A 228,799-nucleotide genomic window follows, 5' to 3' on the forward strand; every position below is an offset into this window, starting at 1 on the left:
TGTGCATTCATGCAAAAATATTTCCATATTAGTCATGTTGTGAAAGAAAACACAGACCAAGAAAAACAAAGTAAAAAAAAAAGTATGTTCTAATTGTCATTCAAACACTTAATTTTTTCTCTCTAGAGATGGATTTGTATTTTTCATCATAAGTCCTTCAGAACGGTTTTAGATCATTGTATTGCTGAGTATAGCTAAATCATTCACAGTTGACCATCATACAACATTGCTGTTATTGGGTACTTATTGGGTAATTATTGGGTTCCATGGAGTTACTAGCTTCTACTTCCCCAATTCTAATTTTTAAAGAATTCCTTTCTTCAATGATTGGGTACTATGTTTTCCTGGTTCTACTCATTTTACTTTGTATCAGTTCTTCTGAAATCATCTTCTCATCCCTTATAGCACAATACTATTCCATCACACTCATATATCACAACTTGTTTAGCCATTTCCCAATTGATGAGGATCCCCCTCAATTTTTGATTCTTTGCCACCACAAAAAGAGTTGACATAACTTTTTGTTGTACTTATAGGTCCTTTTCCTTTTTGTTTTTTTTCTAACTTTGAGATCAGGACCTAGTAGTGGTAATGCTGGAACAATGGGCATGCAGTTTCATAGCCCTTTGGGCATAGCTCCAAATTGCCCTCCAGAAAGTTTAAAATAGCTCACAACTCCACCAATAGTGTATTGGTATCTCAATTTTCCCACATCCCCTCCAACATTTATCATTTCCCTTTTTCTGTTTTATTAGCCAGACTGATAGATGTGGGCTAGTATCTCAAACTGTTTTAATTTGAATGTCTCTAATAAATCATGATTTAGAGTACTTTTAAAATATGACTATAGATAGGTTTGATTACTTTGTCTGAAAATTACCTGTTTATATCCTTGACCATTTGGGGAATGACTCATTCTTATAAATTTGATTCAGTTCTCTATATAGTTAAGAAATGAAGTCTTTATCAGAGATACTTGCAATAAAATTGTTTCACAGTTACGATTACTGTGTTTTTCCCTCCATCCAATTCTTTCCCATTTATTCTATTCTCTCTTTCCTTTCATTCTGTTCATCATCAATCTGCCTTCCCTTCTATCAATGCTTCCCTTCTCTTGTCCCCTTTCCTTCCTACTTTCCTGTAAAGAAAAATAATTACTATGTTCAACTGAGTATGTATGGTATCTCCTCTGAGCCAATTCTGATGAGAATATGGTTCAAATGCTGCCCATATTCCTTGTCTTCCCCTCTAACTGAAAAAGCTCTTTTGTGCTTCTTTTATGTGAGATAATTTACCCATTTTATATCTCCCTTCTTCCTTTTCCCAGTGCATTTCTCTTTTTACTCCTTTACTGTATTTTTAAAATATACCAACTAATCATATTCAGCTCATATCTGTGACCTCTGTATCTATGTACTCCTAACTGCTCCAATAATGAGAAAGTTTGTAGGAGTTACAAATATCATCTTCCCATGAAGGAATATAAATAATTTAACATTATTGGATTCCTTATGATTCCTCTATCTCGTTTATCTTTTAATACTTCTCTTGAGTCTTGAATTTAAAAATTACATTGTGTAGTTAGCTCTGGCCTTTTTATCAGGAACAACTGAAAAGTCCTCTGTTTCATAGAATCCCCTCCCATTTTTTTTGTCTGAAGGATAATATTCTATTTTGCCAGGCAGTTGATTCTTGATTGTAATCCTAATTCCTGTGCTCTCCAGAATATCATATTCTAAACCCTCCAATTCTTTAAAGTAAAAACTGTTATATATTAGGTTATCCTGACTGCAGTTCCACAATAGTTGAATTGCTTCTTTCTGCTACATGCAGTATTTTCTCCCTAACCTTAGAACTCCAGAGTATGGCTATAATATTCTTGGACATTTTCATTTTGAGTTTTCTTTCAGGAAGGGATCATTAGATTTTTTTCAACTTCCATTTTACCATCTGGTTCTAGAATATCAGGACTGATAGATACTTAGGCTCTTTTTTCTTTTTACCATGGCTTTCAGGTACTCTAATAATTCTTTTTGTTTTCCCTTGAGGCAATTGGGGTTAAGTGACTTGCCCAGAATCACACAGAAAGGAGTTATTAAGTGTCTGAGGCCAGATTTGAATTCAGGTCCTCCTGACTTCAGGGCTAGTGCTCTAACCATTACACCACCTAGCTGCCTCTACTCTAATAATTCTTAAATTATCTCTCCTTGTTCTATTTTCCACATCAATTGTTTTTCCAATGAGATATTTCACATTTTCTTGTGTTTTTTTATTTTATTCTTTTAATTTAGTTTTATTACTTCTTGATGTTCCATTGAGTTATTAGCTTCTACTTCCCCAATTCTAATTTTGAAAGAATTCCTTTCTTCAATGAGCTTTTATCTCCTTTTTCATTTGTCCAGTTTGACTTGGGGTTATTTTTTGTTTTGATTGCTCAAAAACTGTAATATTCTACAAATTATAACCAGGTAATATCAGGAAAAGAACACTGGTCTTAAAGAGAAAGAAAGTCAGTTTGTAGGCCTTTGGAGTGGAGGGAAGGGGAAGGTGGAACAATTTGAAAGGACTATACAATTTTCCAAAGGCAATTTAGTGCCAGTAATATTATTTTGAATAATAAAAAATTAAAGCAAAATATATGCAAGTAGGAAATAAATGAACAAATTATGGAATAAGAATGTCAGGGAATATTACTTTTATGATAATTATTGAGCATTAATGAGTACTAACTATGTAACAGGAACTCTTGATGAACATGAAAAATTCAGAGAAACTTGGGGAGACTCTTAAGATATGATACAGACATGAAGATAACAGAGCCAAAAGAACAATATGCCCAATGACGATAATCATACAGATAAAGTAAACACGAAAAAGCAACACAAATCTAGTCAAAAACAGCAATTGATGCTAGTACCATACAAGAAAGATAAAAGACAACTTGAATAAATGTACTTTGTTTAAAAAAATTATTGGAAAGAATATTTTGTGGCTAATAAAATGTAACAAAGGAAAAATAATCTTGTTATAGCAAGCTTAAAACTGAACTCATCCAACCTCCTTCAAGGCCAATTTCCCCTTCTGAATTGCCTATTTCTTTAAATTATCCAGACTCAGAACTTTAATCACCTTTGATCTCTTTTTCTTTCTTGATCTAAATATCAATTGAATCTTTTAGTCATATAGATTTCTTTCATAATGTTTTTGCAGCTCTCCTTTCTTTTCAATTCCAGTTATTACTCTCATTGGAGTCCTTATCAGTTCATACATAGACCATTTTTAATAGCCTAATTGATTTTCATGTTTCTAGTCTCATTCTTTCCTAATTTATCCACAATTTGATTCCAATTTATTTTTCTATTCCTATTTCCCACTTTCCTCTATGAATCTTTTTCTCTATCCAAATTGATTTACTCACTGTTTTCTGACCCCAGCTAACACCTCTTTATTTTTGCTCACTGCTTCTCCCACATTGATGTCTTTCCTGATTTCCTCTTTGACAGTGATAGAGAATACTGGAATTGGAAATAGAATATGCCTAGATTTAAATCCTACTCAGATTTGTACTATCTCTGTAAGTATGAGTGAGTCATGTAATATCTCCAAGTCTTCATTTATTCATCCTTAAGATGGTGATAATGATACCTGTATTATCTACCCCCACAAGTTTGTTGTAAAGACAAGATGATGTGTTGATCACTTTGCAAACCATGAAGTGCTATATGAATGCCATTTATTATTATAGATCTATTTCCAATTCCACTATATCCATAAAGATTTGCCTGAGGATGTCACCCAATGGTAAATTCTTCTTTTTCTGAATTCTTATAGTAGTCATTATCTATAACATTTATTTGACATTTATTATTTATTAATTAACTAATCAAATAAGAAGCATTTATTAAGTCTCTACTATGGTAGACTTTAATTTTGTCATGAACAACAAAGAGATAACTACTAACCAGTTACTTTCTGTACTATCTGCAACTATGTGGATAATGGAGTGGTCACTTGTTCTGATGAGTCATTTAGGCTGGGCTGATGGTGTCTCCACATCTGACAAATATTCCTTAGAATCTATGACTATGGAATTCAAATCTTTGATGGAGAAAGATGTTTTGTTCCTGAAAGATTGTGTGGGATTAAAAGTGGAGAAAGACTATGCTAACCCAGTTACTGCTTCTATTATTTTCCTGGAAATTCTCTGCTTCTATGGAAAAGGTAAAGATACTAGTAGGATTATTCCTGGAAGCTAAGCCAGTCAAAACAGAAGCCTTTCAATTGTCCTTTTCCAATCAGGCCATGTGTATGTGAATACTTTTGGTTATTTGTGGTACCAAAAAAACAGTGGGAGTGAATCTGTCCCAGAAAGCAAGTGATTTCCTGATTAAAAAAAAAAAAAAAAAAAAAAAGAACTATGTTGTGGACACAGCCGTGGATAAGATCCAGCTAATGAATAACATGATAAACAAAGTCAATAAGATGATCATTGGTAGTGGAATGGTTTTCACCTTCATTAAAGTGTACAACAACATGGAAATTGGACTTCTTTTTTTTCTTTTAATGTAGAAGATGCCAAAATAATGAATATAGTCATGTGAGCAATGGGGGTAGTGCCAAGCTAGAGCTGCTGGAGGGCAAAGTCCTCCCTGAAATTGCTACCCTGAATCATACATAATAGATGGAACTTTTCTGCTTGCTAGTTCTGGTACACAATACTCAAAGCTTTACATAGCAACATTTCTTTTACTGTTGCTTGACATTAGCAAAAATCTCAACCTCAAAACTTAATCCAGAAGATGGAGCAATGGTATCCCTGATGTAGCTATCTTACTGGTTGGTTCTATCACCAGATTTTTCTTTATTTCCAATGTCTAAACCATTGCTGTGATATATACAATATATATGTTGTTTTTAGAAAGAAAAAAGAAAAAAGAGGGACAGTTAGGTAGTGCAAGGGGCTAGAGCACTAGCCCTGAAGTCAGGAGGACCTGAGTTCAAATCTGATCTCTGATCAGGACCTGAGTTCAAATCTGATCTCTGATCCCTTGCCCAGGGTATCTCTGATACTTACTACTTCCAGTGTGACCCTGGGCAAGTCACTTAACCCCAATTGCCTTAGGGGAAAAAAGTTGAAAATGCTATTAACCATATTCTCTTTTGAAAGTTTGTTACATTTAGCTTTCTCAGCAACTGTTTTTGTTACTACATAGTATGGAAACAAGAAGAAACTACAATTTAGTATAAATAAATATTTTTTTCACAACACCACTGCAATCTTCCAATAATTAAACTGTTTTTTCTACTAGCTTACTCTCCAGCTAGCTTGCAGATTCCTTAAGGAAAACACCTTCTTAAAGGTCTCAAATCTTTCATAATAGATCATTTGAACCCCATTTCTATACTTAATATGTTGCATGGATTCCTACAAAAACTACTATAAATGCCAAATTTTTTTAATGAGTATACTTTTAGTGATGTCATATATCCATGGATCCTGGATGCCATCTTGGAAAAATAAAATTGCATATGACTCAAAAGGTAATGGGAAGATGCACAATGGGCAAGAGTAGACTGTGTTTTAATATCAATAGTAATATGCACTTAAGACCTAAAATTCATCATTAAGGATCCATATAACCAGAAAAAAAAGTCAAATGACAATAAATTAAGAGATCAAGATTAATCTAAGTCTGGCATTTCAAACCAATGAAATATTAAAAACTCAGAAGACAACTGCCTATGTGCTAGATAGATTCTCTACACAGGATTTATGACATGGGAAAAAATGTCATAGGATAAGAAGACACTGATAGATTTTGGATTGTTTTAGTAGATAGAAGGAGCAGCTTCCATTTACTAATGCCCACTTTCACAGATAGGATCAAATAGTAGAATAAAGAAGGAAGAGAAGAAAAAAGGGGGAAAAAAAGGAAGGAAGAGATTATATTTGCTAAAAAATCTTCAGAGGCAATTAACAAATGTAAATATTGTAACATCCCTGGACTAGTTATTTTATATTTAAGAACCCATGGACAACTTATTTCTTGCCACCAAGTGTTAAAAGCATTCTGCTTTTTGTTGTCCTTTTCTGGACGTGTTCAAATAGGCAACCAAGTTTCATCATCCTTGCAGCATTTTCATTAATTCTCTCAGGGAGTAGCACATTCTCTCCCCAGGAATCCAGGCTTACTCTGCTACAAGTGACTGTTTTTCTCTTGATACCTTGTCATATTTACAATTGCTTCTCTCTCCCACAGGAAATAATTGTTATTCATACAGGATTCCAGAGTCTTCTTCCCAACCCCCATAAGTAAAATCAACCATAGAATTATAGATTTAGAACTAAAAGGAACTTCTGAGGTCATCTAACCTAATACCTCTTTTTACTGAGGCCCAGAGAAGTCGAGTAACCTATACAAGATTTCACAAGCAATAAATAGGAGCGATGATTCAAACCTATGTCAGAGAACTTGAGGGTAAGGTTTGACTAGATCTTTCAAGATCCCTTCTAGATCAAAATCTAGGATGCTGTACCTCCACATCTAACTCTTTTCACTAAAAGACAAAGCCTCCACTTATCAGGTGCTAATAATTGTACTTAGCACTAAGGGGAAATGAAAAATAAAGAGAAGAAATAATTTCTTCAAGGCATTCACAATCTGATTAGAGACTGTATAGCCTCATAGATCTAGAATTTTCAGCCAAGAGCAGGAAAAGAGATGATATTTCCTCCATTTTGATCTCTTTTGATCTTTTAAACTTCATTCTGGAGCTCCTCTTAAAGTCTTTGCCTACTATCCAGTTTGTAGCAAAAACAATTTCCTATCTCCCTTTTAATTCTCATGACATGAATTCTCCAACATAGATTGGCTACATGTTGAGGACAGAAAATAGGAAGAGAAAGGAACTCATTTTAGCCTTTGAATAGTCTTCAGTTATGGCTTCCCAGCCAATCAAAAGTATACCATTTTACCACAAAGATTAGCAAACTTGAGCTGGGGTGTGGGAGGTATTCAGGAAAATCAGCACCTTTGGTGTAAGGGCTGCCAAACCCTTTTCAGAGTTGCTTATCCACTTTTGGAGTCCAACCAGTCACCCAACTCTTTTTTCCTGTGGCTTCAAGAAGTTATAGCATATGCAGTAACCACACCCTGGTAAAACCATCTCAACAGATAGGCTAAAAAAGGTTGAGGTTAAGTAAAGATGCCAAGGTCATTCACTACATCCCAGACCATTGCCAGTAGTCCTGACTTTTGTCTTGCTACTGGACTTCAATGACTCTAGACGAGAGAGTGAAGCTAATGATGACTATAACTAATTCGCTTAAATTCATTTCATGGGCAAGTCAAGGCATCATCCTGTGATATCATTGGTCCTCTTCAGAAACTGAAGTGTGAACAATAGAATGGGCAGTGAGGTGGCTCAGAGGATTGCTGGGCCTGGAGTCAGGAAGACTCATCTTCCTGAGTTCAAATCTGATCCTAGACACTTATTCGCTATGTGATTCTGGGTAAGTCTCTTAACCCTGTTTGACTCAGTTCCTCATCTAAAAAATGAACTGAAGAAGGAAATAACAAACCACTCCAGTATCTTTTCAAAGAAAGTTTCAAATGAAGCAATTGAAATGGTTGAACAACAAAAAAAGTGGTTGTAATATATGAATGAAAAAGCATTTATTAAATGCTTATTGTGCCAAATATTGTGCTAAGTACTGCAAATACAAATAGAAAAGTAATAGTTCCTATTCTCAAGGAATTCACATTATAATAGAAGAATTTCAAATGTGGGTTTTTTAATTTGTGGCTTTCTAATCTTTTTAACTGCATTCCCAATTCACTGATCTATTCCTTTTTTGTCAATACAATTATTTAGAGATATATAAACATTGCCCCTAAAGAATGTTTTGGCTACATATTTAAAATTTTTGCATAAAGTATTATTATTGCACTGTGTCTAATAAGATTATCTCTCATTTCTATGATTTGTTCTTTGACTCCCTAATTCTCTAAGATTGAGTATCCAATTGATTTTTTAACATTTTAGAGGCTTTTATTTAATATTAATGTAGTCAGTAAAGGATTGTATAATATTTTTGCTTTTTTGAATTTGTAGATTTTTACATCCAAAGATAATCAATTTTCGTAAAGATGCTATACATAGCCAAGGAATTATGCACTCCATTCCATAAATGCCAGAAGTCTATAATATTTCATTTTTCTAAAATATATGTTATTTCTAAAATCCTTACATAACACTGACTTCTTTCTTTTTGTAAATATTCTTAGATATATCTAAGCCTGGTAGACTTCCTTTTGGAGTTCCAACTAAAATCCCTCCTTTTACTAGACTACTTTTCCCAGTCCTCTTAATTCTAGTATCTTCTTCTTTAAGGAACTCCTATTTGTTCTGTATATATCTTGCTTTGTATATATTTTCTTACATGTTGTATTTCCCATTAGAGTGTAAGCTCCTTGAGCACAGAGATTGTCTTTTGCCTCTTTTTGTATACCTAATATTTAACAAACATATCATAGCAACTTAATAAATGTTTATTTATTGATTGGTATACATTATAGGCAGCTAGGTGACTCAATGCATAAAGCATTAGAAGATTTTAATTCAAATCCAGCCTTAAGACAGTTGCTAATAGATCCTAGAAAGTAATTTAACTTCTCTCTGCTTTAATCATCTCATTTGCGAAATAGACAAAATTTATCTCTCCAAAGTTGTGAATGTAAAATGAGACAATATTTGTAAAGCATTTTGCCAACCTTAAAAGACTATATAAATGCAATATTATACTACTATAACAACAGTACTATGTTAATATAGTATATGATATTAGTATAGTAATAGTACTATATAGTAATATTTTATTATTGTGATAATATAATAACATTGGATTACACTATTATGTTACAAGTATATAAGAGTAGCTAGTTAACATAATGAATTGAGTACCAGCATTGCAATCAGGAGGACTTGAGTTCAAATTTGACTTCAGACACTGATACTTAATATTTGGGTGATTCTGGACAAATCACTTAACCCCAATTGCTTCACCAAAAACAAACAAAAAACCCAAGTATATAAAAATCAGAACATATGAGATAAATTCAAAATAAATGAAAGACATCTTAGATGAGATAAGAGTAGCAACTGGAGTGGGGAAATCTTGAATTTAGTGTTAAGGAAAGGCCAGGATTTTAAGATTTGGGAGTTGAGGGGGAGATCATTCCATGCATCATAAAGAGCTAGTGGAAAGGCACACAAATGGGAAAAGGAATGTCATATATAAGGAATGTCAGTATGGCTGAATTGTAGCACAGGCAGAGTAGAATTTAAGATTAGATATCTATAGATAAGAAAGAACTGGGTTGTGAAGAGCTTTAAATGCAAAACAAAGGGCTTTATGGTTAATTCTGGATATATTAAGAAGCCATTGTTATTGTTGATGGGCTGGGGTAATCCAGTAACATACTTATAAAGTTTTCAGATAAGCAAGGCTGTCACATATTGGGTGACAAATAGGGAATCCAAAAAGATTTTAGTAGCCTATAAAGCCAGCATGACTATAATAAGATCAGACTGAATTAAAATAAATGTTAACTTGTATACCTATGTTAAAAAAAAAAAAAAATCAGTAGCACAATTAAAGAATAGGGGAAATGTGGTTAGAATATGGGAAAAGAAACGAGTAGTATGATTGTACTGCATTGTGAGTCAGCAGTGTGATGTGACAGCCAAAATAGCTAATGTGATTCTAGGTTTCATTAATAGAAGCATAGATTTCAGGGTGATGGAGATGGTAAGTCCTATAGTACAATGCTCAGATCAGCATATATCTGGAGTATTGTGTTAAGTTCTGGCCTTTGCATTTTTAGAAGGACACTGAAAATTAGAGTGTGCTCAAAATAAGGTGACCAGGATGGTCAAGAGAACAAAGATAATGCCATGTTGAAGTTGCTTGGAGAAACTGCAGACGTTTAGCCTGGAACTAAAAGTTAGACCAAGCACATGATAGTTTTTAAAAAATTATTTGAGTGATTGCCAAGTAAAAGAGTGATTTTACCTTGTTTACTTTCACCCTAGAAGTAAAAACTAGAGTTAATGAGAGACAGCCTGGTATCACGGATCCTGGGAATCAAAGACTTAGAATTGGAAGGTACAAAAATTGTATTATTACCTATCTATCACTTATTATCTATATGATTATAGGTAAGTCACATTCCTTTTCTGGCCCTCAGTTTCTTTATCTGTAAAATGAGAAGACTGAACTAAATGGTTTTTAACAACCATACCTTCAAGTTCTAAATCTAGGATCATATAATACCTTATAGATAGACTCCTCTTTCAAATTATATATTTATTTAGAAAAAATCTATTTTCTCTCCCTTCTATGTCTTCTTTATTTCCCATTTGGGACAAAAAAAAATAAAGAAAAATAAAATTTTTGTTATAAATATGCAAAGTTAAGCAAAACAAATTCCTGAATTGTAAATATCCCCCCCTGAATCTATCATTTCGCTGTCTAGTAGGGGTTAGCATGCTTTAACATCTATCCTCTGGAATGATGATTAAGCATTGTGTTGATTAGAGTTCTTAAATCCTTAAAAACTGTTTTTCTTTCACAATGTTGTTATTGTGTAAATTGCTTTCCTAGTTCTCTTCACTTTATTTTGAATAATTCATTCACACAAATCTTTCCAGTTTTCTCTGAAAAGTGTAGATTTTATAATTTCTTATAGCCAAGTAGTACTTTATATAACATTCATATATTATAATTCACTCAACCATTCCCCAACCAATCAGCTTCTATATATATATATATATATATATAGGTCTTTTTCCACTTTTTAAGAAAAATAATCTCTTTGGGATATGGGTTTAATAATAGAATTGCTAAATCAAAGGACATATAGTGTAGTAACTTTTTGTGCATAGTTCAAAATTGCTTTTGAGAATAATTGGACTAATGTTCAGCCACAATAATGCACTAATGTGTCTGTTTACCTATAGCCCTTCCACTAGCTGTTGTTTTCTTCTTGTCATCTTTGCCAATCTGAGGAATATAAGGTAGAACCTCAAAATTGCTTTCATTTTTATTTCTCCAATTATTAATGATTTGGATCATTTTTCATATGGCTTAGATTCTTTCTTTAGAAAACTGCCTATTCATATACATTGGCCATTTGTCAATTGGAGAATGGTTCTTATTCTTATAAATTTGAATCTGTTCCTCAAATATATTAGAAATAAATACCTCATCAAGCAAACTCATTGCAAAGATTTTTTTCAACCAGTTACCTGCTGCCCTTCTAATTTTAGGTGCATTCATGTATTTGTACAAAACATTTTCAATTTTATATAATTATATCTATCCATTTTATTTTCTCTGATCCTCTCTATCCCTCATTTGGAGATAAACTATTTTCCCATCAGTTTCCCTCCTGACTATGCTTCTGACTTTACTTTTTTTAGCATGCCTCAGCAATGATCTCACAATAGAATTTCCTTCATTTCTTATGAGCTTCACACCTTGGATCATCTCTCTGTCATGCCATCCCTCTTTTCCTATTGGGGAGCCCTCCAGAGGCCTCCATTTTGGTGGCACAGGCCAACCAAACTTAATCCTCCTTTTAGCTTTGATTCTGACTTTCCAGATTTCACCATTATTCTTCTCATTTCTTTTCCATTTTTCAACTGTCTTTTTGTATTTGTATTGTATTTGTCTTTACTTGAGAATGTAAGCTATCTGAGAGTAGGGATTGACTTTCTTTTTGCTTATATAGCATAAACATGTGTGTTACTAAATGCTTGTCTTGCTTATCCATAATTCTGAAAGATAATTTCTTTTTACTCCTCTAATTTGTTTATGATGTTACTTTTTATATCTTAGTCATGTAAGAAACACCAATTTCAAATCAATACAAGAAAATTTTTCTATCAATTTGTTATTGTTGTTCAATTGCTTCTCACTCTTCCTGATGCCATTGTTTTGTTGGCAAAGATACTGGAGTGGTTTGCCATTCCTTCTCCAGCTCATTTTACAGATGAGGAAACTGGGGTAAACAGGGTTAAATAACTTGCCTTTACAAGATTACATAGCTAATAAATGTCTGAGTCCAGATTTGAATTTGGAAAGATGAATCTTCCTGATTCTATGCCCAGCGTTTTATTTACTGTACCAACTTGTTGCCCCCTTTTATCAATTATAGCTGTCAAAAAATAAAATCAATTATTATTCTGATCTAATTCAATTCAATTTCAATTTCAGGCTTGGAATTAGAAGAAAATGAAATACTTGTAGATCTTCCAAAAAGAAAACTTCCTTAATAATAACATGGAAAAGATGCTGATTAAAGACACAGAATTTGTTCATGTAGATATAATTTCCTTTGTTGACATATAAAAACAAAATTTGTCAAAATACTATGTTGATTTAAGATTGGGAAATCCATCCAGTCTGGGAGCATTGACTTCCTCATAAACTTGCCTTTTATGCCCTAGGCAACAAGGATGCTTGGTCAATAACTTGAGCTTTATCTATATCTTGGATCAAAGATAGGGACATTTTCCCTGCCTTTTAGAAAAAAAATTTAGCTCAGTCTACATGGCAGGGACTCTAATTGAATGAGCTTCCACCACAGCTACCTTAGAGGAGAATTGGTTCCCAGGTTTTTTCCAATCAATATCATCCTGTCTGGATCCTGCTTACTGTTGTTGTCTGTTCAGTCTAGGTCAATCTCCCTCCTTTCTCAAGGTATTCAGAACCCTCTCCACTACAATTCTTGAAAAAATGAATGATACATGTTTACATGTACATGTGTGTATATATTTATGTGTGTGTATGTGTGTCCCACTTACAGTCTGTATCTTCACAGCACAATGGACCCATACAGGAATGGTCATACTCTTGATCTCACCCTCCACAATTCACAATTCTGAAATTTTTCTATCTTTAAAAATAAGTTCAAACTTATCTTAATATCTTAATGATTTTTTGATCTAGCTTCTAACTTTACCACCAATTGAAATTTCTCTAAATATACTAACAATTTTTAATTGCTAAATATAGTGGCCTTTTTTTTTTTTTTTTTTTTTTTTTTACTTTCATGCTTCTTGTTTCCTCTGCAGTTACTGAAATTCCTGATTACTTCCTTTTCTTGATTACCCTGTATTCCATATTGTTTATTGTGTTTTTTAATTTTGAAAATCCTCTTTTCTGGTTTTTCCTGGACTTCTCTTCTTGAATTCTCCATGGACAACATGGCCAAAAAGGAACCCATTTTCTTTTCTCCTAAAGACATCCTTGCTAATTTCTTTATTTCTGTTGAGGGCATTGCAATTCCAATCACTCTACTTTTCAACCTTGGGATCATTCTCCACTCTTGATTTTTCCTCACTTTTCCAATTCTCCAATTCATGTTGATTCTATAAAAATAATTTTAAAAAAGATTTATTGCCTTTATTATCTCCAGAAATGAAACCTGTACTTTAACAAAGCAAAATACTTAAGCAAAACCAATTGAAGACAGTAGCATTCTGCTAAATGTAGTGCCTTGCTTCTCTGAGAGGACAGAAATATGTTTAATTATCTCTCCTTTAGAATCAAGATTGTTATAGTTCCTCATAGTCCTTCTAGTTATCTTTCCATTTATATTATCATAATCATTGTCTATATTATTTTTCTGATTCTGCTTACTTTACCCTGCATGAATTCATACAGATTTTTACACATTTCCCTGGTCTTATTCATTATTTCTACTGCACAATATCATGATATTATGCCCATATGCTAGCTTGTTCAGCCATACCTCAGATTATGAGTACTTGTTTCCATTGTTTTGTTCCACAAAAAAATATCATTATGAATATTTTGTTATATGTTGGATCTATCTTTGATTTCTTGAGGGTAAATGTACAATACTGAAAATATTGAATCAAAAATATTAACTATTTAATCACTTTTCTCATATAACTCCAGATCATTTTTTCTGAAAACAATATAAATTCACAGCTCCACCAACAATATATTGATTTTTTTTTTACCAATGTTCTGTGTGAAAGATAAAATCTAAGTTGTTTTCATTTGTATTTTTGTTATTATTAGCAATTTAGAGCATGATTTCATATATTTATTGGTATTTTGCTATTCTTTGTGATCTTTACAATTGTTTTATATCATCTGACTATCAAGTGGGAAATAATTCTAATAAATAGTTGTGTCTATTCTATATAGATCTCAGATACCAGACTTTTATCAGTGATAGCTAATTCAATAGCTAATTTCCTTCTATTAATTATCAAATTATTTTATAATTTACCTGTTTTACATTTTATATTTGTTTATGTATGTGTATATATACATCTTGTTTTATTCAGCATAACATAAGATTTTTGAGGGCAAGATGGTCTAATTTATTTTCATCTTTTTAGTCACAATACTTTGCATTCATATTATATTTGGGAGTCTTCCTTTGAATAAGAGTTTATAAAATTGAAAATTGATTTTAATTCTATTTAGTTGACATAATTAAGCCAGATTTAATATACCCTTTCACTTCCCTTCTCCAGATAAACCGACTATCCACATCCCAAAGAAACTTGCCTCAAGGTCAAGTTTTTGTGTTGTAAAAACCTTTACTTTTGTAAGCCCACCCATCATCCACTTTCCAAAGAAACTTGATTAACCTAAAAAGTCTGGCCTCTTCAATTTAAACTTCTTCTGCTACTCCCATTGCAGTAGAATCTTTGTCTTGTGATGAAAGTCACAAGTCTTGGCTGTGGTTAAGAGGGTGTTGGCCTTCATTCTCAAAAAGAATGGTGATTTCAAAGTGGTGATACCATGATATGCAAGTGAGTTGGATTTAAGTGAGGAGAACTATGCAAGGTCACCTGCCTCACTTTCCCCTCTAGAGCCATCTGGGACAAATATAGATCAGGAAAACTAGAGATAGCCCTGGATGAATTGAAAAAAAAAAAAAAATTGGCCTTTTTAATCAAAGGTCTTGAACAGGTCTTAGTTTGACTGAGGCTGCACTCATTCAGTGATTAAGGCTAGGTAGCAATTGGGGCAAAGAATCTCCTCTTTCACCTAACTAAAAAAAAAATTCTAAGTAAATAAATCTGGGAGGGTAAGAATCTCAAAGTTTCTGTCCAAAACAGTTAAGGGGACAGCTAAGTGAGGAGAAGTAGGAAGACTCATCTTTCTGAGATGTACTGTAGGATCCTGGACAAGTCACTTAATCCTACTTACTTGCTTCAGTTTCCTCATCTGTAAATGAGCTGGAAAAGCAAATGGCAAAATAATGTAGTATCTTATAAAGAAAACCTGAAATGGGGTTATGAAAAGTCAAATATAACAGAATAACTACAACAAGGGAGTTTTAGAAGGGGAGATCCAAATGATGTAATCTAAATTCTGATTATGTCATCAATAGCCAATCAGAAGACACGTGTTGGTCAAGATTTTGCTCTGTCATCCTACTAATTGTTATGGAGACTCTGTCAGTCCTCATTCAAAGTCTTTGATTCCTGAGAAGTCATAGACTCAGTTTATTATTTACTGATAGCCTAACTAATAAATTGATCATGTTTGGACCTTTTGTTTGCCTTAATTTTCAAATATAACAAATTGAACTGAATGACGTCTGAAGTCTGTTCCAACTCTGGAATTTTATAATTCTATTGATTAAAGTTGGATTTGAATCTGGAAAAGTTTCAAGAATAGGTCTTGTGATGGGCTCAATAGCTGTTGTCAGAGGACCAGCTTAGCTAATTTTAGAGAGGTCTATTATCTAGTTAGCCAAAGAGTGATGAATTTTTGGCCATGGCTACTCTCAAATACCATTTATTAAATTATAGAGATGTGGTGCTCTTCAGCAAAGGAGGATATACACACACTGATGAAATTACAGATCTCTGAGGTATAGAAGTATGGATTCAATAAATAGAATCTTCCATGATTCATATCATCTTGGATATATAGGCATTCAACAGCATACTGGACTTGGAGTAAAAAAACTTGGGTACAAATCTTGACTCTGATTATTTACTAACTTTGTGACCATGGCAGGTCAGTTAATCTCATTTTCTTGATCTGTAAAAAGGGGCTTGATACTTATATATGATTTACATTCATGGTTAAATATTTACAAAGCAACAGATCAATTAAGATAAAAACACAGCTGAGACAAAGACTAAAAGGGATAATATATGTAAAATACTTTAGAAACTTTGAAATGCCACATAAATGTCAGATATAATAATTATAGAACCTATGTCATAGGTTGTGAGAATCAAATGAAAAAATGTATACGAAGTGCTTTTTAAGTCACTATGTATTATCTAATATTTCCATTATAATTGTAGCACTTGTGCCTAAATGGGCTTGAGTGGTCCTTTAAAGGACAGCTCTGTGAAAATGTGAATGTGCAAAGAGATTTGACCCCAAAATTGCTGAAAGATTTCTGGCAGAAAGTCATGACAGCCCAGTCAATAAGGCTTGGACTTTGAATGGTAAATAGGAAGCTCTCAAAGACATAGGCTTTAACAAGGAAGCAAGCACTCCTAACACATCCTTTGATTCCTAGCATCTCCCAGTGGAGCTGAAATTTCTTCTCTGTCCAGGATCAAAGAAACCCCTTACTCTTAAATGTCTTATCACATACACTAACATATTTGCCAATATTTTCTTGTGTAACAGGGTTGGAAGAAGAACTAAACTGGCTGATACTAAGCTTAATTGTTATCTCAATTAGGGTAGTGATACCTCTCTTCCCTAACAATTATGAACCTCAACAAATTCAAACCCCTAGACTGCAAATAACAGAATATTAATACTATTCTTCTATTCTCCACAAAAATGAACTCAAGTCTCCTTGAGATGCATTCCAATTCTATCTAGAAATTCCTGTTACATAATAGCAGACTGAGTCCTTGACTACTGTGTAGAACATTGTGTAGTAGCCACCACAAAATTACTGTTTGATTTAGTCGATATTGATGCCTCTATTAGTTGCGTGATACTCAACAACTCCCTTAACTTTCTAAAATGAGTAGAGTGGAAGAGATCCTCTAAATTCTTTTCCATCTCCAAAAGTTTTTGAATTTAACTAAAGTAATCTCTATTGTTAACGAAATTCAAGCCAGTGATGTTATTACACAGACCTTTTGCAATAGCAGACATGATAAGAGAAATTTTTTTTTTTCATCTTATAAAAATGCGGGAAGGACAGTTTTAACTTTCTCAAAGTAACTGAAAAGAACATTTTTTTTCCGACTTGTAAATGAAAAACGAGTGCCTCTAGTGGGGCTATCCCTCAAAAGTCAACGTTGCAGGTTGTAGTCAAGTGAGGCCAGGTGTTATTATTGCCTTAGGCCCTTTCGACGGCCTCTTACCTTACTGGCGGAAGGTAAGAGCTGGAAGAACTATCAGACACGGACCTTGTGTCACATGTCTCACCCGTTTTAGTCCAAGAACATTTTCCTTTACTGCGGCTAAGCTGTGCATCGGGTTTCTCCAACTCAAGCAAGCATTTTGGCTGACAAACTTGAAAGTCAGAGCCACGACTTTCTCCTCCCCGCTCTTTCCCAAGTCTCAGCAGTAACTCCGCCTCGTTTCAGGTTCAGTCCCCTTCTCACCTCTCTCTACCGTCTCCACCCCGCTTCCTCCCACCTTCCGGACCGCTAAGAAGATCCGGACAAGCTAAAGCTTTAAATCGGAGCCGTGCCTCGAGACGCTTTTTTTACGCATGCTCAGAGAGCCGGCTTCTAGGTCAGGCCGGATTTCTCCGCGGTGGCCGTGGTAGCACTGCGCGCGCTCCCGAGCTTAGCGTGGTTGTAGGGGGAGCCTCTGCGCGCGCTCCCGAGTATAGTGGAGTGAGGAGTGGATGTGACTGTGCTGCGCGTGCTCCCGGGCATAGTGACGGGGGGGCGGGGGCGGCGGCGGCGCGCGTTCGGGGCGCGGCGCCGCGGACGAGGGGACGGACGGAGCTCGTTCCCGCGGAAGGAGGTGTGGGGTTGGACCCAGGCGGCGTGGGGCTGAGGGTTGGGGTGGGGGGGGAAGGGGGTCGGGAGTCCACGATCTCTCCGATTCGTGGGGTCCGTGCGGCTGCAGGCGGCCTGCACCGCTTGAGGGCCAAAGCCGGGGCGGCTGCCTCTGGGAGATGGCAATTCTGGGTTCCAAGGGGTGAGAAGACCCGCCGCCGGCTACTGAAGGAAGAGTAGGAGGCGCCGCTGCCGCCTCCTCCTCGGAAGGCGAGCTCGCGAGGGAGGCGGACTGGCCTCGAACCCTGGTAAGAGCGCCGCTCACGGGGGGTGGAGAGGGGAGGGCGGCTTGGCGGCGGGGCGGGCGAACCTTCCCGGGCCGGGCTGGGGTTCGGGACTCGGGCCCTCCCCCTTCCCTGGCCACCTCGTCCCCCGCACCCTCTCAGGCCAGGCTGGGAGGGGGCGGGAAGGCGGGCTGAGGGTGAAGTGGAGGGCGGCGCTCGATCTCTTTCTCGGGTGGGTTCGTGGGTCTAGTCTTGAGCGAGACCCGCCGGAGGCCCGTGTTCTTGTCCCAGAACGGGGAGAGAGTGTTTTCGTGACCCCCGCAGTCCTGGACTGCCTGCCGCCTTCTCTTACCTCCTCTTCTCCGCTTTAATTTTAACCTCTTCTCAGATTCTCTGCCTCTCCCCCAGTCGCCTATAATAATTTCTTCTAACAATTCTATCACCTCGGAGCACCCACTCTGAACACAGAATTTTCTCGTGGCATGTTGGTGTCGCTCCAGATACTTCACCCCGCAGTTCCCCTAGTGCACCCCGCCTTCTGTGACCCTGCAATTCCCCATGACCTTGTAGGGTTTTTTTTTCCAGTTATTTATCATCTCATCCACAATTTATTCATCTCGCAATTTTTCTCATTGTCGTTTCTCCATCACTTTTTTTTTTTTAAATCTTTATGCTATCGTTCTTTCCATTAACTTTGGTATTGGAGCACTCTTTGGGAGTGTTCTTGCTTTGAGTTATTTTCATTTGCAAAGAAACATTGACCCTTGCTTTGGTATTATTTCTCTTCTAGTAATTTGGTTTTAATTTCTCCTTTTAAAATATTTTGTGTTGTATAGGAAAACATGAATAAAGCATGAAATTTTTCACGTAAAGTATACTAGAAATTGTTGTCAAGAAGAGTAGTGTTACAAAGAAATTATTTGGACTGTTAAAATCTGAAGCATTTTGTCTATAGCTGCATATATAGGTATATAATAATCTGTAGCTTCTTGAAAAAAAAAGGCATACATTGGAAACTACTACTCTAGGTTCATATAAGTCCTTGTTTCTTTAAACTAAATTGGAAAATAAAAATATTAAACTCTTTTAAAACTATTTCTTTGATAGTTAATTTTAAGAACACCACACCCCAGTTAAATGTAAAACAATTTTTTACATTTGATTTTAAAACTTGAGTTCCAGATTTTTCCTCTGCTCCTCCCCATTGAGAAGATATAAGTGACTTTCAAAAAGGCCTTCTTTGAGTTGGGTGATTTTTAAGTAGCAGAGAATTTAGTAACAAATTAATTTTGGTAGAAATTAACTTTATAATAATTTCTAGCTAGTTAACTTTTAAAAAATTGAACTTAATTATGAAGTGTTAGGAATTGTTCACTGGACTTTTTGGTAGTCTAGTAGAAGGCTTCTTAAACTTTTTCTACTCTTGAGACTCTTTTTTTCTCCCCGAGAAATTTTTACATGACCCTGGTGTACAGGTATGTAAAACATGTATACAAATCAAACATTTACTGAAAACAAATCATAATTTCATAAGACTGCCATATTCAGATAATAAGATTAGAAACAACAGTTTAAGAAGCTGGGTAAATGAAGCCATAGAGTAATGTTTTTAAATGCAGAAAATAAACACATATGATTACAAGGAGAAGAATGAGCATTTTGAGGGAATGGGGAGTGTGGAAAACAGTCACTTATTAACACGAAGCTCTGTGTCAAGTACTAAGTGCTTTACAAATATTTTCCTTCATTTGAGCTTCACAACTACCTTCTGAGGTAAATACTTTTATTATCCCTATTTTATAGTTAAGCAAACTGAACTAGAAAGAAGTTAAGTGATTTGTCCAGGATCACACTTGAATTCAGTACTTCCTGACTCCAAGTACAGTGCTCTCTCCCTTCACCACTTATTACCTAAGCCGAAGCTTATTAAACTGTGGGTCATGTAACTGAATGTGGGGATTGGGAAGAATTTGGCAATAGTAAAAGGTATCAAATAATCTGCCAAGATTTAGTTCTTTGTGTAAAAATAAACAAGTACATCCTTCTCATTAGTATGCAAATTTGCCTTCATCTTTAATAAGTGGTAAATATATACCAAATAAATGGTATATGTATACCAAAGATTTGTTTTACAATAAATTTCTTTATAATTTATTTGAAAAGTTAATGTTTGATTTGTATACCTATTTTATGTACTTATATACACAACATGGTGGGAGAAATTTCTCAAACAAAAAGCTGTCATAAATAAAAGAAGTTTAAGAAGCTTTGGCCTAAAAAAACCAATTATATTGAAATGCAATTATAATTTTTTTTAAGTTCATGGATCGTGGAAGAGATATGAAATGATGCATAATATTTATTGCTTTATTTTTAATATTAATAATTTGTGTATAATGAACTGCACAACAAAAAAGGTTTTACCTTTCTTCAAGGATCATAATTTTGAATTGTAGTAAATCACTTAATCAGCAAGTATTTATTAAGGACCAGTCATATTTCAACCATATTCCAACCATTTCAATAGGTGTTAAGGAAAGAAAGACAAAAAAGAAAGTCCATGCCTTTAGTCTATAAACCAGCAATATGCACCTGTTATATGCCTGGCACTTCGCTAAATGCAAGCAATAAAATGAAAGGCAAGAGACAGTCCTTGCTTCTAAGGTGCTTACAATCTAATTTAGGAGACAATATGCAAACTAGTATGTACAAATAAGAAAGATACAGATAAATTGGAGATCATTAATAGAGGCAAGCCACTGGCATTACCGGGCATCATTAAAGTCTTCTTGCAGAAGATGGTGCTTTAATCGATAACTGGAAGTAACCCTGGGAAACTAGGAAGTAGAGTTGAGGAGCAAGAATTAAGGTTGTGGGAGACAACTTGAAAACTACTTGGAAAAAAACTTGGAACCCAGAAATGGAGTGTCAAATTTACAAGGGTGTGTGTGTGTGTGTGTGTGTGTGTGTGTGTATAAAGTATAAAAAGAATGGAAAAGTAGGAAGGGACTGGGTTATAAAGGGCTTTCTAAGTCATATAGGAAAATGGAGTTTATATTTAATAATACAGGTGACAGGGAGCCACTGGAGTTGATTAGAGGGGTGTTGACATGATCAGACTTGTGTTTTAGGAAGGTCACTGATTAGCTAAATGAAGGAGGGTACATATTGTAGTAGGAAAAGACTTAAAGCAGAGAGAGCAATCAACAGGGTATTGCAATAGTTAGTGGATGAAATGGTAGTATAAAAGAAGAAAAGGGAGCCTATGTTAAGTGATATTATGAAGATAGAAAACCGTACTTTGCAGTCATTTGGATACAGGTGAAAATGAAGAATCAAGATGACACTTGGGTTGCAAGGCTGCAAGTTTGGTGATTGGATCATAGTATCTTGGAAAGCAGTAGCAAAAAAGGAGGGGAGGTTTTATTTGGGGAAAAGGTAATGAGTTCAGTTATGTGGAGCTTAAGAAGTTTACAAGATGTGCAGTTTGGAAGGTCCAATAAGCAGTTGCATGTATGCATGCTAATGAGCAGAGACTGAAAATTAGATAAATAAATTTGAGAATCATTTTCATTGAGCTTAATTGAGTCCATGGGAACTTGGGCTATTAAGTGAAGTATAGAGGGAGAAAAGAAGAGGACATATAATAGAGCTTTGGGAACACTTAGAGTATGACCTGGATGAAGGTCCAACAAGAGATACTGAAAAAGGGCAATTAGTTTAGTAGGAGAATCAAGAGAGATCAGTGTCATTATATCTTAGGAAAGAGTATCTAGGAGAAGAGTAATTGGCAATGTCAGGATGCTGAAAGGTTCTGAAGCATGAGAATTGAGAAAAAGCCACTAGGTTTGGTAATTAAGACATCACCCTGGAGAAAGAATTTTCAGTTGAATGATGAGGTTGAATGCCAGAGTTTCTGAAAGTTAAGAAGGGAGTAAGATGAAAGGAAGTGGAGGTATTTATTATAGAAAGTCTTTTCCATGAGCTTAATCACATACAAAAGGCAGAAGAGATTGATAGCTAAATGATGAGAGTTATCAGGTATGGAAGGATTAAGTAAGGTATTTTTTTTGAGGATGTGTGTGGGAGTGGGGATGGGGGGGGGGGTAGGACGAGGATTTGGGTGTGTTTTAAATGGGAAGCAGATAGTTGGCCCAGGGAGACTGAAGGTAAATGAGAACTTGGGAGTGATAGAAAAGATTGTCTGCTAGAGAAGACAAGAAGGAATGAGGTCATTTATGCACACAAAAGTTTGCCTTGGCAAAGAGAAAGGCCACTTCTTTGTATGAGACTGGAGTGAAGGAAGAGAAAATGGTAGAAGAGATCTTAATGATATGAAATGAGGAAAAAAGAGGAGCGCTCTCTCTCTCTCTCTCTCTCTCTTTTTAAAACTTTTTAATAACTTTTTATTGCTAGAACCCATGCCAGGGTAATTTTTTAAAACATTATCCTTTGCATTCACTTCTGTTACGATTTTTCCCCTCCCTTCCTCCACTCCCTTCCCCAGATGGCAAGCAGTCCTTTACATGTTGAATAGGTTACAGTATATCCTAGATACAATATGTATGTGCCGAACCGAACAGTTTTCTTGTTGCACAGGGAGAATTGGATTCAGAAAATATAAATAACCCGGGAAGAAAAACAAAAATGCAAGCAGTTGATATTCAATTCCCAGTGTTCTTTCTTTGGGTGTAGCTGCTTCTGTCCATCCTTGATCAATTGAAACTGAATTAGCTCTCTTTATCGAAGAGATCCTCCATCAGAATACATCCTCAAACAGTATCGTTGTTGAGGTATATAATGATCTCCTGGTTCTGCCCATTTCACTTAGCATCAGTTCATGTAAGTCTCGCCAGTCCTCTCTGTATTCATCCTGATGGTCATTCCTTACAGAACAATAATATTCCATAACGTTCTAATACCACAATTTACTCAACCATTCTCCAATTGATGGGCATCCATTCATTTTCCAGCTTCTAGCCACTTTCTTCTAGGGCTGCCACAAACATTTTGGCACATACAGGTCCCTTTCCCTTCTCTAGTATCTCTTTGGGGTATAAGCCCAGTAGAAACACTGCTGGATCAAAGGGTGAGAAGGAGCTCTCAATAAATGACCTCATTTTTTTCAGTGAAATATGAGGCAAGGCTTTCAGTTGAGAAGGATGGAGGACTGGTGAACCCTGGGAGGTTTGAGGATAGAGTTTAGAAGAGCCTGTGTTGAGTAGGACAGTAAGCTAATTAGGAAGGTGTAAAAGTTTGCCTTGATAAAATCAGGCCTCTTGAGATTGTGAGAATATAAATTTGGAGTGGACATAGCATAGTTTTTTACAGAAATTACGTTTCTTTATGTTAGACAAATATATACAGAATAAATACAAGATAATGAAGGGGTGGGCCCTATTGGGAAAGAGGGACTAGATCATATTGAAAATGGCAATTGAACTGAACTTTGATAGAAACTAAGGATTCCAAGAGAGAGACGTGAAGGACTGCTCAGAGAGATGGGAGATGGAGTATCCTGTGTAGAGTATATGAAGCAGAATAATATATAATAATGCTGGAAGGTTAGGCTGGAGCAACATTGTGAACAACTTTACTGCCAAATAGTCTCTCCTTGATGATAGAAGCAAGAAAGTCTTTATTTTTTTTTAATGGAGTCATAGGCCTGTACTATTGGCTCACTTGGCACTATGTGGAAGATAAGGGAAGTTAAGGGGCGATAAGGGGAGAGACTTTAAAATTTTTTGGTTTATTCTGAACTTAAGAAACATTAAATGACATGTACATTTTTTTAAAAATTAAAGCTTTTTATTTTTCAAAACATATATGGATAATTCTTCAACATCAACCCTTGCAAAACCTTGTATTCCAATTTCCCCTAAATGGCAAGTAGACATGGACATTCCATGCACATAGCACAAAAGAAAATAACTAATTGAATGTGAAATTATGATTCTCTTTTCTTTTAATATATAATCAATTCAACATGTGACTTTTAAAGCTGCCCTAATTGTCTATGATTCATTCTGTCCTCCCCTTTTTTCTCTTTTGTATATTAAAAAACCTCCAAAGACCCTCTTAGTTTTCATTTTCTTTATTTCTCCTATTTTCTTCCTCTCACCTTCCTTCCTTTCTTTTCTGTGAGGGACTACTATAATCCTTAAACCTACCTTCTCTTTTTCTACTCTTTATTGATAAAAAGAAAAAAAGAAAGCCCTTGTAAGAAATATGCATAGTCCCGCAAAACAGATTCTCATCTTGGCCATTACTTCTCTGATAGGAGTACTATGCTTATCATTGCTCCTCTGGATTCATGGTTCATTATTGCAATTATCACAAAAATTCTAAAGGTTTTCAAAGTTGTATTTCTTTAAAATGTTATTGTATAAATTGTTCTCCTGATTTAGATTAAGCTAAAAAAAAACACTTTGCATTTAGGTCTTCAAGTTAGGAGAGATTGAATCAGAGAGACCAGTTAAAGTGTGGTTATTGCAATTGTGTGGGCAAGAATTGAGGGCCTAGAATGTGCCTAGAGTAAGTAGAAAGAAGGGGAGAGATGCAAGAGATGTGGAAGGCACAAGATTTTGCAATTAAATTATCTTCATCTGTCAGTTTCTAAATGTTCATTGAGTGATCAAGCCCACATTAGACCTAATAGTGATTTTGAATATGTGCCTACTTTGAAATCCTGTGCTATTGATTTTATTTAATTTTTTTGCATACACATATGCATATATGTAATCAATTTATTTAGTAAACATTGAGTTACTTTTATAAATAGCAAGTCACATAATTATAAAATTTTGTGATGTTTGCAAAATACTGCAGTTATTATCTCATTTGATCCTTACAATGACATGTGGTATAGATACTCTTGTCTCTATTTTACAAATAAAGCAACTGACATTCAGAGAGATTAGGTGACTTTCCCAGGATCACACAACTCGTAACTGTCTGGGGCAAGATTTGAAAATTAATCTTTCTGTCAACATCCAACAGTTTTAGCTGACATAACTAATAGAAGACTTATGAGGTAGGTAGTACAAATAAGTTTGGATATGTAGGTATGGGACCCATCTTTGGTAGCAAAGAAATGATTGAATACATAGAAACTAATGAGATTTTAGAGAGGAGAGTGAAGAGGAAAAAAGAATCTAGGATAGAGTTGTGTACACTTACTGGGAAAATAATTATAATCTTGAAAAGCAGACTTTGAGAAACAGAAAAGTAGAAGGAGATTGAGGGAATAGTGTTATAAGAAAGATTATCTAGAAGTGTGGTGTTTTCCTTCTTTAAAATTATAATAGTTCTCTCTGGGAGCAGGTTTCTTGGGGAGGTTTTTTGGAAGCAGCCTTATTGCAGTTGAAAGTAATAATCGCTTCAAAACACAGCCAGGTGATAAAATGCAAATGTTTATTTTCTCCTTCCAAAATAGCCCGGTTACTTTTTCTTAGTGGCCTATCTTTCTGCTTGGTTCCAAGAGCTCCCTCTGAATGTTTCCAAATCCAAAGGTTTGTCCTTCAGCCTCCAACCAGCCAGGTGAAAAATGGAATGAATCTCTCTTGCCTCCTTCACTTGGGACTCGGCTAGCTTTCTGGAGAGCCTTTCAGACCAGCTTGGTCTCAATGGGGGAAGTGCAGGAGCCCAGCTACCACAGTGATGTGAGATGAAGTGAATCTGGTTGCGCCTGCAAGAAAGGGCATCTCCTGAACTGACTTGATGCTCCCCTATCAAGTCTTTTCAGCTGAACTCCCCCAGAGAGCCTCTATCTATTTCGTATATATGATCTCCCCTGAGAGAGAATGGGATTATGGGTTTCTCCCAGAGTGCTCTCTGGCCCTGAGAGCTTCAAGGGAGGTGTGAATTCGGGTATTTCATACTAAACCCTGAAATCTCCCAAACATGTGAACTCCAATGAGTAAATGTGAACCCAAGCATTGTTTCTCAGTTCCACTTAGTACCTTGTTTCTTCTGGCCCATAACATTTCCTTGTAGGATCAGATCAATCATACTGAACCATGCTAAATAAGATAATTATTGTCTCTATCAATTCTAATGACTTAACAGTTTTTAAAAATTCCAAAATAGGAAGAGGAAGACACTATCAAAATTTGTAGAGAGATCAAATAGAATGACTGACACAAAGCAAGTATATTTTACAGTTATGAGATTATTGGCAAACTGGGAATACACAAATTTCATTGAGCGGTGTAGTCAGAAATCAGATTGTAAATACAATTCCCTTTCTAAGAGGATAGGTAAATCTTACTAAAAATCTCATGGAGAATATTCCTTATCACCAGATTATCAGAATTATTTGACAGAGAAGGAATCTTCAGATTTACATATTGTGCTACTTTCAATTTAGGGACTTGATAATTCACAACCATACTTTACAACTCTAATCTTATCTCCTTAGAGAATATAACATCTTCATTCACTTCACTAGGAGTTCTAATTGTATAACTTGAGAGAAAATTCAGTATGTTAATCGTTTGAATTTTAAATTAAGATTACATTTAAATATTTTTAAAAGAAATTTTAAAAAGATATTTCCATCATGTCATCATTCTTATTTGATCACAATTTACCTCTATTCCAATAATCTAAAAGCATTATTATAGAAATTAAAAAGTTGGTTGGGGTAATTTGGGTAAAGGTCAATGCCAGAAAAGTACTCTTGGTCTAAGATATTAAAAGGGAAATGTTAAAGCTTTTTTGAAATACAGGGATATGACAAAGTTAAAGCTTTCAAGTATTTACCCGTCAAATAGTTATTAGTTACTATATGCCCTTATATTATGTAGAAAAAAGAGGATAATAACTAACATATTTGTATTTTGATTTACTAAGGATACATTATCTAATTTGATTCTTATACCAGTGAAGTAGATGAGAAAATTCATCTTTGGATTGTGTTTTCCCCAAGGTCACATTGTAGGTTTATGGCACTGGAAACACAGGTTTTCTGATTCCGAGTCCAGTTCTTTGCCAGTATACAAAATAACTGATAAAGGGTAGAATGCTAAGTGCTATGAGATTAGTCCAAGAAAGCGTTTTTGGAGTTTGGCAAAATAAGATCCCATCTATTTGGGGTGGTTAAGAAAGGCTTCATGCAGAAAGCAGCATTTAAGTTCAGCCTTGAGTGATAGGTTTTTATGCGAGGGCTCAACTTAAACATTTATTAAAGATTTGTAGTTTATGTAGAGCACTGTATTAAGGGAAATACAAAGTTTAAATAATACAGTCTTCGTGGAATTTATATACCCTAATAAGGTAATATAACATAAATATATAATACATAGTGATAAATATGTATGGCAGAAGTAATTCTTGTCACTTTTCCCATATCTTCCCACACATCTCCAGGGGGAAAAAAAAGGAATTCTGAAGGAAAAGTCATTAACAACTTGTGAAAAGAGGCATTTTAGACTTGGGAGTCAGAAGACCTCAGTTTCATAATTATGGGATTTTGGGTAAGTCGCTTATATAAAAGAGGGTAATAATTCCCCTGCTTACCTCGCCATGTTATAAGAATCAAATGAGATGACGAATACAGAGTACATATATTTGTGAGTTATAATTATAGTAGAATTTAAGAAGACTAAGATGGTTGGAAGGAAATTCCAGATTGAGGTACAGTTTGAGTAACAATGTGGAGGCAGACAAAGGGAGATATATAAGCAGAAAAATTAGAGATGGGTCTGTTTGGTTAATAGGGGAAGGGCATTTTAGGTGGAGATAAACCAAGGATTAGAAATGGGAAAGTGGGTGATGTTTTGAGGACATGAAGTATAGATCAGAAAACAGAAATGAAGTTGGAAAGGTAGTTTTAGATGAATACGGAGAAACCTACGTACTGGGCAAGGAATTTTAGACTATTTTAGCAGTAAGGAGCTATTGAATGTTTAGATTTGTTTTTTAAACAATAAATTTCATTAGTTGTCTGTTACTTTCAAGATTAAATATAAAACTGTTGGCTTTTAAAGCCTTTTATAACTTGGTCCCTTCCTACACTTCAGTCTCTTTAAGCCTTACTCCCCTTTATGTACTTTGCAATTGGGTGACAATGTTCTCTTTCCTCACATATGACTCTGTTTTCTAACTAAATCATTTCATTAGCTGTCCTCATTCCTGGAGCTTTCTCCTTTTTCCTATGTCCATCTTTGGTCTGTCTTAGATTCCTTCAAACCTCACTATCTGCAGTATTCAATCTTAGTGCCATCTAGCTGAAATTTAGCTTCAATTCATATTTGTATATTGCCTCCCCCATTAGACTATGAGTTTTTTGAGATTATGGACCAATTGTATTTTTCTTTCTTTATGTCCCCAGTTCTTAGCACAATGTTTTTAGATATAATAGGTGTTCAGTAAATGCTTGTTGCTAACATATCTAACATATATAGGACTGCTTGCCATCCAGGGGAGGAGGGGATAGAGGGAGGGAGGGGAAAAAATCAGAACAGAAACAAGTGCAAGGGATAATGTTGTAAAAAAAAATTACCCTGGCATGGATTCTGTCGATATAAAGTTATTATTAAATAAAATAAAATATTTTTTTAAAAAATGCTTGTTGCTAGCTTGCTTACTAGGGAAATAAATGATCTGATGTGTGTTTTAAGAGGATTACTCTTGGAGTGGGCCAGATGGTTTAGGATAGATAGAGATTGGAATCCAAAAGAGCAGTTAAAATGAAGGGACTAGAGCTGGGCTCTATGTTCCCTTCTAGCTCCAAATTTGTAACCCTATTGTAATAGTCCTGATACAACAATAAAAGTAGCAATCACTCTCATTTACATGGCTTATTGGAGAAGGAAATGACAACTCACTCCAGTATCTTTGCCAAGAAAGCTCCACAGACATTGCAAAAAATCAGACATGGCTGAACAACTGAACAACTACAAAAGTAGTTTAAATACAATGCTGTATTTACAAATACAATGCTGGTACTGGTATTGAACCATGTCTAAGTACCATTCTATTTAAGTTCATTATCAAGTTGGTACAAGGTGAATTTTTTAGGCTAGGCAACTTTTAAAGACACTTTACCAAGTTATTTCCTTGAAATATTCAAGTAAAGTTTGTATAGCACTATCTTCTTTTTTTTTTTTTTTAATTTTTAATAGGTTTTTATTTACAAGTTATATGCATGGATAATTTTACAGCATTGACACTTGCCAACCTTTTGTTCCAATTTTTCCCCTCCTTCTCCCCACCCCTTCCCCTAGATGGCAGGATGCCAATACATGTTAAATATATTAAAGTAAAAATTAAATTCAAAATAAGTATACATGTCCAAACTGTTATTTTGCTGTACAAAAAAAAATAGGACACTGAAATATTGTACAATTAGCCTGTGAAGGAAATCAAAAAATGCAGGCGGACAAAAATATAGGGATTGGGAATTTAATGTAATGGTTCTTGGTCATCTCCCAGAGTTCTTTTGCTAAGTGTAGCTGGTTCAATTCACTACTGCTCCATTAGAACTGATTTGGTTTATCTCATTGCTGAAGATGGCCAGTTCCATCAGACTTGATTATCATATAATATTACTGTTGAAGTATATAATGATGTATAGCACTATTTTAACAATCATATCTAATAAATATCAGATTTTATTTTTGGAACCCAAACTGAATTGTAAGTCCAATTTTTGATCTATTACTCTCACTTCCTGCTGGTTTCCTGTTGGTGGCAGTGGAAATGTAAAGAGTAGATAAAATTATCAGAAGTTAGAGGTAATTACTGACTATACATAAGTCAAATGATTCCAAGGTTTGAAGCCAGGGTACTTAGGAAAATAATGATGTCATAACAAAAGAGCAGAGAGAAAACATGATTTTGGTTTTGTAAATGTTGGGTTTGAGATTCCAATTGGTACACTCAAATGAAACTAGCTATTGGCAATGAGAAATGTGGTTCTGGATCTGAGGTAGTAGGCTGGATCTAACTTGTTATTGGAATCACATAGAAATGAGAGTTGAAGCCATGGTGATGAATGAAATTTTGATTTTTATCGAGAGTGATCTGGTGAAGCTTCAAACTTCAAAGGAATGGAAGGAAAAATCCAGTTTCTAGTGTGTTCAATAGCTTTATGTTATTGCTATAGCCTCCCATTGGGACTCTCTTCCTCAAGTCTCTCCTCATTCCAATCCATTCTCCATTCAGTCAATAGTGATTTTCCTGAACTAAGGTTCCAACCATATTAAACCCCTACTAAGTAAACTATTGGTCCTTATTGCTTCTAGGATTAAATATGAAATTCTTTATTATTTAAATCCCCTAGCCCTTTTTATTGATGTCTTCTGTTTCTATATCACCACAATATCCTAAGTATCCTTCCTTCTTCCCTTCCTTCAGAGCTATCCCATATGACAAATATTTTTTCTAGAGAGAAGAAAAATGTCAACACAACTAATTACTACTTTGAAAGTCTGAAAAAATGTATATTGTGTGATAGCTGTGGACCTTCCTAACTTTGAAAAGAGAAGATTGGTAGTGTCTTCTCATATCTCTTTATGTGAATTCCACTTGATCTTTATATAATTTTGTTACAATTATTTTTTTTTTGGTGTGTTGCTCTTTCCATTTAAATTATTGTAGTTACTATGTATGTTGTTTTCTTGGCTCTTTACTTTGTATCAGTTAAAACATCTTTCCATGCATTTCTATATTCAACATAAAATACTTTTTTATATCGCAAATCATTTTATTAGCATTCTAATTGGTCATTCTCCAGTGATGGGCATCTATTTTATTTCTAAGGTATCACAAAAAAATGCTGCTATAAATATTTTGGAGTATATGGGGACTTTTTTTTTCTTGATAGGTTCTCAGTGTAAGCTCAGTAATGGACTCTTGTTCAATGAGTTTGGACAGATGAACCACTTTATTTGCATAATTCCAAATTACTTTCCAAAATGATTGCACCATTTCACAACTTCACCAACCATGTATTAATGTGCCTATTTTCACACGCCCCTGCCAACATTCACTATTGCCTTTTATCATTTGGGGCAATTTGTGGTATGTGCCCCATCTAATTTGCAAGTCTTTTTATACCTTACTCCCACTACTTTACTCTTCCATCCAGTGATTGGTGCTCTTCCTCCTCAGTTCTGTCTGCTGCCCTTCCCTTAGTTTTTTTTTTTTAATTTTTTATTTTTATAATAACTTTTTATTGACAGAACCCATGCCAGGGTAATTTTTTTTACATTATCCCTTGCACTCGCTTCTGTTCCGATTTTCCCCCTTCCTCCTTCCACCTCCTCTCCTAGATGGCAAGTAGTCCTATATATGTTAAATATGTTGCAGTATATCCTAGATACAATATATGTTTGCAGAACCGAACAGTTCTCTTGTTGCACAGGGAGAATTGGATTCAGAAGGTAAAAATAACCCACTTCCCTTAGTTCTTAACAAAAATCTCATTTTCTGCAAGAATCTTTTCCCAACCCTTTTAATTCTAGTGTCTTCCTTCTATTAATTATTTCTCATTTCCCCCTATGTATAGCTTATTTGTAGATATTTGTTATCTTCCTCATTAGATTGTAAGCTTCTTGAGGACTATCTTTTGCCCTTTTTGTATCTGCCTTGTCCCTACTTAGCACAGTGAGTGAGAAATAAATAGTAGGTGCTTAATAAATACTTAGGTATTGGTATTTATTATCTCAGTCTTCAAGCAAATGTATAAGTGTAAGATTATACAGTCATGTATCTTTTACTTCTAGAGACATTTTGTAAGGAATTTAATTTGTTATCTTATAGTTGTAAGAAATATGCATTGGGAACTAAATTTACACAGTGTGTGTGTTTTTTTTTTTAACATCTAAGAGGTCATGATTCTTCATATATGAAAATGAAACTTAGTTCAGTATAAGTAGGTGGTAATATTAGATTTGTATTATATTAGAATACACATCTTTGAAATTTGCAAATAGCATTAGGTCTAAGATTTGTGACCATGATACATATAGCAATAGCAGATATATTAGTGGATCTGGCACTGTTGATGCCAGTATTCTTCCCAACCCTACAAATCACAGCCTTTGCCTTCTTAACTATATACTTATGCTAGTTCTCCTCAAGGGGTCTACCCGGTGTGCTGAGTCCATTTTCTTTATCCATCTTGAAATTGTGGGGTACTAATGTAGCATAGTTGTTCATCTGTCATCTCTTGCTCTAAATGTTTGTGGGACCAGTCATGTGTCAGAAGTCAAATGATTCTGGCAGTTATAGGTTAAGATTAGAGTAGTACAGTGGAGAATCCTGGATTTGGCACCAAAAGATGTGGGTTCAAATAAGTCATTTAATCTTTCTGGGTCTCAGTTTCCTCATCCAAAAAAAAAAAAAAAAATGAGGGGAATTTTACCAAAAGTCCAAAGTTGCTTTTCTAGCATGAAGTCTGATTCTGTAATCTCTGTCATACTATCTTTTCAAGCCTGGATCTCTCCCTATGTATAAATGACTCAAATTGATATTCTGTATCAATCAACACTAAGCAACAGAAGCAAATGACCATTCAGTTTGGAGCATTAATACTGAAAAGCCTCATTTGAGGAAGTAGAGAATTAACAAATTTAATCATTTTCAAACTGTATACTTCTCTTTAAGAGTAAAAGTTGCATATTTGTGGTGCAATAAATGGAGTATTGAGCAGCTAGATATGAAGCAAATTAGAGTGCTGAGTCTGGAGATAGAAAGACCTGAGTTCAAATGTAGCCTCAGATATGTACTAGGTGTGTGACCTTGAGCATGCCACTTAATCTTTTTGCCTAAAAAAGCCCCTTGTTGATGCAAGAGGGGCTTACATAGGTCAATGAATGAGCTAAAACATGCATTGTTACCCAAAATGGATAGGTCATAGTGGAGAGCCCCCCCCCTCCAAAAAAAAAAAAAGTGATTTAATGGAGAAGGAAATGACAAACTACGACACGTTGTCTTTGCCAAGAAATTCCCATGGGAAATTAGTCCATTGTGGTCATGAAGATTTGGGCACTACTGAATGAAAAAAAAGATGGAATGCTGAACTTGGATTCAGGAAGATTTGTTTGTGTGCCCTAAGACAGTTTCCTTACCCTCTTCCTCAGTTTCCTCATTTCTAAAATGAGAATGATGATAATAACAGCACTTATTGTTAGGATTAAGTAAAGTAGCATGTAAACTACTTTGCAAATCTTAAAGATTTATATAAATGCTAGTTATTTATTTAAAAGGTATCCATAAAATTATTTTAATTATCCCTAGGACATGTGAAAGATTTTGTTTTTTTAAAATGTATTACTTAAAATTTTAAAAGAATGAGTAATGCTTTAAATTAGGGTATTGAAGAAGATTTTTTGAAGTATTTGAACACTATATTTTAAAAATGTGTATATTGCCCTTTTTGTTAAAAATAGTGGATATAATAAAGCACAGAATAGTATTGGAAGGCAATTGAGTATGGCTTAGTCAGGAAAAACCTAGTTTAAAATCCAGTCTCAGAACTTAGCAGGGTAATCACAGGACTGATTTTTTTTTTTAAGTATTTACAATAGTTTACAGTGTAGCAGAAAAATACAATAAAAAATTTAAAAGATTTTTATTTTTTGTTAAAATAATTTTCTTTGTTTCTTTGTTCATCAGCAAACAAGTATTTTCATATACAATCAATTGAAAACGAATTCTGTTTATGAAAACATTAATCTTTATTATGCATATATATTTTTTTTTCAAGTAAATAGTTCATTTAACAACATAGTACCAGCACTGGCCTATATATTTGTATCCTTTTTTTTGAACTTTCTCCTCTCATGTAAAATTTTTCATGTTTTATTGACAGATTTTTGTATCACTGTATATTTTTCCTCAACTCTCAACCTTCTACCACAAAAATAAAAGCCCTCCTTTGTAACAAAATGTAAAATTCACACATTAGTCATGTCTGAAAATGTATTTTTCATTCTGTACTTCTAGTCCATTATTATGCTGCCAAATTGGTAAGCATTTTTCATTAGTTTTCTGGAATCGGGATTGGTTAATGTTTTTGATGGTTTTAGAGTTGATGTCTTTCAAAGTTGTTTTTTCTTTACATTATTGAAGTCATTACATAAATTGCTCTTCTAGTTTTGTTCATTTTACTTTGCAGCAATACATAAGTTTTCTCAGGTTACTTTGTATTAGTCATCATTTTTAGAGGGTAATAATCTAATATATCTATTTATTTATTTTTTGCTGAGGCAGTTGGGATTAAGTGACTTGCCTAGGGTCACACAGCTAGGCAATGTTAAGTGTCTGAGATCAGATTTGAACTACAGGTGCTCCTGACTCAAGGTTGGTGCTCTATCCACTGCACCACCTAGCTGTCCTAGCATCTATTTACTTTAATTTGTTCACTTATTCCCTAATTAATGGGTACTCCTTTTGTTTCCAGTTCTTTCCTACAACAAGAAGTGCTATTATTATAAATATTTTATATACATAGATTATTTTTCTCACTTTGGAGATATATGCTTAGCAGTGATATTGCTGGATTACATAGTATGCACAGTTCAGTGATTTTGGGGATATATTTCCATATTTCTTTTCAGAATGATTATTTCTGTTTTTTTGAAGAGATTAGATAGTTATTTTGTGTGAGTTTAGTCCAGTTACTTAAACTCTCTATCCAGCCTGTTCTTCATTAGAAAAATAGGGACAATAATACTTGTATTATCTCTATGAAAGGCTGGTTTTGGAGAAAGCATATAGTAAGAATTTGTTATAGGAATTTATACAACTTTTAGGTAATAAACATTTTAAAATTTCAAAAGATCTGCAATTTCATTGTTACATTTACTTCTTCTACCAATAATTTACATCCTTATTTCAGCAGGCAAATTCATTAGTTGTTTCGTTCTCTCCCCTCCCCATCCATCTCCTTCCTTCCTCATCCACACCCCCGTCTTCAGTAACTAAACCAATCTTTTAACTTAAGAGTTAGAAGGGATTTCAGAGGCCATCTATTCCATGCCACAAGAAAGAATTGTTTCTTAAGACATTCTCAGGAAGTGGTCTTCTGATGCATTTCATTGGATAATATTTGCAAAGCACATATAGATGCTTAATAAATGTTTGTTTCCTTCCTTTCCTTTCCTTCATCTTCGATGAAGATATTTATATATGTGGACTCACTTCTTCCTGATGCCATACCTTTTGGCTGTATCTGTTGTCATGCTTAGAATGGAACTAGATTTTGGAGAGTCCTGAATGTCAAGATCAAGATTTTAGACTTTATCCAGTAGGCAGTAGGACATCACCAAAAGTTTTTGAGTAGAGGAATGGTTAGGAGAAATTTTGCATTTAGAGTAGCAGTATGAAGGATGGATTGGGAGAAAATAGTCAAGAAGTAGGAAGACAAATAGGAAACTATAATAACAGTCTAGTAGAGAAGAAATCCTGAAATAAGAGTGATTGTAGGAGGAGTTGAAATACTAGTTTTATTTTCTGTAGTCCCAGTCATTGGTGAAAATTCTGTGGAGGCACATTTTAGGCTATTACAAAGAAAAATTGTAAATTTTAAGAGTTGTCTAAAAATGGTATGAGTTACTTTGTAAAGTAGTGATTTGCTCATCATTAAAGATGTTCACATAGAAACTGAATAATTACGATTTAGAGCATTGCAGGAAGAATTTGTACATTGGCCAGGTGGCTGCACTAGATACTCTGAGGTGTTTTCTAATTTTGAGATCCTGGAAATCTAATGAAAGGTTTTAAGCATTAAATGCAGACAATGCTCTGTATTTTTTAAAACTTCAGAATTTACCAATATAAATTATTATGTAATACTTTTAAAATATGCATTATCTCATTTAATCCTCAAGAAATTATGATGTAGACCATTAACTTTATCTCCAAGGTCACTCAAATAGAATATGGTACATTATAACCTTTGACTCCTGGTTCTGTGCTTTTTTCTTCTTCACTCTGCACTAGACTACTTTTCATGTTTAATGAAGTCAGTTTAACAAATTTGGAAAGGATCTTAGAGGAGATCATTAATATAATTTGTAACTAAACGGTAATATCTATTTGTTTATACCTGTATAGCTAACTTGAAGCTTTTTCTTGTTGTAACGTTTATGTTATTAAACTAATCTATACAGCAAGATCTTGGGATTTCTCTTGTATTGATATGGAAACTTCCTGATTGCCTTGCTCAATAACATTATTTTATTTTGCAATAAAAAAAAATCATAAATATTTTACCTTTAGGGAAGAAGAAATTACCATTTTTAGAGAAGAATTGGGTTTAAATATCAGTTCTACTCTTTAATTCATTTATCCTTGAGTAAGTTATAGCATATTTCTAGATGTTATTTCCCACTACCTCTGTTTTCCTTATCTTTCCACAGTATCTGATTCCTTATTTCAGTCCTTCTTAGTCTACCTACCTCCAGAGTTCGAACTAAACACTGTAGGGAACAAATTTGCTTGCATTTTAATCTTTAACTTTTCTCATTACCATCTTTCAGGCTCTCTCTGAGACCTGACTCCCTTCTGATGACATAGCTTCCTTGACAACTCTTTGTGTTACTGATTTCACTTTCACTGATTCACCTTGACTCACTGGTAGGGGTTAGAGGATTGGAATATTTTGTTCCCCAATGCCACATTGAGGTTTTCCCTCTGTTACTATTACTCAGTGATCTACATCCATCAGCTGATCAAAATTCTGCTAACTCTTGTCTACATACCTTCAGAATACTTCTCTTACATCCCCACTGAGTTCAGTACTATCCTCAAACTAAAATATCCCAACCTCTCAGCTCTTCAAACTTTTCATTTCTGCAACCTTACTTTTCCATCCCACTGTATTCCCACACAAAGTTTATCCTGCCATTGATCTTACTATCACCCCAAAAATATACCGTCCATATTCATGAACTCTGAAATTCTTATATTTGATCACACTCTATTGGCTTGACATCCCTTCCTCTGTCTTCCAGTACCACATTCTACTCTTTGTCCACACTGTGGGCAAAATTCCTTAATCCTTCAGTTTTTTGTTAAGCTTTCACCCCTAAACTAGCCACACGCTGCCCATCTTGATTTATTGGTAAAGTAGTTCAAAGCTACTTTTATTTTCCTCCTCCTCTGTTCTTAGCATCCTTATTTTATTGTCATTTATGCTCTGTCAAGCCTCAGTCTTGTATCACTCTCACCATCTTCTGCCTTCATTCTACACACATGCTCCTAAATGAAGGTAGAGAAAATTATATAATTGTTTTGACTCGGTCCACTATAGATTTATCTTATATAGCTTCTGTTGGGCCCTTACTGAAGCCACACTATTAGTTTACACCTTCCTAATTAGATCATTATCACTCAAATTCCAAAATTTTTCATTTTTTGTCAGACCCTTCAAAATTTTCTTTCTCCTCATCTTCTCAGCTTAGAACCTTGCCTCATTTCTTACAGAAAAAATTGAGCCCATTTCTTGAGAGTAGTCCCTCTTTTCTTCATCTCATAACACTTTGGTTTCTTCTGCTACCATCACCCCCTTTACTTTTGTTTTATATGAAGAAGTAGCCCTTTTCATTGCCAAGGCAAACCTCTCTTTGCATAAGTGACCTCATTCTGTCATATTCTCTCTAGCAAATTGCCCTCTCTTATCATTCCCATAATTTCCAATCTTTCCTTGTGAGCGCTTCCTTTATTGTCTACAGAAACAATCATGTCTCCCCCTCCTCAGACTTTCATTTGATCCTTATTTCCTTGTTAGATATGGCCTAATAACATTAATGCCTTTTGTGGCCTAAACTTGAGAAGACTTTTTATGATAAGTGCCTCCAATTTTTCTCTTCTCACTTTTTTCTTTATTCTGCAATTAGGCTTCAGACCTCAGCATTCAACCAAAGCTCTCTCAGAATTTGGCAGTGATCTCTTAAATCAGGGATCCTCAAACTTTTTAAATAGGGGGCCAGTTCACTGTGTCTCAGACTGTTGGAGGGCTAGACTATAGTAAAAACAAAAACTTTGTTTTGTGGGCCTTTAAATAAGGAAACTTCATAGCCCTGGATGAGGGGGATAAATGTCCTCAGCTGCTGCATCTGGCCCACGGGCTGTAGTTTGAGGACCCCTGTCTTAAATTGTCAAATCTAATGGTCTCAATATTCATCCTTTTTTGACCTTTATATAGCCTTTGACACTCTGAACATCTACATACTTTCTAATCACTTTTAGTTCTCTTTCTACCTGTTTGACCATGTCATTCTTAGTCTCCTTTACTGGATTTTCATCTAGGTCATGCCTGCTAAACATGAGTGTTTTACCCTAGTCTATATCTTATTTCTTTTCCCTTTATACCATTTCATTTAATGATCTCAGCAGCTCCCATGGATTCAATTATCATCTCTATGCTAATGATTCTCAGATTCACTAATCCTTCCTTAGCATATCTGATGATCTTCAGTCTTGTATGTACAACTGTCTGTTAAATATCTTGAACTGGATGTTCCATAGACATCTAAAACTTAACATATCCCAAACTAAATTCAAACCCTTTCCCCTTTCAAGTTTCTCTGTCACTGTTAAGATTGCCATCATCCTATCACTTCCTCAGGATCATAACCTGAGTGTTATTCTTGACTCCTCATTCTCTCTCACCCTCCATAGTCAGACTGTTGTCTGTTCCTTTCACCATTTTAAGAAAATGTATTAACTTATGTAAAACTTGAATAGAAAAAAGGTCATGCGCATAGCAAAATATGAGGATTCAAAATATGAAACAATTTCCATTTCAATAAAGTGTATAATAAACACTGAACAATGTATGACAATATAACAATGCATTTCAGTCTTTTCTTTGTAGGTTTTCTTTTGTTCTATGTTCACTTTTTACTTTATTCTTTTCTCCCCTTTTTTCTCCCCCACTTCCCTTAAGCAGGCTACAATATATTTATATAGACACATACTATATACATATATATGCATATGTATGTACATATTCATAGATATCTATAATCATATACATATATAGATTTATATATATGTAAAGTTATACCACACTTATTTGTCTTCTGTTTCTCTGAAGGAAGATAATATCTTTTTTTTTTTTAATAGATCTAAATCTCCAAATTTTTCTAAATCCACCAACTTATCAATACTTACATCACAGCAATAATTATCTAGTTGTTTTAAATAAATTAAAACTATATTAATATGGCTGATATATAGTGCAGTTTTCCTATTTTTCTCCTTTGATTGAGTCTATTTTAACTTTTAATGATTACTAAACCTACTTTTTTTCCCTAATAAATTCAACTCCTGCTCATTATTATTGTCTTTGTGTATCTTTTGTTTCCTATCTCTTTTGACTCCTCTACTTCTATCTGCCACCTTACCTTGCTATAACTTACTTTACCCCTCCAAAAATCCTCCCTTATCCTTTCTGCCCAACTTTTCCCTCGCTCTTTATCCCATTTCTTCTTCTTCTTTTTTTTATTACAGCTTTTTATCATGATATATGCATGGGTGATTTTTCAGCATTGACCCTTACAAAACTGTTGAGATCTTTTTCTTCTCAAAAAGCAGCCAGGTGATAAAAGTTCAGATCTTTTATTGTTTCCAATATAGCCCGGTTAGCTTAGAGGCCTATCTCTCTGCTTGGTTCCAAGAGCTCTCTCCAAATGTCTTTAAATCCAAAGGTCTGGTCCTTCAGCCTCTGCATCTGCTTTCTTCAGCCTCCAGCCAGCTCCAGTCTTCATGTCATTCCAGTGAAATCTCGACTTGTAGCGTCTTCCTCTCTCGAGCACACTTCTGTCACCAGCCAGCTAAGTGGAAAATATTCTGCCTTGCCTTGGAGAGAGGGCTTCTGGCGTAACTCTACTGAAATCTGACCGAGAGCTTCTGTCTGTTTCTTTTATCCAAGAGGGAGGAATTGTGGGATACGAGAGAGAGGGATTATGGGTTTTCTCCCATAGTGCTCTCTGGCCCAACGAGCTTCAAGGGAGGTGTGAACTCATTGAACTTAGTTCTACTTAGTACCTTGTTTCAGGTTCTGCCCAAAACATCTTCTTGTAAGATTAGATCAACTCTAATTAGTTAGCAGTTAGTAAGGATTCCAACATCTCCCCCTTTCTTTTGTTTTAAAACATAGGGGGTTTCTGAAGGGGTACACATAAATCCATCAATATGGGCCAGAACTTTGTAACAGATATACATGGTATACATAAATCCATCAATATGGGAGGCATTATACATAATTTACAAAAGCATACAGCAATATAACACAGGCTAGTGGTAATGTAACAAATAACATGAATCAACATGAAAATTTAACTACTGCAAAAGTCTCATCAACAATCTTTAAGCACATAGTAATATAACACAGGCTAGTAGTAATGTAACAACATAAATCGACCTGAAAATTTACAAATGTCCATAAGTCCTAGAAATAGTCCATAAGGAATCCATTGTCCATTAGTTTTATAGATATATAACATATATTAAAATTATATATGCATATATAATTCCCCTCCAATTTTAACATTTTATAAAGTCTTTTGTTCCAAAATCTGAGAAAGCAAGCAATTTTAGATTACATGTACAATCATATAAAGCATTTCCATATTAGTAATTTTGTACAAAAAGACTCAAAAAGAATGAAAGTGAAAAATTGCATGCTTCACTTTGTATTCATAAACAATATCAGTTCTTTCTTTGGAGGCAGACAGTATGCTTCATCATTATTCCTTTGGGATTATCCTGGATCACTGCATTGCTGAGAATAGCCAAGTCATTCACAGTTCTACATCAAACAATATTGCTGTTACTATATACAACATTCTCCTGATACTGTTTACTACATCTTGTATCATTTCAAGAAAGTGTTTCCAGGTTTTTCTAAAATTATCCTGCTTGTCATTTCTCATAGCACAATAATATTCTAACACAATCATATACCACAGCTTGTTTATCCATTCCCCAACTGATGGGCATCCTTTCAATTTCCAATTTTTAGCCACCATGAAAAGAGCTGATATATATATTATGATATATAATATGTATATATATATATATATATATATATATATATATATATATATATATATATATATATATATATATATATATTACAAATACGTCCTTTCCCTCTTTTTTATGTCTTTGGATACAATAGCAGTATTGCTGGATCAAAAGGTAGGTGAAATTTTATAGTCCTTTGGGCACAGTTCCAAATTGCATTCCAAAATAGTTGGATTAGTTCACTACTCCATCAGCAATGCATTAATTTCCCAGTTCTCCCACATCTGTATTTTTTTAAGTCTGTTTCAACATTAAATGGTACCTTGTTGATCATGGAAGACAGTATACAAAATGTCATTAACTCATTGTTACTATATCAGAGAAGAAAGTAAGATTAATGACTTTGCACAATCCTCTCTTACTTAAATCCAATTAGCTTGCATGTTATGTTATCACTGACTTGAAATTCCAAGCTTTTATTGCAGCCTTAGAAATTTGCTCATACACTGTTATGGGATAATAAATCTGTTCTGAATTCTCTCCATACTGACCTTCACCAGCTAGTTGGTCAAAAGTGATTTGTACAACAGCTCCTGTTTGCCTATTGTGTTGGGCTTGAACCCTACATAATTCATGAAACTCCAAAAGCCACAATAAATTTTGTCCCGGTTCTAGACAAGTTTTCACTATGGATTTCCAGTCATTCGGGGTTAGGATTTCATAAGACAAATTATCTAGTAACATCTTCACATAAGATGATGTAGCCCCATAAAGAGTGCAACCCTTTTTCAAATCTTTAATTTTTCCCAAATTAAAAGGAGTGTATCTTCTCTCTTTTTGACCTGAAGAGTCAATCTTTTCAATCACAGGATATGCGTTTATAAAATCAGATATATCTTCTCCTTCATTTTTTGCTTTAATTAATGCTTTTTCTAATCTTGTCAAATTCTGCTTTACAGGAGAAGCTGACTGTGTTTCTGTCTCTCTCCCTCCCCCTTGTTCCACCCATGAAGGGTTAATTGCAGGGAGAGGGTCATGAGATGTGGAATCACCTAATTCCTCCTTCTGTGAAGTATCATACTCAGAATTGTAATTAACTCCATTCTCATCTGATTTGTCCTCCTTTTCACCTAGTAAAGTTGGCACTTCCTCCTGTACTTTCCTTTTCATCATTCTATCACTTAAATAACTTCTTATAGCCAATTGTATTACATTATATGTATTAATTATTGAGTTAGGCCCATTTTTATCATAGAATTGACAAAGATCCTCTCCAACCAATTTCCATTCATTTAGATCTAATTCCTTATCAAGAGAGAAACAAGGACATATGTCCTTTACAGTTTGTAAAAATTCAGTGATTTGCTGTAAACTTATAATTAAACCTTGGCTTTCCATAACTTTGACAATGCTCTCTAAACATTTTCCTTGAACAGAAACAGGCTGTTTTCTAAATATCTGTCCCATCTTAGCTGAAATTCTACTTTAACTCTTCTAACAAAATTTCTTTGTTGCACTCACCCTAATTTCTGGGTTGATGAGTCTTTTCCACTGGATCAGGATCAGAGGCTTTTCCACTTGAATCAGGATCGGAGCTTTTCCACTGAAATCCACTGAGGGGGTCTGTTAGCCCCACGTTGGGCGCCATAATGTTGAGATCTTTTTCTTCTCAAAAAGCAGCCAGGTGATAAAAGTTCAGATCTTTTATTGTTTCCAATATAGCCCGGTTAGCTTAGAGGCCTATCTCTCTGCTTGGTTCCAAGAGCTCTCTCCAAATGTCTTTAAATCCAAAGGTCTGGTCCTTCAGCCTCTGCATCTGCTTTCTTCAGCCTCCAGCCAGCTCCAGTCTTCATGTCATTCCAGTGAAATCTCGACTTGTAGCGTCTTCCTCTCTCGAGCACACTTCTGTCACCAGCCAGCTAAGTGGAAAATATTCTGCCTTGCCTTGGAGAGAGGGCTTCTGGCGTAACTCTACTGAAATCTGACCGAGAGCTTCTGTCTGTTTCTTTTATCCAAGAGGGAGGAATTGTGGGATACGAGAGAGAGGGATTATGGGTTTTCTCCCATAGTGCTCTCTGGCCCAACGAGCTTCAAGGGAGGTGTGAACTCATTGAACTTAGTTCTACTTAGTACCTTGTTTCAGGTTCTGCCCAAAACATCTTCTTGTAAGATTAGATCAACTCTAATTAGTTAGCAGTTAGTAAGGATTCCAACACAAAACCTTCTGTTTCAACTTTTCCCCTCCTTCCCCCATTCCCTCCCCTACATGGCAGGTAAACCAATACATGTTAAATACAATATATGTATACATATCCACACAATTATTTTGCTGCACAAGAAAAATTAGACTTAGAAGGAAATCAAAAATGCAAGTGGCAAAAACAGAAGGAGTGGAAATGCTATGTTGTGATCCACACTCAGTTCCCACAGTCCTCTCTCTGGGTGCAGATGATTTTCCTCAACACCAGATCATCTGAATTGGTTCAAATTATCTCACTGTTGGAAAGAACCATGTCCATCAGAATTGAATCATCATATAATCTTGCTGTTGCCATATACAATGAGCTGGTTCTGCTCATTTCACTTAGCATCAGTTCATATAAGTATCTCCAGGCCTTTCTGAAATCATCCTGCTGGTCATTTCTTACAAAACAATAATACTCCATAACATTCGTATACCACCATTTATTCAGCCATTCTCTAAACATTTTTGCACATAAAGGTCCCTTTCTTTAAGATCTCTTTGGGATATAAGCCCAATAGTAACACTGCCAGATCAAAATACATCATTTCTTTTGATCTAGATATTTTCCCCATTTTAACAGCTTTGACATATACTCTCCTCTCTCCTTATACTGCTGGAATGGTCCTTGTCTAATCAGACAATATCTTACTGGTTGGTTTGCTTGCCACAAATATTTCCCCACTGCAGTCCATTCTCCAATCAGCCTCCAAAGTGATTTTTCTTTTCTTTTTCTTTTTTTTTTAAATTAAAATAATTTTATAATAACTTTTTATTGACAGAACTCATGCCAGGGTAATTTTTTTTTTTTTACAACATTATCCCTTGCATTTGATTCTGTTCCGATTTTTTCCCCTCCCTCCCGCCACCCCCTTCCCTAGATGGCAAGCAGTCCTATATATGTTAAATATGTTGCAGTATATCCTAGATACAATATATGTGTGCAGAACTGAACAGTTCTCTTGTTGCACAGGGAGAATTGGATTCAGAAGGTAAAAATAACCTGGGAAGAAAAACAAAAATGCAATTAGTTCACATTCGTTTCCCAGTGTTCTTTCTTTGGGTGTAGCTGCTTCTGTCCATCATTTATCAATTGAAACTGAGTTAGGTCTTTTTGTCAAAGAAATCCACTTCCATCAGAATACATCCTCATACAGTATCATTGTTGAAGTGTATAATGATCTCCTGGTTCTGCTCATTTCACTTAGCATCAGTTCATGAAAGTCTCCTCAAGTCTCTCTGTATTCATCCTGCTGGTCATTTCTTACAGAACAATAATATTCCATAACATTCATATACCACAATTCACCCAGCCATTCTCCAATTGATGGGCATCCATTCAATTTCCAGTTTCTAGCCACTTCAAAGAGGGCTGCCACAAACATTTTGGCACATACAGGTCCCTTTCCCTTCTTTCATATTCTTTGGGATATAAACCCAGAAGTAACACTGCTGGATCAAAGGGTATGCACCGTTTGATAACTTTTTGGGCATAATTCTAGATTGCTCTCCAGAATGATTGGATTCGTTCACAACTCTACCAACAATTCATCAGTGTCCCAGTTTTCCCACATCCCCTCCAACATTTATTATTATTTTTTCCTGTCGTCTTAGCCAGTCTGACAGGTGTGTAGTGATATCTCAGAGTTGTCTTAATTTGCATTTCTCTGATCAATAGTGATTTGGAACATTCTTTCATATGAGTGGTAATAGTTTCAATTTCATCATCTGAAAATTGTCTGTTCATATCCTTTGACCATTTATCAATTGGAGAATGGCTTGATTTCTTATAAATTTGAGTCAATTCTCTATATATTTTGGAAATGAGACCTTTATCAGAACCTTTAACTGTGAAGATGTTTTCCCAGTTTGTTGCTTCCCTTCTAATCTTGTTTGCATTAGTTTTGTTTGTACAAAGGCTTTTTAATTTGATATAATCAAAATTTTCTATTTTGTGATCAATAATGGTCTCTAGTTCATCTTTGGTCACAAATTTCTTTCTCCTCCACAAGTCTGGGAGATAAACTATCCTATGTTCCTCTAATTTATTTATAATCTCATTTTTTATGCCTAGATCATGGACCCATTTTGATCTTAACTTGGTATATGGTGTTGTGTGGATCCAATGATTTTTCTAAAGTACATATATAACTATGTTAATCCCTCCCTATTCAGTAAATTCCAGTAGCTCTTTGTTACCTCTAGGATTAAATATAAAATTCTCTGTTTAGCACTTTAAAGCCTTTAATAACTCAGTTCCCCTCCTTCACCCTTCCTTCCTATCCATTTTTTCCTAATATCTTACATATGTCCCACAAACTCTTTGTTTCAGTGATGATGGTCTTCTTGCTTGTTTCTTGAACAAGATATAGCCCATTCTAGCTCTGAATATTTTCACTGATTGATTGCCATGCTTGGAATGTCTCCCTCCTCATTCCTACCTCCTAATTTCCTTGATTTCCTTCAAGTTCCAGCTAAAATCTTATACAGAAATGTCTTTTCCTAAACTTCTTAGTTCTAATGCCTTCTCTGTCTCGATTATTTCATGTTTATCCTATATGGTTTTTGTAGATTGTTCTTCAGTCTGGATTTTGAACTTGGGTCTTCCTGACTCCAGTCCCACTGTCCTTTTCACTGAACCACCCAAATGCCTTGTACTTAATAGGATTCCAAATTATTTCTTATAATTTTGTTGTGATTTCACCTTTGTTTTCTCTTTAGGCAATTTGATTTTTGGCCCTTTTTAATTAGGTTGACTGATGCTTCATCAGCTTTACTAATCTTTTTAAAGGACTATCTTTTAGTTTTACTTTTCATTTCTTTAGTTTTTCCATTTTATCTGTACCTTCAGTAGTTTTACTATACTATTATGCTTCTATTAGGTTTATTTCCAGGCTTTCGTTGAAAAAAAAAAAGCTCATTTCATTTATTAATTCACCTCTTGTTTTGTAATTGTATATTGTTAAAGAATGTATTTTACTTCCTGAGGACTACTTTAATACTTTTGGTGATGTATTTCATCTTCATTATTTACTTTTACATTTTGATGGTTTGTTCTTTGATACACTTGTTTAAGATTGTTTAAGATAGGTCTCCATTTGGATCTGTGTCTTTTGTTTCTGCTTCATTACTTGATTGCTATTTTTATTGTAGAGCATATGCTTACTATTTCTGACATTTTTTGTTTTTACAATAACGTGTGATTTACTACATGGTCAATTTTTGTAAATTTCTGTGTTTAGCAAAGAAATGTGTAAGCTCTTTAACAGATCCTTTTAGAAGATATTATTAATTTTTTTTAGCACTATTTTGTCCATCAATTCAATTCTCTTGTTGATTTTTTATATTTCTGTTAAAATTTGTCCAAAACTGAGATTAGTTTGTAGTGTTTATCTTGTGTCAGATCCTTTGCTAAAATTATTATTTTATTTAATCCTCTCAACAACCCTAAGAGGTAGATACTTTTAGCATCCCTATTTTGCAGATCAGGAAACTGAAACAAACAGGGATTAAGTTATTTACCACAGCTGTTAAGTTTCTGAAAAAAAAAAAAAATTGAACCGGGTCTTTTCTCTTAAGCCATGCAGGAACATCCTGCTGTGCATCTTTTTCCTCATGGGAATCCACTAGGCCCTCTGGCTCATCAGGTTGTTGTCATTTTTCTTTGTGTTGCTGCATTTATTCATAGATAGCTGTGTTCATTAGAGGATCTGAAAACCATATTCCCTCATGTTATTATCCTCCCTGATGGTTTACCTTTTTGTGCTTTAACTTGGGTCTTTAACTGAGTTTTCTTCCTCCTGATATCTGGTCATTAGTTCACTTCTGACTCCTTCCCTTTTGATGGAAGTTTCCCCAGGGGCTGGATCTCATAGCTATCTCAGCCTCCTTCCACCCAGGGGAATTTATGTTTTTACTAACATCAGCATCTGAGCTACACTGCATATGTCTTCTTCCTTTTCAGACCCAGTGTAATCATACACACATGCTAGCATGTTCTTCTGTTCTCTGGCAGAGCACTGTTCCAGTAAAAAGCCTTGCCCCCTGATCGCAGAGCAAACTTCTGGCGTTTAGCCTTCTGTAAGAGAGTTGGATACAATGCAGAATTGAATTCTCTTTGTAAGTCCTTATATCTGTTTGTATAATCCTGTGTGAGAACATAGTTTCTGAGGTGGGAAGGTGTAGAGGACCGCAGATATTGGGGAACTCTGAGAAAAGTATACTTGAAGCAAAGATACAGCAGGATGCTCCCTTATCAAGTTAAAGATTAGCTTTTTCTACTGTTGATTAATTGAGACATCTAGGTGGTACAGTGGACCTAAAACAGGCAGAATAACTCTTCTTCTTGAGTTCAAATTTGATCTCAGACCTATACTAGCTGTGTGACCCTGGGCAAGTCATTTTAACCCGTTTGCTTCAGTTTTCTCATCTGTAAATGAGTTGGAGAAGGAAAGAGCAAATCACTTTTGTCCAAAAAAATAAATAAATAACAAATAGGGTCATGAAGACATGACTGAACAACAATAACAATGGTTAGTTCATTGAGTTTTTCTACCTCCTTACGTTTCTTGGGATTGTAAACCTTAGAGATAGTTAAAAGAATTACCTTATCTTTTGCATATGATTCCTTATTTGGAGAGATTTGAGAGGGCATAAAGATCTGAGGAAGTCTATAGTCCTCCACTTTGTTGTTCTGGTTATCTGGAAATCTCTTTCTTGTTTTTCAAAAATGCATGAACATGCTTCACAGGAGAGGCCCCTTTATAATTCATTGTTCATATTTTTAAGCTTTTATAGTTGTTTTAAAATCACTAACTTTCATTTCCCATGATACTTACTTTTTCTTGTAAAAAACATTTTAAAATTTGCTTGTGATCATAAAAATGGTAGCTTTTATTTAAAAAATTAAAATTTTTTATTTTGAATTTGACTATCTCTCCACATGAGCATTTTTATATACCATGGTAGAATACAAAAAGTTTTGCATGTAATTTTGAATATATTTTATACCACTTGCATTTTAAAATAGTATATACTAAATTTGACATGTTGCTTTTAAAACCTACCCTGTTTGTATTTCCTTCTCTTCTGAGCATTAGAAAAAAGGTCGATGGTTTTCTTATTTTGGCATCTTATTTGCTTATTTCACCTCTCTCCCCATCCCCTAATTTGGGGGGAGGGGAGGAACACCCTTGTACAAATAAGCATAGTTAAGGAGGAAAAATCTGTATAGTGACCATGTCTAAAACCATGTATGTATTTTTTCATCTTAAAATCATCAACTCTTAAGAAGTAGCATTCTTTGTCATCTGGCCTCTGGAGATGTGCTTTATCATTACTTGATCAACATTCTTCAGTCAGTTGAGAGTTTTGTTTTTTTTTAACAATGTGTTTTTTTTTTAATTTTTCTCCTACTTCTACTCATTTTGTTGTATTGATTAATATATCTCAGGATTCTCCGAAGTTCTTTTGTCATTTCTTGTGACTCTAAATTCCATTCCATTGAAATACGACAGCGTATACAGCACTTCCCCAGATTATGGGAAGCCTGATAGTTTCCAGTTATTTGCTTTTCCTTTTTTCCTTTTGATATTTCTTTAAGGGTCAAAAAAATTTTTTTTGTTTGCTATTCCTTCTTAGTATTATCTATCCTCTTGATGGATCTCCCACTTTTACCAGATTCCCTGTTGTGTTAGCTTATTTATACACCAAACTTTTTTTGGGGGGGGTCTCTGCCTATTTTCACCCCTTAACTGTCCTTTGCTCCATGAATACTTTTCTCTTATACCTCATTTATTAGAAATAAACTCCATTTCTTTCTTCCTCTTTTTTATACTCGTGTTCCTTTTACCTTGTCTTTACTTTAAAATAAAAAACAAAACTCTATTTAAAATCTATTCACACTTAGGTCTTCTCTTTTTCTTAATTCTCTTGGTTTCCTTTAAATAATACAATTAATTATTAAGGGTCTAAGGTTGTCAAGGGACACTTTCTTCTCTTGTTAGAATGCTAGTACTGCATATTATGTAACTCTTTCCAATCACTCAAATAAATTTTACCTTTCTAGGATTTTGTTGATTACATTTCAGAATTTCTATGTAGTTCCACCTTTTTATCAGAAATGCTTGAAACTGAAACTTCTCTATCCCTTAAAGGTCCATTTTCCCTACTATAGGGTGATGTTCAGCTTTGTAGCTCTCAGCCTTCATCTTTTGGAATATTGCATTCTAAGATTTCTTCTTGGTTATGATGGAAGTTATGAGGTCTTGTTTGCTTCTGACCACAATTTCTTGGTACTTAAACTCTTGAGAATATGCAGCATTTTTTCTTTGATGTGGAAATTCTGAAATTTCTGGGATTTATCTTTTGGGAGTTTTTTTCAGTAAGCTATGGTTTCTTTCCATTGTCACTTTCCCTTCAGGTTCTAACATATTCAGTTTTCATTTTGATGGAAATTTCATATGGAACCATATTTAAAATGTATAACCTGTGTCAAATTGCTGTCTTGGGGAGGGGGAAATTAAAAGCGGAAGAGAGAAAATAGTTTGGAACTCAAAATTTTACCAGAATGAATGTTGAAAACTGTCTTTACATGTAATCAGAAAAATGAAATACTCTTGAAATGAAAAGAAATATGGGATTACAGGCTCCTTATTATTATGTTTTTGGGGTAGTCTTAACCAAATAGCTCTTTTCAACTTGTTTTCCAAGTGACTTTTTTTTCCCCTACCAAATGCTTTACATTTTCTCCTTCCCCCACCTTCCCCTCTTGATTTGTCATGGAATCATTGATTTCTGTTTGGTCCATTATGATTATTAGAGAAGCTATTAAGTAAAGTTAACTACTTTATCTAAGTACTTAATTTTCTTCTTATATTCTCAAGAACTTTTATTTTATTTTTTAAAACTTTTTATTTCATTTTGTGTGTGACAGCAGCAATCATAAAAACAATCATTTGCTCTCAAAGTAAGAAAAAGCAAAAAGGGGTTTATGACAATCTTGCAAGAAAAGGCATCTCCCATCAGACAAGCTGTTTCTTAGTAAAAGGAGTACAAAATATAAACTGCAAAACACAAGATTAAATAGAACAGAAGCTCCACTCCTCCCTCACTCCCTTTCTTTAATATCTTAGAACTGAATGCTAGGGAATTGGGAATCCATGGCCCTGTTCTTTCTTGGACTTATTGTTGTTGCTCTTGGTAGGATCTGATTTCCATACTCTGAGGAGTTGCCTCTGTCTCTGAGAAGCTTTCAGCTTATTTCTGGTCTGGTTGTTTGGGAGACTCCCAGATTGTTTACCTATTCTGTTTCTTATTTTGGGCTTCTTAGAGATTATTATGTGTTTTGATGCAATTTTTAGGTTTTTCAGGATTGGAAATAGGGGAGCTAGACAGTCTGCTTGCTTTCACTGAACTATCTTGGCAAGAAGTCCAGTAAATCATAAGATAGCTATCAATTTAAAGGATATGTTCTACTACATATAAATATCTGCTATTTAAATATAATTGTGATCTCCCCTCTCTTTCCTTGCCCTCCCCCACTCCAACTTGGATTCTGTTTTATATTTTTGTTAACATCTCAAATACTTTTTGTTGTAAAAGTAAGAATAGAGCCTTTTTCGGTGGGGAGGGGCACATAGACTTCACTTGCTAATTGATTTTCTCAAGACATATATTTTAATGTATTTAGCTTTATTAGCATTTAGTTTATTTTCTGAAATGCAATTGTATAAAGTAGGAGTGGAATATTGAAAAGTATCAATCAGGGTGATTACAAAGGCAAAATAATTTCATTCAGTTTTGTTTTTCTTAATAGAGAGATGCTCTTTAAGTCCAAATGTAAGCTTCTCATGTTTTACAAGTGAACTTGTATTCCAAGTTTCACTTGTAAACTTGGCATTTTCACTTGGCAAGAAGGTGAAGTGCCAGCTGACTAAAGACAAGTTTTGAGGCTCTTTCATTTTGCTGATTGTGGTAACTTTTGCACTGGTTAGATTGCTTTATGAAATAATAAACTACATATACTTTTGTGCATTGCTAGTGTTCTTATTTGGTATTGATGTTGAATTTACTCTGCTTTTGACCTTGCCTCTTGCCTTACTAACAAAATCAGTCATCTGTTTTAAGTTCCCTTACCTTTTCTCCTCCACACTTTAAATCCTCTCTACATCTCTTCTTTAGAGAGGCAGCGTGGTGTAGTGGAAAGAGCACTGGATTTGGAGTCAGGAGAGACCTGGGTTTGAATTCTACCTCCAGTACTTACTGTGTGACCATGGGTAAGTCACTTAAACTTTCTGAGTATCAATTTCCTCACCTATAAAATGGGGATAGTAGTTTTTATTTCATAGTATTATTATAAAGATCAGATAAGGTAATGTGTGTAAAGTTCTTGCAAACCATAATAGTAGAAGGTCCAGGCATGTCAACTGACAAAATTATTTTTACTTTGAAATAAAAATTTTCATCCTACTATTTGTTTTCTTTCAGGTTAAAAAATTTAATGTATCAGTTGACATAGGTTGGTCCTGCGAGATATTCTTAAATTCCTATTCTAAATGTTAAAAGTGCTATATAAATGTTGAGATTGTGGTGATGGTAATGGTAGTACTAATACGAGTTGAAGTATTTTGTTCTCAGTGGGTGAGGTGATAAGGCTTTTTTGCCCATCTTTACCTTAGAACAAGTTTAAGTCCCTTAAAGAAATAGGGAATTTTAACCTCATTCTGCCCTTCATTCTACCTTTAAAACCAGCAATAATTTTCAGTCCTTTGTCACCAGAGTGGTAGAAGTCACTATTAGTTATCAGAGAAGAGGTATCACTTATATCACCATTGGCCATTAGTTCTGTTTTTGCTGACGGTGATTGAGATTAGAGGCTTCCTTAATAACTGACCTTCTTGGCTGTGATTGCCTTCAGCTATTTGGGTCCTCATACCATCCCTTTTAGAATTGTGATGCTGCCCCTATTCTAGACCACTTAAAATCAGTGGGCAGAATTTTAAGGTTTTTTTCATTTAAATTATTTTATATTCCCCCCCTCCCTCTATTGCCCCTTTAAAATCAGAATTTCATCCCTGTGGTTGGATTTCCTAACATGAATCTCATCCTAGTCTCCTCTCAGAAATTCTGCTCACTCCAATCCCTGGGTCTATTGCCTTATTGCCATGTCCTATCCCATATTCCTTGAAATTACTTTTATATTCTTTTTCTTTATTTTGTGGGTTTTAAATAAATATCTCCATCTTCCAGTCCAGATAAAAGCATACAGAATCCTCTCCATTCTTTTACTTTAAATATATTCATTTGGAACATCTTGCTCCTAATAGTTGTCCTTTTAAAAAATTCTTTATCTTTAGATAAAGAATATTCCAGAATCTAATCTTCTATTCATGAGTTTTGCTCTTACGCATTTATTCCATCATCCTCATATGTAGCATAGTTTCTGGCATACTTGAGCTTTTCTTTCTATCTTAGCCTATTTTCTTTTGTTATAGGGTTTAAGATAATTGTATTTTGATAATTTGTATGGTTTCCTTTGTAATCTTGTATATTTCATTTTTATATTTAGAAATATTTTTTAGAGAAGGGGTCCATAAGTTTTTTATTGCACTACCAAAGGAATAAAGGGACCAAAAAAAAAAAAAAAAAAAGATTAAGAATCCTGTTAAAGTATGATTGCAGATTTCCCTTATATTGCTTTTTTCCCCATATATCATTACTATTATATCTTATTCTTCTCACATTTTTTTGATAGGTACAGACAAGCTGTGCCATGAAAAGTTGTTATCTTGATATTATTTTTTGTATGCAGTGTTTGGTAGATATAATACAGGTGGATAAAACAAATGCTTTTTGAGATTGAATGGGATTTTGATGAATTGGGATATAAAATTATTTTCTGTAGATTCACTCTTGAATATCATCAAGGATACGTTATACAAGATAACAGGATGCCATTTGCGTCCTCCTGCTTATAGGTTTAATTTCTTCTTCTAGATCTCTCTCAAAAACTTTTCATTTTTTGAAGATCATAAGTGTTTGGTATTGTTTTAATAATAAGAAAATCTTTGGGTTCTTATTGATATTTTAGTGTGAGCAGTATGTTTGAAAGTACTTTTTATTTTTAAAAATATTGGTTTAAAAATTAATACTTTTGACTGTAATTTGAAAGTTCAATTTATTTCCATATTTGATTTTAATGAGTATCATAAATTGAAAAAATACTTAATAATTGCTTACTAAATTATGATATTAGTTTTTATATCTAGTCTACTTATAAATTTTTATGATCTACACAAATTATTGTTGAACTTGTGCTATAAATTCATCTAATTTTAATCTTACAATTGCAATTCTTGCAAAATAATAGAAAACTATTGGATTTTTAAAAAATGACTTTAAAACATACTGTAACTCTTCCTTTGGAAGAGTTTTAAATAGTAGAAAACTGTTGCAGAGATGAAGTGTACAGATTTGAGAGTTTTCCCCTTATTTCTGGGGAAAATAAGCTGGGTTTTTAAATGTTGTGGGTTTTTTGTAATGTTTTTATGCTATCATTAGCTCAAATAAGAATACCTGCGAAACACTTTTGCAAATCTTAAAAACATAATGTTAAAAAGTAGATATTATTATCTAATATCTTAAGGCACAATAGATGCTAGGTCAATGCCAAATGCATTGTTATTCATTATTACTGTTATTCATAGATACTGCTTTTTTGAGCTATATTAACCTGGAGCTTGGCTGTAGGAGATCCATTTTGGTAGGGGGGATAATTAGTGGAGTGTTGCTCCCCATAGTTGTTTTGTGACAGGACAGAAGCCATGATGACTGATGACAGCCCAGGATGCAGTAGATTACCTTGGTATCTAATGTTTGATCAAGCTTTTAATTGTAACAAGCTATTCTCATCCACTTATTTTGTGCAAGGGAATAGAATGGAGGCACAGTGACTGCCTTTTTGACTTTAACTGTAGTGCATCTTTGTGCAAACTAGTTGCTTTGTTTGTGTCCTAGGCTAGCCTGCTGTTTTGAAGATTGAAGCTGACTAGTCTTGATGGGCTTGCTACCATTCTGGGGTTTTTCAGGTGCAACAGTTGCTGACAGCTGCCCCTAGGTTGTGTTAAGTAGGCTGGGTTCATATGTAGACTGCATTGTATGATAACTGGATGGTGGATATCATATCCTTGGACAGGCTGAATGTAAGCTTGAGGTTTACATTGTATAATCTATTAGAAGTTGATCATAAGAAGTTACATGTGCAGTCTCAACCTGTATATAGTTGATGTCAGCAACAGCTTTATTGCCCTTATACCTGGATGGTCTGTGCATATCCTTGAGCTGGCTGGTTTGCAGTAAGCACGGTAGCCCTGCTGGACTGTAGCTTCACTATAGATAGTATAGTACCCCCTCATTTTAGAGAAAAGGAAAAGATATTACAGTTTCACCTGAGTCCAATCTAATTCCAAATGTAGTATCTCAACCATAGCTTCCTTCCTTTGAAACTCTCATCTGTTCAGGTCTTTTCTGACCCTCTTCACTGTCAGAGCAGCTGTTCTTTCCTTAGGAAGATCAATCATGAAATACCCCCCACCCCCATGTAATCCTTTCAGGGCAAAGACTAAGTTTCATTTATCATCCAGAGATTCCAAAACGGCCTGGATTGGAGTCTGAAAGATCTGCCTGAAATCTGCCCTCAGATGTCTCGTAACTGAGTGACTGGCTCCTGGTAATCTGTTGCAAGGACCTGCTTCAGCTTCCTGTCTTGTAAAAGGGAAGATCCAATATGACAATATTATAACCAAATGAGGAAGAACTGAAAAGGGAGGCACTGTGCTCTCAGGTTGGAGAGTATTCTGAGTGACTATTGGGTCTTGACTGTCCCGAGCAGTTGGCAGGTTCTTGTTTGGGTACTGATTAGGCTCTGCTAATAAACAAAACCTAAGGCTGTCCTTGAGGTATATAGTTCATGAGAGGAAGGAACCCTGTACCTGCCTATGTTAACCAGGGTCAGGGCTTTCCAAGAAGGTTTCCAAGAGACTTTTGGGAGTTACTTTTTATCCCACCACTTGCATTAATTAAGCACTCACTAAATAAATAAACTTTTGACCTAATGGTTGCCTCAGAATTAACAGTGCAGAAACTCATTTTTCAAAAATTGCCTACTTTTAATAAAACAAAGGTGTTATAAAGAAAGTTTGCTTTATTTCCTCTATATGAATCCAAAGTGACATCAGAAACAAATCTGCCATTTTACAAAATTGTTGTTTTTGGAATTTTACAAAACTGAAGCATACTATTAATTTACACTGGGATTAAAGGACAGGATCTCTCTGCAATCAAAAATTTGTTTGAAGTTAAATATGTTAAAGTTATTTTTTAAACAATGGTCATTTTTATTTTTGCAACTAATTTAATTCTAGTTTTTCCAAGTCCTACTGATTGTTGTCCTTCACTTTCAAAGAGGACCAAAATAACAACACTTTTGAATTTGTCTGATTGTAGCTGATCAGACCAATATGAGCTCAGAAAGCTCTGCCACAGGTTGGACACAAATAGTTTTTATGAACATTTAGGGTGGACCCTCTAACTTTGTGCATCTTGTATTTCTGCTGAGCTTATAGAGCACAGCTCTTTATCTGATAAGGAAGACACACTATGTTGGGTAGTCCTGTGTCAGTGTGTCTCATGTAATACAATTAGTTCTAAAGTTCGTAAGGGAGACCTTTATGGTGTACTTGTACCTCTTTTTCTGACCATCTTGTGAATGCTTGCCCTGTGGGATTTCTCCATAAAATAGTCTTTTTGACAAGTGTTTGTCATTTGAACAGTGTGGTCAGTCCAACCGAGTTGGGCAGCTTTCAGAGATTTGGTGTGACATGCTTTTGACTCATCTAGGGACAGAACATTTGGAAATATCAAGACTAGTTTGACGAAAATGATGAAAAAATTCAGAAAAATGAAAGACAAAAACTCCACTTGGTGTATCAGCAGGATAGTCCATCCATTTCTAAGAAGGTAGCATTCAATTCCATCAAATATAATTGAAACTTAGAGAAGTGCAGGATATTTTGCTCAGTCTGAAGGCAGATGAAAATGAGTTTTAGGCTGATAGTAATAATCCAAAGCATTTTTATGATGCATTGAAAGCTATATATGGACCATCAAAAGTATTTTCTCCTCATGGCCTTTCATCAGCACTAGTTTTAACATTTTTAATTCCAAAAACTTGGGTTTTTTTCTTTTATTGATAACAGTTGAAAATGGGAGACTGTTAGAACTTATTTCCCATGACTGTTATCTATATAAAGCAAAACAGTTTTAAAAGAGGAAAAGTTAAGTCATTTCAAATAAAAGACATCTATATCTATGGTATCTTAATCCTTAGCTAGGATTAAGAAAATTGTTTATGTAATTAACATATTAATCCCAAAATATTTTGTTCCACAATTTTATGATATTTCAAGTTATTTTATATCAAAATACATAATGAAAGTATTAGTGTTGCATGTGCACTGTTAAATTTTCTTTAGAAAAAAACTGGTAGATTACTTCAAAATTATATGCAAAGGGGGGCAGCTTGAGTGGTACAGTGGATAGAACACCAGCCCTGAAGTCAGGAGGACTTGGAGTTCAAATCTGGCCTCAGACACTGAACACGTCCTAGCTGTGTGACCTTGGGCACATCACTTAACTTCAGGTACCTCAGCAAAAAAAAAAAAAAAAAATTACATACAAAAATTTATCTAGATATACTAAAGTATAAGAAGTTGAAAAGTTAACTGATATATTTGCAACATATCAGAAGAGTGGAAGTACTCAATATAGAGTATACTGAAGCATATTGATGAAAAGATTTATGGCTAGAATGAAATTTTTGGAAGCTCCATAATTCAGGTATCTCTGATCATACTAATTTTCATTTCTAAAATACTTTTATGCCCTCAATCACTGTCATTATCATCTTCATCATTACAAGTTATTATTCAAGGGTATTTAAATGATTAAATATCATGTTCTGATACAGTTGAGTTATCATATAGCCAAATTTCCCTGAAGAAAGTAAGCCAAAGGAAAAAAAATCACAAATTTATTTAGACTTGGAGGACTGACTAGAAAGATTTGATCTTTTAAGTATGGAGTTACATACAACAAAACCACATTTGTATCACTGCTGATGATTAACACACAGAAATTTTGCTTTCTGATATCACATCCATTTGGTTGCCTTAGAGTTAGGTATCCAGAGAGCAGTATCTTCATCACTGGGAGTCATTTCACTCTCAGGAGTAAATCAGTAGCACTTATTTATGTGATGCATCCATTATGGTTTCTCAATAGTAATGGCAACATAACCAGTAAATTATTTAATTGATATCTTGATAGTCCAGCCTCATTCCATAGGTACTCCTTTCCCTGATGGAAACAATAGTGACATTTTCCTGGGAAATCTTAGCATAGTGGAGAAAAACAACATTTAAAAATTGTATTTACCTTTATAATTAAATGAAAATGCAATCAATATAAACATAACATTAATTTAAGGTGTGCTGAAGAACTTAAATAACACTATGAACTAGAACTCATAGTCTCCAGTTATATCTCAGACTCTAGAGTTATAACTGCAGTAAATTGTTATAAAGAGATTACAGTTTTTGGAATAGATTATAAGAGTGACTTTATGGAGTTGCCTGAAGTTAATTTTTGAATCATTTAGGACATTAATGAAATAACACTGCTACCACTGGGAGAAGAAGTTTTTGAACTTGGTAGAAGCAAATACGATTTCAATTACACAACCACAATACAGCAAGCATTTCTATAGCATCAACTGTGTGCCATATGCTGATCTCACAACAGCTCTGGGAAGTAATGCTATGATTATCCCCATTTTACAGTTGAAGAATGTGAGGCAAACAGGTTATGTGACTTGCCCAGGGTCATAGAGCTAGTAACAAAGGTCATTTTTTGAACTCGAGTCTTTCTGCTTCAGGACTAGATTTTGAATTGAAAAAGATTCTAGAGGCCAGACTTCCCATTATACAGATGAGGAGAAAAATAGAAAGGTTATATGATTTATCTACATAGAAAATGGCTATCACAATTTGTTTTTTTGTTTGTTTGTTTGTTTTAATAATTATAACTTTATTGACAGAATCCATGCCTGGGTAATTTTTTACAGTATTACCCCTTGCACTCACTTCTGTCCCGACTTTTCCCCTCTCTTCCTCCACCCCCTTCCCCAGATGGCAAGCAGTCCTATACATGTTAAATATATCACAGTATATATATCTTAGATACAATATAAGTGTGTAGAACAGTTTTCTTGTTGCACAGGGAGAATTGGATTCAAAAGGTTTTTACCTTCTAATAACCCGGGAAGAAAAACAAAAATGCAAACAGTTTACATTCATTTCCCAGTGTTCTTTCTTTGGGTATAGCTGCTTCTGTCCATCATTTATCAATTGAAACTGAGTTAGATTTTCTCTTTGTCAAAGAAATCCACTTCCATCAGAATACATCTTCATACAGTATGGTTGTTGAAGTATATAATGATCTCCTGGTTCTGCTCTTTTCACTTAGTATCAGTTCATGCAAGTCTCTTCAAGCCTCTCTGTATTCATCCTGCTGGTCATTTCTTATTGAACAATAATATTCCATAACATTCATATACCACAATTTACCAACCATTTTCCAATTGATAGGCATCCATTCATTTTCCAGTTTCTTGCCAGTACAAAGAGGGTTGCCACAAACATTTCGTCATATACAGGTCCCTTTTCCTTCTTTATTATCTCTTTGGGGTATAAACCCAGTAGTAACACTGCTGAATCAAAGGGTATGCACAGTTTGATAACTTTTTGGGCATAATTCCAGATTGCTCTCCAGAATGGTTGGATTCGTTTACAACTCCACCAACAATGAATCAGTATCCCAGTTTTCCTGCATTCCCTCAAACATTCATCATTATTTTTTCCTGTCATCTTAGCCAATCTGACAGGTGTGTAGTGGTATCTCAGAGTTGTCTTAATTTGCATTTCTCTGATCAGTTGTGATTTGGAGGCTATCACAATTTGAACTTTGGTCCTTTGATTCCAGAATCTGCACTCTTTACACTGCAGCATGCTGCTTCATTATACCATTAATCTACAAACTATTTTAGTTACAATAGGTTGAAGTTTTACAAACCTTAAACCACTTAATTCGTATAGCAGGCAGGCCCTAACTAATAGATGAACTTTGTAAATTTCAGTATTTGAACTCAGAATTTATATGTCAATAGCAGTTGGAAGTTAATTAATGCTTTAGAAGTAGGTCAATATTGTGTAAATAAATTTTGTTAAGTAGTGTCTCATCTACTGAAATAGTTAAGAGTTGCCAAGACAAAGTAAGTTACTTCCAATTAATCATTTACTAAAAATGCTGCAATACAGATTTTAAAATATTTTAGAAACTCATGTTTAATTTCTTATGTATTTTTCAGATTCCTAGAGGTGCCTTCCTTTTAATTTTAATGAACAAAAATCTTCTTACATGAATCACTGAGCAACTGTATCCCAGGCAGTGTGCTAAATAAGCACTAAGGTTATAGATGAAAATGTGAATTATCATCTAACTAACATGGTGGTGAGAAGGTCTGGTCTTAGAGGATCCTTTTCTGAGTAGAAAAGAGGGCAAGCATCAATTGGAGAATGGCTAGGTAAATTGTGGTATATGAATGTTATGGAATATTATTGTTCTGTAAGAAATGACCAGCAGGATGAATACAGAGAGGACTGGCGAGACTTACATGAACTGATGCTAAGTGAAATGAGCAGAACCAGGAGATCATTATACACTTCGACAACGATATTGTATGAGGACATATTTTGATGGAAGTGGATTTCTTTGACAAAGAGACCTAACTGAGTTTCAATTGATAAATGACGGACAAAAGCAGCTACACCCAAAGAAAGAACACTGGGAAACGAATGTGAACTATCTGCATTTTTGTTTTTCTTCCCGGGTTATTTATACCTTCTGAATCCAATTCTCCCTATGCAACAAGAGAACTGTTCAGTTCTGCAAACATATATTGTATCTAGGATATACTGCAACATATCAAACATATAAAGGACTGCTTGCCATCTAGGGGAGGGGGTGGAGGGAGGGAGTGGAAAAAAAATTGGAACAGAAACAAGTGCAAAGGATAATGTTGTTTTAAAAAAAAAAATTACCCTGGCGTGGATTCTGTCACTATGAAGTAATTATTAAATAAAAATTTAAAAAAAGAAAAAAAGAAAAGAGGGCAAGGCAGATGGCAAGGTGCTTGGGGGTGGTTACATGCCTGTGATGCTTAGATATATGCATGGAAATGAGGCAGGGTAACATGCCTAGGCTAACAGCTAGAGTCTGGGGCTGAATTTGAACTTGCATCATCATGACTTTGGATCTAGCATGCAGCATATCACACCTAGTGGCATGAGGAACAAAAAGTGAAAACTATGATAGAGTGTAATATTCATAAACAAAACAAAGAAATCAAAATTGCTGGATTACAGAGGACTTGGAGATTAAGATGTGATATGACTTAAAAGTATTAAGAAGTGGTCTGGTTGTGAAACTTATTTGGCTTTGAAAGCCAAGTAGAGGCTCTTAAATTTGATTCTGGAGATATAGAGTCACTGAAGTTTTAAGCATAATATGGTCACATTGATGTTCGGGGAAAATCAATTTCAGTTGAGAAAGAGATGGATTCGAATGGGGATAGACTTTTGTAATAGGCTTAAAATATGGTTGCAATATGGTAGCAAACTGTCGTAGTAGGCAAAGCACAGGTGATGAGGGCCCTCAACACAGTTTCAGAAGATAGAGGGGAACATGTAAGAGAGAACGGTGTAAAGGGAAAATGGACAGAACTTGAGTGTAAATTCAGTATTGGATATGAGAGAGAGAAGAGTTGGGGATGGCTCATATTCTTTAAGCTTGGGTAATTTGGAAGATGGTAATGTGCTTGACAAGAATGGGCAAGTTAAAAAAAGAGGAGGTTTCAGTTTTAGAGAGGAGAGTTCAGTTTTAGATATGTTAACTCTAAAATGTCTACAGGACATATTGAGACATCGCAAAGGCTGTTGGAGAAGTAAGACTGGAGGTTGAGAGAGAGGATTGACAATTTTTTTAATATTAAAAAAAAAAAACCTTTTAATATGTACTGAATTATGGGAACCTGCCTAGAGGGAGTACTGAGGCCACTTCAACTCTTGATACACAATGTTTTCTGCATTGTGGTGATTGGAGATTGTCTACTGTCCATGCCCTGATCACGCTTGCAAAAATAAATGTATTATCAAAAGGCTATATGGCATAATAAACTAGAGCTCTTAAAAGCTGGCCACAACAAATATACAATATCTTTTCCATTAGCCACAGTTAACTTGTTTTATATAATTTGCTATTGAATAGACAAAATTTTGTCACATTTTAATATTTTTCATCAACAATTGTGTCACATTGGATGTTTCACATACTTTCTTTTGGTATTGATTTTATTTTGTAAAATAAAAAGTCTTCTTTAAACTATCTTAATTCCTTCTAATTAAAATAACTTATTTTAATAGTAGATATAGTGATACATGTAGTACTTTCAACTTCTAACACCTCAAACCCTGCTATTCATTAGGGAACTATTTAAAAAGTCATTTAATAGTAATTTCTCCTTGGCAAATGCTAAGCTAAAATTCATGATCAACATAATGAAGATCCTATTCTTTTTTTTTTTTTAAATTTCAGTGCTATTTTATTTTTCAATTATATGTAAAAATAGTTTTCAGCATTCATTTTTATAAGATTTTGAATTCCAGATTTTTTTTTCTCCCTCCTTCTTTTTAGCTTCCCAAGACAGCAATCTGGTATAGACTATACACGTGTAATCCTTTTAAACATATTTCCATATTAGTCAAGTTGTGAAAGAAAAGTTAGAACAAAAGGGAAAAACCACAAGGAAAAAAAAATGCAACTCCTCCCTCCCCCTCAAAAAAAAGTGAAAATAGTATGCTTCGATTCACATGCAGGTTCCATAGTTTTCTATCTGGATGAGATGGCATTTTCTATCCCAAGACTATTGGAATCGTTTTGCATCTTTGTATTGCTGAAAGAACTGAGTAAGTTGTAGTTGATCAGTATATAATTTTGCTGTTACTGTGTATGATGGTTTAACATAACTTTATATGAAAAATCTATTTTCTAAATCTAACCAATTATAGCCCCAAACCCATTTTTGCTTGGCTTTAAATCATGGAAGTGAGCACATGTTTTTCTCCATCTCTTGAATACATTTCTTAACCTTATATTAAATGTGGCATGGTATAAAGTTGTGTTATACTATTCCATTTCATTTTGAGAATTTCCTTAATTCAGAAACAATTCTTCTATGTATGTCATCATATTTATCAGTTCATCATTACCTCATTGGAGATAAGGTATTTAAGTTTACTGGAAGTAAAAAATTACTCAAACATTTTTTAGTGGATTATTTTATAACTTGATGAAGATACTCAGAACTTCTCAACTATTTTGACATAACTTTGGAAATTATGTTTCATCTGGAAAAATTATCTTTTTTCAGTCCTCATCACTCTTATTATCTTGCCCATGACACACAATTTTTTCTTAATAGTGGCAAATTATGTGAGATCTTGCTTTTCTTCTAACTTCAAGAAACCTGCTCTTGCTATAGAACTTGCTGTTTTTAATCAATAACAAAACTTTCAGCTTGTCAGGACCCTCTGAGGGACTTGGCTCATTTGTTTGTTTGTTTTAACCAGTTGGACTGTTTTGCAGCAATAGTTTATCAGTACTTGATATTGTTTTGTTTTTGACTACACTTTTTTGGGGGGGGTTGGTGTGACTCATCCTATTGTTATGGGCTTGAATGAGCTTTTGAATTCTTTACACCAATAGTTGTTTTGATATCTCTCTTCTTAAAAAAATAATAGATGTTTTATTTTCAAAATTTATGCAAAAATAGTTTTCAACATTCACCCTTGCAAAATCTTATGTTCCAAATTTTTCTTCCTCCTTTCCTCTATTCTTTCCCTTAGACAGCAAATAATCCAGTATATGTTAAACATGTGCAATTTTTCTATACATATTTCTACATTTATATGCTGTCTCTTAATAGGCATTCAAATATACTTCAAAAGCTATAACTTTTGCACATTCCCTTGAGTCAGTATCCATTCTTAAAAACAACACAATAAATGTGTATATGACATGGAATCCAGAAACCAACAGATGAGAGAACTAATTAAAATTTGAGAAAACATTTCAGTTTATCTAGATGATTACATATTGTACATACACATAACCATTATTGTCACAAAATGAAACTAGATCAAAATTATCGCTAATCTCAACAGTTTTACATGCTACTGCATAGACTTTTAATATCTTTCTTTCTAAATCTTCCTTTTTTCCCAACACTTAACTTTAATTCAGTTAGTGGCTCTACCATTTTCCTATATACCCATATACTTAAGTCATATTTTACTCTTTTCTCTCCTCATACATAATCTAGTCAGTCACTAGTGTTATTGTTTCTATTTCTACCATGTCTCCCACTAATTTCATCTTTATGATTTCACCACTACTTTCACACTTATTTTCCTTTTAGCTGGACTACTGAAATAGTTTTCTAATGAGCTTTCCAATTCAAGTGTCTTCTATCTTCAATCATATATTGCTACCAGATTAATCTTTTGGTAATATTCATCTTGTCATATCAGATTAGAGAATCATTATAGTCCTTTCCAGCTGTAAGACTCATGGTTGTATTCGTTTTCTACAAAAATTCTTCAAGGAGATCATTTTTGTTTATTAAATAAAGACCACATCTGTTAGTCAGTCTAGCACTCAAGATCCTCTATAATTGGGCTATGTTGCCCTTTTAGGTCCATTTCACTCTATGCTACTCTCTTGATTCTACTTTTACAGTAATAACTATCTTTTGTCAAATGAAGAAACTGATCTTTGTCAAATGAAGAGTAAATAAATACTGTGAAAGAGTAGCCAGTTTTACATAATTAAATTATAAACTAGGATTTATTAGCTGTGTTCTCTGTGAGAGGCACTGCACTAAGCATTGGTGATATTCAAAGAGTGAAACAATTTCTCAAAGAGCTTATGTTATAATAGGGCAATAATACATGTATACACATAAATATATATACATATTATTTATGTATGCATATGTGTATGTGAATACATACATATACATATATATGTATAAAATGAATAATTGCAAACATATGCAGAATAGTTAAACACAAAGTAATTTGGGAGGTCTTAGCATATTATCTCCTTTTCCAGTAAATTTCCCACGGCTTCTTATTTCCTCTAAGGTGAAATACAAAATTTTCTTTTGTATTTTGGCATTCAGGGCCTACTGTAAGCTAGCCCTGTCCTACCTTTCCTGTCTTCTTATATCTTGCTCCCCAATATTTACTCTTCCATTCATTGATATTGGTCTTTTCACTGTTCAAGGTTTTTCATCTCTTAGCTCTAGACATTCTGATTGTCCCCCATGCTTGGAATGCTATCTTTCCACTGCTCCATTTGCTGACCTCCCTGGCTTCCTTTAAATCCCAACTAAAATCCCACCTTCTATAGGAAGCCTTCCCTGATGCCTCTTAATTCCTTATTTTAATTTTTAAAAATATTTTCCCCCAGTTACATTTAACACACAAAAAAATTTATATTTGTTTTTAAAATTTTTGAGTTATAGGTTCCCTCTCCTGTCCCCACTTAGAATGGTAAAATCATTTATGGCTGATTATCCCAAAACATTGCTAAGATTTTGTACACATTACATTTCACTTTGCTTGAGTTCATGGAAGACTTTCCAGGTTTTTTGGTTTTTTGTTTTTTTTCTCTAAGAGCATCCTGATCATCATTTTTCATAGAACAATAATATTTTTCATTTGATGGTCATCCTCTTGATAAGGTTTAGGTTTGGGGTTCCCTTTGGTCAGGGAACCAAAATATGATGAAGTCTACATTTAGGGTTGCCAGGGAACCAAATGATGAGATTAGATTCAGGGAACCAAAATGAGATGAGGGTTCCTGGTGGTCAGGGAGTTAAACGATAAGATCTAGTGCTAGGTTTGGGGTTCAGGGAACCATATGGAGAGGTTTGGCTCCCCTACACCCCCTTGGGATTCAGCACAAGGGTAGGGAGTTTGGGGAACCCCCCTTTTGGTGGTGCAGAGTTTCTTCATAAAGGAATTTACGAACTCGAAAACCTAGATTAATTTAAAAAAAAAAAAGGTTTATTATAGGCATTGGGAAGTAAAGTTTAGAGAAATCCCGATGGAGAGATATAAAGTCTCGTTAGGGAAATAGGTGAGGGAGATAAAGAGAAGGTAGCGCTAGAAGAGAATATTAATCCAGTGGGCAGAGGTTTCCTTGGCATAGCATGGCATGGCATGTTAGGACCTCTGCAAAGAGAGGGTTTTAGATTGGCTCTTTTATAAGCCTTGGCTAGAAGCTGGGAATTGATCTTGATGAATCTTGAGCTGAATTGAATAGAAGATCTTCACTTGAATAGGGTTGGAATTCTTTAGCCCAGGATTTAACCAGCCCCACCTAGATAAACCATTTTATCTGATTCCCTGGGGTAGTCTCAGGAGCTTCAAGTGCTTTACCTCATGGCTCATTTCCAAAGTCATAGAGAGAAAGAGAAAGAGGCTCCTCTCATCATTCTCAATTTCCAATTTTTTTCCCCTGAGAAAGAGAGGTGCTATAAATATTTTTTTTGTACATATAAGTCCTCCAAACCTCTTTTGATATTCATACCAAGTAGTGGTGCTGTTATATCAAAGGCTATGCTTGAATTTATAGTCCTTTGGGCACTGATCATTTATCAGTTGGGACATGGCTCTTATTTTTTTATAAATTTGACTCCCTCCCCCTATGTTTAAAAAAGGAAAATTTATCAGAAACTTGCTTCAAAGTTTTTTTTTTTTAATAGTTATTAAGTGTATTTTCCCCTATTTATTTTCTCTTTCTTTTTACCCTGTCACTTTTTTTTAAACCTAAAAAGTGTTTAAGTAATGACCACTTTCTCCCCCAATATGGTTTTTTGTTGTTGTTGTTACTCTTCCATCCTTCCCTTATCCCATTCCCCTCCTATTTTCCTGCAGGGGAAGATAGATTTCTATACTCCTAGGGCATATGTATGTTATATCCTCTTTGGACTTGAATTAATTTCAATGTCTTCCCTCTATTATTATTTCCTTTTTAGCTTGTTATATTTCTTTGTTATCTCTTCCTATTAGATTTGTAAGCTCCTTAAGGATAGGGACTGTCTTTACCTTCTTTTTGTGCTTAGCATAGTGCCTGTAACATAGTAGACAATACTTGTTTACTGACTGATTAAAGTAGTTAAGTAGCAGGTGGGAGGGTAAGAAAGACTTGTAGAAGATGGTCTCTGAACTGTATCAGAGGTATTCAGGGATGGATGGAAGTAAAGAGAAAATGCATTCCAGGCATGTAGACAGCCGATGCAAAATGTGGAATGACATACATGAAGACGGAGGCGGCCTGATTAATTAGGCTAAAAAGATAGATTGGGGCTAGGTTATAAATAGCTTTAAAAGTTAAATGTTAGTTTTAAACGCAATAGGAAACCATTGAACTTGACTAAGAGAGACACACAGTCATATCTATTAGTCAAAAACTAGGAGATAAGAGATTTCTTTTCATTTACTATTACTATTATTGGTAAAGTTTAGCAGTTGTAGCTCTGATTATGTAACAAATTTTTTAAAATTTAAAAGTGAATTTTTTGAACCTTTTCAGTTTTTTAAAACTTAAGACTTAAATATAAAGTAGGAAAAAAATTGCCATGTGCACAGCAGAACATCAGAGAGGATTCTAAAATATAAAGTAATAAATTTCTATTTCAAGAAAACCTTTATAGTAAATCTAAATATTGTGTTCAAAGCTGTCCATCTTTCCTTTGCTTCCTTATAGGTTTTCTTTTGTTCAAAATGATTTTTAGAGGGGCAGCTAGGTGGCACAGTGGATAGAGCACCAGCCCTGAAGTCAAGAGGACCTGAGTTCAAATGTGGCCTCAGACACTGAATACTTCCAAGTCACTTAGCCCCAATTCCTTAGCAATAAATATATATACATACATATGTATATGTATGTATATATATATACACACATATATATGTATATGTATATCTCAGTCACATATATGGTAGTTTACAGTTTTGGAAAGCATGTAAATTAAAAATAACTTTTATGTAGAAAGCAATTATACTAATAGAAGGTTACCTAGGCTTGATGCTTAGGTTTTTTGTATTGTTGTTGATATTGTTTTTTAATTATAGCTTTTTATTTTCAAAATATATGCAAAAAATAGTTTTTACCATTCACCCTTGCAAAACCTTGTGTTCCAATTTTTTCTTATTCCTTCCCCTCTACAACAGCAAGTAATCCAATGTATGTTAGACATGTATAATTATTCTATACGTAGTTTCCACATTTATCATGCTGCATAAGAAAAATCAAATCAAAATGGGGAAAAAAAGGAGAAAGAAAAAGCAAGGAAACACCAACAAAAAGGTGAAAATACTTTGATTATGGTCTACATTCAATTCCCACAGTCTTCTTTCTGGATGCAGATGACTTTTTTCATCACAAATCTATTGTAATTAACTCGATTCACTTCATTGTTGAAAAGATCCACTTCCATCAGAATCGATGATCACATAATCTTGTTGCCATGTACAGTGTTCTCTTGGTTCTACTCACTTTACGTAGATGCCGAGGATTTTATAAAATGACCACCATAAATAGTCAACAGTGATAGACCTTTGCAATATAAATATTTCTAACGTAAAAATACATTAATTATTTTAAATAAAGCAGTACATTCGAGCAGGTAGTCAACAAGCATTTATTAAGGGATTACTAAATTCCAGACACTATGTTAAATACTAAGGACTCTAGTGTCTTATTTTAGTAATACCAGCATTATCCTGGACATTGTCCTCAGTCTTACTTCATCTTGCATGTCCATGCAATTATCAGATCTTGCTGTTACTACCTTGACAATATTTTTCAAAGTTGACCTCTCCAGTTTTTCATCTAACAGCTATGCTTTTAGCATAATGTTTTCAGCGATATTATCATACCCTTTCAATGAAGATGAGCATGGCATCAAGGTCAGCTACTGCACTGATGGTAAATTCTTCAACTTGAAAAGACTATAAGCCAAGACTCAAGTAGAGGAAGTATTGGTCCATGATTTTGCATTTGTAGATAATTGTGTATTCCATGTAGCCTCTGAAGCTGAATATGGAGGGTTTCTCTTCCTCTAGTGCTAATTTTGGCCTAACAACACCAAGAAAACACAGATTCTTTATCAGTCAGCATCACTCCATTCATATGTGAAACCTTTAGAGCAAATGGAGAAGTTTTGAATGTTGTATAAAAGCTTACTTATCTTGGCAGTATACTTTCCAGTATTTGCATTGATAATGAAGTTGACTCATGTCTTGCCAGAGCTAGCTCAGTGTTTGGGAGGCTCCAAAGGAAAATATGAGAGAAGAGAGGTATTAGATTGACTACCATACTGAAAGTTTACAGAGCCATTGTGCTGACCTCATTGTTGTATGATTTTAAAATGTACTCAGTATACCAGTGCTATGCCAAGAAACTGAATCACTTCCATTTGAATTGTCTTAGGAAGATTCTGAAGATTACCTGGCAGGGCAAGATACTAGATACTGTTATTAACTGAACTAAACTGCCAAATATCCTAGTTCTACTACAGAGAATGTAATTCTGTTGGGCTGGCCACATTGTTTGAATGCTAAATGTATACTTGCCAAAATATTTTTTTTTGGAAAACTCACACAGGGCAAGCATTCACTTGATGGTCAGAAAAAGTGAAATTGGACATTCTCAATGTCTCTATGAAGTAAACTTTGAAATTGATCATATGATAAAAGAAGCACTTACATTGGACTACCTAGCATGGTGTGCTCTCATCAGAGAAGTTGCTGCACTTTGTGAACAAAGCAGAATTGAAGTAGTTCAAAAGAAACATGAACATATGTTTAGAGAATCCACCCAAAATATTCACATGGATTATTTGTGGCTGACCTGTAGTAGAGCATTCTGAGTTCATATTGCTCTGATCAGCCACAGTTGAACATTCTGTAACTTGATTAACATAGTGATCTCATTTTGGTCTTTTTTGAGAATCCTTCCTTATTCAGGCCTTTGTTACCTTTTGCCTAGATTACTACAGATAAGAGTAAGATTGACCCACTGACTTTATTTTTTTTAAATAGTAGCTTTTTATTTTCAAAATGTAAAGATAGTTTTCAACATTCACCCTTGCAAAACCTTGTGTTTTAAAATTTTCTTCTTCCCTCCCCCTCTTACACTCCCCTAGTAATATAGGTTAATTATGTGCAATTCTTCCACATTTATCTTGCTGCACAAGAAAATTCAAAAAGGAAAAAAAGCAAGTAAACAACAACTAAAAGTGAAAATAAAATGTTGTGATCTAAATTCAGTCCCCACAGTCCTCTTTCTAGATGCAGATGATTCTCTTCATTATAAGTTTATAGGAACCTCCTTGTTGAATAGATCCATGTCCATCACAGTTAATCATCACATAATCTTATTATTGCTGTGTACAGTATTCTCTTGGTTCTACTCATTTCATTTAGTATCAGTTCACGTAAGTTTGTTAAGGCGTTTCTGAAATTATCTTGCTGATTGGTTCTTATAGAACAATAATATTCCATAGCTTTTATATATCATAACTTATTCAGCCATTCCCTAATTAATGGACGTCCACTCAGTTTCCAGTTCCTTGTCACTACAAACATTTTTGCAAATGTGGGTCTTTTTTCCTTTTCCCTTTTTATGATCTCTTTGGAATACAGACCCAGTAGAGACACTGCTGGATGTACAGTTTGGTAGTCTTTTGGACATAGTTCCAAAATTGTTCTCCAGAATGGTTGGATCAGTTCACAATTCCACCAATAACATATTACTGTCTTAGTTTTCCCACATCCCCTCCAACGTTTCTTTTTCCTGTCATCTTAGCCAATCTGAGAGGTATGTAGTGATACCTCAGAGTTGTCTTAATTTGCATTTCTCTTAATCAGTCATGATTTAGAACATTTTTTTCATATGATTAGAAATGGCTTTAATTTTAATTAATGGCTCTGAAAACTATTCATACATTTGACCATTTATCAGAGAATGGTTAGTATTTTTAAAATTTTAGCCAATTCTATATTTTAAAAATGAGACCTTTATCAGAACACTTGGTTATGTTTTTTTTTCCCCAAGTTTTCTGCTTCCCTTCTAATTGTGACTGAATTGGTTTTGTTTGTACAAAATCTTTTTAATTTAATGTAATCAAAATTATTCATTTTGCATTTCATGATATTTTGTAGTTCTTTGGTCACAAATTCCTTCTACACACATCTGAGACTGGTCTACCAACTTTAAAATTTTTTCTAACTTTAGTACAATCCTACATACAGTTGCATTAATTTTCCTTTAAGCACAAATCTGACCATAGAAGTTCCAGACCAAAGATTTCAGTAGTTTCCTGTTACACTTACGATTAAAATAAACAAAAACAAAAACCTCCTCTAATAAGCCTTTGAAGCTCAGTCTGTCTTTATAGTTTCATTAAATACTATTCTCCCTTTTCCCCTTTCCTCCTCAATGATCCAATATAACTATCCATCTCCCATGCTTGAAATATACTTCCTCCTTTCGTTTGCCCCCTGATCTCTTTCTTTTGGATACAGCTCAAACCTTGTCTTCTATATGAAAACTTTCTTGATCCTCCCAGCTACTGGTAGCCTTCCTCCCTATAAACTACCTTGTTTATTTATTCACGTTATGCTGTATTTATTTTTAAATGAATTTGCTATCTCTTTACAATATAAGCTTTTAAGCAGTGATTGTTTTATTCTTCATGCAGTAGACTTAAGTGCTGGACAAGAAATTAAGAAGACCTGAGTTCAAGTGTAGCCATTTCATAGAAATTATTTTTTAAAGACAAAAAGAGGGGGAAAATCAGCACTGATGAATGCATTGAAAACTGAGCCTCCTTCTTCCATGAAATAGGGATTAGGGTTGTAATCTCAAATCTTATTGATTCTTATGATTTTGTTACATTTACTTTTTATGTTTTTCTATGTGCTTGTTCTTTTCATTTACATTGTTGTAATTATTGTGTATCTTGTATTCTCAGCCCTAATTACTTCACTTTGCATGGATTTATGTAATCTTTCCATCCTTCGTTATATTCACATATATCACTTTTTACCTTACAATAATGTTCCATTATGTCATCCACTGTAATTTGTTTAGCCATTCTTCAACTGATGAGCTTAACAATTCTTTGTTATCACATAAAGTGCTGTTATGAATATTTTGGTGTATTTGGGAACTTTATTCTTACCAACGGTTTCCTTGGTGTATAAGTCCTGTGATAGACTTTTGTTTAAAGGACTATGGAAAGTTTTGTCATTTTATTTAGATAATTCCAAATTTCCACAAAGATTGTATCATTTCATGGCTACACCACTGTATTAGTGTGCTTAACATTCTCAAAACCTTGATTAATTAATTACCATTAATAATTGCCACTTGCCATTTTTGTCATGTTTGCTCATCTTCAGGATGTGAGATAAAACCTCGGGTTTATTTTGAAACCATTTCTCTTAGGTTTTTTGGAGCATTCTTTCATTTTAGTTATAAATATTTTGCTATTTTTTTGAGGGTTGCTTGTATCTTTTGGGGATTTATTCTTATATGTATTTGAATTGTTTATGTAACTTGAATACCAATTTTTTATCAGAGAAACTTGATGCAAAAATTTTCCCGTTATCATAGTTTGATTTTTTTTGCAGAAGCTTTCCAGTTTTGGTAATCAGTTATCTGTTTAATCATTTGTAATTTCATCTATCTTGCTTAGTTAAGAATAAATCTTCTATAGTTGTGAGATGAGAGATAATACATAACTTCTCATTTTTTAAATAGTATGTTCTTTAATATTAAGGTTATCTATGATTGTCCTTCATTCTTGAAGACACCAAAATCACAGCACTGTGTTAGAGTTGAGTTACAATGTGTTTAACTGTGGCTGATCAGACTAATTATAAGCTCAGAATGCTCAGCCACAGATTGGACACAAATAGTCCTTATGAATATCTGGGGTGGACTCTTAACTTTGCCTATCTTGCCTTTCTTCTGAACTAATTCAATTCTGCTTTGCTCATAGAACACAGCATCTTCTCTGGTGAGGAAGTCTGCTGGGTGGTCCTGTGCCAGTGTCATACAATCAATTCTAATGTTCTTGAGAGATCTTGAGACATGTCCTTGTATCACTTTTTCTGACTATTTTGTGAGTGCTTGTCCTGTGTAATTTCTCCATAAAATAGTCTTTCTGGCAAGTGTCATTGTTTGTCATTTGAACAATGTGGACAGCTCAACTCTCTCAGCATTAGAGATGAAATACTTGGCAGTTTAGTTTGAAGAAGAATTTCAGTGGCTGATATCTTATCTTGTCAGGTGATCTTGAGAATCTTCCTGAGAAAATTTCAAATGGAAGCAATTTGTTTTCCTGGTATGGTGCTGATATACTGTCCAGGTTTTACAGGCATGTAAAGGACCTCCCCTGATGGATGGGCAGATGAGAACAATTTGTTCCAATAGTCATGAAGACAGGTGAAGCAGATGTTGTAGAGCACTTAGATCTTGGTCAGACATCAGAGATGCCAGTATCATCCACTGCATCTTGAGTCATGACCAGTCTTCTTGATCTGTCCTGCTACTGGACATTGGTGACTCTGGAAAAGAGTGAGACTGACAACTTAATGCAATTCTGCCTCACTTAAATCCAATTAACACACATATCAAAAGAAATCACCATACCATTTTTACCCTTTTCATCCTTACTTTTTTTCGTCATTTCATCTAATGTTTTAGAGCTTTTGCTTTTTCTAAATGCTTTTTGATATTTTTATGAGATTTTAAAAATACCATTGGTACTTGCTACAACATTAGAACAATAAATTATCTTTGGTGCATTTTTATTATTTGGCACAGCCTATCTTTGAGCACTAAATGTCTCTTCCATTGTTGAAGTTCATTATTTCTATCAGGACCACTTTGTAATTGAATCTGTACAAATTTTTTGAAGTCTTTGGTTGATTGATCCCCAGATATTTCTGTATTTCGTAGTTGTTTGCAGTGGGATTTCCCATTCCATTTTTACTTTTAAGTGTTTTGCTATCATTATATAGAAATCCTGTTGATTTGTGATAAAATATTTTGTAGCCTGCAATTATGCTATCATTTATTGTCTAACTTTTAGCATCTTTGTTGATTCACTAGGATTTTCCAAATAACTATCAACAGATATAGTTTTATTTCCTCTTTTCCTGTCTTTATACCTTTAATTTCTATCTCTTATCCTAGTGCAAAACAGTATAAAAATAATAGCGGGGTAACTAGCCATCCTTATTTTATTCTAAATTTATTTGAAAAGATTCTAATACATCCTTATTGCACATGATGCTTTTGGTTTTAAATAATTTTTTTCATGATATTTTAAAAAGGTTCCTCAATTTCTATAATTTGTACAGGTTTTTGTTTTTGTTTGTAGCACAAATGAATGTTTTATTTTGCTATTTTTCTGTATTGAGATAATCCTGTGGTTTGGGAAGTTTTGATTTTTAATAGGATTATGTTAATTGTTTTCCTAACCATCCTTTCTTCCTTAAAATAAATCAAACTTGTTCAAAATTAATGATTTATTAGAAAAATTGCTGTAGTCTACTTAATAGTATTTTGCTTAAAATTTTTGAGTCATTCATTAAATGATATTGGCCCATACTTTTTTCTTTGTTTTATTCTTTTCTGATTTAAGTATTGGGCCAATATATTGCATTAAAAAAATAATGTGGAGCTTTATTCTTAGTTTTTGAGATTAATTTATGAATCATGGGTACTAATTATTCTTTCAATTTTTGATTTTTTTTTTAATCTATTAGAACAGAATGTTTTTTCTCTTTATAATTCTACATACTTCTCTGAAACTAAATAAAGACTCAATCCTCCATTTTGTGTGTGCATATGTTTTTAGTTGTGTAGAACATAATATGTTTTATTTCTTCTGGTTTTGTTACAATTTCACCTTGCTAAGTTGTCAGTTTGCCATTTTAGTTATTTGATTTTCTTCTCTTCTATGTAATCAGATTAACTAAAGGTTATTGATTTTATTAATCTTTAAAGAACCAGCTTTTTGTTTTATTTGCCATTTTGATGGAATTTTTTTCTAGTTTGCTTTTCTAATTTTTAACATCTCTACTTTTGTGCTTTAGTTTTTTTTTTTTTTTAATTTTTACTTTTATTTTATTTAATAATAACTTTGTATTGACAGAATCCATGCCAGGGTAATTTTTTACAACATTATCCCTTGCACTCGCTTATGTTTTGTTTTTTCCCCTCCCTCTCTCCACCCCCCCCCCCCAGATGGCAAGCAGTCCTATATATGTTAAATATGTTGCAGTATATCCTAGATACAATATGTATTTGCAGAACCGAACAGTTCTCCTGTTTGTGCTTTAGTTTTTATTATTTGTTGGTCTTCTAATTTTTAAAAATGCGTATTAAGTTCATTAATCATCATTTTCCATTTTGTTAATGTATGTTTGTAGGGATATGATTTCTCCCCTGAGGACTACTTTAGCAGCACCCCAGACATTTTGGTATGTTGTTATTTCATCATTCTAATTTTTTTTTCACGTAATAAATGTTTCTATGATTTTCCTTTCACCTCATTATTTAGGATTTAATTGTTAAGTTTCTGTTTGGAGTTGTGTCAAAAATTTTTTCTTTTGCTGACCCTGAACCAATGACTTTATTGTTATGGTTTGTAAAGAGTTGTGTTAACTATTTTTTGCTTTTTTACATTTATTTTTAATATGTGCTCTAATTCATAGTCAGTTTTTTTATAAAAGTTTTATGTGGTGCTGATAAAAATGTATCTTCTTTTGCCGTCCCATTTAGAAAACACTCTAAAGTCTTTTAACTCTAAATTCTCCTACAATTAGTTTAGTTCTCTATTTTCCCTTTTATCTTTCTGTTGTTGTTCAGTAGCTTCACTTATGTACAATTTTTTATGATTACTTTTGGGATTTTCTTGGCAAAGATACTGGAATGGTTTGCTATTTCCTTCTCCAGCTCAATTACTGAGGTAAACAGGGTTAAATGACTTGCCCAGGATCACACAGTTAGTTTGAGTCTGAGGCCAAATTAGAACTTGGAAAGATGAACCTTTCTAATTTAAGACCTAGTATTCTATCTACTTTACTGCTTTGAAAGAAGGATATTACAGTCTCATGTCACTATTAAGTTACTTCCTGTTTTTTTGTTTTTTTTTTAAATATGAATTTGGATGCTAGGCTATTGAAAGTATATACATTTATTACTGGTATTAATTTATTGTCTGCTTCTTTTTATTACAGTATAGTTTGTCTCTATTTTTTTTTTTTTAATGTTTGCTTTCACTTTGTCAGATGTCATGATTGCAACTCCTTTTTTAAGTTTATCTGATATGGTAAATTTTTTTTCTTTTATTCCCTCAGTTTTATTTTTTTGTATGTTTTTGTTTTTAAATGTGTTTCTCATAAGCAACAGACTCTAGAGTTTTGTTTTCTTAACAGCTCTGTCAATCTTTTTGTTTTGTTGTATTGTATAATTCATTTCCATTTAATGATATATGCTTACATTTTCCTTTATTTGTCTTTAATACAGTTTGTTTTTAATTATTTTCCCTCTCTGTTGTAATCACATATCTTTTAAGTTACTTTAGCTAATCTTTTTAAAGGTGACCTTTTTTCCCTTCAGCTTGTCCTGGTCATTAATTTTTAAAATTTCATATTTTCCATCCTTTTTCTAGGGTCAGTCAGGTGGCACAGTAGAGTGCCAGACCAGGAGTCAGGATGATTCATCTTACTGAGTTCAAATTTAGACTAGTTGGGTGATCCCAGGTAAACCGCTTAACCCTATTGGCCTCAGTTCCCTTATCTGTAAAATGAGCTGGAGAAGGAAATGGCAACCCACTCCATTGTCTCTACCAAGAAAATTCCAAATGGTATCATGAAGAGTTGTACATGACTGAACTACTACAACATTATTACTTTCAAGACTAGTCCTTTTCTATTCTTTATATTTATTTCTCATAGAATCAGAACTTATGAGGTTTTCATTCTGAGCTCAAGCCAATTTCTACCACTGGTGTAGAAGGCTTCCCCCTTTAATTCTCATTTTCTATTGTGCCCTAGTCCTAGAACATTGCCATTCCTTATGTGTGATAGAGAGGACATTGTCCCATGGGAGGATTAACTCCTGCCTGGCCCAAGTCTCTGATTATGCAGTTGATCATTGATCTCTACTCTCTAATTTGTTATCTTCTTTCATTAATTGCCTCAAAAATTTCCTTCCAAGATCTATGACCTTCCATTCCACTAGATATCAATTGCCCCCCAAAATTCCACCTCTCCTCCTTGGTAGGGTGAGTAGTCTTTTCAAGCACCTAATCTCCCAAATCACAACCAATACCATCATCCTCATTTCCCTTCATAGAAGATTGCTCTTTACACATAGGAGCATTCATTAGTGCAATTCCTTACCAGGTGCTGGTAAAGTGTTTTCCTCTTTCCTCTTCATTTTCACTCCTTCTCTTCTTTTCTCCCAATCACCTACAGGCTTATTCCTGAGAGAACACAAGAATCACCTTCCTTTCCTTGTTGGGATTTGATCTGACCTAGGCAAGTCCCACACTCTTCTTTTCTCCTTACCTCCCCTTCCTCTCTTTCATTGACCCTCCCATTTTGTAATGTAGTCTATACAAGAAATATCAATCACATATAAAAAATTCTGTCCATAATTCCTTAGATCTCTCCTCTGTGTGATTTCCAGTCTTCAGGCCTTCTTTACATTTAGAAAGAAAACTTACTGGCCTCTTTGTTATCACTCTTTTACTGTCTTTAGATGGCATTCTGTAGATGGTTGCATATATTCACTCCACTTCCATTTTTGTTATTTAGGGTGTTGAAGAAGCAAATTATTTTTTCATGTCTCTTTTTCTTTTCAAAAAAAAATTTTTTTTCCTCAAATTTAGTTTTACAGGATAGGTAATTTTGGGCTGCATCCTGAATTTTGTTGCTCTTTATTAACATATCCTATGTTTTCTAGTCTTATGTTATAATAGTCCATGATAGTCTTATTTATTCTAATGGATTTTCCTTTGTATTTGAAGATCTTTCTCCTGGTTACTTCTAGAATTTGTTGTTTTTGAATTGAGTTGTCAAATTTAACCACTATGTGTCTGGGAGTTTGCAGCATTTTGCATTTTTCTGGAAGGGAAAGCAATCTATGGTTCTTTAAATAGGCATTTTATTTTTTATCTTTAGAAGTTCTGGGCAGGTTTTTTTTTGGTTTATTTTTTGTTTTTGTGTATTATTTTTTGCATTATGGTTTTCTGGGGTTTTTTTGTTTTATTTGTTTGTTTTTTTATTGAGGCAATTGAGGTTAAGTGACTTGCCCAGGGGTCACACAGCTAGGAAGTATTAAGTGTCTGAGGCCTGATTTGAACTAGGTCCTCCTGACTTCAGGGCTGGTGCTCTATCCAAGTGTTCTGACATTTTCTTTTAGGAGATCTCTAATCCTTTTATTTGTCTTCCAGAGCAATATGTTTTGTTTGGATAGAGATATACTTTCTTTGAATGTCACTGTTTTTTGCTTCTCATCTTCTAGATTATTCTTTATTTCTGTATTCATGAATTCCCAATATATTCTCTTTTTTGCTTTTTGGATGAGGCTTTCCATTTAGTCATTTTTCAGTCGTGGCCAACTCTTTATGATCTCATTTGGTGTTTTCTTGGAAAAAATACTGTAGTGGTTTCTTGTTTCCTTCTCCAGTTAATTTTTAAAATGAGATAGATAGGATTAAATGATTTGCCCAAACTTACAGTTAGTAAATGTCTAAGGCAGGATTTGAGCTCAGAAAGATGAGTTCTTGATTCTAGATGTAGTAGTCTATTCACTGTACCACTTAGCTGCCATTGTGAATATTTTTTTTGTATTCTGTCAGTAAAAATAACTGACATGGTCTGTGCAAACCATAAATTAGCCTTTTAAAATTCTCATTTCTCTTTTAAATCACTCTGAAAGAAAATGTTGTAGTTCCATGTTTTCTTTGATTCCACAGAGGACTACAGAATCTTGTCTCATCAAGTAGTGAATATTTTTCTTTATTTTGTAGTATTTATTCATAGATTTCTCAGCTTATTTACCACATCTGAAAGACATATTTTCTTCTACAGTTAATATTTTCTCTGTTGATTGATCTGCTTATGTTTAATTTGAGTTCTCTTTTTCCAGAAGTTGTTGGTCATTTTAATCTTTTATGTTCCCTTATTACTAACTTTCTGTCTCCCTTCCCACTTATAGTCACTATTTCCCTAGAGACTGGATCTCTTCCTATGCTGGGCAGTTCATGGTATAGTAATCTACATTTTTTTCTCCAAGCAACTTTTGTGGGTACAGAACTGGCTATAAGTGATGCTGAACTCTTCCCTTCAGGCGTAGTAGAGTACAGCATAGCCATCTTCCCACAAAATACCTTTTCTGTTCTTTTCCATTTCTTTAGCCAAGAATTTCCTACCACTGTTACATCGGTGCTATTGCAGCTTAGTATGATTACTGTCATTTTGATTCTGGGAATGGGTGCTCTATATCAAACCCAGGCACATGTCCTGTCCAGTTTGCTATGTTCTTCTGCTCTATTGCAGAAATAGCACCAACGAAATATTTATAGCACAAAACCTTGCTATGGTGATTGCCATCCAATTCCAGCAAACTTCTTCAGAGATCTGTATAATCCTAGAAAGAGAAAGAAGAGCAATCAGACTATGGAGGGTTGATTTTATTGCAAACTCATAGGTTGGTTCCTTGATTCTGTTGGTTGTAGCCTTGCTATTGATATCATGGTAGATTATAGGGAAGGAATGTTCAATGGGATCAAATTAGGTATCATTTTATCGCATCAGAGAAAATTTCTAGGACTCCCATTTTGTTCACGTGTGACTCAGAAATCCTTCTGTACCAAACTTTGAACAACTCATTACTTTAATTCAACTTTGCTTGACTACAAAGCTGCTTTCTGATCCACTGGAAAATATAATATTTTGTTCAAGATGCCATGATTAGAACCCAGAACGCCTCCCCCCTCCCTCCTCCCCCCAGTCAATTCCTTTTGAAAACCAGGCGGAGGTTTAGACAGCAAGACAATTGACTAGCCTGTTTCCTGTTCCCTTTTTTCATATGTGCTATTAAGATTATTAAAAATATTTAGGTTATAGAAAAGCCTGCAATAAAACTAAACACCAAGGTAAATTTATTATTTTTAATAATTAGTGTGCAGTGTAAAGAAAAAGAATGTGCAAAAAGTCAGCATCTTAGAATCATCTTCATTACACAAAATAGGGCTGAATACACAATTTATTATGTAGGCATACATTGAACTCAGCAATGAAATAATGTACTACAGAAAGCTAAAGGTTTAAGAGGATAGTAGCAGGCAATTTTCAGAAGTAAAGCTTCTGGCACTGTAAATTTCAAAGGCCAAAGAGGTGTTATAAAAGGAGAAAAAAGCATGAGAATTAAAGATTAGTATTTAATATTGAAGAGGCAAAGTTATAGGAATCAAACATTTGAAATGTACACTATTGATGTTTATCAATTGCTTTTCTCCACCTCTTTTTTTGCAGAGACGGTCTAAGAGCAAAAGAGAAAAAATTAGAGGGTACACAATTAATAGTCCTGTCCACAAATTTGAAAAGAATGCATTCACCCACAAAATAGAAAAGTATAGTGAGAGGTTTGAACATGAAATCCAGCAATACATTGTTTATAAGAAATATACTTGAAACATTCACAGAATTATTAATATGAAGATTAGAACAGAATTAAAATTATTCAGGTAAAATAGTAAAGGATGTAGGTTCTTGTCAACTACTACTCCTTGAATGTAGCTCCATTCTAACTATGAAGCCAACCAAAAAAAGTCCTCTTTATTATGTGATTAATAGATTAGAATCATTTATAGAATGTTTCATTGTGCTCCAAAAATTTCATCAGTTAAATGTTCTGCAAGTGCACATACTTAACAGTTTTGATTAATCTGATTAATAGACTACAGGCCACATAGTAGTTATTTTGCTAATAAATTTGGGGTTCTCCCATTTTGAAACCTCACTCGTCTCCATCCTTTGATGTGAGGGAAAAGTAAATGATATTGTTTAGGAGCATTTGTGGTCCTTGCTTCTCATCTCTGCTCTATTTAAGTTCATGATCAGTTATCATCTGAGATTGTTTTCTTAATGATCTTAGGTTTCTTGTTTTTTAGGTGATACAGAATATTGGTGAATACAGACGTGGAGATAGTGTGTTACAGTGAGAAGTGTTAAATTTTCAAACAAAAGCTAGAGGAACTCATTTAAAATACTGACTTTGCTACCTATTTATTACCTGTGTAACCTTTAAAATCCACTTTAACTTCTTTGAAACATAATTCCTCATCTGTAAAATAACAAAGTTGAGCTAGACAAATTGAAATGTTCCTTCGAACTTTAAATTTATGATCCTATTTGAATTTTTATTTTATCAGGAATGTATATTGTCATATTCATGTCTGGAAAAAAAACTATTGTTTTAAGTATGAATTCTTAGCTTAGTCTAACTTCAAAGGGTTCAAATAATTTGTGATAAGTTTAATATTGCTTCAATACATATTTTATGACAAATTAATATATTCTTTTTCTTTTAAAAAAATATAGGCTAAAACTGAATACTAGGAAATGGCCACAGCTTCACCACGGTCTGATACTAGTAATAACCATAATGGAAGATCACAGCTTCAGGTGACTGGTAAGTTAATTATTTATAATTATTTGTTTAAACTCTATGATTGTTGATTCCAATTTGATTTTATTTGAATGATAATATAACTTCTGTGGTTTACATGTATTTTAAGATTTTTGTATAGCCATGGTTCATTTGTTCTTTAGAACACTTCGAGATTAACATAACATAATATCTCATTATAAGAGTTTTAGTGACTTGTCCAGGATCACATAGAGAATGTTTGTGGAGCAGCATTTAAATACAGGTTTTCCCAACTCTTGAGTCCAGTATTCTATTTACAATGCCCATTTCATTGTACAGTTTGTATTTGTTGAATATTTTATACTATTATTTCTGTAATCAGTGCTTGGATAAATATATTTTGATATTATCATTTGCTATTTATTAAGAACACTTCTATGTTTAGTACTGTGGAAGGCATATTTCAAAATGAGAGTCATTGAATATGTGAGGGAGCTTAAATACCTTTGTAGGTATTTGTAGGATCAGTTCATTCCTTTTGTGTTATTGTAAGAGCAAAGCCATATTCCAATTCTATCTTACTTTAGAGCCTTCTTGGGGCATCAAGTTCTATTTTTTCCTGATGAAAGTGGAGATGTTATCCAAGAACCTGTAGGATTTTTATTCATGCTTACTGATCTGTAATGTCTAGCTCTCTGGTAAGCCTTGGGCTTAGTTGGGGAGTGAAGTGAAGGAGGCAGGAGAGTTGTCACCATGTGACTGGTCAATGATGGAGTCTGGACTCTGGAATCTTTTCTGTGGCTGAGATCACTGCAGCCAAGAGAGCCATCTCTCTCTGGGACTCCCTTAAATACCCCAACATGACTACATTAGACATCACACTGGGCTGTAGAACATCACATCATAACATTACCCTAATTATACACTACCTAGATTGACCACATCATTACATTACATCAAGTATGTGCTTAGAGAACCACCATCTCACACAGAGTAGGTACTTAATTACAAGCACCCTGCTGTCTTAAACTCAAGTACATCCTTTCAGAGTTCTACCACTACACTGATCCATTTTAGAGAGATCTCACTATTCTCTGGCCTATGCTCAAATCCTTTTCTTGATGACTTTTAGAGCTATACAGTGAAGGGCAAAAATTTAACACCCACAAGGCTTCAAGACTTCCTGGGACAGCTTAGGTAGCGCTGTGAATAGAATACCAGCCCTGAAATCAGAGGACCTGAGTTCAAATGTGGCCTCAGATACTTAACACTTCCTTGCTGTGTGACTTTGGGCAAATTACTTAACCCCAATTGCCTCAGCCAAAACAAAAAACAAACAACTTGCTCATCCCATAGTGATGTCTGGTCTGTGCTGTAATATTCTGAATTTCTTCTACAAAACATTGGTCCTGGAGAGGCTTCTGCAGCTCCTAAAGTCAAATTGCTTTGGTCCACCACTTAATATTTTTGTGACCATAGGCAAATCACTTTGCCATATATTCTTAATCTAGGCTTCTGAAATCTTTTTGTTTTTGTTTTGGTTCTTAAATAACGGCTGCATTGAATTGTTTTTCTAAATATTTTTCCTGTTTGAGAAGTCCAAAGGCTTCAACAAACTGACAAAGAGATTAAGAACCCCTGCTTTATTTAGCTTGTCTCTCAATCTCATTTTTCTTGCTTATTAAATAAAAACATTAGATTAGATGACTATGATCCAATGATTTTTTAAAAAATCAATGACTTTGACTTTTCCCTATTCAGATGACCATTTTTATCCTTTTGAACCAAATTCAGGTCATTTTCCCCTCCTATTTGACTTCCAGATTTTCCACTAAGAATAATTTAAATTTCTTTTCTTCAACATATTGTTTCCTCCACCACCCTCACCTTCTCACTAATTTTCAGTCTTTCCTTTTCTACTGTCTGTTTTCCTACTACCTATAAACAAACCCATATCACCCAGTTCTTAAAAAAACCTTTATTTGCTCTATCCATCTCCACTAGCTGTTGTCCTATATCTCTTTATTCTTTCATGATTAAATTCATTGAAGATGCTTTCTATCTTCAATCAGTGGCTCCATTTTCTTTCCTCTCATTCTACTATTAACTTTTTTAGTCTGGCTTCCAGCTATTCCATTGAAACTCCTCTCTCCAAAATTAATAATGATCTCTTAATTGCCAAATCTATTCATCTTTTCTCAGTTTTTGTCCTTGATTTTTTTGTAGCCTTTGGCATTGTCAGTCTTCCTCTTCGTGATATTCTTCTCACTTGAGTAGGTTTTCGTGACACTACTCCTGGTTAGCCTACCTATCTGACTGTTCCTTCTCAGCTCCTTTAGTGTATCTTTATTCAGATCATGTATAAGGCTGCTTCTTTTCTTCTCCCACCTTACTACTTTGCTTGATCTTATCTGGTCCCATAGACTAAATTATCATTACTATGCAAATGATTTTGAGACATATTTATCCAACTTCTATCCTGATCTTAAGGTTTATATCTCCATCTTTTGATTGGACATTTAGAACTGGATGTCCCATTTATATTTTTAAGTAAACATATCTAAAATATAATTCATTCTCTCTACCCACCTTCTCCACTCCCCATATCCCTCATCTTTACTGACATCTTTATAACTATGGAGAAAAATGCTATTCTTTCTATTACACAGTCTCCCAAACTATATGTTTTCTGACCCCTTATTCCTAGCAGAAAGCATTCTATCTCCTAGCTCATTTTCCTTGGTTATCCCTTATGCCTAGAATTCCTTTCCTCATTTTCATCCCTTGACTTTTTGTTTTGGTTCATGAACTGCTAGTACCTTCCTCTCTGAGATTATTTCCTGTCTGCTCTCTTTATTTTATGCGTATATTATTTCATGCTACCTTCCCCACTAAAATGTTAGTTTCTAAAAGTAAAGATTTTTGTTAAGTGCCTAGAATGGTGTAAGTGACTAATAAATGCTTTTTGATTGTTTTGTACTAATTTGGAACATTCTTCCATACAGTTATTGATAGCTTGTATTTCTTTCTTTCTTTTTAAAATTGCCTATTCATATTTTTTGCTCATTTATTTTTCAGGGAACAGTAACTTTTGTTCTTATATACTTATTAATTCCTTATATTATAAATATCACATCTTTAAAAGAGCATTTTATTTCCAAGATTTTTGCCCAATTAACTGTTTCTTATCTATTTCTCATGGCATTAATTTAGCTTGTGCTGTTTTCTAAATTTATGTAATTAAAAAATGTCCATTTTAAAAAAATCTTTTGTTTAGTTGTTTGATACTTCTCTTCCTTTTTCCTAACAATAGTTTGAAAGGTACCTTTTTTAGTTTTTTGTGATATGACATTTGAATTACATAATCCATTTGGAGCATAATGTTATATGGCATTTTAAGTGAAAAGTTCAATAATTTTTACCTTCAAACTACAGACCAATTTTACTGATTAATTTAGGTGGAATTGAACAGTAGAAACTATTCAGAGGTAAAGTAGATCAGAATCAGGTATTTAAGCTAATGTTACATTTCCATAAGTGCTGGTATACCTTGGTCTATCAGTCCTTCTGAAAGTAGAAAAATTATTGTCAGGTAAGACTTAAGAATTCTGAGTGTCAGTTGTGGTTCCTGTGTTATTGGTTTTTTTTCTTTTTGTCTTTACTGATAGTGTGTATACTAATAGTATTGTGTATTATTGTGATATATATTGACTGTTGCACTTCTGGGCAGGTTGTCACTTAGGAGTTTGAATAGCAAATAGTTTTTTTGTTTTTGTTTTTTGTGGTTTTATATGTAGTCTCTCTGACGGGGTCTTAATGCTATTTGGGACCAAGAAGATCAGAGAAATGATGATCTATTCTGTAGATAAAGCATCAATTACTTCATTAGTTACTTTAATGTTTTTCATCAATGTGTTAGTGTCTTTTTAGCAAACAACAACATAGAAAAAATTTAAAAACAAAAGAATAGAGGCTTAAGATTTAAAGAGCAGTTTTTTGTTCCTTTGTTTCAGTTTTGTCTGACTTTGTGACACATTGGAGGTTTTCTTGGCAGAGAAACTGGAGCTCTTGGCCATTTTATTGATGGAGAAACAGGCAAATGGGGTTGTGATTTTTTTTTTTTTCCCTGAGACACACAACTAGTAAGTTTCTGAGGCCATATTTGAACTCAGAAGATGAGTCTTCCTAACTACAGGGAGCTCACTCTATCTACTGTACCATCTAGCTGTTCCTTGAAGAGAATATTATTTGAAATTCAGTTCACCTAAAAAGGAGTTTGACATTTTAGTGAATTCTAAGCTCAGGTAGGAATCAGGAGTGTAAAATGGCAGCTAAGAAAGGTGGTATCATTTAAGGTTTTGTTATGAGAATCATGACCTAGGGAGGTGGTGATATCAAAATGTTCTTCTCCAATTAAATCATATCTCAAATACTATGCTTATTTATAGAAGGACTTCGATAACTTGATAGTATCCAGAGAAAACAAACAGGATGATAAGATGTTTAAATACAATTCATTGAAGAAGATAATAGGTGTTAATTTGGAGAAGAAACAGATATAGGGAGGACATGATAGCTAATTTTGAGTAAAGAAGCCAGAAAAGTGAGCCAGAGGGGAATCTCTCGAGGTGGGAAGTGAGCTAGTATAAAAGCAAGATGTGAGCTTCCTTGGAGTAAGAACTAGAGATGCTAAGCTGAAATTATTTTGAGTGATCTGCCTAGGTATTGGTATTTGTAATTTGGTGTTGGTAAATTGCTATTGATAATTTGTGGACATGGGACACTTTGGAAGAGTATTTTCCATGGTGAGCTATTTGTATGATTTCCTACAAACAATTTATTTTAATATACTAAATAATTATTGGCAATGTGTGATTAAGAATGTATCTTACCCAGTGTGTTAGGATACCTATCATTCTGCAGCCCTTCTGGCATTGGTAATTTTCTTTTGTCATCTTTGCAAATTTTCTGGATATGAGATAAAATTTTACAATTGTCTTGATATTCATTTTTAAATTAATAATTTGAAGCAATCTTTTATATGATTGTTAATAATTTGCAATTCTTTTAAGAACTATTTATCCTTAGCTTTTGACCTCGCCATTGGAAAATAGCTTGTTATTCAATATTTGTATTACTTGTATATGCTTTAGATATGAGATGCTTCTTAGAGATATTAAAGACAAAACTTTTTCCCCCATTTGATGACTTCCTTTATCCTACCTCTAATTGATTTTATTTGGGTAAAATTAAAAAATTTGAATTATCTTTTTTACTTTTTTTGTTCACCTTAATCACTTGTTTGGTTAATAATTCTTTGTCTACCCCTAGTTGTGAAATGTACCTAGTTCCCCCACCCTTCTTTTTTGTTGTTAAAAACAAAATGTTATTGATATTTTCTGTTTTTGCATCACTTAATATTTCCTAAAAGTTCCCTCACCCTTCCCCTTCCAGAAAACTTCTCCTATAACAAAGAATTTAAAAAGAAGAAAAAAAAAGAAAAAATATTTATCTAAAGGTAAATGGTTTGGGAGTTTGGGGATGGGAAAAGATAAAAGAAATAACAGCAGTCAATTCAATCCAACAGGTATTTATTAAAAATCCGTTGCTTAAAAGACACTGAGCTTTTTTCGCGCATATGAAGAGAGAATAGGAAAACTGTTGTTTCCTTCAAAGAGTTTACAGATTGCTTATCTATTAGACAGCTAGGATGTATAGTGGATAGAGTGCTGGACTTAAAATCTGAGTTTGAACCTTACCTCAGAGACATTACAGATCTGTGACTTTTAGCAAGTCATTCTCTCATCCTCAGTTTTGTCATCCATAAAATGGGGAAATGAAAACCAGTCATATCATGAGGTTACTGTGAGCAAATAAGATAATATAAAAAGTGCTCAGTAAGTTTAAAAGTACGCTATTTTCTTTAAAAAAAAAAAAAGTAAAAATACACTTCTCACTCTACATCTCCTCGCTGAAAAAGAAAGAAAAACAAAATCCTTGCATAATGAAGCAAAACAAAACAAGATCCTTAAACAAGATATCCACCATTTATTTAAGTAGTGGCTGTCATGTTTTATTTGGAGTTGTTAAGTCTTTCAAATTTATTTGTCTTTACAATGTTGTTGTAATTCCATGAATTGTCTTCCTGATTCTATTCACTTTCTTCTGAACCAATATGTACAGGCCTTCTTAAGTTTTTTTGGAATGGTCTTCCTCCATCATTTCTTTGATCATATTCATCATATTCACAGAACATAATTCTTTAGCCTTTTTTAACAAGTAAAAACTCTTTAATACTTACCAAAAAAAGGGGCTGCTTTTAATATTTTTGTTCACATGGGAAATTTTGCTTTTTTTTGATCTTGGATTATAGTTGTATTATCTTTGAGTCAAAAGATAGATATAGTTTAATAACTTTTTTGGTCGTAATTCCCAATTGCTTTCCAATGGTCACACCAGTTCACAGTCCCAACAATAATATATCACACTGTCTGTTTTCTCATACCATTACAGCATTTGTAATTTTAGGGAATAGTTTTCCCAGTCTAATGGATATGAGATAGAATTTCAGAAATTAATTTGCTCTTCTTTAATTACTAGTGATTTTGGAGCAATTTTTTTTTTTCATGTTGACTATTGATAGCTTGAACTTTTTCCTTTGAAAACTGTCTGCTTTTGACTGTTTAATAAGTGGGGAGTAATTCTTACTCTTAGATTTGAATTTGTCCCTGTTTATTTTAGAACTGAGAAATTTATCAGAGAAATTTGTTGTAAGTATTTTCCCCTCATTTCCTCACTTCTCTCTCTTGTTTTTTTAAATAACTTTTTATTGATAGAACCCATGCCAGGGTAATTTTTTACAACATTATCCCTTGCACTCACTTCTGTTCCGATTTTTCGCTTCCCTCCTTCCACCCCCTCCCCCAGATGGCAAGCAGTCCTGTACAAGTTAAATATGTCACAGTGTATCCTAGATACAATATATGTGCAGAACCGAACAGTTGTCTTGTTGCACAGGGAGAATTGGATTCAGAAGGTAGAAATAACCCGGGAAGAAAAACAAAAATGCAAATAGTTTACATTCATTTCCCAGTGTTCTTTATTTGGGTGTAGCTGCTTCTGTCTATCATTGATCAATTGAAACTGAGTTAGGTCTTCTCTTTGTCGAAGAAATCCACTTCCATCAGAATACATCCTCATACAGTATCGTTGTTGAAGTATATAATGACCTCCTGGTTCTGTTCATTTCACTTAGCATCAGTTCATGTATGTCTCTCCAGTCCTCTCTGTATTCATCCTGCTGGTCATTTCTTATAGAATAATAATATTCCATAACATTCATATATCATAATTTACTCAGTCATTCTCTAATTGATGGGCATCCATTCATTTTCCAGTTTCTAGCCACTACAAACAGAGCTGCCACAAACATTTTGGCACATACAGGTCCCTTTCCCTTCTTTAGTGTCTCTTTGGGGTATAAGCCCAGTAGTAGCACTGCTGGATCAAAGGGTATGCACATTTTGATAACTTTTTGGGCATAGTTCCAAATTGCTCTCCAGAATGGTTGGATTTGTTCACAACTCCACCAACAATGCATCAGTGTCCCAGTTTTCCCGCATCCCCTCCAACATTTATTATTTTTTCCTATCGTCTTAGCCAATCTGACAGGTGTTCAGTGATATCTCAGAGGTGTCTTAATTTGCATTTCTCTGATCAATAGTGATTTGGAACACTCTTTCATATGAGTGGTAATAGTTTCAATTTCATCATCTGAAAATTGTCTGTTCATATCCTTTGACCATTTATCAATTGGAGAATGGCTTGATTTCTTATAAATTAGAGTCAGTTCTCTATATATTTTGGAAATGAGACCTTTATCAGAATCTTTAACTGTGAAGATATTTTCCCAGTTTGTTGCTTCCCTTCTAATCTTGTTTGCATTAGTTTTGTTTATACAAAGGCTTTTTAATTTGATGTAATCAAAGTTTTCTATTTTGTGATCAGTAATGGTCTCTAGTTCATCTCTGGTCACAAATTTCTTCCTCCTCCACAAGTCTAAGAATTAAACTATCCTATGTTCCTCTAATTTATTTATAATTTCGTTCATTATGCCTAGGTCATGGACCCATTTTGATCTTAACTTGGTATATACAGTGTTAAGTGTGGATCCATGCCTAATTTCTACCATACTAATTTCCAGTTATCCCAGCAGTTTTTGTCAAATAATGACTTAGCCCAAAAGTTAGGATCTTTGGCTTTGTCAAACATTAGATTGCTATAGTTGACTATTTTGTCTTGTGAACCTAACCTATTCCACTGATCAACTAATCTATTTCTTAGCCAATACCAAATGGTTTTGGTGACTGCTACTTTATAATATAGTTTTAGATCAGGTACAGCTAGGCCACCTTCATTTAATTTTTTTTTCATTAATTCCCTTGAGCTCTCGATCTTTTGTTCTTCCATATGAATTTTGTTGTTTTTTTTTCTAGATCATTAAAATATTTTCTTGGAAGCCTGATTGGTATAGCACTAAATAAATAGATTAGTTTAGGGAGTATTGTCATCTTTATTATATTCGCTTGGCCTATCAAAGAGCAATTAATAGTTTCCAATTATTTAAGTCTGATTTAAGTGGAAAGTTTTTTGTAATTTTGCTTATCTAGTTCCTGACTTTCCTTTGGTAGATAGATTCCCAAATATTTTATGTTGTCAACAGTTATTTTGAATGGATTTTCTCTTTGTATCTCTTGCTGTTGGATTTTGTTGGTGATGTATAAAAGTGCTGAGGATTTATGGGGATTTATTTTGTATCCTGCAACTTTGCTAATGTTATGAATTATTTCTGATAGTTTTTAGTAGAATCTCTGCGGTTCTCTAAGTATACCATCATATCATCTGCAAAGAATGATAGTTTGGTTTTCTCATTGCCTACTCTAATTCCTCTAATCTCTTTCTCGACTCTTATTGCTTAGGCTAGTACTTCTAATACAATATTGAATAACAATGTTGATAGTGGGCAACCTTGCTTCACTCCAGATCTTACTGGGAAAGGTTCCAGTTTTTCCCCATTGCATATGATGCTTACTGATAGTTTTAAATATATGCTCCTGACTATTTTAAGGAAAAGTCCATTTATTCTGATACTCTCAAGTGTTTTTGTTAGAAATGGATGTTGGATTTTATCAAATGCTTTTTCTGCATCTATTGAGATGATCATATGGCTTTTGTTAGTTTGGTTATTGATATAGTCAATTATGCTAATAGTTTCCTAATATTGAACCAGCCCTGCATTCCTGGTATAAATCCTACTTGGTCATAGTGTATTATCCTGGAGATGATTTTCTGTAATCTTTATGCTAATATTTTATTTAAGATTTTAGCATCAATATTCATTAGGGAAGATTGGCCTATAATTTTCTTTCTCTGTTTTCAGCCTGCCGGGTTTAGGGATCAGTACCATGTCTGTGTTGTAAAAGGAGTTTGGTAGGACTTCTTCAATCCCTATTTTTTCAAATAGTTTATTTAACATTGGAGTTAATTGTTCTTTAAATGTTTGGTAGAATTCACATGTAAATCCATCTGTTCCTGGGGATTTTTTCTTAGAGAGTTGGTTAATAGCTTGTTCTATTTCTTTTTCTAAGATGGGACTGTTTAGGATATTTACTTCTTCCTCTTTTAATCTGGGCAAGCTATAATTTTTGAAGGTATTCTTCTATTTCATTTAAGTTGTCAAATTTATTGGCATAAAATTAGGCAAAGTAACTCCTAATTATTGCTCTAATTTCCTCTTCATTTGTGGCGAGTTCTCCCTTTTCATTTTTAAGACTAACGGTTTGATTTTCCTCTTTCCTTTTTTTAATCAGATTTACTAAGGGTTTGTCTATTTTGTTGATTTTTTCATAGAACCAACTCTTAGTTTTATTAATTAATTCAATAGTTTTTTTACTTTCAATTTTATTGATCTCTCCTTTTATTTTTAGAATTTCAAGTTTAATGTTTGACTAGGGTTTTTTTTATTTGTTCCTTTCCTAGCATTTTTAGTTGCAAACCCAATTCATTGACTTTTTCTTTCTCTATTTTATGCAAGTAGGCCTCTAGAGATATGAAATTTCCCCTTATTACCGCTTTGGCTGCATCCCACATGTTTTGGTATGATGTCTCATTATTGTCGTTTTCTTGGGTGAAGTTATTAATTATGTCTATGATTTGCTGTTTCACCCAATTATTCTTTAGTATGAGATTATTTAGTTTCCAATTATTTTTTGGTCTACTTTCCCCGGCTTTTTGTTGAATGTAATTTTCATTGCATCGTGATCTGAAAAGGATGCATTTACTATTTCTGTCTTACTGCACTTGAGTTTGAGGTTTTTATGTCCTAATATATGGTCAGTTTTTGTATAGGTTCCATGAACTGCTGAAAAGAAAGTGTACTCCTTTCTGTCTCCATTTCGTTTTTTTCCAGAGATCTATCATATCTAACTTTTCTAGTATTCTATTTACCTCTTTGACTTCTTTCTTATTTATTTTGTGGTTTGATTTTTCCTTGCTTCTCTTTTAATTTTAGGTACATTGATTTTGTTTATACAAAACCTTTTTAACTTGATGAAATCAAAATTGTCCATTTTACTTTCTTTGATCATGTTTAATCATTTGTTTGGTTTTGAGCTCTTCCTTAATCCATAGATTTGATAAGTAATTTCTTTAATCTCTCATTTATGATGTTATCCTTTAAATCATGTACCAGTTTGCAGCTTATTTTCATAAGTGATGTAAGATGTTGACCTATACCTTCCAGTTTATTAGTTTTTATTATTGTTGTTATTATTATTATTACTCCTACTGGAGAAATATAGTATGCAAAAACAATGAAGTATGTATACAAGATAATTTGAGGAGGAAGCAGAGAGCACCTGCAATTTCAAAGGTCTGGTAAGGCTTTTTCCAGGTCTTGATGGAAAATAGAAACTGACAAGTAGAGGTAAGGCAGTAGTGCTATCTGGATATGAGTTGGGAAGAGGGAAGAAAAGAATCTTTTATCTCAGTCTGTGGAAAGATGGAGATTGAGGAGTAGGAATGTGAAAGGGTGAATTTTGAAGTAATCCCAAAAAAGTAATGTAGATCCAGAATGTGAAGAGTTTTAAATGCGAAACAGTAGAGTTTATTTTTTTTCCTAGAAGAATATGGAGTCAATAAAAGTCATTCTTTTAAAAATACAGAGATATTTTTTATTCATTTTCTCTTTACTTCACAAACAAAACCCTTCTATCCCTGCTGATTGACTCCTCTTTTGTGACAAAGATAAAAATTTAGCAAAAACACCTGATACAGTGACTCTGGAAATGTATGTAAAATTCTCTGTTTCTCAGCTATGAAAAAGAAAGATATTTCGTTTCTTTTTTATTTTTTCTTTTCTTTTCTTTTTCTTTTTGTTTTCTGGCCTATGTATGCAAAAATGTTTTTAGCAGCCCTTTTTGTTGTGTCAAGGAACTGGAAATTGAGTGGATGCCCTTCTTTTGGGAAATAGCTGCATAAGTTATAGTAAGTGAATGTAATGGAATATTACTGTTCTATAAGAAATGATAAGCAGGCTGATTTTTAAAAAGACTTGTATGAACTGATGCTAAGAGAAGTGAGCAGAATCAAGAGAGTGTTGAACACGGCCATAGGATTATGTGATGGTCAGCTGTGATGGACTTGGCCCTTTTCAACAGTGAGGTGATTCAAGACAAATTCCAATAGAATTGTAATGTAAAGAACCATTTTCATCCAGAGAAAACTGTGGATATTGCATGCACAATATTTTCACTGTTGTTATTCTTTGCTTGGTTTTTTCTTTTTCCTCTTTTGGTCTTATTTTTCTTGTGCAGCATGACAAATATGGAAATATGTTTAGAAGAATTGCATGCTTAACCTATAGTGGATTGCTTGCTGTCTAGGAGAGGGGAATTAAGGGATAGGGAGAGAAAAATTTGGAACAAGTGAATGTTGAAAATCTTTGCATAAATTTAGAAAAATAAAATATTAAAAAAAAACCAACTGTTTGGAACTTTTGATGGTTTTTCATTTGTTCTGAGTTTGGCTTGCTTTTAACGATCCTTTCATTTATTTCACAATCATTGTGTGTATTCTATTGGTTCTGATTATTGTATTCTGTGTCAACCCATAGATTTCGTCCATATTTTGCTTAATCTTTTGTATTCATCATTTCTTATAGCTGAAGGTTCTTGACAGGATTAACTAGCATACTTGTGCTTCTATCAGATTCTGAGACATAGGACATTTAGAACATAAATTATATGCATATCTTTTTTTTTTTTTTTGTAAAACAAATGCTTTATTAATTGTCATGTTTCTGTCAGTTTCTAGTGCCAAACTGAAAAGAAAAAAGAACTGGTTTGGAACAGCTATCTATGCAGAATTATCCGTAGATGGAGAAATTAAAAAAACAGCAAAATCTAGTAGTTCTTCTAATCCAAAGTGGGATGAACAATTAACCGTGTAAGTATTTTGTTTTTAATAAATTGTGTTTGTGTAACATTGTTTCACCATCAAATCATACTGTGATATCTCTTAATGCCATGGAGGTGATTGTGGATACTCAAATATTATATAAGTAGTACATTAGCTTTGATTTTTACCATAGCTGATATAAAAGTAGATACTATCTAGTACCTACATTATGTTAAGTGTTTTATAATTATTATCTAATTGATGTGTACAACAATCCTGGGAGGTAGGTGGTATTATCTATTACCTATTTTAAAGATGCAAAAATTTGTGCACACAGGTGAAGTGATTTTTGCCCAGGTTAATACTAGCTAAGAAGTTTCCAAGGCTGGAATTAAACTCAGGTTTTCCTGATTTGAGGCCTAATCCACTGCATCACCTAGCTATCCTGTACCATGTAGTTGGAAAAGCTTAGAGGTATTCTTGTGACATACTTGCTACTTTCCAAAGACTAGTCTGCACAGAGGCTGCTAGAGGGCTGATCAACTAGGTGATGAATTCTTTGGCCATAGTAACCATGAAATAAAGAAAAACACAAATTCTTTAAGTCCTGTGAACCCTCTATCTTCTTTTGTGGATACTGTGGCAGTATAGTAGAAAAGGGAGCAGATGGTGCTAAGAATTGCATAGTCTCTAGGTTAAAAGCTACTTAATTGTTATCTTAAATGAAAGATCATTGTCCACCAATTTATAAATTCATATCTTATTGGAGAAATAGGAGTTGCATATTAGTGGAATTGATTTCATTGTCATCTCTAAAGAAAGCACAAAATTTAATTTAGGGAAATATTTGCTTCTCTTGCTTTGCAATGTTATTCTTAAGTAAGAGTATAAAGACTACTATGAAGATAGTTTAAATTTATGTTGTTGAGGAGATACAGAAATTTTACAAATTATTAAAACAAAGATCCTATCATTAAATCATACAACAGGTTGTCTGCTCTGCTTTGATTACAGAGCAGTAGATCAGCACAGAAGTTACACAAACACCAGAGTGTACCCCAAAACACCAGAATTTAACAGGACTTGGCCACACCCACGCAGCACCAAGAATGACTCAGCACAACTACAGTGCAGCTGCGCAGCAGTTTGGGGCTCTGCCCATGGCAGTGATACTTCCCGCTGTCTGCTCATCCCAGGGCAGCCTCTTCCTACAGCAGGGTTCCACCTAGGGCAGTCATACTTCCGGCACAGTGGTAGCTTTGTCCACTTACTTCCACAGCAGCGTGGCCACTCTTTGCAGCCTGTTGCCAGGACAGCTACTGTCTATCTGTCCCTCTTTTGTAGAGGAAGCTGACAACCTCCTTTCCCCAAAGGCAGACTCTTAAGGGCTTTTAAAAAATGAGTAAAAAAGCCAAGTGAGCTTCAACTATGGATAGCTTCTATACAGAAAGAGAGCAGATTTCCAACCGTGAGGAGACTAATAGCAGACAATCTTCAGACAAAACCCCAAAGGGAGATATAATCTGGTCCCCAACACACAAAGCTCTCCTAGAAGATCTTTAAAAAGAGCTAGAAGAAAAATGGGGAAAGGAAAGAGAAGCTCTGCAAGAGATTTGTAAAAGGCATATAACCCATTAAAAGAAAGATTTGATAAAGTGGAAAAAGAAAACAACTTCTTGAAATGTGAAATGGAAAGATAAAGAACTCCCAGGGAAACAGAATTTATGAATTGGAAAAGATAAAGTACTCCCAGGAAAGTAAGATTTGTGAATTGGAAAAGATAAAGAATTCATTAAAAAAAAAAATAGTGAAATGGAAAAAAATCCATAGAGCAAAACAACTCATTTAAAAACTAAATTGGACATATACAAAAAGAAGTAAAAAAAAAAAAAAAAGTTAATGAAGAAAAGAACTCATTAAAAGTCAGAATTGAATAGAAATGAACACAATTTGTTGAGACATCAAGAATCAATCAAGCAAAACCAAAAAAAAAAAAAAAAGAAAAGAAAAGAAAAAATAGAAAAAAAAGTTAAATATCTACTTGGAAAAACATCAGACCTAGAAAATAGATCTAGGAGAGATGATCTGAGGATTATTGGACTTCCTGAAAATTATGATGAAAAAAAGATCTTAGACATTATTTTATAGGAAATCATCAAAGAGAACTGCCTAGATGTAATAGAATCAGAAGGTAAAATAGATTTTGAAAGAATTCATTGAACACCTTCTGAAAGAGACCCTCTCTCCTCCCCCTCCCCACCCCAAAGAATATTATGGCTAAATTTCAGAACTATCAGACTAAAGGAAAAAATATTACAAGCAGCCAGGAAAAAAAAATTAAAAATCAAGGAGCCACAATAAGGATCATTCAGGATCTAGCAGCTTTCACACTAAGAGATTGAAGGGCCTGGAATATGATATTCTATAAGGCAGAAGAATTTGGAATGCAGTCTAGAATAAACTACCCAGCTAAGCTGAGCAAAATTTTTCTTCCAGGGAAGAAAATGGACATTCAATGAAACAGATGAATTCCATTTATTCCTAATGAAAAAACCAGAGCTAAACAAAAAAATTTGACCTCCAAATATACGACTCAAGAGAAGCATAAAAGATAAAAAGAACTCTTGAGAACTGTATTTCTGTCACGGACATACATAAAAAGTGTGTGTATAATTTGATTTTACTGTTATAATATTAAAAAAGGAAGTAGAAGTGGAAAGGGGATTATATCAGGAACAGGGAAAAGGGGAGATAAAAAGAGGGAAATTACATCCCACAAAGAGACAAAGGAAACCTATCATATCTGAGGGAATTAAAGGAGGGGGAGGAACTTTGTGTGAATTTTACTCTCGTTGAGTTTGGCACAAAGAGAAAATATTAGACATATTTGATTTAGAGAGAAACTTCTCTCACCTCATTAAAAAGTGGGAGAAGAAAAGGGAAAAACAAAAGAATAGGCTAAATAGAAGGGAATACAGAAAACATAAGGGAAAGGTATAAGAAAGGGGCAGGGACTCAAAGGGGATTGAAGGGATTCTAAAGAGGGAGAGCTGCATGAGGCAAGTGGTGCCCATAAGTTTCATCCTGGGGAAGGGGGTATGAGGGAAAAGGAAAAGAAAAGTATAATCTGGGGATAATATGATGGCAGGAAATACAGAATTAGTTTTTTTTTTTTTTAATTTTTATTTAATAATTACTTTATATTGACAGAATCCATGCCAGGGTAATTTTTTTTACAACATTATCCCTTGTACTCGTTTCTGTTCCGATTTTTTTTCCCCTCCCTCCTTCCACCCCCTCCCCTAGATGGCAAGCAGTCCTTTATATGTTGGATATGTTGCAATATATCCTAGATACAATATATGTTTGCAGAACCGAACAGTTCTCTTGTTGCCACATTCGTTTCCCAGTGTTCTTTCTTTGGGTGTAGCTGCTTTTGTCCGTCATTTATCAATTGAAACTCAGGTCTCTTTGTCAAAGAAATCCACTTCCATCAAAATATGTCCTCATACAATATCGTTGTTGAAGTGTATAATGATCTCCTGGTTCTGCTCATTTCACTTAACATCAGTTCATGTAAGTCTCGCCAGTCCTCTCTGTATTCATCCTGCTGGTCATTTCTTACAGAACAATAATATTCCATAACATTCATATACCACAATTTACCCAGCCATTCTCCAATTGATGGGCATCCATTCATGGAAATACAGAATTAGTAATTTTAACCGTAAATGTGAATTGGATGAATTCTCCCATAAAATGGAGGTGGATAGCAGACTATATCAAAAGCCCAAATCCTACAATATGTAGTTCCAGGAAAAATATTTAAAGCAGGGTGATACATACAGAATAAAAATAAAGGGCTGGAGCAGAATCTATTATACTTCAGGTAAAGTAAAAAAAGCAGGGGCAGCCATCCTGATCTCAGATCAAGCAAAAGCAAAATTTGATCTAATTAAAAGAGATAAGGAAGGAAACTATATCTTGGTAAAGAGTAGCATAGACAATGAAGCAATATCAATACTAAACATATATGCATCAAGTGGTATAGCATCTAAATTCCTAGAAGTTAAGAGAGTTGCAAGAAGAAATAGACAGCAAAATTATAATAGTGGGAGATCTCAACCTTCCACTCTCAGAATTAGATAACTCAAACCACAAAACAAATAAGAAAGAAGTTAAAGAGGTAAATAGAATATTAGAAAGTTAGGTATGATGGAGAAAACTGAATGGAGACAGAAAGGAATATACTTTCTTCTCAGCAGTTCATGGAACCTATACAAAAATTGACCGTATATTAGGACATAAAGACCTCAAAATTAAATGCAGAAAGGCAGAAATAGTAAATGCATTCTTTTCAGATCATGATGCAATAAAAACTGGATTCAACAAAAAGCTAGGAGTAAATAGACCAAAAAGTAATTGGAAACTAAATAATCTCATTCTAAAGAATGAATTGGTGAAACAGAAAATCATAGATACAATTAATAATTTCACCCAAGAGAATTACAACAATGAGACAACATACCAAAATTTGTGGGATGCCACCAAAGAGGTAATATCTATATCTCTAGAGGCTTACTTGAATAAAATAGAGAAAGAAAAGATCAATGAATTGGTCTTGCAACTTAAAAAGCTAGAAAAAGAGCAAATTTAAAACCCCCAATCAAACACTACACTTGAAATTCTAAAATTAAAAGGAGAAATTAATAAAATTGAAAGTTTAAAAAAAACTATTGAATTAATAAATAAAACTAAGAGTTGGTTTTATGAAAAATCAACAATTTTTATGAAAAATCTTTGGTAAATTTGATTAGAAAAAGGAAAGAGGAAAATCAAATTGTTAGTCTTTAAAATGAAAAGGGAGAACTTTCCACCAATGAAGAGGATATTAGAGCAATAATTAGGAGTTATTTTGCCCAACTTTATGCCAATAAATTTGATAACCTAAGTGAAATGGATGACTACCTTCAAAAATATAGCCGGCCCAGATTAACAGAGGAGGAAGTAAATTGTTTAAATAGTTCCATTTCAGAAAAAGAAATAGAACAAGCTATTAATCAACTCCCTAAGAAAAAGTTTCCAGGACCAGATGGATTTACATGTGAATTCTACCAAACATTTAAAGAACAATTAACTCCAATGTTATATAAACTATTTGAAAAAATAAGGAATGAAGGACTCCTACCAAATTCCTTTTATGATGCAGACATGGTACTGATAACTAAACCAGGTAGGTTGAAAACAGAGAAAGAAAATTATAGACAAATCTTCCTAATGAATATTGATACAAAAATCTTAAATAAAATATTAGCAAAAAGATTACAGAAAATCATCCCTCATATAATACACCACGACCAAGTAGGATTTATACTAGGAATTCAGGGTTGGTTCAGTATTAGGGAAACGATTAGTATAATTGACTATATCAATAACCAAACTAACAAAAACCATATGATCATCTCAATAGATGCATAAAAAGCATTTGATAAAATCCAACATACATTCCTATTAAAAACACTTGAGTATAAGAATTAATGGACTTTTACTTGAAATACACAATAGCATCTATTTAAAACTATCAGTAAACATCATATGGGGATAAACTGGAACCATTCTCAGAAAAATCAGGAGTGAAACAAAGTTGCCCACTATCACTATTACTATTCAATATTGTATTAGAAATGCTAGGCAATAAGAGTTGAGAAAGAGATTAAAGAAATTAGAGCAGTTAATGAGGATACCAAATTATCACTCTTTGCAGATGATATGATGGTATACTTAGAGAACCCCAGAGATTCTACTAAAAAGCTATTAGAAATAATCCACAACTTTAGCAAAGTTGCAGGACACAAAATAAATCCACATAAATCATTAGTATTTTCGTACATCACCAACAAAATCCCACAGCAAGTGATACAAAGAGAAATTCCATTTAAAATAAACTGTTGACAGTATAAAATATTAGGGAATCTATCTGACTAAGGAAAGTCAGGAACTATATGAACAAAACTACAAAACACTTTCCACACAAATAAAGTCAGATTTAAACAATTGGAAAAATATTAAATGCTCTTGTATAGGCCGAGTGAATATAATAAAGATGACAATACTACCTAAACTAATTTGTTTATTTAGTGCTATACCAATCTATAGAAAATTAATTCTATTACATTCTATTAAAATAGAAACAATTTTAATGACCTAGAAAAAAATAACAAAATTCATATGGAAGAACAAAAGGTTAAGAATTTCAAGGGAACTAATGAAAAAAAAAAAATCAAATGAAGGCAGTGTACCTGATCTAAAACTATATTACAAAGCAATGGTCACCAAAGCCATTTGATATTGGCTAAGAATTAGACTAGTTGATCTTTAGGTTATGTTCCCAAGACAAAATAGTCAATAACTATAGCAATCTAGTGTTTGACACACCCAAAGATCCCAACCTTTGGTGTAAGAATTTTCTATTTGACAAAAACTGCTGGGAAAATTGGAAATTAGTATGGCAGAAACTAAGCATGGACCCACACTTGTATACCAAGTTAAGATCAAAATGGGTTCATGATATAGGCATAAAGAATGAGATTATAAATAAATTAGAGGAATATAGGATAGTTTACCTCTCAGACTTGTGGAGGAGGAAGGAATTTGTGATCAAAGAAGAACTAGAGATCATTATTGATCACAAAATAGAAAATTTTGATTATATCAAATTGAAAAATTTTTGTACAAACAAAACTAATGCAGACAAGATTAGAAGAGAAGCAATAAACTGGGAAAACATTTTTACAGTTAAAGGTTCTGATAAAGGTGTCATTTCCAAAATATATAGAAAATTTACTCTAATTTATAAGAAATCAAGCCATTCTCCAATTGATAAATGGTCAAAGGATATGGACAATTCTCAGATGAAGAAATTGAAACTATTTCTAGCCATATGAAAAGATGCTCCAAGTCATTATTGATCAGAGAAATGCAAATTAAGACAACTCTGAGATACCACTACACACCTGTCAGATTGGCTGAGATGACAGGAAAAGATAATGCTGAATGTTGGAGGAAATGCAGGAAAACTGGGACACTGATGCATTGTTGGTGGAGTTGTAAATGTGTGGTAGCCCTTTTTTGTAGTGGCTAGAAACTGGAAATTGAATGAATGCCCATCAGTTGAAGAATGGTTAGGTAAATTGTGGTATATGAACGTTATGGAATATTATTATTCTGTAAGAAGTGACCATCAGGATGAATACAAAGAGGCTTGGAGAGACCTACATGAACTGATGCTAAGTGAAATGACCTGAACCAGGAGATCATTATATACTTCATCAACAATACTATATGAGGATATATTCTGATGGAACTGGATATCTTCGATAAAGAGAAGATCCAATTCAGTTCCAATTGATCAATGATGGACAGAATCAGCTACACCAAGAGAAAGAATACTGGGAAATGAATGTGGGACTACTTGCATTTTTATTTTTTCTTCCCAGATTATTTTTACCTTCTGAATCCAATTGTTGTGCAACAAGAGAATTGTACAGATCTGCACACATGCATTGCATCTAAGATATACTTTAACATGTTTAACATGTATGAGACAGTCCACCATCTAGGGGAGGGGATCGAGGGAGGGAAAGGAAAAGGTGGAACAAAATTGAGTACAAGGGGGAGAGTGTTGAAAAATTACCCATGCATATGTTCTGTCAATAAAAAGCTATAATTAAAAAAAAAAATGAAAGAAAAGAAAAGGTAGACACGATATGTAGTATCTATATAGGATTTCTTGAAATGGAAATTTATTGCTTTATATTTTGAATCCTCTCTTGTTCTGTTGTGCATATGGCAATTTTTTATTTTCCTCTTTTTTATTTAAATATAAAATAATTTTTTTAAGAGAATAAAAAAAAATGAATAAGCCAAATGAAAGAGGTGTAAAAATATACTGAAGAAAACTCCATAAAAAAGTAGAATTGACTAGATGGAAAAGGACATACAACAATTTACCAAAGAGAAAAAGTCCAGAATAAATAGAATTGACCAAATAGGAAAAGAAACACACAAGTTCACAGAGAAAAATGGCTCCTTATAATTTAGAATTGGGCAAGTGGAAGCTAAGGACTTCATGTGTCAACAAGAAACAATAAAACTAAATCAAAAGAATTTAAGAAAGAAGAAGAAAATTTGAACTATTGTGTTGAAACAGCAATTCATCTTGAAACTAGATCAAGAGAGATGATTTAAGAATTATTAGACTACCTGAAAGCTGTGATTTTTTTTAAAAAGAGCTTGAACATCATCTTCTAGGAAATTATTGAAGAAAACTGACCTTTTCTAGAAGCAGATGGTAAAATAGAATTGAAAAATCTTATTTATCTTCTCCTGCACGAGAAACCAACATGAAAAATTTAAGAAATATCATAGCCAAATTCCAGAACTTTCAGCTCGAAGAGAAAACATTGCAAAGCAGCCCAAAAGAAACAGTTTGAAAGTCATGGAGTCACAGTCAGGATACCCTGCGATTAAGTATTAAAGAATTGGAGGGTTTAGAAATATGACATTTCTGAGAACAGAGGAGCTGGGACTATAACCAAGATTTATCTACCCAGAAAAACTTTTTTGGAGAAAAATAGATGGATATTCAGTGAAATAGGGCATTTTAAAGCATTCCCAATAATAAAACCAGAGTTGAATAGAAAAGTTGATTTTCAAATTCAATACTCAAGAGAAACATAAAAAATAAAGAAGAAAGATGAAATTATAAAGGATTCGATGAGTTGTATTCCTAGATGGAAAGATAATTGTAATTCTTAATAACTTTCTGATTATAAGGAGGGCAGTTGGAATGAAATATATAGAAAGAGGCCATGAATATAAGTTAAATATGATTGGATATCTAAACAATTAAGAGATGAGGTAGGGGAAGGGAAAGGTGGAATGAGTTGAATTATCTCTTATAAAAATGTTTTTACAGTACAGAGGAGGGGAACATTTGAACCTTACTCATACACAGATAGAAACTGATCTTACCCAATAGAAGGAGAAACAGATAAGAGAAGGGGAACAGAAGGCTGTAGAAAGCTTTGGGGAGATGGTAATCAAGAGCAAAATATTCTTGAAGATGTATTTTGAAGAGAATATGATAAATAGAGGGGAAATGGGATGGAGGGAAATAACAAAATAATAATTGTGAAAAAAAATTTAGAGCAAGTTTCTCTGATAAATAATTCAGTTGTCAAACAGCACTAAATCAAATGCATAAAAAAACAGCCATTCTCCAATTGATAAACAAAGAATATGAACAGTTTTTAGATGAAGTAATCAGAATTATCTATTGTCAGATGAAAAAAATTTTAATTTACTATTGATTAGAGAAATGGAAATTATTATGATTTTGAGCCAATATCCCATACCTATCATATTGGTGAATGTGACAGAAAAGATAAATGACAAGTGTTGGTGAGGATGTGGGCAAATTGAGATATTAGTGCATTGTTGGTGGAGTTGTGAACTATTTCAAGTATTCTGGAGAGCAATTTGAAACTGTGTTCAAAGAGCTTTAAAATTATGTACAACCTTTGATCCAGCAATACTAGTCCTGTGTCTATAAAAAGAAAAAGGACTACAAAAACTTCTTATAATATCTCTGCTAGGGGCAAAAAAATTGGAAATTGAGGGGATATCCATTAGTTCTGGAATGGCTAAACAATTTATTGTATATGATTGTAACTGAATACTGTTGTGCTATAAGAAATAATGAACAGAAGATTCTGAGAAAAACTTGAAAAGTTATATATGAATTTAAGCAAAGTGAAATGATTAGGACCAGAAAAACATTGTACACAGTAATAGTAGTAGTGTGATCAACTAAATGACTTGGCTAGTCTCAGCAAGACAGTAATCCAAGAGAAATCTGAAGAATTTATGGTAAAAAATGTTATCTACCTTCAGATAAAGAATCGATAGGATCTAAATGGAGGTTGAAGCATACCTTTAAAAATTTTTCTTTTTTTAATTTGGTATAGGGGTAATTGTGTTTTCTGTTATAGCATAAATAAAATAGAAAGATGTTTTATGTGACTGAACATAGATAACCTATATTAAATTGCCTGCCTTCTTAATGAGTGGGAAAAGGAAGAAAATGAACTATTAAATATATGCCCAAAATGAGTAAGAAAAATCTCAAAAGATGCAAATTGAAATGTCATATTGTACACTGATTACTTGTGAATGACTTAGCTATTTTCAGCAATATAGTGATCTGAGATAATTCAGAAGGACTTAAGATATTAAAAGTTTTGATTACATGTAAGAGAAAAATAAAATTAAATGCAAAAAAAAATTTGTAGTCAAAATAAGTAAAGCTGAATTTTTATCTTTGCATTATGTAAGTTGTACTTCATTTTGGAAAAGACATTAAAAATCACATATTTGTGTATATACACATACACACACACTCTAACTTCATTTTGCAAGTGACAAAATTGAGCCCCAGATAGGCTGACTGACACTCCTGAGATCATATAGGAAATGTATGTATGAACCATGTCTCAAACCTAGGTTTCTATTCTCAGTTCACTTCTCTTTTGTCTATGTCAAAAAAGGACTCACTTAGAAATTTAATTGTATAAATAAAACTTTAAGGATGTGTTGACCTGGGATTGCCCTTTTTTTTTTTTTTTTGACTTTTTTTCCCTTTTGTTTCTCAGGCTCATAGGTTACATATTAAATGCTATAGTAGTTAAATCTTATGAAACTCATTTAATATTTTAAAGTTAATTTGGCATGCTGTCAACCAGGTTTTAGCAACTGATTTCAAATACTTTACAAGTTCCTATATGTATTAAAATAGAGTTACTACATAAGGAGAATATACGTTTTAACCTATACTTGAATATAATTATAAATCATTCTTATGTAGTCATTGGCTCTGTCCTTATTCATCACATTTGTCATTTCAGGTTCCTGTTTGTAGAAGTAACTAGCAATATTTATCTTAAAAATACTCTGTATTCTGTATTTTAGATTATTTTATTAAAACTTGGTTTCCCTGACACAGAATTTGTGAGGTTTTACTATCCTAGAAAAGACGGCTAAGTTGATGAAGTTCTGGGCTTGGAGTCAGAGACTCCTTTCTTCAAATCCAGTTCTAGATACTTAGTAACCATTTGACCCTAGCCAAGTCATTGAGCCCCATTTGCCACAGTTTCCTCATCTATAAAATGAACTAAAAGAAGAAATGGTAAACCACTCAAGAAACCCCAAATGGGGGGTCCCAAAGTCAGACATGACTGAAAGTGACTAACTATAACAACAGTTATACTAAAGAAATTATGAGGGGATTAAAATAATAGCATAGAAAGCACTGGACTTGAATTTGAGAGAGACCTATCTTCTAACTTTTTCTTTGCTGCATATTAGCCCTGTGTTCCTAGCTGAACCTTGGTTTTGTCATTTGTAAAATGGGAATAGTTAATTTTGCAGTGTCACAGTGTGGTTGTAAGAAAAATGTTTTTAAAATATAAAGCAATATTAATGTATCTTTTTTGTTCTGATTTTTTACTATAGGAATGTGACACCTCAGACCACATTGGAATTTAGAGTATGGAGTCATCATACTTTAAAAGCAGATGCATTATTAGGAAGAGCAACAGTAGATTTGAGGCAAGCTCTTGAAATACACAATAGAAAATGTAAGTCTTTTTAAAAAATTTCTACTATTTTATTTTATATTATTATTTAAGTTTAAAAAAATATGTGAGCAAGAAGTCAGTTGGTTTATTTTCTATGAAGCTTTATTAATATATGAGATAATTATTTGTTTTTTTAAGTGAATTTAAAAATTACTCATTTTTACCTATCTGATTAATTGAATAATTTAAATTCTTTAACACTAGCTTTCATTTATTTTTAGATTCAAATTTGAGCAAGCAAGGAAGTGGGAGGAAGGAAGGTGACTAGTAGGGTGCAGGGTGGATCTGGTGTAAGAAAGACCTGAATTCAGATCTCTCCATAGATACTAACTTTGTGACCTTTGGCAAGCCACTTAAGCTCCATTTGCCTCAAAGAGCTCAACTGTAAAATAGTGGTCATATTGGCACGTACCTCATAGGATTGTTGTATAAGTCAAATGAAATAATATTTTTAAAATGCTAAGTATAGTTTCTGAGAGTATAGTTTTCTGAGTGCTTAATGAATATTCTCATCTCCTTACCTATTCAGCTTTGATGGGTATTATTCTAGGCTTTGAGCCCATATATTCCTTTGCTTTCTGGAATATTATTTCCAAATTCTCCACTTCTTTATAGTGGTGGTCTGGTCATCTTGATTGTGTCTACTTAAAGTACTTTTCCTTTGACTTGGAATTTCTGTATTTCAGTTGTTCTTGGGAGTTTTCATTTGAGTTTTCATTTTATTTCAACTCTTCTCACTCTTTTCCAGGTTAAAATTTTGTTTTATTTTCTTGCTATTAAATAATTTCCTTTTTTTTTTTTTTTTCCAGCCTTACAAAGTTATTAGCTTCTGTTTGGTCCATTTTAATTTTCAGGGAGTTTGATATTTGTGCAGTATTTTGTACCACTTGTGCCAAATCGTTCATTCCCTTTTCAGTTTCTTCTTTGTTCTCATATCTCCTCCAATTTTTTTTCTCAAATAATATCATTGCATTTATTTAAAACATTAAAAAAAAATTTTTTTTTAACTCTTGTTTCAATTCTTTCAGAAATCCTTGTTGAGATTATGCCCAGGCTTTGTTTGTCTCTGAAGCAATGCTGTTAGATGTTTTGGACTCATTCTTTTTTGTTTTTGTATCTTGACTATCCATTTTACCATAATGGCTCATTTTGATGGGATTCTTCTCTCCTCCCGCTCCATTTTTCTAAGGACTTAAGTCTTGACTCTGCCCTCTTCTGGAGGGAAGATCTGGGCTAATCCCATTGTAGATTTCTTGGGGTGTTGAGTATTATGTTTTTCCAATGTGTCTAAAACTGGCTGGGCACCTGCAATCTGCTTCCAAAGTGGTTTGATACATGGTAAGGTCTGATTGTTGCCCTCTCAATCTGAGTTCTGCAAAATCCTGACCTGGCTTTGGGTCTGAGTAAGAATAGAATGCTATTGGACGCCATCTTAACAGCCAGCTGGAATGCTCTTTTAGCTTAGGACATGCAGAATTGTAGGCTCCTCTTCTGCCAGGGCTTGCATCCACGTTGTAACTTGTAAGCTGCTTTAATATTTGGAAGTAAGACCCTGCTTTGCACTGAAGTGAGAGCCACATGGCAACTGCTGTTGGCTCCTGGCTTTTGAACTTCCTTTTTTCTCTGTATATCACATAGGGCCTCCCTATAGTCAAAGAAATGCTATGACCTTGAATAGGTCCTCTTCTCACTCTACCCTGCATCTGTTATCCAGGACTGGGTAAGAGGTAACAGAATTGCCACTTGGTATTGTCCTTATCACAGTGCACCATTGTGGTTTGGGGGGTATCTCAGTAGGAATCTGAGATTTTTTTCTCTGGTGTACAGCTTCTGCTTTGTATCTCTATTGCTCCATGCACCATGCTCCTGGCCCAAATCCTGTGACCAGTGTCCCAAGTCTTTTCTTATCATCTCTCTATACTAAACTGGATCGGTTAGAAGACTAACATTTCCTCATCAGATTTCAGGCTGGTGTATTTTCTAGATCTGTTAGGAGTTTGTGGAGAGGAACTTGGATATATTGTTTCCTATTACTCTTATCATCTTAGCTTCATTTGTCATGTTAATTGAATTTAAATTTATTTTAAGTGTCTATTATCTAAATTATCTTAAGAGAATAGTTTTGTTTAGTGTTATTTGATGGAGACAGTTGTGTGGCTCAAAATATCTTCCCTGTCATCCTTAGGACTAATTTCTTTCTATCTATCCTGAATTTTCTTATGCATTGAGTTTTATGCAAGAAATATGTTGGTAGTTTTTCATTTTAAATAACAGACCATCTCTGACTGTTTGATAATTTAGTAGAGTATGCTGTACTTTATTGTACTTTATAGTGTAATAAAGAAAAAACTGGATTCAAGCAAAAATCTGTTTTTTCAAATACTGCCTTGTCTAATGGACCACAACAAGCTGTTTAATCTCTCTTGACTCTGTTTCTTTATGTGTATGATACAGAGAATAATACTTTTACTAACTCTCATTAAGTTTTTGTGTGATTCAGACTTAGTAATATAGGTAAAATAACTTTGTAAGTATAACAGTGTCAATATATGTGAAGTGTCATTATTCCTTAGAAAATGTGACAAGACAAGTGCTAAGTGGTTAAGAACTAATGAAAATAGGGATATCAAACCCAAGATGATGGGTGACTAATTGAAGAGAATCTTTCTTGTATAGAGAGAATGCCATAAAGACAAAGAGTTTATAGTTGGTTCAAGTAATAGCTTATACTAATTAACTAATGTAAGTTGACCATGTTTGAGAACCTATTTTATGTGTTTCTTTGGGATATGCCTTTGTTTTATGTTCATTGTTATATCAGTTATTATAATCAATTTATAGAGTTTTCAAACTGGAGAGATGCCTTTGAAAGAAAATTTAAACCTTGTTTGATTTAAAATTGAAAACTAAGACTCAGAAAGTCTTTGACTTACTCAGAGTCATGCAAGTAGTCAATGGGAAAACTAAGACCAGAAGCCACATCTCTTAATTTTAAGTTCAGTTCTAGAAAGAGAGAATGGAGAGCTAAATTTGGGGTTAGGAGAGAACTGGATTCAAATTCAAACCCTAATAGGGCTGTTGCAATGATCAAAAGAATTAATGTATGGAAAGCCCTTGGCAAAATTTAAAGTCCAGTAGAAATGTAAGCTACTATTATTGTTTTCATCATACTTCCTTTTGTAAGTAATAGCTCATATATGGTATAATATAAAAGAAACATTTTAATACCATACTAGCTATTTCCATCATTTTAGAATATTATCTTAGCACCTTTAGGAAACCAGAACTGCAGATTACAGGGAGTGTTCATAGTAGAGATTCACTGCAGTTTTGAATTTTTAGTATTTCTCTGTCTCTAGTGAAAAAAAAAAAAAGATTCCTCAAGATGAAAGGAAAAGTTAAAACGATGATAATGGTTGAAAAGAGTGTCTGTTTATTCTCTCATAGGAACAGGGGAACAAATTCTATTATTAAAGCTACTTGTATATTAAATTGAATAATTAGAAAATTTATTTTTGTTTCGATGTTTACTTAACACAATAAGGATTTGTCCTTGGTTACTAAGTAAAATTAAGTTTGCACATTTGGTTCCTAGCTCATTGGAGGCAAAGAACTTTTGTTAACTTAAATATATGTATGATAAGTGTCAAATTCATGAACTTGATCACATTTGTCAGAATTAGTTGACACTTTAAGCAGATTTCACCCTGGTTTGGGTGAATTTGGATTTGGAAATTTGAATTTAAGGAAAATATTTCAAAACAACATAGGTCCAATTTCTTGGTTTCAGAAACATTCACCATTACATTTCTTGGGCTTCATGCTCCCTGCCCCATGAATTTGCTTATATACTGAAGGAACAAACCTTGATAGATTAAAAATGGAATAATTAAAGATGTGATTGAGAGAGAGATGGCCAGTGATTTTTAACTAGTAAGTGGGAAGTTTGATTTTACTGGGTAAAAAGTAAAAGAAAGAGAGAGTAATAAGTGAAAGAGGTGGGAAAGGGAATGTGAATAGGTATGTGTTTGTGGGTGTGGATATTTCTCTAGTTTTTGAAGTTTACTTTTTATTTATTTTTTCTTTACCCAAAATAGTTGTTAAGAGAGTTGTATTATAATACTAATAACCATGTGTAGTTTTTTAGAAATCTCATTTTTACCTAAAAATGTCAGAAATTTTTTTTTTGTCAGAAATTTCTAAATTTGAATGTTTCCCTTTTTGTAGTGGAAAGAGTGAAAGAACAATTAAAACTTTCCCTGGAAAACAAGAATGGAATAGTACAAACTGGTGAACTGACAGTCGTGCTTGATGGATTAGTAGTTGATCAAGAAACGCTAACAAATTGCCCTTCAACTGCAGCCAGTAAGTGAATTTATATGCCTTTTAAATAAATAAATGAAAATGTGCCATTTTATTGAGAAAGAAAAAGGCCTTATTTTTATTTATTTCTTATTATTTAGTAGAAGTCCAACAGAATGGTGATGCCATGTATGAAAACGGAGAAACTTCATCAAGGACTACAACCAGGTTAGAAATGTTTGATTTTAATATTTGTACTAGTGAGAAGAAATGCATTTCTAATATTTGAAACTTTTTACTTTTAATTTTTATGCTTATATAATTAAAAGTTTCCAGTGAAAATATTCCTTAAAATATTTTAGGCATATGTTAGATTTGTGATAAATACAATTTAGTTCTTAATATTAGGAAGAAAACATGAATCATTTTCAGCCATTCTCCAACTGATGAGAATAATGGTTTTAATTACATAAAGTGGTTTAAATAGGATTACAAATAAAACCAATTGTATTGAAATGTGGTTTATGAAAATATTTCTAAAAATAAGTTCCTAGGCTCCTAGGTTAAAACCTTCTAGTGTGGGATAATTTTACCAGTGTGAAAGATTCTAAAAAATATAATCTAGTGGACCTAAAGCCTAGAAATGTGAGAATTTGTAGATTTTTGAATTGACTTATTCTTTAAAGTAGCCCATGTAAGAATTTAATATAGATATCTTAAATATCACTTTGCTGAAATTAATTCTGTTTAGTAAATTTGGTATAAGTTAGTTTAGGATCTGATGGTTTTATTTGTTGAATTATTAAAAAGTATCTCAAAAAGAGGTAATTTCCCATGTTAGGCAATTATCTAGCCTATATTTTACCTCAAGGTGTTAATTTGAACTAATATATTAACTTTTATAATTTTTCTGTATATTATTTAACCTCTTGTAGAAATGAAAGTTTTTGGCATTTAAATTTCTGCTAGTGTTTTTTATATAATAATTGTTCAGTAAATATTTGTTGATTTAAATTGCTTGTATTTTCTAGTAATGTATGTAAAATTTGCTGAGACAATTGGGGTTAAGTGACTTGCCCAGGGTCACACAGATAGAAAGAGTTAAGTGTCTGAAGTCACATTTGAACCCAGATCCTCCTGACTTAAGAGTTGGTACTCTATCCACTGCACCATTTAGCTGCCCCTTATTGTAATATTTTTAAAGGATTCAATATTGATGTTATTTTTCTTAAAGTTTTAGATACTGGTAGAAGTTTACGTTCATGTTATTTTATATAAATCATTAAGTTGATGTGCTTTTTTTGTGAGTTTTGTGAAAATTTTGTATACATATTATTTTGTATAGTGTATATATTTTGTATAGTGATATCTAAATGTTAGAATTGCTAATTTTCTTAAACTTTCTACTTCTGGTTAAAAATTGAATTTATAATATAATGAGACACACACATATATATCTTATTTTATTTCTGTGTTTTAAAAACAAAGCAAAGTTTGGTTCTGAATTATTCTTTTAAGATATCTTTTTACCTTAGAGTTTGTTTTTCTGTCAGGTTGTTTTGTGTAATGCAATTTTTTTTTAAAGATCTGCTATTGAAGTTGCTAATGGAATAGATAACCATACACCTACAAACTCAGTAGTGCAAAATTCATTCTGCATACCCGTACTCAATGGAGACAGCACACCCTCATCTCCTTCTCATGTTGCAACCAGACCTAAAAATACACCATCTTCAAAACCACTTACATCTCAGTCTGCCAATAACACTGGTAAGAAAGTTAAAACATTGAAAAATGATTTTAATGAAAATCTATAAAGTTTGATACATCATTCAATTTTTATTTTAACTATTTCTTGACTTTAAAATATTTGATTATTTTATATTATTGTCATAATAATATATATTACATGTATTATACATAATATATTACATTATAATTAATATTACTATAATGATATATTGTTATTTATATAGGAGTTTGGGGTTTAAAAATATTAAAAGAAAATTATTTAAGTTATTTGAGATTTCCCATGTTGTTTAAATGTTTCAGCCCACTTTGTAAATCTGTTAGAGAGGCTTTGTGTTGTAGTGAAATAAAAACCCTGCATTGGAGTAAGGAATTCTGGGTTTAAATACTATTTCTGATACATAATAATTGTGTGACTCTGGGCCAGTTAGTTCAACTGTTAGTTTTTCTAGAAAGCTTTCTAAAATTTTAAGTTAAAGAACAGCTGCTGTTCTGCATTGATAGAAGGAGTTTTCTTACCAGAAGATTCCTACAGTCTTGAAATCATAAGTCTGTACCAAAACACATTAAGAGAAGATTCTTTATATTTGTCGTGTTTTTTCCTGATTACAGGAGCATTTTAGTCATTTGCTTGTGTTTCAATTTTTTTAATATGAAAAAATGTTTCAAATTGTCATCAACTTTCTGAGAGTTCTTGAGAAAGCTACTTAATTCAGAATGTATTTTTGATTCTATCATATACTTGAAATGAAAAATAGTAGAGAACAGGATTGTAATGTGGAGGAAAAGTATGTTTTAGATGAGCATGGAAGTGGTAGAAACTTGTGAAAATTCTGAATGGAATTCTTGGGAGTTGCCAAATGATTCAGAAGTTGATACTCTTATCTTATAGAAGCTCTTTTGTAGTATTTGTATAGTTGCCTTTTCTTCAAGATATATTTTTATATTCATACACTCATATATAGAGAGAATCCTACAGGCAGGCAGATAGATATATGGAGGGAAGACGACCTGATTTTAAATCCTAACCTTGACACAAGATACATGACCAGGAAAATCATTAACCTTTTTGTACCTTAAGTAATTCCCTAGGATTTATCTATTCTATGTTTGATGGATTGTAGGCCAAATTAGTAGAGGAATGTCCCAGTGCTGACAAAATCAGTTTGACAGATCTCGTTTTATATTAGTAAACCTCATTTTATTACTTGAGATTATAATTAAGAGCTCTGAAAGATGTACAAATGGTTGAGAAGAGAGCCTCTCATGTTTGAGAAGGTCAAATTTTACTTGTCCAGCAGTACTGTGACCCTCAACTTTCCTAAAACTTTCAGATTTTTTGAAATTTAGAATCTTATATGAGTATAGTCTTCTCTTTCTCATTTTACATTTTTCAACATAGTAGATATTCCTCCTGTCTTGGGAGAAAACAAATAGAATGAGACAAAATAAAAATACTTCACCTTTGGTCTCTGTCTCAGGGCTGTCTATAGCACTTTTTTCCATTTATGCTTCCAAGTCTGAGAAGTGCCTGCTACACATGGCTGTGACCTTTCATGTCTCCAAACTAGGAAAATGCATTAGGGAAACTGGGACCAATCAGGTTTCATGAATATAGGAAGTTATCTTGAAAACTTTATAGAAGCTATTTTATGAAACTGCTGGTCCTATCACATACCACCTCTTAACAGCAAAATCCTAATGATCTTCTAAAGTATAGTACGCCATTTAAATGACTAGACAATGCTTTTGTTATAGGGGGGAAACAAAACAAATATGGAGTCCAGTTCTTTCTTCCTCCTCTCCTTTGGAAAGACTAAGTTTCGAATTCTGAGATGGTAATGATGAGCAGGAGCAATTTGAGGAATACAAGGGCCTCTTCATGGATACTTTGGGCACAATTAACAATTATTTTTCTTGTACTGTATCAGAATCAGTTGTAGTAAAGTGGCTAAGACCTTTTTCATGCAACTTATTTTGGGATTCCAAGTTGATGCCAGTGCTTTCCTTATGCTGCTACCCACTATTATCTTTTGTTAAGTGCTGTTTTCGCACTCAACTATCTATCCTGATTCCTAGGTCTAAAGAGAGAAACTCTGGCAAATATTACAAATCTTACCTCTGCTTTGAGGTCTCCAGAATCTTCTGGCCGCTATCTCATATGGACACAGTTTGAGCACAACAAAGTACTCGAGCTTAGACATTATTCACATGGTTTACACCTCACTCTGTGATCTCCTGTACTCTCTTAGCATCTCTCCCCAAGGCCGAGCTCCAGGTGAATTAGGTGGAAAGGAGATCAAGTCCCTCCTCCTCTGAGCTTATTTATAGGGTCTATGAGGTCACAGGCACAAGCCAATTGAAGATGGAGATTAATTCCCATGCCTGACATGATTTCAGTGTTTAGAATTCCCGCTGTGGCTGGATGTCCCATCCATGAAGGAAGTCCCTATGTATTCGTACCCAATCACATCTAGGAACCTTGAGACCATTGGCCTACTTACATCCCAATTGCGCTTGCCAGACCTCTATAATGGAGGCCTCGGTTGAAAGGCTACCCAATTCTTCCATGTGGCTAAGTAAAGACTCCCCTTATCCTCATAAAGTGACTCAGAATTACCACCAAGTCAACTGATTAAAACATATCATAATTATATAGTAAAATTTGCCTCTTACTATAAGAAAGGTAGACACCTCCCAAAAATACAACCCATTGGTATGCTAATTCTTTTCCAGGAAGAGTTCCTTGAGTCATTCAAAAGGAAGGGAAGTATATCAGTTTAGGAAGACCTAACCTCCTCCTTTTCCAAGGTATATGAAGCCCTTTGAGGGAATAACCACCTTGAGCTGAAGGCAACTCTTTGTCAAGAAAAGAGTAAGGAAGATCCAGAGGGAATTAGCCAGAACAATTTCTAGAAAAGTCCACTCTTATATATGAAGTGCCCAGAGCTTAATTATCTGATTCAGTTTTATACTTAAGGCTATTGTTGAGTTTTTTTTTTTATTTCTGTCTGCTTCTTTGTGACCCCATTTGGGGTTTTCTTGGCAAAGATAGTGGAGTGGTTTGCCATTAATTACTTTATTATAAACACTTTTTTTTAGGAGCCACATCTAAATCTCCCTCCTGGGAATAATACCAGCCTGCTTTGCCTACTTAGCAAGGCAGTCTGGGGCTCTACAGCATCTCCATTCCCACAGTGTGCATTTACACTGACAGCAGTATTTGTCTAAGCCACAACTATCCCAGCATCCTTCTCAAGTTCCAGCAGTTGATCATTTCATACATGTATGATAGTATGTTGGGGGAGGCCCATAGCCAAGGTCTGAAGCCAATTTGGTGGAACTTCACCCAGAGGGAACTTTTAATTGCATATGCATAATATGACAGGATTTGACTGAGGGAGTGGGAGACAAAGAGGAATAAATCCATTCTGTCAAACTCATTTCCTTTAGGAACTCTTCCCCTTCTCTTCTTCTTCCATATTTGGGTTGGCTATTAAAGGAGCTCATCTTTATAAAACCAGGTGCAAATGACTCCCCAGCTCTCCTTAAAAGCATATCCTGTTTGGTCTTAGCACTTTATTTACCCTTTCAGGTATCTTCTTGTACCCACTAAATCAATTAGCCTAAGCAGGAACTGTCAGTCACATAGAAAGGATTCCTTGTGTCTGATCAGGAAGGCTCTTAACATAGAAAGCTAATAAGCTTATCACAATTAGTCTCTTAACTATCCTTTGTCTTCCTCTTTTCTCTCCCTTTCTCCTTGTTGTTTTGTGTGAATGCCTTCCAACTTCTTTTATCCATTTCAGATGAAAGTTTATGAAATGCCAATTTTATGTCTCCTTTTCCCCATCTTTGAATACTTTTCATTTCATGTATTTCTGTGAGATTCAGTTCCCTTTTCTCCTTCCACCATAAGCACCTTTCTTCCATTTCCTTCTCCTAAAACCATGAAAGTAGGACAAAAGATTCCCCACATATCATCGTTCTGTCAACTTTTATTCTTTCTTCTCCATTAGATTGCCCCAATATCACCCTCTACTATATGATTTTTCAAACCTTCTCCAATCTTGGATCATTTGGGGTGGTCAGTCCCTTAAAGATATCTGTCTTCTATATTCTTTTTTAAAACTGGTTTTCAGAGCCCTCAGGCATTTTACACCTCTGAGGGCTACTGCATTTATTACTTTCTGCTTCCTCTCTCCTTTTAGTTTTCTTATACCTTAGATTCTCTTTTACATCCTTTTTACTCCTTGCATACTTTTCAATCCAATGACACTTGCTGTTTTGCAGAAAGCACATTCTCTCTTTTCTCAGCGCTGAGCATTTTCATTTGTTGCCCTTACTTCCTAGAATGATCTCCCTCTTCATCTCTGACTACTAGTTTTCCTGTACTTCAGTCAAGTGTTAAATAAAATCTCCATTTTTTTGTAAGAAGGCTTTCCCATTCTTAATTCTGATGTCTTTTCTCTTTAAATTATTTCCTATTTACTATGTATACATTTGTAGTACTTTGCTTATTGTCTCCTTCATTAGATTGGGAGCGTCTTGAGGATAGGAACTGGCTTTTGCCTTTCTCTGTATCTTCCCTATATATTAGTATAATACCTTACATATAACAGATACTTAATAAATGCTTATTGACTTAATAACTGAACTTTAATACTTTAGGGCACTGCTTAGACTCTAGTTTCCTTTCCCTAAATTAGCCTATAAATAATTCATCCTATGTAGGCTCTTCAGACTTATCAAATATTTGTACCTTAATGATATTCTTTACTCTTTCATTTCAAAATGTTTGCTCAGTTCTCACCTTTTTGGCTTCACCTTTTGAAATATTCAAATTTTATTAAAGGTCTCTTGATTGTATCTTTTTTTTTTTTTTTTTTTTTTTAAGAGTAGCATTTTCAAAACTTTTCTCCTTTATAGTGGCAGCTTCTAAATCTTGTGTGATTTTGATTCTGGTTTCTTGACATTTCATCACTTCCTTTGGGAGCTATTTATAGTAGTTTTACTTTATCTTGGAAGCTCTTAAATTTGGCGGTGGCATCATTTAGGAGCTCTTAGAGTTTTTTTCAGGAGGTGATGGATGGATTCTTTTTTACTTTGCCTTTGTGTCTAAAGAAGGGGCAGTTTAAAATTCTGATTATTGGAAATAAAGTATCCATTTATTTGGGGGTGACATTAGTTATAATTTTTAAGTAGTCCAGTATTGGATCATTGTTTTATGTATATATACACATATGCATTTTTCCTTGTCACTTAGTACAATATTTTATATAAATTGAATATTTGATAAGGTATAGTATTTGATTTTGCATTGTTGTTGCTTGATACAGATTTCTTAATTTTTGTTTTGTAGTTAATGGAGAGTCATCTTCATCTGCAGCAGCTGATAACACACCTATTCTTCGGACTGTAATAGGATCTGAAGAAATTCCCTTATCTACTGATTGCACTAATACTGTTACTACTACAGATCCTATAATTCAAGAAATTCCTGAGTGCTCCGAAAATAGTACATATTTTGCTTCAGCCAATGCAGAAATGGTACAAGAAACTCTAAATACTGTAGATTCTGCCTCTAATTTAAAAAATAGTTCTGCTATTGATGCCGCCAAACCAAGACAGTCTAATGTACCTGAAGAACCTATAAGGCAGCAACCTGGAAATTCCATTACAGAACCTTTGCCACCAGGGTATGTTGGAGATTTTTGATAGTAATGTATGTGGTGACGTTTGATGCAAGCATCAAGTATTCATACTACTTTCTATATTTAAAACATGGAATCTAAAAAGTTTGATTTAAGAACAATTGTTGACTCAGTTGCACATTTCAAATGTATTTATTAAAACAGACCACAAATGGATTTATCTCATAGACCTCTTCATAAAAATAAAATGGTAAATAAAAAGGTACTATTTTGGTAAAAGAGAATTTTGAAAACAAGGGAATCAAAAAAGCTATCGTTTTACAACTCCTAATAACTTTTACTTTAATGATAATTTTTCATAATAAAAAATATTGCTACAAGCAAATTATTCTAGATATGTTGATGCTTTGAACATACACTACACTTGAATTTTTGGACACCTAATTTTTAAATGAAGTCATTGGGAAAACAGAGTGTAGTTCTTCTGAGCTGTTAAAATAGCTGACTATAGTGGCAACATTTTCAACATCTATTAGTTTTTCCAAACCTTTATCTTTTGGAATTTTTGTTTTCTTCTTCAGTTAAGGTACTTTGTTTATCTGATACAGCCAGGCAGATAATATCCTTTTTTTTTTGATGATAGGTACTGATTTTTTATAAAAGCTTCTTATATAAATTTACAGAAGATTATTTTATTTGAGAAGAAATTTTAAAACTTGCACACAGGGCACAGCTTAGACTTGTAGGTACAACTTCTAGGGAGGCAGATTTCAATTGAACAAAGTAAAAAGTTCCAGACAATTAAGAGATCAGAAAATAGAATGGAATATCTTAGAAGGTAGTGTGAGTTCTTTGACACTGGAGGTTTTCAAGAAAAGGCTTGATAACTAATTTATCACGAGTGTTAAAGATATGATTCAAGTTAGGTATAAAGATGGGTATAGAAATCATTTGTTGTCCCTTACATTAAGGTTCTAGGATTCTATTCCAACTACTTAATTTATAGATGAAACCCAGAGAGGTGAAGAAAGCCACAAGTCTGGTAAGTTCAGAGTTATAATGCAGGTCCCTTAACTTTCAGTGCCACTTGGTTTTTTTCACTATATCACAGAATCCCAGAGTTTGAAAGTTTGAGAGTTTGAAGGGACCTTAGTGATCATCTAGTACAAACCACAACCAGAAGAAATCTTCATTTTAATATGCTCCCAAATTGATCATAATGTCTTCTATGTAAAAAATTGCTTTAATTATGCATTTCAAGTTACAAGGAATAAATTAGTTAGCAAACATTTTGAAATGCAAGAGTAAAGAATATCACATTCCAAGAGAAAAATAGCATAGCTTGCATTATGTTTCAGTAACAATTGTTGTTTTTTAGTAATGCCATTAATATACTGTTAACAAAGTCCATTAGTATCTTATAACCCCAACTGATCAGCTAAAACTGTTCTGACCTCATCTTGTTATAACTAGTTCCTCCTCTTTATTATATTCCCTCTCTCCATTTATCTTAAGTTTTCAGAGCCCAAATACTTATTTCACTCTCCACTTGTTTTTTTCCCCCCTCCTTTTTTCTCATGGCAACTTGAAAGTGTATCTCTATGGAAATAGTTTCCCCTTGTGATGATGTTTCTCAAAAGTTAATGAGACAGAATGTCTATAATATTATCCCATAAACTGTCATCATGAATAAAATATGAATCCTGTCTCCATCTAGAATAATGAAATCATGAGCCTAAACAAAATAGGAGGATTAAAAACAACTAGAGGAGTGTTTTTGTTTGGTTTTTTAAAAATATACCTTAATAATGTCCTACTTCAATGCTCTTCACAACATGGAGGTAACCTTGAACTCTAGAAGGCTTTGTCATTAGAGTTTAACTAATTTGGTGAAAATTTAGGAGAAAGCTATATAACTGGTTAGGAGAGAAGGATGAATTTTCAAGAGAAAATCAGAAAAGGAAATGGTATATTGATTGTTGAGTCACTCATTTATTTGAAAATGTTACAAAAGCAAATTGGAAGCAGAATATGAATTTTAAAAATCTATGCTAAACCAGGGGCATCTAGGTGGTATAGTGCTCTAGAGTAAAAAATCTCAGTTCAAATGTGGTCTCATACTAATTATGTGACCCTAGGCAAGTCACTTAACCCTCTTTAACTCATTTTCCTCATCTGTAAAATGAGCTAGAGAAAGAAATTGCATTCCCTCCACTATCTTTGCCAAGAAAACCCAAATGGTGACACAAAAATGTTGGACTCAACTGAAGTGACTCAGCAACAACAGAAGAGGATAAACCACAATCTGTCGAAAATGTCATGCTTAAGATATGATCTTGACTGGACAAAATTTTAGGTGTCTTACTGTTTTTGTTAAATACAGAATTAGATTTTTAGAATAATAATTTTTAAAAATGTTTATAATTGTAACTTTTTATTTATCTAGCTTTTTGACATATAAAGTGCTTTATATTCCTAAGGAAAATGGCTGTAAAGGGGAACCTTTTTAAAACTTTTTCCATTTAGTTTTATTATTAAGAGCTATCAAAATATTAAGGTAATAATTTTAAAGAATTTTCCTTTTTTTGACCACCATTTTCTATTGCTCCAGATATAGTAATTGTTTGGCTCAGTATTGACTAAAGTTAATGAACTACTGAGTATGAGAGACTATGGTACCTCTGTTGCCTTGACTATTATTGCTATCTGCCTTTCTATTAAGCTATTCTTTAGCTTTTTCCTTTGGGCTCTTTTTTTTCCAATATGTAAAATCTAAATGTTCAGAGAACAGTTTATTTATGTATAATGTGATAAGAGAGAGTAATGATAAAGGACATTTTTTTAATAGGATTTTTCTTAAAGTACAAGTCTAATCGTGTCAGTATCCCCTTAACCGCACCCAAAACTCCAGTGGCTTCCTATTGACTGCAAGATGAAATAAGAAATGCTCCGTAAGGCATTTAAAACCCCTCATTACCAGTCTTTTTATACCTTACATACTCTGATATGTACACTAGTCCAGTAGCATTGGCCTCCTGGCTGGTATATGAACAAGATGCTCTATCTCTTGACTCTGGGCAATCTTTCTGTCTCTTATGTCTGGAATACTGTTCCTTCTCCTCTGTCACTACTGATCTCCCTGGCTTCATTTAAGTCTCATCTGAAATCCCATCTTTACTAGAAGCCTTCCCCAACCTCTCTTAATTCTACTGTCTTCACTCTGTTAATTATTTCATGTTTTATCTTATGTATTATTGACTCTCCCATTAGATTTTAATCTCCTTGAGAGCAGAGACTTTTTATCTCTTATTTCTAGGACTTAGCACAGTGCCTGGCACACAGTAGATATTTAATAAACATGAAAAAATGATCTAAGTATTATTTAGTAGGAAATAAAGTAGAAAAAGCTCTAGATGTAGAGTTCAGAGAATCAGATTCAAGTCCTGCTTCTGGTGACTTTGCCCAAGCCTCATATCTGTAGGCCTTAGTTTTCCCCCTGTAACATGAAAATGATTTCTTACTCTAAAAGATCTATGAATCTGTAACACAATGGAAAAGGAATGGAAGATAACTCACACATGCAAATTCAGGAAGGTACATAACATAACAGAGAGAGCATAACAGGCTGAGAAAGAGTGAAAATAACAAACATACTCCTTCCTATATATCAGGAATAGATTTTTGTGGAACAGTATCTCCATCTTGTGGCAGTTTTAGCTCATTGCAGCTAATAGTATTTAAAACATTGTCATAGTTTTCAACTTCAGGCTTAAATGACAACATCATTTCTTGGTACTTAGTGGTTGAAATTAAGCCAGATACCAGATTTGACAGGAGTTAGAAGTATTTGATCAATTTTTTTTCATTTCTACAATATTTTGAATTCTCTTAATGTTCAGTTTTGTATATGCTAAATTTTAAGTCATAGTTCTGAATTTAAATACCAAGTCCAGTGTGGACATCAGGCAAGTCTCTTAATTTTACTGAGCATCTCTTTCCCCTAGTGTAAAATGAATAATGGTATTTGGCTTGCAGTCCCCATTTCACAAATGAGATGATGTAAAAACTTCATAAAAAGAAAGGTGACATTGTTATTATGAGTTTCCCATATCTTTCAATTAAGACAACAAATATCAATTGAAAAGAAATACTTAAGAATGAGGCATAACTGTGGAATTTAGGGAGAAAGTACCTATAAGCCTGTAAATAAAAAGTTTTGGCTTTTTTGGCAGATTGTATTCATAATTCTTTTAGGTAAATTTTTTTTATTGTTATATTACAAGAAGGTTATGTTTTCATAATGTCTTAACTATTTTCTTTTATTCAAAGGTGGGAACAGAGAAAAGATCCTCATGATAGGACATATTATGTTGATCATAACACACGAACTACAACATGGGAGAGACCACAGCCTTTACCACCAGGGTAATGTAGATATTTTACATATTTTTATGGCGTTTAACAATATGGATGTTCACATTTTGTGCACAACAAAATGAATTTTTATTCTGCCTTTAAGGCATCATTAATTAATAATCTATGTTTATGATAAACTGGTTTAAGTTTTAAGTCAAGCTAAATATTTTTAAGGTTTTTTTGAGATTGAAAACTTTAAAAAAAAAAAAAACAGCAATTTTAAACGTTTTAAGTCAATATTGTCCTGATTACTTAATATTGATGATAGCTTTCTATTTAAGAGTACCTGAATTTAAATGCATTTTCAGAGAGAGTTCAATAAACCACATTATTTTACAGCTACATTTAAAAGTTTATCAAACTAAGTCAGGTCACTGATAAACTTAGTCAGTTATGGGTAAAATTCTATTATCATAAATATAATCAATCATAAGTTAATTGATAAAAAAAATTTCCATGCTCCTTATTGCCAATAGGATGATGTTCAAACTCCTTGACTTGATATTCAAGACCCTCTACTATCTGATACATACCTTTTCAACCTTAACTTCTGCTTCATATTTACTGTATTTTTTATTCTACCCAAACTGATCTACCTTGTGCTTTTTTGCCATGGTTTTTATGCTCTACTTTACACATAGAATTTTTCCCTTGTACTCAGCTCAAATGTTATCTCTATCATGAAAGAGCATTTTATTTAGAGTTAGCAGACCTAGGTTCAAATTCTAACATTGCCATTAATTCCTCTGAGATATTAAATAGGTTTAGACTTCTCAGAGCCATAGTTTCCTCATCTGTGAAATGATGGGCTGAAGTCTCTTCCATTTCTAAATTTTGCTAACTATATTTCAGTAATTGGTTTCCTTTGTAACTTAAGTATTTAATATTATACATTTAAAAACAAACTGAGAAAGGTCTCATAAGCTTTCTCAGACTGTCAGTGATGGGTTCCATACTATAAAGAGGTTAAGAATCTCTAACTGCTATCTATCTCTTTATCCCTAAATCCTGTTGTAGGATACAGGTCCTACTACAGGATGTGTGTTGCATTAACAATGTTGCATTTCCTGTATTTTTGTTTACTTATATGCTTATTCTTCTCTTCCTCATTCAAATGACAAGTTTATTTTTAAATCTTTCATAGTGCTTATCAAAAATTTCTTCCTTGTAGACACTCAAATATTTGTTTGAATAATTATATCATTCTAGCAGATATTGTATAGAAACAATGCTTTTGCCTGTGATGATTACAAAAAATCTCACAAATAGATTTTTTCTAGATCACATAATGATCATGTTCTAAGTAGTCATCTGACTAGTTATTTATAATATTAATAAAAGGTAGCATTTTTCTTCAAATCTTTTTTTTCCATGTGCACCCTTCTTCTCTAAAACAAAACTACCTAAGCTTCCAAATAATTGCTACTACAAAACAACACCAAATAGAAGCTCAAAAGAGTTAAGGGATTGGAGAGTGATATAGGTGAGCAATGTAGAAATGACACTTTTCCATTCCATTATTAGGTTATTTTTCACTTAGAATTAACCTCTTTAGTGAATATTACTGTGTGTCCCTGATGATTGTTAGATAAATGATGTCCCAAAAAATCATTAAACATCAGGGCACTACTGGGTGCTCTGCGAGCAAAGCACATAGAATAAAATGGACTAAAGGTCATATATTTAGAATTTGAAGGCACTTCAGAAATCTTCATCTAGTGTAATCCTCTAATTTTGCAAATGAAGAAATTGAGCTTATTTTGAAGTGTTCAGTTGTCTCTGTCACACAGAGATGGCAGTAAGGATTTGAAATGTAAACATAGTAATTCTCCCATATGATATTGGAGCAGTCTGACATCCATGACTTTTTCTTCAGAAGTCATGTCAGACTCAAAAAGTACAATCCTGTTTCTTTATATTGACTTTGAAAGCCACAAGTTAGCATTATACATATTGTATTATATTTTTATTTATTATTTCTCAAACAGTGTTTTATTTTTTCAAACACACGTAAGAATAGTTTTCAATAGCTATTTTTGTAAGATTTTGTATTCCAGATTTTTCTCCTTCCTTGCTTTACTTTCCCCTTCTCCAAGATAGCAAGCAATCTGACATAGGTTAAATATGTGGAATTCTATGTATTTTTATTTATTTTGTTAAACATTTCTCAATTACTTTTAAATCTAGTTTGGGCCATCTGTGAGATTTGTGGGTTGGAAGTTTGATACATCTGTTCTACAATATTTTTTAACATTTAAATATTTAACTGGTAACTTCATCATCTTCAATTTGAGGAAGACAGAATGTGGAATAAGCTTGTTACTTCTACAGTGTAACATAGGTTAATTTAAATTTTGATTTGTTGCTAAAATTATCCTGTTAATTTTTTTAGACATACTTTTATTCTTTTGTTTACATTTTTTTAGTTTGCTTTATGTCCCTTGTATCTGCTTAAAGACATTCAGAAAAATATTGAACAAAATTATCCTATACATTTACTGTCTTTATGGCTATGGTTTTTCAAGTATGTGATATTTAGATATTGATAGCTGATGTATTAAAAAATTATCTCATTAAGTAAGGTAAATCCTTCTACGTATAGCACAATAATTGGCTCAAGACATAATTGTTTTCTTCTTTAATGTATGAAAATAATGATTAAATCAAAGCTACATTAGGACTAGTGAGTCTGTGATCTCTTAGATGATCCTGATATTACTTAATAAGCAAAAAATTGTAATAAAATGGTAGCACAAGACAAACAACATCTCACTACAAATACCAAGTTAATCTTTACCAGTTTTTATTACCAAGTTAATCTTTACCAGTTTTTATGAGAGATATATTATTTTGGAAATTTTATATTTCATTAATTCTTTAAAACTTTAGCTTGAACTTAAATGCTTTAAGTGCAGCATAAGCCACAACAATTTTAAGAATAAAGGATTTTGTTTCTCATATTGTGGGGGGTTTGGGGCTTTTTTGTTTTGTTTTGGGGGCAAGTTGGGAAAGAAGAGTTGATGATCGTGGAAGAGTTTATTATGTGGACCATAACACCAGAACAACAACATGGCAACGACCTACTATGGAATCAGTCAGAAACTTTGAACAATGGAAGTCTCAACGTAACCAGCTTCAAGGAGCTATGCAACAATTTAACCAACGATACCTCTATTCGGTAATTAGAATATTATAAAATAACATTTTCCCAGGTGTTTTGTTTCTTCAGTCTACTCTCTTATCTCATTAAGCTATTAGATATTTGATTTTTTTAAAGAACAATAACTAATTGAATAATCTTCATTATAGGTATTTGAATTCTGGTGAGTGTGTGTGTGCGCGTGTGTTTAAGAGATATTTACAAAAATTGGTTTTTTAGAAATGTGGGTGGTCTTGCTTTCTTTGTTTTCTAACCATTTTTATTTTGTTTGAACAAGTTACGCTCACTGTGAAGGTATTTAGGTTATTTCTTTATTGTAAAAATTAATTCTTTTATCTTATATCTGTCCTTTACAATACTAATTTTGTTTCTTCAGAGTTAATTCTCAGTTTGAAAGACTGCCATTTAGAAAACTATTGCTGCACTGCATAAAATAGCTAAACGCTTTCATAATATTAGTATGCAGACAAATATTTCCCCCATTAATAACGTATAAATAGCTGACCATATTACATAAGCAGCAAGTGAAGAAAAATGATCCTACAGGAAATGATTTTTAATATTGCAATGCTATTTGCAACTAATCTAACACATTTTAAAGAAGCGTTAATTTAAGACAAATCAAGTAAATCTATAAGTTATTGAATAAACCTATAGAATAAAGAATGAAATCTTAGATAAGTTCCTTAGCAGTATGACCAAAAATTGTATTTTCTCTGGCACTTTTACAAGCCACATAAGGTTCTCCTTTTACTTTGTTGTTATAAGAAAATTTTCTCCCTTTCCATTCATGTTGACAACTTAATTATTTTGATATACATTCTGGTATTAACAGACAACATCTTTGTCTGATGTGACCTAGCTTGACAGGACATTTTTTTCTAGGCATAGGTCTTGGTTTAGTGGCCTAAGTAAGTACAGAGATCTGGAACCAAGGCTACTCAAGAAATAATCATGGTTTATCAGTCAGTAGAATAAATACTAGAATTAGAGTAAGGAAGAGTTCAGCTTGAATTCTATCTCTGGTGCTCTCTTATCAGCTACTTTGAATTCTCCAAAGCCTCAGTTCTTAAGCTTTAAAGAGAGGATTAGTAATTCCCAGTGTACAGGCTTCGCGGGCTTTTTGTGAAGCTCATTTGAGAAAACATATGTGAAATACCTCATAAAACTTTTTAAAATTCTAGAGAATTGTCAGGTATTTTGGTAAAAGTCTGGTTGGACTAAATTTCATTAAGCCAATCTTATTTTCTTTTAATACTTGTTTTGTTATGTAAGTTTGGACAAGACTCTTTACTCATCTTTTATTAGTCTTTTCCATTTTATTTACACAGCTACCAGTCAAGTTCAGTTCCTCTTTATATCTTTTGCCTGGACTATTTCAGTTACCTCCTAAGTGGTCGCTCTACTGCATCAAGTCTCTCTTTTCGTCTCCCTCATTACTCCACTATCAAAGTGATTGTCCTATAGTACAAGTTTGGCCATGGTCCTCCATAGGCTTAGAAAATTAACGATTGCCTATTACCCTCTAAAATTAAATATAAACTCTTGATATTGAAAGTTCATTACAACCTGGACCCATATGCCTTTCCACCTTGTTTGCATATTACTCTTTTATATGAACTCTCCTATCTAGCCCTCTTCCTGTTCGTCATATACAACATATTATTCTGCTCCATGACTTCCTTGCCCGAGATTCTCTAACTCCTTACCTCCTCTCCTTGAAATGTGTTAGGCACTTAGGCTTTTACTTCTTTAGCAAAAAAGATCTGGTAGCTCTGTGACATAGTCACTGCATAGCAACTTGCAGAGGAATTAATATATTCATTCCATTGTTCTAGGCTTGTCTGAATCTTTGTGACTCCTTTAGGGGCTTTCTTGGCAAAGATATAGGAGGGGTTTGTCATTTCATTCTCTAGATGTTTTTTTTTTTTTTAACAGATGAGGAAACTGAGGCAAACAATTGGTTGGAGTCTCAGACTTAGTCTCAGGAAATGCTTAGTATAATTTGGGGGCAGTTCCTGTTCTTCATGAGAGTACCCTCTTATTAAGAAAGAAACAAGGACTTCAAGTTCCTGATAGAAAGCTTATTAGAAGATTTAAAAAAAAAAAGTGCAGTAATTTGTCATCTTCTTTAGAGGAAAGAAATCAAGCAAGCATTATTGAGCCTCTGCTATGTGTCAGGCATGCTGAGGTTACAAAGAAAACTAGCCAGGAAACCTCAGTCCCTGCTCTGGAGGATCTTCCAGTCCAGTGGGGGAGACAACCTACAAACAATCAGGTAAAAATAGGCTGTGAAGTAATAGAGGAAAAGTCCTAGCATTAGTGGAGATTGGGAAAGGCTCTTTGTAAAAAAGACTGAGTGCCACCAAAAAAGTGCTTTTCCTCTTCCTTGGGCTGACCTGTATTACCTAAGAACAGTTGAAAAGTGGTTAGATATAATGTAGTAGAGCAATAGAAATAACACTGGATCTGACATCAGAATTTGAGTCCTATCTCTCTGTGATCATTTATCATCTCAGGACCTCATTTTTTTACTTCTAAAGTGAGGAAGTGTTGGAACCAGTGTCCTGTTTTCAGATGATTTCCAGGGCTAACTCTATGATCTTGTCTTCTCAAGTTAAACAAAAGATTCTCTTGAACCCCTCTATAATACATAATACATGAAATTCCATCCTAGATTCTTTTCCTAATCAGTCAACTTACTAAGTACCGTGTTTGTCCTAGGCACTGCACTATCCCTTGGGGATTCAAAGACAAAAGTAAGGTCAAGCAGATTTTAATTTAGAAAGCAATGTCATAAAGATACGTCTTTAACACAGTGTTAAAATTGTATTGCTTTCTATTAGGTAGTAACAGTAAGTTAGTATTTATTTAGCACATTAAGTTTTACAAAACACTTTACATATATATTCTTTGTATACATATATATTCTTTGTACACAGTGAGGATGGAATGGCATTATGTCCATTTTATAGCTGAGCGAGTTGGTGATAAGAGAGATTGTCACATCCAGGCCCACACAACTAAAATGTCTGAAGTGTGGAATTTTAACTCAGGTCTTCCTAATTGTACATCTAGTATGTTTTTACCTGCTGGACCACCTATATGCAATAGGATGTAATTCCCATCCAGTTATTTAAGGTTGGAGAGGCATTCACATCTGGGACGCATTAGAATGGGTCTTATGTAGAAAACTGCACATGAGGCAAATCTTAAAGGAGATTAAAGATTCTACTCTACTCAAAGGCAGAGTTGATGCGGGAGTGCATTTTACTCATTTTTGGGTCATGGAAACACGATCCAGAAAATTTCTAAAAATAATGAGAAGAAACAAGCATATATTGATGTCTCAGTTTAAATTAGGGCCACTTTTTCTGATTTACACCAGTTACCTAGATGATGTGTTTTGTTATGAGACTAGGAATCTTAACTGGATATTGTCAGTAAACATTTATCAAGAGCTTATTGTATGCCAGACATTGTGTTTCTTTTAATGGAAAGACAATCCATAAAAAGAAGCTTAAAATTAGGAGTATAGGTTCATGGGGGGTGAGGAGGAATAAAGGGCAAGGGAGTGCCACCCATTATATCCAGGGCATGAAATCCAAATAAAAGCAAAGGCTGCCCATCACCTTCTCCTTAAATGTAGAGTCTGGGAGGAGCTTTCTACTTTATATCCTCTCCAGACAGGAGGAGGAAGTGTTCCAGGGACAGGAAATACTGGAGATCTATGAGTTTCATATTGGTGATGAAAGGGAGAATTCATTGCTTGTGCAACACAGAAGCACTGAGAACCTAAAAGTTAGGGGGAATAGGACATCCATAGACAGAAAAAAAACAGTAGGAAATTGGATGAAACAATCTTTTTACTCTTAGTTGATGATAGTTTAAAAAACTGGGATCTTTTGGAGTTATGGCCAAAACAATTTAACTCTAGATAAATATCCTGCTGGTGAGGGGCCTCTCCAGTTAGCTAGGCCAATCAGTTTCTGTTGCTAACCTAATCTTTTGATTTGGGAATATTTTGGATCATATTTGCTTTCCTATAAGTAGCATGCCTTATAGTCAGTTTTACCCACAATTTCAAAAGTTCGTTTTAAATAAGTAATTACAAATTATTAAAAGTAATAAAGAAAGTAAATTATATGATTATTAAATATTCATTTTCTGTTTTCTATTCTTTAATTATATTCTACTTCTTCTGTAGTTGTCTTTGTAACTGTTTAAAAATAAGACTGTTTAAAAGCATATCTTTCCAGTAATTTATGAATTTGAACAGATGTATTGATGATAATTTCATGGTCATATTTGTAATTTAGAAATACATTATTATTCATGTGAAAGTTCTATATGTACCTTCACAGTCTTCAGATTGGGGAGGCATTATGCTAAATTAGAAAGAATCAGAGACATTGGGTTCACATCCTTGCTTCACCAACTGTGCCATTTAATCTTTGGACTTCAGTTTCCTGATCCACAGAATGACATGGTTGGTCTAGATGATCTTATGGTATTATCTGGCTCTAAATTTGTGATCCTGTGCCTCTCAGAAGAAAATAAAGACTACTTTTTTTCAAGCATAGATATTAAATTAGTTAATTCTAATTTCTTACAGTTGCTTTGAGAAATAATATTTGAAGGAAAATTGATTAATCATCTAAGGAAGAATTTTTCATATTTTTGCCTTCACTTAATGCTTTTCTTAAAGCTTAGCTGAAGTTAATATTATCTTCATAATATATTAACTTATATTATGTAACTTTCATTAACATTAGCAAAAGCACTACTTCTATAATTAGTTTCTTTTTTTTTTTTTCCCTGCTTTACAGTGGATACCTTTCTTTCAATAAGATATCTTATGTAAAGATCTTCAGGAAGTCTGAAGGAAGATTATGATAGTTGCTATCTCAACAGTTCTCAAACATCTGGAAACCTTAGTTGTCCCTCAGATGAGATAAAGATAAACCCATATCTTTCTTCAGATTTTCTAAAGCAGAACCATAGATATCTCTAAAATAATATATTGGAGTTTGTAATGGATAGAATGTTGAATCTAGAGTTCAGAAAGTCTTGAGTTTTTTTTTTTTTAATAACTTTTTATTGATAGAACGCATGCCAGGGTAATTTTTTACAGCATTATCCCTTACATTCACTTCTGTTCCGATTTTTCCCCTCCCTCCCTCCACCCCCTCTCCCAGATGGCAAGCAGTCCTTTACATGTTGAATAGGTTACAGTATATCCTAGATACAATATATGTGTGCAGAACCGAACAGTTTTCTTGTTGCACAGGGAGAATTGAATTCAGAAGGTATAAATAACCCGGAAAGAAAAACAAAAATGCAAGCAGTTTATATTCATTTCCCAGTGTTCTTTCTTTGGGTGTAGCTGCTTCTGTCCATCTCAGAAAGTCTTGAGTTCACATCAAACTTCATACATTAGCTATGTGACTCTGGGCAAGTCACTTTCTGCTTCAGTTTCCTCATGTATAAAACGGAGGTAAAAATAGTTCTCATCTCTCAGGATTGTTATAAGAATCATATGGCATTGATATTTGCAAACCTTTTAAAGTGATATATCAGTGGTGATCTTGTTATTATTACAGGGAGAATTTGAATCTTGTTAGGTTATTGGGTGCATATTATCTCCTTTAATTCTCCAAAGAATTATGATTACTATGTGACTAATTTTCTTTTATTAGCAATAATACTCTATTAGCAATAGAGTTCAAAAAAGTGTTTTGTGGCTTTTTTCCCCTCTAATTTTGAATTAATTACAAAGTCAATTTTTAATAAGAATTTCCTTAAAATGGACTTTATAAAATCAAGATTTGTCAGCTTGACTACTTAAGTAGAATAATACTTTACATAGCAATTCAAGTTTAATATTTAATAGTCTTTTCATAAATTCCATGATTCCTATGTGAACTTTGGTACACTAAACATATATATACATATATACAGTTCAATTCAGCAAATATAAATAAGAATTAATTAAGAGAGGAAGAGCTAATAGAATTAAGAGATGTTTGGTACATATATGTATACATGTATCTGTTTATGGAATTTTTAGAAAAATAATTTAAAATCTACTATAGGCAGGGGCAACTAGGTGGCGCAGTAGATAGAGCATTCAAATGTGAACTCAGCCACTTACCACTTCCTAGCTGTGTGATCCTAAGCAAGTCACTTAATCCCAACTGGCCTCAGCAAAAAAAAAAAAAAAGTAAATAAAAATAAAATCTACTATAGGCGCTCAGTATTTAAAAGAGTCTCCTGTAAAATATGTACATATTTCACAAAAAAATACTGTTCATGTTTCCCTTTTTGCTCATTTAGAGATTGTTATATAGTGTATTAGTTACTTAAATATTCATTCCCTTCTCTTTGCTTTTCCCCTAAGTGCCTTTTTCTTTGTCCTGAATATATCAAGTTTGTTGAAAACTTGGGGGGGGGGGAGGAAGGGGGAGTGTGCAGGGACAAATCTGTTAAAAAAGTTAAATCACTTTTTTTTGTATGTTTGTTTATGTTTTGGGGTTCTGTTCAGTAAATTTTTTTTCCCCCAAGTTAGTCATTTTTGAAGGCTGGAAAGTATGCTGAAAATCATTTTTCTATAAAATCCTCTTATCTTCCTTTAGACTTAGAGTTGCTTTAACTGTGTGATTTGCAAAGTCAAAAGAAATAGAAATTGTTCTGATTAGGAAAAAGAATAACTCACAAAATCCATGCATATAAAAGCCTGTTGCCTTAAGCATTGGGAATATAATTAAGATTATTCATATAATAATTTTGGTTATCTGATTTCCTCTAAATTTCTTCAGGTTTTTTCCTAAGTTACTCTAGGAAGCTAATAGCGAATAGCAAACTGTAATGAGAAGTTGGCAGCTGACAGTAGAGAGTGAAGACAAAAAATAATTAGAAAAACCTAGGAATTTGGAATCATTTAGATGTAGACATCCTTACATATTTTAAAATTTCATGAGTAAAACTGAATTACAGTTGCAATGTAATGATTAACAATTGTAATCATAAACCTTGAATTATGTTTAAAACAGCAACAACAAAAAAATATAATATGTATTAGAAAATTTTTCATCAAAATATTTCACTTTTTAAAATTTCATTACTTTAAGGGACAGCCTTTATTTCTGGGAAAAATTAATTCACCCAGGAAACTCAATTCATTGCAAACATTGGTTAAGAGAAATACTACTACATAAAGTGATGTATATGTCCAGCTAATATTTTGTTGTGATTATGTTCTTTATGTTAAAAACTTTTTTAAAAGAATCTTTTAAATCACTTGTGAATTATTTGGATGTTAATCCTGATTTAAAAAAAAATTAAACTAGTTCTAACTTTAGTGCCTTTGTGATTTAAAAGTTGTAGAAACTTCTGAAGATAAAGTGTAATGACTGCTTTTTTAAAAAATTACACATTAACAAAGCCAATTTTAAAAATCTGTTAATCAAATTGTATTTGATTTAATTGTATTATCTATTTCCAATACTAAACATTTATCTTTTTGAATTATATAGAACTGATTCAGTATAATTTGAAAGACAGTCCATTTTCTGATTCTACTTAGACTAATGGAATCAACAGATATCGCTTGTGGTGTTCTCTTCTTTTGTATAATGATGGTTCTCTGGGAGCAGGTTTCTTGGGGAGGTTTTCTGGAGGCAGCCTTAGTTTCAGTTCAGAGTAATAACCACCTCAAATGCATACAGGAGTTAAAATCCAGTTCTTTATCGTTTCTTCCAAAATAGCCCAGTAAGCTTTCCTTGGTTCTGAGAACTCTCGTTGCTAGTCCTTTAACTCTTCCAGCTTCTGCCTATCTCCAACTGACTCTCGCTAAGACTGAGAGCTTCTTATATATGATCTCTTAAAGGTGTGAACCCAAAGGTTGACTCCTCCTCTAAGAGAGTGGGATTATGGGAGGTGTAAACTTGGATATCTCCCAACTTGTGAACCAATGTGTGAGCTAATGTGTGAACTCTCAAAGGTGTAAGCATTGTTTCTATCAGTTCTAATGACTTAACACCTTGTAAGGAATCGCTCTAATGTGTGACCCAATAAGCATTGTTTCTATCAATTCCATGGAGTTAACACTAGGATTCTAACATTACGCATCTTGATAGTCAATAAAATTTTATATCTTTCTCCAGATAACTAAATTTAAAAGAATTTTGTGTTGTATCATAGAAGTCAGCACATTTGTTGTGATATTTTGAAGGATAGGCATAAAACAAATGTTTATAAATTGATTATGTCCCGATGACTTCAGGATTAAATCATTTTGATTAGATTCTTCTTTAACATTTAATATTCAATGCAGTATTTTCTATATTTTTTATCTACCATAAGAGGTTTCTCAATAAAATTATTAGCTACTTGATTTTTAAAAATCTCATTTTTCTAAATGTTTGAGTGCTTAGCCTTTTGGTTCCATAGTGTTTATTTAAAAATACTTTTGAATTATTGAAAAGTAATAAAGGCATCTTTTGAGTAAAAGATTTAGTACTAATACCCTATCTTCTGTGTTTTCCTGAATAATTTTCATGTAAATAAAAGTAATGTTTTGAGATAGTAGTAGGGAAAGTACTATAAGAAATTCTCAGCTTTACCAAAAAAAAAACAGTTTGATCAGAAAACTTTGTGTCAATATATGTGCAATAAAATTGAGAAAGAACATTTCCAGAACAATTCACAAATTTCAAAAGAATCATTTACCAACAATGCTAGAAGTAATAAAACAAATTCATTCATTGACCATTTTAAAAAGAGTCTCAATATGTATTTTTTTTTTTTATCTATCCATTCCATATCTGAAATTAGTTATCATGATTCATCATGGGTCAGTTGAAATAATGGTTGGTCATTATGTTAATAATCATTTTTCCTAAGTCTTTAAAGGTTGTTTGCCTAAGCAATATTATTATTGTTATTTAAATGGGATATTTTCAAAGCACTTAGATAATGCCTGGCACCATTTTCTCCTAATTTAAATTATTCTTCTTCTGATCATATCACTCTGCCTCAGTTCATTAGTTTTCCCAAATTTCTCTGAGCCAACCCCTTTCATTATTTCTTATAGTACAATAGTTTTCTTATGCCATAATTTGTTCAGTTATGCTTTGCCATACCAAAAAAATAGTTGCTATTAATATTTTTATATATGTGGATCCTTTTCCTCTTGGTTCTATTTGGGGTACAGGCCTGGTAGTAGTATTACTAAATCAAAGAATAAACACAATAAAATAGCTTTTTGAGCAGAGTTTCAGATAACTTTCCAGATTGACTGAACCAGTTAACAGCTTCATCAACAGTACATTAATATCTTGTTTTTCCACAGCCCCTCAAGCATTTATCATTTTTGTTCATTTGTTTTAAGAATTTTGTCATTCTGCAACCTCATTGTTTTAATTGGAAGTTTTCTAGTTATTAGAATGTTTTTTCATATGGCTATTAATAGTTTGGATTTCTGCCTCTGAAAAAGACCATTTATCTATTGGGAAATCTTGTCCCGTATTTGTAGTTGAATAGAGTTGTTTATAGATCAAAGGAATTTTGTAAACTATTCACAAGGCTTTATTTACAGCAGGAGTCTCTTTGTGAGACTTGGAGACTAAAAAGCAGCACTAGCTCTAATAGAAATCTTTCTCTTCATAACCTCCAGTGAAGGGACATATAAAATTATGTAACCTATATCATTCCATCTTTTCCACAAGAAAAATGAATGAAGCTTTATCAAATTTTTTACTAAAATTTAGGTTAGCTATTTGGTTTTCCTCTGGTCTACCTGGCTAGTAATCCTGTCATTAAAGGAAATGAGACTCATCTGGCATAACCTTTTCTTGATGTATCTTTCATCATTGCTTCATGAATGAATGTTTAATAATCACCCCTTTAATAATATACTCTAGAATTTTGCAGGAATAGAATTCAGCCTTCCTAGCCTGTATTTTACAAATTCTGTTCACTTCTTTTTAAAAAAAAAAAAAAAAAAATCCTTATGTTCCTTCTCTTTGAATTCATCTGAGGTTTTTGTTTTTTTTTTTTTTTTGTTTTTTTTGGTCCTTAAATAACAAAGGACTTTTTCTAAGTCCTGGAATTTATCCTTTATGTTAAGGTCCAGATTGCTTTCCTTATAGTTACATGAGGACTAAGTAATTTCTTGGCCTCTGTTCATCAACAGTCAAAAACTGTAATTTAGTTTTAGTTTGTGGGAAAAGAGCCATCATGTCTAATACTAGGGAGATGATTATTTTTTAATATTCTGCCCTAGAGAGTTTTGTTTATTCCTTAGGGGCTGTATGTACTCAACTACATGAGTATGTACAAAGAAGGGTAACTAAGATGATGAAAGATCTCAAGTTCTTGTTATATGAAGATCATTTGAAGGAACTACTTTTATTTTGCTTGAAGAAAAGAAAACGGGGTTAAACTTATATGCATGGTCTCTAGTAACAAAACTAGGGACATTGAGTTTAATTAGTCAGCCAAATGGGTGGTTTGGATGGAGCACTAGACTTGGAGTCAGGAAAACAGAAGATCAAATTAACTTTGTATACTAGTGGCATGTTCTTGGACATGTTACTTAATCTTTGCCTTCCTCAGTTATTTTATTTGTAAAATGGAAATAATAAAAGTACCCAGCTCTCACATTGTTGTGAGGATAAGATAATACTTGTAAAATTCTTTGAAATCTTAAGGAACAATATAAATACTAATTATTTTTATTGAACTTTCAAAGGTACAAGTTTAGGTTTAACACAAGAAAATGTTTCTTATTAATTACAACTATAAAGAAGTAGAATGAGCTGCCTTAAGAGGCACTAGGTTTTGTCACACTAGAAGCCTTCCAACAAAGCTTGGTTATTTGCTTTTCAAACGTTTTAGTGTTGAATAGGTCTAGATGTCTCTGAGAGCTTCCTTCCATTTCTCTGATTTTGTAAAACTGAAAGTCTGATAAATATTTTTAACTTTGGCCATGATGGTTGGATTCCATCCTAGTAGAGATTTTTAAGAATGCTATTCATTGTTTTAATTTCAAATTTGAGACATTGTGGATAGACATATCCACAAGAGTGTAGTTCTCAAGTTACTAATCTGATTTGGTCAGCATATAGATAGAAATAAATTTTCTTCTGTGTAAATTTAGATTCTTTGTATAGTTCTGCAGTTTAGAAATTTAGCTTAGAATCTCATCCCAAATTATTCTAGTTAGCTATTCTTCTAGGCTCATAATTTAATTTTTTCTTCAGTGTGGATAATGGAAATCATTTGGAAGGAGGAACAAAAAAGCTGTTGTAACAATAATGTTAATTTTCCAATTGACAATTGGGTAATTTCAGCAAGGCAGACTGGTTTTTAACCTAACTGCTCCATGTATACATATTTAAAAGTACCACCTTATGGATAAACAAACATAGATGTCATTCAATGGAATTATTGTAAAATTCCCCCCCTTTGAGCAGTTGATTATTAAATTTCAGTTTAGAGATTTTCCTTTTTTTGAATTTCTAATGTGATTTTGTTTCAAGAAAATTATGGTATAAGTAAGAGCTACACCTAAGTCAGAGCATTAATGTTTTAGTATTGCTCATTGAACATTATGATATTTAATAAAGACTTAATATAATTGTTAGATAATTAAGGCCTTTGATGCTTTTAACTATATATGGAATAATAACATATAATATGACACCTAAGCTACAAATAGCTTTTTACATATTGAAGAACATAATTGAGAAATTTCTGATTGATCAGAGTCATGCTGTAAAGATAATTTCAAGTATTTTTAAGATCCTGTGGGTACCAGAAAAGGTCAAAAACTAAAAAACATGCATGTTTCTTAGTTTAATTTTTTTTTTTTAGTTTTTTTTTAGTTTAATTTTGTTAGCTAGTAAAAGACAAATAAAAATTTTCTAATTTATGTTAACAATCTATTAAGAATTACTTTTTACAAACATTTTTCAAAAATATAAAGTTAAATGCCTAAGTATTTAAGTATAAAATATTCTGTAATCAAGAAATGGATTTTCAAGTAATAGCAATTTCAGATTTGTTACACTCTTTTAAATTTTATCTTTATGAATTGAATCTTTTTTCCCCAGTGAGGATCCATCCTACTTATGGTAGTTAATATTTAGAGGTTTTAATTCATTGAAATGCTCATCTCAAATGTAGCACCTTAATACCAAAATTTTCTCTGTGTGTATGTGTGTGTGTGTGTGTTTGTGTGTACTTTTAAGATTTTAATAGCACTGTGTTTCTTTTGCATTAATTCTCTCCAAGCCCATACTTTAAATCACTGAGTTTGGTGTCCTTTCCCCCTACAGATATTATGTTGATTTTAGATATAAAATATGGAAGAAAACAGTCTTTGAATTAACTGAGTTCAAATCTTATATTTTTAATGATCATTAAGATATTTATTTTAAAGTGTTATTTTTGAATAATTGTGGTTTAAAGATTTTACTTTTATCAGTTTTGAAAACTATTATTTCAGACATTATATTTTTTCTTCCTTTTTTTTTATTTTCTCCCTTTTCCATTTGATTTTTGCAGAAGGATCTTTTGGTAGAGTTTGCCTACATATTATGTCTTCTTCTTTTAGGAAATTGAAAATTTGGAAAGCAATCTCTTCAACTGGTCAACCATTTTTATAACACAGAATATATTTTTATGGGAATCTTTGCTTTCAAATTCATGGCTCTGTTCAAATGTATATTTGGATTGAAAAAATCTTAGTTATTATGAAATTAAATATCATTTCTAAATTTTATGATTTTGAAAATTCTTTTAAAAGTAAAGAACACATTCAAATACTTTTGTTTTTTTTTTTTTTCTCTTTTAAATTAGGCTTCAATGTTATCTGCAGAAAATGATCCTCTTGGTCCTTTGCCACCAGGTTGGGGTAAGATAACATGCTATTTCTTGAAGTATTTAAAGATACAATGTAACATTGGACTCTAAATACTTTTTTTATTATACTGTTTTTTTGTTTGTTTGTTTTTAGAAAAAAGAGTAGATTCAAATGACAGAGTTTACTTTGTGAATCATAACACCAAAACAACACAATGGGAAGACCCAAGAACTCAAGGGTGAGTGAATACATTTGTATGTAGTTTGTACTATATTCAACTTGCCTCTATTCATTGAAAATATACTAAAATAGCAGTAGATATTTTTGATGTATAAAAATTATGTTTAGCTTTTTAAAATAAATTTATCTTGCAGTTTATTGCCTGAAAGTCCCCTTCCAGAAGGCTGGGAAATCAGATATACTAGAGAAGGTCTTAAGTATTTTGTTGATCATAACACAAAGACAACGACATTTAAGGATCCTCGTACTGGGAAATCCTCTGTGTAAGTGAAAAAAAAAAATTAATGTTCTTTTAAAACGTTACTTTTTGGTTTTGGCAATACATCTCATTTAGAATCCTGAGAATGTTAAATAATAGTTATGTTTATGGTGTAAAATCTTTAGCAATAATGTTTTATAAATTTGTTATTGATGGGGAATAAAATAAAGATTTTCCAGATAACTAAAGCTAAATTCATCAATAAATATTTGACCATCTATATTCAAAGTATTTTATCAAGTGGTATAAAAATTAATGGAAAGAGGTGAAAAACAATCTTGCCTCCAGGATCTTATGAAAGAGAATATGACTGAAGCTTAGGGACCTTAACCAATGACTATTTCTTTATCTCAGATTATAGGATAGAATAAGCATATGCATAATTATTGTGGGTCTGGTTTATTCTGATCTTGTGACTTAACTAAAGATATGAGATGCAAACAGGAACTACCCAGTTCTCTTATTATTATTACTCAGATACCCTCTAGGATTCTACTGGCCTCTTCCTCCAATTCTCAGGTTTTATATTCTTTTTATAATCTAGAGCAACTCAGGGACACTTTTAAAATGCCACACTTAACAGTAAAAAACAAACAAACCACATGCATCCATGAATATAACAAACATAATCCAAATTTGGGATAGTTTCTTTGGTGTCTAGTATTTACATTTCAGGGCAGCAAAGTGGTGCAATGGATAGAGCTCTGAACTTAAGAGTCCACAAAACTCCCCTCCTTGAGGTCAATTCTGACATTTGTTAGCTGAATATCCCTGGGTAAGTCACTAGAGCCTATTTGCCTCAATTTCCTCATCTGTAAAATGAGCTGGAGAAGGAAATGGCAGATTAGCTTAGTAATCTCCAAGGAAACTCTCAAGAAAACCCAAAATGAGGTGCAAAGATTCAGACGTGACTGAACAACAAAAGCTACACTTAAGAATTCATCATTCATTCTGGATATTCACATTGATGTGGTGCAAACAGTAAATTCAGAAGGTGCTATGGTCTTGTATATATTTATGTTTAATTTTCTGTGTTTAAGTTGTTTTCCCCAAAGGGGAAAGAAACAAGCATTTATTAAATGAATATTGTATGCTATGGATATTACTACACATTTTACACATATCATTTCATTTGATTTATTTATTTATTATCCCCAGTTTATAATTGAGGTCATTGAGGCAAACAGGTTAAATGACTTGTCCCAGGTCATACAAGTACTAAGTGTACTATATTGACACTCTCCTCTTCCAGGCTCTAAGCCCAGTGCTCCATCTACTATACCAACAGCTGCCTAGAAGAAGCATTTTATCTTTTCCTTTGATTCCCTAGTGCCTAGTCCTATCCCTGGCACATAGCAGGAGTTTAATAAATGTCTATTGATATATGAATTAATGAATGATCTGTCATATACAGGAGGGTTTATAGAGATAATGCTTAGGTAGGGAGAATTTGATATGAAATAGAGAAAACATTTTAGATTGAGGGAACAATATAGGAAAGATAATGCTTAGAACCCTTTGTACTCCTCTTCACAACTTTACAGTTAATATTGCTAATGTGGAAGGAATAACACAGGACAAAGGATAAGGACTCTTATGTTTTTCTTTGTTTTATGACTTAAGGCTAAAAACATTCATTACTAAATATTTAGCCATTAGTCAGTATAAGAAAATCTAGTCAGCTTATATCTGAATAAAAGTATTTTCTACAACAAACCCAGCAATTGGTAAACCAGCCTTTAGAGACCTCGAGGAACATCCTTATTACCTGGGCAGACATACTTATTCTTCTTTGAGATAGCTCTATTTTAGGAATTTTTCATAAAACTAAGACTAAATCAGCTTTTTTTCTTCTTCTGTTGCTTATATATATTTCTGCCCTCTGGATAATATGCAGAGTAAGACTAATCCCTCTTCCATGTGACAGTTCTTTAGATATCTGACAATAGTTATATCCTGCTAAATCTTATTTTGTATACATCCGCATTTATTTGTGCCTAAGACCTCAAGCTCCTTTATCATACTGGTTGCCATTCTATGAATGGTTACTTTTTCTCTTATCAATAACTTTATTGGTTTTTTTTAAATAATTATAACTTTTTATTGATAGAACCCATGCCTGGGTAATTTTTTACAACATTATCCCTTGTACGCACTTCTGTTCCGACTTTTCCCTTCCCTCCTTCCACTCCCTCCCTCAGGTGACAGGCAGTCCTATACATGTTAAATATGTCACAATATATCCTATTATCCTAATAGAATATGGCAAATCAGGGAATTGTTGCAGATTTGATATACTTAAATACTGGCAAAACATTTTGTCAGCATCTCATATATTGTTTTGGTGGACAAAATGAAGAAATGTAAGCTACGTGGCTTTAGACCTGTTTAAATATTTAAGAAATTAATGTCAACATGAAAGGATGTCTCTGCAGAATACCCTGCTGATCTGTCGGTGGACTTGTCCTGTCAGTGGGACAATAGGCAATGTGGTATATACAGTGGAAGAAGTAACTTTAGAAGTGAAGGCATTCACAGCTATAGGAACCAGAGAAGACTCTTTGTAGAAGGTAAAGATTGAGCTGAGTCTTTATGGCAGCTAGGGATTCGAGGAGGCAGAGTTAAGGACAAAGTGCATTCTACAAATGGGGCTCATTCATTATAAACAATAATAGATAAAACAAGGCATATCTTGTGTTACCAAAAAGTAGGCCAGTATAGTTAAACCATTACTCAGTGGAGTACTACATTATATACTCAATGGAGTACTATAGTATTACAAGGAGACTTAAAAAAATAGAATAGAGATTAGGTTGTATGAAGAGCTAAAGCCTAAAGATAATAGACACTGGAATTTATTGAGTAAGGGAGTGACATGATCAGACCTGCACTTTATTTTCTTTCTTTTTATTTTAAATAATAGCTTTTTATTTTCAAAATATCTGTAAAGATAATTTTCAGCATTGATTCTCACAAATCCTTGTGTTCCACATTTTTTTCCTTCCCTTCTTCCTATCCCTTTCCCTAGACATCAAGTAATCCAATATATATTAAACATGTGTAATTCAATTCACATGTACAATTCAAGTTCAATTGTCATGTTATACAAAAGTCAGATACAAAAGAAAAAAAATGAGAAAGAAAACAAAAAGCAAACAACCAACAAAAATGAACCACCAAAGAAAAAACTCAACCATAGAAACCTACTATGGGAATAGGGAAGACCAGGGTTCATCTTTATAGGAGATACCAAAGCAAAAAAAATTTTTTTCTACCCCAAAGAGCAATGTTTAATGACGGTCCTGCCCAGGGAGAATTTATAGAAGAACCTAAAAAATTTAAAAATCAAATGATAGCCATTGAGGAAAAACAGAAATGAAAACTATCCTGGAAAAACAAGAAGACTGAAAAAAAAGTTATCCAATTAGGAAAAAAAGAGTCTTAAAAGATGAAAATAACTCTTTGAAAATTAGAATTGGGCAAAGGGAAGCCAGTGAAGCTATAAGAGAACAAGAAATAACAAAACAAAATATAAAGCATGAGAAATTTGAACAGAATGTTAAACATCTTATAAGCAAAACAACAGATCTGGAGAACAGATTAAAAAAAAGAAAATATAAGAATAATTGGAATGCCTGAAAGCAGTGACCAAAAAAAGAACTTTGACACAGTAATGCAAGAAATAATCCAAGAAAATTGTCCTGGTGTGATAGAGCATGAGGAGAAAGTAGAAATAGAAAAAAAAATCCACTAATCATCACTTCAAAGGGATCCTTTGTAGAAAACATAGGAATATTATTGTCAAATTTTGAAATCTCCAGATCAAAGAGAAAATTTGGAAGAAACAAGGGAAAAAAACTCAAAACGTGCTGAAGCTATATTTAGATTCATACAGGACTTAGCAGCAGCCACAATAAGAGATTGTAAATCCTGGAATCATAGCTACAGACAGTTAAAAGAAGTAGGTAGACATGTGGTCAAAAATATCATATCCAGTAAAATTATCTATTATACTGAATGAAAAAAAAAAGACATTAAACAAACTTGGCAGTTTTCAATACTTTCAATCAAACCTGAATTCAGTAGAAAATTTAACATATAAAAGCCAATATCCAAGATTACTCTCAAGGAATTTAACGTGTATACATTGTTTATTGTTTTTTATATGGAAATGTATACCACATAATTAATATTGGCATCAGTAATAGGGAAGATCAAAAGAAAAATTTATACAAATGAGATGCAGAGGAAGAATAGACATCCAGGTATTAGAGAGGGAAGGAGGGCTCTTCTTCTGAAAACCTACTCACGTCAGGAATAGGTTAAATAGGCAACACTATATATATATCATGAAAAGTATAGTACCCTCTAAAATTTATGAAGATATAAGAGAGGAGATAGGGAGAATGGGAAGTAAAAGGTGGGGGAAAAATACAAAAGAAAGAAAGAAAGACAGAAAGAAAGAAAGAAAGAAAAGGCCATTGTATTTGACAATTATGAGATCATTGGTACCTTTGGTGATTGCAGTTTATCAGTTTGGAAGCTAGATTCCAGAATGTTTAGAAATAAGAGTAAGTAATGAAAATGCTAGTACCAGATGTAGAGAGCTTCAAAGAGTATGGCTGAGACGATACTGCATGGTATAGAATGTTTATGAGTAGGAATAATAGAATCTAGTGAGAATTTTTAAGGATGTTGTGGAGACTTGTTTGTAAACAGCAGAAAGTCTTATTTTCTGAAGTTAGGAGTTGGAATGGAAAGGGAAACCATGATTCAGAGGAAAGAAACAGGTTATATTTGAGGCACAGCAGTGGAGTTTGATCATAAAATGCATGGAGAGTAGATTAGAAGAAGACTGGAAATATGGAAAAGGAGCAGTTTTTGAAGAGCTTTATTCTGATATCTGTGGGGAGCCTCTGGGACTTACAGCAGGAGGAATAACCTGCTCAAACCTTTACTTTAGAAAAATTACCTTGTTAACTTAGAGGATATATTGGATTGGGGAGATATTTAAGAACTGAAGATGAATTAGAAAGCACTTGTAATAATCCAGTTGAGAAGCAATAAGAAATTAATGTAGAGTTGTTGGATATATGCGTCCAAAGGAGAGGAATGTATTTGAGAGATGATGTAAAAAGCAGTTTGGGAATGGGATTCTGTATGTGAGGCAAGGACCTTATGACTGAAACCAGAAGGCAAAACAAAATTGTAGTTTTAATGGTTCACAGGTTCTCCTTGATAGTACCAATAAGAATAAGTGGAATTGGTTTTATAGCATATACAAAAGCATTCCATTGAACCTTTGAGTATCTTCTATTGCAGTGCTTAAGCATGAAAAAAGAAAATTTCCTCTCCAGTAACTGAAAATAATTATAGCTTACATGCCAATATCTGTTGTAGAGAAAAAAGATTTGAGGAATTCTACAAAAAGATCTATTTGTAGAATTGATCCTCCAAAATAAGTCAAAATATGCTTTCATATTCTGTAACTTCAACATAAAGGTGTGCATTAGGAAAAAAATAAGGGGAAAAAAGGAAAATATAAAAAGGCCAAAAATTTATAGGCTGTATTAAAATCTCCTTTCTATGTGTCAAGTATTTTCTTATAGAAGAGGATTGTCAGGTTATTGTGGAGCACTGAATAATGTCACAAAATTAAATTGCTTATATTTTAATAGGTAGGAAATAAAAGTCTTTGAAGTCATTTTGAATCGGCTATTCTTCCTGCTTCCAATCTCTTCTCATTCCAAATATATTTTCTGTATAGATGCCAAATTAATATTCATGAAGTATAGGGTTAACGTTATTACTCCTGCTCAAAAAGCATCAGTGGTTCTGTAGGCTCTAATATAAAATGTAAGCTCCCTTTTTGACATTTAAAGTCTTTCACAATATGGCTTTTACCTATCTTTCCAGATATATTCCACATTAGTCTTCCCATGCACTCTAAATTCCAACCAAATTAGTCTGCTTGCTATTCCCAATAAAGATTATGCCATCTCTTGACAAACTAGTTTATCTTTGATTAAATGCTATAATATAGAGGTACTAGTAACACAAACTTTTCAATGTAACTATTTCCTAAGTTATAATTATCTAAGAGAATCAAATATTTCTTAGTCAAAAATACCATTTGGAGTAATAATAAATGTGGCTTTAAAATTACTTCTAAATCCTCTACACCATAGTAGATGGTTTTACAAGGTAATTGTGACCAACATAATTTCACTGCTTCATACCACCCTTCTGAAGATGAACTACTTCAAAATTAGGCCACTTCTTAAAAATAGTCCATTATTTGATACCAGCTAGGTAGAGTCTAACAAGATTTCTACTCTATTGACTTTAGAAATCTTAAAGTTCATTTCATACCATAATGAAATTGTTAAATAGAATTTCTCCATTGCTATAGTAGTACCCTCTAAGAACACTTAAATAAGTTAAAGATGAAACTTTTAAAAGTGGAGTTATGATTTTCTTATAGAATTTTGTAAGTTCTATTAATGGAAGAGCTATTTTTGTTTTGTTATTTTTTTTTTTTCATTTTTATATCTATAATACTTTAGGATGATATTTTACATATAATGTATAGTTATTGTATCTTAAGTTAAGCATTGAAAATTGAACTTAGTAATTTTCACTTGGATGTTTAAGTGTAAGAAGTATTAGTTTCCTTTTACTTGACAAAGGATAGAAGCAGAGGTATGTTAAAGTTATAGAGAAGAAGATTTTAACTAAATTTGAAGAATTATTCAAATTAGAGCTTTCCAAAAAATTCTATCAATTTGCTGTATTAGTGTTCCCATTACTAGAAGTCTTAAAGTAGAAACTTGTTAGGGTTGGAGTAAATGAACTTTGATGTTTTTTCTAACTTTGAGTTTATATGATTTTACTAAGTTATTTTTTACTTCATTTAGAACTAAAGGCCCACAAATTGCTTATGAACGCAGCTTTCGGTGGAAACTTGCACACTTCCGTTATTTGTGCCAGGTACTAAAAAATATTGCATTCATAAAGATATTTGTTTCTGTCTTTATATAAAATATGTATGTATACTGAATAGTATTACTTATATTTCTAGTCTAATGCACTACCCAGCCATGTGAAAATCAATGTGTCCCGGCAGACATTATTTGAAGACTCTTTCCAACAGGTAAAATTATTTACTATTACTATTTTTATATAACATACAAAAATGGCATTGCTTTATTATGCCATAAATTTTATTAATATTAAGGTACTCATGTTATTTTAAACTTATAGTCATATAGAAAACATTTATTTGAAAATTTTATTTGACTTAATGTGCAACATTCCATCTATACCTTGTACCTGATAGTAATTAGAGTAGCTATACAATGAATTTTGATTTATCATTCAATCACTTTAATTTTTTGGAAACCTCCATGAAGATTTCTTTTCTCCAGATTGAATTATAAATGTAATCTATGTTCAAATATTACTATATTCATATTTTTAATCAGTAATATTTCTCTCTTCCTTTCCCATCATGTGTTAAAAAGAAAGATTATGAAAGCAACCTGAAGATTATAATCTTTACTATTAAGTTGGTTGAATTTGATAGATCTATAATAGATCTTTAGCTATAAATGGAATCAAAAGGAGAAGATTCTATATATGAATCTTGGATGGATGCTGAGACCCAAAGAAACTCTTTTTATCTTTTACTAATTGAATTTTACTAATTCTTTTCCTTCAATTGGTTTTGTAAGCCCTAAAACTTTAACTAAGAAAACAAAAAGAAAATGGTATAATTTAGCCTAAACACAGTCTCAGTTTAAGCACATGTAGTTAATTTTATAGGGGAAAAGTTTTCCTCCTTAAATCATGACAAGATATCATTGACAAAATAGTCTCCTTATTGGAATTTTCTGTCATTTGTGGGCTTTTACGTTTTGTGTTTTTTGTATGTCCATGCTTTATATTTCTTAAATTTTCCAATTCTAATCCACTTGAGTTTTCTAGGGAATTGTTATTAAATGGAAACATACTCATAACAAAACATGCTTGGGAGCTATCCTATGCTTAAAAGTTTTTCCTTTGACCTTGATCCTCTCACTATATCAACTTGCAATTCTTTTGTAGAGTACCAAACTCTAGACTCAGTTTTCACTACCTCTTCATTACTATCTTATCACTTCTTCCTTTGTAGGATTAATATTTGCTTGGTAAATTAGTTTCAGTTGTTCACTTACATCTTTTCCCTTTTCAGATATTTTATGTAATGGTTTTTTATTTTTAGGAAAAGCTTGTATTCCTTGGTATTAGTATGGTTCATTGCTACTTAAATGTTTTTTTGTGTGCTTACAATATTTTTTTCTTTAACATGGGAATTCTAGATTTTTGTTATAACATTCCTGTTACTATCATTTTGAGTTTGTTTTCATGATGTAGTCAGTGGATTCTAGTTTTGCTTTTTTTTCTTATTCTAATAAATGAATAATTTCATTTATGATTTTTTTTTTTTAAATGTGATGGTATCAGGGCTCTTTTTTCATCTTGATTGTCAATGAGTCCAGTGATTTTTAAAAGATGTCTCCTTTAATTTGAGATCAAGAATGCAAGAAAAATAAAACCCATTAAAATATGTATGGTCACACAAAACAAATTTCCATATTAACTGTGTTCCCATCCCTCCTAAACTTTTCCCTCATCCTCACCCCCACCAAAAGTTTGTACTCTATAGTGTACTATTACTTCTCTAATGGGAGGTATGAGTAGCTTGTTTTTCATGAGTTCTTTGGGATTGTATTTTGATCATCATGTTGATCAATTATTAAATCTTTCACAGCTGTAAAGATAAAAATATCTTTATAATATTTCTGTTACTCTATATACTGTTTTCTTGGTTCTGTTTACTCTCCACCAATGCATATAAGTCTTCCCAGATTTTTATGAAACTACCCTCTCCTTATTTTTTTTTCAATTTATATATCTGAAGAAATGTAAAACATTTCCATATTAACCACATTTCCCAAAAAACAAAGTGAGAAAATCACATCAGTTTGCATTTAGAGTTCATCATTTCTCTCTTTGGAGATGGATAGCATTTTTAATAATTGGTACTTTGACATTTTCTGCCATCATTGAATTAATCAGAGTAGCCAAGTCGTTCACATTTGATCATTATTACAACATGTCTGTTACTATGCACAGAAATTTCCTGGTACTTCCCCCTTCACTTTGTATCATTTCACATAGTTCTTAACATGTTTTTCTGAAACTATTTCCTTCATTATTTCTTATAGCACAGTAGTCTTTCATCACAATCATATACCACAACTTGTTAAGCTATTCTCCAATTGATGAGCATCCCCTCAATATCTATTCTTTGTCACCTCAAAAAGAGCTGATAGGAATAATTTTAGGAATATGGATCCTTTTCTTTTTGTTTGATCTCTTTGTGGTATAGACCTAGTAGTGGTAGTGTGATCTTTAGCTATAATTGGACTTAAAAGGAAAAGATTCTATGTTTGAATCTTGGATGGATGCTGAGACACAAAGAAACTCTTTTTGTCTTTTACTAATTGAGAATTTAGAAAAAACAAAGCAGGGAGCTAGTTCTTTGTGAAAAGAATATTAAGTGTATTAAGTCCTCTAGAAATTCATAAAAAGATAAAGATCATTGTATAATTGAGAGAAATTTAGCAATGTATCTGTAGGTCTTAAAGGAAGTTTTCAAGTAGAATTTGGATTTGTAGATAAATTTTGGCACTGTTCTACATTGTTAAATGTAATAAACTTGTTAATTTTCTTTAATTCTGTCTGGCTTTTTTTGATCCCATTTTGGGGGTTTTCTTGGGAAAGATACTGGAGAGGTTTGCCATTTTCTACTCCATTTCATTCTACAGATGAGGCAAATGGTATTAAGTGACATGTCCAGGATCACATAAGTAATAATTGTCTGAGATGATTTTTGAACTCAGCTCTTCTTGTCTCCAGGCTTGGCACTCTCTCTAGTGTACCATTTAGCTGCCCAAACTGTTAATAAACATTTTAAAGAAGAAAATGCATAGTAGAAATTTTGTTTCTTATACAGTTGTTTTTCATGTTTTTCTTTGTATGCTGATATATTTGTTTTCTATTGATTTTTTAAAAATTTCTTTTTGATTATGACCTTAATAAATATGAGGATTGTTCTTCCAAGAGGAGAAATAATATGAACAAAAATGTAGATAGATTAATGAGCTTAATTTGTGCATGTCACAGTGAGATTTTCTTGATCATGTTGCAAAAAAGTTCAGTAAACATATATATTTACACTTGATTCTATTCTGCTGGGTACATTTCTCAGTTTTCCACTTGGATACATATTCTTTTGAGCTAAACTAAGAACTCCTCAAAGTCCCTGGCTGTGTCTCTTGTTTCTTTAATTTCTCCCTGGATTATCAAGCATAGTACAAATTATTTCTCTAAATTTGCAGTATTTAAATAAAACCATTGTATTTAGAGACTTTATTAGAACAACCCTTTAACTTACTTAGCTAATTCTAAGTATGATTTCAAAATTGTACAAAGTTGATTCACAGTGAATACCATGAGCTAAAGAAGGCTTATAAAATATGGAAATATGTGAATTTAATCAGTTAGGTCAGTGATATCCAACTAAAGTAAAAAGCTGATCCACATACTATTTTAGAAGACAACATAGTAACATTATCTATATTATTTACTTATTTTGTTAACTAATTTCCAGTTATATTTTAATCTTCTTTCAGCAGCCCAAGATTGGGTCAGTATTGCCTGCATGTTTGAAACATTTGATCTAGATAAATGTTGTATGAGAGGAATGTTTAAGAATGTAGCTTTTTATGGTTCTGAATTTGTTTGCTTTTTTGCCAGATCATGGCTCTAAAACCATATGACTTGAGGAGGAGATTGTATGTAATATTCAGGGGCGAAGAAGGACTTGATTATGGTGGCCTGGCAAGGTAAAAAGACAAAACAAATGATTTCTTTTTAAATTCCAAGTTTACCATCATTTTATGAAAATAGATACATTTTTATAAACACACATGAGCTGAAATAATGATATCAAAGAATCATACAAAGAATTCTTTTGTGATTGTGTATGTATTTTGTAATTTTGTATGTACTTTATCTTTGCTATGTGTTCAGAGATTTTTATTTTAGGTTTTATTAAAGTGAGATACTGCTATGTTTTTACTGAAATATTTGAAATTCTAACCTACTCAATGAAGCCTTTTTCTGTTTTACTCCCTGTCAGATTGAGTGATTGATCTCATAAACTAAATTGCATCATTCATACATTTTGTAATGAAATTATTTTTGTATACACCTTCTCCCACTGGATTCTTATATCTTCCCAAGTATTTAACAAAAATTTCTATATATAATATTGCAGTCTTTTTGACAGATCTGTGAACTTACTGATGTGTGGGTACTTTAGTCCATCCCTGTTTGATGTCTTGAGGGATAATAAATACAGTCTTCTCATTCTTCCTCAGAAGGTCCACCAAATATATTGGGATCTTTCCTCCATAGTATATGTGTGCCTTTAGAGTTCACAGACTCTCTGTCTGTTGATAAATCCTTAGTCTTGCTTTATTATCAATCCATTTTTCCCCCTTCTAGTTCCTTCACCTCTCTGATGATTTCCTGCTTTTCCAATACAGCTCTTTATTAATGTTTCTTGTATTAATGAAGTAAAATTTTATTTTTTTAATACTTTTAGCTTTATTAATGATGTATTGACTACTAACATAAAGCTTCTTTTGTGTTGATAGCATTGCATATATATATATCATGATCAGTAACAAATACTTCTGTGTAGAGCATATGCTAAACACTTAGAACACAAAGACCTTTATTTCCAGAAAAATTTAACTGTACGCTAGAGACAGGTTTTTAAAAGTTTGCATGTTGCTAATTTTGAAAGGAATGGTACAATGTGTGATGAGAGAATTCATAGGAAATAGTAATGTTGATAAGAGTTGATCAGGAATGCTTTGTGGCAAATGTAAAATATGAACTGGAACTTTCGAATCCCTTATCCCTAATTCCAACCCCCAAAAAAGGCATTTTGGCAAAGTCCCTATAAGCAAGTTTTAAAGCTAGAACTATTTGTGTATCCTGTTTGGAAAACAATGAGTAGACTTCATGCAAAGTTTATACATATAGGAGATTAATGAGAAGATAATTAAGAATTAAGGGTTAAGAATTTGCATCCAGGCAGAAGAGTTTATAATTTATTATGTATCCATTAAAAAAGATGCATGATGCTTATATGGTGAGAAAGATGTTTTGCCCATTGATCATTTTGTTTTAAATCCAGTACACTTAGTAACTGAAGAGGCAGAATAACTTGATCCTATTTTTTTTCTTGTAGAGAATGGTTTTTTTTACTTTCCCATGAAGTACTGAATCCTATGTATTGTTTGTTTGAGTATGCTGGAAAGAGCAATTACTGTCTTCAGATTAATCCAGCATCAACAATCAATCCAGATCACCTTTCATACTTCTGTTTCATTGGACGCTTTATTGCTATGGTTAGTTCTTGATTTTTTATGTTACCATTTTGTTAATTGAATTTAGAATTTGCTGATAACAAATACTTGACATTTTTACTCATTTGAAAGCTATTATTTCCTATTTGGAGTACATTTTAAATTTAGAGGTAGATATATTTTGTTTGAGAATGTTAACAAAACTCAATAAGGAAGATTAAAAACTAGTTTTTAATTAGTTAGAATTTTTAAAAAATAAATAAAATTAATTTCATCATATAAGGCTAACACAAAAGGCATAAGAAAGCACTTGCTTCTAATCACTTGAGATTAAATCTTCCAGAGAAAGCATTTCATTCTCTCTTCTTTATGGTTACAGTATTAACTCAAGAGAAACTGACTCAGACAGTACTGGAATTCAGAAAAGATAATAGTCATTGTAGAGTAGAATTTATACTTTAGGAAAAGGCAATCTGATGTAAATGCAACATTGGATTTGGAGTTAAGATCCTAATTTCAATTGTACTTCATATGCTTATTAGCTTCGTGTCCATCAGCAAGTCATTTAAACCCTTTGAACCTCGTTTTCTTCAACCTCAGTTTTTCTTAGCTTCTTTTCCTAACAATGCCTGTCAAGTTGAGATTATTACTGTTATTATCATAACAGTATTTATGTTTGAAATTTGAATCAGGAAAAATGTGTGCTTTTTTAGCAGTAAGGACCAAATAGATAGTTTTATGCTTCATTGAAAAATGTTTGAATGACTAGACTGCAGAAGTAGTCATAATGAATCATTGTCAGTATAGAGAAACACCTCTACTGTTGAGATTTATCTTTAACCATGTGTCCATTACATTTTTATCATTGATTTAGTGATGACATATATAGCTTGTTTATAGATTACACAAAGTTGGAAAGGATAGCTATCATAGTGGATTTCCTCCCTAACTACTTAGTATTTATTTTTTTTTCTTTCTTTTATATCTATGTATATCTAATCTATATTTTTATATATATTATATCTAATCTATAGATAGATAGGGAAGGAGGGAGATAGATAGACAGACACTATACATGCATACTATATATAAAACATAGAGTTTCTTAGTAGACGTTGTCTCAATTCGTCTTTGTGTCCCTAATAGTTGGCATATTACCTGGAAAACACAATAAGAATTTGCTAAATGCTTTTAAATTGTCTCTAGCCCTATTTTTCATTATTGCGTAGTAGTTCATAAGTTTTTCCAAATGTTTTTATTCCCATTTATTATTTGTTATAATGTTATAATTAATTGATGTACCAATCATTTACCAGTTATGATGAAAAAAATAATAGTTATTATGTAAATCTGAACCTTTTTATTTTTCTGGGCAGGCACTGTTTCATGGAAAGTTTATTGATACTGGTTTTTCTTTGCCATTTTACAAGCGCATGCTAAGTAAGAAGCTTACTATTAAAGATTTGGAATCTATTGATACTGAATTCTATAACTCCCTCATCTGGATAAGGTTTGTGGATTTCTATTTTTAATAACTCATTTTCCTGAAATTTATATTTTTGGGTTAATACTATTATTATTCTTAATTCAGAGACAACAACATTGAAGAATGTGGCTTGGAAATGTATTTTTCAGTTGATATGGAGATTTTGGGAAAAGTAACTTCACATGATCTGAAGTTGGGAGGTTCTAATATCCTGGTGACTGAGGAGAACAAGGAAGAATATATTGGGTAAGGTGATATAGTTTAATAGAATAAGACTAGTGAGAATCTTTGCACTCTTCATGTTTGAATCTTGGCAGATAGATTCCTTCCTATATAGAAAGCTGGTAAGAAAGTAATAATGAATTAGTAGATCAGCCACTGACAAGGTCCAAACCTTTGAAAGTCACTATTTCTTTTGTGTCTTGTTTTTCTTAAATTTAAACAATAGTTTTAGCTTTCCTACTATATAAGATAGTTTTAATGAGTCATTTATCACATAGTTTTGGAATGCCCATCTATGTGAAAAGCGCTGGTGAATGCAATCAACTTTTTAAAACATTTTAAACACTCTTTACTGAAAAAAACATTTAAAACACTATTCTTGCCCTCAAGGAGTTTAGAAATACAAAAACAAAAAGGTAACAGCTGTCATGTAATATTTGACAAATTATTATTATTTGATATTGGCAAATCAGTCAGGCATCCTTTAAGGAAAAATACGGAGAGATCACTTGCCTGAGGAAAACTTCATGGGGTAGATGGAACTAGAGGAACAATAGTGATTTGGATAAGGATTAGTTTTAGTAAGGAACTGTAAAAAATATTTGTTTCCTGATGAGGAAAGTATTAAAGAAGTAATAAATAGTAAAAGTATATTTTGATGCTAAGTTAAATTTTATTTTATTCACCTTTATTATCCTCATTCTTCTGCCTTAGCAATTGAAGGAAAAGTGTGCATATTTTTTGTATTCTAAAATCTTTAAATACATATAATTTTCTGCCTTTTAATTTGGACAGTGATTCTGAGCCTATGTAGAATGACAGGATTCTACATCATTGTTTTTATTTTTTATTTTTTTATATTTTATTTTATAATAACTTTTTACTGACAGTACATCATTGTTTTTAAATTGTTTTCTTAGCCCCAGTTCATCCTGTAGATCAGTCTATTTTGCTCTTGCTTGAATTATATCTTTAATACACAACATTAATCTCTAAAATACAGCAATTTCTGTCAACTTGTGATTTGTTCCTGAGCATGTAATCATTTTTGGATCATTTTTGGATGGTAACCAAATGTTACCATCACCACTTTAAATTGATTGGACTCAAATATGTTGGTTTATGTAGCTTTTTCTTTATAGTAAATATGCTCATTTAATAGCACTGTATAGTAATACTAAAAACTAACTATTTATAGTTCTTTGGAAAATTGAGGGTTGAAGAAAGGCCTGTTTATGCATGAAAATGGTAAGAGAAGATCCCAGAATTTTTAAGCATTTTCCTTAACACACAGAGGTTCATTTTTAAAATATCTTCTTTATTTCAGTTTGATGGCAGAATGGCGTTTTTCTCGAGGAGTACAAGACCAAACCAAAGCTTTTCTCGATGGTTTTAATGAAGTTGTTCCCCTTCAATGGCTTCAGTACTTTGATGAAAAAGAATTGGAGGTCAGGTTCTTTTAAAGAGACTTTCGAGGAAATGATATATTTATAGGGTTTTTTCCTTCCCTAGGAAGTACTTACATTGCATTAAACAATATAATTTCAATTTCTGTCATTTGATTAAGCAAGGATTCTGCTTGAGGCTGTCTACTTACACTGATTAAAAAATGATTTTATACTGATTTTTTTAAAAGCAATACAACTTAGTTTAAAAATGTAAGAATCATTCTTTGCTCTTCCATCCAAAAGCTGTTTTACCTGATAGCCATAATTTGCTGAAGGAATTTATCATGGGCAGTAGTATCTGAACATTTCCCCAAGTTAGTGGCCTATACAGAGTAATAATTATATAGGGATTTAAGAGAGTAGAATTCTGCACTGATTATTTTGTTTAAATTCACTGTGCTAGACTTAGAAGAGATGTAAAAAGATCTACCATATGATCCTTGCTCTCATGGAGCTCATAGTACTTGTAAAATACAAAAGAAATAATATAAAAGACAGTTATAGGGAAAAAAAAGTCTCAAGGAAATATACAAATTCAGAAATATTTGATTGAAGGTTTACAATGGAAGACAGAATTCTCAGCTGATCTCTTCAAATTTCTGAGAGGAAGAACCAGAGATTCCTCGACCTTTTCCTGTGCTTACTTTCTCTGTACTTATTCTCAATTCAGATCAGGAGTTATTCTGATTGCTTCAGTTTGTACAGTTTATGCAATTCTTCCCATGTTTTTGAGAAAGGAAGCATCCCTTTTGTAAATTTCTATAGCACAGCAATAATTCATATCCCATTCCCTCATTGATGAGCATCCCATTAGTTTCCAGTTCTTTACAGCTAAACAAGCCTCTAATTTGTGTTTATAATTGTGTCTAGTTCTTTTCATTTTTTTTTTCAGTTTCTTTGGAGTATAGGCCTAGTTGGTAGTGATATACCTGGCTCAAAGAGTAGATAGAATTTAGTAACTTTTGGGGGCATACTAACAAATTTTTTCCAAATAATTCACTGCTACAGGAATAGATGTTTGTGGTCTTTTTGCAGAGCCTCTGTAGAGGAATTGTTTCTTTTGTGAGACAGTTGGGATTAAGTGACTTGCCAGGGCCACACAGCTAGGAAGTGTTAAGTGTCTGAGGCTGGATTTGAACTCAGGTCCTCCTGACTCCAGGGCCAGTGCTCTATCCTCTGCATCATCTAGGTTCCCCAGAGGGTTGATTATTAAAGGAAAATATTGTTTCTAGGTGTAAAGAACTTTAACAATCATCTGGTCCAACTTTCTTAGTTCATACTTAAGATTGAGTGTTTGAGTTATTTGCCATGAGTCTTGCAAATAGTAAACAGTAGAATCTCTGATTCCCAAATCAGGTGCTCTTTTCACTATACCATACTATCTCTTAAATGGCGTCTACAGATTTTATGACTGACTGCCATCCTGAGAGAAATAGTATCATACATTTGCACAAAACATAATAGCTTTTTTCCCACTTCATGATCTTTTTTAAAAAAATTTTTATTAAAGCTTTTTATTTTTCAAAACATTTGTATGGATAATTCTTCAACATTAACCCTTGCAAAACCTTGTGTTTCAATTTTCCCTCTTCTTGGCCCATCCTCTCCCTTAGATGGCAAGTAGTTCAAATATAATATCATAGTTTTCAAAGTACTTGAAGATAAATTAACTCATTTAATTATAATACCACCTTAGAATGGATATAGGATATAGTATCTCTAGTTTATTTTGGCCTTGTGTGATTGTCCACACTTATTTAGCTAATACAATGGGGTTTTTTTTGACACGTCTTATGTGTCATCTTACTCTGTATGCATCTTACTTTGAATCATCAGATGGTTAAATTATTTTCTATATCTTGTGTTTCAGAAGGTAGGATGATATATAATACATTTTAAAAATAATTCCTAAAAATGAAAAAAAAAATTTTGTGCTTTAAAAGAGTAAATGATTTACCTACTTTCATGTCTTATTTTCACACATTTGCAATATTATTCATTTATCTAGAATATTCACTTGTGTGGAACATCTTGTTCATTGGTGTTAGATAAATGAGGAATTATTCATAGGGTTTAGAGTTCCAGTCTTAGAAATATGAAAAACTTTGTTAAAGTCTTGTCCCTAACATTAACTTTCTGACCATGGGCAAGTCTTTATTGCTATTAAGTTTGCATGTTTGTATTTACTGTATTAATTTTTGATCAATATAGGAATAAATATTTTCCTTGGGGAAATAAATAGTTCTGGCCTTTTCTCTTCCGTTTTTAATAGTTCTCTACAGTGTTATACTTGTCAATGAGAAATGCAAAACACTTTAAAATTCTTAAAAGATCACTCATTATATAAAGTATATCTTACTTTGAATTTTATAGGATGTTTTTTGCTTATATACCAAGTCATCATCTTGTAGTAATTTAACTCAAAAGTTCTTTTGGTTGATTCTCAGGTAATGTTGTGTGGCATGCAAGAAGTCGATTTAGCAGACTGGCAGAGAAATACTGTATATCGACATTACACAAGAAATAGCAAGCAAATCATTTGGTTCTGGCAGGTATTTACTTACATATTTTAAAATTCAGATGTGAAAATATATTCTTTGCAAAAAAAAAAAAGATAGCTTAGGTATTTACCCTTTTCTCCCCATTTAAATAATGAATTCATGAGTAAGATTTATTGTATTATTCACTATTAATAAATAATTAACTATTTGAATGGGTTGAATAAGCAAAAATTTTCAGGTCATAGTAGTTAGACCTAAAAGGGGCATTAGCATCCAAATTTGTCATAATGCTATTGAGGAAATTTAAGCCCTAAGAGATTAACTATCTTGTATGGTTGATAATATGGAAGAACACAGATGGACAAGACTTGTTCCAGGATAGTGAATTGGAGGTGTTACTACTGGATAACATCAATAAGATCATAGATTCTTAAAAGTATTAGTGTTTTTTGTTGTTGTTTTTGTTTTTTCTTTTTCTTTTGTTTTTGGGAGTAATTAGGGTTGTGACTTGCCAGAGTCAAACAGCTAGTAAGTATTTCAAACCATAAAGTATATATTTATTATTGCATGTTTTATTCTTTATTATTGTATTCTTTCATGCATGTTTTATTAGCTTATCAGAATTATTCTGGTCTCTTGCTCTGGAAACTTGAAGGAAAAATTTTGAAGTTTCAGATTATTTTTAAAATGTTGTCTGTCAAGGAGGAAGAATTGCATATTGGATAGATCATTGCACTTAGAATAAAGAGTACCAGGGGGTTTTCATTTTTCCTCACTCTTAATCAGCTAGTTAACCTACAGGCCTGTTTCCTCATCTATAAAATGAGGAAATTGGAATTAATAATCTCTTAAGGTCCTTTCCACCTCTATATCTGGGAGGTGGCTTTTATTCTTCAATTGATTCATCTCTTATTATGAGCACATCATCTGTTCATTCATTTCTCTTATAAAAAACTTTTTAAAATTCGTTTTTAACTTAAATGCAAAAATACCATTTTCAGGTATACAGCACAACACAAAGAAAGGATTTGATATGAAACTATTTCATATTATTTTCTTTTCTTTTTTGAAAACCATGTAATAAAAACTACCATCCATTTTTATGCTTTCTTCTGAGTTTTCTTCTATTCTCACAATGCATTTTTTTTCTCACTCCACAGTAAAGGCCATTTTCCATAGATATTTGCATATGTATAAAACCATACTATATACTCTCTTTTTACCAGTTCTTTCTCTAGAAATGGATAGCATCTTCCTTCATAGATCCTTTGTAGTTGATTTATTATACTCACAATAACTTAGTCATTGATAGTTCTTCAAAAAGTGTTGCTGTTATTGTATATAACATTTTCTTTGTTCTACTCATTTTACTTCTCATTATTTCATGCAAGTCTTCCCGTGTTCTTTCTAAAATTAGTTTACTCATTATTTTTTAGAACACAGTAGTATTTTATTACAATCATATTCTATAACTTGTTTAGCCAATTCCTAATTAATGGGCATCTCCTCAATTTCCAATTCTGTCATCACAAAGAGAGCTACTATAAATATTTTAGAATACATAGGGTTCTTTTCCTTTTTTTCTCTAATCACTTTGAGAAACAGATCTAATGATACTCATCTCTTAGATGCAAAAATATCGTTCTTTAGAAGATTGAATTTTTTGAATATTAACTTTGAGACACAATCCATTGGAGTCTTTAAATTCATTGAATTCTGTTTATGTGAAAAAATTATTTGAGTTTGAAAAACCAACTAGTTCCATCAGTTTTAAAATCTTTCTTAGAATTTTATCTTTTAAAAATGCCTGTCATACCTTTAAAACAGAAATGTTATCAAAAAAATTTTTCAGCATGCTTTGATATAACTGAAAATATTATTAAAATTCGTATTAACCTTTTTTTCCCCCTTTTTATTATTACATATTGCTGTCTGATTTTCCAAATACTTTCATTGTTTTATATTAGTATCTTGAACATTTTAGGTACCAAACTATTTATTATTGATATAGTGTTGTTTTTAAATTTGAATAATTTTTGTTTCTCAGTATGTGAAAGAGACAGACAATGAAGTTAGAATGCGTCTAATGCAGTTTGTCACTGGAACCTGCCGACTACCTTTAGGAGGATTTGCTGAACTCATGGGTATGCATAATTCATTACAGATTCTCTCTAGGTTCATTTATAATTATGAATGGGTAGTGTAATTATTAGATTTCTTTTTCTTTGGAAACAACATTTTGATTAACAATGCAGTTTAGATTAAATGAATCTGTTTTCATTGTGTTTCCCTAATTCAGGAAGTAATGGTCCTCAGAAGTTTTGCATTGAAAAAGTTGGCAAAGAAACCTGGTTACCACGAAGTCATACATGGTTAGTTTAATGACCTTTTACTTTTTTTGAGTGGAAGGAAGCTTTAAATATCTCTTGGCTCTAAGGAGGATATATATGTTTCTAATTATGTCATAATCTAGTACCAAACATTTCATAATCAAATTCCATCGTGAAGCATGCTTATAAATATCCACTTTTAAATATTTTTTAAATTATTGTTTAGCCATTCCCTAATTATTACAATTTTGAGTACTTTAAATTCTTCTTTAAAAAAATTTATTAGGGCCAAACAAGATGAATTGGACAAGCAGCAGATTGTATATCTTTTTGATTCCTAGACTAGAACTCTTGTTAGAGAGTGGTACATTATATACACAAACATTCAATAGCCCAACTATTGTTGTAACATGAAAAATTGTGGAGATTTCTTTTAGGAATGTGAATATTTGAGATTTTGTATTCAATTAAATATTTATTTAAGTATCAACGAAGTAAACACCTTCTTGAAAGTTTAGAAGGTTATTTTAGGCATTGATTTTGTGGGAGGTAGGTAGGAGAAAGGGCAGAGAAGTGAGATTGTTTGAGTGAATAAAGAAGTGTACATATATCCAGGCATGGAACAAGAGATATCATAAGAAACTGGCAAACATAGGTATGCAAATATTTATGTAATTTTGGAATACAGGTAATTGAGTAATTTTCTTTTAATATGCATGATCTTCATCTACTCTACATGACTATAAAGATAGTTCCTCCTTTACAGAAATTCACATTACACAAATTTTACTCCCCCAGTCGGTAGACAATAGGACTTTGTGTCAGCAAAGTAAGACCCTGTGCAAGCCCAAACTCTGGCTCCTATTGGAATTTTGGAAGTGAGAGCTAGTACAGCCTGGCCAGGGATGCTCCACTCTAGGCACTGAAGCCACATGAGGGGCTGTAGAACTACATTGGGAGTGGGACTCCCTAAAGCTTCACTTAACATTACACAAGTACCAAGTGTATTTTAAATTTTCTATAGGAATTCTGGGATATAGCGATATATCTATCTAGACAGTAAAATCTTACGAGGTTGATGCTATTAATAATAGTAACTAATGTTTTGTAGTATTGTAGTAAAGGACTTTACACATAATTATTTGATCTTCACCACAGTTCTGAGAGGTAGATGCTATTAGTATCCCCAATTAACAGATGAGGAAACTGAGGGTGACAGTGGCCAAGTAACTTGGTTAAAGTCACTAAGCTTCTAGTATGTGTCTGCAATCAGATTTTAATTTGGGACTTTCTCACTTTGGTTCTGGGGCTCTAATTAGTGAACCACTTTACTGTTTCTAGATAGATAATTTAGTGACTTTTCAATAGTGTTAATATACTAGTATATTATTACCTATTCTCAAAATAAGTATTTAGTAAAATTCTTACATACATTTTATCAGTGTATCAAACAGGTTAAAAAATATAATTCTTTTAAGTATGATTCATTACAAATATATTATGATTTTTTTTTCTCTCTTATTAACAGCTTTAATCGTTTGGATCTACCACCATATAAAAGCTACGAACAGCTAAAGGAAAAACTGCTCTTTGCAATAGAAGAGACAGAGGGATTTGGACAAGAATAATTATGGCTTCTTATCTAAGAGGAGCTATTGCATTAAAATACTCAGCCAAGTAAAATTGCACAGATGTTATATATAAGCTGTTCAGTCCATACAGTGACCTTTCTGGAACTCTAAAAGTGTAAATGTTCTACATTCTTCCACAAAGATATGCAAAACAGTTCAGCCTTTTTTACTTTTATTTATTGCCCCCTTGAGATGACTGACCAGTAAAAACCAAAACACCCTTGAATTTTGAAGCAGACAAGAGACTTTATTTAAAATATATATGTACATATACTTATATACTAGTGGCTCTAGTTTTATAGAGCTCTAAGTATATGAAACATTGCAACCATTGAAAAAGATCTGGATTTGCTTTACTTGGCTACATTATCCAGAAACAAAAATGTGCAAGCTGCTCCATGTTCTACCTTATGCAATATCTCCCAAGATTGTTTTAATTGCATGGCTGTTCAGGATGGTATTAAAGATTTAGGTCAACACTTACCTAGAGTACGTAGAAAAATGCTGCTGGCTTTTCTGAAGACAGATCCCTAATTCTGTCGATTTGTTTTTAAAATAAGATTAATAGCTGAGGTTTACTCCTCTCTGCTACTTTAAAAATGTAGCAAAAATAATGAACGAAACCTTTACCTACATAAAAGTCACGTACAATAAAGTGAATGCTATACAACTGATGCCACTTAATAGTTTATTATAGGAACTGGACACAACTCATTGAACAGCATAAAGGTTTGTTTACATATTATCTTGGGATGCTAGGTAATTTTCAATTTTAAAAAAAAAAATTCTGTTATTCCTAGAGGTTTTTTTTTCCTTTCATTTTAGTCTTTGATTACACTTCAAATTAGGTTCATGGAAAACTGATGTAATTTGATATTTAGAAATATGTGAAAGATAATGTGAGCTTTCACTACTTTTTTATGTTCCAAGTTTTGGTTACATAAATCCAAATCAGTCAACAGTTATATAAGCTTTTGAACACTTAAAGTATAGAACTAATGATTTTCTATTACTCTTTAAATATTTTCATCCCTCTTTAAGTTTATGTAAAATTCTGCATACCTGAATTAAATAAGCATATATTAAAATCTTGTCTTTTTTTTTTATGTAGACAGTTATTTTTTGTCCTAAGTGAACATTTTAGAATTGTTTTTACCAGTATTGAGAGCATTTGCTGAACTGCAAAGATGTATAACAAATTATAAATCTGATGTGAATTATGTTAAGTGCTACCTGTAGCAAACTGTGCTTCCTTATTAATATAAGAAAATTAAAATTACCATTTGTATCATGCTTTCAATATGCACTGTAAATTCCATTAAATTTAACTTATACGAAATTTTATATACCCATGAAACTAATTTCTTAAAATATTTTATCTGTAACATTTCACTGCTAAGTGAGTACAGGAAATACTGGCATACTACTTATTTTCCCAATATAACAATTTTTACTTTGCCAAAATTTTATTTTTCTACATATTAACTTAGATTGTGTTCTACCTTTTTATTCAAAATTCACAATTTATTCTGTACAGGTTAAATAAAAGCAGTGATCCCATTGACTATACAGACTTTTTTCCCATATTCTTGACTGACACATTAGTATAATTTCATAATTGAAGGATTTTAAAAATTATATGTATGAAGGATTATATGATAAGTGGTAATTAAATTGGCGTTTCTAAAAATAGGAATATGTGTATGTGTTTAAACTACCCTGGAAGATATATCAGACATGAAAGGTAACGTTCATATTACATGATTTCAAGGCTGACAGATGTAGCAGTAGTATATCCTCCTTTGTAGATATTTAAGAGTGAAAAATATTTTGGCTATGGTAATTCTTATTACTGAAAAGAATGCATTTTTCATAATTATTGAAATCACCTTAAAAACAGATTTTTGAAAAAATCAATAAAGCTTAATCAAATATGAGAAAAAATACAGGATATCCTAATAATTGGGAAGGTAGCTGTTGAGATAGAAAAAATTGTAGAAAGTTTTTTTTTTAAATTAGTTTCCCTCATCATTATTCTCAAGAGAAAAACAATAAGTTAGAAATATATGTTAGATATATGTTATAATTTAATTAAACAGGCATATATTACTCTTGTCCCGATGCTAGGGATTGAAGACAAAAATGTAAATATTGCTCTCAAGAAAATTAGTTATTATTCAAGAGAAAACAACATAATAATAAAGCTAGCATAGATAGGTTAAAGCACTTTAAAAATATTCTCTCATTTTCTACTTGCAGCAACCCAGAAATATAAATGCTATTATTATTCCCCTTTTATATATGAAGATTGTTTAAGTGACTTTCCAGGGTCACACAACTAGATAGTGTGTGAGGCACTGTTTGTACTCAGATCTTCATGACATTTTGTTCATCATATTCAGGTAAGTAAATGAAGAAAATACAAATTCTAGGGAAAGAATACCTGGCTTATGTCTCTTGTAGAAGGGATCTAGAGAGTAGAAAAGCAAAAACTGAGACTATTACATGCTTGAGAATCTGTGAAAAGGTGTGGCTGTAAGAAATGGAATGTTGTATATTGGGTACAGCAAGTAGATCAATTTGCCTGAAGTATACAATGTGTGAGGATAAAAAAATGTGAAATCACTCTGGAAAGATAGGTTAGAATTAGTTGAGAAATGATAAAATGATTAAAAAGGAATTAATGTTCCATCCTTGATGCAGGAAAGAACCACTGAAGCTTCTTGAACATAAAATTAAAGAGATTTAATACTCATGTATTAAGTAAAGGCAAAAGACCTTTGAGGCAAAAATGCTAATTAGGAAACTATAACAATAGTCCATAAAAGAGGTACTAAGGAGCTGAAATGGCATGGGTTCTATGTGACTGGAGAAAAGGAGGCTTTGGGAAAAGATGTAAAGGTAGAATGAGACGTGGCAACTTGTATATATGGGATAGGGATAATGAAGTTGTTGAGGATCTCTCAAAATTGCAAACCTGAGTTGTTAAGAGTTCAAATGTTGGAGTTAGTTCTTCTCAAAGGCACAGCCGGTTTAGAGACTTGGAGCCCTTCGGATGTCTCCAAATCCAAAGGTTCTGTCCTTCAGCCTCTGCTTCTGCTTTCTTCTGCCTCCAACCAAGACAGAGATGGAAGGTCTCTCTTATCTCCTTCTGGGGAGCCCAGCCACCAACTTGCCGCGGAGAAAGGGCTTCTGGCGTAGCTCCACTGAAGTCCGGCAAAAGTGTTCTATGCAGCAGAGTCGTTCCTCTCGAGTCTAGCGCGATCAGCCAGCCAAGAGGAAAAAAGTGTATTCTGGAATGGTTGTCTCGCCTTATATGTGAACCTTCTGAGAGAATGGGATTATGGGTTTTCTCCCATAGTGCTCTCTGGCCCAAAGAGCTTTAAGGTGTGGACTTTGAGTAAAGGTGGGAACACAAGCCTTGTCTTGATTAGTTCTACTTAGTACCTTGTTTCAGGTTCTGGCCAAAACAACTTCTTGTAAGATTAGATCAACTCTAATTACTTAGCAGTTAGTAAGGATTCCAACACTGAGTGACTAGAAAGATGTTGGTGCCTTTACCTCAAATGGGAAAGATTGGCAAGTAGGTTTGAGAGAAGTATATGGATCATTAATTACATTTTGAACATAGTAAGTTTGAGGTAGCTATCACAAATTGAAGCTTGGAGAGACTTGGGCTGAATATAGAGATTTGAGAGTTATCTCCATAAAGTTAATCATTAAGTGGCCATTAGATGATAGTGTAGAAAGAGAAGGGAACTCATAATAAAGCCTTGAAATATAAGTGATGATCCATGCAAGAGACTGAGGAGTAATTGCACAGGAGAAGAACGAAGAGAATAATGTCATGAAAAAACAGAAAAGAGAAAGGAAGGAAAGAATGATCACCAATGTCAAATGCTGCAGAAAGATCTAGGAAGATAGATAATAAAGGGAAAGTTATCAGATTTGTCAAATTAGTGATCATTGATAGCTTTGGTTAGAGTAATTTCACTTGTACTATGAGATCAGAAGCCAGATTCCAAAGGATTAAGAGGAATGTACATCAAAAAGATAACAATAAACAGCATTAGTTAGTTGACCAGAAGAAAAGATACAGGAAAGTAGCTAAATACATGTAAAAGATCAACAGAGGTTTTTGGGGTTCTTTATGATTCAGAAATCTGAACGTGATTATCTCCTTAGTAGATGGAGAGAAGTTAAAAAGTAAAACAAAGGGGGTAAGGTAGGGTAAGATGGTGCAGTGTGCCAGAAGAAACAGAGTAATAATTCTAATTTTATAGCACTTTAAAATTCTCAAAACACTTTACATATGATATCGCATTTTTTTTTGTTGTTACAAATACATGTATTTAGCAACAATGACAAGTAAATAATGCTAGAAGACAGTAAAATAACAGTGGCAGATTTCAGTGTCTCTCCATTTTATATTGAGAAATCCAAAGATAAAAAGGGAAAATAGAGAATTGTTGTTGAGAAACAAGTTAAAACATTTAATGATATCTTCTAAATGGGACCAAAGAAGAATATATTTCTCAGCACCACAAAACTTTTACAAAAATTGACTGTATTATGGCAGAGATAGTAAATATGTCCATAATGCAATAAAAAAAAGTAATAAATTCCAGAATCACAGACAAAAGACCCAGATCCAAATTGAAACAACTTTCAATTATTAAATAATGAGTAGTTTGAGAGGTGGAGCCAAGATGACTGAATAATACAAAGAAGTTGCAAAAGCTTTCCCAACCTAAAACTTCCAAATCTAGAAAGCACACTAACTTAAATCCTGATTGATGAATTGAAGAAAAAGTGACGTTTTTCTATCCTTTAGGAAGACAGAAGTCTGACATTCGAGGAGTACAGTAGGAGCATGGTATGCAGGGCACTCTGATATAAGACAGTCAGTGTACCAGGGCAAGAGGAGGTCTGAAATCCACATTAAAGGACATCTCAGTGGGAACAGGTGCCAACTAGCAGTTTTGTTTTGGTCACTCTATCTATTTCCGGGTCATAAATCCAGGGTGGACTGAAAAGGATACATGTATCTTAAGGTCGTGTTCTAATGCTGTGTAGAGAAAGCAAGTTTGGAAGCAAGTAAAAGCAGTATGGTTCAGATACTATAAACAGAAAGAGGTCTCAGTTCCTGTTTGTAGTACAGTCTGTAGGGTCCAAAGGAATAGACAACATAGAAATTCCAGACCAAACAGAAGCCTAAAATTCTGTTATTGGAACCAACAAAGCTTTCCAGTTGGCTGATTTGGGCTGAATCCAGAAACAGTTTACTATTGCTGAGACCCAAATCCAAACCAAGAACTTGCAGAACTCAGACCTTGGAGGTAGCAGTTTAGACTTTGCCCTGAATCAAAGTACATTGGGACATCAAAACTTTGCAGGTCTTTAATCTGAGCTGTCCTGAAATCCTAGAATAAGCAATGCATATTTTCCCTCCAAAAATTTGCAGAGCCTACCTCTAACATCAACTCCAAAGCCAAGAAGTAGGCTTTTATGGTAAAAAGGGACATTCAAGACAAAAAGCCAGAAGAGAATGACTTCAAAACATCTACAAACCAAATTTCAAAGGTAAACAGGATGTATTCAACTAGAATTCCTAGAAAAGATAAAGCATGAGTTTTTTAAAAAAAAATTTTAAATAAATGAAAATTAGAAGAGGAAGAATGCTTCCTAGCTTTGTGACCCTGGGCAAGTCACTTAACCTCATTTTCCTTAGCAAAAAAAAAAAAAAAGGAAGAATGCAAAACAAATGAGAGTTATGGATGTAGGAAAAAGAACTCCAAAAGGAATTAGCAACTTGGACCAAGAGGCATATAACTGCCCAAGTAACAAGATAATAAATGAGTTAAAGAAGAAATAAACAATTTACAATTATTTGAAAGGAAGAACAATGAGCAGAAGCAGAGTAGCTATTACAGTAAACCAAAACCAACTTTTCTGGGAGGGGGGAGAGAGGAAGACTAAGACCACAAAGAATATCTTGGGCTTGAATGGTTCAAGCCCAACTCCCAACTAACCTTTAAGCGATTTAAGCATTTTGAATGGGGAGAAGACAAGAAGAGAAAGCCAAACTACATCTTTTCACATATGTATTTACATGTATATATAAAGCAACTGAACCTATTATTACATCCCTTGATCTTACGGTTGCTCTTTTGGAAAGGAAGAAGGGTTAAATTAAGCTGAATTTAATAATACTAAGTGAAGCTTTTCATTCAGGAAAAGTTATTACTTGAAAAGTCTCAACTTTAATTATTTAAATTTGAGTAAAAAATTACTTAAAGATTTAAATATGTTTTCTAACCAATCTTAGCTCGAAATCTTGTTATTCACACTATCCAACTGGGGATCTCTAGGGGACCTTGAGTATTAGCATTCTTGTTAAAAATCAGTTTCTGATGTGTTTTGATAATCTTTTATTTTTGCCTTTTTCAAGCAGGCAAACAGGATGAGGAAATAGAGATAGAAGTAATAAAAAAAAAAAAGGGATAGCCAGCCTCAATGTATAGACTTTCAGCAAATCAATACTGAATAAGTCATTTTCAGGGGTTGCCCTGTTTCACAGAATTAATCTTAGTGATGTAGCTTCCTATATGTTTAATGATTGAAATGCTTGGTTATCAAAGGGATCAGATAAGAATAAAGTGAGCCTGATGTCCTTTCCCCCTACCCTTTCATTCAAGGTTGTGTGCTTATTATGTACCCAAATTATGAGAAATACCAAGGTCTACATCTTTCTTCCTTCTTGCTGCACAAGTGTATTACTTTTATCCATCTTTCTCTTTTAATCCTAAGAAAAGAACCAATCCCTTCCCAACCCTCTCCAATTAGGCCCTCCATTTTTTAATTCCTTAAAGTTTTGAAGGAATTCTTGTTTCTTCTTTTCCTATTAGAATGTTAGCACTAAATCTCTCCATACAGTCATTATCCAATTTCTTAAATAGACCTTTTATAAGTTTTCTCTTGACTCTTATGTTTATATTTCAGATTTCTTACTCAGATCTCATCTTTTCATCAGAAATGCTTTCTAAGTCCTCTATTCTATTAAAGCTCTGGGGTTTTTCCATGTAGGATCAAGGGATGTTATTTTTCAATGTATGTTTATATCATATCATATTTTAATATTTTATTTACTGCACAGTAGTTCTCAAGTGTTGTGTGATCTTGACTCTGATTCTTTGATACTTAAATGTCTTCTTTCTGGATGCTTAAAATATTTGTTTTCTTTAACATGGAAATTCTGAATTTTGGCTTTGGTATTCCTTTTTGGAATTTTCCTTTTGCGGTTACTCTCTAGAGGTTATTGGTGGATTATTGTATTTTCATTTTGCTCTCTGGTTGTAATAAATCTTGACCATTATCATTTATTATGTTTTGAAATACAGTGTCAAGAATTTTTTTTATCATGGTTTTAATGGTGGTTAGTAAATCTCGCAAAATGTTTTTTGGTCATATCCTATGTTTTCTTTTCTTAAGTCTTAGGGTTTTTTTTTTCCTAATAATTTTGGTAACTTTTAAGAATCACTGATTTCTATTTGGCCTATTCGGATTCCCTGAGAATTTTACTGAATAAGGTGTATTACTTTTTGTTCTAAGCTAATTTCTAATTATTCCCTCCAAACTTTTTATTTAATTTTTTATTATTTCTGGCATAATTTCTTCTAGGCAAACATGTAGTATTTGTAGGAAACTCTTTTTTTTCTTTCCTTTGGGGCAACTATAAGGTCATTATGTTCTCCTAAGATATATGTGGGGGCATTTCTATGTCTACTTATAGTGATTCATCTTACTCATCTTAGCTCCTGAATTGAGGTTTTGTTTTAGGAGCAGGCTTTGCACCCTGCTGTGCTACTGTATGGGGTAGTTGGCCTTATTTGGCTTAACCAAGACATGGTTTTCTACACAGTCTCCAATTCTTGGGCTTATACCCACCAAGGTTCAGGCTGTTAGGAACTGAAATGTCTCATTCAATATGTTTACAACCTTTTTTGGTGGCTTCTAAGATATGTATGAGTTTCCATCTACTTTGAACAATAGGTGCTTAGTTGTTACTTGCTGTTTGTCTTTCATTCTCAGAAAGAACCATGACATCAGGGAGGTGGTACCATAACATGGAAGAGAGTTGGATTTAAATGAGGGAGGGTTGTGCAGTTACCAGCCTTACTTTTTCCTCCAGAGCCAGCTGGATGTTAAATGTATGATGATTATGTATATGAATGCTTTGCCTTAATTGGCATTATTGTTTATGCATGTGCATGTGTGTATTCAAAGGAGAGGAAAATATCATGGAAAATTAATTTCATAGTCTCTCCAATAATTAATCCAGTGACCCTATTTTCAAAGTACTTTTTCACTTGAAAATTCAAGCCCTTTAGGAGAGGGAGGAGTAGAGAAGACTTATTTATCTTAGTTTTGTGTGTGGAAAGAACTCTGGCTTTGAAGTCAAAAGGTCCTTTGATACTAGCTTTCTATGTGAATTTAGATAAATTATATTTCTCTTTAATTTATTTTCTTTATATATTTAATATGAGTGTTGTACTAGATAACTTATGTTCTATGATAACTTATGAATATAGCTTATTCCTTTATATTGTCCTTTTGCCTGCCCTAATGCAAACATAAAATACTACTCAGATGTTTCAAGAAGACTCTGGGTTCTTGAAGGCTTTGCCAACAAAGTGCAAGTTTTATCATGCAGAAAAACAGTCCCTGGCAGTGGACTGTATCTAAGTTCTGAGAAGCAGCCTAGCTGAATATGGAGAAGCTCATTGATTTTGGTCACTTAGGGGTGACGATTCTTTTGGTCATGACAAAGTATAAAACAAAGAAAAAGGATAAAACTAAAAGGAAGACAATAAGTAGATGTAAAATGAGAGAAAAATCAATTGAGATTTCTATTACAACTTCTGTAATAAAATTTGTAACATGTTTCTACATGTTACATGAGAAGCAGAAAATGGCACTAAAGCATCTAATTGAGTACAAGGCAATATGCTAGGTGCTAGGGATACAAAGACAAAAATAAAACACTCCTTTCTCTCAAAGGCGTAATATGTAATATACATTTTAATTAGTGAGATATAATTAAAATGGCTAAGCTTGGCCTTAAAAAGGAAATGTACCCTTCCTTCCTTTCTTTGTAGTGCTGGGAAATTACAGGTACGAACACAGAATACTTTGCCAGACTCAGCTTATAAGTTAGTATGGTTTTACTGAACTGCTTTTTTCCTTTTTTATTTTATTTTTTGTTTCAAGATAATAGATAAGTAGTTGGTTGGGACAGGAGAGGGATACATTTTTTTAAAAATTTTAATAAAAGCTTTTTATTTTCAAAATACATGCAAAGATAGTTTTCAAATTCACCCTTGCAAAATCTTGTATTCCAAAATTTTCTCCCTTCCTCTCCCATACCTCCTCCCCTAGACAGCAAGTAATCCAATATAAGTTAAATATTTACAATTCTTCTAAAGATATTTCCACATTTATCATGCTGCGCAAGAAAAATCAGATAAAAAAGGAAAAATAAAAAAAAAAAAACCACACAAAAAAAGAGGGAAGATACTATGTTATGATCCATTTTCCATCCCCATAATCCTTTTTTCTGCATGCAGATGGCTCTCTCCATCACAAGTCTATTGGAATTGGTCTAAGTCACCTCATTGAAAAGAGCCACATCTATCAGATTTGATCATCACAGAATCTTGCTAGTGCTGTATATAGTGTTCTCTTCATTCTCGCTTCATTAGCACCAGTGCATGTAAGTCTCTCCAGGCCTCTGAAATCATCCTGCTGGTCATTTCTTACAGAACAATAATATTCCATAACATTCATATACCACAACTTATTCATCCATTCTCCAACTGATGGGCATCTATTCAGTTTCCAATTTCTTGCCACTACAAAAAAAGGGCTGCCACAAACATTTTCCACATGTGGTCCTTTCCCCTCTTTATGATCTCTTTGGGATACAGGCCCTGTAGACACTACTGGATCAGAGAGTATGTGCAATTTGCTGGTTCTTTGAGCAAAGTTCCAAATTGCTCCCAAGAATGGTTGAATGAGTTCACAATTGTACCAACAATGCAGTGTTCCAGTTTTCCCATATCCCCTCCCACATTTATCATTATCTTTTCCCATCATTTTAAGTCAATCTGAGAGGTATGTAATGGTATCTCAGAGTTGCCTTAATTTGCATTTGAGAGAGATATTTAGAAATTAAGGTAATATAAAAATACATCAGTAAGAAATTTTAAAAATGTATACAAAGTAAAACAAAAAAAAATTCGAAGTGGACCTAATAGCTTGAGGAATTAGGAAAAAGGCCTTACTTGGGAGCTAAACTTTAAAGGGAATTAGACATTCTATGAGATAGACGTATGAATAAGGATGACATTCCAAGTGGGGAGACAGTCTATGAATATTTGGAGATGGGCCATGATGCAACAAGTACAAGGAATGATGAGGCCAGTTTTGCTGGAATGTTTAATGTGTTCAAAGAGAGTTATGCAAAATAAGCCTCAAGAACATTAAATAGCAAACAGAAAATTTGTCTTATCCAAAAGTCAATGGAGCCTATGGAGTGAGATGGTTAAGACTTTATTTTATATTTTAGGAATATCATTTTGACAGATGAGAAGAGTATTTGGATTAGACCCATGAATGCCTTGTAGAAATGAATGCTGGGGACAATATTGTGAAGATATTTGGGGATCAATTCTCAAGGTATCTGAAAGTGGAAGGTTGGATGGCTTGGGAAAAACACCAGATCATTAATTACATCTCCACCATAATCCTGGGAGGAGGGTACTATCATCCCCATTTTATGGAAGAGGAAATTGGGGCAGGAAGAAGTGTTACTTGTCCGGTGTAACAACTAATATGTGATTTAAGGAAGCATTTGAATTCAAATCTTCCTGACTCCAAGTCCAATACTCTATCTACTGTAGAATCCAAATGGGCATAAAACAAGGAGAGAAATGTTCAACAAAGGTGTTTAGCCCTCTAATGGAATATTCCAGTGGATAGTTCAGATCAAAAAGAGATTCTTTTGAGATTTTGAGTTCCTCCAAGAGAACTCCAGGAGGGCTCTCATGTATTATTTCCCCTTTTGGAAAATATAAGTCATAGACAAGAACAAGAAAGGATGAGATGGCATATAGATAGGTTGTGCCCTTTTTTGATAATGGGAATGCTCATACCTATATGAGTGATCCACTGAAAAAACTCATCATCTAGTTACCATTAGTCAAGCACTGGAAATTAGTCGTATTATTTAAGGGGAGCCAAAACTCAAGGTAGGGAAAATTAGAGACAAAATCCTTAACTGTGAAACATTTTCTAAGCTCGAGTCTATAAAAAATTAAATATCTCATTGTCTTTATTTCTCATAGATTTAAACATGTGATTCTCTAGGCAAGTTATAGCCTAAAAATACAATTACAGGATTGTCAGGGGGCACATGATTAAATTTTAATGTGACCAACAGATGTTAACAAATGTTGTCTGCCTAGGTAACCACTTTTCTGCAATTAGGACTTTTTAGAATATTTGCCCATTTTTTCAATAACTGCTAGGTAGTGGTATTTTCACATTTGTTCCTGAAGGATACAGTTGCCCTCTCTTTTCAGTAATTCCCTGGGCCTCTTGTGGTGGTTGGGGAAGATGAAAAATCTCTAGATGTAAGGAATTCTGAGGTGTTCACAATTTAGGCTAGAATAGAAATTTAAGGAGTTCTAACACTGACATTTTCTATCATGAGACATCATGATGGCTGAGGAAAGAATACTTGAATTGATTTGACACTTATTTACTATGATTTTGGATATCTAAACCTCTCTGGGTCTGTCTTCATATATATATATATATGAAATGGAAGAGTTTAACTAGAATATACAATCATAGATTTAGAGCTGGAAAGGATCTCAGAATTGATGTAGACAGCTCTCTCATTTTATATATATATAGGAAAAAAAAAAAAAAACTAAAAGAATTAAGAGGTTTGCTCAAAGTCACACAAGGCGTAAATGGGATATCTGGGTTTTGGACCTATATTCTCTCACTCCAAATCTAGTGCTCCTGCTAGAATATTCGTTTAAGCTCTAAAAATGAATGTAAAATCTAAGTATTCCAGGCTTTCTCCTGGATTCCTCAAAAACAGCAATTTCAGGGGGAGGGAAGAAGTAAATAAAGACATCATGAAGACAATACAATTTTATTAGCAAAATTTACTCTAATGACTTCAGGTGGGTTAAAAAAGTATACTATTTATCAAAATAAAGCAAAGCATTGTAAAAATAGCTACCTGACAAAACTTTTTTTGGAACTACTTTTAAGAACTTTCCACATATCTTACTGTAATGTTCAGGATAGCTTTCTGGAGCATCTCAGGACCAGCCCTGATCTTAGTGCAGGAGGCAGGAGAGCCACCAGGAAGATGGTCAAAGAATGTCTCTCTTCCAGGACTTCTTAGCCCTTATATACATTATTACATTATAGCTCTATTACATCATTACACATACTATGTGTGAACTAGAGAACCACTGCATCTCCATACTAAGTAATAAGTATATATGTGAACTAAGATCCATCATCTCATCAATTCCACTGAGTTAACACCTTGTTTCAAGTACACATCTCCAGAGTTTAGACCCTCTACATCTTCCCACCAGGGATTTATTAGCCTTAAGTCTTGGTTTTATCTTCTGACTGCCTTTTCCCATATAGAATTAATTAGTCTAGAAATCCAGTTCTTTCCCCATCTACAGTCATGGACACAATACTCTTAATTCTGAAAACCACCACATTCTATTGACATAATTGGCCCAGACCACTGTGGTAGCTTGCAAAGAAATATCTTTGCCTCCCCATTCTGGCTCCTTCAATTTTCCTTTTCACAGCTGTTAGAATAATCTTTATCAGAGAGTGGGTCATATCTATTCAAGAGTCTTGCCTCTAATAGGCAAGGCCACCTAAGTGGTGCAACAGAATGTTGACCTGCAGTCAGGAAGACCAAAGTTCAAATCTGGCCTCAGATAATACCTATATGTCTCTGGACAAGTCACTTAACCCTGTTTACCTTAATTTCCTCATCTGTAAAATGAGCTGAAGGAAGAAATAGCATTCTTTGCCAAGAAAGCCCCAAATGGTATCACAGTCAGGTATTCAAATTCCTTCACAATCTGTTTTCACCCCAAATTTCCAGCTTCTCTTTTATTCCCATCCTACACTTCATGCTTTAGCCAAATTATAATATTGCATTATCCTCTGTTGTTTTACATAAGCATGGATTCAGTTCTAATCTTGTTTTCTTACCTTTTAGCTTGGGGTGGGGGGAAGACCACCATTCCATAGCCTAGAGGAGAAAATACCATCTTCTGTAATGATTTCCTGTTGGAATCTTTACAAACTGCTAACTCATTAGAATTGATAAATTATTGATCTGATCTTACAAGATGTTTTGGATCAGAACCTGAAACAAGGTACTAAGTAGAACTAATTGATACAATGCTTGTGTTCACACCTTTACTCATTGGAGTTCACAAGTATGGGAAGGTCACAAAGTAAACTTTGTAACTTTGTGAATTCACACCTCCCTTGAAGATCTTAGGGCAAGAGAGCACTATGGGAGGAACGCATGATCCTTCTCTCTTGAATCCCACAATTCCTCTCTCTCGAATAAATAGAGCTTCAAAGGGGCCAGTCAAGAGAGTTTTGAGAGGAAGAAGCTAGGAGTGGAGAATTGAGCAGAAGATTGAGAAGGCTCTCTGTGGTGGCTGGGCTCCTGCACTTCCCCCACTGAGACCAAGCTGGTCTGAAAGACTCGCCAGAAAGCTAGCCGAGCCCCAAGTGAAGGAGACAAGAAATTCATTCCATCTTTGTGCTGGCTGAAGGATGAAGAAAGCAAAGGCAGAGGCTGAAGGACAAAACCTTTGGATTTGGAGACATTCAGAGGGAGCTCTTGGAACCGAGCTTAGAGATAGGCCTCTAAGAATCTAGCTATCCGGGCCCAAGGAAAAAAACAAGACTTGGAAGGAGAAATAAACATTTGTATTTTTACCAGCTGGCTGCATGGGGTAATTATTGATCTGAACTGATACTAAGGCTGCCCCCAGAAAACCTCTCCGGAGAAACCTGCCCACGCCCCCAGAGAAAACCATTATATTATATTTTAAAGAAGAAAAAGAACTCCACAATTTCCCCTTTTACTAACAAGGGTCCCCTTTGATCCTCATCTATTACTGTTCTTGGTCCCATATATCACAGTTCTTGAATGCCCTTATGTAATAGTTATTATAATTGTATTTGGTACTTGTTAACACTACACAACTGTTAGCTTTTTGTATTTCTCCTAGACCACAACTGAAAATTGACTGTCCATTAACAAAGCATGTATGTAGTAATGTTTATTATAATCAACAAAGGCTTGAGATGCATGTGTACCTAACACCATTACTAGATCATAAACTACAATTATCCCTTCCATATTGTAAGGGCTAGGGGCACCACACCTCCATGATCTGGAAAATTCACAAAGTTTTTTGGTCCTCCCTTTATACCAGAGAAGTTTGAACTTTTTCTTTTTCTTTTATGGGGTGTTTGGAGTGTCGTATTATAAAATTTGGGCTAAGTATTTGATCATAGGCTATATGTAGGTGGATTTTTAAGTAAAAAAAATTAACATTTATGTGTCATCTATTGGCTTTCATGTTCTTTTCAAAAACTTATTTTAACTTTAAAAAAGAAACTATACTTATGGAATTAAAAGATAAAACATGTTGATCTTATACAACATTGGACTATATTTTATACATTTCTGAGTTTCTAAACTTTCTGTACCTTCTGTTGGTCTTTGCACGTAGTCTGTAGCTTCTGCAAAATTCCCCAAAAATTCCCATTTCATTTCTCATGTTGACCTACAATGTACCGAAATTTGATGGGGAAAGTTGCAATGTGGAAAGAATCATTTTATAAGAAGATAGATAAAATGGTAAAGGATAGTTATAACTTTGTATTTAACCTAGTACTAATTAGAGTAGTTTGCATACAGTAGGTAATCAAAATGTCTGTTGAAGTACTGAATTGTTCAATAACTACTGGAGGATCAGGAATCCTGGTTTCTAATTGAGTTCTGCTAGCCCACATTTTATAAAAATAAGTGGCAGCTATGTTATCATGTTAAATGTTAATAGGTTTAAATGATATGTGTTTAGACAGCTGCCTTTTTGAAATTTGATACAGCAGTTCAGGTTTGTACCAAATTTAATTATCTTTCCCATTTCCTCCAAGTAAGGCAGTTAATAAATTCTTTTAATTTCTCCTGTTGTTTGTACAGATAAAGAACAGCTACAGAATTAAAGTATAATTCTATTCAATGAGAAATAAGAATTCAATCTTATCCAATGAAACTTGATTTATTAATGGTCAATCTGTTGAATAATTACATAATTAAGGTAAAAATGGTAGACACTTAAAATGGTAGAGACAGGTAAAATTATCAGCACTAGTTAATACTGGTTGACAAAAGTCTAGACCATCAAAAGCACCACTTTAGGTGAAATCAGTGCTGAGCAGTAGGCACTTAATAAATGTTTACTATTATTTTTAAGACCTTGTTTTGCTTAATTGATTATATGCCAACTCCTCATATGCCACTCCTTGCATATTCCCTCCCCAAAAAATTAGGATGGAGTTTCCACTGAAAACAATTACTTAGACAGTGAGCATTTCCATTTTATCTTAGTACCTTTCCATACAGATTACCCTTCCCATCATCAAGGACTGATTTTTCTATTAAGACTGGAATTTGGAATGCCTAATACCTGTCTTACTCATTAGCTACTGAGCTGGGTTGGCTGTGTCATGATTAACTCAATGAAAAAACAGTTATTAGAAATATTTCATGTGCTATTTTAATGTGAATCAGGTTCTCAATTCTTGTCACCAACAGACTTGAGCAGCTGAGCAGCTTCTTTTTGTACCTAAAATGAGGAATAGCAACACAACTCAATATTCTGAGCCCAACACTATTCTTTCATAAATATATCAATACATCAAGTACCTATGTTTCCTTTGTAAGGAAGCTCCTTCTATCAACACAGATCATAACTAATTTATACATGTAATTGATAAGTTCATAGAATTTCCTCAGATTGAGTGATTTGTCCATGTTCCATAATATATGAACCTCAACCTTCTTCACTTCAACAGTCTACATACTGTTATGTCCTGCCTCGTTTAATTCTTTCACAAATGAAAATTAATTTAATTTACAACAATGGTCAGCATATTCTAAGAGTTCCCATACCTACAAAATATTTTATTCTGTCTCCTGATAATGAATAAATACAACTCTTTCAAAAAACTTCATACTTTCTATAGCAGTACATGGCTATGATACCTCATTTATACTGATACTAGCTGTTCCTTTAGTAAAGTAGGATGCTAATTAATGAAATTATCCTATATTATATCAAGTCATATTCTTTTTTTGTTAAAGTATGTTCAATCATAACAACTAAGAATTTTTCATATAGAAACAAAAGAGTGAAAAAGGCCATCAAATAGAAATTTTGAAAAAACTACTATTGATAGTATCAATCAGATTCATGATTTTTTTTTTTTTAATTTATGGCTTAGTTCTAATTGATTCAATTAGGTTCAATTATTGCTAATACTGGATGTGTGTAATTAGCTCCAACTTAGTCATGTGTACATTTTCTTTTTTTTTCTAAGTCAGCTTTTTAGTTTTTTACCTGCTTATCCTCCTCAGTATGTGCTGGGTAGTCCTTGGCTTTCAATAACCAGAAGGCAGCAAGTTTTTTGTTGTTTAACTTCAGATAAGTCTTTCCCAAGAAAAGCAAATTTTTGCTGTAAAAGTTTGGGTGCACTGAACACAAAAAAGAAGACATTCACCTCAATTTGTAAGCAGTTACAGTTTTGATTTGTAAAGACTGAATTTTCTGTCTAAATTTCATGAAACAGGCTAATGATTTTCATATGCAAGAAGCATAATGCTATAGTATTTTTTTTTATTTAAATGTTCACATCAAATAAATTATTGGGGAAATTATAATTTTGGCCAAAACATCCATATCAGTTTTGTTAGAAAGGTTGTTACTAAATGAGATAATATAATATGTGAAATAAAGCAAACCAAAGTCTGAGTTCTTCCTAGTACTTCTAAGATGACCACCACTGAGGCCCAAATAGAGTATGATCAGAGAGGAGTTTTATTATTTCCTACTCTCTCATCTTTTTGTTCTGAGAATATGCCATTTTCAGGGTAAATATTACAGACATAATTTCAGCTGCTGCAGTGATTAGACAGGAAAGATTATATAAGTTCAAAGAAGTACAAATAAGTAAACAAAAAGCTTGAGGCGGTTAAAACATTGTTTTAGGATACAGATTATGACAGAGCTGAAACCAATACAAGTTTGCTGGTTCCCAGTCTATTGTCCTTCCAAATACTTAACACAAGCTCTGGTGTACATCAACATGTTATACTAAGTGATAACAAACAAGATGAGCATTATACAGTTTTTCTTTTATTGGAGCTATCATTCATGAACATTCACACTTGCCCAGTCTAAACTTTATTTCTTGATTTGAAACTCATGTTCAAAGTACTAAGCTTACTCATTGTAACCCTGAATTCTTTATTACATGTACAACTTACTAATTTTCCCCTCTGTGTTGCTATATAATCCTTTTAATAATGAATCGTTCCCTTTAACTAGACTCAAAACTAATTTCTAGAAGTAAATCTATGATTGAGCTCATTTACTCTAAGCTGTTTGAGTGATCTGGAACTCTGGGACTATATCTGTCTTAATTTCTAAAGTCATCTATACATTTCCATGTAAAAGATATTGTGGTTAATATGTTGTATGTTCCACTGTGGTAAAATGTTGTTATCATGAGAATAATATGTACGTCAAAGTCTGTTGTAATTTTACAACTAATTCTCTTCATTGGTTTTACAGTACAACATCTCCTAGAAAGCAGAGATTGTTTGGTTTTTGTCTTTATATTTCTAGAATTTAACACGTTTTGATTGACAGAAGATTTTTAATAAATGTTTAATTAAATTTTAAATAAAATTTTAATACTGTTCTTTCAAAAAGAAATTAGCATTGCTGTAGTTGGAAAAACACTAACCAGGAAGCCAGAAGACGTAATTTTTGTTATCAACTCTGCATCTGACTTACATAAATAAGAACAATTTTGAACCTTTGTTTCCTCACTTGTAAAATGAGAAATTGGAAATGATGACATTTAAGTACCTTCCAGCTTCAAAATTCCTGATTCTTAAAATTCAGTAGATGCATGTTTTTCACACAAATCTTCATTGAGTTTACTGAGTTTAACTTTACAGTCATAAAACATTTTAAACAAAAACAATTAGTAGAATGTATCAAATATGGTCAATGAGTTTTTAAAGAAATCACTACTTAAAATTTAAACATACTGCCATAATTTTAAACATGTTATGTTTAAACATTTAACATATATAATTTATGTGTGTGTAGGTATTATTTGACCAAAAATGTTACCTTGTTCTGCCATCTGAAAGTATTTTAGAGCCTGTTAAAGAAAAAAAAATATTTATGGAGAAAAATATTCTATAGAAAGTTGTTCTAAAATCATTAAAATCTGTGTTTCTGTTGTTATAGCAATGAAACAGTTTCAGTTCCACATTCTCTTTTCTTCCTCTCTCTTCCTCCTTCCCTTACTCCCCATACACATTGAGAAGACAAGAAATGATACCTATTATAATATGAAGTCACATAAAATACATTTCTATGGTCATGTTCCAGGGTGGAGAAGTGCCATGTACAGATTAGAGAAAATGGTTCTTTTTTTTTATTCCCATTCGACATTCTCCAGGAGTCTATCATAATTAACTTTTCTAAAATCTCATTCATCTCCTTAACTTCTTTCTTGTTCATGTTACAGTTTTATTTATCTAAGTCTGAGAGGGGTGAATTGAGCTTCTCCACTATTACAGTTTTACTAATCCAATTTTTCCTATATTCAAAATTTAACTTTCCTTCAAGAATATGGATACTATACTATTGGTACACATATGTTCAATACTGATATGAATTCATTGTCTATGGCACCTTTTAGTAAAATATAGTTTCTCTGATTAACCTTTTTAATAAGGTCTATTTTTGATTTTTGCTTTGCTTGAGATCATCTCTACCCCTTGCCTTTTCTACTTCAGCTAGCTAGCCTTTTACTTTAACTCTGTGTGTTTTTCTTTTTCAAGTGGATCTCTTTTAGACAACATATTGTTTCTGGTTTCTAATCCTTTCTCTCATCCTCTTGTGTTTTATGGGTGTGTTCATAACCATATTCAGTTATGACTGCTGTTTATTTCCCTCCATAATATTCTCTTCTATTTATTCTTTTCTTTTTTTTCATCTGGTCTCCTCCTCAGAAGTCTGTTTTGTTTTTGATCACTACTTTTTCTTTTTGCCATCCCATATTTGCTTCTCTTAGCCCCTTCCCCTCCTACTTTTCTGCTGGGTAAGATGAATTTCCATACTTTGTGTCTGTATACGTATAAGTATTATAATATGTGTATATATAATATTTTTTCTTTCCTCTTTGAACCAGTTTAATTGCGTGTAAGTTTCAAGCACTGCCTACTCCTCACTCCCCCATTTTTTCCTTCACTGTAAAAATTCTTCTGTGCGGAACAGCTAAGCGGTGCAATGGACAGAGCACCAGCCCTGAAGTCAGGAGGATGTGAATTCAAATCTGGCCTCAGACATTTAACACTTCTCAGTTGTGTGACCCTAGGCAAGTCACTTAACCCCAATTGCCTTGTTTCCCCCCACACATACAAATAAAAAATTCTTCTGTGTATATCTTTTCTATGTGAGATAATTTCTCCCATTTTACTCCCTATCCCATTTCTCAGTGCATCCCTCCTCACCCTTTTCACCCTTTCATTTTTCTTTTAGACCATACCAGCATAACAAATTTATAACCACACCTTCTGTCAAAGTTCTGTATCATCATACAGGAATGTAATTAATTTAACCTTACTGAAGCCCTTACATTTTCTTTATCATGTTTTCCTTTTGGCATTTCTCTTGAATCTTGTGTTTGAATGTTAAACTTTCTATTCAGCTTTTGTCTTTCCATCAGGAATTCTTGAAAGTCCTTTATTTCATTTTTCATCCATTCTTCCTCCTGTAGATTTATCCTCATTTTTGCTGAGTAGATTATTCTTTGTTGTAATCATAACTTCTTTATTTTCTGGGATATCAATATTATAAGCTTTTTGCTCCTTCATAATGGTAGCTGCTAAATTTTACATGATTCTGGCTGTGATTCCACAGTGGCTGACCTTTTTTTTTTTTTCCTGGCTGCTTACAATATTTTCTCCTCAATCTGGGAGCTCTAAAACATAATTAAACCATTCTGAGTTTATTTTGGAATCTTTTTCAGGAGATGAAAAAGAGGATTCTTTCAATTCTATTTCTCTCTCTAGTCCTAAACTTTCCTTTATAATTTCTTGAAATATGCCTAAACTCTTTTTTTGGATCATGATTTTTAGGTAGTGCAATAATACTTTAATTCTCACTCCTTAATATATTTTCTAAATCAATTGTTCTTTCTATGTGATCTCACATTTTCAATTTTTTCATTCACTTTACTTTATTGTTTCTTGATATCTCATGGAGTCATTGGCTTCCACTTGACCAATTTGAATTTTTAAGGAATTTTTTTTCAATGAGGTTTTGTATCTTTTTTTTACCATTTGGTCAATTCTAACTTTTAAGGTATTATTTTATTCAGGATTTTTGTACCTTTTACTAAGCTATTATTATCTCTTCATAATTTTCTTGCATTGTTCTCAATTCTTTTGCCAAATTTTCCTCTACCATTCTTACTTTTGATTCTTAGTTTTTTTTAATCTTAATTTTTTTTTTCTTAAGCTTATCTAGAAATTCTTGTTGGGCTTATGTCCAATCTGCATTTTCTTCAAAAACTATGCTTGTAAAGGTTTTTCAAGTTATCATCTTTATCCATGTTTGTGTATTGAGTTTCCCTGGTTGTCACAGTAGCTTTGTATGATCAAGTTCTTTTTTTTTTTTTTTTTTTTTGGTCATTTTCTCATTTTTTCAGCTTATTTCTTAACTTTGGACTTTGTTTTAGAATTGGATTCTGTTCACCTCAGGCACAGGATATCTGGCCTGATCTGACTTTTATATCTAGCTACTTTCACAATTAAATCTGTAGTTTTTAATGCTTCCAAGGTGACATCATTTGGGGAAAGCTCTGGTCACTGCCCTCCTATTCTGTGCTCTGACCCTTAACCAGGTAGGGTTCTACCTAATGATTGCAATTATTATTTTCTGTCTTTGAATTATAAACCAAATCCAGATAAAATCCCTGCTCTCTTAAAACTACAACTATTCCTCTCCACACTGGAACTACAACCCAGAATTATGTAATGAGCAACAGAACTGCCAAATGGTGCCTGATCCTATAACTACCTCTGAGTATGATGTGGTGAGTATTCTTTTTCACATATGACTGTGAGTTGGTGGTCTCTGAAGCTCGATCCAACTCTGATGTTATGTGATTTTCTGAATTATGTATACTCTAGAATGAAGAATTCCATAGTAAATGAAGTAAACAAGAGACACTACATTACCTCCTCATATGTGGAAGTGGGAGGAGTTGCAAACAATACTTTAGCAATGTTTCTTTGGTACCAAGGCAATTCAGCAAATGAATAACACCTAGAGAGAAAAAATAAAATCAAAAAGTAACTAAACTACTTTAGCAATCATTTTCGCCCCAGAATCTAATGTATCCTAAAGATTACATACAGTATATAGTAAATTTTCTCCCCCTCAAATATTAAATGATTTGTTTTATTTTCTATTATTCTTCACACACTTCTGTTAAGTTAACACTGGTGTTGATGTAAAAGTATTTCATAATAAGTAAATAAATGATAGTATACAGTCCTTATCCTTGTTGTGAATTGTGGGAGAAGGATATGAAATTTTTGAAAGAAAATATTTAAGATTAAACCAAGTGGTCAAGTTGAAACAAAAATGCAAGGAAGCATAAAATAAACAATAATGTCAACAAAAAACTGATATATCACTGGATATGCTGGATGAATATAGTAAGGAATCAAGGATAACTTTGAAGTAATAAGCTTAATGGACTGGAAAGATGATGGTACCTTTAATATAAATGTTCAGAAAGCAATTTGCAATGTAGGACTAGAATTCAAGATAGATATAAAGGCTTAGATATAAATCTAAGAATCATTTGCAAGAAATAAATAAACACTTGGAAAACCAACAAGGTGATCTAATGAAAGAACAGAAAGAAAAGGGAGCTCAGAATTATGCTTTGGGAATATATTCACATTAAAGAAGCATGATATAGATGATGAGCAAGCAAAAGAGACTAAAAAATTGTATTCAACCAGGTAAGAGAACCAAATAGAGCGGTATCACAAAAACCCAGAGGAGACAGTATCCAGGAAAAGAGGCCTTTATGTATGAGAAATGAGAAAATGGTTAGCAGATTTGGCAATTAATAAATGAATGAGGTTAGAAAACAGACTGCCAAGGATTGAGAAGTAAGCAAAAAACCAAATTAAGGCAAATATTTTTGGAGTTTGGTTGCGAGAAAGATGAGAGATAAGACAATTGATAGAAGGAAATGGGCGACTACAGTAAGAATTTCTCAGGGATAGGGAAGATTAAAGTTTGCTTATAGGGAAGAAATGAGTTGAAAGAAAGAAACCTAAGATTAGAGAGGAGGAAGAATGATTCTGGAAACAATTTGCTGGAGAAGTTACAAGGAAAGCACATTATTTTATAACCAAGTTTAGAATATTTCTTAATGCTGTTTCTCCAAGAACTAACTTATACATACTGAATCTTTTTTTAAGCACTTTCAAATTATGTTTTTGATATACTTCAGAAAAAGGAATTTGTTTATAAAACACACCAAAAGTTTATTTAAATAAAAAAGCTTACCAAATACCAATAAGGTGAATTGAAGTGGCATCTTTAGGATTCAGTTCAATTGCTTTCTAGAAAGAAACAAGAATAATATCAATTAAAATTCATTTCTGAATATTAATTTTTATAAATATTGCTTCATAAGTCATAAAAAGTACATAATTAAGAACTAGCAAAAAAAAAGTTATAGATCCTCTTTGGGAATTGAAACTTTCTCTCTCATTGATAATTTGAATTGAATCTACAATGTTCATTTAAATATATCATATTCATATTTAAATATAAATAATATTTAGCAATATTAATTATTTAGCTGTAAATAATATTAATAATATATAAATAGTGACTACATGTCTTCATGCCTGAAGCTCAGAAACTGATGGACTGAGGCTTTCCAGGTAAGATAATAAACACAATCAGTCTAGTAGAAGACATTTCTATGTGTTTAGCTGTCCCTCTTTGCCTGCAATCATCTTTTCTGTTGTTAAAATGTAAGAACAAAAGAAAACCTTCTGAAGTTGCAAAGTATTCTTTTCCATTCATAGATTAATTTATAGAACTATGAGGTACTATAAGAAAAAGAGCACACTGAAAAGAATCAGAATTGTGATTGAATACCATTTCTGCTATTAAGCTGTGTGACAATTCAAATCCAGTCAATAAACACTTATTAACCATCTGTATATGAACAAGATACTATGCTAGGTGCCAGAGATATAAAGGAAAAAAATGAAACAATAAATGAATAGCTATGCTAGGCCCCATGATAGATGGGATTACAAAGACAAAGATGAAATAATTCCTATTTGTAAGAAGCTTACCTTCTAATACAGGAAACAAGAAGTACACTAACAAATTTTATATCACATATATTGTGAAATATGTATATAATGTACTGCTACTCAGTTGTTTTTCAGTTGTGTCTGACTCTTCATGACCCCACTTGGAATGTTCTTGACAAAGATAATGGCATGGGTTGCCATTTCCTTCTCCAACTCATTTTACAAATGAGTAAACTGAGGCAGTCAGATGACTTGTCTAGGATCACACAGCTAGTAAGTGTCTGAGACCGGATCTGAACTCAGGAAGATGAGTCTTCCCGACTTGAGGCTCAGGGTTTAGTGTATATATATACACACACATAATGATAGATGGGGCCTGGAGATAGATTCTGAATTTCAGGAAAGATTGAGATGATCAGGGCATAAGGCCAAAGTAGAAATGGCTGGGAAATGTCATAAAGGCTTAATGAATACTTGTTGAGTGATTACTACAGCACTTAAGATTCGTGAAGCTTTTTACAGATTGTCATTGGATCCTTATAACAAGCCTATGAAGTCAGTGCTATTATCTATCACTAATTTTAGAGATTAGGAAACTGAGGCTTAGGGCAAATATATTCTACCATTTAGATGTACAAGGTCCCCCAAAATAGTGGAGAATATATACATATATTTATGTGCACATATGTATATGTGTATGTTTGTATATATACATGCACAAAAATACAGCTATGTATTATATGAGTCTATTCCTTTCCCAATACATACATACATATATATATACACACACACACACACACACACATATACACATACACACACACACATACATATACACATACACACACATACATATATGTATGTATATATCATGCAAGTATGAGTTTCTTCCTCTCTCCCAAAATAAGACTCATACACGTGTACATACTTCAGTAAAAGTACATACTTTAAAATAATGATACTTTTGTCAGTGTGAGCATTCACTCTTAGTTATACTGAAACTTATCCATGCTGCTTTCTTATTTTTATAAATTTAATTTTTGACCCATTTTAGGCAAAGTTTTGTTCATATAACATATATGGCATATAAGATGAATAAAACAAGGATCTTTTCACCAAGATCCTTGACTCCAGTAGAGAAAATTAGATGTGGATAAACATCTAATACAATACAATAGAAGTCAGTGTAAGATTAAGAGATAAACCAGTGGAACTTTCATGCTTTCTTGTCCCAAAAAGTCTGTGATCTTCCTGATATAGTTATTTCCCACAATGATGCAGGTTGTAATCCATTTATGCCTTACCAGCCTGTGTGGCTGTTCACCCATAAATTCACTAAAGAGAGTCCATTCAGTGTATTGGAGTGGGGATAAGAGCTGAATCTTCTTTCTCTCTGACATTTTGGGAAAACATGAGCTATTTACGGTTATCCTATACTGCATATCAAAGTCTAGAAAATAGGCATGCTATGTCCATTTAGTTTTTTCCTATGGAGATAATTATCCCAAACTGTTTTCATGCTTCATGATTCACTTAGGAAGCTCCAAAATCTTGCAGGCCTTAATACAATTAATACAAAGTCACACACTAAGAGGAGTGCCTGGAGGACCCTTATTAACAATGGGAATATCTTTTTTTATTCATAATATTGGACTTCATCCATGAAGGTCAAGCATTTTTGGAGAATACAGATCTCCTTTATTTCATGCTTTGCTTGATATTAATGATTAGAGTATAACAGAACAGATTTTTATCTCTGTTGTTACATCTTTCAGGGTATCTTGCATGATTCTTCCATATAAAATTTATTAGAGGAGTGTTCTAAAAGTAGAATTTTTGCTTCAATACAACAAAAACTTTAAAAAAAAACAACCAAATAACAAACATTGTGAGGTTTTGCATACAAAATATAAAATAATATAGGGGTGTACCAACAACTTGGGAGAGTCCTGAACTATGTGTGTATATATTACACTACAGAAGAAATTGACAGTTTTGTGGAAAATAAAGCTGGAATAATTGCATTGTTAGCTCCTAGCAATTATTAAATGAAGAAAAGAAACCCAATGTAGTTTTCATATTAACAATTAAAATCAACAATACCTCAAAATGTTCCTTGATAATGAAGGCATTTCCAATTTTAACCTTGATACCTTCATAATCCCCAACATCGCTGATACAGATAGCATACCACTACAAATATTTAAAAAAAAAAAAAAAAAAGGAAGAAAACAAGTATAAGTGTAGCTTTAGAAATACTACTTTTGACATAATGATTCAAAATTTAGTCCTCAAAAAACATTTTACTTCAAGGACAGAGTCCTTCTTGTATTGAATCCTTTTTTCTCATCTCTGTTTATTTTTATAATTAGGCACTTTGGAAACTCCATAGCAGCTCATCCCTGCTTATGATTAATAAGGAGTTACCTCCATAGATTTTGTTCTGAGTAATAGAACTCTGGATCGTTATCTTTTAGTTTCATAGAATTTAACTCCTCTTTAGAATAGATTTACTTCTCATTATAAGATTCATTCTCTCATTAGTTATTAACTCACTAGAATTGATTCCTACTGTCGGAAATATACTCTTCTAATGGCAAATAAGTATTGAGAGGCCTCTGTGACTCTTTGGTTTATGAGAGAAGGCCAAATGATCATCCTTTTATTAATTATTCACCAGCCATAATTAATTATCTCTCGAATTTTTCATATATCACACATTCTAGGTATCTTACCTTGTGAGCTGCAGAACTTGATTCGTTTTTTTCAAGTGCTTTTTTTGCATATGCAAAAGCTTCATAGACCAGTCGTTTCTTATCTTCTGCAGAGGTAGTACTAAGTTGAGATATATCTCGGGATGCCCGTGCCAGACGCCATAACAACTCTGCATCCTCACTAGGTTTGAAATATATTATGGAACCTCACTTATATTCATTTATCTTCTACGATTAGAGTTCATTACCATAAATCAATTCTGTCCTTCAGCTCAGTATAAATATGCTGCAAATATATAACACTTTTTGAAGAATATTATCAGAGCTGAATTCACAAAGCACCTCCGTCATTTGTTCTTTAAAATTACTCACATTTTTGAAAAACATTTTATTAAATTTGTGATTCCACTCAATAATCTATAAAAAGTTTACCCAATAAAATCTATTATCAACCTAATCACAAAATACAGTCTCTCTATAATTTAACAAAGTGGTGTGTAATTTTCAGAGGCAATATTAGGTAAAAGATTACACTATTTCCTATGAAATAACTATAAATTCACAAACTAGAAACTATAAATGAAAGAATTTGAGAAAATGAAAGATAATTTAGTTCAGTACTTTATAATATTAACCTTTTTATTTATAATTTTATTTTGTATAATTCAAGGACTATGCCATAAACTTTTTTTTTTTTTTTGCTGAGGCAATTGGGGTAAAGTGAGTGACTTGCCCAGGGTCATACAGCTAGGATGTGTTAAGTGTCTGAGGCCAGATATGACTTCAGCTCTTCCTGACTTCAGTACTGTTGTGCGATCTAGTGCGCTATCTAGCTTCCCCAGCATAAACTTTTTTATAACAGTATTAGTCAGTTATATTATTATTGAGGTAAATAATCTAGTTAATCAGGCTACTACTATTTGTTGATGATGATGAAATCTTCCAGAAGGAACTATAACTTTATCCAAAGTAAATATTAACTACTTACTTTTAAAGAAATAATAGCTTCATTTCAAGCAAATGAATTTTTTTTTTAAGAAAAGGGAACAAAAACAAATTCTCCTATTTGTTTTTTTTAAATATATTGCACAACATTGTGAAATCTTAAACTTTGAAATCAGTTTGTATGACGAATAGGAATAGTGACATTTCAACTTATAAACAGATTCAGCAGAATGCCAACTTTCTATAAACTAGAGATAATCAGGTAAATATAGCAATTTTGCTTCAAAGATATCTTCTTTTTTAAGAAAGTATCCACCCTATCCATGATCACTTTAAATTCTGACTAGCCTATTACTTCCTAAATGACTTCTTTATCTCTCAGAATAGCAAAACCCTCACCTCAAAGGTCTCTTCCTCCAGTGACTAAGTACTTACACTATCCATGCTTACAGTCAAGATTTCCAGGATAATTTCCCCAAACAAACTCTCCTTTTCATCTCCTTTTCAGATGTATTCCCTTTTTAGAATAAAGGTAGGGACTGGCTTTCTTTTTGCTTGCATTTGTATTCCCCAAAACCTAGCATGCTTTTTCTATCTATGTAAGATATACTACACCATGAACTAAGCTTCCAACCATATAAAAAAATTAGCTGATTTGAAATATAGATACAATAGTCATTAAGAAACTCCCCAAAATTCAAAGAATCATTTTACTTGTCAAAAGGCAAGCTGTGAAAAAAAAAATACAAGTCAGTCAAAAAACTTGGGCTACTACATACCTTTGTTTATATTGAGTTAACAAGTGATAAAGCTTTTCTATTTCTCCACTGCCATATAGGTAATCTGCTTGTTCAAGGATTTCGTTAACTTCACAGCATGAGAAGGAAGAGAGAGAAAATAGTTTTAGCTAAATTAAAGACACTAACAGTTATATCTAATAAGAAACAAACATCCACATATATACTACATATATATTTGTATCTATCCATAGACATGGATATCCATTTATCTGTATCTGTGTATAAATATCTATATATTTACAACTATATGTAGATATCCACATATCTGTACCTATACAAATATATACAAATACAGAGATATATAGAACTCCAAAACTTAATAAATTTGATTATTACACATTGATGTCATCTAAAAGCTAAAATCACAGATTTTATTCTTCTTTGGTTTCTGAGAGAAAACCAAAAAGCCATCCTTTTATTAGTCAATTAATAATTAAGACAAAAACATACTAATATTCTATCAAACAATATACCAGAAAAGACTTTAAAATATGATGATAATGAAACTCAACCTAATGAGAGTCAGTAACAATAATGAAAATTAATTCATGCTACCTTCAAACTTTTCTACTCTTATAATTATGATCATTGTTGATAACTCCCACTCTGATAAAATACAGAATGGTATCAGAATAATACTTTTTTACATAATGTTAGCATGACTAATATCCATAAAGAGAAAACAAATAAAAGGTGAAAACATCCCTGAACTATAACATAAAATGACCTAAGTAATAAAGCCGCCCAATATGTAATGAAAAAACAATTAATATACAAAATAGAAAACCAAGACAGGAAATTTTAGAAAAGAAAAGGGCAAAAATAAAACACATAAAGAATTGACAAAATAAATTGATCATAAAAATCATAGGAATATGATTTGTAATTATATGTCTGTCTATAAAAATGTAGTGTGAAATCAGGCCACTTGTCTTATATAGCTAGTGTTGAACTATACCTTAATGGTCTAACATTACATAAAAACTCTTTATTTAGAAATTTTACTGTTTTTATTTAAGTTAAATGAAGCTAAAAGCAAGCCAAAGGAAAAGAAGGAAAAGAAAAGTTCTCCTACAAAGACTTTAAGATGGCTTTTAAAAATAATTTTATCATCCTTTATAGACTAATATAAGGATACTGACCTTCAGCGAATAGGATGTATGTTTGAAATAATTTTTCCAGTAGTCAAGATGGTAAATTTCTAAATTATTAAATCATATCATCCAATTCCATTATAACCAAAAAGAAATTTTCTAACACTGTTTAAATCTAAAGTGATTAATTAAGTAAACTGTGGCCAAGTAACTGAATGAAGCTAACTAAACCAATTCAACATTTATCAAGTGTCTTCTGTATGCAAACTATTCTAGGAATATAAAGAGAAAAAATATCCTATAAGGGAATTAAACATTTACTTTTTTAGTCATACTCTCACAAAACAAAGTAAGAAGCCAGATGTAATTTTAAAAGTCCCAAATTTTATATTGTTTTGAACCTATCACTGGAAGGACAGTTTTTGAAAAGCAACAAAACACTATTTTACCATGAACTAAGGGTCTTTGTTTCTGTAAGAATGTATGCTAACCAAAATCTCCACGTGACCAAAACTGACTTTAATCAGATTTCTCCCCTAAATCCATTCCTACTTCAAGTTTCTCTTTTTCTATTGAGGATACTAGAATTCTTCAAGTCACCCAGGTTTGTAATCTTGGAGTTGACCTACATACTTCCCTTTCCCTCACTTCCCAAAATCCAGTTTACCAAGTCATGCTGATTCTACCACCATTCTTCAAAAAAACAAGCTTTTTCTTCCATTTAAACAGCTATCATCAGTTTGGAATTTATTGCTTTCCACTTGGACAACTAGAGTAGCTTCTTTATAGTTCTCTCCCCTCACCAACCAATCTTTTACTGCACTACCAAATTATCTTTCTGAAGCACATACCATGTCTTGTCTCTGCTCGAAAATCTTCAATAGATCCCAACTGTCTTTTACAAACTATCTAATCTGGTATTCAAAGCCTTTTATAATCTGGCTCCAAAATACTTTTCTAGCATTATCACACATCACTTTTATTCATGTGGGCTATATTCCAAGCCAATGGGATTACTATTACAATTCCCTATATATATCATTTAATCTCTCACCTCCATACATTTCCAAATTGTGCTGAACTAAATATCCTACTCTTTACCTCTATCTAAGTCCAGGTCAGATGTTACCTCATATATAGGCCCTTGTCTCCCTATGTCAACACAGAACACTTGATCTAGATAGTTCTTCCCAGCCCTGCTCCTTTCCCCTTCTGTTGCATTATACTTATTTTTGCACAAGTTTTATTTCCATATCCACTAGAATCTCTCTTTCCCAGTAGAATATTTGGCTCCCTGAAAGAAGAGAGTGCAATATTTCAGTTTTTTAGTCATCAGCACCTGGTGCAAATGGGTACTGTTTATTGAATTGTTGCAATGAATTAATACAATCTTTAACTTGTGTGCCCTATCTTATAAAAAACTATTTAAAGGTACACAAGTGTAAATAAAATTTCCAAGTGTAAATATGTGTATCAATATACAGAGATACCTAAATATGCAGATATATACAAATGAATACACACACACACACACACACACACACACACACACACCCTCCTATAGGATTTTCCTGAAAACCTTCTTGAGCTCACAGATTCAATAATGAATATTTTTAAAAATCATGTGGCAGACTTAGTTTTAGAAGTTTGCTATTATTATCGTTTACTTTTAATCTGTTTTTCCATCAGTCATGCAATTTCAAAAGACTGGGATTTAAGAACACAAATCCTTTTATGACACTAGAGAGCAGTCTTACTATCTTACTATCTTATGTTGAGCAATTCATTATGCTAAATGGGGATCATGTAATATGATGAGTTACTTACTAATCATGTAGAATATTCTGTAATCCTTATTTTCCTGGGCACCGTATACAAGAGAAGGATGATATTTTTTAAAACTTGAGCTATGAATTCCACATTCCACTGACTATGAGGCAATATGCAAAAATTTATGGAGAAATTTAGTCTATTATTTCAATTAATTGTTATATGCACTTTTACTCTATACTCTCTTAAATCATAAATTTCTAAATTAATTTCTTAAATAATATAATTCAGAATCATGACATAAATGTAGTCTTTTAAAATATCACTTTCAAATTCTAAAAATCTTTTCACAAAAATCAAAAGTGTATAGTTAATTTAAAAAATAAACTTACTATGGCTCTATAGACTTACATACTATGGTGGGAGCATGTGCACCACTCCACATATCTGCAAATCAGGTGTTTTTTAAAACTTGCTTAATGTTCTGTGCTTTTCCTGAAAATATTTTAAAAATAAGCTACATTACTGACATAAAGAAATCATACTCTAAAAATGGCCCAAATTTCATATAAATTCATTTTAAAACCTAACATAAATAGAACTTCAGATGTAATTTCACCTATTATATAGTGAAATTCTAAATTTGGTTACAAATCTCAGAGACACCTAAGAGATATTTCTTGAATATTTCCTCAAATTTTTAAAAAATAAGCCCTAGTCTTTCTATCTGTACACAAACAAGTAAACTGTGGTTGTCTCATTTGAGGGGAAAACTGCATTCTTTCTGCCAAAGAACAGATTTCATTCCTGAAGGAATATTAAATTCTGCTTTGTATACAACTGACATGGTTCCATAATCACATTTCTGGGGTTCTTACCTAGGTGTGAAGAAAAAGAGTGACAATGCTCTAAGTTTTTAAATGGCTAATAAGAAAACACAAACTAATGATCCACTGAAGATGCAAGGCTTTACTTCCACATCTAAAATTTAGCAGTTTTGAAAACATGGGTTCTCTAGAAGTTCTAAAGTGGACAAAAACAATAAGTACCAGAACCTAATGAAAAAAGTGAAGTGATTCCTAAATAAATGCATTTTTTAAAATGAAAAAAGAGGTTCACCCACAGAAATGAATAGCTCCTCTCTTTTTTTAAGCATTATGTATGGAACTGATTTTGTCTTGGTAGAACAAAAAAGAGTACACTGGAGAGGAATACAGTGATCTAAATTCTAGCTCACCATAAACTCAACGTTACCTCTCCCAAGTGCTTCTAGTACTAATAGCATGTAATTCTACTTTATGTCCCCCCTCAGTAAAGCTAATTTTCCTGTATCTTAATTATATAATAAAAATGTCATATGGTATTATATTTGATCCTGGGAACTAAATTTTAAAAGAGATGTTGATAAAATTAGGATCATTGAAGAGAAGGATGTCCAAAATTATATGAGATCTTAAAATCATATCAAATGGGAAATAACTGAAGAAATGAGGGATGTCATAGCTTGGAGACTACATAGTGACAAGATAGTTGTCTTCAAATATTCAAAAAAGTCAGGTAAAACAGTAATTAGGTACATTCTATAAGGGAAGTGAGTATCCAATTTAAGAACTTAATAACTGATTTTAAATAATTAGCTTGAAATACGGAAAATAAATGTTAAAACAGGTTACATGACTTGTGAAGGCTGCTGTGCAGATTTCTGCAGAGGGTGAGCAGTGGTGACAATCTCTGTTAATTGTTGGCACCATCTAGTGGCAAAAATCAACCAATGACTGATTTAAATAGTTTTATTCCTAAGCAAGAGAATTCACATTAAAACTATCTTAAATCTTAAATCAAACTTAATATTTAATTCATTTCTAAAAACTCCATACAAAAGAGTTTAAATTAATCTTGGTAGGTGGACAAAACACTTTAAATTAACGTGACAAAGCATAAAAAAAGAAATAGAAATCTTTATTTTTAAATAAGGAATTGCTCTCAGATTATCATGAAATTAGATACTAATTCCCAAATGATATTAACATTAGGAATCATAAACACAATGTTGGAGTAAATTACTTCACAATGACTACAGGGAACAAGGAAAAATCAGTAAATATTGATTTGTGAAATTTATAGAATTATTGTTTTGAAAAGTACTTAAGATAATCAATTACCTATTTTATTTTCTATCTTTAACAATCAAAATTAATGGTTAGCATTATCTCATAGAAAATTAGATATGAATGATCTGACTTCTAGTTAAAGAAAACTAGGATAATTAAATAATAATCATTATTCCAAACAGAATCATTTTCAAAACATTCAAGATATGTTTAAAGAGACTGTAGTAAAATATCAAAAATGATTTTTAAAACACACTAGAGAATATACAAAATTAAAATACATAATACTGTAATTCATTTTATAGAATAATAAAATGTTTATAAATATTACAATATTTTGAAAATCTCCTAAAGATATTAAAATCTTTAACTATGTCATTAGGGACATTTCTTTTAAAAATATCATTCATATTCACTTAAAAATATACTAATCTTTCATTTAATTTTCAAAATGGTTTATTTGGCTATCTACCCATTCATTATGCTAATATAATTATTTCTAGCCTGGGAATGAGACTGGAGTCACAAAAAGTTAATGTAGTTATAGTGAAAAGAGTACTAGTTCTTCTATCAGACAAACTGAAAAAGAAAAGGTGAACTTTTTAACCTTCTTAGGTTTTAATTTTTTCTTCTTTAAAATGAACATAAAATTCTTATCTCAGCTATTTCCCAGGACAGTTATGAAAAATTAAAGATACATGATAGAATGGAAAATGTATAGGTGCAAGGACTGAGTTCAAATCCTTTAAGCAAGTCATTTAATCTCTTTTGGCCCTTGATTTCCTCATTTACAAAAACAGAACAGATTTGATTTAATAATATCTAAATGATGATATTCTTCTCTTCCTTTTCAGTGTGATTATAGAAGGCTTTCCATCTCTCAAACTGTTCACATATGATATACCAACTCAGACCCCTGTATTGCTTTCCTTCCTCACTTCCACCTTAGACTATCTAGCTTCTGTTAAAGCCCAACTTGTGTCCCTTTCTACATCAATAATGTCAAACTCTGACAGAAACAAGGCTATTAATCAATTCATAAGGATCTCTGGAGCCCACAAGAACTTAGTTTTAAAGTATCATATTATCTATGTTTTATTGTATTTTTAATTTGTTAAATAATTCCCAATTTCATTTAACTCTGGTGTTAGTGTTACTCAGAAGTGTTGTGGGCCCATGGGGCATGTGTCTGACACTTCTTTTCTATGTGAAGCTTTCATTTTATCCCCTCAGATGTTACTGCTTTCTCTCCCAAGTTATTTTGTATTTGTTATGTGCATATGGGAATGCTATCACACATTTATGTGTGTATACATTGTCTCCTCAAATTTAAATTCTGTGAGAGCAGGGACTTTCATTTCTGCTCTCTCTCCTTAGCACCTCGCCCAATCCCTGTCATAAGAGATATTTACTACTTATTGATTGCCTAATCGATCTCTAAGGACCCTTACAACTTTAATGTCTATATTTTATGGCAATATTGTATACTATTTTTAAAACATCAAGCACTATAAAAATATATTACTAAATGTTTGCTAAAGATGCTAGATCGAATCTATGATATAAAAAAGACTGCTTTGTTGCTCTAGTGGCACTTTATACTAATAGCAACAGAGAACCACTTTAAAAGCATTAAAAAATGGAAAAGCATAATCATATCTGTGCCTTAGAAATATCAACTGATCAACATGCATTTATTAAGAACCTACTTCATGCTAAACACTGAAAATATCACTTGTTGGTTGTATACAAGGTGAATTAGAAAGGGAAGAGACACTGGACAGAAGAAGATCAATTGGGAGGTAGGGAAGGTGATGTACAATATGCTAGCCAAGAGCTCAAGAGTGCCTTACTTGCCTGTGCAAGTTGAGAAGGGAGGGATGGGAAAGGGAGGTAGTACAGAAAAAAAAAGAGCATGAAATCTACACCAGAGGGCCTTGGTTCAAATACCTATGATGTTTGCTCTAGTTGTGTGGCCTTGGCCAAATCCTTTCAACTCTCTAGGTCTCAGTTTCCTTACTTGTAAAATAAAGAAATTTAGCTATATGGTCTCTCTTACAGTTCTAATAAATCTATGGTGCATCTTATTACACTGACAAGTCTTAGCAAATAAATGGGTGAAACAAGACAGAAACAGAAGGGCTAAGAAAGACTGAGGTTGTAAACCTAGGTGACTAAAATTAGGGTACAGTAGCCTAAAAAGAAAGGAGCACATCAGGAGAAATGAGTTTAAGTGGAGAATTATGGTGGAGAATTTTAGACACATTGAATTTGAGAGAGACAACTAGATGGAAATAAACAACATGGGACTTGATCTCAGGAGAAAGATATATCCATCTGAGACATATCTTCATGCAGATGACAGTTAAATGCATGGAAGCTGATCTCCAAGGAAGAGGAGCCCAAGACAGAGTCCTATATTGCATTCACCCATAGGAAGGCTCAAAGATGATAATCCAACAAAATAGACTGAGAAATCCAAGATAATCATTTTGGCAAACTCCCTTAAATTCCTTAACTACAACAACTTTTAGTAAGACTATGCTGCAAAAACTAATGGATTAAAGGAAAAGTATTTCTTCCCTTTCCTATCTACCCTATGTAGGTAGGTTTCATGAATGACAGAAAATAAGAGGCATGGCTAATTAATCAATTAAAAAGAAACATGAATATTGAAAAGTTTATCATGGCTATGTCTAAAATATACTGACTCTGATTTGTTTATACAGTGGCTATTTCACATCAATATATAATCCACTGGATTTTTTTTTAACATTTTAATTACTTTTGTTTGTTATAATTTTATAAATACTTATATAGGTTGCCTGTAATTGTTATCCTCTGTTCAAAGTTCATGTTATTACACTTCTTTTTCTTCCTTCCTGAGTAGATCAAAAGGAGGACAATAGATGAGCAGGTAATAATGGACTTTTTATACGGCTGTAGGTAAGTACCATTAATTTGTTATTAAAGGCAGCCCAAATTTGACAGAAATAAGATATATTAATTATGCCAGATCACTAAGTTCACGAGAGCAGGAAATGGAAATGGTTGTTCTGTGCCTATTATATTTGTTTTACTAAATGTTATTTGGCAAAACAAAAATAAAAACAGAACAAACACCTCAAACATTTTTTTAAAACTGATAATAATAAGCTGTTAAGATACTGAACTAACACTTACCATTGACTGCAGCATGAACCACAGCAGACTGAGAAATCAGTTGGTAAATTTCAAAGCCCAAATAAGACAATGCTGAGATTATGGGACCCCTTTTGAAAACTACAGCATTCGCAAGAATCTAAGGAAGCAAATGTTGTCAGTTATCAAACTACTGCAAAACATGATGATATCCTTTACAAAAATTGTATTATTTTTCTCCTGTCTGCTTCCCGCCCCTTAAATAACACATCTTAAAGAAAATGGATAATCAAAGAATTACGTATTTTGACAAATTCTTTAATAAAACAAATTTCATATCAACACAACATTTATTATCAAAGTTTTCTTCTCTTCCTGGACACAGCAAGATCTAATAAAGTCTAGTGAATAAGGCTAGCTGCTGTGGGGTAATCTTTTGAGAGATTGTGGGCTACATACATTAACTTATAAGGGTTTTGTTTTTTTTTTTAAGTTGGGCAGAAGTTGTGATCTGTTTGTGGAGATTACTCAAAGTAAAAAAAAAAAATAGCATGATCACAAAATCACTGATCTGGAGCTGGAAGACACTTTAAAGACCATTTAATCTATTTTACGGCAGGCCTTCGGGGCATTACATAGAGGACAGAACTGAGATCTAGGAAGGAAAAATGCTTGTGCCTGGTCATTCATATGAGTAAACATCAGAGGTAGGGTTCTAGGTTCTCTGACTCCAGAGCCACTGATCTTTCTACTACCCTGCATCGCATTTAAAAAATCCAGTATTTAGTTAATTAGTTTTAAAAAGTTAATCATATCTCTGATGGGGAGAGGGAAGGTTCTATGGAATTTGTTTTAATATATGCAGTATAACCTGCCCTGTTTTAAAATAAATAGCAGGGCCAGTAAAATACAACTAATCCAGAATTGTTCAAACTGGGCCTCCTCCAAATAAGCAAGCCAATATTCAGATTCATGTTTGTATTTTGTCTTCTACTGCATAAGCATCTAAGTACAAAGTTTATCATGTTGTAACTTTAGGTTATAACAATGCTTCCCCAATTATATACACACTCACACACACACACATAGAATTTGAATAATTTCCTCATAATTCAAAGCTATTAAAATGCACATGCTTAGTTCCCAAGTCCTGTATTCTTTCCATTATATATGTGTGTGTGTGTGTGTGTGTGTGTGTGTGTGTGTGTGTGTGTGTAGGTGAGTATATATGTATACATGTATATAAGTAAAGATATAGGTATATATATACTTTATAACAGCGAGGTGATGCAGTGGAGTGCTGGGCTTGAAGTCAGGAAAACTCACCTTTCCCAATTTAAATCTGCCTTCAGATATTAACTAAGTGACCCTGGGCAAATTATTTGACTCTGCTTCAGTTTCCTCATTTGTAAAAGGAGCTGGAGTAGGAAATGGCAAATAGCAAAACCACTCTAGTATTTTTGCTAAAAAAACCCCAAAAAGTCAGACATGACTAAAACAACTGAACGGCAATACACACACACACACACACACACACACACACACACACACACACACACATATATATATGTATATATGTATATACACACATATATATATGATATAGTTATCCCTTCCACATCCCAAGAGATTAGGGGCACAGCACCCGTGCAACCTTGAAAATCTGCGTAAAATTTTTTGGCCCTACCTTCTTACTATAGGATTCTTTTATGGGGTGTTTATGGTAATTTATTGTAAAATCTGGATTGATATTATAAAATAATACACATATATTTATGCATTTCTGAGTTTCTCAACTTCGTCTATTTTGTCTGCTGCCTTCACATGTTGTCAGAGGTAAATGGAAAAACACTCCCAAAATTTCCATTTAATTTCTTATACTGACCTGTGAAATATTAAAATCCTGATAGAGGAAGTCATAATGTGAAAGAGATAACTATATTATATATCTTATATTCATATTATAGAGACATTTATTATAATTCTAAAATAATATTATGATATACACATACTCATTATAGAAACAACATATTTTATAACTTGTAACTGAGCTGTAGTAGAAAGAATACAGGACTTAGGAGCTAGAAAATTAATTTTAATTCTTAATTTAAATCTGACATTTAGGCAAGTTCCATAGGCAAGTCATTTACATTCTCTTAAGTATCAATTTTCTCATCTGTAAAAATCAGAGATTAATATAGCATTCTCTATTTTATATAAAGTTGAACCTGTAAGACATAGCAAATAGGAGGACACCACTTGGCAAATCTAAAATTGCTAGACAGAAATAGCAGTGGTATATCTTCTCTACTTACAAAGTTCCTACTATGTGCCAGACACTGTGTTGAGCTGTGGGGAAACAGATATAAAAGCTCCTTTCCTCAAGGACCTGACATTCTACTGGTTTGACCTGGTTTTTCTAAGCTATGCTAGCAGAGAGCAAAGTATGGAAGGTGCTACCACTAGAAAATGTTAGAGTAGAGGTCTTATACTTGCCTCAATAGATTCAGACTAATCATGAAGAGGTTGGCCAACAAAGGATCAGTATTTTTTTCATCATTACAATTCATAAGTACTATTTATTAAAATATAAGAGTTACAATTTATATTACTGGGGAAAATAACCACATCACTCAAAACTATAGTTCTTAAAGTATCCTATTAAAGATAAATATTCTTATATGAACATACATACACATGCAACTTACTATTTCATTTATTTTCATAATTGTTTACAACTAAGAAATAAATATTTGATGCTTGGAATATAACATCAGCAAATTTCACAATCAATCATGAAAAATGGCAGCAGTACAAGAAATATATCACTGAGCTGTCACTTAATTTCTCTAGACTTTAGTAAACAGTATAAAGAACTGTTCATAATTTACTGTTCAACAGCAATATGAATAACATCTTAAAATTAAATAATAAAAACAAGGTCACTGATTTACAAGCATTAAACTTTGTATTTTGGCAAATATTAAAGGTTTTCAATTAGCACAATTAGTTGTTATTTGATCACTATTGTGATTATCAAAAATTAATTGACAATGCCCAGTAAAAAAAATCTTATTCTTTAGCAATATGTGTGTGTTGCTAATGAAAGAGTACGAAAAAAACAAATAAATAGGCTCAGATAGCTCATGATATACCATCCCCGATGTAGAATAGTACCACTCCATAAGGATGGGAAAATTCCTATTTACTGCTTTATATTCTTTATCATAAATGATCCAATTTAGAATAGCGGATATAAACAAATAACTGCAGTACCAATCCAGGAAAAAGGGGTATAAGAAATTTATTGTAAGTATGAAGAGCTTTTCTACTAAAAGGGTCAAAGAATCATGGAATCATCAAGTGATTTGATAAACTTCAAAATGGTGTATACATTCCAGACATGGGATGGGAGAAAATGTGGCTTAAAGAAAAGCACACAGAATAGGACAAAAGGGAAACAGGTGACAATGAATAAGTGATGGAAAGGGAATAATATGAGATAGGCTAAAAAAGAAAGATTTAAAGCAGATGGTAGAGGGCATTGAATACCAGGATCTGGTATTTAAATTTATTTAGTAGACAATGGGAAGTTATTGAAGGTTTATGAGAGGGGAGTAAGTTATATGTTAGAAAGATTCTTTGGGCAGCAGTGTGAAGGATGGATTAGAGGAGAGATAGATGAGTGATAGGAAAATCAGTTAAGAGGCTATTATAATAGTTTGCAGGAGAAAAGCAACTACTAATGGTTGGTCATTCTGGAGACAAATTTGAAACTGTGCCAAAGGATTATCAAACTATGCATTTGCTTAGATTCAGCAGTGTTTCTACTGGACTTGTATTCTAAAGGGAAAAGGACCTACATATGCAAAAATGTTTATAGCAGCCCTTTTTGTAGTGGCAAGGAACTGGAAACTGAATGAATGCCCATCAGTTGGAGAATGGCTGATTAACTTACGGTATTGAAATGGTTATTCCATGGTTATGGAATATTATTGTTCCGTAAGAAATGCCTAGAAAGACATATGAACTGAGGCTGAAGTGAACAGAACCAAGAGGAATATTGTACACATTAACAAGAAGATTATGTGATGATCAACTGTGATAAATTTGGCTTTTTTCAACAATGAGGTGATTCAAGACAATTCCAATAGACTTGTGAGGGAAAGAACCATCCACATGCAGAGAGAAAACTATAGACTGAATGTGAATCAAAACATAGTATTTTCACCTTTTTTTGGTGATGATGATGTTTGTTTTTTTCCCCTATTTCTCGTGTTTTATTTTTTTCCCCTTTTGATCTGATTTTTCTTGCACAACATAATGAATATGGAAATATGTTTAGAAGAATTGCACATGTTTAACCTATAGTGAATTGCTTGCTGTGTAGGGGAAGGAGGTTAAGGAGGGAGAAAAATCTGGAATATAAGATTTTGCAAAGGTTAATGTTGAAAACTATCTTTTCATTTATTTGGGAAAAATGCTAAAGGTGGATTACAGAAATAATATGATTTGGCAACTATCTGGACAAGTGGTAGAGGTGGTAATGTTTGCAAATACTTAATAGTATACTAAACAATATAACACTTTAATAAATGTCTGATGAAAATTAAAATAACTCTTGAGAAGCCACCTCATAACTTATTTCTGTGTAATATGACAGAAAACGAAAACAACAAATGTTGGAGAAAATGTAGGAAAACTGGGACCCAAATGCATTGATGGTGGAGATGTGAAATGATCCAAAAATTCTGAAAGAAATTTGGAACTATGCCTAAAGAGTTACAAAACTGTTGTAAAATTTGATTTAGTTACAAAATTGATCCAACAGTTACTAGGTCCATACTTCAAAGAGATCATTAAAAGGGAAAAGAATCTACATGGACAAAAATATTTATAGCAGCTCTTTTTGTGGTGGCAAAAAATTGGATAAATTTAGAGGATGCCTATCAATTGGGAAATGGCTGAATAAGCTGTGGTATATGAATGTAATGGAACAGTACTGTACTATAAGAAATAATAAGCAGGCAGATTTCAGTAAAACCAGGAAAGATTTACATGAACAGATGCTAGTTGAAATGAGCAAAACAAGAGTTAGGTAAAATACAGTACACAGAGTAATACTGTTTGATGATCATTTGTGATAGATTTAGCTCTTTTCAGCAATACAAAGATCCAAGACAATTCCAAAAGATTCATGATAAAAAATGTTAAACACATCCACAGAAAGAATTGACTTGAGTATGAATACAGAATGAAGCATACTATTTTCACTTAGTTTTTTTTCATGTTTGTTTTTTCCTTTTTGTTCTACTTCTTTCATAACATGAATCATGTAAAAATATGTTTCACATGACTAAATAGGTATAATCTGTATCACATTGCTTGCCATCTTGGGAAAGAAATGAATTTTGAATTCAAAATCTTTGAAAAAAATTAATATTGAAAATTGTCTTTATATCTAATTGGAAAATGAAATATTATTAAATAACTTTAAAGCAAATAAATAAATAAATGTCTGCTGAACTGAATAGAGACTGGGACCTAGCACAAAAAGAAATTTCCATGGGAAAATGAAATAAGAGATAAATATATACTGATTGTTGAAAACTGTATGTTTTTGATAAAGCTTGATTACAAGGGCACTACAAAGAGAAAATAAACCTGGACCAAAACCATTTGGGAAAAGGGGAAAAGCAACTGAGGAATTAGGGAAGGCAGAATATAAGATGGACTTTCTACCCATGAAATTTCCATGTCAAAGGTGAACAAATATATGGACAGGCAATTATGCAAGGGGGGGAGAGGAGATGTTACATAATTTTAAAATGAGGATAATAATTAATTATATAAATATCCCTTCTAATCAGAAAAGAGCCTTTATTAGCATCTGCTATGTCAGGCATTGTGATGAGTATAGAGATAAACAAAGAAATGTGAAAGGCAATCCCTGTTTTTCACTTGTCTGATAGTGGAGATAGTATGATCAAAAGCTACATACAAATGATACATGAAAAATTAGCTATTACATTTATGTGGTCTCAGAAAAGGCTTCCTTAGAAGGCAGGATTTTAACTGAAGACTTGAGACTTCTTGCTTTGAAGAAAGCAAGGGAAGCCAAGAGAAAATGAGGGAGAAAATTTGGAGGACTAAAACTCATAGAATCAGGAAATGTAATATCTTGGGGAAGTAGAGCCAGAAAGCTACTGTCAACAGATCAGAGTGTGTGGAGGAGAGTAAGGGTCAAGAAAACTGGATTGTCAATGACTGAATGCCATAGGATTTTATATCTGATCTTAGTATTAATAGGGAGTTTTTTGAGTGGTTGAGGTGACATGGTCAGACTTGCATTTATGATCACTTAGACAACTGAGAAGATAAATTAACTGGAGTGGAGAGAGATTTATAGCAAGTATACCCCTCAGGAACAGTCCAGATATAAAATAATAAGGGCCTGGACAAGTGAGGTAGCACTATCAAAGGAAAGAAAGGGTTGTATGCAAGAGAGTTTATGAATGCCATGAAAACAAATTAGAGGGGAGAGAGTGAAGAGTGCAGGACGACTCCAGATTGTGAGCCTCTATGACTAAAAGGATAGAGGTGCCCTTAATAACAGTAAATGCAAAGTCAGAAAGAGGGAAAGGTTTAGGAGAAAAGATAATGAGTTCAATTTTGGACATGCTGAGTCTAAGATGACTATGGGACATTGTTCAACAGGCAACTGGATATGTGAACCTAGAAGTTGGGAGAAAGGGTAAAAGATTTGAGAATTATCAATATAACTTCACCATGATAATTGAGTCTGTGGAGAAGCCAGCTGAGCCCAAGACAGAAGCTACAAGATTTACTGTTTAGATATAAGGATTGTGAAAGAAAAAGAGTTGAGGATGACCAGCAAAGCTGAACTAGGTTTGCTGGGCAGAGCAGGCCATTCTCTCCCTAATTGAGTGATGAATAAATAATGGAACATTGTTTATCCTTTGGTCTAAGACTAAAACTCCACGTGTATAAGAAGTAGGCAGCTAGAAGTCTTATTATTAGCCCTCTGGGAAGATGGAAAGGAATAGTCTGATTTGGGAGCTATGGGAATAGAGGTGATAACTGAAGGCAGAGGGTTCAGGGTAGAAACCTGGGGCACACCCATGTCTAAGAAGCCAAAAGATAAGGAGCCAGCCAGTGAAGAGGAAAAGAGTTTTTAAAAGGAAATGAAGAGCAGGGAAAAGAAATTTAAAAAAAGAAAAATAAAGAGGTTGGCCAACAGCATCAAAGCCTGCCAAAAGCAACCTGAATTCAGTGATAAGGTCATTAAGAAAGAACAGCTGCATAAACGTAGCGAACCATGGAAGCCAGATTACAAAGAATCGGAAAGCCAGTCAGATAACATAAAACTTAACACATTACCTATAAATTATAACGTGTATGATTTACAATATATAAAAGAGAGAGAATATATATATATATATAACATATGACTGGGTATTTCAGAATGGCGAAGTGTTAAATATTTCCCAATTTCATTTGACTGTTGATGATGCAAGCAGAGTCAACAAGACATGATTTCTGATCTTTGGCTTCATTTCTGAAGCCGACCAGCAAACCCTATCTAAAACTTTGGGAAGCAGAGGCCTCAGAGTGCATCGGGCAGCTCCGAAAGAGAAAATGAGCTGGTATATAAGAACAGTCGGGAAACATCTCCGGGGCCGGAGCTCAATCACTGGAGGACAAAAGCAGGCATTTAGGTTGACAAAGCACTCTACACCTGTTATCTCCTTTGCTCCACATAACATTCTCCCAGGCTATTATTACTTCCATAGTACAGATGAGGAAACTGAGGTCAAAAGAGTGACTTCCCCCCTGGATGACGCGGCTCGTGGGAGGCTGGGGCGGAATCCAAACCCGGTTCTTCCAAACCCGTCTCCCCCCTTCTCCCCACCCGTCAGCAGCCGATCTCCCGAGCCAACCTCGCCGGGACCTCGGACACCCACCCCGGGGGAGGCGGCGGAAATACCTCGCTGCCACCTAGCCAAAGGCTGGGACCGCCCCGCCGCCCGCAGCCCGCAGCCCGGATCCCAGCCGGAACCCGGAGCCCCGAGCGAAGGTGCGGGAGAAGCCGGCGCAGCCGCACTGCTAACGCCATCGCCTGGAATAAGCCGGGGGCCAAGCCGCCAAGGCAGAAGGAGTCCAGTCCTCGGCCCCGCCCCTCAAAGGGCAAAAGAGAGCTAAGAGCAAGTGCCGCCTAGGAAGTGCTGCGACGGGAAACAGCGGCCAGGCTCCGGTAGTTCCGGCCCAACGGCGGAGAGAAGTCAGTCGCACCTTCCCGGGAAGACCCCGCCCCGAGCTCCCCCGCGAACTCTGAGCATGCGCAAAGGGACGCCCTTCGCTCGTGGGGTACTGGGTGTTTTGCTTGTGGTCTTTCTTTAAAAGAGGGACATGAGAGAAGTGTACTGTGTACAAAGAGCGTCTTTGTGGGATAAACAGCTGGGATCCTCAACTACCCTGAAGGACTAATGATGAAAAATGTTATCTGTACTCAGAAAAATAAGTCATTGTGTCTCAATACAGACTGAATACTTTTTTTTTTTACTTTATTTTTCTTGAGGGTTCGTTTTTTGGAAGGAGAGGTGAATTTACGTTTTCTTTCACAGCATGACTTTTATGGCAATGTTTTGCATAACTTTTTTCTTAAATTGAACTAAATACAAAATAAGAAAAACAATAGGAAAAAAGGAAAGAAAAAAACAATCAGCGGAACATCAGGAAAGATTCAAAATATATTACAAATTTCCATTTCAAGAAAGTATATATAATAGAAGAAATTATATTCATAAGTGTCCATCTTTGCTTCCTTGTAGGTCATTCTTTTATTCTCTGCTGAGCATTTTTTTACTTTATTCTTTTTTCCTCTTTCATCCCCTTTCCTCCCCCAGGCAGACTACAATTAAGCATAGATATATATATATATACTTACACACATTACAACCACGCACATACACATACATCAATCTACATATGTAGACCTACATACCCACACATTCACATACATATATATACATGTGCATTTACCTATATGTAAACATGCCTCTAAAACAATATACATAATGACATATAATGTAGATTTCTCTCTTGATTGGATCTTTAGTTTTGACTTTGTCTAAGATCAATGATTACTAGTCCTACTTTTTTTCTAGTAAATTCTACTCCTGAGCCATGATGCAGTGTTTCTATATATCTTTTATTTCCTAAACCTCTTCTACTTTAATTCTGCTCCTTAACTTGTCTTGCTATTATTTAACCTCCCCCCATCCATGGACCCCTCCCTTATCATTTTCCCTCACCCTTCCTTCTTTATATCATTCCCATTAATTTATGTACCTTATATCACTCTGATTAATCTAAAAACACTCTTCTGTACCCCTACCTTATCTTATGTTACTCTTTTCCCATTAATCTACATACCTTGTTCTACTACCATTTATACTCTTTTGTAGACCACCTTATCCTTTATCTCTTGCCTATTAATCTATCCCATTGCCATCAATATCCACATCCTTCTATACCTCACTTTATCTTATTCCCTCTTTTTACCCCTCCTCGATTATTTCTTTATAGATTTTGGAGAGTGCTATATCCTTCTTGGTACATGTGTAATGCTACTTATTTAACCCATTCCTAATATAAATAGGTTTTCAGAACTAAAAGCCTCTCCTACCCCCAATTCCTCTGTGTCTATTCTTGCTCTGCAGTTTTTATTTTTTAGAGTCAGATCATACTCACTTCTGCCCCAATCTTTCTTTTGAACTACCCAATTACTGATGTCAATCTTAAACACATGCTATACATTTCCATGTATAAAATAAAAACAATTCATCTTTTTCAGTTCCTTGAAATTAATTTTTGATATTGGCTCTTATACATTAAATTTTCTATTAAGTTCAGATTTGGTTGAAAGTCCTGAAAATCTGCAAGTTTGTTGAATGCCCATTTTTTTTTCATTCAATATTATGGATAATTTTGCTGGATATGATATTTTTGACCATACACTTGGTTCTTTTGCTTGTTGGTATATACAATTCCAGGACTTGCAGTCCCCTGGACTGCTCAGAAGTCCTGTACAATTCTAATTGTAGCTCTAACATATTTGAATTGATGTTCTTCTTCTTTTTTGTTTGTTTCTTGCAAAATTTTCTCTGTGATCTAGGGATTTTGAAATTTGGCAATAATATTCCTATGTATTTTCCACAAAGGATTTCTTTAAGGTAGTGGCCAGTAGATTTTTTTCTATTTCTACTTTCCCCTCATGTACCATCATTTTGGACAATTTTCTTGGATTATTTCTTGCATTATTGTGTCAAGGTGGTTTTTTGGCTGATCACAGCTTTCAGGGATTTCAATTATTCTTATATTTTCTCTTCTTTATCTGTTCTCCACATCTGTTGTTTTTCTTATTTCATATTCTGTTCTATTTTTCATTCTTTATATTTTGTTTTATTATTTCTTGGTCTCATAGCTTTACTTGCTTCTCTTTGCGCAATTCTAATTTTCAGAGTTATTTTCTTTTTTAGACTAGTTTTCCTTTTCTAGTTGATTAACTTGTTTTCCATAATCTTGTTTTTCTTGGATTTTTTTTTTTTTAGTTTTTCCTCAGTGTTTATCATTTGATTTTTAAATTCTATTTTGAGTTCTTTTATAAATAATCTCTGGGCAGGGAGCTGTTTACTATTTACTCTTTGGGGTAGGAGAAGCTCTTTTTACTTCAGTATCCTCCTCTGAAAATGAACCTCGATCTTCTCTATTGCCATAGTAGTTTCTAGGTAAAAATTTTTCTTAAGCTGGTTAATTTTTTTTTTTTTAATGAGAAGTATAGGTGTAAGTCTTGCTAATCATGAGGTGGGGAGATGGTGCCTCTAGTTTCACCTCAGTTCTCCCCTCTGACCTAGAACCCCAAACCCAAAGTTCCCCCTCCTGCAAGTGCTGGCAAGCAATAGCATCCCTGCCACACTGCCTCTGTACTCACTGGGTGCTGCTTCCTTCTCACCCAGGGCCCCGAGCTCTGCAGCACAGCTGGGCCTGGTGTTCCTAATCAGCTAAGTTTCCCTCAGTCTTCTCAAACTCACATGAAGTTAGGGAAGTGAAAATGTCTGTGGTTCCTGCTGACCAACAGAAGCCAGCTCATCCAGGGCTCCTACTTGGTATCTGTGAGGAGCTAGCCCAAAAGATTTTGCACTTGCCTTAGATTAATCCCTAGCCTGGGGGCTTTCTTGAGATATTCTTGGGTTGTACCAGGAGGACTCCTGTTCTGCCCAAATCTTCTTGGTTTTTCACCAGTCTGTGTTCGCCCTCAAGGGCAAATTTGTTCTATTTTTGGGGGAAATCTGAAAAGTTTGAAATTTTGTAACCTACTCTACCATCTCCCCAAAATCCTCCCTGTTTTGCATAACTTCACATGCCCCTCCTCAGTGGATTAAGGGGTGGGGAGAAAGGGGAAAAAATCTAGAACACAAAGTTATAAAAGCAAGTTAAAAACAATTTTTTATATGTAACTGGGGAAAGTAAAAGTAAAGCAAGGTGAAAAGAAGAGGGACTGGTTTTTGTTGTTTTGTTTTGCTGCCTTTCCTTATATCCCCAGCACTTGGCAAAGTGCCTTTGACATAGTAGACCTTTAATAAATGCTGATTGGCTTGTTAAATGACTCCAAGCCAGGTGATCTATGGGTTCCAGGTCGGTTGTGCAAGAATTTCCTTCTAGTGCACAATCAGTTTTTTAGAAAAACCTGGCAGGTGGCCAAAATTCTATCTTATGTTACAGCTAGAATCAAGTGCCCTGGCAATAACCACAGATATAGTGCTTTAAAGGTTGCAAAGAGCATTGCGTTCTTTAGGGCAGGGGGATTTAACCATGTGTGTGTGTGTGTGTGTGTGTGTCCAGGATCCCTCTGACAGGATAGTGACATCTCTATATGGAACTTTTCACAGTCAACATTTATTAAGTATCCACTGGGAAGTTAGATGATGAACTGAATAGAGTGCTGGACCTGGAGTCCAGAAGACCTGAGTTCAAATTCTACCTCAGACACTTACTAGCTGTATGACCCTGGACAAGTCACTTAGCCTTATTTGCTTTAGTTTCCTCATCTGTAAAATGTTCTGAAGAAGGAAATGGTAAACCACTCTAGTATCCTTCCCAAAAAAACCTCAAATAGGGTCACAGGGTCAGACAATTCAACAAAAATAAGCATTATGTTTCAGGCATTGTGCTCATCTCTAGCAATACAAAAAGAGGAAAAAAACAATCTCTGCTTTCAAGGAATTTATAATCTAATTAGAGAAGCAACATGGAAGCATACACAAAGCAAGGTCAAGATAAATAATTGATTGAGGAAGGCACTTCACAAAATCGTGTTTTTAAATAAATAAACTACAGTACATAGTATTATACAGGAAATCAATTATATTGAAATAAGGATGCATTTTTCTTCTTTTTCAAGATAAGGGGTACCTGAAATCTATACAAATCTATGAGAAATGGATATTTCTCTCATATTTAATGACAAATTATTGTTTTAGACTCAAGGTTTTCCCCCTTTTTTTCCTTTCCAAGATTTAATGAGACAGTTAAAGAAATTCCAAATTTGGGCTAATGGCTTTATTCTGCTGTGGAAATTAAAGTCTCTATGACCATGATTTGAGTCACCTCCCCTAAAATCTTCATTTTAAAATAGCCCATCCCTCCCACTATGTTAACCAATCCATTGTGACTCCTCAGAAACATCCACTTTTTGAAGGGCAAATAAATTGTGACTCCACAGCCACTAGAGAGTTTTGTCTAAGAGAAACTGAAAAATGATCTTATTTTAAAAATAATTAAATTAGCCAGAAATTATGTCTCTTGAAGCATTTTAACTGCCATACCAGGGGCCCCTTAATCTTAGTTTAAGTCTCCAGTCTTAGAGAATAGGAGCTGGACTTGTGATTGATATAAGGAACTCTAAGGTGAGAAAATGCCTTCTGCTAATATAGGTATAGCACCTTGCAATTTGTTGTGCTGCCAAAGTCCTGAGAGGCTGAGTATCTTTCACAAGGTCACTGAAATACTATGTGTCAGAAAAGGGACTTGAAGTCTTCCTTACTCTGAGGCCACTCTTTTGCATTCTGACTTGCTGACTCTCATATATTATCTCCTTTAAACTTCATCAAAATGCATGAAGTGCATTAATTACTACTACAAGGATTATTATTTTCACTTTATAAATGAAGAAATTGAGTCTCAGATTCTACCAGGTCCCATAGCCAGTATTAAAAGTAGAATTTGAACTCAGATCTTTCTTGGTTAGAAGAACAAATAAAATAATGTTTGTAAAGTGCTTACTTCAGTGCTTGATACATACTAAATATCATATAAATATGTTATTATTATTATTATACTCCACCAATTAAAGACATCTATTGTCATGAAAAAATGCTCTAAATCACGACTGATTACAGAAATGCAAATTAAAACAACTCTGAGATACCCCCTTATGAAGTACTCCGAATCCCGTGACCCCCCTGAGCTTCTGGGAGAAGGAGGACTTGAAACTTCTCATGGTCTCATTCCTGTAATCTAGCAGTAACATCTGCAAACTAGGGCCCCTGTATCTCAAGTTTATGAAAATGTTGCGGAAAGACTGTCTCCTAAAATAATTGGTATCTTGTAACATATCTGTTTATTAATCTTGAGAACACTAACATTTCAGCATCTCTGACCTTGATTAGCCAAACCTGTAGTCACTATGCCATTCCTTTGTCTCCATCTAGCATTAAGAAATATAACTTTTTTTTTTTTTAAGTATACAAATTCTTTATAAACTGTAATACACTAAGAATAGTAGTTCAGGGAGCACACACAAAAGATACAAATCCAAATAAATAATAAGTGGATCAAGGAACAAATCATAGAAAAAAACAAATAATTTTGCAAAAGACAATGATATTAATGAAATAATATAGCAAAATAGCTACAGAAATCTTCAAGGGGAAAATCAGATCCCAACAACCATGCATTAACAAAATAAGAAAAGTGAGAACTAATGACAAGAATATGCATTGAAATGAATCAGAAATCTAAAATAAACTATTATTTCAAAGAGGAATGATTAGAAATTAGAGAAGAAACTGATAACCTGGAAACTAAAATATAGAAAACATTTTTGAAAAAAATTTTAAATACTAATAAAAGTCAATTAACATATATACTGATTAAAGAGTCAGGTCAAAAATCAGCAAATGAGTAAATGAATAGAAGAAATCATAAGTAAAACAGAATAAATAAAAAGAATTATCCAAACAAAAAATATAACCTTGAGACAGGTGAATGGTGCAGTGGATAGAGCACCAGCCCTGAAGTCAGGAGTTCAAATCTAGTCTCAGACACTTAACACTTTCTAGCTGTATGACCCTGGGCAAGTCATTTAACCCCAACGGCCACAGCATAAAAATAAAAAAGAAAGAAAAAGTAATGTAACCTTCATTCTACTTTTTGCTTCTGTTATTCCTTTTATGCTATAAAATCCCTTCCCCTTAGTGGTTTTAGCTTTTATAAACCCCCACTCCTACTGTTTGGCACTGTCTGATTTGGGCATTATCTATTTCCAGCAGCCATTGAATAAACTCTTCACTTTAAATTATATCTGTCTCTACTCGCATCTGCATATTGGCATAACACTTACACCTGTCAGATTGGCTAAGATGACAGGAAAAAATAATGATAAATGTTGGAGGGGATGTGGGAAAACTTAGAAACTTATGCATTGTTAATGGAGTTATGAACTGATCCAACCATTATGGAGAGCAATTTGAAACTGTGCTGAAAGGACAGTAAAACTATGCATACTTTGACTCTACTGGGATTGTATCCCAAAGAGATTATAAAAAAGTTCTTGTGGTTTTTCCCTTTTGTTTTTTCTCTTTCTGATTTTTTTCCCTTTCTGATTTTTCTCTCCCAACATCTCATATGGAAATATGTAAAAGTGAATTACATATATTATTATACTCCACATTAGTGTAACAAATTGTAAAATTGAAAATTAATTTTAATTGTCTTTTAAGGAAAGGTTCTCTGTACCACATTTTACAAAGACCATTGATAAGTTAGATAGCATTTAGAAGACACAAACAAAATGGCTAAGGGCTAGAATTTAAACCATGTGAAGATCAGCTGAAGAAATTAAGGTTATTTAACCTGGGGAAAACAAAAGAGCATCATGATAATAAGAGACATAAATATATACAGAGAAAATATAGACACACATATAGATATATAATATATATAGAGAGAGAGAATATAGAGACATCAGCAAAAGTAAGAGTCCCTGCCTCAAGGATCCTGTACTTTAATGGAGGAAAATTGTGTATATGGACAACCACACACACACACACACACACACACTCTCATATTCTTCCCCATTTCTTGGTTAAGAATATATATAAAACAGTATAATAAAAAGAATGATTGGGCATGAAACTGTAATCTATAACTTGCCAGTAATAAAGTTATCATAAAAATTTCCTTTATTCCCCCTTTTTGCCTTCCCCTCAGGTGACTACCATTAGACAGAAATATATATGTGTGTGTGCATTTGTTTGTGTTTGTGTGTGTGTGTGTGTGTGTATACACACATATATATATGTATGTATGTAATAAAATCATTTTCTATATACTTCCACTTATCAGTTCTTTCATTGCAAAATGTTTTCCCTCATAAGTCCTTTTCAAGTTCATTTGGGTATTTATCATAGTCAAAATGACATTAGCTCAAAGTTGTTCTTAAAACAATATTGTTACTGTATGAAACATATTATAATATAATATTCTTTTGGTTATGCTCATTTCACTCTTCATTATTTTGTGCAAGTCTATCCATGTTTTTCCAAGATCAAGAAGCTCATCCTTTCTTATAACACAGTAATATTCCATCATAATAATAAACTAACTTCTTTAGCCATTCCCCAACTGACACACATCCTTGCAATTTCTAGTTCTTTGTCATTTTGTGAAGAGTTTTCCCCTAGGTGATTTATATTTTCTACTTTATCAAACATTGGATTATTGGATTCAGTTCTTTTTCAATCTGTTTTGGTAGTTTGTTTCATCTTGACTCTTGCTTAGCCACTGGACTATAATGACCTTGGTGAAAAGAATAAGGTTGATGACAGCACAATTCCATATCACTTAAACACAGTTAATTCACTCATAAATCAAGATATCACCTTCATAATGTCATTGGTCCTCTTCAAGAAAGAAGGTCAAACGACAACAAAAAAGATTCCATTGATCTGTTTCTATTGTTAAAATGATAACAGATTTGATGATTCCTGTTTCATAATATAGTTTGAAGTCTATTTTTCTTTTCATTACTTTCTTTGATATTCTAGATATTTTTTTCTCCCAAAGGAATTTTTCTATTATTTTACCAAGTTCTGTTAAGTATCCTTTTGACAAGTTGATTGGCATAGTATTAAAAGAATAAATTAACTTTGGAAATATTATCATTTTATCATATTGACATGGTCACTAAACTGACTCATTGGAATAAACACTAAATATTCCTCCAGATATTTAAACAATTTTTAATTTTTTAAAGTAGTACTTTATAATTGAATCTATATAGATAGATTGACCCCTAGATGTTTTATGCATTTTGTAGTTTTTTGGAATGGAATTTCCCTACCTATTTTTTTTTTTAAGATTCTATTATTATTATTATGCAGAAATGATGTTGATTTTTGAGGGTTTATTTTATACTCTTTGACTCACTGAAGCTACTAATTCTCTGTTAGTATTTTTGCTAATTCCTTAAGATTTTCTAAGTATCCATCTTATCATTATCAAATAGAGATAATTTTATCTCTTCTTTGCATATCTTTATGCTTTTAACTTTTCTTTCTTGAATTTTGAAATTGCTAGCATTTATATAACTATATCAAGTAATAGTGAGGAGAATTAGAATCTTGTTTTACTTCTGTACTTATTGCAAAGGTTCTAGTATATTCCCTTGCACAAGATGCTTGCTTTTGGTTTTACATAAATGCATTTTTTTTTCCTGAAGCAATTGGGATTAAGTGACTTGTCCAGGGTTACACAACTAGGAAGTCTTAAGTGTCTGAGATCAAATTTGAACTCAGGTCCTCCTGACTTCAGGGCTGGTGTTCTGTCCACTGCACCACCTAAAGGCACCCCCCTCCATTTTCTAATATTAAAAAAAAAAGTCTCTCTACCCCTATACTTTGTAGGATTTTTATCATAAAAAAGTAAAATGTTTTCGCTATCTATTCAGATGATCATGTGTTTTGAATGCTTTGCTTTTTAATATGATTGATTACATCAATCATTTTCCTAATGTTGAATCATCTTTGCATCTCAGGTATAAATCTCACTTGGGTATGATAAATATTTTCTTGGAAAAATTACAATAGTCTGTTGGGATTTTTGTTTAAAAATTATTCATTAATGACATTGGCCTGAAGTTTTCTTTTTGTGTTTTATTTTTCTATGGTTTATGTATTAGGATTACATTTGTCTCATAAATACATTCTGATAGGGTACCTTTTTTTCTCAGTTTTTGAGACTAATTTGTAAAGAATTGGTATCACTCATTCTTTAAGAGTTTTATATAATTCTTCTATAAATCCATCAGCACTAGTTTTTCTTTGATAGCTCCTTTACAGCTAGAGCCATTTTTTTTGCTGAAATTGGTTTTTTAAGATCTCTAGTCTTCTGATAGACACCTTTCTGATAGGGTGTTTTATATTTTTTGAAAATATTCCTTTATTTCTTTTGTGTTCCTAGGTTTATTAGCATATAACTGCATACTATGTTCTGAGTATTCATTTCATTTCCTCTGGTTTTTTTGTTATTTCACTTTGCTTATTTGTAATTTTGTTCATTTGAACTTCTGTCCTAAGGTTTATCAATTTCACTATTGTTTTCAAAGAACAGACTTTTAATATTATTTGTCATTTCTGTAGGTTGGGGCTTTATTTACTTGTTTGTTTCTATTTCTCCTCTAATTTTTAAATATCCCTTCTGCTTAGTTTAGATTTGTTTATTTGTTGGCTTTCTAATTGTTAAAAATGAATATCCAGACTATGCTCAAAGGTTATCAAAATGTGCATACCAGCAGTATTTCTATTGGGCTTATAATCCAAAGAGATCTTAAAGGAGGGAAAGGGATCCACATGTGCAAAAATGTTTGGGGCAGCCCTTTTTATAGTGGCAAGAAACTGGAAACTGAATGGATACCCATCAATTGGTGAAAGGCTGAATAAGTTATGGTATATGAATGTTATGGAATATTATTGTTCTGTAAGAAACAACCAGCAGGATGATCTCAGCAAAGACTGGAGAGACTTATGAACTGATGCTAAGTGAAATGAGCAGAACCAAGACATCACAGCAACAAGATTATACAATGATCAATTCTGATAGACATGGCTCTTTTCAACAATGAGATGACTGGAGGGGTCCCAATGATTTTGTAATGAAGAGAGCCATCTGCACCCAGAGAGAGGACTGTGGGGACTGAGTGTGGACCACAACATAGCACTTGCACTTTTTTTGTTCTTTGCTTAGGTTTTGTTTTCTTTCTCAGTTTTTTCCTTTTTGATCTGATTTTTCTTGTGCAGCAAGATAATTGTATAAATATGTATACATATATTGGATTTAACATGTATTTTAAGCATATTTAAAATATATTAGATATATCTAAGGGAGGGGTTGGGGAAGAAAGGAGGAAAATTTTGGAACACAAGGTTTTGCAAGGGTCAATGTTGAAAAATTAGACAAGTGTATGTTTTGAAAATAAAAAGCTTTAATAAAAAAATTTTTAAAATGCATATCCAGGTCATTAATCTTTTCTTTCTCAATTTTGTTAACATAAGTTTAAAGGAATATTACTTTTTCCTGAGAACTGCTTTAGCTATGTGCAAGAAATTTTAATATATTGTTTCAACATTATAATCTTCTTTCACATAATTATTAATTGTTTCTATAATTTACTGTTTGATTCATTCATTATTTAAAATTTTATTGTTAAATCTCCAGTTGGCTCTGTTATGTGTGTGTGTGTTTGAATTTTTTAGGGTTATTTTTTTGTGGTCCTTGAACCTTGACTATTTTTACTGCATTACACTCCGTCTGTAGAGAATGTATATATTCATTATCTCTATCTTTTACATTTGTTTGCAACAAAATGCGGTCGATTTTTGTAAAAAAATTCATATGATACTGAGAAATATGTATATTCTTTTTCAATCTCATTTAAAAGATATCTTAAGTCTTTCCTCTGTTGTTTCTTCAGGAATTTATTCAATTCCATATTTTCTCTCTTGTTTATTTTTCTGTTAGATTTTCTCAAAATTGAGAGAGGAATATTGAAGTTTCCTTTCATTATTATGTTACTGTTCATGACTTCTTGTGACTCAGTTCATATTTCCTTTATGAATTTGGCTGCTAAGACATCTAGAGCATATGAATTTATTACTGATATTGATGTTTCCTACTGTTTCTAAAACTATGATTAGCATTCTTGTTTATTCCTTTTTATTTTTGAGTGTTTGTTTTTGCTTTGACAGATGAGATGATTTCAACTTCTGCTTTTTTAAATTCACTTCATACATTAAATATTTTTCTATCCTCTCAGTTTTGTTCTGTGTAAGTATATTTAAAATGTATTTCTTGTAAACAACAGATAGCAGGGTTTTTTCTTATTCATTCTGTCATTTTTTTGTTTTATTAAATTGTTCAATCCATTCATATTTAAAGTTATGAATTATGTTTATATTGTCTTCAATTTGTGTCTAATATTTTTTAAGTTGTGATTATTTTTCCCTTGTTAGCTATAAAAATAGTACCATGTTCCTTCAGATATTTTAGTTTATTCTTTTTAAGGCATTCCTATTCCCAAAGGCTCTATTTCTCTCATCTTGGATCTCTTCTTCACTCTAGCTACTTATTCTTTTTGGTACTTCACTTGTTAATTTCTTTTATTTGGTTATTTACATACAGACACAGACATAGACACACACATATACACATCTTTTCCCTTTCCTTTAGCTAAGTAAATTCTCCCTTTCTTCCCTTCAATTAATCCTTTAGTTCTTTAAATTTCATTTCTTACACCCCTTTTCAGAGATTTCTCTCACTTTTCATTATCTACTTTTTCTTTCTATTTACTCTAGATCCTCATTTTCTATTTTCTTATTTTTATAATTACATAATTCTGCTTTCTTCTCCATATTACCCATGAAATCGAAACTTCTGAGGTATTCATTCTATGCTCTAGGCAATTTCTGAAATTTTCTTATAGAGCTTATGATTTGGATTTCCATTTTTCATTGTATCTTCCTCCCAGGATAAAACTAATTTCTGCAGATGACAGAGAAGAAATGCACCATAAAAGCACCCTTCTGCACCAGATGTCTGACATTCAATCTACCATTAATCTATATCCTCTTCCCCACCCCAGTTATCTTCTTTTCTACATTTGCCTCAAAATCTTTTCCTTAGGGGAAAAAAAAACAAACACCCCCCCCCAAAAAAAAAAAAAAAAAAACTTGGCTCTCTTCAAACATGGGATGATTCAGACCAGTTCCAATTGTTTGGTGATGAAGAGAGCCATCTACACCCAGAGAGAGGACTGTGGGAATTGAGTGTGGTTCACAACATAGCATTTTCACTTTTTGTTATTGTTGTTTGCTTGCATTTTATTTTATTTCTTTTTTTTTTTTTCTGGTTTGATTTGATTTTTGTGTGTGTGTGTAGCAAGATAATGGTATAATTATGTATGTATATATTGGATTTAACATATATTTCTACCATGTTTAACACATATTGGCCTACTTGCCATCTGGGGAGAGAGTGGGGGAAGGGGGAAAAATTGGAACACAAGGTTTTGCAAAGGCTAATGTTGAAGAATTGTCCATGCATATATTCTGAAAAATAGAAAGCTTTAATAAAGGGGGGTAAATGAATCTTAAAAAAAACCATTTTCCTTAAGTCCATGATCTCCCACTCTCAGTTGTCAATTGCTTCTAGGAATTCCAACTCCCTCCTCTCATGATAGGACAAGTGGTCTTTTCCAGCATCAAATCTCTTAGATAACAATACTCAAGGTACCTATCTCCTTTCACAGAATATCTCTTTTTACCCATAAAAGTATTCATCAGAGTTGTCCTTTCTTGCTACCAAAACAAGTTCTCTCTTCTGTCCCTCAACTTTCAAACCTCTCCCCATTTCTTTTCATCTACTTCCTGTACATGCTTCTTTTCCTGAGACCACCAGATTGGATTCACCTTCCTTTTATTGCTAGCTCTTGATTTGACTCATGTACATCAGAAATTCCCCTTTATTCTCTTCTCCCTTCCCCCTTTTTCATTAATTTTCTCATTTTATAATGTAATCCCATAAAATATATTGATACACTTATAGGCAGAATGTCACCAGGTTTTGTCCAAAATGCCACTGTTACATCTACCTAATTTTTGCCTTCACCCCTATCTTGTGTTCATTTATTTTATTTTATTTTTTTAAATAACTTTTTATTGACAGAACCCATGCCAGGGTAATTTTTTACAGCATTATCCCTTGCATTCACTTCTGTTCCAATTTTTTCCCTCCCTCCCTCCACCCCCTCCCCTAGATGGCAAGCAGTCCTTTACATGTTAAATAGGTTACAGTATATCCTAGATACAATATATGTGTGCAGAACCGAACAGTTTTCTTGTTGCACAGGGAGAATTGGATTCAGAAGGTATAAATAACCCGGGAAGAAAAACAAAAATGCAAGCAGTTTATATTCATTTCCCAGTGTTCTTTCTTTGGGTGTAGCTGCTTCTGTCCATCCTTGATCAATTGAAACTGAATTAGCTCTCTTTATCAAAGAGATCCACTTCCATCAGAATACATCTTCATATAATATCGTTGTTGAGGTATATAATGATCTCCTGGTTCTGCTCATTTCACTCAGCATCAGTTCATGTAAGTCTCACCAGTCCTCTCTGTATTCATCCTGCTGGTCATTCCTTACAGAACAATAATATTCCATAACATTCATATGCCACAATTTACTCAACCATTCTCCAACTGATGGGCATCCATTCATTTTCCATCTTCTATCTACTACAAACAGGGCTGCCACAAACATTTTGGCACATACAGGTCCCTTTCCTTTCTTTAGTATCTCTTTGGGGTATAAGCCCAGTAGAAACACTGCTGAATCAAAGGGTATGCACAGTTTGATAAGTTTTTGAGCATAGTTCCAAATTGCTCTCCAGAATGGCTGGATGTGTTCACAATTCCACCAACAATGTATCAGTGTCCCTGTTTTCCCACATCCCCTCCAACATTCCGCATTATCTTTCCCTGTCACTCTGGCCAATCTGACAGATGTATAGTAGTATCTCAGAGTTGTGTTAATTTGCATTTCTCTGATTAATAATGATTTGGAGCATATTTTCATATGTCTATAAATAGTTTCAATTTCTTCATCTGAGAATTGTCTGTTTATATCCTTTGACCATTGTTCAATTGGAGAATGGCTTGATTTCTTATAAATTAGAGTCAATTCTCTATATATTTTGGAAATGAGGCCTTTATCAGAACCTTTGGCTGTAAAAATGTTTTCCCAGTTTATTGCTTCCCTTCTAATTTTGTCTGCATTAGTTTTGTTTGTACAAAAACTTTTCAATTTTCAAGATTTTCTATTTTGTGGTCAATAGTGATCTCTAGTTCTTCTTTGGTTATAAATCCTTCCCTCTTCCACAGGTCTGAGAGGTAAATTATCCTATGCTCTTCCAATTTACTTATAATCTCATTCTTTATGCCTAGGTCATGAACCCATTTTGACCTTATCTTGGTGTACGGTGTTAAGTGTGGGTCAATGCCTAGTTTCTGCCATGCTAATTTCCAATTTTCCCAGCAATTTTTGTCAAATAATGCGTTCTTATCCCAAAACTGGGATCTTTGGGTTTGTCAAGCACTATATTATTAAAGTTATTGGCTATTTTGTCCTTTGAACCTAACCTATTCCATTGATCAACTAGTCTATTTCTTAGCCAATACCAGATGGTTTTAGTAATTGCTGCTTTATAATATAATTTTAGATCTGGTACAGCTAGGCCACCTTCATTTGATTTATTTTCCATTAATTCCCTTGAAATTCTTGACCTTTTGTTTTTCCATATGAACTTTGTTGTTATTTTTTCTAGGTCATCAAAGTAATTTTTTGGGAGTCTGATTGGTATAGCGCTAAATAAATAGATTAGTTTAGGTAGTATTGCAATCTTTATTATATTTGCTCACCCAATCCAAGAGCATTTAATATTTTTCCAGTTTGTTAGATCAGATTTAATTTGTGTGGAGAGTGTTTTGTAGTTTTGCTCATAAAGTTTCTGATTTTCCCTTGGCAGATAGATTCCTAAATATTTTATACAATCAGTAGTTACTTTAAATGGAATTTCTCTTTGTAACTCTAACTGTTGGGTTTTGTTAGTGATATATAAGAATGCTGATGACTTATGTGGGTTTATTTTGTATCCTTCTTGTGTTCATTTAGAAAGAAGTCTTATACTGGTATGTCTACTGTCATTCAGTTTTTATTTCTGTCTTTGGCTACTGCATTCATTCACACTTCCTGTATTTCTATTATCTGAGTATTTGGGAAGCAAATACTTTTGTTAAATCTGGTTTTCTTTTTAAGAATATTTCACTTTTCTCTTTATAATTGAACATTTGTCTTTTAAAAATTTATGATTAAGCTCAAATTTGCTGGAATTATTCTGGGTTGCATTCTGCCTTAAATGTTCTTTGAATGTGTAATTTCATTCTTGTATTTTATGGTGTGTACAGAATAGTCATGTATTATTAAACTGTCTTTTCCTTTGTAATTGAAGGTCTTCATACAGACCTTGTTTCTGGTTTGAATTATTAAATTTATCCACTATGTGTTTTGGAGGTTGCAGTCTTGGATTTTTTTTTTTTTTCTGGAGGCAAGCTCTAGGTTCTTTCAACTGCTATTTCATTTTCTAAGTGCAGAAGTTCTGGGCAGTTCTCTCATATTATTTCCTGAATTAAGGTTTTGTTGTTGTTAATGTTGTTGTTGTCTTGCCTTGTTGTGTTCTTCTGGGAGATTTATGATCTTTAGGTTTTCTCTCTGTATTCTGTTTTTGAAATATATATGTTTTGTTTGCATAATTAATATATTTTCTTTTGTTATTATTATTTTTTCTTCTCATTTTTTTAGATGGTCCTTTACCTCTATGTATTTGTATTGCCAATCTATTGTTCTCTTTTTTTATTTCTTAGGAGGAATTTGGTGGAATTGCAGATTCCAGTTTTTTTCTTTTCTGGCCATTATTTTTGCTATGCAGGCCATTAATGCTCCCATAATTCTCATCTCTCTTTTAAACCACGCTGAGAAAGTATGTTGTGATTGCATGTTCTCCTCAGATTCCACAGGGTACTCTATCTCAAGTGTTGGATAATTTTCTCTGCGTAGTCAGACTCCCCAAACCCATTTTATGGGACTCAGGTTTTAGCAGTATTTATTCATAAATACATAGATTCTACTTAATCTGAAAGTCATATTTCTTTTTGCTGTTAATATTTTCCTTGTTGAATTCTCTGCTCATGTGCAAGGTCTTTGAGTTTTCTTCTTGAGATCTTTGGTAATTTCAGCTCCCTTCACACCTACCTCAATTGCCCCTTACTTTTTCCCCCTATTGTTCACTATCCAAATCCCTGTTCTCAGATGGTGATTTCCTTGGAGGCTAAGAACCCAGCTTCCTCCCACACTGAGAGCAATGTGGTGAATTTCTGTAGCTTAGGTCTCAGAGTTCTGGAAGGAGGGTGGTGTGGTATGGTATGGTGTGGTGAGCTATGTTTCAAGCCCAGACATATTTGTCCATTTCTCTTTCCTCTGTTCATGTCTCTGCTACAGAGATTTTTGCTAGTGTGACTGCCCCTCCTTTGTTCTTTCCTCCCACCGTCTCCATGAAGTTTCTGCCCATGGAGCACTGCTACAGGGCTTGAGCAAATTTCTGAAGCTTGGAGTTGTCTCCATGATGAGGTCAGGGTAGCAGTTCCTAGTTTGAAATAAACATGTGACAAGTTTACAGTGGCCATTCTCTTTGTCAAAAAATAGGTTTATTTTGTGGAAGAGGTCAAAAACAAAATAAGAGGTAAAATAGACACCAGGAGTGGCAAATATGAAATAGAGATGGGAGAGCAATAGGGTTACCAAGGAAAGGAATTATGAAGAATCCATTAAGGGAATATACTATGAGGTGGGAGTATGTCAACCTGACTGACAGGTTGGATCCATCCATAGGGGAGTTTAACAGACTAACCAGAATTAGCTATAAATAAGGAGAAAGACTCCATTAGAGGGAAGACACTATGAGAGGGGAGTGAGTACCTCATAGTGGGCTTAGTCCTGAAAAAGACTTAGCAGAGATCTTCATCCTGAGCACATCTTTTATAGAGGAAAACAGCCTTGGGGGTTCCTCAAGACCTCAGGAAGAATTTAATAGTTCAGAAGGAGGGGTTGAGAAGCCAGATAGAATGCACTTGGCAGGCCGGATTCCAGACCAGTCTACAAGATATACTAATCAATATCTCAAAGGTTATTTAAATCTACCCATAGGTTGAGGAATAGACAATGGAAGTTGATAAAGAATTCTATCCTCACAATCACTCTATACAAACAGAATAGTCTGGGACTGGTTGGGCTTCTTGCTGACAAGGGAAGAGAGAAAATCCACATCATCCATAGCCCTAGGGAGATTGTGTATGAGGTTGAATTTTTTTGTGAGCCTATGTCTTGGGTCTTTGGGTTGCCTAAATGTAGCTTCTTTTCAATTAGCACTGAAAATGGGATCACTTTGATCCTCTGAAATCTTAGATTAAGTCGATTGCATTTTCTTCTTTTTTACTCTCTTCTTTCTAGGCTTTTGGAGTACCACTTTTTTTGGTGCTCTTCCTAATTATCTGACTGCTTCTCTATCTCCTTTACTTGATCCTCTTCCAAATCACTCCCTCTAAATTTAGGAGTGCTTTAGGATTTTGTCCCAGTCCCTCTACTCTTCTCTCTCTATACTACTTCTATTCTTCATCTGTAAAATGAACTGAAAAAGGAAATGGCAAATTATTCCAATATCTTTGCCAAGAAAATCACAAATGGGACCACAGAAAATTTAACATGACCGAAACAACTCAAATACAAGAACATACTTTCAAGCAAATTGTCTGAAAAAGATCTGGGCATTTTAATGGATTACATGCTTAATATGACTCAATAGTATGTTATAACAGCCAAAGAAGGTAATTGAATCTTAGACTTTATCGAGAAAGCCTAAGTTCCAGAACTAGACATACTCGTTTCTTTGTAATATGCCAACCAGCACCTCTGGTATGAGGACTTGCCAAGCCCTTTCCAGGGCTACTCATCTGTGTCCATCTAGCACTCAACTTTCACCTGTAGCTCCAAGAAGCTATAGCAGAAACATTCTTGTAAAAAACCAAAAAAACCAAACCTTGATAGACAGCTAAACCAGACTGAGGGTAGTCAACAGATCTCAAATCCATTTGTGATTTAGAGGGGTATCTAACCCAAGCATATAAAGGCTTCCCCAAGCAGAATGGGTAGATGAGAACAATTTGTTCGTTAACAGACATGAAGATAACTAAAACACTTAGAGCTTGGCCAGACATTGAGGACAGTAAGATCATCCTCTGCGTCCCAGGCCATCACCAGTAATCCTGACTTCTGTCTTGACATTAGACTTATGACTCTAGAAAAGAGTGGGAGGCAGATAAGTTTGTGCAGTTCTGCCTCACTTAAATCTAATTCATGCATGACTCAAGATATCACCCTGAAACAAACAGGGTTAAGTGACTTGCCTAGGATCACAAAACTAAGTAGGTGCCTGAGGCCAAATTTGAATTCTTTGAAGATGAGTCTTTCTGGCTTCAGGTCCAATACTCTAATCACTGCACTACCTTGATACCCTGAAAGTATATTAGTCAATATTAAAAGAAACACATTATTTTTTCCACTTTGGTGTAGCGGTAAGGATATAACCCAGTCATTATCCTATCCTCTTGGCAGATTTACTGTGGATTACATTCTAGATTAGTCATCAAGTAAATATACTCTTCCTGGTTCCATATGTCACTGGGTTTCATGGATGAATCTGAAAAGGAAGTATTATATAATGGGAACACTAACTTCTTAGAAGATTTAGATTCTAGCATTGGTTCTATCCTTTAATGATTATGTGATCTTAAAGCAAACCATTAAAACTTTGTTAAGATCCAACTTCCTCATTGGTAAAACAGGATGCTGATATTTGTATTACTTACCTAGCAGTTTTTTGAGAGAAGGGATTGTTTAATTTTTATCTCTGAGACTCCAGTTTCTTGTTCAGTCATTTCATTTGTGTCTGATTTTTTGTGACTCCCATTTGGTGTTTTCTTGGCAAAGATCCTGGAGTGGTTTGCCATTTCCTTTTTCAGATCATTCAAGAGATAAGAAAATTGAGGCAAACAGGGTTAAGTGAGTATCCAGTGTGTAGCACTTTTGTGTTATCATCACATATGTAGTATTCCTAATCCATTTTTAAGGGACTGATTGTTGGAAAAAAAAGTGCTTTGTAAACCTTAAAATACTATATAAATGTAATTGAAAAAGAAACAGAAGAAAGGAATAGATTTTAAAGATGAAACCTAAAAAAAGTTAAAGACTTTTCTCTCAAACTAGGTGTCTTATTTCCTTTTGAGGTATGGCCAATCTATATAATCAATTTTGTTGACTACTTTGCCGACTAGTAATTCTGCACAGGGGATCATTGACATTCTATTGCTGAATTAAAAATATTCTAAACTTTAGCATGTTTTCATAATTCAGTGGCAGGCCTGGTCAGAGCAGACTAACTGGAACCTCAAGGGCACAGGCAGATCTTCAAGTAGAAAATAAGCATCATGATTGATTTTTTCTGCATCTCTGAATTTAAGACTTTCATAATGAATCCCATAGGCAGCAATATTGATATGCTGAATGAGACTCTGGTTGGTGGGGCAGAGTTTCATTCAGCTTATCAATGATGCCTCTGGAACACAGTATAAAAATCTTATAGGTACATATACTTTTCAAATAACAAAACCTAATCTCTAACCAATGGGGAAGGAACAAGTATAATAACTAGAAACTTCTGTGCTTCAAGGGAAATAGCAATAGAGACAAAATTACCTTAATTGCCTTCTCTTGGTTTGGTGTGACAAGAGACACACAGAAACATATCTTTATAGGGGAAGGTATTTCCCTTCCCTTCTTGAACCCTGAATTATCATTCGGGTCTGAATTGCTCCTTCCAAAAGCAACTGATCAACTCATTATAACTAGTTGTAAGCTCTACTTTTCCTTCCCCCAATACCTTCCATTTCATGCTATCATCAAGTATTCATAAGGGCAAGGTAATGCATCATACCTAGGAGAGTCTCAATTAAGTCCCCTTGCTACAATGTTGATTGAACTCACTATTCTCAGCTTTGTGATCGTTTCTAGCCTGGGTACTGTCTCAGACTTACTACCTCTGCCTCCTTCTCTTCCTTAGAGAAAATAGTCATATTCATCATGTATTTTCAGTATTATTAACAAATTCTCTTTGAATACAGTCATAAAACCAGTTCTGAACTAACAGAACTGATATTTCTATCTTATTGTCTGCTCTAATGGTTCTCAAATTTTCTGGTCTCCAACCCGTTTTATATTCTTAAAAATTTATTAAGAACTCCCCTTCCAAAAAAGCTTTTGTTTATGTGGGTTATATCTATTAATATTGCTGTATTAGAAATTTAAACATATTATAAAAATATAAAATAATTTTTATCTCAAGGACCCACTTTAATTTTTTGGGGGAGGGTGCATCTTGGACCACACTTTGGGAACAGTTGGTCTCCAAACCACATCTCTTTCTTTTCTTTAAGACTAGTATGAAATACTCAACCAAAAGCTTCACTAGAACCTAGGCAAATTATAGCTACAGCATTTTCCTGTTAGTAATTCTGTTAAAAACAAAAGCTAAAACTAAAAAATGAGATTACTCTGACATGACCTGTTCCTTTTTGAAAATTTAACTATTTTTATCATTCATCTTTTAAAAAATTTGAGTTCCAAATTCTTTCCTTCTGTTTAAGCCCTTCCATAACCATTTGAGAAGGCATCCTATACATCAATTATATATATAAGATCATGCAAAACACATTCCCATGTTAGCTATGTTGGAAAAAAAACTCAAGAAAAATTAAGATAGTAAAAAATTATACCTCAGTTTGAACTTAGAGTTTGTCAGTTTTTTTCTCTTGAGATATATAACATTTTTCATTCTGAGTCCTTCAAGATTGTCTTGGATCATTGTATTAATCAGAGTAGCTAAGTCTTTCACAGTTGATCATAGATATAATAGTATTGTTACTGTATACAATATTCTTCTAATTCTTCTCACTTTACTTTGCATCAGTTCATATAAATCTGCACAGATTTTTCTGAAAACATCCTTCTCATTATTTCCTACAGAACAATACTATTTCATCAAAGTGTTATCCCGCAACTTATTTAGCCATTTCCCAGTTGATAGACATATCCTCAGTTTCAGTTCTTTGCCATCACAAAAAAAGTGGCTTTAAGTATTTTTATATATATAAGGATGACCTTTCTTGATGAAACTGTGTAGGCCCTTTGAAGTTACTACTCTTTTTAAAATGCTGGCCAACTATCTTTTTAATGGTCCATTCTAGAATCTTCCCAGGAATTGAAGTCAAGCTCATTGGCCTATAGTTTATAGATTGTTTTTTATTTTGAAAACCAGGATGATATTTGCCTTCTCTCATCTTCTGGTACTTTTCCCATTTCTCACGGGCTTTTAGATATCATTGGTAGTGGCTCAGCAATTACAGATGCCAATCCTTTTAATAGCTGATTATTTCATTTATAAGGTCCAGGTTACTTGAATTCACCAAGGGCAGTTACATGCTCTCATACAATCTCTTTGTTTATTGGTAGTAAAAATTTCCTATTAGCTTTTTTTGTTGTTCTGTCCTTTCTGGTCCCAAGATTGTTCTTTCATCCTAATCTGTTTAATCTTTTATACCTTAAATTTGTTATTTATTAGTTATCAGTGTTCATGTTTCTTTATCCTCTCCCCATTAGATTTAAGTTTTTAAGGGTAGGAACTGTGTCATTTTTTCTCTCTATATCCTCAATCCTTAGCTTAATGCTTTAAAAATGCTTAAATACTTATTCTTCAATGAATTTGTAATCACAGGGTGTAACTTATCAGTGTTTTTTTATCTTGTATAATTCTTGTCTAAGTTCTTTAATATTTTGTGGGTATACAACTGTCCATCTGTTATACTCTTGCTATATTACCATCCTAGTCTGAAATCTTTAAATATATATATGTACACATACATAACCAAATTTATTTCTATACACACAAGTATGTATAATATGTACATGGCCCCAAAATTATGATTTTATTGGTATAGAGAACTCACTATAAAGTATACAGATCAGCACCAGTTTTGTAACTTGTTGCCTGAAGGTACCCAGAGATTAAGGGAATTGCTAAAAACAAACAAACAAACAAAAAAAACAAAAAAAAACTCCCAATTTGTATTTATTAGAGATTTGAAGGCTAGTTTTCTATTCACTATATCCCAGCTACTTCTCCTGAAGCTTTTTTGAGTCATAAATGTCTTTGATATCTTTTACTTCCCTTCTTGAATGTAAATCATAATTTGGTATTAAACTGTAGTTCACTTAGAAACATCCCTATTCTTAGAGGAGATAATGTATTAGTGAATTATTAATAAGAAAAGGCTATCTTCTGAAACATTCAAGGCAAACCCATTGAGTAGACTAGGGTTGCCTGCTACCTTCAGAAGCATAAAGATAGAGTTCCTCTGAAAAAAAAAACTGCATGGGGGTAGAGGGAGGAGAAATTCTTGTGATTCAGAGGATATCAATGCTTTTCTCATTTGTTTATTTTCCTGATTTTTTGTCACCACTTTCCTTTGCCCATGTTTCAATGTTAGTCTTCTGTTTTACTTCTCTGTAGGGTGTCCATTAAGTAATAAAATCTAGCATTTATATAGTACTTTAAGGTTGGCAAAGAACTATGATCTCAATTTATCCTTAAAGCAATTCTGGGAAGTAGGTGCTATTGTTATTCCCATTTTATAGCTAAAACTGAGGCAAAATGCAAGTCTTTTTTTTTTTTTTTTTAAGTTACTTGCCCACGGTCACACAACTATTAAGAATGTGAGGATGGATTACTAAAGTTTGTCCTGACTTCGGGTTTAGAACTGTCTTATCCATTGGGCACATGTAACTAAATCGGTTCTATTTTTTTTTTTTTTTAAGCCAAGTAACTATTGAATTCAGTCCTGGGAAGATGATTTGGAAATAAAAGGTATGTTTACTTTATTGTATGTACTTCTTTTCTAGGTTCACTCCTTCATTCACCAAACATATATTGCTCACCGAGTATTCTCCGCTCGGATAAGGTCCAGCAACAAAATAAAAAAAATCTGCTTATCTCTGACGTGTTTACAAAATGAAGTTTGGAGACTATATTTATATATAAAATAAAAAAAATCTCCCTCACAAAAGGCATTTGGAAGCACTAAATATATGCTTGTTGGATTGAACCTAATCAAATAATACATGTTGCGATAAGAGTCTAAAACCACAGAAGATCCCTTCGTCCTCCTAAGGATCCCTTTTTTCACCTAATATTGCTAGGACAACAACTCTAAAGCTGCGGAACTTTGGGCCCTGGAAGTTTTAAAGTTTTATTTTCAATATACACTAGTCTGTGGTCTGGAATAAAACGTGCAGACCAAAACCAATCCCGTTTTAAAAGTGCCAGTATCCAGGTGGACTTATTCTAGAAACGCCTTAGGAGACCTCCGTCCTTACTCCGGA

The 228,799-nt window shown here is 33.3% G+C and overlaps 2 protein-coding genes and 2 long non-coding RNA genes across 9 annotated transcripts in view; 1 reads left to right on the forward strand and 3 right to left on the reverse strand.

The window, feature by feature from the left end:
• The window catches only part of LOC127544259 (uncharacterized), a 6,469-nt gene extending 3,833 nt beyond the window's left edge, over positions 1 to 2,636 (reverse strand). Inside the window, exon 1 of the long non-coding RNA XR_007949413.1 lies at positions 1 to 2,636. This exon is cut by the window's left edge and continues 899 nt beyond it. This is a non-coding gene — a long non-coding RNA (uncharacterized LOC127544259).
• A 10,450-nt stretch (positions 2,637 to 13,086) lies between these two features.
• LOC127544258 (uncharacterized) lies at positions 13,087 to 17,963 on the reverse strand. The gene is made up of 2 exons (XR_007949412.1): positions 17,407 to 17,963; positions 13,087 to 13,437 (listed from the first exon to the last, which is right to left on the reverse strand). It is a non-coding gene; the product is annotated as an uncharacterized LOC127544258 (long non-coding RNA).
• A 94-nt stretch (positions 17,964 to 18,057) lies between these two features.
• On the forward strand, positions 18,058 to 161,967 carry WWP1 (WW domain containing E3 ubiquitin protein ligase 1). Of its 5 annotated transcripts, none has more exons than XM_051970797.1 (27): positions 18,058 to 18,302; positions 27,648 to 27,754; positions 51,688 to 51,782; positions 75,258 to 75,308; positions 81,444 to 81,534; positions 93,858 to 93,996; positions 105,520 to 105,644; positions 109,872 to 110,009; positions 110,108 to 110,174; positions 111,532 to 111,716; positions 117,058 to 117,394; positions 121,679 to 121,774; positions 124,769 to 124,943; positions 137,790 to 137,844; positions 137,947 to 138,031; positions 138,168 to 138,296; positions 145,210 to 145,282; positions 145,374 to 145,445; positions 149,156 to 149,244; positions 150,663 to 150,822; positions 152,157 to 152,290; positions 152,372 to 152,512; positions 153,816 to 153,936; positions 156,384 to 156,488; positions 158,485 to 158,581; positions 158,737 to 158,809; positions 160,296 to 161,967. In XM_051970797.1, exons 5-27 carry the CDS (start codon positions 81,465 to 81,467, stop codon positions 160,393 to 160,395), a joined length of 2,766 nt encoding a protein of 921 aa, XP_051826757.1. In that variant the 5' UTR covers positions 18,058 to 18,302; positions 27,648 to 27,754; positions 51,688 to 51,782; positions 75,258 to 75,308; positions 81,444 to 81,464; the 3' UTR covers positions 160,396 to 161,967. The 5 variants fall into 5 exon arrangements, with proteins under 5 accessions (XP_051826757.1, XP_051826761.1, XP_051826760.1 ...); XM_051970801.1 differs by having other exon boundaries at positions 110,111 to 110,174; XM_051970800.1 differs by lacking the exon at positions 75,258 to 75,308.
• A 13,837-nt stretch (positions 161,968 to 175,804) lies between these two features.
• On the reverse strand, positions 175,805 to 204,988 carry RMDN1 (regulator of microtubule dynamics 1). 2 transcript variants are annotated; one of them, XM_051970802.1, is made up of 10 exons: positions 204,791 to 204,988; positions 196,825 to 196,942; positions 188,646 to 188,733; positions 186,943 to 187,102; positions 186,311 to 186,400; positions 183,441 to 183,496; positions 182,090 to 182,177; positions 178,968 to 178,998; positions 177,165 to 177,298; positions 175,805 to 176,390 (listed from the first exon to the last, which is right to left on the reverse strand). In XM_051970802.1, exons 1-10 carry the CDS (start codon positions 204,917 to 204,919, stop codon positions 176,340 to 176,342), a joined length of 945 nt encoding a protein of 314 aa, XP_051826762.1. In that variant the 5' UTR covers positions 204,920 to 204,988; the 3' UTR covers positions 175,805 to 176,339. The 2 variants fall into 2 exon arrangements, with proteins under 2 accessions (XP_051826762.1, XP_051826763.1); XM_051970803.1 differs by lacking the exon at positions 186,311 to 186,400 and having other exon boundaries at positions 204,791 to 204,986.
• Between the last annotated feature and the right edge of the window lie 23,811 nt (positions 204,989 to 228,799).

This window comes from Antechinus flavipes, chromosome 1 (genome assembly GCF_016432865.1).
Source record: "Antechinus flavipes isolate AdamAnt ecotype Samford, QLD, Australia chromosome 1, AdamAnt_v2, whole genome shotgun sequence".
NCBI lineage: Eukaryota > Metazoa > Chordata > Mammalia > Dasyuromorphia > Dasyuridae > Antechinus > Antechinus flavipes.

Bases quoted from the DNA above. Each gene is read 5' to 3' on its own strand.
- RMDN1 (XM_051970802.1), bottom strand. From the start codon at position 204,919: ATGGCGTTAGCAGTGCGGCTGCGCCGGCTTCTCCCGCACCTTCGCTCG. The intron at 187,103-188,645 runs GTATGTAGTAGC...TTTCAAACCTAG, and splicing joins TTAACTCAATATAAACAAAG to TGAGGATGCAGAGTTGTTAT. The intron at 183,497-186,310 runs GTATTGTTGATT...GTTTCTTTCTAG, and splicing joins TTATCAAGGAACATTTTGAG to AAAGCAATTGAACTGAATCC.
- WWP1 (XM_051970797.1), top strand. From the start codon at position 81,465: ATGGCCACAGCTTCACCACGGTCTGATACTAGTAATAACCATAATGGA. The intron at 110,010-110,107 runs GTAAGTGAATTT...CTTATTATTTAG, and splicing joins TTGCCCTTCAACTGCAGCCA to TAGAAGTCCAACAGAATGGT. The intron at 149,245-150,662 runs GTAAAAAGACAA...TTTTTCTTGTAG, and splicing joins GATTATGGTGGCCTGGCAAG to AGAATGGTTTTTTTTACTTT.